The sequence below is a fragment of the Melanerpes formicivorus genome, unplaced genomic scaffold, assembly GCF_026170545.1.
Source record: "Melanerpes formicivorus ecotype bairdi unplaced genomic scaffold, bMelFor1.0.p_v2 SCAF_13, whole genome shotgun sequence".
Classification (NCBI taxonomy): Eukaryota; Metazoa; Chordata; class Aves; order Piciformes; family Picidae; genus Melanerpes; species Melanerpes formicivorus.
The window spans coordinates 12,745,986-13,033,328 of record NW_027142365.1 but is presented as its reverse complement, the minus strand read 5'-3'; the positions used below and the strand labels follow the sequence as shown (position 1 = coordinate 13,033,328).

The following is a 287,343-nucleotide window of genomic DNA, read 5'->3' as shown; positions in this document are numbered from 1 at the left end:
CACATTTTTGCTATTTATTTGCTTTTTAAGGTGAATGTAAAAATAAACTAAGTTAAAGGGCTACAACACTCCACAAGATTATAGTAAGAGAAAATCCAGGATTATTTCCACAGAAACTGTAATTCAGGCAGACTACTGCTGAACCACAAATGTGAAACTGTACATATTACAGAGTGCCTATTTCTGTACCAGAGGCCTCAATTCCAGTTCCTGCTGAGAATCCTCATTCCAGTGTCCTCTCTGCGCCTACGTGCTGACTTGTGAGCCTGGAATATGTAGGGGAGGGGTGGGGGTGGGGGTGTAGGGGTGAATTTTATCTTGCACCGAGCCCTGAAAGCGTTCGAACGTGCTCGTCTTTTCCCAGCACGGCTCCAGCAGCGACTACCTGACTCAGCTCCCAAACTAGAGCCACAGCATCGAATTTCCCAACCCACTTCATTTGAAAGCCTGCCAAGATAGGTGAAAGACCTTATAAATATGTAAAGCAGGAAGTTCAAATTACACAGTGATGTAAATTCCCAGTGATTGATGCCCTTTAAAAAAAAAAAAAAAGAAAAAAAAAAAAAGAAAGAACCAACACACCACACGCACAAATAACAATCATAATCATAAATCCTGGCGATAGCCCCAACGCTGGCAAATCTGCGCTGCTCCCCGCGGTGCCTGGCGGGGCCGGCCGGAGTTTAGGCGATGCCTGCTACTTTTCGTGGGGATTTTATTTTGGATTTCTACCACTTCCTGGAGGCCAGGGGGAGGCACAGTGGGAGGAACCAAAAAACTCGGTGCCACAGCCATTTTGTTTGTGGGCAGCATGGTAGAATTCTGTCAGTCAGTATAAGGAGGGGTTTTTAAAACAGTATTTATGGAAAAACTATTCCTGCCGTAACGGATGTATCTGTTGAATTTAGTGTTCATTTAGTTCTTTCATAAAGGTAGGTGTTTATATTTGCAAGTAAATCGAGGATTTGTTGGGATTCAAGCCTCCCCACTTTCCAGGAATGATGGATTTTGTTTCAGGCATGACTGGCTTTTTCAGATTCTGCCAGGCTGCTGAACTCCGTCAGGGTTGGGGTGCAGGGGGGGCCGGGAGACGGCCTGGGGGAGCGGCCGAGGGATGCGCTCATCGGCAGAAACTTGCTTCGGGGTGAGGAGTGGGGGCTGGGCGGGGACAGTGGAACGGCAAAGTCTCGGAATTATTTTCTCCAGCTGTTTTTCTTTATTAATTCTCAGGAGGCGGCTGCTCTCATTGAAGGGGGGGGAGGAGGGGGAAATGAGGCGGGGGGCTGCGCGGAGCGAGCCGTAGTTTTGCAGTGTCACCGAAAACCAGCGCTAGACTTTGGTCCTGTGTGTTTCAAAGGCTGGTGTAAAATGGCACACTGCATTTTTCCAGGCGGCGATGGCGGGGGCAGCGGGGGGGGAGGGGGGGGGCGCTGCCCGCCGAGTCTATCGAGCCGCCGGCGGCCCTGGCAAAGTTGTGACCCCGGCGGCACCGGGTCCTTCCCCCCCGCCCCGGCTCCCGGCCGCCCGCCGGCATCGCCCGCAGACCCTCGGGGAAGCCGCCCCCTTCCTTCGCCCCGCGATCCTGGCGGGGTGACGGGGAGGAGCGGAGGAAAAGGGAAGGAAAAAAAAAAAAAAAAGAAAGAAAGAAAAGAGGAGAAAAAAAAAAAAAAAAGAAGAAGAAGAAAGAAAAGTCTCACTTTTTGCATTTGCGAAATATTTCAAGGATGTTCGGGGAGCCCTTTGCAGCATGGAGGTGGCTGGTTGTGGCAGAGCGAGCATGCAGTCCATATTGTTACAGCCCTTCTGCAAGGACTGCCTTCTCCGAAGGTAAGTTTGTGGTTTTACCCAAAAATATTCGTTGCTGCTGTTTTTTGGCGTGTACTAGTGCTGTGGAGGGCTTTCGTTGTGCTGATGAACAAAACGTAGCCTTGTATTTTTCTTGGCTTTGATCTCATGTGTATCCCACCCAACGATGTCTCCTTTAATACCGACAATTACTGAAGTCAGTTTTGTTTCCTCTTTAAAATTTTATGCACGTGAAGCTTAACAGCCATTTAAGTTCAGCTTAAGACTATAAGAACTCAGATATTTTCCAGATGGACTTGGGTTTTTTTGGGTTTGTGTTTTGTTGTGGTGTTTTGTTGGGTGTTTTTTCGGGGGTGGGGGGGGGAATGTTCTTTTTCTCTCTTTTTTTTTTTTTTTTTCCTTTCCTTCTCCTCGTCTTGGTTCTGCCTTTTTGTTTGGTCTTGGTTTCTTTACCGAGTAATAACCGGATCCAGGACCAAATATGTGACCGTCTATAGACATATAACGCAGCTCTAATATAAAAAGAAGCAGATTATGTTGCTGCTGTATGGTCTGGTGGTGGCTAAAAGAGTTTACAATGCCATTTGTGATGGCTCTTGATGGATTACTTTGGTCTAAAGTACGAAGGAAAACTGCCCTTGGTATGGTGAAGGTGGGGATTGACATAATAGGGTTGATATTAAGTTATGCCTCTTACTAAACAGTGACCTTTTTATTTGCAAATTAGCCCTCTTCTGGCAATTAGCTTAAAGCATTAGTTATATAAAGGTTCTTATTTCACCACACTTCGCTTGGATGTCTTGGGTTGTTGGGTTTGGTGTTGTTGTTTAGGGTGGGTTTTTTGAGGGGGGGGGAAGGGGTGGTTGGTTGGTTTGTGATTTTTTTCCTCTGAGAAGGTACATTTGGGAGACATTTTGTAATTTTAGGCATTTTTCTAGAGGCTTTTTCTTTTTTTCCTCTCTTTTTTTTTTTTTCCTCCTCTCCCCCCCCCCCCCCTTTCACACGGTGGGAGATCCTTTTTGTTTTGCATTGATGGGTGTTGGTGGCGCTGTGGTGCTCCGAAACAATTTGTGTCCCTGGCTCTAACGGGGGAGGGGGCCGCGGGAGGGATGGGGGAAGAGAAAGGTGGGGCACGGCTTGAGCTATTGTAGCTTTTCCTTTTCTCTCGATCAAAAGTAACCCTAGATTAGTTAGAAAAATGATCAAACTGTATCCCTGGAAAATTGTAGTGGTGCGTGAACTGTGGCCCGGAGCAGGCATGACCTCACCCTGTCGCCGGTTCCTGTAATGAGGCAGATTTTAATTTCTTCGTTTTCAGCCCTGTACCTAAAGACCAATTCTCGTCGCTAATACCAGTTTCGGCCCTAGTCCTAAAATGATTTCACAGGGGTTGCAGATGAAAGGTTTTCAAGTGATTTTTGCATACAATATGGAAGGCTTTGGTACACACTTACTGTGCAACTAGTCCATTGTTTGCTTGTTGCGAACTTAAAGGTTCAGTTCCCTGCTGGTTATGAAGCCCTGAGGTCCTTCTTGCTCCTGTGCTTGCATATGCAGATTTATCGTTGAGGTCTGTCAGAGTTTGGATTGTGTGTGAAGGTGGGATTGTAAAGAAGGGAAAGCTGAATAATCCTTCAGATTGTAACAGGATTCACCTGAAGTGGGTGGGTTTTTCCCTTTCCTGTTGCTAAGTGGAGCATGCGTTTTACATGTACTTATAAACAGGTATCTCTATTCGTGTGTGCTCTTTTCTCTTCTTACAACCTACAGATCGCCTCGGTTCTAAGTGCAAGTGTTTTAGAAGGCTTGCTGCAAACATCCATATTAGGTGTTTAAGAAAACAGAAGTGATTAATGTTGTAAGAAGATAGGTGGGAAGACATAGTCAAGCCTGATCAGAGAATATGTTAGAAAACTCAACAGGTTCAGGAATAAATTTAACACTAAATTTAACACGTTTTGAAGGAATCTGTGTTCCTATTATTTTGGAGTGATGTGAAGCTGTGAGTTTTGGAGATTTTTTTGGCATGTATTTTACATTTCAGTGTCCTCATTACTTTCTAAGAAAACACTTGGACTCGATGATCCTCGAGGTCCTTTCCAACCTAAGCGATACTGTGACAAATACTAGGCGTTCTAAAACAGTGTCTAAACTTCTCATGGACGTTCTAGTCTTCAAAGATGCATTTGATTTTGTTTTCCTAAGGAAAGTTTGGTCATTATTTAGTTTTATGGGAACTGATACAACTTCAGGTAGAGCTCTGCAGTGGTCTTTTGGTTTGCTTTTTTTATTCGGGGCTTTGTTTTGTTTTGTCTTTAAGGAAGGTAAAATTTATTTCTGTTGAAGATAAGTAGATCTTGTAACCTTCTTCTAGTAAGAGACACCTACACCTAAGAGAGCAGACAGCTTTTAGCATCTCTGCTCTGAATCTTGGCTGGAACACAGAATTCTGTTGGCCTATGGCAATGCAATACAACCATTACACCTCAAGTGTCCTGGTACAAATCTTAGGTGTTGAGGGCAAGTATGGGCCCTCTTAGAAAGTTGGATTTTTCACATCTTCCATCTCTGATCACTAGGTGATCCATCTCTAAGTCACAAGGTTGGCACCTTGGGTTATGCCAGTGAAAGTAGAATCAATTGTTGTTGGATCTATTACAATAATTACAAATCTTAGAGAATCAGAATCTCTGGGTCATTTACATCTGCTTAATTCTGGTACCACCAGAATTCTCATCTTTCCATTGTGTAGATCAGTGTTGAGTTTATATATCCATGGACAGTGGTACTGAGCAAATGATAAACTGAGGGTAATTTTGTGTCTTTTCTCCTCTTGTCATCCTGGACTATGACAGTGGTGATTTCTTGTGACTGCAGCTGTGCACACAGGCCCTGAGTGAACTGATGGCTAGTGATCTAGAAATGGGTAGGTTCAGACTGGATGACAAGTAGTAGACAAGGAAGTAGTTCTTCACCATGGAGGTGGTGAGGCACTACAACAGGTTGCCCAGGGAGGTGGTAGAAGCCCCATCCTTGGATGTTTTAGAAACATGCAGGCTGGATGTGTCTCTGAGCAACCTGATCTAGTGTGGGGTGTCCCTGTCCATGGCAGGGGGGTTGGAACTGGATTATCCTTGAGGTCCCTCCCAGCCCTGACAATTCTGTGGTTCTATGATCTTGCTGCTCAGAGGCAGCTTCTAGCTCAGTGAAGTCAACAAAAACATGAATGCAAAAATCCAAATTTGCTTCACACTTGCCTTTCTTTCTCCCATTCAGCTGGGGCTACTCTTGAACGCTGGTTAGGGTTTTGCAACTTTGAAGCTGCATCTGATGAAAGTATCTGTTATCTGCAACCAAGAAGTCGTGAGGTGAGAGGAGTGAAGAGCTGCTGTTTTGCAGTTCAGTGGCTTCATTGCTTCTCTCCTGCTTCCTTTTTGAGCCATTGTGGAAGAACAAATAGTTCCTAGAAGATCAGTACCAATAAGGAATATTAATCAATTAAAATTTAGCATTCTCTCAAAGCTAAATAGCAAGATATTTCCTTCCTGCATCTGCTGCAGAAATGCTTTGAAGAGTTACTACTGAGGGGTAGCTTTGTCTTGATTATCTGTTTTACCTACTTGGTTCCTTCTGAAATGTCTGTGGAGTGCTAGGACCTAAAACATAAGCTTCTTTTTCTTTTCTTTTTTTCTCTTGGTAGGTTTCTTAGTTTTGTCCTTTATCTCTCTCTCCCTTCCTAAGATGGCAAAACAAGTCCACTTTCTTCTTAATACTGTTTCCCTTTTACTTAGACACTTTATCCAGACCCCACCTACCTTTCAAAGATGCTTGGCTCTCCTGGCTTAAAACCATTTGAAGTATAGCATCCTACTGTAAACCAAAGAATCTTTTCCAAAATCTTAACTCACCTTTACTAATAAAATATTCTCTGTCCCTTCATGATGCTTCTCCTACCAATATCACTGCTGTGACATACTCAAGTGAGGCATAGGGTAAAGATGGCTGGCTGTCTAAAATTGCCATTGAAGTGCAGATATGTCGACCCCAGGCAGATTTAACCAGCTTCTGAAGTTAGCCAATAATCATGTGAAGACAGTCCCCCAGATGTGTGCTAGTGGCATAAAAGAACATCATCTGGGACTCAGTTCAAATAAAAGCTAGGATTCCTGTTTCATCCACTCATAAATCACTGTTCATCTAATGGTTGATAACACATTTTGGTGGCTGGGTCCCCTGAGGATTCCCTTTTGAGGGTTCTAAACTATTCATTGTTCCTTTGACTCACTCAACAGGGTTTCAGAAGTGGGGAGATAGGTCTCTATATTCTAAACCTCATGATATAGTCTTGTTTCTCACCTTTCTTACTCCATGATTTTGTTCTTTGTAGTGATCCACATCATACATGTCACGTTATAGCAGTGAATAAAAAAGCTTGCTTCAAGGGTCATGTGTTTCCCAGGTGTGAGCAAAGGATAGTGTATTTCTTGCTTGCTTCAGGCTCCCATCTTCCAGAAAGTTAGGTCCCTCCACATTTCTCCCAGACTGGTGTTTGCCTGGCTTTTCAGTGTTGGGAAATAATGTGCTGTACCTCCTACGTGCCAGAGGAAACTCCTATGGGTAGCTCATCCTTCCACCTTTTAGCATTCTTCACATTTTATTTCTTTTGCCAAATAGCTCAATAGCAGTGAGGGTGTCTAACCCCCTAAGTCAATCCTAGATTTTAAATACTTTATTAAATAGATGATGTGGGGATATCAGTGCTCTGAAATAGAATTTCTCTGGGTAGTTGTGAGCAACAGAGTATGACTTGGACATATATCATAGAATAGAATCATAGAATCAATGAGGTTGGGAAAGACCTGAAAGATCATCCAGTCCAACCTGTCATCAAGACCTCATGACTACTAAGCCATGGCACCAAGTGCCATGCCCAATCCCCTCTTGAACACCTTCCCTGGGCAGCACATTCCAATGGTGAACAACTCTCTCTGTGAAGAACTTTCTCCTCACCTCAAGCCTAAACTTCCCCTGGTGTAGTTTGAGACTGTGTCCTCTTGTTCTAGTGCTAGTTGCCTGGGAGAAGAGACCAACCTCCTTCTGGCTACAACCTCCCTGACCATAAAACAGTGGCTTGAGCCTTGGGCTTCTTTAGATCCTTAGCCAAGTCATGTTTCTATTACATTGTGTTGCCACTGGACTGCCCTTTGGCTGCAAGAGCAAGATAATAGCAATATTATGAATTTCCTCAGTGTTAAGGTTTTGTTCATAAATTTGCTACTGATAATAGCTAGATCCTTCAACTGGTGGTCAGAATGTGGCCCTCAGAGTAGATGTTGCAGTGCTTGAAAACAGAGGTACATTTGCTAAAAAGTCATCTTTTTGTTTATTTTCCTGTATTAAAAAACAACCAACCAACCAAAAAACCCCAGACATGGGATCTGCCAAATAACTTGTGAGTACTAGGCTTCACTTGACATGCAGGGAGCTGAAATGCTGTTATGGAGGTCCCAGATGGTAAATGGAAAGCTTCTTAAAGACACACAATGCTGTGCAACAGTTGTTAGCTATGACCACATCTGTTAGTTGCCACCAGTGAGCACCAGTGAAAATGGCAAAAACTCCAAATGCTTTCTGCACTCTGTGGGAGTTCAAACCTATGGCAAACAGTTTCAAATGGTGGCACACTGACTCTCCTCCATCTTCTGTTGTTGAAGACAAACTGGATCACTTATGCTAGGGAAAGGAGGGGTTAGATTTTACAAGGTGTTGAGCACTAGGATTCCCCAAGGCAAAGAGGTGAGGTGAATCTCATCCCTGCTCCCAGGGCTGTTTTCTGGATTTTATTCAAGCCTGTTTCCATATAAATGTAGGAAGCCCTGGCAACAGTGAGCAGAACCAAGGAACTGTTTCACTCACAGCAGTCCTCATTTTGTCAGTTTCCATGTTGGTTGGTTGGTTTGTTTTTCTCTGGCACCTGTGGTTACAAGTGTGTGGTTAGATACCTAGCTAACAAGCCTCTAAAGTAGTGTTTACTCATGCTTCTGAGTAAACTGGAATCACTATATCATAAACACTGACTGTAGAATTTGTTTCACCATCTCTTTAGATGGGTGTTGTTAAATCTAGCATCCTGGTCATTGAAAAGAGACAGGGGAAGTATATCACGTCTTTAAAAAACGAACAACAAACCCTCAAAACCAAACTAACCAAAACCAACCACACCAAATCAAAATCCCAAATGTTGGATGTCTGTTGCAGTATTAAACTTCACTGAGTATCCTGACCAGGTCTTCATTTGCCTGGTAGGGTTAGCTCAGATGTGAATGTCCTCCGTCACATATATCCTACCCCCCAGTATTTGCTTACCTGAATAGCACAAGTCAGCAAAATCCTTTCTTCCCTTCAGAGCTTTAAGAAACTTGCTACTGGAAGCAAGACCTCCCTGGCCTCACAGGTGTGTGCATCCTGAATATTCATTAACACAAATATGAGGGAGTTTTCCAGGTTTGTTCAAGCAGGTGGGATTGCTTAGCCTGGAGAAGAGGAGGCTCAGGGGAGACCTTATTGCTCTCTACAACTACCTGAAGGGTGGTTGTAGCCAGGAGGGGGTTGGTCTCTTCTCCCAGGTAACCAGCACCATAACAAGAGGACACAGTCTCAAGCTGCACCAGGGGAAGTTCAGGCTCGAGGTGAGGAGAAAGTTCTTCACTGAGAGAGTTGTTAGCCATTGGAATGTGCTGCCCAGGGAGGTGGTGGAGTCACTGTCCCTGGAGGTGTTCAAGAGGGGATTGGATGTGGCCCTTGGTGCCATGGACTAGTCGTGAGGTCTGTGGTGAAAGGTTGGACTTGATGATCTTTGAGGTCCAACCTGATGATTCTGTGTGACTTTCAGCATTGTAGGCATCCCGTAGGTCCTGTATCTTTTTTCCTAGGAATCTCGGTGCCACATAACCTGGTGGCTAAAAGGACAATTTCTTCAAGAGGCTTTTTTGACCTTGCAGGGTTTTCATCTGTTATGCCAAGTGTATGTAGGTTTGGGTTTGCTTTCTCTTCTTTTTTTTCCCTTTTGCAAATCCAGACCTTTGCATTTCCAGATAGAAGAGGATAAGACTTTTGCCCTTCTGCTTGCTCTTCTACTGGAAATAAATCATAAGATTAACTTCACTTGACTCAGAAATTATTCCTGTGTTTTATATAAACCAATGTTTTCAGAAGTCCATGCCTAAGTAGAAGTGGCTGGAGAAGTAGAAGTGGCTGGACTGTCTGCCTGGTTCAGATTTAAATGTTTTCTTTTTACCATAATGTTTTGAAGCAATTATCATGAAAGAAAATCAAGTAGTGGTTTTAATATTACTATTATAGGTTTGTATTTCAGAATACAGTTTGGAGAAAGGGTTTTAAAAACACAGAGAATAAATTCAGAGAGTGTACAATTTTTGGTTCTCTTTTTTTTTCCTCCTTCTGCTTTGTTTTTGTTGTTGTTTGTGTTTTGTTTGGGGTTTTTTTCCCAGACTGTTTTGTTGTTGGCTGGTTTTGTAGGTTTGCAGGTGTTTGGGTTTGTTTTCTTTTGGTTTTGTTTAGTGGTTTTGGTGGTGGTGGTGGTGGTTGGGGTGTTGTGTGTGTCTGTGGTTTTATTTTGTTTTGGCTTGAACTTTGCAAAGGGATTACATTTCAAAACTTTATCTGGTTTGCTACTTAATCCTGAAAGATTGTTTTCTGAAATGAGTTGCTGGAGAAGATGACTGAGGGAAGAATTCAAAGTGTGTTTAGTATAATATATTTTTTTTGAGGGAATGCATGTTATGGAAGGAAAGAGTAAAGGAAAAACTCATGAGTCACTTGTCTTTTAACCCTTACAATCCTTAGGATAATTATTCTGAGTCTGGTAAAATTTAAACAGGAAAAGATATCTTCCAGTATAGAAGAGTATTTTTGTCTTTTTACCACTGCTGTATCTTATAGAAGAACTTCTTCCACTACCATGTGTTTTCCCCACACACATAAAAGCTTAAATCTGAACAAGTCATATAAAGGAAGCTACTTTCTTTCTAATAGTACTAGAAAACTCACACAAAATCTTTGAGCTTTCAAATACATTTTAGGTAAGAGAATGGCAAAATGAGCTCTATCTCTGCAAGTGATATTAAGACAAATAGGGAGTCTGTAAAACAATAATCCTTACACACTAAGTACTCTTGCAGTCTTTCTCCTCTGATGGAGGCCACTGTCTCCACCATCCTTAATAGTTTAGCTACAGTTACAGAAGTAGAAATGCGGCAGTAACTGTTGCTGCTCCTCTCACAGCTTTATGTCACCTCAGTAAGAGAACTGCTAGCTAGTGGATTTTCCTCCTCCTTTGGATATAGCTCTGTGGCATAAACACATTCAGGTTCAGCTCAGTTTCCCTGAGGATGCTGGGCTCTACTTTTGAATATGCGTGGCTGACAACACATTCCTCAAGTCAGATGACACCATTCAGTTGGTATCTAACTCCTGTCACACATGTGGATATATGTTGCCTGTTAGCTATGTACTCCAAACTGTAAAATCCCACCCATACATGGGGGTATGTAATCAGTATGAAAGAAAATAAGAAATCCTTCATTTGCAGGCTAGTTCAGGCACTAATCTTGCCAGCTAAGGGTTTTTTTCCAATATGGGATGTGACAGTGCATTGCTGGTTTGTGTGTGTATTTAATTGCAGGTTACACAAAGATAGGGGTTTAGTTTTCAAATACTTTTTGCACAGGCTGTATCCTTTCAGAGCACTCTATTCTTGTAGTCTTCACAAAGTGGATCATGTGAAGGAAGAGGGCAGTGGCACTAAACTGTAGCTAGCAGGGGAGTAGAATTTCTAATATGAATCTCTTCAAGGGCCCGGTGCCCAAGTCCAGTGCACAAGCCCTATGAGGAGAGGCTGAGGCAGCTGGGATTGTTTACCCTGGAGAAGAGGAGGCTCAGGGCAGACCTTATTGCTGTCTAAAACTACCTGAAGGGAGGCTGTAGCCAGGTGGGGGCTGGTCTCTTCTCCCACACAACCAGCACCAGAACAAGAGGACACAGTTTCAAACTGTGCCCGGGGAGGTTTAGGCTGAATGTTAGGACGAATTTCTTCATAGAAAGAGTGATTGGCCACTGGAATGGGCTGCTCAGGGAGGTGGTGGAGTCACCGTCACTGGAGGTGTTTAGGAAGAAACTGGATGGGGTGCTTGGTGTCGTGGTTTAGTTGATTAGATAGTGTTGGATGATAGGTTGGGCTCGATGATCTCAAAGGTCTCTTCCAACCTGGTTAATTCTATTCTGTTCTGTTCTATTCTAAGTGACTTTTCTGATTTATGTACTTGGGTGGTTGTTTTCTTTTCTTGCTAAGTATCTGACCAGATTCCCACTTGGTACTCAGTGCAGCTTCATGAGCAACGAGGTTGATCTCCTGCATGTGAAACCCATTGATCCTGTGAGAATTCCTTATCCAGTTTTATGTATGGCCACATGTAACATAGTGTTAAAACTTCAGATTTTATGGTAAGAAAGCAAACTTCTGTGTGTCTGGTCTGAATGGTAAGGACACAACTAGTTTTGTAATCAACATCTATGAATATCTGAGGGGTGGGTGTCGAGATGTAGGTGCCAGGCTCTTTTTGGGTGGTGCTCAGTGACACAACAAGGAACAGTGGGCACATGCTGGAACACTTCTTTATGGTAAGGGTGACAGAGCACTGAAACAGGCTGCTGAGAGGTTGTGGAGTCTACTTCTCTGGAGACTTTCAAAACCTGCCTGGATCTGTTCCTGTGTGACCTAACCTAGGTGATCCTGCTTTGGGAGGGGGTTTGACTGGATGATCTCTGGAGGTCCCTTCCAACCCCTCGAATTCTGTGATTCTGTGACTTGTGCTGTTGGTTCATGAATAATTTCTAGGAAGACACTGCCCATGAGAATAGCAGTCATTTGGTTTATAGTGGAAAAATGGCATGGTCATGTTTAACACTTCCAAACTTCTTGTTTCACCAGGGTGTTATAGTTTTCAAATGTAAACATCTTTAGGCAGCTCTGGAAACATAAAGGATTATGTTAACTTACATTCTATTGAATGGTAAACACAAATGGGAGATTGAATGCAGTTATTATCCCTTCTCATCTCTGGTATTCTGCAGTGTAAATTGGAAGTGTGCTTACAAAATATCAAAGGCAACTAAAGGATTTGGCCCTGCAGTGCATGTTCTTACCTGTTCATTACAGGAACAAAATATATATATACACACACACACAGATATGTGTGTATGTATGTCTATATGTGTGTGTGTGTATATATATGTAATGTGACAAATTACTTTCCCGTCACTGAGACAGGCATTTTGGTCACTACTTCAAATTACCATTCAGAAGGCTTCAAGGTAAGCCCCAGAGAAAGGCAACAAAATTGGTGAGGGGCTTGGAACACAAGCCCTATGAGGAGAGGCTGAGGGAGCTGGGGCTGCTTAGCCTGGAGAAGAGGAGACTCAGGGGTGACCTTATTGCTCTCTACAACTACCTTAAGGGGGGTTGTAAACACGCAGAGGTTGGTCTCTTCTCCCAGGCAACCAGCACCAGAACAAGAGGACACAGTCTCAGGCTGCGATAGGGGAGGTTTAGGCTGGAGGTTAGGAGGAAGTTGTACACAGAGAGAGTGATTGCCCATTGAATGGGCTGCCTGAGGAGGTGGTGGAGTCACCACCACTGGAGGTGTTCAGGAGGAGACTTGACAGGGTGCTTGGTTGCACGGTTTAGTTGATCAGGTGGTGTTGGATGATAGGTTGGACACGATGATCTTGAAGGTCTCTTCCAACCTGGTTTATTCTATTCTAAACAAGATTGGTACCTATTGCATCTCAGCCATGAACACCTACTATAACTCACTGAATATACCATACCATTCTTTGAGATGCCAAAGCTATGAAACACTAAATTGTTTTAAAAAAAATAAAAAAGACAGAAAAAAGGAAACAAAAAAAGGCAGAATTTATCACAAAGATATTCTACACCAGTTTTGTAGTGTGTCTGAAGCCTTTAAATATGTTTGACAGTTCCATTATCTCTTTTAAAGCAGACAGTTGACACCAGCAAATAAGGTGAAATTCACTACAAATTATAGCAGTTCATTTATGGTTGAAATCTTCATGTTATTAAGATAATTTCTCTGTGCATCTACTTATTACCCTAATGTGACATCTCATAAAATAATGGAGAACCTTTAGTGTCACATTTCCCTACATTTATCTCACTTTAATCCAAACTCCAGGTAGCTCACTGAAATGATTTAAAAGCATATAGCTCTCTGCAGTGTGTTTTAAAAATAAACAAACCCAAATGATAGCTGAGAAGCAAATTTGAGCAGAAGTGTCCCTAGCAAATGTAAATCAGTAATATACCTACAGAATCCATACTAGCTTACTACAGAACAAAATCTGTCCAAATACCCTCAAGAGTAAATCGTTCTGGAAACAAAGCCAAATAGGGTATCTTCATAATGTGTCACTACTTAATATTTGATTATTTAAGGGGGGGGGGAGAGGGAGGAAAAAGAAAGGCCAGTGATAGTTTTATCAGAGTAGTCAGCATTTATGGAGATAAAAGCGAAAAAATAGGTCAAGAAAATTGCTGTATAAATGAGCTAAGTGAGTTCTACAATAGCAGAAGCAGGATGTAAAGTAGTTCCAAAGTCAGAGAAATGAAAAGCAGCAAATACTCATGGATATGCAACTCAGTGTAGAGCAGTGTACTCAGCATATTCCTCAGTCTGTGAAAATACTGTGTTACCTTCTGCCTGTAAGAACTATGCTTAAGTGGCTGCCAAATGAGAAATGTATTTTACCTTTAACACATTCTTTGAATTATTTTCTGCTACAGTTTTAAGTAGGTTCAAGAACAGTATGGCTAGAGGAAATGGATGAATGTAAGGTGTCAAATGCACTGGTTTTCTAATACCAGTCTGGTTTGGGGGCAGAGGGAAAGGAAAGAAAAAAGGGCTGCAACACCTCTGCTGTGAGTATAGGCTGAGGGAGCTGGAGCTGTTCAGCCTATAGAAGACTCAACTCTGGGGGAACCTTAGAACTGCCTTCCAGTACCTGAAGGGATCCTACAGCAAGGCTGTAGAGAAACTTTTCATAAGGGTGTCTAGCAATAGGAAAATGGGGAATGGTTTGAAGCAGAGGGAGAATAGGTTTAGACTGGACCTTAGGAAGAAGTTCTTCAGTATGAGGGTGGTGAGACTCTTGAAGAGGTTGCCCAGGGAGGTTGTGGATGTCTCCTCCTTGGGGTGTTCATGGCCAAGCTGGATGAGGCTTTGAGCAGCTGAGTCTAGTTAAGAGGCATCCCTGCCCATGGCAGGGAGGTTGGAGCAGATGATCTCTAAGGTCTTTTTCAACCTAAGCCATGCTATGATTAAAAAAAAAGCCAAAACCAACAAACTAACAAAACCAGATAAAACTCCCTTTTTTTTCAATGTAGAATAACATAAAATGTTCACTGTTAATACTGTATATTTCTATGAATATTTATTTTCTCAAGTAAACAGGCTTCCTTTAAAAGTAGAACAATAGAAACCCCATATCTGCAGTATTAGCCTTCATGTTGTGCTTTATTTTAACCTCTACCTCCTTTATTTTATACTTGCCTATATATAATTTAATGTGAGATAAACTCCTGAGAATATTAAAAAAGGGGGTTGGGCTTTTCTTTAGAAGTTGAAGCCTGTTGAAATTTTATATCCCTTTCTGCATATTTTCTTGATCCTGCAAAGCACCAAAAATGACAGTTTAAGATCTATGCCCTTCATGCATTTTGTGATTATGGTTGCTTCTAGGATGGGGCAACAGTATTAAACCAGTGCTAACAAAAGCACAACACAATGCTTAAAGGAACTACTGAAGATCTTTCTTTAACTCAAGAGTTTTTGAGCTGCAAAATAAATAGTAACATTAACAAACCTTGTCAAACAGTATATAGAACTTGCAAACCAAAATAGCAAGGTATTTTGGGGGTTTCACAAAGCAGAGTTAGATTATGTCAGAAGAGGCCCCTTTCTGTACAGATCAAGTGGTTGGATCTTGTACTGAGTTTAGTACATTTGAAATTGTTTATATTCACTACCCACATAGCTGATGTATAAAGGGCTTTCATTTTAGAAAGTGTGTCCTTTCAATTATTGTGAGATCATAAAAAGATGGAGCCTTAACGAAATGCCTCCAGTGTTAAAGATCTCATTTCAGTGGCTTGTGTAGAAAAAGAACACTTCAAAATGCCATACTCATTATATTTCCATTACCTTTCAGTTCATTAAGTTTCAGTTTTTAAGATGGATGCATAGTACTTTGGTGCAAAATAATAATCATTTACATTTACTGATCTTTTACTGAGACCTAGCAAGGAGTGTTTTGGACACTATGCAAGACATAGCAATTTTACATTAGATACTGTGCAGGGCAGCACTGATGTCTGCAAGTGTAAGGTGAGCATTTAGGTAAATGCTACAAAATCACACAAGATCAAACATATCTATATCCTAACTGAAAGGAAGGTAGACCAGAAATACTTCTCTCTTTACATTCTATACTTTTTCCTGATACAGAAATGAGGGCTGATGTGACATTGTTTTCAAACATCCCACATTTCATCTTACCAGCAATTTAACTCGGGTAATCTCGAGGACTAATCAACTTCTGTCCTAAAATAGTTAAGCACAGTCTATTTCATTGGCAAAACATTAAAAGCTGATGAGTCCAAGAGTTGCAGGCCAAAACTCTTTCTTAATGCATACTGTCCTGTTTGTAGCCAAATGTTACTGTCTGTTCTGCTTGTTCTGCACTTTTCCCAAGCCTGTGGTGGGGTTAGAAATGCAAAGGTCAGCTAAGGATAAACTTGAATATTCTTTCTGTGTAGTGTAGTTCGGGATACTTTCCTTTTCATTATGCATTGTTTTGCTTTCATCAGTGGAAGTGGAGAGTTATATTTAATGGCCTTATTTCTTGCTTAGCTGCCAGGTATTTCATTTTCACTTAGTGTCTTAGGTCAAACACAATCTATGATAGCATATTGATTTTTTTATTATCATCCCCTTACCTATCTGCTGGTTGGATGAACTAAATTATTCAGCATTTGTAGAAAACTCTGTAGATGTTTTATGTGCAACTTATTTTAGCATTACTATTTGCAGCTAGTGTTTGCTTTAAGCTTTATAATTAATGTAAAAAGCCATAAGCACTTGTGGTTCAGATGTAACCACTGAAATACAAGTGAATACAACGATATGCTGTAGTTCTCCTAAGTACTCTCCTTTAAAAACAAAACCAAACCAACAAACAGAAACAAGCTTAAAAAAAAACCCCAAAACACAAACAAAAAGCACTACCAAACCCCAACAACCTTCCCTTAAACAAAATAAGCAAAGCCTTGCTCTCCCTAGCAGCTGTCTTCCACTGTATTACCCATTTGCTGTAAACAATTTCCTGTCCCAAAGAGGCTGTGTAGGGAAATGACTTGCAGGTGAAAAGAGTTTGGTAGAGCTAAGAGGAAGTCAGACATGCAAATTGTTGGCTTGAAACTGCTGTTAACAACTGCATCTAGCAGTATTTCATCCAGTGGTTAAGAGTTGTTTCAGGTTGAAGACAGAGGTGTTACTATTAATATTTTTTGCCTCTTTTGCAGAATTTGCAGATTTTAGAAATTACTAAGCAAACCAGGGCTTCTCTAATGTTTTTGTGATATTTATGCCATGTTTCTGAAAGTTCTGTTTCCCAGGAGTAATATATGATAAAGTACTGTCTACTAATTCCCATATGACACCATGGAACAACAGTATTTTGCTTTTAAGAAAGGAGCGTTACTTAGAGTAAGAAATTCGTGGTTTGTTTCATTTTAATGAAAATAAACGTAACTTGGAGAAGGTAGACTTATTTCATTAGAGTCACATTATGAGCTAATACAAGAACATGTCCTTAGCTAGACAGCTTTAGCGATGGCTTTGACGTTTTTATGGCTGTGCTGCGATGACCCGGGCCGACACGTGGGGACATAACGGAGAAAAGCGAGCCTCCAAATTTCCAACCTCTTGCTAACAGCAGAACGGTGCATTACTTTAATCAAATCATTGAGATGTAAAAAAGCTTACTTAGTGAGACATACTCAAATTAGTTCTAACTTCTGCCTGTCGTGAGCCCGCTTTAACGGGTAACTGATAACGGGAATCTAAGCAAGGGTTAAACTAGTTCACGTGTCTGCACTTCGCTACTGGACCAAGTTTGTGAAAGCCTGGCAGAAAGGGGCTGGCAATGCTGCTGTGGCGGTGACCGGCTCTCGCAGCTCTGCATGTCTTCAGGGAGGTGCCCGTGTTTCTCCTTCGTTTACCACGAATGCGAACTTGGTTCCGCGATGCAGGGAGGGACGGAGCCCGACAGGCAGGTGCTGCTGAGGGGCCCGGAGGTGCCGCTTCGCTGCTGAAGGCGCCCCGTGACAGGGGCCGCTGCCGCCCGCCGCAGGGCTTGGGTCGGGCCCGGGGTCTCGGAGCGCTGCCCCATCCCGGGCTGCTCCGCAGCCAGAGCCCCGCGCCGGGTGCCGCTCCGGCAGTTGCTCGGGGGGAGCTGCGCTCGAAGGGAACCGGGCGGCCGTGTCGCCGCCTACCCGGGTCGGGGTAAGTTCAGCATTTAGGGCAGGCTGTCCTTCGGTCTGGCGCCCAGCCGGCCCCCGAGCCACCGGAAAGGTTGGGGCCGGCATTTTTACGTTCTCCCGCTTCTCTTCCCATTTTTCCCGTACCTAGGAAGCTGTCAGGGAAAGGCGCTGCTCCATTTACGTCGGGGACGCGTTGCTGCCCGAGAGTGGGGGGATTTGGGGCTAGCTGAACCTCCATAGCGCTCCAGGAGTGGAGCGCGCCTTCCCCGGCTCGGCTCGGCTCAGCTCAGCAGCAGGCGAGCGGCACAGTCCTGGACGGAGGCTGAGGCCCGGGTCCCAGCCTCTTCCTGCCCCACGCGAGACGGGGTCCTGCAGGGTGCAGCTGCGCCCCCCCCACCTCTCCTCCTCCCGCCCGGCAGCAGTGCCCTGTACCCGCTGCCCGGCCGCTCCGGGCTCTCCCGCGTTCCCGAGCCCGCGCTCCCGTGCCCGCGCTGCGCGCGCTCTCCCCCGGGCGGCGCTGTGCCCGCGCCCCTGCGCGATGCAGTGTGGGAATGGCTGTGGCGCTGGGGTTGGCTGAAAGAGGCGGCCAGTCGAGGTTTAATGTCCGCCATGTTGGCCGTGGCGTATTGAGCGGAGCCGGAGCGGCGGAGGAGAGAAGCCAGCGCCCAGCCCAGCCGCGCCAGCCGGCGCCGCCGGGCCCCGTGTCGGAGTGCGCCCCGCCCTGCCGGGGGAGCCCCGGTCCCTCCATGAGATCGCTCGGCGGGGTCCGGCTCTCAGCTCGGAGCGCTTTTGCTGTCGCCCCCCCCTCCCCAGCCGGAGCCGCCATCGCCGCCTAACATGAGCAAACTGTCGTTCCGGGCCCGGGCGCTGGACGCGTCCAAGCCGCTGCCCGTCTTCCGCTGCGAGGACCTGCCCGACTTGGCTGAATATGCTTCCATTAACCGGGCCGTGCCGCAGATGCCCACGGGCATGGAGAAGGAAGAGGAGTCGGTACGTGAGACCCCCCCCCCCCCTCGGCCGGGTCCCTCCATCCCCCCCGCACCCAGGGCCCCCACCTTCGCCTCTGCGCAAGCACAAAATGGCCGCCATCTTCTCCCCGCTCTCCCCGCCCGCCGAGGGGGGGTGGACCTGAGGAGGGAAGGTGCCGAGCCCGGTGGCCGTTTACCGCTCCTTCCCCCAGTGCTTCTCTACGGCCACCTCTCCCGCCAGCCTGCGCCCCACGGTAGCTGCGGGCCCTTGCGGGAGGCCCCGAAAGGCACAAAGAGAGTCACGTGATACTGCGAGCGGCCGCCATTTTGTCTCTTAGTTCTTGGGCCGGGCCTTGTGCGGCAGCGGTGGGAAGACGGGCCTCGGCGGCGCCGTGCCCGTTCTGCCCCACCGGGTGGCGCTGCCGAGCCGGCCGCCGCAGGGGGCGCTCGGAAGTTGTGGCTGTTGCTGCGGGAGCGCGCTCCGGCCCGGGCCGGCCTCGTGGGGGAAACAGGGAGGCAGCAGCGGCCGGGCGGGGAGCGGGGCTCGTCACCGGGCAGTTCAAGCGTTGTTGTCTTTGCCGGCATCGCCACGCACGTGCTGTGGTGGCGTGCCGCCGCCTGACTCGCGGTAACGTTCGGGCTGCCGCCGACCCGCGCGGACATAGGCAGCTGCCGCTGAGCTCCTTGTGCGTGGGCTTAGCTCTCTGTTGCTAGTATAGATAGCTTGCTGCCAGAGTTAAGAAAGGGAAGGATTTCTGTTGAGGTTTATTTGGAAAACCTAGAAGTGCCTTGAGAGACAGGCGCTAGGTAGGAATAATAATAAAAAAAAAGCGCTACTGAAATACTACTGAAAGGAAGAAAATCCGAGTTCGGAGACCTAAAGCATATCACTTTCTGCTCGGTTTTGCTGTCTCAGTGGAGAAGGCAACTTAAACCTGTCCGAACTTCAGGTTCACTCAGGCGTTCACTTGAGATGCTCTAAGACAGGTGTAAACACTCACTCAGGAGCTGCTACTGCAGAAGCCACTTGCTGAAGTGGGTTATTTGTTTTCAGTGTTTGCAGATCTTCAGTATAGTCAGTTGCCCTCCACTTGTGCGTTGAGCACAACAAATAGGAGAGAATTGTAGAAATGCAGTTATGTAGAGGGGTTTTGAATTTTAATGACAAGCACAAATGTGGCAGTTGCCTGGTCTTCAGCTTTGCTAGCTGTCAAACTTCTATTGTCCTTCAGAGGTGACAGGCTGTGCAGCTCCTGTTTGTATTTCTAGACGTAGCAAACTTTGAGGTTCTTCTAAAATTTAAGATACATGTATCATCTCTAAATGTAGTTTTCTTTTTGTGGCACTGCTGCTTTAAGTTAAGTTTCTTGAATTTTCATGGGTAGCCTTCAGGGTGACTAATTTCTAAGGAGTAGTACTCTTTGCATATTGTCTCTATTAAGTGACTACTCTCTGAGGCTTTTCTGGTGTAGCTGCCTGCACATTCTTTCCAAGCCATAAGTTGCTTTACACATCCACTACAATGTATATTGTGAAGTATGATTATTTTACTTTTTTATTGGTTGGAGGCTTGGGGGGGTTTGTGTTGGGTTTTTTTCTGGTGGACCTTAATTTTTGTGAAATAAAGGTCTTTGGAACTCCAGCATGGTGGTAGGATTTAAGTGGTAGGTAGCAGTGCTTAGGTGCTTGTGTTTCTTTTAACGCAGCAGACAGCTGTAGATTTTTGAGTGTGAGAGAACACCTTGAATTTCCACTTGTGCTAGAGTGTTTAATTTGTTACGTATGCTGTGATGCTTGCCAAGTTTCTCAGTTAAAGTGAGTGACTCTTCATGCATGCCTTTGTTTCTGTAGAAATGTCATGTTGCTCTCTAGCTTTTTGACTCTTTACCTGGCAGTTACAAGCTTTCAGGCTAGAAAATTACACAGAGTGGCTGTATAAAGCCTGAATAAACCCAGGGATACATGTCCTGGCTAAGGAAAAGTAGTCGTGCACAAGGGAAAACATTAATTAGAAGATTTATGTGGTTAATATGATGCTTTGAGGGTTGAACTTCAGAGCTTTAGGTGTAAGTAGACACTTTTCACAGCTGAAGTTTGCTCCTGTCTTTGTGTGTATACACATTTAAAACAAACACATGCTCTCCAGAGATTTGTTTGCCATCAGTAAACACAAATATCTTCCTGAATCGAATTCAAGTCTTAGCATCAACTATTTTATGTAAATTCTTCTCTCTTCCTGTTTCTTCAAGCTTGCTAAATTTCCTTCCTTTCCCCCTGTTGCCCCAAAAGGCTTTCTCTTCGCTTTTAGATTGGCATTGATGACAGACAGGGTACTTCACAACAGCTAAACCTCACAGGTTTCATACCCTACTATATTGTTTCCCAAACTTCATGCAATGCAAGATTTAGGAAGGTTGGAAGTCGCTTGTGTTACATAGTCATTGGAGACTTGTTAGAGGATTTTTTTTTTTCTAATACTTATGAAAATAATAGATAATATTTAGCTGTTTCTTTTTAAATGATGGCAAAGTGTCCATAAGGAGCTGGGGGAAGGGGACACTTCAGCTGGTGTGAACAGCCATTTATAGCTACATTATAAATAGAATTCCAACATTGCCTTGAGTTTTGCATAAATGCAATTTTAAGTGAACACATACTTGGAGTTAAGAGCTTTCCTCTTGACTAAACAACTTTCCCTAGGGAAAAAGGCAATCAAAGAAATTTAATATTCAAGGTATTTAAATAACTAAACAGTGGTTTGGTGCACAAAAATGAATCTATTTTACCTCCCTTTCATCTTCTCTTTTCTTCCATCCCATTCCTACAAAAAATGAATATAGAAAATAGTTCTAATGTATTGATAAGAGGCATGTGATAACTCTTAAGAGTGGTAGCTAAGGGCCTTAGAATTATAGAAATTCTGTTAATGAGCTTACTTTTCTGCTTAGTAAGTCCTAACTTCAGTTGGTGGGTATGTTTGGAGGTAGAAAACTACAGTAAATAAAGTTCATCAGCACACAGATAGAGGTACTTGAAGTTACCAACCCGTGCTGTGTTCTGCTACTTGGTTTAGCTCCCAAGGTAAACACATTGTTTCTAGGGTAAACACATTGTGAGACTGTTGCCAAGTCTGTTGCTAAATCTAAGAAATGAAAACCTATGGGGAGTCACACGCATCTCCAAGAAAGAAAAAGCATTCAAAATCTAAGGATGCTTCGTAGGCAACATTAAACATCACTTGTCTAAAAATCCTGGGTTTGAGCAAAATGCATCCTTAGAGCTGTGATTTTGACAGCCAGGTGAGTTTTTCAAAATCCTGGTGTCTCCATCCTTGGTGTTGAGGCCAGGGAGAGTATCAAGTGATGAGAAGTCCTGTTGCTTTATTGTATTGCTTCCTCTCTTGACTAAGGACATGGTCTGGTGGTTTACAGTTAACAGCTTCCTTGACCTACTAGGTTTCTGTTAGACTGGTTTATTATATGAAATTCTGTTTGTGAGGATTCATAATTTAAACTTTAAGCTTACTTTCTGATTTTAGTGTTGCTAGAAGCAGAGAGAAGAATGAAGTGCCCAGAGTTTGAAGTTCCAAGCACTACAGCTATCTAGTTCTTACTGTGTGCCTTTGCATGTGTTGTGATGTAACTGACAGGTTGCCCAGAAGGTGGAATTAAGTTTGTGTGCAGTTGTCACCTGTAAATTCTGCCATAGTCTGTTGCCTGATGTTCAAGCAAACTGCTGAAATAGTTTAAAACATGATTTTAATCTCTTTGAATCCAGAGTTGTAGTTATCTTCCTTGCCCTGGCTTTGGGAATGTTTAAGAAAAGCTTATTTAGTCAAATTTCATTATTAAGGGAAAAAGAGTCTAATATCACCATGACCTGTCAGTATTTGCTACACGTTTATAAGACCTGATGAAGATGATATAATATTCATTTAGATGCTTTGGAACACTTTAAACACATTCTCTAGTATGATATGTCTTAATTTAGCAAAGCACTATAGGTTAATTTCCCATCTACACCCTGTTTGGGTTAATGTCAAGTATCACATCCTCTCCATGAAACTGCCTTGAGCACAGCTAATACAGATCGCTTCCAAGCAGTACCTGCACAGAAAATATGTCTTTCTCTTCCCAAATACATGCTGGAGATATTGGCAAGATGCCATATGCATATTCTCTTGCTGCTCAGAAGGCTATTTTTACCTTACTAAGGGTAGGTTCTTTACTGGCTTTTTTTACAAGAAGGTATCCATATGTCACCATCTAAGCTGTGATGAGTTTGAACGTGTGAAGTAAGTGTATAGCTGAGGTGTAGTGACTCAGTACACGAATGAGCTTGAGTTACAGATAAAAATTTCACTAAAGGTCCTTTAGTTGTCTTTGTTCATTATGTTCTTACCAGCTTAAACTGCATTCCATGTGTTCTTCCATTAAAAAGTGTTCATATGTTCTTGGCAGAACCACTGCCTTGCTGATGCACAATTTATTGTTTTGTAGGGTGAATCACAACTATATGAATGTGAAACTATAACAGATCCTGTAACTGAATTGTTAGTTTCAAGTCTGGATTTTTGTTGTTGTTGTTTAATGTAAACTCATAAAAGTGCATATAAAGTTTTTAGCTTGCAGAAGAGAACCTGTGATAATTTGATAGGAGGGGAACAGGAGCAATGATTTATTGCCACTGTGTCTAAACCAGCAGTCTTATGTAAACACCTTCTTCAGAAATGGAAGAGATTTACTTCCAATACACCTGTGTGAAAAAGATACAAAATTCTTAATGAGAGAACTTTGGGAGAAATAAATGGCAGCTTACCACAGATGGCCAAATTTCAAGTGTCAAACTGTCATACTATGTCAGAATATTCAGGTCATGAAAAGTTTCTTTCCCCTCTTTCTCTGTGCCCAATTCTCAGCTATTTAGTGGCAGCTTACTGGATATTTCCCTTTGGTTACACCAAAGCTTGCTGTTCCATTCTGTTCAGTATTGGAAGGTTTTCTGTGTACCTGAACATTCATGCAAGTTAGGAAATCGGACTGATGGTGAGAACTAGCTTCTGTAGTGAGCAATTTGTGCCTTGTCTCTAACTACCTAAAGAAGCTAGTTAATTCTGTTTTATGAAACCCACCTGAACCAACAGTGTTTTCCTTTTATAGTCAGTGGCAGAGTGGTAGCAGACTTCTGTTACATATTGGCAGTATTTGTTTGAGGCTGGAATGGGATTGCCCATCTCAATTTGAAATTGGAATAAAAAAGACTTACCACTTCAAACTAAGAACAAGAAGTGTGGACTCCAGCAATGGGATATGACAACTTCTTGGGAACTGAAAGTTTGGTGTAAAAAGTCAGGTAGGCCTGGACAGGCCAGCTATCATGAAATATGACCTGGTGTGCCCTAGAGAAAGTGGATACTAACTACAGGTTGTGAGCAGAAAGCAACCATGAAAGTGGTTTGATAATGTAATGTTAGTTCTGTATATGGGATCAGTTAAATGTGTAGTAATGATGAAGGCACGCATGCCATGCTCTAATACTGAAAACACTCCAGGTCTCAGAAAACAGAAGAGTTGTTGATCATCAGGCTTCTCCAGGAACTCTAAATACTGTTTTGAAATCATGCAGGATATGATTTAGCAAACTCACTTTGGAAGAACTTCAAATCGGGACATTTGTTTTCTAGATGGAGGATGATCCTCTAAAATTTTGATTATAGACATCCATAATCAATATAAATGATAAATAAGGCAATTTAACGTGTCCTAAGAAGCTGTTCCAGAAAAGCTAAATGTAAACCGGTCTTATGGAATGCATTTGAGAGATGCATACTGAAATTCTTTTTAACCTTTTCTTGATTTCCCAGTTACTGCACAAAGAGAAGGCATGCAGACAGCAGTGGCTCTAGGTATAGCAGGCTTAACTACAGTGAGACCAGTTTTTTAATCTTCAGACTAGGCAAAAAAGATTAGTGTTGGTATTCTTTTGTTTACAACAAGGATGGTTAACTATTGGAAGAGATTTTAAATCTCCTATTATTTACCTTAGGACTTGATGGGGAAAACCACAAAGAAACTTTGTTAGCAGTATTGTTAATATCACAAGGAGGAGACCAGCTGGCAGTGTTTTGGAGTGAGAGGAGCTGATGTCAAGGTAAACTGGCTGGTATGAAACGACTTTATCTCCTGGGAATGTTTTACAGCCAGTCCTAAGGAGGAGCCCCATAAGGTTATCTTCCTGACTGTTCAGATTTGATCTGTTGTGTAATGGAGCTCAGCAGAGGATTTGGTATTAATTGTGTACAATAAAAAATGATTAACATTAGTAATGGGAAGGGGCAGTAATTCAGTAACTTTGTTTGATGTTCAGGCTGATGTGACACATTTTTTGTCTCTTTTATTTTAATAGCTAACACCCCGGATTTTATTCCAGTAAAATTTAAGTTGTTCATGGGAACCTGTCTAATATTAGTTTCAGGTAGGAAAAAGTGCAATGTGGCAAGCTGATAAATCTGCTAATGTTTTGAGTAGGCCACTTTGCTTCTCACTGTCTCAATAGTTGTGTTGTATTCCTCAGAAATGTACAGGGTATTCAGTGTGAGTTTTTGAACACTTACAAGTTAATGTGTTACTTTTTCAAGTATTTTATTCTTAAAGAATTTTTGTCTTTGTGTGGGAATCTGCTCTGCTAGGACAGAATTAATTTCTTAGATATATGTAATAAGTTACTTGTTATTTTTTCACTTCATTTGCAGTTTCTCTGTGTCAGGGGTAAAACTAGCTTTAATATCAAGGCAGGCATCAAATGAGCAATGTATCAGAATAAAATGTTGGCTGCTGCTTTTCTGTTCACATCCTCTTCCTGTTTAATGAGCCTTTATACTCTGCCCTCCCTTCTACCAGCATATGTGGTGTTCTGTGTGTTCAGGTGCATGCATGTTCACCACTGTTTTGGGAGAATCTTTCTGGTTAAACAAATGGGTGAAGGTGAATTGCATGAATTCAGGATGGAATAAAAGTTTGAAAACTTCCTGGTCTGTCAGTCTCTTCAAGCACAGGTAGTTTGAGTAAGGAAGGAAACTATGCTCTTAAGGTTTAAGTACCACTCTTTGAGATTTGTTTCCTTTATGTTTAATTCAGGAGTTAAGAAATTCATGCTTTTTGAGTTGGAAGGTTTTGAGAGAGTGTTGTTGTGAAAGGACTGCTTTCCAACATCTGCTTATATGCATACCTTTATACCAACTTCATGACTTCAAGGTTACTTCTTAGCTGTAAATAGAAACCAGAGATGTAGCCTGCCTGGAAGGCTTAATATGCTTTTATTTGAAGAGAGAGTTTAGTAGCAAAGGCTGCCCTACATGTAGATTTCATGCTGCTGTCCCTGTTATAAATTGCAGGGCTAGAGCAGAACTGACAGAATAGACTATTCAAGTTGTAGGAGACCTACGGTGACCATGTAGTCCAGCTGTGTGACCCACTCAGGGCTGACAAAGCATGTTATTAAGGGCATTGTCAGGGTTAGGGCATTGACTACTTCTCTAAGAAGCCTGTTGTGGTGTTCAACAACTCAGAGAGATGTGAATCTGCATATTCTTCACTGATCAGATATCCAACTCAAAGAATAGCTGCTAGGAAGAAGTTAGCATGAAAAGTTGAATTCTGCTGCTAGATTTTCCTTTTCAAAACTCGAGGACTTTGTGTAAGGGGTTTGTGTTAGGGAAGTGTAGGACTTATTCTGGAAAGGGAAGAAGGCTGCAAGTTCTTTGCTAAACTTTGCTGATCTATAATGACTCACCAAAATGCCTTTCTCAGCAGAGGTATGGAAACACTGATATAACTTGATTTGTTTATTCCTGTCTGTCATTATCATTCCCTGTGTTAGTCTGTCCACATAGTATGTGACATGTTTTCTTCCAGGTGTTTTCCTGAGATATAGTTGTTTGAAGTGTCCCATTCTCTCCTGTATTTAAATTATCTAGTTTTGTTCTTCTGAGTTTTGTTAGAAGTAGAGTCACTCTTTTCAGAGCAGTTGAGGCAACATCTCAGAAGCAGCATTGCTAAGGGTAGCCTGCTAGATCAAAGCTAGACCGAGGTAGCCTTGAGAATGGAAGGCCCTGGGGAGACCTACTAGTGTCCTTGCAGTACCTGAAGAAGGCGTACAAGAAGGCAGTAGAGTGACTGTTTACAAAGGCCTAGATGGAATGATAGGATGAGGGGCAGTGGTTTGAAATGACAGAAGAGTAGACCTAGATGGGATGTTAGGAGCAAGTTCTTTACAGTGAGGGTGATGAAACACTGCAGCAGGTTGCCCAGGGAGGTAGTTGAGGCCTCATCCCTGAAGCTATTCAAGGTCAGGTTTGACAAAACACACTGATCTAGTGGAGTATTTGCCTGCTGAGGGCAGGGGATGTTGGTCTAATGAGTTTTGATTGCCCTTCCAACCCACAACATTCTATGATAACATTGTATTTCTGTTTTCCCCAGTGCTTTTGTTTTTTGCTTAATAAATGCAGCTTTTAACTATGGGAAATCTACACTCCCCACCTCCATTCCTGTGTTATTATTTCAGCAGGCTGTGTCCTGTGTGCCTTTTTGATACTTACTATTTCCCACTACCTCAAGTGCAAGACAAATAATTGTGAATCTAGTGACAGAAAATACCAACTAACTTCAGGAAGATTTTATAGTATTGTAATCTGATTTACAGTATTCAGAATTCATTGACCTAGATACAGCTCAGAAAAGAGCTGAATTTAAAATAGATTGGGGGTTTGTTGGAAAGTTCAGGAGTGAGGCTGCAGGTAAAATCCAGCCCTGCAGAAGTTTTGTATTTCATGTAGTTACTGGAATCCTTTAAGTGGGTTAGGTTGGTTCTACAAAACTGTTGAATCCGTCTCATGCTTATGGATGAGGTTATGCACTCTTCTATTTAACAGTTCTCTTCTGTGTTCTTTGCCAAACGTGATGAACTTGTTTGCTTTTCTCTAGCTGTTTATGTTGTTAGAAGAAAGTTATGACTAATACTAGTGCACTGGCTTTGCTTTGAGGAAGATGCTGTGCCCCTGAAGTAGGCCAAGTACTGTATGAGACTACTCAAATGTTAAAAATAAAGGTAGCTTAATATTCACAGTCCAGCTTGGGCAACAAATGTATCATTGAGTTAGAACTTCAACACACTTCATCTTCAAGGCAGTAGTCAAGACTCTGTTTTCTTTATGTTTATATGAGTGGAAAGAATTTACGCTATCAAAACTCAAGTCAACGGAAAGTTTGTTCAGTGTGGAAAACGTTGTGTGAGGACTTAGTGAAACGTGCATGTTTACAAAGTAGCTCTGCCTAAAATCGTCTCTCCCAGAGCTGCAGAGTGAGAGTGATTTACAGAATGTTGCATGTTTGTTCTCTCAGAATTCCTTTGGAGGAGAGGTGTTTTCTTTGAGGTTTCTTGAAGTTGTTTAGAAACGTGTTCAATAGTAGGCAAGTACTGGAATTGAAGTTGATGTATCTTGTTCTGGAAGAGAAAGTGGTGAGTTTTGATGATTGTCAGGGGTTTATGGGAGGAAAATGTTGCAGTTAATGTGTTAATTCTTCTGGCTGGCCTAGTACCTTGAGGTGGTGATAGATATTAAATGTTGTCTCCAGAAGCTTTAGCTTGCTTTCAAATAGTTGGGAGTGTGGACTACAGAATGTCACAGAAATAAAGACAGAACCTTAGCATTAATACAATTTGGAGAAGCTGGTGAGGGAAGAGAAGCTCTGAACTGCCACTGCTAAGTTTGTTACTGAGAAAAGTATAGGGCAAACTATCTTCTAGCTGCTATTTTGTGAATGTTAAGGTTGTGGGTGTGTTGCATGACTAGTCCAGGCAGAAGATAGTTAGTTCCATTGTCATGTGGCAGGATAGTAAGAAGGCCCGAAGCCATCTAGAAGTGATAGCAGAAACATTAAACAGTGTAATTGAAAATGAAAGAAGCAATATATCTGACATCTTATATTGGCGTCTATAAAATTGTGATTTCCAGTGTTAGTCTTCTCATGAATATCATTGTGCTGTCTTTCAGCATTGCAAGTTTGAACCACTTACTTGATCTGTACTCAAGAGAACTCTGCATAAGAAGCACTTTTTTAGTTACTAGAGCAAAGGGAAATGTGGTAAAAAATTAGCTGGAGAGATTCAGTTGTTGGAGAGTTTTATACTGTGGTCAGGAGTATATGTACAACTTCTAATTCTGTGTTTATACTGGATATTTGTCTTGGTTTTGTGGTTCATTCCCACTGTTAACAGGGAGAGTGAGTGTGGATGTGTACATTAGACTGCACTGTCATTTCTTTGGATTGTCTGAGAGGTAAATGTTAGCTGAGAGGTGTACTCTGGGCTGTTTCAGTACTTTGCTGTTTTGCACTTGTGAAGTATGAATTCACATTACCTGAGAATGTTAGACAGTATTTGTTGCTGAAGATTTTAAGGAACTCAGGCTACCACTTTGGCAGATGGCACTGTCTGCAGAGGTGTAATTGAAAACTGAGGTCATAAACCATCTTTTGGCACCAGTGTCATTTCCAGGAATGGAGAGAACATCTTTTTATTTTGGCTTACATTTAATGAACTGACTCTGCTTGGTCAAACCTTTGCCAAAATACTGAAATATGTGGAGGAAGTAGGAATGCACTGTCTTCTGGATAGCTAATGGTGTTTTATAGAGTAGTTCTGTTCCTTTCTAACAGTGATTGGGAAAGGAATAAAAGCTCCTTCAGGAAAAAATCCATACAATGCCATGTATTTGAGAACCTCAGGTAGTCACAGAACAAGGGTGCTGTCAGAAATGCCCAAAGATGCAAAATAAAAACATTTGGGTGTCTTCTAATTCTTGAGACCTTGTATAAAAGTTTGTCTTGAGGACTTTCCATATTTTGGTGACACTATTTGGTGTTAAGCGCAGCAGCCTTCCCCCACAACACGGGCTTAAACAGCGACGGGTCCTAAGTACCAGAGAGCCGCCTTTGAGATAGCAGACTGTGGCAAGTACTTGAATGTCATCTCTATTAAAATTTCTTGTAACAACACAAGTTTTTACTGAATGTGCATTATAATGTTGGCTTTTTTAATTTCTTTTTTGTTTGCAGCACATGGAAAAAGATGGAGGAGTGTGTAGAGTGTAGTGTGAAGCTGAGACCGTAATTAATGATAGAAAAGCATAACATTAGGCAGCTCTACGTTTTATTCTTCTAAGAATGCGTTGTCATTGATGTTTTTCAAGAAATGGTGTGCTGATCTTTCACAAATACAGTTGTTAATGGCAATACAGCTCAAGTACTCCTTGCGTGGAAGGGACATGATGAATTTTTCATGCAAAGTACAAAATCTCGCTTGCAGCCTTTGGTTGGTTACAGGGCTGTAGGTGGTGAGAGGGAGAGGCAGGATGTCTGGAATAATAGGATATTTTCAGAAGTCCTATAAACGAGTTTCTCTGCAGATAGGTAGGCAGTATTCTTGGACTCTGTGTTAGGGGAGGGCACAGAGCAGTCTCTGAAATGTCAATTACACTTCAATATATTAATATGCCTGTTATACAGTCCCATAAAGTCATGGATATTCATACCACTCTAATCTTATTCCTGAGTAGCCAGGAATTGCTCCTTTGAAGTCGTTAACGCTCTGCAGCTGTGCATGTAGAGAAGCAAGCAGCTCTGTATTGTGACCATCATGACAGGGTTAAACCTTTCTGCCTATGAGAAGTCGGGGAAATAAACATGTATCTGTTCCTTCAGGGATCAGGTGCATTTAAGTTACGTTGTGGGTAGAGAGGTTTTTAGGAATGCAGTAGGCACAGAGTGGAGGCTGAAGGAATGATAGAAATTGAAGGTGTTTTGTAGTGTTGTGAGTTCAGTGTTTTGTTTGTTGTTGTTGTTTTAATAAATAAACTGATTTGAATGCTGGGTAAGTGAACTAATTGATGCTGTCTCCATGTAAATGACATTCGGTAGTCATGGTTTGTCCCAGTCAGACACTTAACTCTCACTGTGTGCAGAGAGAATAACAATGGCAGTTACTCACAGAGCCTACAAGCATTATGGAAATGCTTGTCCTTGTAGTAAACTTTTCCAGTTCACCTCTGTTCTTAATCCTTTTCTTCCCCTCTCCATATGGCTTTGTTGTCTTTCACCTATCTTAGTTCAGTGTTTATACCAGCCTTAAAAAGAAGTTTGATCATAATTGCACCTAAAAGGTCATGGATTTGAAATGCTAGTCTGTTTTTAAAGACACTTGAAATAAATGTGGGAATTACAAGACACCAAGAATAGCTGACCTATAAAGAATAATGATTTGGTGCCTGACTCGTGTTATAGTGTATGTAGCACTTTGTCATTCGGAACATTTCTACTGAGCAGGAAACTAAAGTTGATAGTTTGAGACTTTCGGCCTCATATAGGTCATTCTAGTTAGCATCTTTGTGTGTTCAAATGTAGCAGTGTTAGTTTTAAGCCAAGAACAGTGTCTAAATATCTGGGCTTGCCAACTGAAGACTGGTGTTTGTAGCAGGAACTACAAAGATAAGCTGATCACAGTAGTGTAATAGTTGGAAATTCTATTTTAAGTTATTCACTATTGCACCTGTCACTGTCACTGCTGACGAAGCACGTTTCTGCATTTGCAGCATCAGACCTGGAATTCTGATCTGTGGTGTGAATACAGGAGCTAAGACAGTTCAGTTGAAAAGCTTTGATAGGCTTTACTTGTATTTTCATGAACATATTTTGCTAAACTCATTGCTGTAGTTATTGCTAAGTAGATTATTATTACTGTGATGATGTTTTTTTTATTTCCTAGGGGCTTTAAGAAGTATAACTCCTGAGTATGTCTCTTCTAAATTTCATACTTTAGAGGGGTTACTTTCAGTTTTCTTAGGGTGCTTGAGCTTGCTTGGGAACATTGCTGTCTTGGTACATGAAAAAAAGACACTTAGTAAAGAGTTACAAACTGCAGTGATTTTGTTTGGGGTGTGTATGTTTTTGTTGTTGGTTTGGGGGGTTGGTTTGTTTTTCATTCTTATAACAAAAGTTGCAATTTGGAGAAACATGAGCTGGGAAGTTTGATACCATTGACGATATGATAGCTATTTAAGTGCAAAGTTAGGCACGCTCCTTGCAAGGCTGTGCATTATTTGTGCAGCTCACATTTCTGGTCATCCCTATATGGTGGTTTATTTCCATAGTGTATTATAAAATACTTAATGCAGATGTTGTGAAATCTACAAAAATATACTAGTTTAACAGATGGGCTTTTAATCCTTAATAAGATTTATCATCTGCTTTTTTTACAGTCCTTTGTAAAAGTGTTTTTGTTAACTTGCTTATTTTTGATGTCAGAAATAAGCTTGGTAGTTTCAGGTGATACTGATTTGTTGTGTATGAGCTTTTTATATGAAATGTGTTTTTTTTTAAAGGTGTTTAGATTGTTACAGCAAACTTAGACATGAGCTGCTCAGCCTTAGTTTGTGAATGAGCAGACATACAGGTGTTGATGTTTGGTTTTCATGGAAATGGTTTTGATGTTTTGCTGCCTCCACATAACTTGAATACTGACTAATAATATCCATCAAGTTCTATTGCTATTTAAATGAGAATTAATGCTTGAAATAATGAAACTATACTATACCAAAGACATAGTTACACCTGACAGGAATGGTGTACATGAAACAATCTCATGGGAAGGTACAGTTGTAGTCTTGTGTGTTACAGATCCTGTGTAAACCATATGGTTCATTCACTAGTCTGCCATTTTTTACACTTTTTTTGGTTCATTTACCTTTGTGTGTGTGTTGCATATCTCTCAACCTCTTTATTAACATTAGAATTGCATAGCTTATGCAGGACTAAAAAGGTTCACAGAAGAAAAAGTACGTAACTCAAATGTAGCTTGCATTCCCAGGTTCTGATATCCTGTGGCTCAGGGAGAGAGCAGTTGTGGCAAGGTGGCTGTGTTTTTTAGGCCGTTGTTACTGTCCTTTGTAGGGATGTCCATGGGCTCCTTTTTCAGATGGTCTTAGGAAAAGTGGCACTCTAATAAAATCCATGCTTGTCTTACAGTTAGTTTCCAAAAATGCTTCTCTTGTGTTTTGAAGAGCTTGGTTACTGGTAAAGCCTAGCATCTAGGTTAGCCCAGGCAACCAGTTTGGATGTTTATGTAAATCCCTGGCTAGCTGCACAATTTGGTGTTTAGAGAGCTGACTTTTGAGTTCCAGGTAATATTCAGTCTTGTAGTCTCACTGCAGGTTCTGGGAGGGAAAAACAGTAGCTCTAGATACTGTTTTTGAGATGGTTTTAATGTTTTGTAACAAAAGAAAACAAATCCTGTTCTTGATCAGGGTTGTTTTTTCTTCAAAATCTTTGAGCATTTGTAGATCTGGGAAGCTGTGAACTCTGCAGCTTGTGCAGTCTGACCCGTGGAAAGGAATGTTTTTGTCTTCAGCAGCCAGATAAAGAGGAGACGGATACAGTCCTCAGACTGTACATTATGGCTTTGTTCCTTTGCCTTGTGTTTTTCTCTTCCACGCTTGTCTTGATCCTGTATGGCTGCTGAGTTGATTAATAGATCCAGACTGAGATAAACCTTAAAGGCAAAGGGGTTGGTTTAATGACGATCGCTTGAAAATCTGGTCTGAGGAGCAACTGCTATGGAAGGAGTGGTAGGTTTGGAATTTTTCCATAGTTGAAGTTTAGTATAAAATGTTACCCAGTTGACTTTTTAGAAGTTTTATCTATCCACGTGTAGATTTAGAACTTCAGCTCTAACTTTACCCTGTGCTGTGTAAGGTATTTTGCTATGACACATAAGGAGTAACCGAAGCACCCTGTCTGTGTTGGCACACACAGCCCTGAGTGCATCTGCATACTAGTATTGTCCTGAAGAACAGTGAAACAGAGGAGAAACTTGTTTGCCATGAAGTTGGGCTATCCTGTTACTTATTTCTCAAAACTGGGCTTGGTTTTTTTTATTTGTACTCAGTACTGTTCACACTAGTATCAAGTTTCTGTAGCTAACAAAACTGCTGGAATCCGAATGCCAAGCTTATGCCAACCAAAATGGTTTGTGTTGTTTTTTTTTTCCCCAGTAGTGCTGATGTACTGTAATCTTTAAGCAAGCAGCAAGACATTGCCACATCTGTCTTAACTTGGAAGCTTGATGCTATTTTTACTATGAGTCGATTAAGTTCCACTTTCATTTTCCCCATACAAGGGGAACACAATGTTGCTATAAAGATTTATTCAGGCTCTCCTATATAGCTGAAGCCTCTGATAAGGAAAGGCTAAATTCTGAGGGCTGTTCTCATTCTGTTCTAGACTGTATCCTGATGTAGACTGTATCCTGAAATCTGTGTTGTTATGATCTGAATCAAATCTTCATTTTGTGTTGCAGTCTGGTTTCTTTGTTTAAGTCATGCCCTGGACTAAAGTAATATGTTAAAAACATACTGAAGTGTTTGTCAAATCCCCTAGCTAAAGGATTTTAGTTATTAAACTACATTCTGTTTAATGTAGATTGAGTCCATGAATACAGAAACAAGATTTTTCCAAGAAGAGGGCAGACTTCTTGGACACTCACAGAAGTATCCAGTTTGAACATGGGGAGAGCAGATGCTCATGGTGGTGTGGGTGACCTCATTCCTGACTAGTGTTCTGCTAAAAGGAGTAATAATTAGCAGGGTTTCTTGATAGTATGTTAATTACAAAACCACATATCTTTAAAAGTAAATTAGATCACATTTTCTGTGAGCAATTGCTGTTGAATCCTATGCTGCTATTTTAAGTTGGCATTTGTAGCAGAGATCTAATTATTATAGTAATTACAGTGGAATCCTTCTTAATTGACTACTCATGAGATTGACATCAATTGATTAACTGAAGTGATCTCCATAGCTTTCTCTCCATAATTGGAATATGAATGGACAGTTTTAGCCTCTGCCATAATAACAAAAACAACCAGTTTGCTGCATAGAAGTGATTGAGTGATACTGAGTGATATTGGTAGTCTCAGAAAGGAAGATCCATAGCCATATGGTTTGGGTGAATACTCAGTCAACTTCAACTGATGTGAGAATGTGTTTACCTTGTGTCCATATATACCCGTAGTTATGAGAGAACGATGTCTTACAATTGCTTGGGGGCCAGACTGAGAGGAGGAAGTGATCTACTATCCTCCTCAGGACCTATCAGAGGGAGAGCAAGGAAAGATACAATGATGCCTTGCTGACCTGTCACTTCTGTCATGTTTTGGTTGGGTGTGCTTGTTGTGACCAAATGGAAACTGTTGCTAACACATAGGATATACTTGAAGTCAAGAGACTAGAACAGTCATGTATGCTTACCAACATAATTGTTGTCTTACCATTATCAAAGGCCAGATCTACTGGTATTAAGGAGCTGGGCTTTGTGGTCTAAGAGTGAAGGATCAGTGTCTGTGAAGGACTGGTCCTGTGCCAATATAACTGTTGAAGATTTGCAAGACAGGATCCCATTGCCCTCTTCAGTATGACTTCAGTCAGATTTGGAGCTCTGTGAATCAGAGAATCACTTAGGTTAGAAAAGACCTTTAAGGTAGAGTCCAACCATTAACCTAGGACTGCTAATTCACCACTAAACCCTGTCCCTAAGTGCCACATTTACATGTCTTGAAAGTACCTCCAGAGAAGATGACTCAACCACTTCTCTGGACAGCCTGTTCTAGTGCTTAACAACTATTTCAGTGAAGAAGGTTTTCCTGATACCCAGCCTAAACCTTCCCTGCCTTGTGTGAGGCCATTCTTGTCCTGTTGCTCATCACTTGGCAGAAGAGTCCAACCAACATCCCACAATAACTTTCCTCCAGATAGTTAGAGTGAGTCACAGGGTCTTCCCTGAGCCTTCTTTTTTCACAGACTAAACTACTCCATTTCCTTCAGCTGCTCCTCATGAGGCTTGTGCTCTAGACCTCTCACCAGCTTCAATGTTCTTTTCTGGACACACTCCAGCACTTCAAGTGACCTTCTTGTGGTGAGGGGCCCAAAAATGAAGATGGTGTTCAAGGTGCAGCCTTGCTACTGCTGAATATAGGGGGACCATCACTTCCCTAGTCCTGCTGGTCACATTGTGGATACAAGTCAGGATGCTGTTGACTGCCTTGGCCACCTGGGCACACTGCTGTCTTATGTTCTGCTAGCTGTCAACCCACACCCCCAGGTTCTTTCCTGCTAGGCAGCTTTCCAGACACTCTTCTCCAAGTTTGTAATGTTGCTTAAGGTTGTTTTCACCCAACTGCAAGTCTTGTGACCTTGGCACTTAGCCTTGTTGAACCTTATATTATTCACCTTGGCACATCAATCCAGCCTTTCCAGGTCCCTTTGTAGGACCTTCCTGCCTTCAAGTAGATCAACACTCCCTCCCAACTTAGTGTTGTCTGCAGACTTTACTGAGGGTGCACTTGATTCCTTTATCCGGATCATTGGTAAAGATACTAAAGAGAACTGGCCCAAATACAGAGCCCTGGGGAAGGCAGCTTGTCACTGGCCACAAACTGCATTTCAGTGCATTCACCACAGCTCTCTGAGCCTGACCATCCAGCCAATTTTTTTTTACCCAGCAAAGAGTACTAAGCCATGAGCTCCAGGAGAATGTTGAGAACGGTCAGAGACTGAATGAATTTCAGGTAGACAACATCCACAGCCTTTGGTGACAAACTTGTCAGAACGTCTTTGCTGTTTTGCATGTTTTAGCATCTGACCACAGATGAGATCCCTGTGTATGGTCTTGGTGTGCAGCTGGATCTCCTAGCAGCATTGCTGTGTTGTCCTTTGGTATCTTTCCACCAGTAAGCATTGCTGATGTGAGATAACCTGGATGTAGGAGCCACATTATCCCTGACGATTTAGCAGTCAAAAATCCTTACTGTATAGCCTGGTATCAAGTTGCTTTTGTGTCAGTTCATCACCTCTAGATGACATAATTTACATCTGAAAGTCCCCTTTCTCCCCTCCCAGTTCCTAATGGTTTCTGATTTTAAAGTAATTAGTTTAAGATGAGGGCAGTTTTGTTGGATTCTTCTTGTGTTTAGGCTTTTTTTCTAAGACTTTTGTATCACAAGTTGCTAGAAGGTAAATGTGTGTAAACAAGTCAGATCTGTGACTCGGTTGACTTTATATGTCCTCAAGTCTGTCTTCACTGTGATCTTCTAGGCTAGCTGTGGTTAGCCTAATGCTTCTTTACAACTGCCTTTTGAAACTGATATCCTTTTTAGTTATACTTTAAATGTTGGTGTGAGCTGGTAACTTTGGAAACCATTTTTATCAGGCAAGGGGTGGGTATGAGAGGATGCTTCCTAGTCATAGTGATGTAAATCAGCAGGTCCATGAAGATGAGTAGGTGAGCAGTGGTTTGATGTGATTCCTGGTAATGACGGAAGCAACTGTAGTGTGGTTGTGTATTTCAGAGGTAAAGATGCGATTGTGACGTGCACAGCCTTGCACTCATTCCCAGGTCCTTTTAGAAGTACCAATATTTAAAAAACCCTCTTGTATGGCTTTCTTCACCGCCCCATCTTTTGTTTCCCTCAATTAAGAGAGCACTCACTGGGTTAGGGTAGACCTTCAGAAATTGGAGGCTTTCTGCTCTACACGCTGGCCTTGAGAGTTGGCTGTTTCGGTCATTTTCCATAGCAAACATGCCTTAAGTGGTTATTTCTTTTAAGAGCTCCGAAGTAATTTGGAGAAACATACAGTCAAATTATGGAACAGAAGATGGCTTCTTTCATTCTTAAGCAGATGCACTCATTGCTACTGCAGAGACATTTTTGCAAATTGACTTTGTAAAATCATAACAGGCATTCTGTCCCTCTTGGCTTGTTCAGCTGTTAATGACAGGTTTATGTCACTTAGTCTTTTAATGCCTTGTGTTGTGGCTATTTTACTTTGAATATAATCTCCAAGGTGTACTGCAGAGTATTTTGTCAGACATCTTTGTTCTCTCAGTGCCAGGGGTTTTTTTGAGGAACTGTAAATAACTTGAAATCCGGCAGTCATGTTGCCAAAAATTTATACCAAGTATTAGCAACATGAGAGCAAGCAGTATTTACCTTCCTTCACAGCTGCTGTGCTTCTGCTTGCAAGCAAGACTGCCTACTTGTGTAGTCAAGTTGAACCACAATTACTGTATCCTTTCTTTTGTGTTCTCATTAGTGTAATTCAGCTTTTTCTAATGTAATACACACCAAGTATCCAAGTACTAAACTTCTTTTCATGTCCTTGCATGATGATTTGACAGGTCTTGTTGCTTCCCCCAAAAGAGAACTGAGCCAGAGTTCCAGTTCTTCTAGCTGCCATGAAAGCTGCTCTGTTGCTCTTCTTCCTAGTGCCTTTGCTAGTGCCTTTGTTGCTGCCTTGCTTTAGATTTATCCTTTCACTCTTGAATGTTTTGGGTCATACATGGCAATATTGATACAATAAGAGTGGATACAAGGGGCCAGCTTGGTACCTTTATAATATAAAGGAACGCTACAGGATAAAGAATCGTGTTGAATTGGGTACATCATGCCTTGCTACATTCTGGGTGGTTAGGAGGGTTGATATTTAGGTTGGCTTTTCCTGCAGTGTCTAATTAGAGGAAAACTTCCAAAGGAGGGAAGTGGTCTTTGAGCTTTTGTTTGTTTAAACAACTACATTGGAATTTCAACTGTCCAAATAGTTTTCTGGACAGGAATAAAGTGGGAGGAATAAGGTGTGTTTTCATGTTACTGGCTGTGCTTTGCAAATAGTAATGAGGCTGTTTTTCTGAGACACCTTCTGTCTCTGAGCTGAGTGCTCCTGCTGTGTCCCTTTGACTCAGGGATTGTCCGACCATGTGATGAGCCAGTGTAGGCTGCTAACCTGATGGAAAATTAACTGAGGAGGGAGAAGAGCAAGCAGATTTTTAGATTTTTAATGATCTCTGAATATATTTTAAGCACAAATTTGGATGGTTATTAGTCCAAGGTAGAAAGACATGTGAAGAGCAGCACCATTGTTTTGAAAGTACTGAGTCAAATTAGCCTCACAGCACAGCAAAGTTTTTCTGTATATAAGCCTAACGAATAGGTTGAAAATAGCATAACGTGGAAAGCAGTTTCAGTGAGATTAAACTACCTTCAGTAAGTACATGTTGTGAAACAGTGTGTATGAAAGATCTGGGAGAAGCAACTTGAGAGAGGGAAGAAGTTGCAAAGACTCCTATGTTTTTTAGGTAGTTGGGGTTGAAGTTTTGTAAGACAACTGCAGCTATTCTAATGTGGCTTTGGGTGGAAATCGATAATCAGGAACAAATAATAAGTATTAATCATTCACATAAGTGAGAGATTTACCTGAAAAGAGGAAGAAGGTGTGTGCAGAGGAGAATATGCATTAAATACTTGAAGTAAGAGGAAAGCTTCTTAATTGTATTTGATACTGAGATGTTTATCTGCTATAGACTTTCATGATTTCCCCCCCTTACCCTCCCCCTCTTGCTGTTCATTATGAAAATATGTTTTTTTTTAATTTAGTGGTGCAGCTAAACCAGTTTAATGGCTAGCTGCTCCCAAAGGGAATCATCTTTCCCTCTGTCTCTCCTTCCCCAGTGTCTCTCCTCTCACCTGCCCCAGCAGTTCAGGGAGCTAATTTGTCAGCAGACTAATTGTTTCTAATTGTTTTCAGGAAGAATATCAGGAGAGAGATGGCTTGCTGTGGATTTGGTTCCCCAAGCTGTCATCATTGGTTCAGTCTGGCATAAGGCAGTGGTAATAAGGAGAATGACAGCAAGGGACACAAGACTGCACCTTGTAGTGATAGTTAACTGTTAGGTGAGTTCCCTTCTAATATGACAAATGACAGCCTTTGAGCATGACTAATCCATCTAAAATTCATGCTAGGAAGTTAAAGAAACAGTCTTAAATATAATTTCCTATCTGTTTTGAGATCATCTGAGGGGCAAATGCTGTTCCAGAGGAGACAGGTAAAAGACGCAGGAATCATGGTTCTTAAAACACAACATTAAACCCACAAAAAAATCCCAAGCCAAACACCCCATAACAGTGTTTTGTAAAGGTGGGAGCAAGAGGGTTACAAACAACCTATGTTAACAACAATTCCTGGAGGAATATGGATAATATAAATTGTCTCCAGTAATGACCTGGAAGATACTGATCTCTTTGTGAACTGCTTACAGGAGATTTAAGAAAGGTTAATGCAGTCTTTTTTCTGTGGCAGTTGTATCTTGACTTTTAGAAAAGTCTTTTAATACTGCTCCAGAAACTATTGTATAGTTGAAATCTGATTGGGAAAATACCTGGAAATGAATGAACAAAGTGAAAGAGTTTGTTGGATTTCTGAAGAGGTATCTTTAAATGCCTCTTGGTGTTTGCAGGAGTGACTTGGGACTACAGCCTCTGCACATTAAATCACAATAATATGCAGGCAGCCAGCCTATTTCATTAGGATTAGGAATTCAAAATCATTCTGACAGGCTGAGGAAACTGCTGTATTTTTATCTGGAAAGCCATTAATTCAGATGAATGAGGTGTTGCATTTGGGTGGGAATAATCAGCTGTGCAGTGCCAGTGGAGAATGAAGGATAGAAACTGTAAGGTGTAGTAGATTAGTGCAGCTATTAGTTCAGATATTGAATGTGCTCTAATGTTCAGAATGAGTGCTTCCAGAATTACCAATCACACCTGCTTATATCTATTACTAGGGGAGAGAGGTGTGCTGAGCCACCCGCTGAGATTTTGGAGTGGAGGGCAAAGTCACTGTTGCTGATTCTTGTTCAGATAAAGTGAGAACTTGGTGCAGGGGTGTGGAAAGCGTAGATGGCATTGTCTGAGCATTTTGTTTTATCTATTGGAGTATCGTGTGATGAATTCAAAGAGCTATAAACAGCAGAGTAATTTACCTTTTTCAGTGGAGGAACTCCAGATGCTTTCATAATCTTGGGTCTACCAACATGCTTTGCTCAGGCAAAACTGTGATTTGTGCCATCTCTTTCAAGAACGTTGTTAAGATGTCTTTAAATTCTGAAATGTTAGTACCAATAGCCTACACTAATGCTAATTTGCAGTGCCCATTTCTGTATTCTATATGAGTGTCTAACCCCCTTGTCGCTGAAACAAAGCTTTTTTTGCTGTGCATTAAAGCCACATCTTGGGGTAAATGCACCAGGAATCCTTAATATGCTTATAAAAACAGCAAGCATTTACTTTTGTTCAGAATCCGTTGACTGTTACTGTGTATTTGACACAGAATCCTCCTCTGGTGTGTGGAAATAAAGCTTAATTCCTGTGTTCCGTAACAGCTGTAGCTGTTGGGACAGAGTTTTGAGAACTGTTTCTGTTTACACATGTTTGTCTGGCAGTGGTGTATCAGTAAAAGCTACTGAAGAAATTTGTTTTGTACTATACAAGAAAGAAATTCCCTGCCACACCTTCTAGATGACACGTGTGTCTGCGCTTAACTGCTAGACAATCAGAATCAGTCCAGCAAGTTTTTACTTGGGGCTGTACTAAGCCTTGTTCTCAATATTAATTATTTCTCGTGAAGAAACCTTTTAACCGAGGAGATGTGAAACAAATTTCTGCACCTTGTTTGAAGGTAAAGATAGGGTAAAATCCTGTGAGTCTTTGCAACAGTTATCCTTTCGAACAAGTTTTATGTTTCTAAAGTTCAGACAGATGATGGTAATTACCTTTGTTGTACTGAAGGAGTAAACTTAAGTCATGCAGGCAAAGATGTGGTATGAACACTGGTACAGTTTTACTTCACATTAAAGCCAGTTATCATCCCTGCTACCCTTTCACTCCAATTCCTGTTCCAAGTGTTTCAGTGATCTCATTTGTAGTGTCTCACCAATCGCTTCACTGCCACAACTGATGCACCATTGGTTTACTGAGCATCTAGGAAGGAACAGTGTAGAGACTTCAGAAATCGGCTTCGGTGTTAAGGAAGACACTGCACCGTATTGTCAGTAACCCATTTAATATAGGCACTCTCCCTGTGTGGATTTTTGTTGGTAGCTATATGAACTCTGCTGATACTGCTTGACAGCACCATGGGAAGAACAGCATGCATTTGAATAGTAGCATTCAGTAGAGAAAATTACTAGAATTCATAATGTTAGAAACCTGCTAGTTGGATTGTAGTAACGGATACAAATGTAATTTAAGTTTGAAGAACAGTTGCAGATTCTCACCCTTATGGTTTATAATTTAATAATAAATTTAATTGACAGATTAGGAGGGGGGGAAATGAGGATTGCAGAAAACATTGCAATAAGCAAGAATATCTTTAGGAATCATTCTGTCTGGGTAAAAAATAGTTGCTTCTCTTTTCAGCAGGAGATGATGGCAAGCTTCCTTTCTGGTCTTCTGGCATCACTGGCAATAAATGGCTGTAGCAAATACAGAATAATACCCGAATGAATATCTGTATGCAGCCATTTGCTATAATTTTTCTGTTTAATCCATTTTAAGTGTCTCTCCAGAAACGTGTGAAGATGGATTTATCTGGCTTGGTGTGCCAAGAACACGCAACTTAACTTGCTAAGTTTAGTAACCAGTGTTTTGTGCTCTTGTGTGAGAGGGAGAGCTCCACCTACTGGAACAACCTTATGGTTCATGGAGTGCATTTTGAGGGGGTGATACTGGTTTCATGAGTCTGGTCTCAGGGATTTGGAATGAGAACATTTGCAGAGAAATAGACTTCTTCACCTTTAAAGTCAGAGCTCTGAAAGTATTTTCTCTGATTTTTCCTCTTGACATTTTGTGTTTGTAGGAACATCATCTCCAGCGAGCTATCTCAGCACAACAAGTATATGGAGAGAAGAGGGATAACATGGTTATACCGGTCCCAGAAGCAGAAAGTAATATTGCATACTATGAATCTATATATCCTGGAGAATTTAAAATGCCAAAGCAGCTGATTCACATACAGCGTAAGTAAAGCAGCTCATTCATTGCAGTCTACATTGAGAGCTTCATTTTGCTGATAATCTAAGACAGTAATGTCTATTGAGTACTCATCAAGACTGACTCCTGAGAATTGGTTTTTTCCCATGTGTAAAGGAATGCATTCTTCTTGATCAAATCCTAATTATATCTCTTCAGTAAGAAGTAGATAGATGCCCTTCTTGAATCTCAGTCTGTATGTTCATACTTTACTCTTAGCAATCTCAGGGGCCTGTGGCTGCCCTCTGTTAAGCAGTTGCTGCAGCTTGCAGGGAAACATAGGTTCATTAGCAAAGACGGGCACAAATCTACTTGAAGTTAAGAAACGGAATGCCTGTCCCCTGAAGCTTAACCAAGGTAAAATGACAGAATGGATTTGGAAGCCAATAAGAAATGACAGTAGAAGGAGCATTTGAGTGTGCCTGGATGAAAGTATTCCACATCCAAAAGATGCAGAATACTGTGTTTTGAGGTGATGGATGGCTTGAGATTGCGTTGGGGTTTTGGTTGTGTTAGAAGATAGCAGCAATTTTGTATGGGTATGACCCTTGATGTGAGCACCACATCATTTCAGATATTTTTATGATGTTTTCAAAGGTTATAATCTGTTGCAGATTTCTGTTGGATGGCGTAGTTAGAATTAAAAAAAGTAGCATCTGTGCTATGTAAATGGATGATCTCTTGCCTAATTAATTTCAGTTAAATGTTAAACTTCTATATCAGTTTGAGCTTCAGTAATGGTTTAAAGTATTAGTCATAGAATAGTTGGGGTTGGAAGGGACTTCTAAAGGTCATCTAGTTCAGCCCCTTTACGATGAGCAGGCACAGGATCAGGTAGATTAGAGCAAGTTGCTCTGCTTCTAAGCAAATGAAGAGATAAATAGTAAAAGTCTTCCATGCTGATATTGAGGTTACACTTCCTCAGTATTTTTCTCCTTTTCTAGTGGTCCAGCAGCTGAAATGGTGATTTTTCAGCTGGGCTGTGTTCTATATGTTAAAAGCAAGTGACGCTTTTTACATGTGCTCTCAGAAGTGCATTGTGTCTCTAACAACTTGAAGCATGAGGACTAGAGAGATTTTGTTTTGAAGGCAGAATGCTGCATTTTCACAGGATATTGTGAAATATAGAACAGTTGTTGGTGTTCTGCAAAATGTGGCTTGTTGAAGATGCCTTGCTACACGAGTAGACAATGTTGGTCCAGTTTAGTCTGATTCATCTACCCTATAGAAATCATTGAGAATGTGTGTAAGGTCATTGGAATACGGTCTGCATACACTTGTAAAAGTACTTTTAAAGTGCGTTTGGGATAAAGTCTGTAACTATCGCTAATAAAATAATAAACTGCAGAATAGTAGACAATGTTGAAAATTTTGACCAGTCTAAAAATTTCCAGCTGAAAACAGGGTTAAATCCACTAGCTTGACCAGTGATAAGCTTCTGTTGTTTAACAAAAGCATAGTCAAGTAGATAGCAACATTGACTCCTGACTTTTAATGGTGTAATTTAATTTTTTTTCCCCAAGGTAAAACTGGGTATCACTTTGAATGTTGAAGTAATATTATTTCAAACAAACCAGTTTTAGCTTTGTCTGCAAAAGAATGCAGTGTCCCCTCCAGGCACTGCTATTAGAACAAAGCATTTCTGTGGTGAAACTAACTTTACCTTTCCGTATTGTTTAGCTTTTAGTTTGGATGCTGAGCAGCCGGATTATGACTTGGATTCGGAAGATGAGATCTTTGTGAATAAGTTGAAGAAAAGAATGGACATCTCTCCTTTGCAATTTGAGGAGATGATAGACAGACTAGAAAAGGGCAGCGGGCAGCAGGTACAACGGTGCTTTGAATAAAGAATTTGAAATAAGCACTCTATATATTGCTGTGTGAAAGTGACATGCTGGGTTTTACATTTAGCCAGTCAGCCTGCAAGAGGCCAAGCTGTTGCTGAAAGAAGATGATGAATTGATCAGAGAAGTGTATGAGTACTGGATTAAAAAGAGGAAAAACTGTCGAGGTCCCTCTCTTATCCCAGCAGTGAAACAGGAGAAGCGAGATGGTTCCAGCACAAATGACCCTTATGTTGCTTTTAGAAGACGAACAGAAAAGATGCAGACACGAAAAGTAAGTATATCAATGCCTCCCTCTGCTTTATTTCTGTCCTTTCTACCCCTCTTCAAAAAGCAGTTTATATAAAGAAACAGTTCTTCTAAGTAGTATGAACGTGTCTCTGTCTACAGAACAGGAAAAATGATGAAGCATCTTATGAGAAGATGCTTAAGCTGCGTCGCGATCTGAGTCGTGCAGTAACCATCCTGGAGATGATAAAGAGGAGGGAAAAAAGCAAGAGAGAGTTGCTGCATTTAACACTGGAAATCATGGAAAAGAGGTAATGTTTGCTGATAACGTGCTGCAGAGTGCTTTGTAAACTACTTTGTATTCAGGTTCCCACAAATACATTAAATGGTGAGGGCTTTTTAAAATAAGCTTTAGACCCTTTCCAATTTGCAGGTTAGCATGTATTTATATATGGCTATGGAGAGCACATTAAATGTTAGGGAGTTGCTTATTATGGGAAAGTGACCCATCACACTAATCTACATTGTTTTGTTGCATGTGTACCTGTGTTCAGAGGTATGCATACATCGTCAGTCTTGTACAGGCAGAGAAATCATAGTTTCAGATAAATCAATTTGGAGATTTGTGTTAAATGTGTAGATTAACGAAATCCTAGCTAATTTTATGGCCATTACCATTCTTAGGTTTTCTCATTATCCTTGTTCCTGTTTTACAAAGCTTCATCTAATACCCTCTTGAGGAATACAGATAAGCATTTCATGTAGTATAAAATGTTGTTCTGTGAGTCATCTCCAGCTAGTGCTGCTTCTGACATCCTGTTTGTCAGCTGTGCTGAAAACCAAATGCTCTGCTCTTGTCAAGTGTCAGTTTACCAATCAACTGAGAAACACATTTCCAGTGTGGAGTTGTTCTTCAGGTTAATGACCTAGAACCTGAATAGATTTCTCTAGCTTAAACACCTGTGTTAGAAAACAAATGTCAGTATTTTAAAGCTTTATGATTTTTTTTCTTTTTTCGTCTGACTTCTTAGGGAAGACAAATTGAGTATCTCTATCACAGGCTCTTACTTAAAACACTGGCTGTTTTCAATAGAAATAGAAGGGAGAAATGTGTTCTAGTAGCCTTCTCAAGAAAACAGGGTATTGAGTAGAGGAAAGACTAGTGGTCCCTCCAACAGAAAGCTACACTTAGCACATTCCACAGGATGTGAAGTGTAATGTTTTGTGGAACTGCTTGTTAAATGACTTCATAACACAAGAAAGAGAATTGCTGCATAAAGCACTCTGCCTCACTGTTTAAAATCTTTGGGGGGATAAATACGTTTTTTTTAAATGGTACCTGTCTCCAAGTGAGGGGGAAGGGAAACCCTCTCCTGTCCTTTCCTAATAGTTTTTGCTGCTTTTATTACCTTCTGGAGATGTCTTATAGGCTTTATCAGGTTAGCTATCCTTTTATTTATTTGTTGGCATTAGTCATCACAATGAAGATCCCCAGTAAATAAAAGTTCCTTCCCTGGAACAATACTTTCTGTACTTATTGCTGTCATCTTGGACATCCCTTTACCCTAAGTTGCAAGTATTAGAAGTATTAGTCTGTGTTTCTCTGTCGCGCAGTTTTTTACCAGGTGTACATTGTAAATGTTCAAACAAATAGGAAAATAATAAATATTCTGATTTCAGGTATAATTTGGGTGACTACAGTGGAGAGATTGTGTCTGAGGTCATGGCACAGCGGCAGCCGATGAAACCTACCTATGCTATTCCCATCATTCCTGTGACTAACAGCAGTCCTTTTAAACACCAAGATGCTATGGAACTTAAGGAATTTAAAGTTAAAGTGAGTAATGACTGTAACAGAATTACTAGTTCCATGCTGCCGCACATGCAAGGTGCGGCATTTTAAGGTGGGAGGAGGGGAGAAGCTTTTTGAAGCTGAAAATAGGCTGGTAAAGCTGCAGGTGGAATCAAATGCTTTATTCTGTTGGAGCCAGATTGCTAGCTGTCCTCAGGGCAGGAGTGAAGTACGTACAGAGGAACTACAGACAAAAGGACACATGCAAAGAAATTATTCTGGGGAATACAAACATTTTTTTCTAATACTGTCCATGAAGTTAGGATATCCTGAACAAAACTGTATTTATTACCTAGGTGATGGACAAAGGTAGTACTAATGAGGTAGAACCTGTATCTTGTTTTAAATTCAGGTAGTTGTTTTCATCCAAAGGGCTGTTCTTTGTGGGCTTTAAGTGTGATTCTCTGATATTAAGCATGTTTTAAAGGGTAAAATAAGAGTTAGGTTTCTCAGATACTTAGAATTTCAGAAAATCCTTTTAAAATTAAACACACTTCCCCAAACCACGTGAAGTCAAGTATGTCCCAAGTATCTGAGAAGCCTAACTTCTATTTTCTCTTTACAGCATTGGTATTTAATTCCCTAACGTTAATTTGAAGTGTTAGAAACTAAAAATGATTCCTCTTGGAGATCATTGTATATAATTTTAGTCCACTTCTCTGAAGTAGTGCTGCTTTCTTAACCACAGTGTTCTGTCCATCACAGATGGAGAAAACAGTCCTTGATTCCATCTTGTCTGGCAAATGTTTCAGTTACTGGAAAAGAAATAGAGATATTAATTAACTGACTGCCTGATACTGCTGTCAAGATGGTGGAGAGATTTAGTTCACTTTTTAGCTTGCTTAACACTCCTGGTTTAATTTAATTTGCTTGTGTGTAATTTTATACTGCTTTTTTTTCTTACAGCAGGATAAACCTGATGTTATTAGACCCAAAAGAAAGTATGAGAAGAAGCCAAAAGTCTTACCTTCGTCTGCTGCTGCTACTCCTCAACAGACAGGTCCTGCTGCACTGCCGGTCTTTAATGCTAAAGATTTGAATCAGTATGATTTTCCTAGCTCAGATGATGAACCTTTCTCCCAGGTAGGACCTCTAGGGTTCTGTGCTGCTCTTGGGGAAAGAGTTAGAAGTACAACTCACAAGTTTACTGATCTGTTCTCCTGCACCCTGACTCCTCTTTAAAAGGTTTTGTCTGGTTCTTCGGAGGCTGAGGAAGAAAATGATCCTGATGGTCCCTTTGCCTTCCGTAGGAAAGCAGGCTGTCAGTACTATGCTGTAAGTAGAATTTCCTTATCTATCCTAAACTAGAATGTTGCTGTGGGGAAAAAATCTTGTGTTTAATTGTTTAAAATTATTTTAAGCCTCATTTAGACCAACCTGGCAACTGGCCATGGAGTAGCCCTAAGGAGGGAAGAGTAGGAGATGTGCGTTACAGATACTGCTTAACCACCCTCACTGTACCCCAGCGGTGTATTGGGTTTGCACGAAGACGGGTCGGCCGTGGTGGAAGGTAAGTGCTGTGTACTTGTCACTGATTTCAAACACTTAGTAAAATACTCGTAAAGAAAGGAGACAGACAAACAACCCCAAACAAAAAATAGACCCATCAAACCAAACTAAATCCCCACCTCCCCCCAAAATCTAGGAAAACAATTGCTAAGACATCTTTTAAAAACCTCAACACCTAGACAAAACCCAAACTCAAGAAAAGTCAAAACTGGAGACATCAGAGGAGTTGACTTTTTAAATACCTGTATTCAATACAAGTTTTCCTAGCTGATGAATATCCCCACTTTTACATTGCAGTAGGGGAAGGCACTTTCATACTGTTTTCTCAAGTGTTTCTAGACGTTTTTATTGCTGGTACTCTCAAGTTCTGAGGTGAAAATACATGTATGGTTTCAGTTGTGATTGATTGGCTTGTAGGCTTGTATTTAAATGGTTTCTGTAGCTGTGAATTTTGCTGGGTTTGAATACTCCTTGAAGACATTTTACAGAAAATGTTTTCCTGACTTTGGACTATATTTGGTGGCTTACAGTTGTACAGGAGAACTTTAGTAGGAATATTTTAAAGTGACAATAACTGTTAAATCTTAAAATGTCATCAAAATACCAAGGAACTGGTCTAGAAGCAAATGTCCAAAGTATATAAAAAATAAATGATAATTTTTCCTTGTTTAAGTAGTATTTAATTGTTGTATGATGCCTTTAAGGAAATGATGCATTGGTATTAAGTAAAAAATATGGGAGAGTTTGATTTTGCTTTCAGATTAATGATTAGTACCAAGTCAGACTGGCTTATCAGCAAAATCAGAATGGGAGCTGAAGACTCCAGCTTCCAAATGCCCTGGCAAAATCCCAGTAAATGTGTGGCATCCCTGCTGCATTGGGATATTTGCAGGTACATTCAGTGTATACGAAGGAGTAAGGGTTTTGCATGGGAGTTACTTTAGAAGGGCATTTGAATTACTTTTTAGGTATTTAAGCAATTTTATTCTCTTGGTTTGTTTGTTTCTTTTTTTTTCCTGGTGGAACTGTTATCTTCTTGCCTGTTTGGTTGGGGTTTTTTCATTAAAAAGAATAAACCAACCAAGTTACACGTGTTGGTGCAGTGTCTTAATATAGACATGATTATGTTCATCAGGCATTCAAACAGTAAAAGCTAGAATATACATGTGAAGAGAAACTGAAACGTGCCACTTACTATAAAACACAGTCCTTGCATTCTGTATGTTTAGGGAGGAGAGGTTGCTTGTTCCAGAACAGCTTTGTGTAGTTTTTCCTCTCCTTTTGTCACCCCCACATACATGGCAAACAGGTGAATTCTTTGGTGTTTTCTTGCCACTGTGTAACTCTGCCTTGTTTTCTCTTTTCCAGGGTGCTACTAGACAGAGCGCATACGGACTATGATAACACATTTCATCAGCTGGATTTGGAAATGTTTTCCTCATCACAACACTCTTCAATCAGTCAATTTGCCAATACCTCAGAAACAAATACCTCGGACAAATCTTTCTCGAAAGACCTCAGTCAGATACTAGTCAATATCAAATCATGTCGGTGGCGGCACTTTAGGCCTCGGACACCATCGCTGCATGACAGTGACAATGACGAACTCTCCTGTAGGAAATTATACAGGGGTATAAATCGAACAGGCACAGCACAACCCGGGACCCAGACATGCAGTACCTCTATACAAAGTAAAAGTAGCAGTGGTTCAGCACATTTTGGTATGTTTATTTTGACAAACTTCCTTCTAGAAGTTTTAAACTTGGCTCAGATACTCCACAATATGGTTAGGTCGCCTGTGGTCTGCTTTGCTGGTAACAGCCCATGTTCACTCTTACCTCTTCATTTGCTGCAGAGAATGTTTGCTTGTATTTTTTGCCAGCAGCTATTAGGGTTTACACATTTATATAAATCCTGCCTTGGTATGTAATTGTAATTCTAGAAATATGAAGGTTTAAAACCCAATTTTGTAGGGTTTAAGCTGACACTGAAGACTTGTTTTTTTTTTAAATTAAAAATGTGTTGATAGGTTAATAGAAACCATGTATTCTAATTTAATTTTTTTTTCTAGGGCAAGGTGGGGTGATGGGAAATTTTTAGTTAAAATGTTTGCATTTCAGGTCCCAGCATGATAAGAATTCTTACTTGAACTTACATGAAATTAAACGCCATTTCCCATCCCAAAATTACCCAGCTCACCCCTACTGATGCATCTGCTCGTGGCTGGCAAAACTCTTGCTCTAATCACCTCCACATCTTGTCAGCAAGTGGCAGATTGCATCTCATAGAACCTGAATTGCAGAAGTGAGGACCTGACTCTACGGAAATCTCACACGGTGTTAATTGTTCTGATTGGAATATTACTGGATAGCATCTCCCTTTATATTGGGTTCCTCACATTGTAAGATTGGTCTTTATGTAGTTAGAATCTAACTTAAATAACTCTTGAATTCTGATCAGTTGGTACATATAATGTCATCTTTTTATAGAAAGTGAGGCAATGTAGACTCTTTTTTTTACAAAGAAGTAACTTAAAAGTTCACCATTTTGTAAGGAGTCTCCAGAATCATGTGTTCCATGCCATTTTGAATTAATGACTTCAGAAATTAATTAGGAAACCTGGATATGAAGTAGGAGTGGGGTAGGGAGAGATACATCTGCATATCTTATCAACTCCCTGAACTGTGGGATGTTTTGGAGATTTGCTGAAACTAAGAATTTTACCTTGGTATCAGATTACTTTAACCTTCCTCTTTTCCAATATATTTTGTTCCTCCTGCACCAGCTGTTGGGTTTTTCTCTGAAAATTCTTCCTCCTTGCATTTTTTAATCATAGCGACCAGTTTTTGTTCTCCTCACCCCGTCTTCCTGTCTTTCTCTTTTATGACTCTCCTTGCTGAAAATGTGTTAGGGCTAAAATTGATGGTGGTTCTTATTTGTGATCCAAGTGGGGCTTTTGGTGTTTAAATTCTGCTCCTGCAACATAAACCTGTCAGTAAACCAATCTGCTCTTTCAATCAGTACACCAAGTTTAGAGGAGAGCATCTTCTGTCTAGTGCCCAGAGTATAAACTGTGATAAAATGACAGTCAGGTTATTAGTGTGAAAACAAAACTAATGTGTGATGAACAGGTTATATAAATGCACTGTAAAGCAGCAGTGGACGAAAACATTACCTCTGAAATCCACAATTACTTGAAAAATTGCCTGTTTACATTGAGGTTTAAAGCATATGTATAGAAATATGCACACTCCTATAGAACCTTTCCTCCTTAAAAAGATGATTAAAATACTTATCTACTTCCATTCAAGAATTAAACTTAAAATTTCAATTATTAAGATGATGAGTCCTGTACAAGGTTTTCATTGTGTGGTTGTAGTTTGAAACCATTGGGAAAATAATACACAAGTATCTTGTATATTGTGTTAATTTGTGCCTGTAAAGAATTCTATGCAGGTGGTTTATCATCTGTGTAACTATGCTAGTTAGCCTTCCTGGCTTAAAAGTTGAGGAGTTCAGATCATTTTAATTAGGGTTTGATCTAGCAGTGAAATAACCCAAAAATTACAACTATGTCTAAATTCATAAATATGCTTTAAATTAGTTAGCAAGGTCTTTGGGTAGTCACTTGTGATTAATATAACCAGGTAGATTATACTCATATAATTGTCTTTTAATCTTTATTGGGATTCTTGTAGCATTGGAGTTCTATCAGTTTGTGTGTGTGATGTAATGATGGTCTGCTGAGGTGTTTGTAAGGACCATGGGGTCTAGTTCACCTTGGTGCTGTTCTGTTTTCTACTGCTTTGGTTTATCCAGTATCTTAAAGGATGTTTCACAGATCACAGGTTTTTGTATGTCTTCTCTATGAGGTGCGTGTCACTTGGGGCTGAAGATGCTGAGTTGTCTTAGTTTACTACTGTAAAGAACATCAGGTATCCAACATCTGTACTAAATCTTTTCTACTAGTCACTAGTGCAGACTTAGAAGCCTGTAGAGAGTTCCTGTTTCTCTTTCTTGGCTGTCTTTAAGGCTATAGGTGTGTGTTGTATGTTTTTTCAGTTTGTTTCTCATAGCCTTCTATTTATTTTGAAGTGGCAGTAGGGCTTTTTACCAGGGAACTATTATTAATGCATCTCTGTTTACAAAAATTCTTTTGTCCTTTCACTTCTGCCATGAGTTGTAGTCAAACCAGATGGCTTGCCTTTTGGATGAAGCTTATTCAGATTCAGTAGTGGCCCCACAGAGGTGGTTATATTACTGTTTATTGTACACCACTGCATGATAAGTTTTGTCTCTTTCTATATTAAAGAACTTTAGGGAAGTCTTGAGCTTTTTCCACCTTGTTTGAATGATCCAGACAATGTACTGCTGACATGGAAATACTGTTGTGGAAACCTTGCTTTTCAAGTCTGGTCTGTGTGTGTCCTGGCTTAACCCCAGCTGGCAGTTCAGCCCTCACAACCGCTCACTTGCTCCCCCCAGTGGGATATGAGAGAGAATTGAAAGAGGAAAGGGGAGAAAACTCTGAGTTGAGGTAAAGACCATTCAGTAAGTAAAGTAAAACAAGGAATTCATTCATTACTTTCACTGGCAGACAGGTGTTCAGCCATCTCTAGGAAAGCAAGGCACACACAACTCTTACTTGAGGAGAGAAATGCCACCACTCTGAATGTCACCAGCTTTTCCTCCTCCTTCCCCAGCCTTCTATGCTGAGCATGACATCATACAGTATGGAATATCGCAGAATCACCAAGGTTGGAAGAGACCTCAAAGATCATCAAGTCCAATCTGTCACCACAGACCTCATGACTAAACCATGGCACCAAGTGCCACGTCCAATCCCCTCTTGATCACACATCCTTTCAGCCAGTTAGGGTCAGCTGTCCCCCCTCTGTGTCCCTTTCCAGCTTCTTGTGCACATCCAGCCTGCTTGCTGGCAGGGTGGTGTGAGAAGCAGAAAAGCTCTTGAGGCTTTGGAGTAAGTACTGTTCAGCAATAACAAACATCCTGGTGTTACCAAATGCTTTTCAGCCCAAATCTGTAGCACTGCCCCGTACAAGCTACTGGCAATAAAATTATCTCAGCCAAAACACAGCTGGCACAGGCATAAAGTTAAAGTGGCATCTCAAGTCTTCTGTTAATCAACCAAAAATAAGCACAAACAAAAATGTTAAAGAATCCCTTACAATTTACTTATAGCGAGGCTCGCACTGGATTTGTCATATGCCAAAGGATAGGCTTTGGCAGGATCAAGAGGCCAAGAAAACTAGCATCACTTTTGAAGAGGGTGGTTCCTAAGTAGCTTTTGTCTTCTTGCAAAAAGACCCAATCTGGTGATCTTCAGGCATATGTTTTGCAGAACACCACTACAAAGCAGATGAGGGTGAAAGGATGGTTCTCGTGGAGGTGTAAGTTGTTCAGGGGGGAAGCTATTCACTGTCAGCATGCTGCAAGATTACTTCAGCAAAGGATCCTGTATTGTGACAATCTCGTCAGGTTTCTGTATCATGATCTTCAGAGGTAGAGCTTAAGTCTGGAATGTACAGTAGGAATGAGTATTTAGCTGAAGTATTTGTGTCCCAGGAATTCAGTCTTCCTTGTTAGAGTCATCAGGTTCTGCCTGGTAGTCTTTGAACTGCATCATTCCGCAGAGGGACTCTGCTTTCTTGATGTTACATTATTATTTTTGGAAGCTTGTATCTAGCAACCAAAAGATTGGGGCTTTAAAACTGTGCAACATGTGTAACTCTGTTGCAGCCTGATGTTCAGGAGGCAGACCAGGGATACCAGTCACTAGTGAAACATTTGAGCACTGGTTCCCAGGTTCTGCAGTAAGATCAGGCAACCTTCTGACTTCTTCATCCGGAAGATGGGCCACTTCAAAAAGAAAGTCTACAAGCTGTCAAGACTAAAGAAGCTAGCAATTAACTAGAGTTCACTCATGAAATGTATAATCCTTCCTTTGGGAAGAAGCATTAAGTATTCTGGAAGAAGCATTAAGTATTCTGGCAGAAGCCCTACTGAAAATTTGTAAGAGTTGTGATGCTTGATATTGTAGATCTTACTGCATGGGAAAAACTGCAGGCATCTGGAACAGAGCAGTTTAGCTTGTGTTTTGTTGTGAACTAGAGGTTGAGATGATATGCTGCAAGTTGTGCTTTGCTATTCTGTACTACTTCTGCACAAATTGCTTAGAAATAAGTTTTTCCCAGTAAACTTGGATTCTTTTTGGGTTTTGTATCTCTTAATCTGCTTTTTAAAAGCAAGTTTGCACACTTGGCTATCTATCAAGATTGTGAGCTAGGCTTCTACTTCCCACATGTGTGTTAAGCATTTCCATTTCCAAATTTGTCGTGTTCCTTGAGAGATCTGAACTGGTTTTTTTGGTGTTCTCATTAAGAATACCTAACACGCATCTTCAGGCAGTTTTCTTCCTGAGAAGAAGCAGGAAGAAGGTTCTCAATCCTTGTGACAGTTCCTTGCACCAGATTAAGAGGACTTGTCCTACCTTTTCATTGCTTTTATGCCATCAGTGGGTTTTGTTTAAATCTCTTTATTTATCTGTGTCTGTCATAGTGTCAACACTGCTATGTATTTTAGTGGTTTCCCTTTCCCAAATGCTTATTTTCACATTGTCGGATAAACCTCATCATGAGAAGTGCTGATATTTGTCAGGGCCATTACCAGTGGTCATTGGCTCACCTGTGGCTGAGATGTTGAGATCCTAGTTGAAGCAGCATTGGCCTTGAGAGTAACGTGTCTATAGCCTGCTCTAGGCTTAGTTGAAGGAGACAATCTTAAAAGACCCTTTTAGTTAGGGAAATGCGACTGGAAATGAAGAAAGAGTGAATACTAAAACATCTGAACACCTCTGGAGGCTTTGTAGTTACACTGGATTTTCTCATTCAGCTTCAGTTCAGTTGGAGTTCTACCTTGCTCCCAAGTGCTGGATCTTTGGGCTAGTGTGAACTGTTATGCTTTGCATCCCATACAAATATGGCCATAATCGTAACGGTGGAGTAAACTGTCTGCACCCCAAAGGGCCTCTGACATTTTGGTGGAAATTGATATTAAGAATGGTGGGCAAACAAGTATAAATGCATAGCAAGCATTTCTAGCCACCATTCAGTGGCTAGTAAAAGTCTTCATTAGTTTATTTCCTGCCTATTTTTCTTCCCCTACCAAGTAGGGTGTACATACATAGATCTTTTATCTAGTTCATGACTTCTAAGTCCAGAGTTCTGCTGTTAGGAATTTTGCACTTAAGTTCTGTTGGGCTGAAGTATAAGGCTGTTGTAGTAATAATAAGGGTGTCATGATTTATGTTCTCATAGTCTCTAATAATGGTATATTTAAGTAAACTCAATCTTGAACTTCTTTTCAGAAAGTGAAACATCTTTGGGCCTGGTGCATCAAATGCTAAATCACACTGATGGCTCTAAGTCTCTCCAATCTTCTGAACTCACTGGTGAGAACTTGCTGTACAGTAGAAAATCTTTAACCAGGCAATGTAAACCAGATAACATCTCTCATGAGACAGAGATTTAAAAAATGTGGTGTTCTGGATTACTTAGTGCTGTGACTGTTTGCTTTGCATGCACTTTGGCATTAGTAACCACTGACTGTTGTGGTATACGGCAGGGAGGTGATGCTCTTATTTCCTTTAAGAAAACATTGTAAGCTGATCTGTCATGTCACCCTTTCACATGCTTCAGCAGTTCTGTACTTGATGGGGTTTCTCAATTGGAAGCTTTAGTTGTGTGATCTTTCTTGTTACCTTATCAAAACTGCCTTTTTACTGGCCATCACCTTGGCTGGAAGGATCAGGGAATCCAGTACTCTGAATGAATTTTTAGAGATTGGTTGAACCCAATATAATCTTGATGCTTCAGTTTTCCTACTGAAATAACATTTCTCCTTGTGAGAACGGGTACATAACTTGGTGTTAGGAAGCAACTGCTTTTTGAAGTTACTCTAATTAATACTCCTCTCTTCAGATGTTTTGACAGGACTGAAGCACTTGCTGAAAGATTTCATTAAGCTGTTTAAGTCTCTCAGTATTAAAATTTAAACTTTATTAAAACAGACAAAAAACAGCAAAACCAACTTAACTTGAATAGCTCACTGTATTTACACAAAGCTTGCTCAGTTTCCCTGGCAAATCCAGTGAACATCTTCCAGTCAAGAAATCGGAAGGAATGCCAGTAGAGGGACCAGGAGTTGACATGTGCACTTCCTGCTTTCCAGGATGAGGTTCCTGGTTTCTAGGGAAATGTGGAGAGTAGTAACTACTAAGTCACCTTGCAGCAAAACTTGGAGCAGTAGTCAGGAGGGAGGCTCTGACTGTTCACCATTCAAAAACTTAACCTGTTTGTACAAGTGCTGCAGCTAGCTCTTCAGCTCACTGCTCTCAGCCACTTCTGGGAAGGACTTGTGTTTTCAGAAAAGCTAAGCATTGTAAGGCCAGTACACATTAAATGCTGTGCTAAAACTAGTTAGCACTGTAAAAATAGCTTTATATTGCAGTATAAAACCACTGAGAAATGTTGAGATGTCTATTGACAGTGTAACTGTGTGCTTCAGAAAATGCCTGTGGAGTATCAGCATCCTACACAATTTGGTAGATAGGTAAACAGAATCATCTAATAGCGAGATTTCATTCAGTGAGCAAAAGATTGATATGTGATTATCCCAGAGATTACAAACATCTTGCTTATAGCTATGTAAATGATTATAGGAAAGCATTCTTAGTGTAGTGTTGTGTTAAAAAGCAGATACTAAGCAGTCATTTATCCTGTCACTCAGTCTCAGTAACATACAGTGTTTCTTTCTTTGTATTCATAGGTGCAAATTTGTGAAGCTGCTTCTCCTAACTTCCAATCACTTTGCAGTACGTGAGCCAGAAAACATTGCTCTTACTTGCTGCCCAAGTGTAGCTTTAATACAGCTGCAGAATAGCTGTGTGTGCAGTGCTGAGCTCTTAAATGCTGGGGCTAAGAGTATGACATAAAGGACTAAATTAAAATCCTGGAGGTTGTCTCCACTGAAATGTTACAGCTTTAGTGAGCATTCTACCAGAACCAATCCAAAAGCATACTGAGTTCTAATTGTTCTGGTTCAAACCAGTATGCTGCAAACATGCAAGCAAGAAGCATTCATGTAGCCTAGTCTGAGTAAAACCTGAGCTACTCATCTTCTGCAACCATCTTGATGTGGATAATTCCAGGTAGGGATGTGCCTTGAAGGTTCCTAGTGTTTAAGGTTAGGAAAGGGGTTGGGTTAGGTTAACTTAGGGAGTTAGGAGCCTTGCACAAATTACTGAAAGTTTCTTGAAAAGTGTGTAGAAGTTCTGAGGGAAAGTACGGTTGGTAGCTGTGAAAGACAGCTGAGACCTTCTGAAATGACAGTGTTCTTATCTGTAGCCTAGCAGCAGTGTGGTTGAGATATTCCCATCTCCATCCCCTGTTGGATTCTGTGTAGTGAACAAAGCTGGCTGCTCTGCCACTGTCCAATTCAGTAAATTCTGGAGTACTAAATAGTGGCCCCAGCGTGCTGGTCGACAGGAGTCTATAAGCACTGCAGTCCTGTCTAGGGTTGATGAAGCAAGAATCTGTTCTGAAATGTCCTGTGTTGTCTTCAGTCACTGAATGTTACACTTTGTCCACTAGATGCTGTTGTTCACTTGTCTGTTGCTTTACTAATTCTCTTTAAAGCCTTGAAGGTCTCCAGAAATAGCAGGAATGTGGAACTTTGTGTAGCAATACTCTTCTGAGTTGCCAGAAACATGGTGCAGAAGAGGTCTAGGCTTGCTTCTTGCATGCAGCTTTTTTTCAGGCAGGTGAAGGCCAATGCATGACACACAAATACAATTATTCAATTTTGGTACTTCTTTATTTACCTTCTTTCTCTGATACAGATGAAAGATTTTTGGCTGTGTCCTATGTCTTCTTTAGAATAAAACCAAGTAGTAGTAATAAAAATTCTGGAAGAAGATTCTTGGGCACACTGTCACTGTGTTTTTAGACAACATGATGGTAGCAAGTTATTAAGCTTCACATCTGTGTAGTTGCATCTGGCTTTGCAAGCCACATAATTAATTAACAGGTACCTTCTTACAGTCTAGAATGCATTCTACTTCTGAATTGCTTTTTTAAAAAGGACAATGAACTTAGAATAGCTCTTAGAAGTTTAGGACTGTGCCTGTAGGTGTAAAGGGACAGCACTCTGCTGAGCCATACCTCTTGATTTCCTCAGAAGGCCTTCTTCAACTCCTGTCGCAATAGAGCATGTAAAGTTAAATAGGATGGATTATTTTGTGGAGTATGTACAGCATTTTTTTTTTGTGGGGTAGTGCTCATTTCAGGAGCAATGTGTCTCAGTCTTATATTCTCAGTTGAAGTGTAGTATAGACTGTATAGAGCAGGAGGGGAGGAAGCCCACTGACAGTGTTGGTGAGCAGAACATTGAGTTAGAAGCGGAGTAAAATATGCTCTCCTCATTTGCATGGTGCCTTTTGGTTTGCATAGTTCTCAGTAGCGGTGATGTTCTCAATAAAACCTTCACTGTAGTACTTCTTTAGCATGGAGAGGGAAGAGCTAGTTTTATGAGCTATGGTCTGTAACCTCTTTGGGTACAGGAGCACATCTGGATGTGCAGTGGAATGGGACATGAGTATAAATCATATTTGTCACAGGACTGTTTGTCACAGTCCTTTATGCGCAGGATTGTGTTTCTAAACTGGGTATGACTCATTAATTCAGAATCTCACAATGAATCTTTGCTAGTGTTGTAAATGGTGTTTTGAAATGTTTAGTGGACTTCTAACTTTAATAAAGGAAGCAGCAGAAATGTCCTGAATGTTTTAAGATAAGCTGAAAACCATGAAAGAAGTTGAGTGCCTTTTTCAGACAGGACAGGTAATCAACCATTTCTATTGCATTTCCAAGGTGATACATGTAACTCTTTAGATATTTGAGCAGAAGTAAGAGCAGCAGTGTGAATGTAGATGAGGGTGATGGTCATAGTGGGGCTCTGCTGTGATTTGCTTGCTTTGACAGCTTTATAACTTTTCTTGTGGTGGGAAACTTTTAGCTGTAAGGGTTGCAGGCTACTTAAAGCAAAACATCCTGAAACGCAATTGAAAAATGCAGTTGTTCTCAAGGTCGCTTACAGAAAGAATGGTGAGCACCTAAACTGTGCTAAACATAAACTACTGATTTGCCAAAAGAAAACAGTTCTTGGGAACTGGTCAAAGCAACATAGGTTGATTGTACTTAATAAACTCATGGTTAAAATAAAAAATTGTGCTAAAGACTTGAAAACTGAAGGGGACAAAAGTGAGACAGTTACCACACTGGACATCTTAGTCTTAATTCAGTCAGAGGTGGTGGTTTAACATAGCCTTTTTTGCCCATTTTCCTCTTGGCCAACCTGTGAGTTGTCCTTATTTGCATCCCATATACAACCTATTCCTAAGCAGTTTATTTACAGGAACCATCAGCATTGTTGGCACTGTGCTGGATAAACCATACCACATCTATGTTTTAGGGGGGTTGAAAAAAACTAAAACCATTTAATGAAGTCACTACTAACTGGTGTACATAAATTAAATATCTATCAGTACCAGAACAGTGAATCCATTTTTTTTCTCCTTTGCTGCTTCCTTCTGAGCTTCCTACAAGCTAATCTGTGTGCTACAGCTTTCTTGCTCTAACTTCTGTGTTTGGTGACAACAACAACAAAAGACCTAATATCATGGGCTTTTAATTTATATAAAATAGGACTAAAATTAAACCAGCTAGCTCCTGAATAGTAGCTTTTGTCTTTCTTTTTAGTAAGGGCATTTATGAATGGTGTTACTACTAAGCTATTTCCCTAGGAATAACTTCAAAAGACTGAAGAAATGAAGCAAGTTCAAGTAAAATTTAAGTGTAAGAGTATTGGGAAGTAATTTGTCACTTAGAGCAACACAAAATAAGTGTCACATCCCTACTTGCTGAAGAATGTTACTTAAAAAGAAATAAAGCTTAATTGCTGGAAAAAAAAACACTCTAATTTCAAGTTCAGAGATAACAAAGTGCTGGCAATAATTGAGTACTATTTCCACTTCATCAGAAAGATTTGGAACAATATTTTAGCCCCCCCCAAAATGAAATGGTCGTAAGTGGACTGGAGAAATGCATGCTCAGCAGCTTACTCTTGAGCTTTCCAAATAGTAATTCTTACTTTGGTTAGCCACTTGTACAGCTTTGTACAGACTTGCAAGGTAAGGTACACTTACTCTGCAGAATTTTGTTTTCTCCAGAAGCAGGAGGTGATTCTAGTTGGCATAGAAACAGATTGATTTTTATTTCTTCAGGCAATCGTTCTAGAAGTTCAGATATTGTTTACAGCACTTATTTGGGAGCATCTGAAGATAAAACTGAAGGGAAAATCTGAAAGGTGCATCCTTGGCCAAACTTGCAAGGGGGGAATCGCATTCCAGCCTTGATTCAGTTTGAAATTGAAAACTGAGGCTGCTTTCATGGAATGCTATGAATCATAGAATGTTAGGTGTTGGAAGGGACTTACAGAGATCACAGAGTTCAACCCCCCTGCGAAGCATTTTGGGAATGTAATACTTGGACTCAATGATCTTTGAGGTCTCTTCCAACCTTAGGAATACTGAATTACTTCTTTCTTTGTGGGTATGATTATTAGAAAAATCCATCCAAAAAAGCCAAAACCCCACAACACACACAAAAAGGTTTACAAAGTTAATGAATGATGTTGCTTCAACAAGGCTTCCCATTGTGAATCTGTGGGAAGAGCACTGGGTTGTATCAGTTGTCTGCTGGTGGGGTATCTGGGTGAGACTCCAATTGAGGTGGTGTGCACTGTGGTCACCTTGCAGAGATTTGAGAGAGAAGGATGTGGTTCTATCCAGTTCCATAGTGATGGGGTTCTTTGTGCATGTGTGAGTAAAACCAACTTAAATACTGTACTGGATAGCTTGCACAGTTCTAAACATACCCCATTTAAAATTTTAAACCAAATTCTAGCTGTAGGTGCTCACTGCCTTTGAAACACTTGCTGTATAGAGAGGGCTGGGAGCATGCAGCTCCCAAGCTTTGCATATAAACCAATAGTGCAGATACTGGAGTTTCACAAAGTGACAACAGTGATGCCACTTCTACCTGCTATTACTTTTTACTCAGAGGATTTTTGGTGGGTTTGACTGTGTTCTGATTCCCTCCTCCCTCTCTCCTTGGTATCTTGAACAATTAAAGCCTGTATGCTAAAAAGAGCTTAGAAAAGGGAGGGCTTAATGTGAGCAAAAGTTTCTAGGAGGATGATGGCCTTAAGGCCATAAAGGTGCTTTGAAGCTCTTAAGAACTTGCTGTGGTGTATGATTACTCCTATTTATTTATTTATTCTTAGGATTATGAAATAGATGTTTCTATACACAAGAGCTACGTGTTTTGATGTAGTATTTTCTCGTTTTATATCTTGTTCAGCATTTACAGCCGAACAATACCAGCAGCATCAACAGCAACTGGCACTAATGCAGAAACAGCAGCTTGCACAAATTCATCAACAGCAAGCAAATAATAATTCCTCTGCCAACACATCACAGGTGAGGGATTTGTCTGTGCTATGATTTATCCCTCATTGTTTCCCACCAGGGTTCATCTCTAATTGTCAACTGTTGCCATAGAACCTTGAAACTAACCAACAGGAAAGTGGCTTTCGCCTGAATCTACATCATAGCCATTCTGTAAAGTGTTTAGAAGGGACACTGCAGGTGAGTGTGGCAGGCATTGCCTCTGCTCCCTCTTAACAAAACAAAAACAAAACAAACAAAAAAGATTTGTCAGTCAAATAATGAACATTTCAAAGCCTTTAAAATATGAATTGCAGAGCTCTCCAGCCATGTCATTATCCTCTTGGTAGTGGGGGATTTTTAGAGCAGGATTTTTAGTTAATAGCTAAAGCTAACTCCTAAATGTATCCTCCATGCAGCTGTGGAAGTGTCTGCTGCTAATAAAACATGTGGTGATGGCGGTGCTGATGGACACACAAAGGTTCAGAAGTTGTTAGCAATCTGAACCTCTGAGTCTGTGAACTGGGTTTGGAGTTTCATGCAAACAAGTTGGCCCGTGAAACAAATGTTGTTCTGTATAACTATATAAATTAGGGAAGAAGTTTCTCTTGCACTTTAAATAGCAATGGGGATTTTCTTCTCTGTTGTTACAATGGAGCTAGAAGTGCATGGAAAAAATAAATCACAGTTTGGATTTGAACTGGTTGTACCAAATGCTGGCAGTTTGGTCTGAGAGAATGTCTGGGCCACAGTTGTGATTTACATGTATGATCTTTTGCTTTACTAGTTTGTGTAACTTTAAAATGGGAAGAGTACTGACCTTTGGAAACCTCAATTACATACATTTGCCACCATTGTTCTTTTAGGGTTTTGTTTCCAAGACACTGGATTCTGTTAGTGCTCAGTTTGCTGCTTCAGCTTTGGTTACATCAGAACAACTGATGGGATTCAAAATGAAGGATGATGTGGTGCTTGGAATTGGGGTGAATGGCATTCTTCAAGCCTCAGGTATGCAGCCATTTGTCAGAATTTATTGTCTCTTGATTTTTTACAATGGAGATAGAGCTGTCTGTAGTTGAGTGTTCTGAAAAATGAGTTTATTGTTTTGTTTCTCTTTTGCAGGAGTGTACAAGGGCTTACACCTCAGTAGTACTACACCTACAGCACTTGTCCATACAAGTTCATCACCAACAGCAGGTTCAGCCTTGTTACAGCCTTCAAATATAACGCAGACTTCAAGTTCCCACAGTGCACTGAGTCACCAAGTAACTGCTGCCAATTCTGCAACAACTCAGGTCCTGATTGGGAACAACATTCGATTAACTGTACCCTCATCAGTTGCCACTGTAAACTCTATAACCACACTCAATGCACGACATATACCTAGGACTTTAAGTGCTGTTCCATCGTCTGCCTTAAAGCTGGCTGCAGCAACAAATTGTCAGGTGCCCAAGGTCCCAGCTTCATCCTCGGTGGATGCCGTACCAAGGTAGGTTTTGTGTCTGCTCGTGTTTTCCAGTCTGTCTTTGGCTTGGTAAATATCTTCAGGGCAAATAAGAAAAGTTGTATGAGAACAGGCTGGCTTCAGTTACAGTTGCTTACAGTGGTGGTCAGAAGGGGCTGTTTGGGAAGGGATGCAAGAACAGGCAGACTTTGAGGGCTTTGCAGTGTGTTCTGCTGGCCACCAGATCAGAAACAAGCATTACCTGAAAAGTGAAGTTTATGATCCGTTAGCACGATACAGCATGCCAATGTGCTCCACTGTTGAGCATGGCTTTGGGCTCTTAGGTTCTGTGTGAAGGTTGAACTGTTCCAGAATTCAATGTGTATGTCCTCACAAGGCAGTCTGCCAGCAGCAGCTGTAGGGTAATGTTGGTCTCAGCTGTGTTTGAAAGTGTTGCCTTACTAATTTGAACACCACAGAAGACTTCAGTAGATGTACTGCACTTCGTGTATCTCAAAATTGGAGAGAAGTATTTGTCCTGTTCTTTAGTAGCCACATTCATTGCCAAATCACTGTTCTTCTGTCATCTTAATCAGTTTAAGATAGATAGGTAGAAGATGAATAAAAAATAGGTTAAACAGGATGTCAGTTCAGCATTTCCTCAGTCCCAGATTCTGTAACTAGTGACTTCAGCAGCTTACTGCACGTTTTCTGCTCCTCCAGCACAAATGTTGGTGCTTAGAATACTCTTTGTTTCCTGTATGGCACGTTGACTTATGGGGAGTTTTTACAGCTGGCACTAGAGTGTGAACACTTCACAAGCAGTCGCTGCTGGGAGTGAAGCACACAGTAAACGTGGAAGTGCAGGTCGAGTGCGTTTCAAGCCTAGGCCCTTTTTGCCTTAGCTGCATTTTAGCAGCTGTCTGGTGCTGGCAAGCAGTTGTCTGTGGAACAGCTTTTGCTCCGTGTCCAGCCTTGTGAACCCTCTGCCGTTCTGTCAACAGGGAGAACCACGAAGCGGAGAAGCCAGCACTGAACAATATAGCGGACAACACAGTAGCAATGGAGGTGACGTAGTTTCCACGGGAGGGGACTGCAGCCTTGGGGACTCGTTTAGGTGCTATGCATCAGTAGCATTTTGAATGCAAGGGATGATGGAATGCCGCACATTGCGTTTCCATGGCAGCTGTGGGGGACTTGACAGCAATGCACATCTCTCATGCTTTGGTTTTTCTTTTCTTACTGTTAATAGGAAAGAATCAACATCTGTAAATGAACAATACAGCAATTATCTGTACAGTACTGCATATTTGTAATACCCTTGTATATATGTTACTTGAATACAAAACTGTTCATTTGTGATGCTTTGCACTTGGGGCGGGGCGGGGAGGGAGGGAAACAAACTGCAACAAAGTAAGAGTGTGAGATGTGAGATTGTATAGAGATGAAAAAGTGTCATCACATCCTGTGCATGGTGCGGAACCTGCTGTTTTATCTATTTATTGTGCCGTGTTTACAGTTTTTTGTACACTGTACCTTCATTGGTTCCTGTGCTGTAGTAAATGTGTTAGGTAGCCGTGGACTCCTTGGTATTTTGTAAATGGTATAACATAACTTGGTTCCCCTCTGGGTCCCTGAGTTTTCTGTGTAACATGTGAAAAATGGTGACATACATACAGAATCTTTTGAAAAGGCATCAGTTTCAAATCGGGGAATGTACTGTTAATGGGGATCTTCCTGTCTGAGCATCTAAGGCAAGTAACAAGCTAATAATGAAGTCTGAGTTCTCCCATCCTAGCTTGTCCACAGGCATGTGGGCGGTTTCTGGTACTTAAAGCACTAAGATTATGTTGCTGCTCCCCTCGTTAGTCCCATTTCCTTGCACACCAAAAAGTGTTAGTATGCAAACGGAGTCCTTACAACTGGAGTTTTTATGTTGTCTTGCCCTTTTTTGAAGACATTGTATTTTTTTATTGTATAACTGTTTTTAAGACTTCATTCTTTACTTGTTCTTAAGAAAAAAAAGGATATAAGGGAGAAGAATGCAGTAATTGCTGTACGTGTATCATCATTCCAGTTTCTAAAACAGCCAGCTTTTTTCCTTTTAAGATTCTCCAGAAGGCTGCAAGGCCAGAACCACAACTATCGGGTGCCTTCCTTTGGAAATATTTGACCTCTCTTCTGTGAAGAGAATGGTACTTAACAGACTACTATTAGTGCTTTGTCAGTACCGAAGTCTGAATGCCCACTCCAATGGCATACATTATCCTTAAGGTTTTTAATCCCACCTGGAAAAATTGTGACAGAACTCTCACAAAATAAACCCAGGGCATTACATGTTGACAAAAAAAACAAGTGTGGTTGTGTTTTTTAATGGAAAGTTCTGTAATTGTTCCTGCTTTTACCCAGAGGATTTGATCTGCTGGGGTAGCCGTTCTGGAATAAGGGTTATAGGGTGGCAGCTGTCAAGGCTTTTACCTATGATAACACTGGAGGCAGTGGTGGGGGGAAAGGTGGTTTTATTGATACTGTTGTGGAAACTCAGTGTTGCTAGAAGGGTCTTACACTAGTGGGAAGTGTCCTAATCTTGAGGGTTTTATAAAGACAACCTGTGAGGTACTGCCAGATACAGGTAAACAAATGTCAGAATGAACAGCTGGAGAAATGGCTTCTAGAAGCAGAGGCTGTCGACAGGGTATGGCTTAAAACAGCTGGGTTAGTCCATACAAAAAAAACCCTCCCATAATATTCTGAACAAGTGATGGAATACTGCTGCTTCAGGAGGAGTTGTGATGAGAGAAGGTAAGTGCTCAGGTAGCTAAAGCTCAAATACTCATGTCCTCTTCTTGAGTGAAGTGAATCCAATGGTGCCGATTCAAACTGTGTACATTGTGGTGCTGCTTGGTTGCATTTTCAGTGGGTATTGTATAGTAATATTTGCTGCCTCTTTGTATGTGATGGCTGACAGTGGGGTTGGTCAGAAGTTTGCCTTTGTTTTCCAGGAGTGTCTTGGAGAGGAGTGAGTGTGCTGGGCTTGTTGGTGTCTGAGCAGAATTAACAAATCTATCGCTTTCCAAGAAGTAGATTTATAAAATGAATCCTCAGGGGTGAGAGAGAATTAGGATCTACCTGAGAGGTACTCATTTACAGGAAGAAATTTCACCAGTCATTGGAGAAAGCTAGGACTGAGTGAAGAAGCCCTGGCTGCATTGATGGGGAAGAGGGAAGGAACAGAAACAAACTGTCTGGTGGTTCTGTTCAGATTGCTCTGGGAAGTGTGGTAGGTAAACTGAGTAGTTTAAGTAGTAAGCTTCAGAGGCTCTAGGATAAAAACATCCTAAACAATTAGTGAGCAGGTCCTGTTAGTGCTCATCCAGGTTCAAATCTCAAAAATAAAACCAAACCCACAACACAAAACAAAATTTACATGAAATTAGTCCCAGTGCTGGAAGTACACCAGAGATGGAAAAGCACAGCAGCTCAGCACCTTAGGCTGTTAGTGGTAGAACTGGAGCATGAGCTGTGCAGAAGCATTACCAGGAATAGGGAGGAAAGGTTTGTTTCTTGCAGAAACCTGCATGTTTGATGCTAATCTGAGGTAACTCTGCTGAGCTCTAAAGCAAGGTGGCAATCAGGCTAATTTGAGTAGCAAGCTTGCTCCTCACCATTAGGTGGCTGCCTAAACCAGCACAAGGGAATTTCCAGCTCCCAGCTAAGACCTTTTGGAGCAGTGCTAGAAACTTTGCTGCAACTCTTCAGTGTAACTGAGGCTGCTTCATCAGCACGAATCTGTGTTGGCATTAACTGTTCTGCTTTCCTCATCCTCATGCACATCATCTGCTTGCACATGCTACAGTGAAATTACCCCCATCCAAAAGTCTGTGAAAGCTGTTGCAGTGACTGTTTCTTACCCTGTTATAACCCATCTGCTGAAGGATTCACACCGTGAAGACATGGAAAGAAAAAGGTATGTGCTGGAATCATGGCTGTGGTCAGGATAGGGAGCAGTTTCCATTCCAGTTCATAAACTTTATGAAGCATTTTCAGATGTTTGCATAGAGAAGTCATCCATCCTGGTGATGTACTGCTGCTGATGTGACTGTGCTGGTGCTCAACAAGCAGTCTCCAGTCTTGGGAGACAGGGGTGTCCCTGTAAGGTTTTTATTCTTGAGATACTTGGTTTTCAGTCAGCTTTAATTTCCTGTGCAGTGTGTGTGTTGTAAAGATGCTTGCAAAACAAGCAAACCCCTATTAATGCAAGATTGTATTGAAGTATCAAAACCCAGAAATCCTTTTGGAAGTGCAGGACCCCAAACTAAAAAAGCAGACTTTTTCACTGTGAGGGTGACAGAGCACTGGAAGAGGCTGCACAGAGAAGTTGTGGGGTGTCCTTCACTGGAGACATTCCACACCCACCTGGATGCATTCCTGCATGACCTGGTCTAGGTGGTCCTGCTGTGGCAGGGGGGGTTGGACTCAATCTTTCAGGGTCTCTTCCATCTCCTAACATTCTGTGATTTTTGCCTACAGTGGGTCACAGGAAGGAAAGTAGTACATTAAAAGCCCTTAGCTAACACAGAACAAGCAGAGTTTACAGGTTCTTCACAGGTCAGCTATCATTGTTCACAAAATACTTGTACTGAGAATTGGTGTCCCTTTCAGCACTAACCTGTCCCTAGCTTGATGCTCAACCACTGTACCCCTCAGTACATCCTGTTCGTGGGTACCTGCTCAGCAAACCTTCACTGTTTGAGATGCTTCCTTGAGCCAACAGTCACCTTCAGCATCAGAGACAGGGTGAAGGGGCAGCAGATGGCAATAGGTACGAACAGTACAAAAACTTGTGGTGACTCAAGTCCTGGATAATGTTCCCATTGTCTTCCTGCTTCCCAGAGACACCCAGCCTAGCCCTGCTTCAGTGAGCAGTTCCTTAGGCCAGGCCAGCAGGCAGCCTGCCTCAAGTTCCTGAAAAGCCCCCAGCACATTCAGTACTGAGACTCCTAAAGTTTCTCAGTCTGCCCTTGACTAATCCATTTGTTCCCCTCAGGAACAAGGGGCATAGCATGTGTTGGATTACGCAGGGTCAGCTTTAATGAAGCTTCAAGATAAAGCCATGATTGCTTAGAATTGTAGGCTGGAAATCAGAACAAATTTACAACAAACAGCACTGTGTACCATTAGAAGTCTGTTCACAGCTTCTCAGGGGCTGCTTGTAGCATGGTGAGCCAGCTCCACAGGAAATCTTCCTGAGCTATTGCATCTCTCCTGGCTCTACTTCTAAGCCTGACTGCTGGTGTCCCTCAGAGGAACCTGGGCTGGCCAGGCCTTCTCCCTTATTTACCTGGCCTTGTGTTGAGACATCACCAAGTGAAATGGGGGCATTGTGTCTTCTTCCCTTCTGCTTACTGCTTTTCTGATCAGGTCATCTCTTAATTAAAAGATCATGCTCTTGGCTTCAGTGCAGGGTGTAATTGGGAGCAGCTGTGTGCAGCTCTCTAGCTTTGGCTAGCTGAAATACACTAGACAAGAAGTGTCAGATCTCACAGGAAAGCTGAAATCATTCCTCCACATGGGTGTCAGGGCAGAGAGTTGTGAGCTTACAGGTTACAACAAATCAATCTGCAGAAAGATTTCACTGCCCACAGCCTAAGCACACCACCAAGGGTTCCTGCCAAACCATGGCAGCAGATACGTGTCAGGAGCAGCAGCAATGTGCCCAGCAGTGCAGAAGGGCCAGGCTGGCCTGGGTTGGCAGGAGTGAGGCACAGGCTGTAATGGAGATCTGCTGTCACCTGTGGATTTATTCATGTGAGTAAAAGCTTTCAGGAGCTTCTTTCACAGGTAGCCTCAAGGGCTCTGCCTCAACACCTGGCCTAGTTCAGGTGCTTTGAGAGCCCTGCAGCCACCATTGACAGGAGCACTCTGAAGGATTCAGAGAAGAGCTGTGAGAGTATCCAAAAGGCTGAAACACACCCAATGGTGAGAGTCACACAGCTCAGCCTGCTTCATTCAACATGCTACAGATGCCTGAGATCTCCCAATTGCCTGTGAGGAATGCAGCAGCAGGACAACAGAAAAGCCTTCAAGCTACTAGAAGAAAAAGATCTACTTGACCAGATCATTTGGTCTCTTGCAGCATATGTCCTTCCCTTTGAGCCACAGAGGTTGCTACATCCAATTGTGCTGTTTATAAACAAACAGGCAACTGTGACCTTGTCTCCACTTTCTAATATTGTGACTGATCTATGCAGAACATTCAGCTTGTATGAAAGAAACCACTGGAGTGAAGCAAATGAGAGCTATCAGCAGGAGCCAGGATCTTCTGAGCTTCAGTTGAAGGCATCACAGGATTTCTCTTTACAGTGCTGGACCAGTTCCTCACCTCTGCCGTTTCCTCTTTCAGTGAGTTGAATGCAGTAGTGTCACTCACATGAGGAAAATAATTGGTGTTGAAACCTGGAAGCTGGTGTTGAAACTTAGTGCTCCAGGTTTCAAGCACTGAAGATCTTGCTGTTTGCACTGTGTGCTTACACTGCAGTGAACTCAGTTTTGATTTGCACGGGTGAGTTATGCCATAAAAGAAGTGCAGCAATGAGATAGAAAATACTGCAGCTGGCCACCCTCCCCCAGGAACTTGTCTGGCCTTGGCAGCTGTCATCCCTCTGTGTCTCAGTGCATAAGCAATGGAGAAACCTTGTCATTTTGAACTTCAGGATGAAATCAATCTTTATTTACAGTTACACCCAGTGACCATTGTGTACAGGAAGAGTGTGGTTTTGAAAATGCAGTCAGGACAAGTCTTGACAAGTCTTCCCTCCCTACCTGACTGGGGCAGGATACGGTGGATTAGATCAACTGCCTTGATGGCCCTGCAGCCACGTGGAGCAGACCAAAGCTGTCACTGCTGGGAGCACTTCTGGGTCTTGGAAGCTCTGATGAACCTCTCCAAATTCTTGTAGGACCTGGTGTCTCAGAGGAGAATTCCCCTGTCAGGGCACTTAGTGCTGGAACACAAGTCTGGTTTTAGTGCAGGTATTGTTGACAGAAAATACCTTTGAGGAAGACAAAACAAAGGTTAGTGGGTGGTAATGACCATTCTTTTTCGAGCCACAGGGCTTGGTTGTGCTGGCTTGATGGAGCCAGCACATCTTCTCCCATGTGACACTCTTGGGTATTGCCAAAATAATCCACAGCAGACTGACAGATTTGACACATACAGGAGATCTGTGCTGTTCTGGAGTGGCAGCTTGAGGCCAGGCAGGCTACCCTAAGACATTTCTCCTGGCACTATACTTAGACATTAAAATCTCTTCTGCAGTGCCTGTCTGAGCACCCACTAACAATCTTCCTCCCCAAACTGAGTGTCCTGCAGGTGCTGGCTGAGGCAATGGGTGGCTCAGGCATCACTTCACCCTGTTTGGCCATGAAGAGGAGAAGGTGTGAGTGTGCCTGCCAAGTGGAAGGTAAGGTAGAAACAAAATGGTAAGTAATGTTTCTTTGCTCCACTGATGAGAGGAGTCTGTCTCTGCACTAACAAGCTCTTGAGCCAACTTCAAACCCCTGCACTTTGAAGCCTTAGGGCTACATTGCAGCAGACAGCTGTAAAGTCAGAGTAAACCCCACTTCCTTTGTGAAAAAACAGAGTTAGCAAAAGGACAGTTCTGGATAAGGTGAAAGTAGATCCAACTTGGGAAGCAGGACAGTCCCTCCTCCAATAGGCAACATGGAGTTTGCAGTATTTTAAAGCAGAACCGAGGACGTAGTGTTCCTGTTCCACATCCCTGATGTATCAATTAACTTGAGTGACTTGGAAAGCTCACCTTGAAGCTGTGCACATAATATTGGCATTAAAAGAGGAAGCGCTGCCAGCACTTGTTGAAGTGCCAAAATGAAAGTGCTGTGTTTGGGCTCACCCCAAGCACCTCATTGTTTCCATCCTATCTCACAGGATAATCAGAAAGTGTCTGGGCGATTCTCCACCCTTTCCTTATTTTCTCTGCAGGGAAGCATGAGATCAGCAGCTTTCTCCTTTTGTTCATTTTTGTCCTTTGCTATTTGCTTTGATTAAAGAGAATTTAGTCTTTAATAATAAAAAGAGAATAATGCAGGGATGCATGCAGACCAGGGAAGCTGTCTCTTAAGACCCCATATAGTCAGGTCCACCCTACAGAATCCTTTAGTGCACTTCAATGTTAGGTTTCTGCTTGGAATTGCACAACAGAAATTTCTTCCTGACTGTAGAGGCAGCACAGGGAGATGAACCTGGCTGGGCTGAAGAAAGCCTGTGTCACTAGCAGCCTTATAATTGCTAGTTTGGTGCCCCAGTATTTAGTGATGTCTCTGGAAGCAGGAGGTGTTAGTAGTATAGAAATGTTTACATGCAGCTCCCAGCTAGCTAATAAACATTCAAAGACCCAAGTTTGTTAGTGGCAGGAAATAAACACCCCCTGCTGATAACATAGAAATAAGAAACACAAAGAGCAACTAAAAGCAAGAATTCTCTGGTCTGCAAATTTCAAGAGCTATTTTAACAGAAAAGGAAACACAGTCAAGATAACTACATCATTAATTACCCAGTGTGACTCATGGGACTGTTACCTGCTTTAGAGACCATGGTCACCATTCCAAGTCAGCTTCTTTCAGCCTGTGAAGATTTTGGCAATGTAAGATGACAAATCCTGCCTGATGAATCTGGTGGCCTGGGACAGAGTCACAGCTCTGGTAGATGTGGGAAGAGCAACTCAGTACCTGAAGGGATCCTACAGGAAGGCTGCAGAGGGACTTCTCAGAAAGGTCTCTAGAGATATAACAAGAGGGAATGGTTTTAAGCTGAGGGACAGTAGGTTTAGACTGGATCTTAGGAAGATGTTCTTCAGTATGAGAGTGGTGAGATGCTGGAATAGGCTGCCCAGGGAGGTTGTGGATGCCTCCTGCCTGGAGGTGTTCAAGGCCAGGTTGGATGGGGCCTTGAGCAGTTGAATTGAGTTGAGAGGTGTCCCTGCCCATGGTGGGGAGGTTGGAGTAGATGATCTCTGAGGTCCCTTCCAACCTGGACCATTCTATATGTTCATTTCCTCATGTAAAACCAGCTTTTCTATACCTATCAACCCCCAAATTACCTAGCCATAAAAACAAACCCTTGTTGGTGCAGAATTCCTTTTGGTAAAACATCCTGTGCTTTAATTCTGCTGTCTCAGTTATCAATCTCTTGCTTTCTCAGCTTCATAGCAGAGAGGCTAATGATGTAAACTAAGCAGGATAACAGCTTCTGGCCACAGGCTAATTCACACTGTCCAAAGCAAGACAGGCCAGCTTTTCTTGTTGCCTACAGTGAGGCATGAGTAGCCACTGCTCTGGTAAAAGTGCAAAATGTACTTTTAACTACTGGCAGAATAACAAAATGTAATAACTTGGGGTCAGATCAATCCCCAGCCATAAATACCAGGCATTGACATTAAGAACGCTTCTTTGGCACATCAAAAGGCAGAATGACACAGAGGGTAATAGTTCCATTAGGATTCATTGCCTCAGCCTCAGAGGTCCTTGTCATTGCTCCTCTGCATTGTCTCATTTCATTGATTCTCTTTATTCCCCCATCTTATTCCCAGCTATTTTATGGGAAGTATTCTTTTCTTCTCTCAAAACTGGTAAGGCATACAGCCCACATTTGCTAGCCTCTTCAGATTGCTGGCATAAATGGCAAAACTGAACTTTTCTCTGTTCATCTTTTCAGCTGTACTTGGTTCTGCTGTAACAGCTGGCTTCCATTCTCCACATTTTATACTCCTTCCTTTGCTCCCTGGCAGGCAGCTACTTTCCATATGAGTATTTAAGCAGGATGGGAAGCAATGCAAACTTTCCACCCTCTGGTACCCCAAGGTTGTCTGTGATGAGCAGGGAGGTTGTGCTCTCCACAGCAGTGCCTAGTGTTCTGTCTATGGCTTTAAAGGATTTTGGGTGCATGCTGTGAGGGATTACCCTAATCTTCACATACATGTAGCAGAGGTAATTCACCTTTTGGTCTATATTTAGCAAAAGCCTTTCAGCACCCCTGTGCAGTGCAGCTGGGATGCCTTTAGCATTTTAGTGCCAAACACTATAGTGGGTGAAGAGCAGAAGTACACTGGGGTTTAGATCCCCAGGCATTAGGTGTGGTTGGACTCAAAATTCTCAAAGGTCTTCTCCAACCTGGTTTATTCTGTAATTCTGTACTGATTTCTGTCTGTGAGTTACTGCCCTGAAGTGTAAATGGGTTACAGAGAGGAACTGTAAGCAAAATATTCAAGCAATAAGGAATAAAATAGTACCCTCTAGAGTAAAGCTGATTTAGCCTACTGTCTTGCTGGAGAAAACAAGAGACATGTTCTGTCTCTGTGAAAATCTTCCCCATCCCAAGGAGGCAAGGTAACATGATTCAGAGCAAGAACAGCTGGTAAGCAATGTCATAAATCAGAGCATCAGCATTGCTGTGTGACTTCTGCTGAACTTGCAATATGCTCTGCAGCAGTTTCTGATGCATCTTCAAGTTCCTTTAGACAATTTACACTACCTGCTCTGAAACTAGTGGATTAGAGGTCCTTCTGGTCAATAGGTCTTCCTGTGATTGTTTTCTCACATCAGTGTTTATTGAATATAATGTGGCTGTAAGATGTAGGGAACATCACTCAGATGCAGAGTAGCTGGTCGATTTGATATGCACTAATCAGTAATGTCAGATTAGGGGCAGGTTTTCAAATGTGTATGTGGTTTATGTGTAATTATCTATCAAAGCAAATTAGGCTTTTATATGTCTAAGCATCTATCTGCATGTGTAATCAAATATGTAAATATTCATGGCCTCCAATGCGTTTCTTTTCTCATTCTGATAATCTATGGGAGCCTGAATTGGTTCCTCATTTTAAACCTCACCCTTCAGCTGGGTCATTCATAGACATCTAGTGCAGTTGTAGCAGATGTGACACTGCAGCTTGATATTAATGTGTTGTATTTTAACTGTACCCAGCACTTCCCAATACATGAGTCCTGTTCAGTTCCCTGCACCTCCAGCCACTGGCAGTGATGTGTCTCATGATAACTCTCCACCATGGAGCACAGTCTCTCAACATGTTAGTCCAGCTCAGAGTGTTAACCTTAGCCAGGGCCCAAAGAGCAGCTCCTGTGGTCCTCACCCCAGACTGGAAAGCAAAGGAGACTGTTGGAGTTGTCAATGGCCAACATCAGGAAAGGATTATGCTCCACCAACAGCTTCTGCATGTTTGTGTAGGTGAGCACTAGCACAGCCTCAATGGCCACGATAACCACTGCTCCTCAGGGTCATGGCTGGCAAAGGAGCCTGCACCGCCCTTTCTGCAGAAGGCTTGTGTCACTCTCTGCAGTTTGAGGGAAGAGAGGGTAGGAAGAGAAGATTGCCCAGGATGAGGAGAGGGATGTAGGCAAAAACTGAACAAACCTCAAGGATGGAATTTAACAACCTCTGCTGCAGTTTCCTTGGCGCCAATGGTCTTCCTGCTGGAGCACAGCCTTTGGCAAGCCACTGGGCTAAGCACTTTGTCAGACAGCTTGTCTGGGTGCTCTGGAGCAGTGCCTGACTGGCTGCTGATGGCAGTCAGAAGCCATCAGCCAAACCCACTTCCAGGCATTTTCATGTAGCAGATCAAACTCTTTGTTCCCCTCCACCTGTCCTCCCAGTGCCCGCTTAGCACTGACTCTTTCACCTGCCGCTCCTTCAGATTTGTCCTTTGGTCCAGGCTGCCTGTGGTCCTACTGCTTTACCTTGTTTCTCTTGATGCAGGCAAAATTGGTATAGTTAGTGTGTCTGGTTTAAAGGCTTCTGAAGGCTGAAAAGCATTGCAGTAGGGTGCAGAGGCTTGTCTTGAGGACATTTGTCTGCTTGCAGCGCAGCCCAGAACTTAACAAAGGACATCTTTTAGCTGTGTGGTAGCATAGATGTGCACAGTTGGTCTCAGGCCAGGTCCTGGCAAACATGAATCATGATTATCATTAAACCAATCACCACAACTGCAATTAATTTGGACCTCTGTAGGCAGACACATGAGGTTTCATCAGTGATACCATCTGAGTCCTGAAAAAATAATAAAAATATGCTTATATGCTCTACACTGAAGATGAGATTTTCAACAGAGCAAAGACAGGATGCAGCAGCTCCTTTTCAATGGCAAATCTGCATTTTCATTTCTCACCTAGGGAAGGACAGAGTAAGTCAAATGATGGCAAAGATGATTTATCAGAGATAGAATAGAATAAAGCAGGTTGGAAGAGAGCTTTGAGATCATAGAGTCCAACCTATCATCCAACACCATCTAATCAACTAAACCATGGCACCAAGCACCCCATCAAGTCTCCTCCTAAACACCTCCAGTGATGGTGACTCCACCACCTCCCCAGGCAGCCTATTCCAATGGGCAATCACTCTATGAAGAATTTCTTCCTAACAGCCAGTCTAAACCTCCCCTGGTGCAGCTTGAGACTCTGTCCTCTTGTTCTGGTGCTGGTTGCCTGGGAGAAGAGACCAGCCCCTGCCTGTCTATAACCTCACTTCAGGTAGTTGTAGAGAGCAATAAGGTCTCCCCTGAGCCTCCTCTTTTCCAGGCTAAGCAACCCCAGCTCCCTCAGCCTCTCCTCACAGGGCTGTGCTCCAAACCCCTCACCAACTTTGTTGCCCTTCTCTGGACATGTTCCAGCAAGTCAACCTCTTTCCTAAACTGAGGGGGCCAGAACTGGACACAGGACTCAAGGTGTGGCCTAACCAGTGTGGTGCGCAGGGGGAGAATGACCTCCCTGCTCCTGATGGCCACACTGTTCCTGATACAAGACAGGATGCCTGCTTTCCTTCCTTGCAAATCAGAGTGGTAAGAGAAGTCTGTGGAATTCTGCATGGGGAAGTTGTGGTCTCAGCAGCAATCCCCAGAAGAGGTAAGCAACACAAGGCTAGCAGAAAGGAAAATCACATGCACAGAAACTCCAGCTAATATTGAAGTAGTCAAAACCAAAATAATCTGAGTGGGATTGGGGCTCACTTTGCCTGTGACAGTCCATGCTGAATTTGTAATGAAAGCAGGAGAAATTTTGCTGATGCCTGGGCACCTTTACACTTCTACTGATGATGATCCCAGTGTAGACCATTCTGAAACAACCTGTGTCAAATGTAGCACGCAGTCGTGTCTCAGCAGCAAGAACAGTTTGGCTGGAGGTGCTGGAATGTCTTCAGGCTCTGCCTTTTCTGACCAGACTTCTACATTTAACTGCAAGTTTCAAGGGAGACATCTCAGAATCTATCTTCCTAGAGTCTATCCCTCTCTGCCAGATCAGCTGAACAGCCAAACTTCAAGGATGAGATGATTGCTATAAAAACACCATTGTACCCACCAGTGTATGGAAACCTCTCAAGGCTTTGTGCCTGATGAGATGCAGCCTGTTTCAGTATAAAAGATGGCAAGCTACAGGGCCTCTTTCTCCATTGCCACAGAGTTTTGTGGATACTGGAAAGATTTCTCTTTCAGTTATGCTTTGTCTAATGAACATCATGAGGAAAACATTTGCCTTGGATTAGATGCAGAAGATAACCCAGCTGGTTCCTTTCCATCTTGTCAGGGACATGAAGCCCATTCCCTGAAATAAATGGCTTGTTCAGTTTCATATATCTGCTGAAGCTAAACACTCTGCTACAGTAAGATGGAAAAAGACAGACCCATCAGCAACTACAGATACCAGGCCCTAAATAATTCAGTCATTAGGCCCTGAGTTGGCACAGTGCCTGGGAGTGAATCACAGCCATGCCACTGGACTCTTGGTGGCCTTTCTCAGATGGCCCTTGCTATATATTCCTACAGATGCTATCTACCTCCACTTATTTTCTTCAAAATGCTAATGCCATAACTATCAGAGGACTTCTGATTACATATTTGGCACCCAGAAGCCTCATGTCTCTAACTTAGTTTGGCTTTTATGCCTCTCTTTGCTATTCATTTTGGATTCATCTTCCTGTTGTTTCTCCTTCCCCCTCCATCTCCTGGTACAGATGTCTCTCTGTTTGCTGTGACTGTAGCTGCCTGGCCAGCTCTCAGGCTTAAGAAGACTAGTGAAAGTGCAGGAAAGGGAATTCTACTCAAAAGCAAGAAGGTTATGAGAAAAAAATTATTCAGAATGGAATTTTGACTTTTTGCCAGAAGACTGATGTTACACTGCTTGGCAGTGGAGCTCCACTGTTTGATAGCAGCTATCACTCCACAGACACAAATCATAGAATGAACAAGGTTGGAAAAGACCTCAAAGATCATCAAGTCCAACCTGTCACCCAAGACCTCATGACTCCGAGACCATGGCACCAAGTGCCACGTCCAGTCCCCTCTGGAACACCTCCAGGGACAGTGACTCCACCACCTCCCTGGGCAGCACATTCCAAATGGATTGTTCATCATCAGGGATGTGTAGCAGACCTTCATGGGTTGCCATTCTCTGGACAAAATGGGTATCAGGACATTGCAATGGAGGAGCTCTGAGGGTAGCAGCATTATCTCTGTATTTGGAGAGCACAGCTTAGTGCTAGCTGACTGGTGCTAGCCAGCACTACCCTAAGCTGGTTTCAGCACTGGTGAAGTAGCCTGTGTACCTTTTCTTTAAATTTATTTTCAGCTTAAAGGCTTTTGTGCAGAATATGGCAAATGGGATCACTGTGCCCTCAGCTCCATCTGCTGATAGAGACATTATTTCTGGCCACAATGTCATTATTGTTTTAAACAATTTAGATTGAAAACCTTCAGGGTGAATTTCACAAAGAGATGCCTGCAATGGAAACTGCAGCATTTCCTGAAGCACCCTGATCTGGGATGATGTCTAGAAAGGAAGATGAAAACCTGAGCTCAGCTCTCCCAGCATGCAAGGAAAGGTTGTGCATGGCTTCCTGAGGAACTCAGCTACAGCCTGGCAATGTCATTCAGGTTCCTGAGCTAACTCCAAATTAGCTGGCTAGGACACTGCTAGCAATCAAGCTTTGGTGTGTGAGTCCCACCAGCCACTCTGCTGCTGTGATGTGAGACACAAGCTACTGAGGGCATGTGTTCAGGGTTAAAAAATGCAGAGAAAGGAGGCAGGGCAGCACAGAGATGCAAAGCTTACAGGAACCAGACCAGGGACCTCTAAACTGGCTTTCTGCTTTAGTTAATTTGTAATTGACACCTTGCATTTAACAACAGATCTTACCAGGTACTTCTCTTGGGTCAGTCCTTCGGCTGAACTCAAGCAACCCCAAAACCAGTAACAGGCTGAAAACAACTAAAAACCCCCCAGATTGTGCCCTTGGGCTCTGAGCCAGTGAAGTGTCCACTCAGCAGTTTTTCAAAGACCTTGAGGCATGCTTCTTGGTGAGAAAATCCCTGAAAGTGAAAATTCCCACAGAGCTGTCAGACTCCAAGAATCATTGGTTGGAGAAAAAAAACAAACCCTGGTGTTGCAAACCTTGCTGTAAATTGGAGGTAGCTGCTACCATTCAGAGGGCAGGAACCCAGGACTCTCTTGAGCTTGGACTGTTTTATTTATTCACACTATGGACAAAGACCACTGTGGTCAATGTCTACCCCATCTTCATCCATTCAAAACATAACATGGCTGCTGTTCTAAGTTAGTAATGGTGAGTTTCTATGCCACTTTATAGAGAGATCTTTTGAAAGACAGCTGGTTTTGGCTTTTGGACAAACACCAGCACTCACTGAATGCACTGCTCAGTCTCTTAATGCAATCCCTTGGGAGGTTGTCCATCCTGTTCTCAGTGCACATTGTCCTTAACCCTAAATGCACAACCACGCTGGCAGCATAACTAAGTTTCAACAGAAAGAGACTGAAGGGCTGTGGACACAGCCCGCCCTTGGAAATTATTTCTGTCTAGCAGAGCTGGAAATAGAGTTGTGAAGTGCACTGATGAAAGAAGCTGCACAGCTGCTACCAGTATTAAACACTGAAGTGGAGGAAACTTCACTCTGTAAAAGTCACTGATGCCCTAAGCAGCTTTTTTCAATGAGGAACTCACTGAGAGGTGGGCACAAGCCAACCTCATGAAGTTCAGTAAGAGCAAGTGCAGGGTCCTGCATCTGGGTCGAGGCAATCCCAGGCACAAATACAGGCTGGGCAGTGACTGGCTGGAAAGTAGCCCTGAGGAGAGAGACTTGGGGGTGCTGGTGGACAAAAAGCTCAACATGAGCTCTCAGTGTGCACTTGCAGCCCGCAAAGCCAATCAGCTCCCGGGCTGCATCAGGAGAAGTGTGGCTAGCAGGTCGAGGGAGGTGATCCTCCCCCTCTACTCAGCCCTGGTGAGACCCCACCTGGAGTACTGTGTCCAGTTCTGGAGCCCCTATTACAAGAGGGATGTGGAGGTGCTGGAACGTGTCCAGAGAAGGGCCACAAGGATGATCAGAGGGCTGGAGCACCTCTCCTATGAGGACAGACTGAAGGAGTTGGGGCTGTTCAGTCTGGAGAAGAGAAGTCTCTGAGGTGACCTCATTGTGGCCTTCCAGTATCTGAAGGGGGCCTACAGGAAGGCTGGGGAGGGACTGCTCAGGATCTCAGGTAGTGACAGGACTAGGGGGAATGGAATGAAGCTGGAGGTGGGGAGATACAGGCTAGATGTGAGGAGGAAGTTCTTCCCCATGAGAGTGGTGAAACCCTGGAATGTGTTGTCCAGGGAGGTGGTTGAGGCCCTGTCCCTGGGGGTGTTTAAGCCCAGGCTGGATGAGGCTCTGGGCAGCCTCATCTAGTGTGGGGTGTCCCTGCCCACGGCAGGGGGGTTGGAACTAGATGATCCTTGTGGTCCCTTCCAACCCTGAATGAAACTATGAAACTATGAAATAGCTGGAGAAGAAACAGCCTTGGTTAAGTCAAGGAGTTTGTGTCTATTGGAGTAACCCTGGATCCACTGAAATTACTTGCAAATGTTCATTGATTTCAGTAGGATGAGATCTTGACCACTTTTGATGGAGAAAAGACAAACTCCAGGGGAAGACAAGTCATTTAAATTTTCAGAGGGTTTACTGCAGGGACTTGAAGAAAAGCATTCTTCCTGGCATGCACATAGTGACATGCAGACACTGCCCAACTGTTCCCAGCCTCTTTATAGCCTAAATTGTAGAGCAGAAGTCTCAGCTCCCATCTGATCTCACATGTTGTCTTTGATGCCCAAGTTGGATTACACTGATGAAGAATTCAAACTCCTTAAGAATTACAAATGAGTTACCACAGACACAATTCCGCATAAAACAATTAGGGTATACGTCAGTCTACAGACTTAATGCTGAGTTTCAAGAATCCAAACCGACTGCCCACAGTAACATGTTTGGAAAGCTCAGTTTGTGCTCTCACCAGTGACATCTAACAGAGCTGGATCTTGATTCTGGGCCTGGTGACTCTTACCAAGCAGATTTCCTCATCCACCCCACGCTTTCTGAAGTGAGCAGGTCGTCTTGTGTTTATCAGCAACTGTCTTCTTAGCCTCAGCTGCCAAACTGAGCCAAGTGAAGAGAAAAGGAAAGCAAGCACTTAATTTCTAATAAATCAAAGTCTAATGGGCTACAGTGAGGAAAGGTCCTGCAGAAATGTATTTATAACACACAGGATGTTAAAACAAACAAGACAGTGATGGAAGGAGAATGACTTGAGCAAGTCAAGTGTCCAAATAATGCATCAGGCTTCAAGTTGGCAAGAGGGTTTCTGAGCCAGATGAAGGCTGTGAATCAGCAGCTCTGGAATGCCAGCACAGAAAGAATGGTAGTAATGATCCAAGGGGACACAGAGGCATGCAGAAACTGTTCCAAGACTATTTTAGCAAAGCACATGTTTCTAATATGTATATATATGTGTGTGTGTGTATATATATATACACACATATATACTCTTGTGATGGTAATGTCTCAAGCACTTATTAGCTTGGTTCCTCAAAGCATTAATTGAGGTCAGAAAGAGTTCCTGAGATTCTGAACAGATTAAACCTTCTGCCACCAAGCCACTAAGGCAAAATGTAAAATTAACCCACCCACTCCCATGCTTTTTGTTTGCTGGAGGGTGGAGGCAAAATGCTGAATTACTGCTGCTTAGTTCCCAAAATCTCAATTCCATAGGCTGAGTCCTGCTCTGGCTCACACTACAATGGGCTGAGGAACAAGCTGAGGGGAGAGATGCCACGCTCCTGGCCATCTGACACCAAGCACAGCATTCCTTTCAGTGGGTGGGGAGAAGAGACAGGCTGTGGGTGAGAGCAGCATTTGTCCCCAGCTAACTTTGGCTGCTTGCTAATTAGTCTCAGCATAGATGCAGGTCCTGCGGCAGAGCTTGGCATGTGGCCCTGCCCTCATCCTGCTGACTGCACTCTCTCCTCGGCGATGGGGGATGCTGGGTGATTGCAGAACTCAGGCTTCATTACTAAAGCTTTGGACTCTGTGAAAAGACACTTGTACAGGTCAGTGAGAGCCCCTGTACCCTTTCCTTTTGGCAGTATCACTGATTTCTTCACACCTATGAGGGGTGAGGGATACCAAAACACTGTTTGACTTGCTTGGTCTGTGTGAATTCATAGCCCTTGTGCATCCCTAGTGCAGAATTAGATTGGGTTCCCCAGAGAAAGCAAATTAAGTTTCTGTTTCTTGAAAGAGGAAGAGCACGTGATACTGCTGGAAGAATTTTCTTTCTGACATGATACTGCTGGAAGAAGAATTATCTTTAAGAAAGATATTCTTCCAGCAGTATCAGGTCTGATCATGAATTAAGCCATACTTGGGGGCTGGAATATATCTACTTCAAATGTCACTTAATGACTTTATGATTGAGTTTCTTTTTCTTTCCTTTTTTTACAGTGAACAGAAAAAAGAAAGAAAGAAGAAAAAAGTTCTATAATTCTTACAATAATCTTTCCTCAAACTTTCAGTGCAGAAGAAAACTTCAGAAGAATTTCTCTTGGTTGTTCCTCTCAGCTGACTGACTGAGTATACCCTGCTCTGCTCAGCATACAAAGAGACCATTGTCAACCCTCAGGAAACACCTCAACACTTCATACAGAAATCACATGAGAGGGCCTTCACGGTGACTAGATGTATCAGTTGGCAAGAGGAGGACTGGGAGCAAAGAGGAGCCTGCTCTGTGTGTTTATAATTACCACACAAACTGCTTAGGATAGTTTTATTTCTCTTTTATTTTTTTCCTTGTGGCCCTGCTGTCAGCAAAGTCAAACATCTCCATCACTGGAGGTGTTTGGGAGGAGACTTGACAGGGTGCTTGGTTGCGTGGGTTAGTTGGTTAGGTGGTGTTGGATGATAGGTTGGACGCGATGATCTTGAAGGTCTCTTCCAACCTGGTCTGGTCTATTCTATTCTATTCTGTTCTGTTCTGTTCTATTCTATTCTATCTTTATGGCTTCCATAATCTACCTGAAAATGCATTCTCCTTCAAATCCATTTCAGCATTGTGAGGGAGGAACAGCCCTATTGCCAATGTAGGAATAATTGTTTTCTTTTTTCAATCAAAATTTACTTGTAGTTAGTTCCCCCAAAATATTTTGTCTAGTTGAGTTCTTTTCAGAGAGAAACATAGTAACTTTTGTGTCTGTGCTAGTGACTTCTCTGGATGTAATTTGGATGAAGACAGGACAGGAAAAAAACCCAACAACAAACAAAATCTGATGAGAATTTCTAGTGTTCCCTTCTCCTTCTCAGCTGGAAAATCCCATCCAAGATGGTAATGCACTTTGCTATGGGTTGAGGTCAGGAGGAGAGCCTTATTTTCAGAGGAAAATTTGGAAGCACTAGTGCTGGACTGTGCTCTGAGGCATGCAGTGAGATTCCATTCCTTTCAGTCCCACTATGCCCAAAGTAAGACTTAAGAGAAATGTAATACTACTTTGGGTGGGCCTTTTGCACTCCAATAGCTGCAGCTGTGTGACTGAAGGGAGCAGCAGCAGCAGTTTTCTCCCACTACTAAAGCATCCCAGTCCTCACTTGGAAAGGCCACTGAGAGGATGAGAAAATTATGTCACTCTTCTGTCTATTCACCACTAACTGCTGCCTGGATTGCTCAAACATGTGACAAAAATGGCATTTTGGACACTGAGGACACCGTGCTGGGGACCAGCCTGTTGCTCCTTGCGGGACACCAAGCAGATACCTGGCACTGATGATGATGAGGGAGTTGACCTGAACTGTTTATGCCTTCCCTTGCAAAGCACCTGGGCTTTTTAGAACTTTGGAAGGGCTCCATAAACAATTTTCAGAGCATACACTGTTCCTGAGTGCCTGCAGACCAGAGACACAGAGTAAAAGGACACAAGTGCTACCTCTGGTATACCATGAAGAAAGCAGAAGCGATTTTCTATCACCCTTACAGTAGAACTGGAACTGAATTGACCAAAGTGTGTTCAAGAGGGGATTGGATGTGGCACTTAGTGCCATGGTTTAGTAGTCATGAGATCTTGGGTGACAGGTTGGACTTGATGATCTCTGAGGTCTTTTGCAACCTTATTGATTCTATGATTCTGTGATTCAAAAGATCCCAAGACGTTCCAAGAGCTTCTAACACTGGAAGCAACAGCAGTGCATCTCACCAAGCCCACTACCCCTTATTCCCCTCCAACAGAAGTCTTTGGACTTTGGGAGGCTAAAACTTTGCAGACACACAGAATCTCCTCTACAGCACGTTTGGGCTCAAAATTGGGTACAAAAGAACAGTTATTCAAGTGTTAATTCTAACTTCAGTCATTCTTATCTTGATTTGTGATCCCTATCCATAAACATATCACTCTCCATCTTAAAACACTTGGAGTTTCTTATAACAATGTACCATTGTTATCTATCTTTTCCCAGGGAAATCTAGCCATGGGGGATAGGACAGCAATCTAATGCTTGCTTTTTCTTCCCCCCCACCCTCCCCAGCCCCCCTTAAAATAACCTGAACTTTTGTGTTAACCCTTACATTATACTGCTAAGTATTTCATGTCTAAAATAATAGCAAGCAGCAGTGCTTCCTGTTGGTGAGGCTCTACCTTCCAGCAATAGAAGCAGGACTGATGTACTTGCAATCAGTGTAATCTGTAATCCTTACACGGAAAAGACAGCTGCTCCAGATAGTCAACTGATGCCTAAGAGAGGAAGGTGAAGCATGACTTTTAGCTTCCAATCCAATTCTTCTATCCCAACCCTGCCGTGCTCTTCATGGTAAACCTTAAGTCTCACATCACTCAACTATACTCAGAAGAATGGAGGGATCTGTCACCCGTGAGTGCTGCCTCTCAAATGTTTGGCTTGTGCAAGGGGCATGTAGAAAATCCTAATTTTACTCCTGGTTAAGTTCCAGCTGCTGCAAGGGGCACAGTTTCCCCTTTTAAAGGACACAAACCTTACTGAAAACTTCATTATGTTTCTTCCCTTTTAGCTGGTGACAAGTGGAATTGAAAAAATGGAGGCTATACCAAGGAATCAATTTCCTCATCTTTCCATCTTAGAACAAAATCTGTCTTCAGAGCCATAACCAAGGAAGGAAACATTCTTTTCCTGGAATGATGACACTATTTTTTTTTTGCAAGAGGTGCATCTGGACAAATCAGAATGCAATTACTTAAGAGGCACGGGAATCACAACAGCAACTTCAGTTCCACTCTTCAATTTTTTTCCCCTCCCTATTTCTGGCAATGCTTTATGATGCCTCCAAACAATCCAGAAAACAATAGGGTCATTGATGTCTAGTGAAGAAGAACTTAGAAGTCTCATGGTCAGGAAGGTGAATGGCTTTGAAGATTAATCCATGTTTTATTAATAGCAGAAATTAAAGGAACTTCAAAAATTGTTCTCACTGTTCTTCTGTCTTTGCTCACTTTATTCTCTGTTTTGGGACACATCACGATGGAAGTGATTCTCTCAGCCAATTTGATAGCTGGAGTGATGCAGCAGAAAACATTGTAGCAACTCTGGGAGGATGAAGAAGCTGCGCCCTGCCACTGCTACCAGAGAAAAGAGGAGAGGCTAGCCGTGAGCTGAGGCTAAAGGGCAGCAAAGTCAAACCATGAAATGCTTTGATCTTCAGTGTTGTGAATGTACTCACAAAAGAGAGAATTAAATATAATTAAAGCAAGGGGCAAGAAAGATGGTATTAGCAGCTATGCTTTAAAAGAAAGTGCTTGGGATGCCGGCTGGACATTGAGAAAACAAGAAATCCATCAAGGAAAACCATTACAGGGCTGGATAGTGTAGGGTAGGGCTATATAAAAGCCAAAACCTGACCACCTACATGAATGAAATCTGGATGTAGTGGAAGTTTACTCAGGATGACAAAATCTCTGTAGATGCTGCCAGAAAGGGATTAGTATTTGGCTTATCCTTCACCTGACTTTTTTTTTCCCCTTTACTCAGCCACTCCTTAGTGTGCTAAATCAGCATTTTAGCACTAAAGCTTCTGAATAATCACCACCAAGAACTGTTGCTTTCCCACATAGTAACTCCCTGTTGTAAGATCTGGCAAACATCTAGATTTAAGAAAAGGGGGAAAAAGGGGGGAAAAATATCTATTCAAACACAAGGAAATTTTTTTTCACTCTGAGAGTGATGGAACACTGGAACAGGCTGCTCAGGAGGTTTGTGGAGTCTCCCTCTCTGGAGTTGTTCAAGACCCGCCTGGATGCATTGCTGTGTGATCTGCCCTAGGTGATCCTGCTCTGGCAGGGGGGCTGGACTGTGTGATCTTTCGAGGTTCCTTCCAACCCCTAATGTTCTGTGATTCTGTGAAAAAAGCTTTTACTAACCATTCTGAAAAACTGATGAAACCTCTCTAGTGTATCCTGTGTCCAGCATGGGAAATGAGCTTGATGAAGATATGACTCTGAGGAGATGGAGGAAAAGGTATGAATTGCACCACAACCCATGCGTGTGCATACATGTGCACACACACTCCACTCCCTTCACTTAGGGCAGCTCTCCAGCTAATGAAGATTCCTTAACTTGACTGCATACAAGGCACACATCCATTTATGGGAAGATTTGAAGTCGGGATGGTGAGACTGTGTGAGGTCAGCAGAAACTTCATATAAAAAGGTTGGTTTTGAAGCACAGTTGTCCCACCCTCTCACTCCCTGTGAATGGTTTGTTTGTCATTGCCAGAGAAATCTCTTCAGCACATAACTTGAAAAAGTACTTTGAGCTGAGCAATTCCAAACTGGACTTCAAAAGTCAGCTCTGTTCTGCATATCTTGTGTGGTGTCACCAACACTCTATGTCAGAACTGAGATAATTCCGTGGACAGAAGGACTAGCAAAAGGTTTGGATTCCTCTCCCCTGGCATGATTTCTGTAGAGCTTACAAAATAGAGGTTCATAAAATCTATATTTGCCAATAGATTTCAGATATGATTTTGAGTAGAAACATGTTCCAGATTTGTTGAGTAAAGAGCTGAGTCTATCTATCTTTATAAACAGAATGACACAAAAAATACAGGCAGATTTTAACAGTCACTCTGTGTGTGTAGTGACTGAAAAACACCACTTCCTTCACCAGCCACAGACCCTGGCATTTTTTGATGCACAAACAGGTATAAATTTTGGAACAGCACCAGTGGGAGGCAAACCCCTCACATCTTAAACTGATTCTGTCTTTGATTTTCATTGGCTGATAGAAGCATGACAAGCTGGGCCAGTTAGCCACAGGAATTAATAAACAGGAAGGAAGGGAACACACTAACACTGCTCAAGCAAGCTTTTGAGGTCCTTCCCTAAGAAATCAAATAGCCCTTCCCAGACACCAATACCTTTTGTGCTTTAGGTTTTGAAGAACCATATGAAGAGATGAGATTGTAATTGCTACATTTAGGGGCTTTTTATTCCTGTGATAACTACAAATTCAGATTCAGAAAAATGCATTCATTTATACTTTTTCCCCAGGTTCCTGATGAACTACTCTTAATCACAGTGGAGGCAAGAGTACCACCCACAACTCCATAAGACCCATCAAAGGGTGTGTTTTTTAATCACTGAAAAATAAGATCTTGCTCAATCACCTGCACAATCTCAAGACAGAAGCCCTCAAAAACCTTTTGCTTTGAATAAGTCTAACACTATTAGAAATCATTAAATATGATCTTGGTGCCTGGGGACAAACTAGAGGCTTTTCAGGGTTTCATGCATTGCCAGTTAATATTAATCAGTTAATAAGTGAAAATAAGACTGTTTTTTTAGAATTATTCGTATTTTTTCTGTCCAGAAGAATTTAATGTGTATCTGCAGATGCATCCTCAAAGTATGTTTCATCCTTCTGGTTCACATCAAAGCCTAGACTTGACAGGGACAGGAGATGAAACCCACATCAGAATCTTTGCTGGAGTGAAAAGAAGCTTGAGAATTTGATAACTGAATGAGAGCTTCAGATAATCTAGTTGGACTCCAATTGTATCTTAGGCCACTACACTACACCTACCAAGTTGCTAATCTCAATATTTTACTTAGTTATTGAGCTCCTCGAGCTGATTTGAGCAGGCACAGTCTGTTGGTAAAAACTTTACAATGTATTTGAATAAGCTGTCTGGAGCATAAAATCTTGCTACTTTTAATTATGCTTTTTCCCCTGTCCTGCAACAATGCCAGACCTCATAAATCATCCTAATAGCCTTTATTTACAGAGTGTCTTACAAGCAACAAATAACTCTGTTTGAGGTACACTGTGTCTGGCAGATTAATCACTCTTTTGTCCTACAAATTGACTTACAAATTTGGAATGTATTTTACCTGGAAGGTACCTTAAACTCTCAGAAGCCATGGGCTGTATTTTGTCAGACTGCAAATTAAAATGAAAAGAGTGCTTGTGCTTGCATTAGGAACACTGAATGTCAGCAACTACTGTCAATGAATGAATCTCAGAATTCTTTATAGGGCAGAAGGAAGTGGCTTCAATTTGCTTTGCCACAAACACCTGGGTTACTGAGTTATTCAAATATGCCATATTCTTTTAAGACCAAATCAAGATCACTTTTAGTCTGCTGGAATAATTTTGATGGTTAATGACATTGTTATCCAGGTACAGCTTCACTGAGAGGCCCAGGTTTGCCAATTCCCTTTGCTTAGCATGGTTTTATTGCTGGTGATCTTAAAGAGCTGGAAATCATTTACAGAGGTTTATTGCACAGATCATAAATGAGAAGAAACATGGTTAGTAAATCACCAAACACAAACTCCTGAGATAAATTCCTTCTAAATAAAACACATTGATCCTTGCTGAGAAACTTCACCAAACTTTTTATGACAACTGATATATATTTTGTTTTCTTATTATGGTACTTTAAAAGTTTTTTATCCTAAAGGATAAATAAAACAAAACAAACCAAGCTGCAGACATTTCAAAACAACTTAGAAGACAGTAAATATACTTCCAGTTGGCAAAGAAGGAGTGTTCTGTAATTGCAACAAAATGGGAAATCTACCAGGAATGTTTGGTCTCTGCTCTGCTTTCAAGAAAGTGACACCACATCTTTAAACACAAGTCCTCAAGGCTGCTGGTTTGAGTGGCTATGGCCAGCAGAGATAACATACTGCCCTCTGAACACACTGCATCCTTGTGTCAGACTCCAGGTAGGTCAGCTGAAAGAATGGGTGCTGAGTATTTTGGACAGCAGATCAGAGAAGAGAAACTTCATGACGAGAATTGCTGAAATGGATCTGAGAGCAAACTCAATCAGTTCAGCAGAGCTCATTTGGTAAGGGATCCCACAGCCAGCAGGAGAGACCCCATCAGCCAGTTCTTCTGTGAGCTTGCACAGAACCAACAACTTCCAGCCGGAAGTTCATGCATGTTTACATTTGTCTGTTTCAACATGGTTAAGATGAGTCATTAGCTATGCATGTGTCTGGTGCCTTTGAGGAGTGTTTGCTGTTTGAAACACTGAAAAGGTAAGCAAGCCCAAGCACCTAATTTCTTGAGAACTGCCTCATTGTGAGGTTTCTTCCTTTCTGGAGATGTTCTTATACTGGGTGCCTAAAAAAAGAGGACCCTGGAAACTACTGACCTGCGAGCCTCACCAGTGTGCCTGGGAAGATCATGGGACAGATCCTCCTGGAAGGTGTGCTTGAACACATGGAGGACAGACAGGTGATTCAAGACAGCCAGCATGGCTTCACCAAGGGCAGGTCCTGCCTGACCAACCTAGTGGCTTCCTATGGTGGTCTAACTATATCACTGGACAAGGGAAGACCAGCAGATGTCATCTATCAGGACTTTTGTAAAGCCTTTGACATAGTCTCCCACAACATCCTTCTCTCTAAGATGGAGAGATATGGATTTGATGGGTAGACTCTCCAGTGCATAAGGAATTAGTTGGAAGATCACATCCAAAGGGTAGTGGTCAACAGCTTGAAATCCAGATGGAGAGGGGTGACAAGTGGTGTCCCTCAGGGGTCTGTACTGGTACTGCTGTTGTTCAATATCTTTGCCAATGATATTGACAGCAAGATTGACAGGACCCTCAGCAAATCCACAGATGAGTGGTGTGGTTGATAAGTCTGAAGGATGGGATGGGTGGCATCCAGGCTGACCTGGACAGGCTGGAGAGGTGGGCTGAGGAGAATTTAATGAAGTTCAATAAGGCAAAGTGCAAGGTCCTGCACCTAGGTCGGGGCAATCTTAGATATCAATACAGGCTGAGAGACGATGAAATTGAGAGCAGCCCTGCAGTAAGGGACTCGGGGGTGCTTGGTGGATGAGAAGGCGGACACAAGCCAGCATATGTGTACTTGCAGCCCAGGCCAATGGCACCCTGGGTTGCATCAAAAGTAGCCTAGTAATATTTATTAAGAATAAAGTACCTTCTCATTAACTTCAAGGCTATTTGAAGAATTTCCAGTACAAATCATGACTGTCAGAAAGCTGACTTAACTTAGGCAAGCTGTGTTTGTACTTTGGCCCAGTTAGGAAGGTCATTTCTGGATGCAAGAGGTACAGCTGGCAAACTCATGAGACTCTTGAGATCACATCTCTGATCAGCATGGTTTACTTGATATTTTTAGTCTAGATGTAGTCCCTTCTATTTTGATTGTCTAGAATTAGAGCTCCCTGTAATAAATAAATAAAACTTGCAACAAGCCAAGCTTAAAAGAAAAATACTGTGCAAACTCTTTTAAATTGGGATGAAAGAGTGGGGAGAACCTCCCATCACCGGAGGTGACACCAGAATCACAGAGCATCAGGGGCTGGAAGGAACCTCGAGAGATCATCTAGTCCAACCCTCCTGTCACAGCAGGATCACCGATACCAGAAGTTGTTCCCTGATCCCACTCGCCCAAGCTCTCCGCTCCCCAGTTCTGGAAGCAACAAAGCTCATGGGCACTTCGTAAAATACTGAGTTCTCCGACGCCTGCAAACGCCTCCCGGCACTGCCCATCAGCGCAGCCCGGGACCGCTGCTGCCAGCCCGAGGGTGCTCGGCGGCTCCCTGCCAAGGCGGCTGGCCGAGGTGTCGTCTCCCCTTGCTGCACGGCAGCCGAGGTTAACCACAGCTGGGTGCCCTCACACCTGCTCCGGACAGAAGGGGAGCGGGGGACTGTGCCAGGTAAGGCGAGGAGAAGACAGGCGGCAAACCCCCGGAGGCGACCCGGCCACACCTACAGCCCCTCCCCGAAGCCACCTGGCGCCTGCGCCCTGCGCTGCTCACGGGGCCGAGCCTGAGCAGAGCTACGCCTGCGCAGCAGCTCCCAGCTGAGGGGAGGAGAGCGGCGCTGCGGAGGGTGACGTCACCCCCCTGCCCCGCCGGCAGCGCCGCCTCTGCCCGGCGCGAGAGGGCCGGGAGTTGCCGGCTGCAGGCGCCACCATGGCTGCCATATTGGGGAGGAAGTGAGAACGGGAGGCGGCGGCGGCGGCCAGGAAGGAGCCCTTCCCTTTTCCCTTCTGCTTGAGCGGACGCAGGGCTTCCCGGTCAGCGGCGGCAACGGCGGCTTGCGAGACCCCCGAAGCGGGCGGTGTAGAGGCAGCGGCAGGTGGCGGCGGAGCTGAGCGCCCCGGAGGCGGCTTTGGCCTAAGATGGCGGACCCGGCGGAGTGTAACATCAAAGTGATGTGTCGCTTCAGGCCCCTCAACGAGTCCGAAGTGACCCGCGGCGACAAGTACATCGCTAAGTTTCAGGGCGACGACACCGTCGTCATCGCGGTAAGGGGCCGCCCCGGACGGGAAAGGCGGGGGAAGCGCTTCGGGGGGAAGAGGGGTGTCAGGGGTCGGCGGGGTCAAATACCGTGGGGATGGGCGCGGTGTGAGGCGAGAGGGCAGGGCTGAGGCGCTCAGGAGCGCCCGCGGGCGGGGACGCCTCGGGAAGGGGGGGGGTGGCCTTTTTGGGGTGGTGGGGGGAAGGGGAGGAGGGCAGGCAGAGCTGTGGACGACGTCGGCTAGTCTGTATGTGGCCGGGCAATGAACAAGGAGCTGGCGGGGGCAGAGGTCCCCGAGCAGTGGGCATTGGGCTGCAGGGACACGTCGGCGGCGGCAGGTCCCGAAAGCTTTGACAAAGGCTCTGTCTAGCGAAAGGCTTGCGACTTGGGGCGTAGCATGAGCTTTCATTGCCGAGCCCGAGCCACAGGGCACGCTTCAGTGTGTCCACGGAAAACGCGTGAATTATGAGGCGGAAAGCAACAAACGAGTCCTGCAGTGTGTCCCCCGGCCAGGATGTCTCTGAGTGATGAGTTTGATCACTAAACACACACTTGAAATGCATTCCATGGGAGCTACCATCGAAGTAATTGTCCGTAAAGAAGTTTTTTGGGGGAAGAAAAGGCCGAACAACAGTGCAGGCTCTGGTTCGTTGCTGCTGGTGATCTATAAACCAGTCTCTTCTAACAACTTTTTAAAGAAATATGAATGAAACCCAGCACCAACAAACAGCATAAACAGTCCATTTGGCCTTTGGCACGCTTGTAAATGTGTTTTAACTGAAGTCACCTTGCAAAGTCTGAGGCCTGTTACAAAACAATCTGGATGTGACGGGGAAAGATAATCCTTTTTGTTCAGTGTGTAATTTAGCTACAATGTGGAGCTGGAGTATAAAATGAAAACACGGTGGTTTATTGCCTGGTTTCGTTGGTGTTGTACAGACACACTTTGTGCCTAACGTTTGTTTTGGTTTTACTAACTGGTAATTTGTGTTTTCATATAAATACTCTGTAGAGGCAGTTCTGGTTCTGCATTGCTGAAAGTAACTTAGGTGTCAGTTACTGTCTGTCTTTGGGTTTGGTTTTTTATATTCTGTCTCTTGAGGCTACCAAGAAAGTGTTTTGCATTCTTTTTCTTGAGGGTTCTTTGTATGGTATCTGAAACTGAAGGAGGTGATTTAATAAAATCCTTCTTTTAGGATGACTTCCTAAATGCTCTGGTCTGTTAATATTTGTCAATACAACATGACGTTTCATGGGTCTGGAGCTACAAGAATGAAAGCATGCTTGTGAAATGAAGTAATTTGGGTTTATTTCAGTTGGCAAGTTAGCATCTTGGACTACATCTCTTCTTGCTAAGGTTGTATAGGTAAACTCTGAGTAAGGAACCAAACCTGGAAAACAGAAAATCTTAACTAGAGCAAATGGTCTCTCTTAATTGGTCAATACCCATTCATTGTGGCACTACATATTCTGTTTAAAATCAGTGGTTAAATTTAGAAACCTTGGTGGGTTTTGACTTTTTGAAAAATAAAATCTCCACATCTTTCAGCAGTTCTACTGTAGAGGAAAACTTACAGTGTTTAAATACTTTTAAAGTATGCTAACTGCTATATTGGAGTAAAACATTGGTGGCATTGAGTGATTATGTGGGGCTTTCTGGTCAGGGTTAATATTTAGTCTTGCAACTGTACTTGGTTGCTTTCTGCATTGGTAAAACTGACCAAAACAAACCACAAAAATAAATTAATCCTTCAATGATCCTAAGTTCAGGACTTGCTGTATCTGGGACAAATGCCTCCCAAATTACTAGATAGGGTAGCAGCGACTGTATTTGTGTTCTGTTACACAAAATCCTAATAACGGATTGATGCACTGTTGGTTTTTTTGTAATGGCAAGTATATGACATGATAGATGTTCTGAAAGTTATGACTTGATCCTTTAAACTCTTCAGTTACTTGAACTTGGTTTGGGTGTTGGGTTTTTGTTTTTTTTTTTTTTTTTTATTTTTATTTTTTTAATAAGCTGACTTGAGGTTTTCACTAAGTTCTCAACCTTCCATCTGGAGGCAGGAGCCAGCCACCTCTTCTGTGGGAGGATAGTAGCAGGAACACTCCATCTTTTGAAACAATTTCTAGAAACCTTCCTCATTATGCCTTATGTTTGGTTCCTTTTAGCTCTTTGGTTTCTGTCTTTATTGCTACATGTCACATTGACTACCTGTGGAGAGGTAGTCATTGAGCCACTTTTTTGTTTCGTTTTGTTCATAGCTGCTTTCCTCAGCTGGTTGAAGGACTTACACCTTCTGTGTGTGCTCGGGTCTGTGCTGAAATAGTAAAGGGTTCTTTAATAGTTGGGAGTTGCCTGTAATGATAGATGGGAGGTGAAAACCAGAAGGCGGTGGAAGTAGAGCTTGTACTAGACTGCAGATTTGACTTCTCTGTGGAAGAGCGGAGGGAGGGAAATCAGTGATTGCAACCAAACCCTCTTTCCTTGACTCCTCTGTCATTCTGAGCTATCTGTCCTCCCTTCTCTTCCTGGCTCCCATGTAATTGCTGGCATGATTGGCTTTCTGGACAAGTGAGTTGTTTTCATTTGTATTAGATAAAATACTTGTTTCATTTGTATCCAGTGTGTGACTGCTATTTGAGGGGACATAGGGTGTTGGTCTGTTTTAAAGAGCAGACTTTGAAGAAGTGTTGTCTTTCCACAGGACAAAACATTTTAACTAGTAAAGAGCTTTTAAATTATTAAAGATTGCTTGTTTTGATTTTATTTTCTAATGGCTCTTCCTGTTAATTAAATATAATGGTTCTGTTAAAACAGATAATAGGGTAACTTGTTATGAGTATATGACTTTTATGTTAAACATCACAAATGTACCTGTATACAAAAATTGAAAACTATTTGCTCATGAATTTCAGGCTTTTGAATAAGATGAGGAGTAGCAAGCTTATAATACAGTTGTTCATCCCTTAGTTTTTAAATGTAGAACTGTTTGCAACTGAGTAACTTTGTAGTTCTGCATAACACACTATACTGTTTAAAAAAAACCCCAACAACTATTTCTCTACCTAGCCCTAACAGAAAAGTAAATTGCTGAATGTAGTGACACTGGAGGATTTCAAACTGAAGCCTAAGCTGAAAACAGTGCTGTCAGATGACTGGAGTGATGAGGTGTTTTGGGCATTCATGCAAATGAATGCTAACCTTCAATTGTCCAGATGTTTCTAGTAATGATTGCAATATATTCCTTATTTCTGTGGCCTTTAAGAAAGTATTGTGGCTACTTGCTTGTATCTTCATATTTGGTTGGAGTGCTATTTTTTTGTGAGTGTGTAAATGTAACCTCTGTGATCCTGGAAAGATCTTGAGACATTTATTTTTCATTACCTTTTAAACTACTATTTGGTAGTAAATGAGAGCAAGGCTAGGTTTAAGGTTAGAATCGGGGTAATGAAGATCACTTGCTATTACTGCAGGTTTTGTCTGCAGAGTGTTCAAAAGGAAAAGGTAATTCATGTGTGTTGCTGAAAGCAAAGTCAGTACTTTTCTGTATAAATGCAAAAAGCAAGGTGCATTCTTTACTTTTGTCTTGGCTAGCGTGAAGGAAAACACTGTTTAGTTAGAAACACACAAATAAAAATGCTTATGTCTACAATGCAACTTTAAACCTGAATCAAAAATAGCAATCTCTAACTGAAACAGTAGTATTGTTTAATGTTGCTGTCTAATTTTATTTTTTTTTTACTTCATCCATGAAATGGATAATAAAGACATTTTTCAGATGATACTGGTTTAACAGTAAGCAAATATTCTAGCTTATAGTGATGTGAAAAGGGAGAGCTGTGTTCCCTGGCTGCTGTACTACTTGCTTAGAAACACCTCAATCATCTCATGTTTGTTCTGAAATTCAATGGCCATTTTTATGCCAGCAGTGTTTGCTTTTCTCCTTAGAAGAAACTTCTTGCTAAAACAAAGCTTGGCTGGAACTCTTGTTCCAAAATTCCTCTCTGTTTTGATGCTTGTTTCTAGTCACAGTTTTTAAAAATAAAATTACCTGTTACAGTCCTACTGTATCAATAAATAATTACTGTATAACTTGGCATTTGAGTTGCAGTATTTGCACAGAAATAAGAAAAATAGAGCTGAGATCCACTAACTGTCCTGCATCAGCTGTACTATTGTATGCATAGAGCTAGGATGAAAAGAAAATATTTTCCTAAAAATAAAATCCTAGTTTGCAGCACCAGCTTTTCACTCCTTAGCAATGATGGACTCTTAGGTGTGTCCAAGCAGCAACTCCTTAGCTTAGTAACAGGAAGATCTGAGTCAGGTGTTTGACATCATACTTTCCAGAAATTAATTGGTGTGGGATTTTTCATTTGAAGTATTTTGTGTTGGGAAGAACGTTTTTTAATTAAAGATGCAGAACTTAAGAGAAGCTCAAGGCTCTTACTTTAACCTCTCAGCAAAAATAAACTGAGCTAGCCATGGGAGTGTGTAACACTGTTTTAAGTGTCCATTCTCGCACAACCAGTAAAGAGCATCTGAGTTCGTTGTGGTAGAAAAATACACTACTGATTCGTCAAGTACATTTTCACTTCTGACTTTGCTTCTGGTATTGATGAATAAAAAATAAAGTGAACTCAGGCAACCTTAAAAGTACCCAGTCTTGTAGTTTATGGAAAGTTACAACAGTAAAAAGAAGATTAAAGATTATATATTTTTTTTAAGATAACCATAAGTATTTCTCAGACATTTGAGGTAAGATCACAGAATCACAAAATGGTAGGGGTTGGAAGGGATCTTTGGAGACAGAGTCCATCCCCCTGCCAGAGCAGGATCGCCTACAACAGGCCGCACAGGAACATGTCCAGGCAGGCTTTGAAAGTCTCCAAAGAAGGAGACCTCTTTGGAGTGCCTCTCTGGGCAGCCTGTTCTAGAACTGCCACCTTTACAGTAAAGAAGTTTCTCCTTCTGCTGAGGTGGAACTTCCTGTGTTACAGTTTGCATCCATTGTCCCTTGTCCTGTTACAGGGTACCAGTGAAAATAGACTGGCCCCTGCTTCTTGACACCCACTCTTAATGTGTTTATAAACATTGTTTGAACATTTCAGTCTAGTTCTGATTGCAGGAAAAACAACTCATGCATGCTCCAGATCTTCTATCATTCAGACAGGTTGAGCATCCGTTTGTAGAAGGATTGTGGGTAGCTACTCTAAAGGTTAACTGCTGAACTGTGTACTTAACATAAACCCTTTATTGAGATCCAGTTTAACTGCTACTAAATCATGTTGGCAGATACACTTTTTTGAGGGCTATGAGAGCACTTGCAAGATTTTTACTGTGGGACCACATCCTTTCAGTACAAGCAACTATGTGAGCTGAAGTTGTATTGTAGTTAATTACTGACAAAACAAATGCTAGGTGAGGAGTGAATGGAGTTGAATTCTCTCTTTGGAGAGAAGAGGTCAGAAGCTCAGTTTGCTTGGTATTTTGTGTGTTGCTTATAGGTTGTAGGCATTACATTTCCTTAGGATTTGAGCAACGCTCACTGTAAAATTCTGGAGCATGTCAAAACAGCATCATATTGCAATAGTGACACTGCTACTACCACTGTCATGGACACCATGTGGTAATGTTACTTGGACCTTTTGTGTTTTCAGTTCATCATAATATCTGATTGTTTATCACTTAGGGAAGAAAAGGCATCTGGTATAGGAAAAAAAATCTGACACTTTAATCTTTCTTGATTAATCTCTTAAAGGTAATGAGGAGGCTTTCTAGGGCAGGGTAATCTGTGTAATGCTGTTTTAGCTTTGTTTACAGCAGAAAGTAGACTGTAAAGAGAAGTGATAAGACATAGCATCACAGATGCCAAAGATGTGAAGCTATACTGAGTGGGAGGAATTTGTATTCTTAAAACATAATTATTGTGGAACCTGCTTGGCTAAACCAACTTGGTTAGGTGCTGATTTGACAGTGATGGAGTCAGGACACACCTCTATTGTGGGTTTTCAGGGGTGTGATAAATGTATCATGGTCGCTGAGGGGAGGGATTTTTGCACGTTTTGAGATTGTATTGTGGCTTCATCCAGGAACCTATAATACTGAGGACACGTAAACAAATATTCCACTTTCCAGCTGCAAGGGTAGGGGAAATGACAAGTGGTATAAATAGGACCTTTCAGGAGGATTCATCTGGCTGGAATTGTTTTGTGTATACATAGGTAGCTGTTAACCTGAAGGAAATTGGAATTTGTCACGTGTCTAGCAGCTTTCAGTCTATAAATAAGATACATTAAGGGGTTTATTACCCGAGTAAAATCATTGCATCTTGGTTTTTTATTCTTACTGAAGACATTTATCATGCTGCTATTCTTCATGTTAATGTTTTGCAAAACAAGAGGCTAAGTATGTGAGATACTGTAATTTGTCTCTTCTCTTACCAAGGCACTTGAGTGGCAGTTGGAGGGTAGATTGTCTAAAAGTGTTCTGAGTATGTAGATTAATCAAATTAGTAAACATAATTTTCCTTCAATTTACTAGTTCAGTTTGGTAAACCTTTGCATGCAGAATAATAAAAACAAAATGAAAACCAAACAAAACCCTCCAAAACAAACCCCAAATCCCTATAACTGTTGTTTAAAATTTAGAAGAGAGCTTTTTCAGAGCCTGCTGCAAATACCTGTAGCTTGCAGAGTGGTTGTGGACTAGTGCAAGTTGTGCCAACAGTTATTCTTAAACAAGGTATCTTCCTTCACTGGAAACTAGGCCTGAGACTGTGTGTGTGTGGGGGTGTTGTGTTTTTTAAACTTGGATTTCTTTGACATCAGAAATATTCTGTAGTAATATACAAATACACGATAATGCATATGTACAAATACGCAGATTGCTAATGCTGTACAGACTTTGTGGTGACCTTGGACACTATCACTTTTCTCACTATATTTTTCCAATATGCAATATTAAATATGATCCTCCAAAATTGTATATTTCAGTGCATAAAACATGCACTTGAGCACAGAAGGTGACTTGCAATGTGTAGAGTAGCTGACTGATGTTTGTCAAGTTGGAGGCTTTTTGACTTAATGTGTACTCAGTCTTCCTTTTCTTAGCTCAGGGTTACTTGAAACTTGTTAGTTGTTTGTCTTCTGATGTATGTAATAGCTTCAATTCTACTTCTGGAACATAGGAATTTGAGGTGTTTTTGAAGCTAAAATGAGTAATGGAAGCTTGTGATTTCCCTGCTGTGAAAGAAGCACTCTGACAATCTTCAGCACCTTAGGGATAGTTTCTGCCTACTGAGTCTTGTGGTTTCTTGAGCATGTTTACACAGTGAGGGCTGTAATTATTTTTTCCAAGAGGGAGCTCCTCTGTCTGAATTCAAGGCCTCTCAGCAGACAGATCTGTGTTGACTCTCAAAAGCTTTGTTTGGTTTTATACTAGGCATTAGTGAAAGATAAATGGAAGGTCGGCCTGAGGAAGGGAATGTGGTGGGTGGGTGAAAGATCGAAGCTATACTTGTCTCTGCCAGGGAGGTGGTTCCAGAGTATGCTTGAGGGAAGATGATAATGAATTAAATATAGGCTAAATGGAGCACTTAACAGTTGCAGTGAGTTAGCAATGATAACTGACCTAGGACCCTTGTATACCTTGCCTGTCTACTTGGCTGCCTACTAAGTCAAGCTCTGAAAATGCTATAAAAATTTGAACTTAAGATGGGAATAATAGTTCATATCCTAATGGTTTGCTAGCTGCTTAGAACCATATTTTGAATGTCTCAAAACCCAACATTTCTTACAGGAAGCTATGTCAGACCTTCCTCTTACAGTGCCTTCCAAAATGACTCTTCTGTGAGAGGTTCTCTTCCTCCAAAGTGCACTTTTGCTTATGGAGCTTTCTTTTAAGGATATCATGGGTGGGGAAATAGTTTCTGTGCTGATTATAGGTGATCTAAATATTTCTTTTTGGTTTGCAGTTTTTACAGTGTTAGCAAGGCAGCTACTCTGTGTGATGTGGTGCAGACTGTTTAATAATTTGCATTTAGCAGGAGTAAACCTGGTACCAGAGCAGGGGAGGATAAGGGGTTCTCAGATGTATGAGCTAGGCATTGGCTTACCTTGTAAATCAAGTACAATGAGATCATGTGGCAGAGTAGTTCTGGAGAACTATTTAGATTGCACTCTGAACCCAAATATATTTAATTCAAGGCCTTACTTGTAGGCAAGCATGTGAAGATTTAGGCAACACTATATAAGCTGATTTCCTCTCTACAGTCTTCAAGTGCTTAAAATAAAAGGTTGCCCAGAGACAATACAGTTTACTTCTAAACTAAAGGAGCAAACACCTTCCAATTCTGCTTCCAGCACCTGTTTGTTTTAATGGCTTTTCTGTCTTGTTTTTTTTTGTTTTCCAGTCCAAGCCATATATATTTGACCGTGTATTCCAGTCAAACACATCACAGGAACAAGTATACAATGACTGTGCTAAAAAGATTGTCAAAGGTAAGCTGGAATAGCAACTTTAACCATAAGGAAATCTGTATAGATTCTGGTGTTGAAAATGGATACTTTTATGTTCCCTTCCACCCTCTGAACGTTTCTTAAGAGCCAACATGGATCATAGCAGTACAAAATCACCCTGTAGTTGAGCTGATAAATTGTCAATGCTTAACCTGCACTTTCAGCTGGTTGTAACATTTGATAACATTTACCTGTCATGTTTCATGGGGTTTTTCTTTGAATTGGTTGGGGTGGGTTGTTTTTCTTTTTATGTTCTCTGCCAGAGACTGTTTGAAACAGTCAGAAATGAATCGAAATAACTCCGATGAATAGGCTTGATTGTTTTTTACCCCCTCCAACTTACTGGTGAAGACATCTTAAATTGCTTTGGAGGAATTGGCCCCACCACTGATCTCTGGGAAACACTTGTGAGTCGCCACCAGCTGGATTTAACTCCATTCACCACACCTCTTTGGGTCCAGGGTGTGCATTTGCTTCAAACTTGAATTGTCAGAACTGGCCTAGTGACTTCAGAAAATCAATTCTTCTCACAAAGAAGGTTGTACCAGCCTGAGTTGTTGTAGAATAGAATAGAATAAACCAGGTTGGAAGAGACCTTCATTTAGCTCGTTTCCTGAAAATAAAATTGATTAGTGTCTTGAGAAGATCAGTACTAAGTTGTAAGTGATATAACTTTTAAAACAAGTTTAACAAAGCACTGTCAGAAACCCCTGAAATACTAACTGTTAGTGACAAGACGGGTGAATGTAGGGGTTCTCTGGTCATTAGAGAAGTCTCTACAGCCAGGCTCTTGTATCAATTTCCATTTTGTTCCTGACCTTGAAGTCCTCATTTTTCTGTTTTCAGAAACAGATGCTTCTAATACTGTAAATGTCTAAAACACAGTCAATAATGGCTTAATGCATTAAAAGGGCTAGGGAGGAGCACTCTCGCTCCCCACCAGCTCTAGCACAGAGATTCCTCTGAATGACTTAGCTTGCTGAACATTTTAGGAACTGCCAGCTTGCATTCCATTTACTTTGACTTTCCTTTAGGAGAAGGAAATGAACCCTAATGAAAATACTCTTTCCCTTTAGATGTACTCGAGGGATACAACGGTACAATATTTGCTTATGGGCAAACATCGTCTGGGAAGACACACACTATGGAAGTAAGAAACCTTTTTTCTTCTTAATGTCATTGTCATCTCTCTTCATCACAAGAGTCCTATCTGTCTAGAAAGAAGATGTCTACTTGTATTAATTTTGTAATTTTAGTTTTCTTTCCCTTTCCATTGTGACATTTTGATATCAAGGATGCGTTTTTTAGGACTGAGAAAGGCAATTACTAGATTTTTTTTTTTTTTTCAGTCCTCAGTAGCAGGATGAGAAAGACAAGAATAATGTTTAATAGTGCATTTTCACTTCTAGTAGTTTGGGAGATTTCTGAGCCTGCTCTTTTCATTCTTGGCAAATAATTTAGCTAAATCCTTTGTCAGATTTTTAAAACTAATTTATCTTTTAACTATTTGTTTTACCTTTCCATACTGTTTGTGAAGTTGAACTCAGCAGGAACATTTCATTTGATTGTTTCTTTTCTAATAGGGGAAGCTTCATGACCCAGATGGAATGGGCATTATTCCAAGAATAGTGCAAGATATTTTTAATTATATTTACTCTATGGATGAGAACCTTGAGTTTCATATTAAGGTAAACTTTTCTTTATTGTTACTTATTTAATCTATATTAAAACTGGAAGTAGTCTGTGGTGAAATGGATGTTTACCTGGTTCTAATGTTAATAACTTGGAAAATTTAAATGTGAGTTATTTCTGAAATAACTGACTCTTTATAAAGAAGAATTAGTTAACACTTTAATGTTTAATAGAAACAAAATTAATGGTAGCTAGTCTGAAACCTATGGCAGTGCTGATAGTGTTTGAAGCTTTTGATTAAAATAGTTTCTTCTTAAAGGTATATTTTTGTTCATCCTTAATTACTTAAGCTAGATGAGGTATTATGTGGGTGATCATAATAATCATGCTGGATCCTTCTGATCAAAATGCAAAGCGTTTTTTGCTTTCTCATGCTGTATCTTCATTGCCCTTTTCACTTTTAGGTGTCATATTTTGAAATATACTTGGATAAAATAAGGGACCTTTTGGATGGTAAGCCTTTTTATTTGTATTGAACATAAAAAATAAGTTGTTCTGGAGAGAATAAAAGAACAAGCCAACCAAACAAACCCTAACAAAAACCCAAACAAACATCAAAATCGACCAATATACAAGCCCAACCAACAATCCCAAGAACAACAAAAACTTATCATGGTACCAAGATAGGTGTGCAATGCGCTAATAACCTATGCTTGATAAGGACACATCAAACTGGGAAAGCATGGGGTTATTCCATATAATGTTACCCAAGCTACAGTAGGGGTTGTTTCCTTTATATGAAGTTTTTATGAAGTCTTGCTGAGAAATAACATCTGAATGAGACATACATTGTACGGAGCTCTTTCATTTTCAAAGAAATTGTGTGGACCTTAGCTTTGGAACTTTTTCTCTTCCAGTTTCAAAGACCAATCTTTCTGTTCATGAGGACAAAAATAGAGTTCCCTATGTAAAGGTGAGCATTGATCTGATGTGATTTAATCTTGCACTCCTTTAGTGTATGCCACTTCTATTTGGCTTCTTGGTGTGATACTTTATTTTGCTTTTCAAAAGGGTTGCACAGAGCGTTTTGTATGTAGTCCAGAAGAGGTTATGGATACTATAGATGAAGGAAAATCAAACCGACATGTAGCAGTTACAAGTAAGTGGTATCTTTTGTCTCCTTTCAGTGCTCTGATGATTTGCTTTGATTTGCCTTAAAAAGTGGCAAAAGCAAAAATAGCAAGGTAAATAATTCAGCTTTTTGAAAGGGTCTAGCATAAGCAGCTTCAGCATGTCTTTCAGAAACAAGTATTTCAATTCATTATTTGTTAGGTGTTGCTTGGGTTGAAAGAGGAAAGTGATCAATTAAGAGCTCTGAATCACTGAAGAAAAAGGTGTAGTTCTACAGCAGGAATAGTCCAAAATCCCAGTCTAAGGAATTCATTTTGGTTAACCTATGGATCTATAAGTAAGGCACTGTGGCTTGTCTGCAGTTGGCCATTCCATTGCATTTCCTGAGAAAGGTTAATCAGAATATATTTTCAGACATGCTGCAGTAAATCTGCAGCATCCTAGTGCCACAGGTTTTTTGGCCTGTGGCATGCCATATGGCATGGAGCCATGTCAAAAGTCTCTGAATTGCCATGAGAAGCAGGGTTAGGAAGTGAAGGTGAATAGGGGGGAAAAAAAGGATAAGGAAAGATGAGGTGCATGTAGAAAAATGCTTCAGTTCTTGGCAACTGAAGTGACTGTCAGAAATCTCTGAGAGCAGGTTTGAGGGGGAGTTTCACAATCTACGTGTGTTTAGTTCTTTTTTCAGGAAAAGAAAGAATATAGTCATTAAGTAATTTTGTTATTATTACTGAGAATCAAAAATAAAAATATGATGTTACTTTTAAGGAACAACTCACTCTTGCATTTCCGCTTCATTGCTCCTAGGTAGTAAGTGGGGACCAGACTAAGGAACAGAGATACAGCAGAAATTTGGACAGGCTGTTACTCTAAGTTGAGCTGCCTCTGTGGCATCAATAAACCAGTCCTTTTAGACATGTGATGGATTTATGGTTAAAAAGGAGAGGGGGACAGCTGTTCTCATTCAGGTTGATGTCAACTCAAATTTTATTAGTGAATTAAAATACTTGCTTAAATTCAGTAAGTCTTGCTTAGTCCACATGCTTCACAGTAGAGGAGGCAATAAGTATTCAAAGGAGAAGGGACTGAAAGGTTTTGTCAATCTAATTCAAATTTTCATAAAAGGATGAAATGTGATACCTTCTAAATGTACAAAAATTAAATCAAAAAAGAGAGTATATTCTGGTATCAGAAATGTAAGTGTGCTTTGTATTTTAGTACAGTAAATTAAATGTGTGAAGTCCATAGCTGACAGGCTAAATCTTATCAGTGAGCTTATGTGGTATTAATAGAAGCCCAAGGGAAAATGGATCTTCATTAATTAGACAGCACTTGGTCTTGCTGCCTCAAGTTTTACTGTCCTTGAGATGCTGCTTTATACAGTGTTATTAGCTTTAGGTCTGTCACTTCCCTGTGAGAAGATCCTATTCTGTTAAATGAGTTTGCTTGTACACTAATGTTTTACAATGTGTATATTTTGGATTATAGATATGAATGAACACAGCTCCCGAAGCCATAGTATTTTTCTTATTAATGTAAAACAAGAGAATACTCAAACAGAACAGAAACTAAGTGGAAAACTTTACCTTGTGGACTTGGCAGGTAGTGAAAAGGTAATTCTGATTTTTTTTTTTGTTTTCCCCCTGCTCTGACAGACTGGTGGTTCTTTGCAGCTAAATAGTTTACATTAATGTGAGAGTGATTGTTCAGTTGTCATCTCTGAAGTGTTTGTTTTATTTTTGACTTTGAAATGTGGTTTCTGAATCCTAGGTTGACTATTAGATCATTAGCTGATCTGCATTTCTGCAGTGAGGGTCTGTAAATATGGCAAGGGGTAGGGAAGTAGCCTAGAGTTCAGTCTTGTTATCTGAGAGCAAAAAGGTGCACAGGTTGGGGGATGAGGTGCTGTAGCAGTGCCAAGTTTCTTCATTTGAAATTCTGATTAACACTGCCCAAAATGACAGCGTGCTTTCTTGTGTCTGTGGCTTAAAGCAGAGTAGGAAATGTGTATCATTTTGCTGATGCTGCATCACTCCTTAAAGACTGTAATTAGCCTTTTAAGGGCTGGATTTTTAACATTCTTTTCTTCCTTGCTTCTGGGTTTATCCTCCTCTTTGTCTCCACGTTTTTTGAGTCCTTTCTGCTTGCTGTTGTCTTTCCTCGAGTAATGGTTCTGTGGTCTCCTTGTTGTCTGAATCCTGTGTTTGTTCTGAAATGCATTTCTTAGTAGTGGTCTTTCTCCTTGAAACTGGAAGCATTAATGTGCGAGTTAAGTTAAAAGGCTGGAATGCAGGTTTTTGTTACTTTCACTCTTTAGTTCAAAATTTTCTTTTTATGCTTTTCCCAGTTTGTCTTCCATGAAAAGGTGTAGTTTGCAGGGGGAACAGTCAGTGTAAAAACACTAGAAAGGTCTTCAAACTGAGATGTGAAGGAAAAATTGCTAGCAAAGCAGGAAAAGAGTGAGGAGTGGGTTGCTTATTTTAATCCAGCTTGCTTGTGAGTACCTCCAAATCAGGGAAATTAATTTAAAAGTGGAAAAGTTACTCAAGGCTTATATTAAGGGTGGAAGGTAGGTTTTTGAAAATGCACTTAATAATTGACTGAAATATTGTATAGGTTAGTAAAACTGGAGCAGAAGGTGCTGTGCTGGATGAGGCCAAGAACATCAACAAATCTTTGTCTGCTCTTGGAAATGTCATCTCAGCATTGGCTGAAAGCAGTGTAAGTGTTCTCTTTCATATTTCTGTACTTCAAGGTTAAAGGCTGGTGAGCATGATGTTATGCAGAAATTCTTTATTGATCTCAGTGATATGCTTGGAGTCTTTTAAACTAGTCCAGTTGTATCAATGCATTGCAAATGTGCTGTATTAAAATATAAAGTTACAGTTCACATTGAGGGACATAAGCATCATACTGAAAGTTTTCTTGTGCTCTAAACAGTACTGAACATAGACTTATGATTTTATGTTATTCCATGCATGTCCATGTTTAGGATTTATGAATTAAAGTGGAATTTAATGTCTTTGTAATGAAGTTATACCTAGCCAAAAATGTAGCTCTTACTTCAGCAAATTAAACAATGTGGCTGAAACCCTGTGGCTGATTCTTGTAACCATTCTCTTGGTAGACTTACGTTCCATATCGTGATAGCAAAATGACCAGAATCCTTCAAGATTCACTAGGGGGTAATTGCAGAACTACCATTGTTATTTGCTGTTCTCCATCTTCATACAATGAATCTGAAACTAAATCTACTCTTCTCTTTGGCCAAAGGTGAGTAAATGATTTGATGTTTTGCTCTTAAACATTCAAATTAATTGGATAAGTCTTCACAATTATTCAGTGCACATGTGGTTTAGTGTTGGTGTTATACTGAGCCCCTCAGCTGTGGTAACTGGAGCAGGAATAAATACCATGTAACTTGGTAGGAAATCATGGGATTGATTGCTTCCAAAAGACACAATAAGACCTCGCAGACAAATTCTTATTGGAGTCATAATATGGAGAGGAAAACTTCTACCTACTGCTGAGCATTATTCCTATTTTGATATTTGAGGAGGGAGTAGGAGAATATACAGAAGAATTACTGAGGTAAGAGAGGTATGGTGCTAAAGGAAAAACTCAACATTAATTTCATGAAGGTAGGTTATTAGTGTCTGCAGTTTTATCACCAAAGCTAGTGTCTTTGGATGAGATTTGCCAGACTGAATGTAGCCAGTCACATCTGAACTTCATAGCTTGTGCACTTTTTTTGGCTAAGGGAGATGTAGTAACTGGATTTTTAAGTTGAAATGCAGTGTTTCTTAAATAAGCTTGATGGCTTAAACTTCATAAGTGTAAGCCTCCTACTGGAGAAATGTTTGCTAGGTGTGGTGAATGTTACCTTTTGTTCAGTTATTCACTGATGTCGTAACTTGAATTATTCCAGGTGAAAGTATGCAGCTGAATCTTTCCACTTCAACCAGCTTGAGATTTCTCAGCCTTCCCAAAGTTCATTAATAGTTGTGTCAATCCAAGTGAAGGAATAGCAAATTGGCAGGGACTACACAAAGCTTTTGGGAAAAGCAAGAATGCTTATACTTTCACCAGACATCTGGCAATTTTATTTAATACCCTTTAATTCCTTTCTTTAAAAATTAAGTTTCAGAGCTTTTTGCTCTTTCTATGTAGAGCAAAGACCATTAAGAACACAGTCTGTGTCAACGTGGAGCTCACTGCAGAGCAGTGGAAGAAAAAGTATGAGAAGGAAAAGGAGAAAAACAAGACTCTGCGTAACACCATTCAGTGGCTAGAAAATGAACTCAACCGGTGGCGGAACGGTGAGAAGCTATTCCATTTTTTGTTCTGCAAACTTTAGGCAAGACAACAGACACTGAACTGGTTTTCAAGATACCAAAAGTAATTAAGCACTATGCAGGACAGGAATAAGAATATTTAAGCTAGGATATCAAGCTGGCATTGGAACTGGGTATTTTTCACTCTGTTGCAGCTCAACAACTTCTGATAATGATATAATGGCAAAGATGTTTGAAAGTATATTGGTGTCAGGTTATTCAACACCTGCTTTGCTAGCAGATTAGTTACATGCATTCTAAACATTTTGTTTGGGGGGAGAAAAACATGTTATTAATTGTGATTGCAGAAACCAAATAAAATACTTCCTCTGGTTTGCTTCTCTAATTCAAATCGTTATCACAAGGTCTTGTGTTCATTTAAAACTCAGACTTGTTAATAGGTAAAAACCCTACCTAAACCCCAAAGCTGCTGACAGTAGGGAGTGTGTGCCTGTTCTTTCTTCCTGAGTAATTGACACTGAAGTGTCTGACAGAATGCAGGTTGTATGTGAAGCCTTAAATTCAGGAAAGTAGGAATGTAGGTAGTTCTTAGAGATGTGTTCTGGAGTTTGGCTGCTACAGAAGATGATTTTGCAATCTTGTAGACAACTGCACACATTCTCACTTAAATAACTGTAGTGATTATTTAAAAATTATTTTATTAAAAAAGAAAAAAACAATCTTTCATGGAGATGGTATGAGGCCACACCTGAAATGTGAAGTGTAATTCTTTCACAACATTGATACAAGATCCTGGAGTGCTGGAAAGAGCCCATACCTTTCAAGGACTGCATAAAATGTTTCATAATAGGATGTTAAAGAATTTAGCTTAGCTCACCAGAGAAGTTGTTTGTGTTTGTTGTTTGGGTTTTATTTTTTCCTATGTAAAGACAGTAAAGTGTTCTCATGAGAAGAAGCTTAATGAGCATAAAAGGATAAATGTGTAACTGAGAAGATAACTCTAAATTAGAAGCAAAGCTATTTAAAAGTAAATATGGCTACCCAGCAAAACAGCTGCCAAGGGAAAAGAAGGGATTTTTCTGTCTTCAGGGCAAGTTAGGTACCTTTCTAAAAAATAGGGCTTGATGTGAGATTTGGAAGTCAGAGCACAGGATCTGGGTGAAATGAAATGTTCTGTGGTCAGCAGGAGATAGTTTGGGTGATCTAGCTGGTCATATTTTAACCATGTATTCATGAACTCAATTACTGCTTAACCATGAGCAGTACTGTTAGTAGGGAGTATGTAATACTTCTCAGGGTTAATTTTGTGGAGGATACTTCATGGCTGGCTGTGCTAAAACTAAGTATATTCTGCTCTTTAAGGGGAGACTGTACCAGTTGATGAACAGTTTGACAAGGAGAAGGCCAACTTAGAAGCTTTTGCAGTGGACAAGGATATTACTGTTATTAATGATAAACCAGCTACCACAATTGGAGTAACTGGTAATTTCACTGATGCTGAGAGAAGAAAATGTGAGGAAGAAATTGCCAAACTATACAAACAACTGGATGACAAGGTATGCTGCTGTTCTGTAGTGTAGGGCCTCTTGGAAACATATCTTGAGCTATGTTATGTAATATTTAATTTGCAGTCTTCGTTTGTTAGTACAACTTGCTAAAGTATTTACTGGGAGTGCCTGCTCTAATTCTGAAGCTCTAAGAGAAACCAGAAGTTGTTTTATCTGGTGCTGAGTATCCTTTCTTATTTGCTTTCCATCTTTTGCTGAGAATGGTCCTGAAAACTGAATAATCAGTACATATTAAAAAAAAAAAAAGACAAAAAATGAAAGTTAGGAAGGAAAAGTCAATGCAACTCTTGAACGGTATTTCTGCTGTCTTACATCCTAGTTGATTGTTTGGAAGAACACTGTATCAGAAAAAGGAAAATAATGAGAAAGCAGGAAAATGAGGAATTGGAATACAGCAGGCTTTTGGTGGTTCTTCTTCCACATTCTGTGTATTTTATTTGAATGTAATTCTAAATTTTGGCAGTAGTAATAGAGCTGGACAGGGGGAAAAATTAAGTTCTTGCTTGCTTCTTGAAAGTTAGACAACTTGGAAGAGCACAGGTAAAACAGTTTTGGGTTTGTGGCACATATGTGTCAAGTTGAGAGCCTAATGGATCAGCCAGTGCAATCAGAAGGATGATTATTGTTATTTTCCTTCTATTGTTTTAAGTTGTGTAATTGTCTCAGAATAAGGAGAAGTTAGATGCCAAACATCTACTGTCTCAGGTTATTTTTCCTGAGTGGTATTTATTAATGTAGTCTGCCTTCAATTGCAGGATGAAGAAATTAATCAACAGAGCCAGCTAGTAGAAAAACTGAAAACACAAATGCTGGATCAGGAAGAGGTGAGTTTTGCTCTTGTATCTCTCTTCTGTTTTTGTATTTCCTTTAAACAATTGAAGATGTTCTGAATAGGTAACAGTTTATGACCAAGGAGTAGAACAAAGGCTTACCACTGTACAGTGATTCTCTTTTATTTCTTATCTAAATGCCTATTTATTCCCTCCACTTACACTGTCCTGATGGCTAAATGTAAGCCAGTGTATCTGAACCTCAAGTCTCTCCATGAAGACTGTAGGAACTGAAAGATTTTATGCAAAAACATCAGCAGCTGTTTTCTATGTGCAAAGTGGGCACTTTGTCAAAACTGAAGATACCTTGATTTCCTGTAAGAAATCTGTTTTTAAGGTTTACTTTTGATCAGATGCTGCACAGGAGGAGGAGAGAAATGGAATGGCCTGTAATGCAAAAGGAAGTATCTACGTGTTGCTTCAGACCATACTTGTTAGAATATTCAATTTGTATGCACGTTTTTGTCAGTGGTGTAACTGAATGAAACAGGGAAGAGACCAATTAATAATAAAATCCTTAATTCCGTTTAGCCAATGTACTAGGAAAAAATAATTCTATGTAGCACAAAGGTGGGAAAAAAACCCCAACCAACCAACTGTCTTTGCATGGCAAGAAAGAAATGGATCAAGCGCTCAGGAATTTGGAGCTGCTATTTCATGTTAGTTAAATAAATCTGTCTCCTTAGCAGCTGTTCACTTTGTCTAATTAATCTTCAGCAGCTAACCAGGTTAGAATCCTGGAAGTTTAGTCCCTGGCCTGTTGTCAGTTTCAGGCTCCTGAGTAGTGTTCTCTGGCTTTTCTGAGAATTTGCAGTATTCCATGTGCATTTCAGATTATCGTGCTTATGTCTTTTGACTTCTAATCGCTTCCATTTTGAAAATACTTTAAAAACTGAAGAACTACCTGTGCTTGGCATCCTTGTTGTGTGATACTAGATGCCAAAAATGTGCCCGCAGTAGCTAATAACAGCAATAAAATTCAATTTATACGTGGAATTTTTGTGATGATCGGTGGTGGTTGTAATTTTAAATAAATCTCTATCAATGTTGCAGCTTCTAGCATCGACCAGACGGGACCAAGACAACCTGCAAGCAGAGCTGAATCGCCTTCAGGCTGAAAACGATGCCTCTAAAGAGGAAGTGAAAGAGGTGCTACAGGCCCTTGAAGAATTAGCTGTCAATTATGATCAGAAGTCTCAGGAAGTAGAAGATAAGGCCAAGGAGTATGAGCTGCTTAGTGATGAACTCAATCAAAAATCGGTACGAAACTGGGATGAGAAATTACCAACAGCCTTCACTGTAACTTCTCTTGCCTTACCTGTGTGTCTTGCCTGAAGTCATTTAAAGGTTTTTCACAAGGGGAAATGGTAGTCTAAGTGTAAAAAGAAAAGCTATTAAAATAGTTCTTAAGAGTGTTCTTAAGTGTTTTTTGTTCATTGAAGTGTAACTTCTTTTACTGTAGGTCACTCTGGCCAGTATAGATGCAGAGCTTCAGAAACTTAAAGAAATGACAAACCATCAGAAGAAGCGAGCAACAGAGATGATGGCTTCCTTACTTAAAGATCTTGCAGAGATTGGAATTGCAGTGGGAAATAATGATGTCAAGGTAAGGATTAGTTGGTGCCATTTTTAATGCCATGTATTACACGCATTGTGGATAGATTTGGTCAGTTTTCTTAGTATGGTAAAGATCACAGTATCACAGTATAACTTAGGTTGGAAAGGACCTCGAGGATCATCGAGTCCAACCTATCAACACAGACCCCATGACTACACCATGGCACCAAGTGCCACGTCCAGTCCCCTCTTGAACGCCTCCAGGGACGATGACTCAACCACCTCCCTGGGCAACCTGTTCCAATGAAGAATGACTCGCTCGGTGAAGAATTTCCTCCTCACCTCGAGTCTAAACCTCCCCTGGCGCAGCTTGAGACTGTGTCCCCTTGTTCTGGTGCTGGTTGCCTGGGAGAAGAGGCCAACCCCTTCCTGGCTACAACCACCTTTCAGGTAGTTGTAGAGGGCAATGAGGTCACCCCTGAGCCTCCTCTTCTCCAGGCTAAACAATCCCAGCTCCCTCAGCCTCTCCTCATAGGGCTTGTGTTCCAGGCCTCTCACCAGCCTTGTTGCCCTTCTCTGGGCACATTCAAGTGTTTCTATGTCCTTCTTAAACTGAGGGGCCCAGAACTGGACACAGTACTCAAGGTGCGGCCTAACCAAAGCAGAGTACAGGGGCACAATGACCTCCCTGCTCCTGCTGGCCACACTATTCCTAATGCAGGCCAGGATGCCAGTGGCCCACCTGGGCACACTGCTGGCTCATATTCAGGTGGCTGTCGATCAGCACCCCCAGGTCCCTCTCTGTTTGGGAGCTCTCCAGCCACTCCGACCCCAGCCTGTAGCTCTGCATGGGATTGCCGTAGCCAAAGTGCAGCACTCGGCACTTGGACTTGTTGAATGCCATCCCATTGGACTCTGCCCATCTGTCCAGTCGGTCGAGGTCCCTCTGCAGAGCCTTTCTACCCTCTAACTGACAACCACAGGATAACAACCACAGGAAGCCTCCTGTGTATTAATAATTGGGACTTAGTTCCTAAACAGAATTTGATCATGCAAGGACAAGGAAGTGCAGGAATGATTTTATTGGTTGTTTTTTTTATCTGAAGTAGTGTTTTCATTTGTCCTGTTAAACTGCTACATGTAATGGTCATAAGCAGCAGTATCATCTAGGAAATCTAATGCTGATTTACAGTGGCAATCAGTCTAATACTTAGATTAAAAATGGAATAAGGAACTGAAATAAAATATCTTACAATGACCTTATAGATTTATAAGAGTGTAAGCCGTGCTAGAAATCTGTAGTGAACTGTATTTTCCCTCTTTATTCGTTCATTTTTACCTTTTTTTAACCTCTTCTACCAGTTTACCTTTGTGCAAAGTTCTAAAAAAGCAATCAGAAAACTTTAAAAGGAAAATAAGGAGGTTACATTTTGATGTTTAAATGCTTTGATTATCAACTCAGACAGCAGATGTGTGCTGGGTACTAAATTGCTCCAGCTCATCTTTAATTCTGTTTTGTTTTCTGTGCTTTCTAAATGTGTCATTCCACGCTTTTTTCAGCAGCCTGAGGGAACTGGCATGATAGATGAAGAATTCACAGTTGCAAGACTGTACATTAGTAAGATGAAATCAGAAGTAAAGACAATGGTGAAGCGTTGCAAACAGTTAGAAGGCACACAAGCTGAGAGCAATAAGAAGATGGAAGAAAATGAAAAGGAGTTGGCTGCCTGCCAGCTCCGTATCTCACAGGTAAATGTTTCTTTACAGTGTACATTGTAAATGTTCTTTGGATTTAGTTAACCTGTTGGGAAAAGAAAGTTGCAATTTCTTTGTGATGCCTAACGAAGTGTGTTGTGATTGAGCAGCCACCAGGCTCAGCTGTATCTGCAATACTCTCGTTTGGATGCTTCTGCCTAATTATGTGACAGGATGTTGGGATTTCTGCAATATGTCTGTAGCCTGGTATTGCTTTTGTTGTACTTGTATTTGTAAAGACTCCTATGATGGAGAACAAATGGGTTCTAGTATTTAATACAAGTCTTACAGAAGCAGTGACTACTAGGTACTCTGCTCACTAATGCAGCAAGTTGAGAGTGGGAGAGGTAGCAATAGCACAGTAAAATTATGGTAAACTTGTGTAGCAAATTAAGTTTACTTCTAATGAGAGAGACTATTTTCATGTGACTGTTGGAAAAGATCACTGATGTTATTTCTAACACAAACATTTTGATCTGCACATGCAATTTACTTTTCTGTTTTGTTCTACTGATAGCATTTAACATTCAAAACACCTCTATTCCCAGCCAAAAAATCTATTTAATTCCAATCAAAACTAGTAGATTGAAGTCTTGTAGACTGTGTTACAGATCTACTTCAATAGCTGAATTAGCATCATTTTTGTTTTTGACATCAGGTTGCTTGTTTAAAACTAAGTATAACCTATTTATGCAGATGTAATTCTGTGATACCTAGTTCCAAAGTAAATGAATCTTTCCATTCTCCAAGCATGAAGCCAAGATTAAGTCATTGACTGAGTATCTTCAGAATGTGGAACAGAAAAAGAGACAACTGGAGGAGTCTGTGGATTCCCTTAATGAAGAATTAGTTCAGCTACGAGCACAGGGTAGGAACTGCTTCCCTACACCCCACCAGCATGTTAAGTATACAATGAGAAATAAGGAATTGTTCTGTTTAGATTGAAAAGCAGAGTTGTAGAGTGGCTTTTTGCTACTCAACATGTAGCAAAAAGCACTATAGGTAGTGATAGGACTAGGGGGAATGGAATGAAGCTGGAGGTGGGGAGATTCAGGCTGGATGTGAGGAGGAGGTTCTTCACCATGAGAGTGGTGAGACCCTGGAATGCGTTGTCCAGGGAGGTGGTCGAGGCCCCGTCCCTGGGGGTGTTTAAGAGCAGGCTGGATGAGGCTCTGTCCAGCCTGATCTAGTGTGGGGTGTCCCTGCCCATGGCAGGGGGGTTGGAACTAGATGATCCTTGTGGTCCCTTCCAACCCTGAATGAAACTATGAAACTATGATTGATTGAGAATGCACATCTGCTGTTTGAAAGAACTGCTATGGCTAGGATTAAAGATGTTACTGATTTAATTACTCTTTGTGGTGGGAGGGGACTTCTTCCAAACTTTACAGTGTTGGGAAGGGAATGGGGAACTGACTTCCCTGTGATCAACTAGTTACCTGGCTGAGATGTGTTTTATCTCCTCTATCCCTACTAGAAAAAGTCCATGAGATGGAAAAAGAGCACTTGAACAAGGTTCAAACTGCAAATGAAGTCAAGGTAAGTTAATTTCTTTATTTGTTTAAAACCAAAGTCAAGTATGGCAACTTGTTAAAGCATGTAATGTGTACTGCTTTTTCCTAATAGCAAGCTGTGGAACAGCAGATTCAGAGCCATCGTGAGACGCATCAGAAACAAATCAGTAGCCTAAGAGACGAAGTCGATGCGAAGGAGAAGCTTATCACTGAACTTCAAGAGTAAGTCGCTGTCATTTTAGCAGCACCAAGTGTCACTGGGCTCTATTGAGTACAGAGTATGGCAGGAAGGAAGTGGTGAGGGTTTCCTCCTGCAGTCTTTCTCATTTGTATTGCTTTACTGAATGTCCTGCCTGACAGATTCAACTGACACAGTGTTTCCTTTCTGTGTGCAGCCAAAACCAGAAGATGATGCTTGAACAGGAACGTCTTAGAGTTGAGCATGAGAAGTTGAAAGCAACTGATCAGGAGAAAAGTAGAAAACTGCATGAGCTGACGTAAGTGATAATGGTGCATAAAGCAAAAACTAGTGACCTAACACGGTGATGTGGCTCTCACTGTATGATGTGCCAGTTAAAGAGAAGCTTCAGAGTCTTCTTGAACTTAACTGTTCAAAACCTTTGCACTGCTTTAATAATGAAAGTAAAATGATGAAAGATATGAAGGCCACTACTCTTTTCTGTGTTACTATGCTACGGGTTGGAGTAATCAGCTTCTCGGTTTGCAGTGAAGTATTGTGTGCCCTAAGACAAAGAGGATTGCAACAGTTCTCTTTGTGGTTCTTAGGTTCCCTTACTGGTTTTTAGGTCCTTGTGTGAACTAGTTAGGTGGCTTCAAGTGGCTTATTCTTGAGATTAAACAGCTGCATTCTTCCTTAAGCAAGTACAGTCTGCAGCTCAAGCTGAAAAGCAGTTCTTAGCTTTCAGAAATCTAACCGTAATCTGGAAGTGTTTCTAGATGTCAGTAGTCTTTTTCTGGTGTAAGTTAACTGATATTTAAAGAAGTTAAAAATTCATTGTATTTGAACTTCTTTTGGCCATGTTTCTTGTCTTGTAAGATTTGATATGCACAGCAAAGTATTGCTGCTTGTTTCAGTTTGCAGGCTAACCTATATATATCATTGATCCCTTAAAAGCACTTGCTATAGTAGAAATTTTCCTCTTCAAAAGACCTTCAAAGCAGCATTAAATTTTTTTTCATATTCTGTGTCCTGCCTCAGCCTTTCTAAATCAAATTATTTTCTATTTTATGTCATAAATGTGCATGGCAACAAAGAATGCAGACTGTATTCCTGTAAAGTGTGATTGTTGTTGAATGATGCCAGCTTTGGCAAGTGTGTGGGGGCTGAGATGGTAAAACAAAACACGCTTACCTCAGTCAGCCAGAGTTAAGAACATTTGTTGGATAAGATCTCCCCAAGTATTCATCCTGAGCCTGAGTGACAGCATTTCTTTACCTATTCTAAAGATCTAGACTTCAGGCACCTGAAAGTGTGTGTGTGTAGTCCTTCAATACTAAAAGTACTTCCCTCTTTTCCTTCCACAACTCCACCCCACATAGATTTCTGAGGACGGTCTTATCTGTTGGTTACATCTTGAACTGAGGACTTCAGCTGAAAGACTATTTTCATTTGTACCATGTAGTGTTCATGGCTCTAATCTCCTAAAACATTGAAATTTCCAGTTTTGCTTAGATGTTTCAGGATGAATTTGTTCTCTTTCAGGGTTATGCAGGACAGACGGGAACAAGCAAGACAAGACTTAAAGGGTTTGGAAGAGACTGTGGTAAGATAATCAGAATATATTCCAAAGCAAATGTCAATACTTGCCTGTTTACCCTTTGTAAAAGGTATTTTTGGGGGGTCTTCTGGTTTGTGTGTGGTGGGTTGGTTTGTTTGCTTTAATTTCTTGTACTTACCTGTAGGCAAAAGAGCTTCAGACTCTTCACAACCTTCGCAAGCTGTTCGTTCAAGATCTGGCTACTAGAGTGAAAAAGGTAATGAAGTGCTGTAGTGCAAGTGGATGTTTCTGAGAATGCTTCATGAATGTCAGTTTTTACTAAATTGGGAATTGATCTTTATGCAGGGTATTTTGTCTGGATTGATCTTAGTATGCATGTTTGCATTTGTACTCAGCCTCCTCTCTCTCCCCACACCTTTGTTTTACAGAGTGCCGAGATTGACTCGGATGACACAGGAGGCAGTGCTGCACAAAAACAAAAGATTTCCTTCCTTGAGAATAATCTTGAACAACTTACAAAGGTTCACAAGCAGGTACAGTGTGGCTTAATTTCAAGTTTTAATCAAAACCAAAATATGGTGTCTTTTTATAGAAGTGACTGAATGCATATTGGTACATCTTAAATACCTTTCTATAAACCAATATAGTAAAGTTTTCCTGTGAAGTAAATTTAATAGTTATTGCAGGTACGTGTAAGTGTGTAACAGTCTAGGGGGTACATGCCTCTCTCTGAAGAATGTAGATTTTTCACAGAATCATAGAATGGTTTGGGTTGGAAGGGACCTCCAAAGGTCATGTAGTCCAACCTCTCCTGCAGTCAGCAGGGACATCCTCCACTATATCAGGTTCCTCAGAGCCTTGTCAACCCTGACGTTGAATATCTCCAAGGATGGGGCCTCAACTGCCTCCCTGGGCAACCTCTTCCAGTGTTCTACCACCCTCATGGTGCAGAACTTGTTCCTAGCCTCCAGTCTAAATCTTCTCTAATTTCAAACCATTGCTCCTTGTCCAATCACTACAGACCTTTGTAAACATTCACTCTGCAGCCTTCTTGTAGCCTGCTTGTGGTACTGGAAGGCCACTATTAGGTCTGCTCAGAGCCTCCTTTTCTTCAGGCTGATCAACCCCAGCTCCCTCAGCCTGTCCTTGTAGCAGATGTGCTCCAGCCCCTGGTCACATTTGTGGCACTTTAATTGCCTGTGTTTGGCAACATATTCTTCCACGGTAACTGCTTTTCAACTGACAGTCTTACCAACGAACTGTTAGATCTCGTAAAAGCTTAAGCAAAGATAATACAGTAGCCCTGCCACTCTGCTTCTGCAGAGGCTTGAGGGTGTTTGAGTGCCTTTCCCCATGAGGAAAGATACAGAGAAAACGTTCACTTCTGGTTTTGCAGCTGGTACGGGATAATGCCGATCTTCGCTGTGAACTTCCTAAACTAGAGAAGCGACTCAGAGCTACAGCTGAGAGAGTTAAAGCTTTGGAGTCTGCTCTGAAGGAAGCTAAAGAGAATGCTTCTCGTGATCGCAAGCGCTATCAGCAAGAAGTAGATCGCATAAAGGAAGCTGTAAGATCTAAGAACATGGCCAGAAGAGGACATTCTGCACAAATTGGTTAGTCAAGAATCCCTTGCCCTTCAAAGCTTCATCTGCCTTCTTCTCTGTACGTGTGTGCAGCTTCCAGCCCTGCATGAACATGATGCATTTCCTCCCATGAGCTGTTTTGGTTATTAGACTGTAAGTGTGTGGGTGGTGGTTTTGCTTTGTTACCTATTTTAAATGTGTCTCTTCTTGGCAGATGGGGTTTCGTACATGCTGGGTAAGGCTTACTACCCTAAAATTCTAGCCAGAATCTGTATTCTGTTTCCTAGAACAAAACAATATGCTGAAAGTGAGTCTTAAGTCTGTAAAATCCTCCCATTCTACTCCAATTTCTAAGCCTAAGTGGGTATGCCAAAGCAAGGAGAGAGATTAAGCTGTCACCTGAAGCAACAATGAAATTGTCTTGCTGTCTCTTGATTTTTGTGGGGAGTTGGTAGACTGAAACTCTCAATTAACATTCTAAGATCCCTTAATTACCTTCTTTGTTCAGAACATACAGTACTCCACAGCCTTACTGAGGGGAAAAGAATGGAAAAACCAGCAATCTATAGTAGCTAGTACTGTTTCGTATTGTGTGGTGAGAAGACAGTTGAGTTCTTTACATCCTCCACACAGCATCGTGCTGTCAGGTGCTGAGGGCCAAGAAGGTGTGTCGCCTGTGGAGGACTTAACTGTTGCCTGTTCCATTATTGCAGGAGTAACTATGTGTTCCAGTCCTTCAGCAAGCAGTACACTTCAATGAAATACTCATGCAGCTGAAATGAGCATTGCAGTTCATCTTTGCTCTTATTCTATTGGTGTGCAACTTACAGAGTAGAATAAAGTTGCCCCTTTTTTCTGGGAGGGAGGAGGGTTGCTTCAAGTGTCACCTTGAGGACAGATGCTTTCAGTCATCTCTGTCAAGTGATCTCCCAGAAGACAAGCAGAATTCTCTAGTGAGTTTCTCCCATGTATAAAGCCTCTTCTATGTAAATGTCTAGATGAACTAGTCATGTCCTACTGGAGATCAGCTTCCTAGAAGGCAGAAATTGAAGTGTCCTTCTGATGCACCTGGTACCTATAGGTGCCTTATTTCTACTCTTACCTGCTGTAACTTTAAATGCTTCTGTTAATATTACAGAACTGTGTAAATTCATACCATTGTGCATGGCCTGTTAAGAGCCACTGCAAAACTTGTTGAAATTAGTGTACTTAGCAAAGTGCATGCAGCTAGAGAGCTGGTTTTAATTCCAAGCAAGTTTTGTCTTATGTTGTTAAGAGGCTGATGAAACAGTGTTACCTGTGGGGTAATTGGCACACAGAACCTCTTGCAGAGCAGAGTAACTAGTGGCTTAGATGTGTGAAATACGGCAGGGTGTAATGATTCCTTACAGGAACATAACCCCTGTGAAACTTTGTCTAGTGATGTGTCTTATTAGAGTTCTTACTGCCAAGAAATAGGACTCTGGCAGGGAATTGCATTAGGTGGGGCAGATAACACATGTGCAGATAATCACTACCAAAAGCTTTGCTAGCCTCAATTCTAACAGGAGCAATAAAAGCAAAACCCTGTCTATTTTTCAGGGCTGGATATAGTTGACACTAATCTGTTAGGTTCTCAGAACACCATCTCTTAAACTCTTTTTCTTATTCAGAGTGCATTCAGTTTTGATGATTGCCTTTGGGACACTGTGAAAACAAAGCATTAGTCAGTTTGAATAATCAAAGGTAAAGCTGTGATGTATGTATTAGTAAGTCCTGGTTTCTTCCGTGCAGCTAAGCCTATCCGTCCTGGCCAGCATCCAGCAGCTTCTCCAACTCATCCAAGTGCAATTCGCGGCGGAGGCGCGTTCACTCAAAACAGCCAGCCAGTTGCTGTGCGCGGAGGTGGAGGACGGCAAGACAAAGTGTAAGCTTCTCTTGGACACTTGTGTAAAGGTCGTTTAGACCGCTTTGTGTGTTAGCTTGATTACGGTTCATGCTGTGGCATAAAACCACTCCTAATGCGATTGACTTCTCTTTTGACAGAGTTTCATAACTAAAGGAACAGCATGCATGTCCATCTGGCGGCAGCTGCTGCTGCCGTTTGCTGAACTTGTTTGGTGGGAAATGGTAGTTCTGGAGGTGTTCTGCTGGAGTAGAAAAATGCAAGCCCAGTCAGTTGGAGACAGTTACCAGTCACAGTCAGGAGCTACTCTTTGGGGAAGGAGTGAACAGTTTAAACTCTTTTGGCTTGCTGGTATCTTTTAAACTATGGTTTTTTTTCAGAAAGCATTCAGTGATGAAATAAAATATGACACTGTTCTTATATGTTGTTGTTGGCTGTTTTTACTGTGTTTGCATACTGCTTCATGGGTCAGTTTTAACTGAAACACTCGTGTCTTTATCTGGTAAATGCAAAAGCATAGCTTAGCAAAAGTACAGTTACTGTAATTGAAATTAGCATGTGCACTTAGTTGGAAATGTCTAATCTTCTAAGTAATTAGGAGATGTAGCCTGGTGCTTAATATGTTTGAGTTGCTCACAGAATCACATCTCTTTAATTAACATATGCATTAGAGTTGGTCTGTTGGTCACCTAACACTGAGGCTTTGCTGCATGCTGTTGTCATCTTCAGAGTGTTTCTATAAATGTTCTCCAGACGTTCTTAAGAGAAGTTAATCTTAAGTCAAGGTTCTCTGCACCTTCAGTCTGAAAATATTCCTACAGTGACTTCATGGTACTTGAATCCTGCACACTTCTCTTCTAAAGGGCTCCAGAATATCTTAAGTTAATCTTGTTTCTATTTGGTGGTTCTTACTAGCTGACTTTCGAAAGCTTCCTCTCTATTTTAGAGACAATTAGGCTGTGGTACTGACCACTTATGTGAGTGGTGGAAGAATTGGGCACTTAAAGGCTATGTAAATAGTGAATACAGTCTGCTGTAACCATAAGTAACTTGGCTTTTTGGCTTACAGAGGTACAAGCTTTAACTTTCATTTTTCTCATTTACAGTTGCTGAAAAGTAAACGCAGCGTGAAGAGGATTGGATATCATGTAGAGAGAGTCATTCCATGACAATAATCTCTCCCTTTGGGGAACTGTAGGATTATTTTTTTGAAAATGTATAAATTATACCTGGCCTGTACAGCTCTTTCCCCTTCCACAAATTCTGCTAACTGATTCCCCTGAAAAACCCCACAAACCACCACCAAAACTAGAGTGCAATTTTGGCGTCTCAAAAAATGACACTTCCTTAAAGTGTAGCTCTGCTCATTACACAGTTTGTCTTTCATGTCTTAAATTTAGTCTGCACTGTGCCAAGCTGAATGTACCTTGAGAAAAATCTTAGTTCCAACTTTCTAGCTTAATTTGTGTACATCTTACTGTCTTAGGGAATGTGCAACGGTGTTTTAAGTACACTTTCATTTTGATCACTTCACCTAACACTACATGTCCCACGGAATTAGAACGGCACTCTACGTTACAGTTTCCTTTGGAATGCTGCATAGAGCACTGAAACTAAATTTCTTTGTACAGTGTAAGATTACTGAAGTGTGCTTATGGCAGCTGCCGTGAGGCGCTGCGACAGCTACACCACAGAGCTGAAGCGTTCGATCTGAACAAGGCTGTGTAACTGTTATCTGATTAAATGCCCCTTTATCGGGCAGGGTAGAATTAAATATTGTACAGTAATAAGAGTAAACCTAAGTTTACAAAAAAAAAAAAGAAGAAAAAAGACAAAAAAAAAAAAAAATAGACTTTGGCAGTGGATGATCCCATCTGTCCTGTTCCTGATTTTTACACACAGTACAGTCTGGTGGAGTGAAAACATTCTGCTTCATTCTGATGAGCCTGTCTATCCATTTGTCTGTAGCTGTGACGGTTCACTTTTGCTGTTTTAGAATAGTGAAACGAGGGCAACCTCAAATTTAACTTGATATTCCACAACATCTACAGAACTGGAATTGTTGGCTAAAATTGTAATTTTTCAATTAAGAGGAAAAGAAAAAAAATCAGCAACTGGCCAATGAATTCAGATACACTAATAGAGGACACAGCTTTTAAAACCTGATGTATCTTGAGGTCCCAGAGGCAGGTGTTTAAAGAAGTAAAGTGCTCCGCTGAACTGTATTGGTCATCTGTTTGTAAGTAGGTATATGAAATGTCCAAGGTAGTAGTTGTTGAATTATTTTTCTTCTCTTTGCAATAAAGTCCTGTAAAGTGGCTAACAAAATGAAACCTGGGTTTTTTTGGGTTTGGCTTTGAGCTCCGATATTCCCACTGAGCTGAATCTGGGGTTTAAGATTTCGTAGTATAATTTGCCTAACTTATTCATAGGGTTTAGCCACTATCATTTTTAGAACAGCCTTCTTCTGGATAGAAATTAGTTACCAGGTCTTTGAGGAGCTAAGAAGGAACTAAGGTTCTAAGTGAGGAACTTAGAGGTTCTAAGAAGGAGCTTAGTGTTACTGAAAGAATTCAGTGAGCTTTCCAGACTTGGTTGGTACCACTTTGTGTGCTGGTTTGGAATTTTTTTTGCTGGGTGTTCATCAGTTATTGTGGAAGCAGGAGAGACTCTGTTCAGACAGCAAATCACTTTTTCTATTATAAATAGACAAAATATTTATATTATGATGGAGTGTAGTCAGATTTTAGACCTTGAACCACTTTTTTTCTATATCTACAGTAGTCTGAATTTTTAATAGTTTGATTTTTAAAGGCTGAGTGTATCAGTTCAGGAATCTCACTGGTTTGGAGTTTTCAGACTTTTTAAGACGCTTTTGTTCATGAAGGCTGCCAAACACTCTGGACTTGCAGTTGTTTTAGAGCATGATTAACAGGCAGCATACCAAGGAGAGGGGGAAATGAAGGAAGAGCAGACTGTTGGGATGGAAATTTCTCGTAACGGAAACAGCACTGTCCGTTAGCTTTGTCAATATTAACTGCAGGTTATCAGACCTTCATTTGTTCAAATGCAATCATAAAAAAGTCCCTCTCTTTAAAATACACTCAAATGAAGCAGGATTTTTTTTCTCAAGCCTGTGAATTGAGGGCTTTGTTCCTGTAGGCAATTATCATGGATTTTGGTGCTGAAAATTGCTGTGTTTAAAGGAAAAAAAATAAAGGTAACTAGCCTGTAGCTCAGTGTACATCACCTTTTTTGTATTTAAACTTTTATTTTAAACCTTTTATGAAGTTTACCAAGAACTGCCTCTTAAACTGTAAAAAAAAAACAACAAAAACAAAACAGAGAGAGAGAAACAAAGAACTTTTTTGTTTTGCTTTTGTTTTCTGGTTTGGCTGTCCATAGGTCAGCCAGACAGGACAATTACTGGGTTTTGTACATTAAAATACTCAGTCTGTGTGGGCAACTTTCAGCACTGCTGTTTCAACTTGCAGTCTTTGAATGGTTCTTATTTTTATGTTCCTCTAGATCATATTTTTTAAAAGATGGTTTAGGGTAGGAACTTGGTGAAATAATATTTATTTCTGGTGAACAACTAAATTATTTACATAACTTAAATGCTGACTCACTACTGTGTGTAACTCTAAATTTGACATGAGGACAAGTCTACCTGTGGAACGTTGATTTAACTTCAGTACACTTAAGATGCATTAAAACCATTGGTTTGGGGAAGACGCCATATAGTTTTAACTTACCTGCATGCTGTAAATGTATTTGTGTTTAAATAAAGAGAAGAAAAATCTTTGAACTTTGTGCTTTTATTCAGTCTCTATGCAAAAGAAACTTCAGCAGTTAATGCCTGTGGAAATGTTCATGAATTGATTATACCTACAGTAATACCAGAATTTGAACCCTTTCAGTCTGGGAGTACTTTGACTTTCTCTTCTCCAGGCTCAACAGACCCAATTCTTTCAGCCTGGCTTCATAGGAGAGGTGCTTCAGCCTTCTGCTCATCTTTGTGACCTCTGGACCCATTCCAGCAGGTCCCTGACTGTGTTAGGGGTGCCAGAGCTGGACACAATCTTTCAGGTGAGGTCTCACTAGAACAGAGCAGAGATTAGGAGGGCCCTGCTCCCTCCCCAGCCTTGGGCTTCTCTTCTGCCTTTAATCCGAAACACTAGTTCGGCAGCCAGGCCTAAACTCTGGAAGGCTGAGCTGGGGCAGAAGCCCCAGTGCCAGGCTCTGCCTAGCGCCCCTGGACCAGCGGCACAGCCAGAAGGTACCACTGGGGGGTGCCAGAGGTCCTGCAGCCGGCGCGGGCTGGGGAGCGGCTGCCGCACCCGGGCGCTTCGAGCGCGCTGCGAGTCCCAGCCGCCCCTAGCGGCTGCTCGGGTGCTTGGCGTTTGACAGCCGCGGCTTCTCTGCGCTGCTGCTTCCCGCCTCCATTGCAGTGTCCCTCCGCCCCATAAAGAGCTGAGTTTACTCGCATTCACCGGCAGCAGTCGGGCCACAGCACGGCTTTCTTTTCTTACTTCGCAAGGTCCCTGATGCATTCCCCCTATCTGTGGGGAGGAATCCCGTGGAGTTTCTTCAGGTGCTGTACCACTGTGGACTCCCCTGATATGTAATCTCCTAGATAAAGTCACTTAATTAAACCCTGTAGCATTCACGCTCATACTAACTATTCAACTAGCCCTACAGCCCCCGTGCAGCACAAGTGCTGTTGGTCACAAAGCGCAGGCAGCAGATCCTGCCTGTGTCTTTCAATGTGATGTGTCAAGTGGTGACTGTCAACCTCTGCTGTCCCATAGAGCTGCATGGAATTGAATCTTGCCATTAAAATGTTACTGAGTAAGTACCAGAATATTCTCCTAGGCATTTTGCACTATATATATTTAAACCACTTTCCCCACTCCCCCTTCTTCCAGAAAATACTTGAAGATGTCACCAAAATTTGGTATCTTTCTCTGTACTGCAAAATAACAATTTAAGATGCAGCAAGTCAGACCTGTGCAGTGGATGAATCATTATCAAACCCACTCATAGGTGAAGCTTTGAGACATTTTTGTGTTTTTCTCTCACTTCCAGCAGACTTAGCTCCATTGATCCACAGACACATGAGCAGCATGAGAGAGGCGGAAAGAGTCATTCCTGATGAGAAATGGATTTTCCCCCTCGCCTCCCCATGCTCATTATTGTAGAGAACTGTCAGTTTCCCTTGGCAGCCTGTACAATGGACTTGCTCTCTAACAAATGCAGATAGCATTAAATTAATGTTTCATTCCCATGGTGACTGACAGTGGCATCCAGCTCCAGCACAGGATAATTCAATGACAATATGGCAGCAGACAAGCACTTTGCCTGTTGTGGACTAATCAGGGATGCAGAATGTCTGAACTGATCTCAAAGCATCCGTGTAGCTTGGAGTGAGTTTTTTAACACTGCTGAAAATGAGTTGGGAAACAGAAAAGGAGAGAATGGGGTGGGGGGCGAAGCGCCAATGTGCATAAAAAGCAGCATAAAGGCACAGGTCCATTTTAATCAAATTTTTCCTTCTGCTCTTCATCCAGCTCTAACTGTGGGAGCTGTCAGGAGAGAACTGCATCCACACTAAAGTGCAGGAGCATAGCTGTGCATGGAGATGAAGAAGAGGATCTCTGCTTCTTATGCTTGGTCGATGAAGCCAATAGATATCTGGCTGCCAGACTGTTGAATGGTGGAATTTGAGTTTGTTGTGTTCTTTGGTCAGAGTTTGGAAACTTAGGATAAGGCAAGGCTGCAGACAACCAGATCCAGAGGTGTTTGAGAAGTGTTGCATGAAAGAGCTCCAAAAGACAAGAGAAGAGAAACTCCTAGGGCTGTGAAAGCCTGAAGGGTGACCAGAACCCTTCAGCCCCTTCCCATGCTGCTGGGAAGGGAGCGGAGCTGCTGGCCTTCAGGCAAGACCTGTCTCTGAGGCTCTCCTCTCTGCCTCTCTTCTGTTGCTTTTCTCCCTTCCCACTGGATGCATAGCTGTGAGCCTTCATTAGGCCTAGCAGTGAATGCATCTTTCTTTTGAATTCATCTTACATATGGTATGGTAGATACTCTAGAGGGAAGAAGATGCTGAGCTCTTGAGACAACTTGCAAAGAAGGAGAGATGTTGCAAGGACAGGGAATTCAACCTTCATTATTGTGATTTGCTCCAGGGATTTGTTCTGCACCTCAGCAGTTCTGCAGGAGGGGAAGGACCTGCGGCAGCCTCTCAGAACAGAAGGTTTCTCTTTCCCTCGTGCCTAGCTGTATGTGCTGCACATCTCTGAAAGGCTCTTTTGCTGCCTGTGTTCTCAGGGAGAGCACTGCTTCAGTTAGTGCTCGGGGGAAAGTCTTACAGGTGCCAGTTGTGGGGTGTTTTTTTTCCTTTCACCAGATCAGTTATTTAAAAGCATCACATTTGGGTCCCCTAGAATTATTCTAATGATTCTCATTGCACTTGTTTTTCTTTTATTAATGAAAGCTCTTGAAGCCACATCTGGCATGTTTTATTGATCATAGTCTCATGGCTGGAAGCTCATCTTGGTAGCTATAGCAACAGAACTTTTTTGTTGTTGTTTTTTCAAATGCCAACATAACTCCACAAAAAGTGGAGTATGGGAGAGCAGATCATTTAAATTACTGAGCAGGTAATAATTCTTTGTTCTGTAGCTAATTCTGAGTTTTCTAATTTGATACAGTCACTAGTGGATAGGAACAAAAGCTTTTGACAGCTCTATCTGCTGTGGAAGCTCATGGAAGAGAAGAACATGGATGCACATTGTGTCTCAGGAGTCCTTTCTGCTGTCATGCATTGCTCCCATTCTCCACTGGGTTTCAGGCATCCCAGGCAGGCTGAGGGCACGATCCCCAGAGGAGCACCATCATGGAGCAAGTATTCACAGCCCTCCCTCTGCTACCCTGCCAGGCAGGGGTCTCAAACACTGCCCATGCCAGCATGGCTTCCTCTATCTCTAGGGGGCAAAAACCACTCCCCAAATGTGCCTAATGATTAAAGTGAAATGATATAGACTGAAACTATAACTTTCTGTAAGTGCACTCTGATGCCTGAAGACCCCTATGAATCTAGCCCCACCAAGTTGATCTTGTCAGAGATTTTCTCAGATATGTCTACTCAGGCATCCCCCTCTGAAGCAGGGGACATACTGTTAACCTATCTTGCCTTGTGGTGTGGCTCTTTCCTCTGCATCCAGTTCCAGTGTCTGGCACTGAGAGCACTGGGAGCAGTGTTTCTTCACCCTGCCTAATCGTGGAATCCTGCTAGCACTTGAAAATGGTGATGCTGGGACAGCCAAATGAAGCAGTGGGTGGATGCTGTTGCCTCCTTTGCTTTCCCTTAGGGCTTTCCAGCAAGGCAAGTGGAGAACCGCCCTCAGCCTCTCTCCAGAGCAGAGAGTCAGATCCAGCTGCAGCTGCCTGCCTTTTGTGGTCTGCAAGAAACTGTACATGGGTATAAACACTCTTGCTACAACACTTCTGGAGATTCAGCCCTTGATATCATCTTTTCAGCAGCTGAAAGGAACAGCCCTTTGGAAGTGCTGGAGAACAGAGCCATGAGAATATTGCAGAGGGAGAAGTGCAGGCTCCTTCCCTGGGACCCCCCACCACTCCCCAGGCAGGGACTGGAAACCATTCCCATAAGCTCCCTGGTCGGTGATCAGTGAAAACATCTTGATGTGTGATCTTGATGTGTTCTCCCAACAGGGGCTTGTGTTCCTCAAGTCCCACTTCTGGTGAGGGAGGTCTCCCTAGGGTGTGCAGACTCACTCAGGGCTCAGTTCTTGGCAGCACTCCACAAAGGGCCTATGTTATTGCTGCTCTTGTTGCTATTATTATTATTACTACTACTCCTACTACCAAGCTCATATCTGGAGGGCATGTCACCTGGAGGCTCTGCTACTCTAAATACCATTTCTGTGACCCCCAGTCCCCCTCTCTGCAGCCCCACCAGCAATACAGCACAAAACTTTCCCTGTAGATGACCTTTTGCCCACGAAAACCCCCGGACCAACCTCTTCATCCTGTTTAAAAACCGAAGTGGGTTGGGGCTTTTTTTGTGTGCAACGCCTCTCCTGGGTCATGTTAAATCTCCGCCCACCCCAGTGGCTGGCTGTGGTCGGGTGTGAGTGGCTGGGGCAAAGGCAGATGCCACTTATGCTCAGCTACAGTGCTGGCATTTTTCCTCTGTGCAGATGATGCAGCTGCTCATGCGTGTTAATCCCAGCACCAGGTCACTGAGCGGGAACAAGGCAAGGATTGTTCCTCCAGAGCCTGGGTGAAAGTGGGAACACAAGGCGTGGGGAGGGGAGAGGAAAGCCACACTGCCCCAGCACAGACAGCAGCAGAGCTGAGCTGCGTCTCCGTTTCACTCCGTGTAATACCAAGGGCTGGCTGCTGGAAGAGATGCTAAGACCTTGCTGCTGCTGAGTGAAAGGGTGAGTTGGTGTGGGTTGGCACTGACTTGGTGAAACACGTTTGCCCTGTGCTGCACCCAGAGAGCAGCCCGGGAAAGGAGATAACCATCGGGAAAATCTGTAGCTGTGGTGCTGCTGGGGATCTGACACAGCAGGATGCTGCTGCTGCCGCTATCGGTTTCTGCTGGTTGCAGCACACCTTCCTGCCGGGGCAGGTCCCTCACTGCCTTGATGCTTAGAAATCTGGGCAGGCGAGGTGGTAGGTCCAGCCTCGGGGGGAAGGACCAGTCAGCCACGTGGGTAAGGATGGGCTCCATGAGGCTTTGCTTCGACTTCAGCTGATCAACTGCATTGCTGTGGAAAGTTTGCAGTTTTGTGTGGTAAGAGCAATATTGGAAGTAGGTCTGTAAGAGGAGACAGAGATGGTGTGTCTGGAGACTGTGTCAAAGACAAAATGGCTCATGTGGTTGGGGGAAAGTCAAGCAGACTTCTTCAGAGAAGTGGGCATTGTGTTGGGCTGGAAAGGTGTAGAGCTTTTCTTTTCTCACTTCAATTTCTTCCTCTGTCCCTACAATTCTTGAATGCTATCCCAGGCAAAACCTTTGACTTTAAGCAGGTTTGGGCCTCTAACAGGGCAGAGCAGTGTCATTGGCAGGATTGGTGACAGAAAATTCAGCATCCACTGGGAAGTTTTGGACTAATAGGGAATTCAGAGGTTTTAGAAAACATTAGGGAGACCACCTTTTGTTTTATTTCCTGTCGTGTCTTCACAGCAGGGCAGATTGCTCGCCACTGCACACATCTAAAAGGAGCCCCAGGCAACTTCATACCCCAATACTTAGCTGTACTCACAGCAGCCCACCCTGACCCTCTTATCTTCTGCTTTTCCACACCCACAGACATCAAAGTCCCTTATGTGTCTGCCACCTCCCAGGCCACCAGGGAGGTGCTGACCCCTCTTACACCCAGCTTAGGAAGTCTGGGTGGTAGGGAACATTCCAGTATTTGTTATTTAATAATTATGAGTGAGGACAGGAAAGAGCTTTTGTACCTCCACACATGAGCGGTGATCTCAAGGCCAGAGATTCATGCTGACTTGACTCAATGATATTTGTGGATTCTATACAGAAAAGGAAGAGCTTCCACAGGTGGAACTGAGAGGGCAGCAAGAGCCTGCACCTGCTTTTGAGCAGAGGAAGGGGCTGGGCCAGAGTTTCCCACATCTTGGCTGACTATTTTAACCACTAAACCAGTAGGTGAAAGCAGCAACCAAAACCAAACCTAAATGAACCAAAACAGAAAGTCATGATTCATGTATGGGTCTGCAGGGAGGATTCCCTACTCCCACTTCCTGTGCACTTTCAAAGAGCTGAACAACCTCCCCTTTCTTTTTGTTTAAAGAAGAGGTTAGAAAGAACATTTCTAGAAAAGAGTTTAAGCCCTTGTGGGGAGCAGGACTGGGCTCTACCCTCTCTAGCAGCCATTCCAGCAGCTGCCTGGGGCACGCTGCACTCCTTGCACTGGCTTTTTGTTTTCTGCCTCTTCAGTGTCCCCTGTGTCACTGGGAGGTTGAGTGCTAGCCAAAAAGTTTCACATCTCAGGGTGCTGTTGCAGCCCAAATCATCCCTGTGACTGTGGTCCGTGTCTGGTAGCTAGTTGTGTATGGTGATTGTAGCAGGAGTGTCCTCTAGGCTTGGAGCCTGAAAATGCGTTTAGCTGAGGAGTTAGGCTGATCTTCTGTAAGTACCACTGATGGGATCGTTTGTTTTTGACTCAGTGAGCACTCATTTAAGACACACACGTTGAGAAATGCTCCTTAAAGTCAGAGAGAAGCTGAGTGCTGTCTACTGCCCCAGAGGCCTCAGGCTACTCACAACACTGCACGCTGTGCCCAGTATTTACTCAGGTACGTATACAACAAATACCTGTGTGTACACATACCTGTGTGGGGATGGATGCATGTATATGTATACTTGCATTCCTGATTGCTCAAGACAGTTATGTTCTACTGATGGTTTGATATAGAGAGAGCCTTGTGGATGCTCTCCAGCTGAAATGACCTAATTCAGGTTACGCCTTGAGTGTGGTCTTGGGCAGGGCCCTTCTTTGCTGCCCACGCAGCCTGAACTGCTTGGGGAGGCTGCAGCTGGAGATCCTCCTGCTCCAGGGAGCAGAGCAGCCATGGGTGAGCATCCCTGCAGCTGGCAGGAAGGGAGCAGCCACCCTGCCCCAGCAGGGCATTAGCTGCTGAAACCAGCTTGGTGCAGGCTGGGCCTGGTGCCAAGTGCCAGCAAAGCTCATAGTTTGTTTAATACAGCCACTTCCACAGCAGAGCCTAGCCTGGCAACAGGCCTGTGCTGCAGGCTCCCTGCTGTGAACTTGTTTCCCACTCCAGGGGTGCAGTGAGTGTTCACCAAGGAGCACACAGCACTCTGGAAGTGCAGTGTGCCATCCCAATGCTGTCCTGCTCCTACCATCAGTGCTGACAGCAGCAAGGCACAGGCTGCTTGTGCCAGGGCAGCTGGCAGTTCAGGCACCTCGCTATCTGGCAGCACTGGTGGCTGCCGCCACTTCTGCACTGGAGTGGATTGCGGTAGGAAGCTTCTCACTGCCACCTCTCTCTGCACCAGCATCCCCAGAGCATCAGTAAAGTGGAAGATCTTGTCCTGTAGTCAGATTTACTTGGAAAAAGATAGGTCACTAAATATTGACTCACTGTGCAATGAGACTAATATGCTCCAAACAGCTGCAGGTCTCTCCTACCCTCTGAAATATTCCTGTGGGGGAGCAATGTGGAATATGTTCCCCTCTGAAATGTGATTTTCATTTGATGTGTAATTGTGTGTAATACTGTCACTGAGACTACCCCGGACTGTCACATGCTGGAGACTCTGTGCAGTTTGTTTCTACAATGGCACTTCTGACTGCTACATATCTTCAAAAATTAAGGAGGGGAAAAAAAAAAAGGGGAGGAAAAAAAAAAAGCAGACAAAGAAATATTGGGAAAGCCTTGCTTGAGACAGGGAAAACAGCTCCCAGAGGAAAACTTTGTTTATTGCTCTGAGTTTATGAAATGCTTGACAGAGGTCAGACTTCTTTTCTGTGCAAAGATCACACATGGGGTGCAGGATGATTTACTAAAAGTCTCTCATAGGATGTTAGTAGCAGGATATCTGTTGCTAATTAGGCCTTGGATAATTACTGTTAATAACAGAGATGTGTTTGGAGGGGATAAGGTGTTAGGGCTGTGCTCAGACTAAAGCACGTTGCTCTCAGTCTGAAACAGACTGAGCCAGCGTCTTGCCTCTTGTGCAGTTTGGCTGTGCTGGCTGAGCTGTGTCCAGACCCTCCCTATCTCCCCTAGCAAAGGAGGGCAAGGCTTTGCCCACAGGAAAGGGAAAATTAAAAGTAAAAACCGGCTGCCAACCCTCAGGAAAGGGCATTGTGCTTTGAAGGGAGCCAGCCTGCTCACTCGTTGCCCGGTGACTCACATCCTTGGTGTCTTGTGCGCAGAGCCTCGGCATGAACCTGAGTCAGGATGTTGATGGATGCCATGGGCGTGTTCAGGCGAGTCAGGCAGGAGGCTCTGTTCTCAGGAGCAAGGTTGGCACACATCACCCTTCCTGCCACAAAACAGGCGCCTACCAGACTTGACAAGGGTGCTTAGGGGCACTGCCTTTGCTTTGTGGGTGCTTTCTGGGAGCTCCTGGCTGTGGGCATCAGTGCCCAGTGTGTCTCCTGTGGGAGAGCCATAACCTGAATTGCCCAACGGTTTGGTAACTCCAGAGGTTGTGCAGGAGGAGATGTTCAGAGGGAGGAGCTGGTGGCACCAGGGTGCCGTGAGGTGTGGTGACTCAGCGGAGCGTGCTGCCGGCCCTGTGGCAGGCGTGGGCACACAGCGGCCGCCACGCTCCTTCCTGGAAGGAGCTTCTGCCGCCCTTCCTCTCTAAAATTATGAAACTAGCTTGTTTGGAGGAGTATTATTCATAGTCATACTTCACTAGATAAACTTCCAAGTTGGGTTGATGCCAGGAAAGGTGCGAGCTGCTAACAAGTCAGGGAATCCAAATCCACTTGGCGCAAGCAGGTATGAGTTTCGCTCTCACGCCGTGGCATGGGGATGTACCTCCAGCTGGCCCTCAGCTTTTTGTTGGCACCACTTGCTTAGGTTTCATTGCAGTTTTACACTTCTTGAGTCACGGGCTTGGAGCGATAAAATCTTTGATGTATTGCTATCAGCCCTATGTGTGCAAACAGGAGGCAGAGTAGAAGCACTCGTCAGGACAACAGTAATTAGTTGCAACTTCGGAAGCGTAGTGTACAATTACTGCTGTGTCACATACCAAACACCAGTTGTGCAATGAGAGGGGTGTGATGGCAATTAGGAATTCCAGAGTTTTAGGGCAATTGCTGTGCCCAATCCCCTTCAGCTTCTACAAGCAGCATCAGGCAAAGGGACTGTTTGCATCACACAGGAACTCTCTTGCAACCTGATCTCCAAAGAGATGGCAGCTCCTCTGTCGTGGAGCACTTCTCTGGCTGATAAAGTAACCCTGAGCCCAGCTCTCTTCCCTGCGAAAAACAGCCAATGAATATTGGAAAACCTCCTGCTCATCTTTCTTTTCTTGAAGTCTCCTTCTACACAGACTCTGAGAGCCACTTCCCTCCCCTCATGAGCAGCTTCTCCCTTCCACGGAGAGTAGATGTGCAACAGAGGGCCCAGGGCTCCAACCCACCAACCCATTGAGGAGCAGGGACACAGTGACAGCAGCACCTGAGCAGCACTTCCCTCCACCACAGTCACCCCCACCAGGTGACATGAACATTTCACACGTAACACTGACGGTGAGTGTCTCTTCCTTACGGCACCTAGAAAAAGACCTCTTTATCTGCCCTACAAATACGAAGCATGGACAGTCACACAGGCCCTATGCTCTGTCATGCTGGTGCTTGAAGCCTAAGAGCTTCACAAAATCGTGAGGTTTCAGGCACTGGAATGCTGCTGTAAGGTCTCCCTAAAGTCTTCTTGACAGACAGTTGTTTCTGCAGCTCTTTTCCTACCCCTCCCCCCCCTCCAACAGGTTTCCAGAATATCATGCAGATAAAAGGTAAAGGAGGGAGAGTCATGGAGACAAGCTGGAAAGGATGGTCAGTCCACCCTCAGAAAGCAGCTGTGCCCCCATTGTGCTGGGTGAATGACAAAGCTCTGCCAGGATGTCAGGCTGACCCAAAGCATTGCAGCTGTGTCCAACTGACCAATAAATCATGTCCTGTTTGGGGATGGTCTTCTGAATAGCTGGGCAATCACTGCTTGTTGGCTAAAGGCTCCCTGATGCATGAGGTACCATTTGGATTAGATGTGAGCTTCCATGACTAGGGCTGAGAGGTTTTCGGTGGTGCAAATGGGAGGAGCACCCAAGCAAGCATAAGCAGGGGTCAAGAGCATCCAGCAGCATTCTCCCTCCGCAGTGGAAAGCATTGTCACCACCAATTAATGAAGTCTTTGCTTGGTTTGTTTTCTTCCCTAGAAATATCTGTCTGGGTCAAATTTATGAAGCATTTCAGGGAGGCTGGATTGCTTCTGAGGGAGAATTTGTGATTTCCATCTAAGAACCTGCTGAGATCCACCTGTAAATTACTATGAGCAGCTCTGAGGATCCTATGGGCAGGTAGAGATTATGCAGAAGAGACAGAAGTGAGACAAACCATTTCCCAAGCAAAGGCATAATTAGGGATTAGAGGCTGATCCTAGTGCATAGTATAATTAGGAGATTATAGCATGGCATTGCCCTGGATTACACTTGACAGAAAAAAAAATCTTTGCCTTGCTATACAAAAGCTTCCTTCTGAAATGGAAACCTGTAAACAAAAGGTCTTCACTGTCTTAAAACCATGTCCTGTGGCAGCCTCCTGTGTGCTAAGGCTTGCATGTTGAGGAGTGAATGGAAACTTGTGTGGTTTCCTGGGTTCGAGGTAGAGAAACCACTGGTGGGAGGTGGCCACCAGTTCCACCTGCTGCTTCCCCTTCCCTGCAGGGAAACAGGTCAGCCCAGATAAACCTTTCTCTAAGTCATCAGCAACACAGGGCAGTAGGTTTGAGGACCCCCTGCTCTGGCTTCTGGGCAGGTTCCTGTTGGGATCTTCCCTAGGCTTTGGGAAGAGGCTTGAAGGGCACCTGGCACTCCCCTCAGCCTTGGCATTGCACAGGAGGACAGAACCACTGCCTTGTAATTTGGGCCAAGGAAGGCACCCTGTGGGCAAGAGTGGGAGAAAACCACTCAGTAGCACTGACTTCTGTATCAGCTAAGCCAGCCCCTTAATCAGATGAACACAAAGTTGTGAGAATCTGCTGCACAGCATATGTTCCCTTACCTCCTACCCTATAGAATTGCTAAATTAATAATTCTCCCCCCGCCCCCAAATATTAATTCATGCTTCTAAATGAACCACCAGCAGGCAAGGAGGCTGGGGAGAGGCCTCGAGCACAAGCCCTACGAGGAGAGGCTGAGGGAGCTGGGATTGTTTAGCCTGGAGAAGGGGAGGCTTCGGGGAGACCTTATTGCTGTCTACAACTGCCTGAAGGGTGGTTGTAGCCAGGAGGGGGTTGGTCTCTTCTCCCAGGCAACCAGCACCAGAACAAGAGGACACAGTCTCAAGCTGTGCCAGGGTAAGTTTAGGCTGGAGGTGAGGAGAAAGTTCTTCACTGAGAGAGTTGTTAGCCATTGGAATGGGCTGCCCAGGGAGGTGGTGGAGTCACCATCCCTGGAGGTGTTCAAGAGGGGATTGGACATGGCACTTGGTGCCATAGTTTAGTCATGAGGTCTGTGGTGATGGGTTGGATTTGATGATCTTTGAGGTCTCTTCCAACCTTGGTGATTCTGTGATAGGCTTGGTGTGCTTTTGGCGCCATGAGTTGACTCATTCTTGATAGAAGTCCAGTGAAAAGAGTCCATCCCTCAAATTAAGCAGCAGTGGTGCCCTGAGCAGACTCATTCTTGATAGAAGTCCAGTGAAAAGAGTCCATCCCTCAAATTAAGCAGCAGTGGTGCCCTGAGCTGTAGATTCCTGAGGAGAAGAGGGTAGTAGGGATGTGTAATGCCCACCCACAGCTCCCACTGCTTTGCCATGGGTTTCTTTGTCATACTCTATGGTTGCAGCAGCAAGGTTGCCCAGTTCCCATGGCATCTCCTTTTCTCCTCATGCCTCTTTTATCTAGTATTAATTCTTCAGCACAGGAGCCACCTTTTTACTGTCTTACACCTATTACTTGTTCACAGCACTATGGATGGTAAATACAAACAACTCTGAGTACTTCTCTCATTATATACTCTGGAGCACAGAGGTGAATAATAATCATCTGCATCTTATGGTCAATTAACAAGAATAAAGCCATGGATGAATCACAAGTGACACAAGCTCTGTGGCCTCTGCAGATCCATTTCCTGGTTTTCTTTTTGATGCTCCAAAGTCAATGTGTAATAAATTTTCAGCAGCCTTCACATGTAAGTGCCAGATAATAAGAGAATATATTGACCGAAACAAAGGCTTCTTTTACTTTGGGGAGCATTGATTTTAATAAGGTCGTTTGTCTTTCTCTTGCTGTGCAGTCACAGAATGAAAAATTGCAGAATTTACAGAAAATAGAGAGCACATCATCTTGTCAGGCTATGATTTATCTGGAGAGGAATGACTGTCAGATTTCCTCAGCCTAGGAAGCTAATTTGAACACTGTGGTCTAGTAATTTTGCTAAACCTCCCGACATTCACGCCAAGCCAAATATTCCAGATACTAAAATGCTTAAATATGTGAATTCAACCAAAAATTATGCCAGAGCAAGTGCCTGGATTCTCAGAGCATCTTCTTTTAAGGTATTGTTTGGAATTGTTTTGCAACTTTATCTATAATGTGAACTATTTCTGCTACACCCTAAGTTTGTGTAGCAAATGTGATTGTCTTCTCTCTACACTGTGTTTTCTCTGGCCTCCCCTTGAGTACCTCCCCAGACAGCAAAAGGTACTTTGCCTTTTGCTATCTGACTAGCCAGTTGAAAAGTTATTTGAAGTTGTAAGTAGAGAAGTAAGAGAAGATTTAGAACTATAAAAAGTAACCTGTATACTTCTATAAAAGTACCTCTCTGGGGGATATTAAATGACTGCAATGTACAGTCAGGAATAAAAGGTAACAATGCAAATTGGAGCTGTCATCTCAGCTGCCATTAAGAGATTAATTAATTTTCTTTTGACAGGGAGCTTCAATATAGGAACACAAGGTTTCTTTTCAGAATGTATATTGATAGTCATCTGCCTGGGATCCTACCAAATACAGGAGGTTATTTTTTTCCCCCCACAAACATTTGGCCCAGCAGGACCATTGTGTGGTGGGTGCATCAGAGGCCACAGGAAGGCTCAGGAGCTCCTGAAATCAGAGTGCATCCCTCTTTCCAGAGGAGTTTTTTAGGTTTTATAGGGTGTTGAAGATCCTACTGTTCCAAAAATACCTGCTTGCTTAGGAGGATTTAAAATGTGAGCCTTCTCTCTTGTGTTTAGGATTAATTAACCCTTGGGAGAAAAAGTCATCTTGTGCAACTCCTTCTATATCACAAGGAAATGACCTGAGAATATCTGTATGTAAAAGGAACCCTACCCAACGGTGGGACAGCCTAGTCTGGTGTAATAATCCTGTCACTACGGCGCAGGGGTCGCTTTGGGCTTCACCCAGAGCCCCTGGGGCAACTCATTCCCGCGACAGCTCCAAAGATTCCATTTGCACTGCACTGAGTCCCAGCTCACAGCTCAGCCACCCAGTTTAAGGGGCATGACTTGACTCCCAGGAGCTCGGATGAGTTACTCTGGATGTCCACTCCGGTTTTCCAGCAGATGGCAACAACCCATAATGGGTAAGCAGGAGAAGAGGTCTGCCTGCTGGTGGGGCAGGAGCCTCCCCAGCAGCCCTGTCAAACCCCGGCGGTGGGGTTAGAGGGGGAAAAGCCGGGAAGAGAGAGCAAGGCAATGAATAATAGATTACTGAAATCTGGCCAGCCAGAAAGCGCACACACGGGAGAGGGGAAGAGTGCATAATTCAGCTGTAATTGCTTGGAGGGGAGTTTTAAGTAGAGAAGAGAGGCAGGTTGCACATTCCCTTTGTTTCTCTTTCCAGTTGTGGAAATGTGGATCTGTTCATCCATCTGGGCCTTAGGGCTCAAAGGTGACCCAGCTACCATCCTGCCATCTGTCAGGTGATGGGGCTGATCACACAAGGGATGCCAAGGCATGGCTGAAGCATGACCTGAAAATGAGTGTTACCTGTAATACTGCAGGCAAGAAGTGGTGAGTATAGAGGATGCACCTTTAAAAAGACAGGGACAAAGTCATGGTACTACCTTGTTGATGGCTATTTGACAGCTCCTGAGGGCTTTTCTGTCTTGTGATTCACCACTAATCACCCTGCTCACTTTGAAAACCATCACATTTATATGGGATTGGCTTTTGTCACAGCAAACAGAAACCTGTTTACCTTTCTCATGTTTCTCCAGAATAAAAAAAGGGAACAGAAGAGAAGGCAGGTTGGCTAAGCCAGAGTGTGTAAAGGATGTTACCTTAGGAACTGAAGATGTTTGTATCTAGGAACTGAGCATGTTTGCATCTATAAGTGGTAATTTTACCTGACAAACTTATACCCTGCATTTGTCAGGATTAAACGTCTCAGAATTCTTACTGGTGTTACAGCAAGCCACATAAATATAGACACACGCTGTCAGCTCAGAGATCTGCCTGTGCCAACATCCCATTGAGGAAAGTCATGAAAATCAAGCTCTACTGGAGGAATAGCAAATGAGACAACATGCCCTGGTTTCCTGCTCTCCGAGGGGAGGTACAAAGGGCTGGTCTATGCTATAAAACCTGAGCGTTTGTAACCACCACTGTTTCACGGCCACCTGCGTAAAGCTCCTTTTGTTGTCTCTTCTCGCTATCCTCTTGGCTTCAGTGAAAGGCTTTGGCAACAAGTTCCCTGTTCTAGTTTGTGTGAAAACCTCTCTCAGTTTCTACATTGTAACATTTCAGTATCACTGAATGTTCCCTTCTTTATTCTTTCCCCCTTTTTTTTTTTTATGAAAGGGAACACGTGGGAACTTTTGATCTGCTTTCTCCTTCCTACGATGTTATACTTTTTTTCTTATAGTGTTTCTTTGTACTGGTCTCTCCCAAAGATATATTTTTTTCCCCCCAATTTCTTAAAAAAAAATTAAAAAGAAAAGAAGAAGAAAAGAAAAATGTCATAAATAAAAAAGACATAGTGAAGGGGGAAGAATGGGTGATGCCCACTCGTAAAAGAGTCACAAAAGTACTGAGCTACTCTTATAAGAAATGGCAATTCTTCCATTTTCTATGACTCCCTTGCCTTCTTCCAAGAAGCAAATTAAAAGGGGAGAGAAAGATAATTGTCTGGAGTGGGTAATGTAATTGAGATCTAAATAATAATAACAACATCATTGGAAGAGCAATAGCTGAAGACCTGTATCTTAAAAATGAATGTTTGTTATTTGCCCACCACTGCATCAGGGGACCTGTGTTAACTTCTGCTGGCACAACAGCTTCTCACTCTCCACAGCAACAACCTGTTTGATGCTTATTTTTGAACCGTTGTGCGTTCACTCAGTTTGTGGCATGGGTGGAGTACGTGGTCCAGATCATCAGCTCTCTGTCTATTCTACTGTCCTCTTGTGACAAAGTTGATGCAGGGAAGTGAGCACTGGCATATCATTCAGTGCCAGATGACCTGGCACAGAAAGCTGCAGTCTGAGACCTGCTCAGAAGTAGCTGGCTGGTGCTTTATTTTCTGACCAAGAGATAAGATGCCTATAAATACCGTGTTTGTTTTAATGATGATTTCTGGTTATCAATGCACTAAGCAATGTGCCTTACATTAGAAGAGCAGGGATGGATGATGCATTTCCAGTGAACAATAAAATCCCTACAAATGCAGTCTTATTCGTTCAAAAACTTACTAGGTTGGCTCTGAATTCATTTGAACGATGCTGCCTGGGGAGAGCAAAGCAACAGCAATGTCACCGTATTCCCATCACGGAGCTGGGGGAGGGGGCTGCCTCTCTTTAAACATTCATTGTCGGTGTGAAAGACGCAGGTTCAGTGTCTGCTTGAGGGTATTTCAGCCCCCTCCACCACCTCTTTCTTAGTCCTTCATCGCTGACTGCCACACCATTAAATATTCTGGGGTGCTCGCAATCCTGTTGCTGCTGTTCCACTTAGCATTAATAATTAAACCTTCACTGGCAGGGGGACTGAGCTTCACATATCTTCCATTCTCGAGGAGAGCTCCAGGCTGAGAAGCATTCACGTCCTTTGTTGAAATGACTGCTCATATATTTTCCACCCACCAAAACTGTGCCAGCCAGAGGGACCGAAGGTAGCCCACTTTAGTCTGACTGTCTCATGGTGAGGATGCTAATCTGGAAAAGATGGTAAACATTATTTTAAACCCAGTTTCTGCTTTGTCTGAACTAAACTACAAGGTCTCCATTTTGCTATAAACCTCTCACATTTAAATTTGTTTTGACCCAAGTCGGGGCATGTTTTTAATTTTGTTCCTCCCTAGTTTTTTTTCTGTCTCGGCAGGATGCCTGGGAACTCTCTCTCCCCTTTCATTAATTGCAAACATAATGATAACAAAACTCTGAGGCAGTAAACACCTCTCACTTGGCTTTGGACTTTATTCATCCCTAAGGTATGGCTATTATTTCATAATTTGGAGCACCTTCTAGGTATTCTTTTATCAGTAGTATAATAGATACTTAGAGCTCTGTGATTACTTCCTTGTGAACTTGCCTTGGTGTTAACAGCTTTTATCCTGGCTCAGCTGTTTGCAGCAGCTCTGGGGCTCCTCCCTTCCAGGACATAGTTTCATCCTGACCGAAACCAGCATCCTACACAGCATCACCCTGTTGTTAGGGCAGACAGGTGCTGCACCATATTTATTCCCACTCTGCAGGAAGAGATCATGGCCTCAGTTACATAAAACAGTGGATGGAGCATGCCCATTATGTACTGCTGAAGTCATGACCTAGCATGCACAATGCTTCTAGACTTCCTAATTAGGGACAGAGCTAATTAGAACTGGCTAAAATGTGTGTGTATTGGACATGTTTTTATTTCACAGCCTTCAAAAGAGAAATAAGCCTCTTCTCCTCCCAAAAATATTTATGTTTGCCACCAACATTTTCACCAAAAGGTTTAGCATTTATTAAGTTGGAACTGGATTTTCAAATGAAGCCTGTATTGAATCAGTGGTTTTGATGAAAATAAGAGAGTTTGGGGATTGGCTTAAAGAGAGGCAAGAAGTTTTCATGAATGCTTTAGGGGGAGACAACACAGAAAGGACCTGAGCTGGGGGAAAAAGGCATTGGGTAACAGGTAGGGTGAAGAGGTGCAACACAGTGTCACAGCTAACAGTCTTTATTTCCTCCCTTTTTTCATCGTGGAGCAATTGTAAAGTCGAGCTATGGTCTTTCACATCACCTTGGGCTGTAAACCAGTGCTGCTCCAGCCAAAGTACTGCAAGTTTCCATTCTTTCTAATGACAATCAATTGTACTGTTTTTAGCCCCTCCACATGCCATGTAAACATGAGGAAAAAAATTTTCATTGTGAGGGTGACAGAACACTGGAACAGGCTGGCCAGGGGGGTTGTAGAGTCTCCTTCTCTGGAGATATTAAAAACCTGCCTGGATGTGTTCCTGTGTGTTCTATTCTAGGTGATCCTGCTCTGGCAGGGTGGTTGGACTGGATGATTTTTTGAGGTCACTTCCAACCTGTGATTCTGTGATACAAATAAAGAAGAGTGAGTGGATCCCTTTTCATGGTTTTCTCCCATAGTTTACTCTCTAGTGAAAACCTTGAATGACTCATTTCTGGCTGGAAGCAGCTGAGACAACAGAACCAGTGGCAGCATTGACTCTGCCACCTACAACGTTGCAGCTACACCAGTCTTAGAGCAATGAAATACTACGTAAGGGTTTCTTTTCCTTCTTCCATGGAAAACAATTGGGCAAACAGAAAAAGCAAGGAAAATCAGCAGAGGAAGCGGGAGGAAAGCAAATATAAGACAAAATGTGGATTTGGATTCCTGAAGATAGCTCTGCTTGAAGAAGAAACAGGACTGGAAAGGGTTTGGTTCCTGAACTGCAGTGACTCCTTGGGAATGGCTGTGATATTCTGAAATGACTAAGGACTCTAAGCCAGCACATAGTTTCCTTCATACCAGCCCACTCAGGGATTTGAAATAACTTTTTTGTCAGAAGCAAAACACAGAACTGAAGGAATGAAATGCAGCATGTCATGGAAATGTCATAACCTTCTACCTGACTCCTTCTGCAGCAGCTGTTGGCACAGAAGTTTTGTTTTCTCTTCTATGAAGCAGAATTAAATAGAGAAGAGTTGGTGCAGGGGCTACAGTGGAACAGAGGAACTAGAGAAGTAGTAATAAAAGGTGGCATCTCTACTAGTAAATTAATAATGGTCACAGACACTGGAACTTGATCATCTGTGCTGTGAAATTGTTAGAACAGTCCTTCCCATTGTTTTGGTCAGGGGCTAGCTTGCTGTCTCCCACACATGTCCTGTGATGAGACATTTAGATGTGAACAATGGGTTCTGAAGAGTAAGAGCTCTATGGCTGTGGGCCCTGTTGGTTTCACTGTCTGAGAGGTGCCTGCATACACGCATGTCTGTTTTTCCCAGGATAGGTAGAATTAGATTAGATTCATTCCAGGCTGATGAAAATTAAAATTCTAAGTCATTCTTTTTATTTTTTTCTTTTTCTTTTTGTTTTCATCATGAATTTGTCTCATTCCTTTTGTGTACAAAAGCTTCTGGCATCCAGCAGTTCCAGTAGTGATGAGTGCCAGAGTTTAACTACATCAAGAGACTCCAGAGGGCAATTGTCCTGATCGCATAGGGATGCCTGCTTTAAGAGGAAATGAATTGTTCTCCAGACAACTGTAACAAATACAACTCTATGGATTGTCTAGGGAGCTTAGACATCGACTTTTGATGTAGATACATACTAACAGATACTCAAAACACTTGGGCAGGATGAACCTTTCCCTTGACTTTTAGCTATGCCTGTTAAGCTGAGATGAATCCCATCCAGTCTATCAGTTCCTACAGTTCCTTAGAAAGAGCATTCAGTACAAACTGGGCAACTTCAGGTAACTTCAGTTTAACTCTCCACTGTGAATTTTGCTGGACGTGGTTGCATGGGATTAGCAACACTTAGCATGAGTTTGAACTTCCAGTTTCAGAGCGCCCGGAAGCCAGCGCCTTGCTCGCTTGAGCTGCTGCTCGCTGAGCCATGCAGCTGGAGCAATTCTAAACATGTGTGATTTGGAGAACCAGAAACTCCTTCGTGAATCTACCCTAAGCCTGAATTTTGTGCAGCATAATAAAATGAACTTCAATATGAATAAAACATTCAACACATTTTTTTTTTTGGCAGCTAAGTAATATGCTTATATTTATTTAGTTCTTATTAGTAGTTAATGAATGTAATGATTTCCATATTAGACACAAAATAAGCTACTTATTAAAGACACTGGTGCAGGACTCCCCTCATCTGCAAGGTATAAATGGACATTTACTTTGTGCTTTTTGAATATTAATACCTTTCACTATGAGATTATCCTAAGAAAAAGATATTATTATTGAAAAGATTAATTGTGCCTTTTGTGTGGTTTGTCTGTTAGCTCCAACCATAGCTAGACACATCTAGCTGGGCACAGCTGACTAATATTTAGCTTAGGCAAAGGTCTTCAGTCAAGGTAGCACAAAGAAACATCCTTCCCCAATTGTCTGCTTTAGCAGTTCTGTCAGAAAACTATTCCATACCTTTCTCCACTTCTAATTCTGTGCTGTGACTCAGAAGTATATTACTATGCCTAACATAGAAGTGATACAGTTTGGAATACTATGATTAAGAAGAGAAAAGCAATAAACAGTTTAATTCACAGCTAAGCAATGAGCCTGGTCTTGGCAAGAGCAGAATTAAAGGATCAGTTTGAACAAAACAGATCTCACTTTGTTCTTTGGCAATGCTGACAATCAGATAGCTGTAAGAAAATGTTCTCTACTTGCAAACTGAGACTGCTGCAAACAATAGGCACATTTGAATTTTTGTCACAGCTTCCTTCCATGGGATGATTTCCGAGAGAGATTCAAATACTGAACACCACAATGTAGCAAATGAGCAGAGCAAAGCAAAAAAAAAGCATGTGTTGACCACAGCCTGTTCTGGCTAATAGGGTTTGCAAAAATAATCTGCTGGTAGGGTGGAAAAAATGTTACAAATTCCTCCTGGATTTTTCACAGTAAAGCGAATTACCTTCTCTGAGCTGCGGATAAAAGGTCTTCCTTAAGGCAGAGAACATTCCCTTGTAGAGTCATGGTGAAAGAAGTTCTTCACTGAACTTCTGAGAAATCTGGCTTCCTTATTCTCTATTCTTTACTTTCTTTGTTCCCTTTTCAGCTGTTTTTCCATACAATGCGCAGTTACATAAATAAAAATAGCTCATCTGTTAGGATGAGTCAGGAGATGGGGAGTAAATTGACAAGTTCATGCAAAAAGCCCACAGTATCTGCACTTGGTTAAGGGGAGTGCTTTTGTAGTAGTCAGGAAGAATAGAAAGGAGAAATTGATTGTATGTGTATGTGTAGGTGGTAGAGGTATTTTTAGATAGAGGTGAGAGGCTAGAAGCTGTCAAAAAACCTGCAAGTAGGAGCAGAGTAGACAGGAGCTGCCCCAGGTAATATGCTTTACATCAGGCAAGATGAACCACTTTTAAAATACACTTCTAAGTAGTCATTGAAGTAGAAGAAAAATATTTTCTATTTCTATCAGAACTGTTTGCTCACTTACATGCATTTCTTTGTCCAATTTCAGAATGGTTTCTTTTGGGTGTATCACTGTTGAGGTTGTAAGACCAAACACAGGGGGAAGGTCTCTGAAAAAGAGGAGTAAAAACCCAGGGAAACAGCAAAATGTGCAAGGTGGATATTTGCACTCTCTGCGTGTTAGATGTGAGAGAGCTTTTTGTATTTGCCTTCTTAGTCACTTCCAAATGAAAGAATCAACAGAGTTCATAATCAGATTAGTCTGTTTGGCAAGGGGGGGATGGCAAACAATGAATAAACAACCCGGATTTAATAGCAATCGTCTTTTAAGCAGCACATTTTTCTGTTGGTTACCTAACGTCAGTCCTGGCCTGATGAGTAATAGGATGGCAAGTTCCAAGCTCAGATATGCATCTCAAATGAATTAAAACATGACATGAATGTAGAATAACTGCGACTGAGGCGTAAAATAATGGACAGCTGAACTGGTAGAGATTTGAAATAGAGGACTCGGGGCGGGGGGGGGGGGGGAAGGCAAAAATATGAAATGGGAATTTGCTCTTCAAATATGACAGGCTGAGAGTTTTAAACACATGAGCCTGGTCTTTCAGAACTTGGATGCTAAGGATAGAAGGCTGTGTCCACTATAAAACAGCAAAATGCATTTTTCCAAGACTGGGTTTTCAGAACTAGGAATCTTGTTTCCTATGGCTTTGTGTTTCATGATAGATTGCAAGTCTTAGGTCAACGTTTTCTCCACAGTTGCAGCATTTACAATGTCACTTCCTTATGTGGCTCGTTCTGCATCTCTCTACAGCTGCCTGCTTCCACAAAACTTGTGGGAGCTTAGTTACCTTGAGACAACTCCCTTTTGGCAAACAGAGTGAAATTTGGACAAAGGTTTTGAAAATTTGGTTTAACAGGACAGACAAACACAGTTCAAATACCGACTTTTCCTAAGGAATCAGTTTCCAAAGGCAGAGATTGATGCCTTTGTGGGTGAGTTACAATGTAGAGCACTCAGAATGTGATAGGTGATTTAAGAGTCCTGTGGTTTCTACCACAGCTCCTATTATACTAAATGAAGCAATTGTAGTCGGCAATTCTGTCAGACTCATGAGGTCACTAAGTGTATTGGATCTTTCCACATAAGATACACACAGAGTCCCATCTGAGGTGTCAGTGTGACAGCCATCCTACATTTCCAGGAAAAACAAGGCATGGTGAGTAAAGGCTGTGAACTCCAGCTCACTCTGCTTCAGTGCAGAGACAGTGAAATCCCCACAGGCAGAATATGCAACAGACGCTAAAATTGGAACTTGGGCTGGACACTTTATTTGTAATGTGGAATCTTTCATGACTGCAGTTGGGCAGGGACTCAAAATTACATATCTTCTGGCACCTTTGGTTCTATTATGCACGCTGATATTGTGTTGGACCATTGGTTCAGCACTGACTCAGAGGGAAGAGTGCCTCAGACTGAATCACTAATGCCATATCCTGCAGCACTCTAGTGAAGCCTTGGCAGTAAGGAAGGATAATTACAGTGTGGTTACTATGACTGACTTTTGAGATGCTTTTATGTATACCTCAGGCATGTTAGGAGGTAAAATGCAGTCAATTTGCTCTGAAATACCCAAGTGTTCTAAGTATGTTATTTTCTACCACAAAACTGGCCATACAGATAGAATCCTGTTAGACAAAAACATCCAGCTGAACATTATACTTCGGCTTACTCTGTATCTTTTTCACACACATATAATTTCCAAAGGAATAAGTATGAATACAAAGCTACTGTCCTTTAAGTTTGTTCTGCCTTTTAATAACAAATAATGGACAGCTATATGCAGGATGTTGTTTCCCCTGCAACAAATACACTCGTCTGTTTTTCCAGACTCTGAATAACTGCTGAATGGGTAGGTGTGACAGTGGTGTCAGCCTTACAACATCAACAGAATTTCAGTAATGATGGGCTTAAGTTGTGCCAGGGGAGGTTCAGATTAGATATTAGGAAAAAAAATCTTTAGAGTGGAGAGGTGTTGGAACAGGCTACCCAGGAAGGTGGTGAGTCGCCATCCCTAGAGGTCTTTAAGAAGTGTGCAGATGTGGCGCTTCAGGATAAAGTTTAGTAGTTGTGGTAGTTAGGTTATGGTTGGATTCAATGATTTTAAAGGTCTTTTCCATCTTCAGTGATTCTAAGATTCTATGTTTTGTGGACAGGCAGCCCAAAGTCACATGATCCTTGGTGTGAAGGAGACATTTTCACAAGTATTCACGCTAAGATACGCAGAAGCAAAGCTTTAAGATATTTGTGGTGTTGAGTTCTTGTCTTGCATGTTGTCAGATACCACCTGTCAGGAGGCTGCAGGGAAATAGTGATACTGGAGATACTATTCAACAGGAAAATGCGTCCACATGTTCAGTTCTACCTATTGATGCTATTTTTATCTTTTCCTCAACCACAATTTCTGTTTCCCTTTTTCACCTCCTTGCACTCCTCAGGTCTCTTGCTTTAAGCAAACCTGTTCTTCCCACCTTCTGAGGATTTTACTGTCTCCTTCCTTCCTCCCTGTGTTAAAATAATCAAAGAAAAAGCCAGGGCCAGCATCAGTCTTGATTAGATTAATAGAGGCCAGACAATTTACACATCTCAGTGCCATTGTTTCAAGCTGGTTGCAGATTCATTCAGATATCACTGTATCAGCTACAGTCAGTTCAAGCTTTCAAGGTTATCTTTGCAACCATGAGGACTAGATACCATTTTAAAAAAGATAAGATTACTTACAATCTGAAAATGCTGTGAAGGCCGTGCAAATGTTCCTAAACTGGATGTTTGACAACTTTTACTAACAGAATAAGATTACTAAGCAAGTTTACCCCAAATAACCGAATAGGCTATTTGTTTTCTTTTCTTTTTGTTTCTGTTGTTTCTTCAGTTATCAACTAGAAACACTCGGAGGGACTGCAGGGGTGCAGCCAGGGAGGGGTGCAGGTTTTGTTTTCCATCTGTTCTTTTTATTAAGGACAGAAAGGCCTAGATATTTCACATTACCATGTGAATTAGAAAATGATCTTATCGCTCTGGCAGTCGCGCTGGATTACTTTAGCAGACTGTAATAAAGGCGGACGGCACAGCGGATGGACTAATGCCGATTTCACATTATGAGGGGCATCCCCTGCGGGGCAGGACCCGCACCAGCCACCAGGCTGCAGCCCCTCCGCTTTGCTTTTGGAGGGGGTGCTGCTGAGCCAGCCGTTGGTGCCGGGCAGGCCTTGCCCGCTCCGGCCCGGCACCGGAGCTCCTCAGCGTGCAGCATCCGAGGTGCGGGACTCGGCCGCTCGCCCCCGGGCTCGCTGTTGTACGTGGCTCTACCGGACCCCATAACAAATCCGCAAGCCGGGACGCGGCGTGCCCGAGCCCGAGCCCCACTCCGCTGCCATCTCAAAGCGCGATGTCCCCGGGCAGCCAGGCTCAGGCCAAGGGTCAAGCCCGGGTGTATCGCCCAGTAAGCCCCCAGCCCGGGCCACAGCGCTGCTCCGGGCAGCACCCGAGCACGGCCGGGCCGGAGCGCAGCTGAGCCAAGCGGGGCACGCTGCACCCGCCCCGCCGCCACACCCCCCCACCTCCGCCTGGCGCCGCCCCTGGCACGTGACGGGGGAGCGGTGACGCCGCCGTGCCCCGGAGCTGACACTCAGCGCTGGGGCCGCGGCGGGCGGGGAGGGGGACCGGGGAGAAAGAGCTAAGCGACTGCCGCGGCCACCAGAGCGGGGCCCGGGACCGGCCGCGCCCCCGTGGCAGGTGAGGGGCCGCGCCTCTTGGTCTGGTTGTGGGGGGAAGGAGGAGGAGGGCGGGGAGGAGCGCGGCGCCGCCGGGACAATCGGGCAGGGCAGGGTGGCCCTGCGGCGGGCAGAGGGCACGTCCGCGCCCGACACCGGGGCCGGCTCACGGTGGTGGCGGCCCCAGGTTCCCCGACGCCACCCCGACTCTCCCATCCCGGGGCGCCGGCGGGACGCGCCTCCCGTGCTAGGCGGCCGGCGGGGGGTCGGGGCGGCGCCGCCCCTCCGTGCTCCCCGGTGGCGGCGGCTCCGTTCCGCAGGCGCCGCCGGGAGTGCCCGACTGGAGGTGGTGCCGAGAGGCAGCTCCGCACCTGAGCGCTGCCGGTGGGCCCGCGGTGCGGGGGCGGTGCGGAGGCCGGGCAGGGCCGCCCGACCTGCCTTGTGCAGCTGCCTCTCACCTGCTGGGGCTGCGGCCGGCGGGAAACAAAGAGAAGCGGCGGGCAGCGGCGCCGGGGCGGCCGTTCCCGCTTTCCCCTGCTGTGCCCAAGGCGGTTGGACGCCCCTGCGCTAACTTGAGCGCGGCAACTTGGGTGGGTTGGCCGGGGCGAGTCGGTGCGGGTTTGCCGCGCTGTTCATGGCTGGTCGGTGGAGTCAACAACTTAACAAAAGCCCGCGATGAGGAGCGAGTGGGCTGGGGATGTGCTGGGAGCGCGGCAAGGTGTGGGGTGCTGCCGTGTGGCTCGAAAAGTTGTCCTGACAGCTGCTTAGAATGCATCGCTTATTCAGAGCTCTGAGTCACAGGCAGCTATTAAGTGGTTACTTATTATGCCTTTAATTCTTAAGGATGTGTGAGCTCTGGGAATCTAGTTGACTTGGAAGTAGTGCTCGATTTCTAAGCGGTGTTAGTGATCTCTGTGGAAACCTTCAAGGAGCGTTTTCATAAAGCTTGTAAATTGTGTTTTGCCTCTATCTTTTGCTTGCTTTTGCATATTTGCATCTATTTTTGTACAACTTTTGCATGCACAAGATGCACACTCTGCAGATGGTTTTTACAGGCACCACTGAGGACTGGCTGCCTGCATGACAGTACTAACTGAGGAGCTGGTTGTGCTGGAGAAAGAGTGGTGCCCCTTCGAAGAGGTGTGAATTGGGTTAAATTCCAACGAAGTTGCTGTGGGACCAAGTCTCCCAAGCACTGGTTATACAGTATAGATTGGACCCCTGAGAAAACTGCCTGGGTAGAAGCAGAGTCACAGAACCTAGTGGGCTGTAGCCAAGGTATCTCATCTGTCCTGAACCGGTAAGAATTTATCCTAATTTAGCATCAGTAATTGAGTTTATTTCTGTATCAGCGCTGTGGAAGGGTTCATTTTGGCAGTGCGTGAAGTTTGATGCTGAAAATGGAAAAAGATTACACAAGGCAACGGCTGCTGCTTTGTAGGACACTGTGAACAAGGTCACACAAGGAATTTTAAGGCGATCAGTTAATATCCTCAGTGGCATTTTTAATAACTTATCATTTGTTTCTGTTGTAAAGTAAATAACAGTTCCTTAGCCATGGTGAGTAAGGGATATTTTTTTGCCACCCAAGAGGAAAAGAAATAGCAAAGAGTCTTTTTAGTGCATCTCAAATGTCAGTTACCTGGTTCTAGAAGATCAGAAGAAAATGCTCTAGGAGAGATATGAAGCACCTATTGTGCACCTCCTGGTTTTTATGTATTTGCTTTTTGGTCTTGAGTTCTGGGATAATGCTGAAATTGAAGTGATCTTCATATCTGATCATATCATATCTGATATGATCATGCTGTATACATATTTTATATGGTTGTACTTAACATTCAGTGTCTGTGTTAGGACCATGCTCCTTTCAAGACCATGCACATGCAATGTAATGGGCATTGTTCTGTGGTTGAGATGGAGTGCCATAAGGAGGGAAATGTGTTGCTGTAGGGTTGAAGTTGTCCCAGGAACTTGAGACACTTTTGAGAGAGACTAAAGGCCTCCAAACTCTTCTTAGGGGGCTGAAGCTGTCGTGTCAGGGTCTGATTAGAAAAGGCTTCCTTTTGTGTCAATGCACATAAAGCCTGGCTAGCGGGAAGCGTTCACATGGAACGCCCTGATGTTAGGTTTGCACACATGTGGTGTGGGCCTGGCCCTGGGGAGGAGCAGAGGGAGGAGCTGACCTCTGCAAACACTCCAGTTTGCCACCCTTGCTCAGGCTTCTTGGATGAGTAAGAGATGGGAACGGTTCCCATCGGAAATTGGAGCACTAGTGGAGCCATGGGTGGATACTGGGTGAAAGAGCTGAGCATGACAGGATGCTGGGCTTATGTACCCACAGGTGTCCTGTCTCCTAGGACCACATGAACAATCTGCAAAATGGTGGAGTTCTTTTGTTTCTGCTGGGGGATGTGGCCTAACTTAGTAGCAGTCAGGATTTTCTTCACCAGCAGAAAAGTATGGCCTGAGTCTCTTTTGTGAATAACTTTTCTTAGGTATTTGTTATCAACGGGGCCATCAGGTATTGAGACTTTAAGTGTTAAAGCTTACTAGTGTTCTCTGTGGAACTAAATAAATCTTCATCCTCTAATTAGGGTTCTTCATCCTTCTTTCCCAAAGCAGGTGCCATCCAGAAAAAACACCACCACCACAGTGAGTTTACAGTGTCAGAGCTGCCATATTGCTTCAGTTGTTGACTCCTAGCAAAAGGAAGTCAATACTCCAAATGTCAATACTGTGCATTCACATCTGAATTCTAAGCCCCTTACAGTAGAGTTTTGGTCAAGGCTTCCATGGCTCTTTAACCTGAGTTCCATGAGACATACACCAGGACCCTTCAAAGGACATTACAGTTGTCTCTCTCCCAGGCTGTGTATAGGGTCCAGGCAGTCTGCCTTCTGTGGCACAGCAGCTGCATTAAAAATACTCAAACAAAATGAAACTTAATGCACCTGGATCTGTGAAATGAAGGCCATGGTAGATGTTTGTAGGCCTGCAGGGTTAATGCTTGTATTTGTTACATTTACTGAGAGATTTCCCATCTATACTGTAGGTGTCTCTTCCCTGTTGAGGCAGAGAATTAGAGCCTTGCTTGATCCTGCTGATGTGATCTGTTTATAAAACTGTTTTAGTGTCCTGGCCAAAAGCAGAACACAGCCTGTCTCTTTTTGATCCTACGTTCAACATCACCAAATATTTGCTATTGACTTGATAATTTCGCAGCTTGGACGGAAGAACAAAAATTGTGCTGCTTATTTTTGGTGTTTCTTTTCTTTGCTTGGAAAGAGATGGGGCTGCAGAGCTGACTTCAAAAGTGGATGGAGCTATTTTTGTATCTTACTGTATTTTATTTAACTTCTGTTTCTCAAAATTCTGGGTTTAAAACAAACACCCCAGCAACTTGATGAACCTGCCTGTCTTGGAAAAAAAAAAAGAAAGGACAAGCATACATTCTGAATGAATTGGCAAAAGAGAAATGAAAAATCCATGCTTTTAAACACTTGGGAGCTCTGTGGGAAACCGTAGGCTTGTGTTAATCTTTCTGGTTTCTGTGTTGGAGAAGGAAAAACAGAATGAGGACTCATTCAACACTGTTTCAACTTCCAAGGCAGCAGACCTTACAGGTAGACTGTAGCTCAGAAGCACTTGCATGGTTCTGGTATGTGACCTTGAAGCCCTGAAAGGGGTTGGTAGGAGCTTTGAGAAGCATTGGGAGGAGTCAGGTTTAGCCACAAGGAGAAAAAAAAGCCATTTGTATGGCAGAGCTGCTGAATCCAGGAAGAGCGTGGGAATGGCTGCAATTTGTTCATTTTAACCTTCTGCTACAGTTGCTAAACAACTGCAGAGCTCCACTTAAAAACACCCATTTATGTAGAACAGCAGGTAAGCAAGTTGTTTTGTGCTGAGACTGTAAATAGACTAGAATGCTGTGAATGTCAGTGTACCATTTTATGGTACAGAAAGTAAACACCAGAACCCTGATGTTCTTTTCCTACTGCTTTGTGCTCCTGCTGTCAGTTCTGTTGTATGTGTTGCCATCATTCCTTCTGCCAAGTCCTGCATAAAATTGTAACTCTGACCTTTGGAGTCATGTAAAAATGATAGTTCCATTTGGAGTCGTGTAAAAATGATAGTGGCTTTCAAGTTGGCTGTAGGAAGTGCTTCCTGGAAGTAAAAAGAGGATGGACTGTGGGAGAAGGATACAGTTTAAAGATAGGCACTTCTCTCATGGTGTCATACTTGAGCTTGTGAGCTTCTTTTTCTTCTGAGTTGTGTGGCAGATATGGTGTGGGGCTTGTGGTGGTGTATTTTATTTATTTACTTTTTTAAGGCTCAGACCAAATAGCAGAACTAGAGAAAGAAAAATTGAAGAACTGTTAGAGGTTGCTGCTTCAGCTCTCCCAGAAGTCCTTTTTACATTGTTGTTTCTCTCCTCAGTCCCGTTTGGGGCAGCTGAGTTCACTCTGCTTGTGTGTGCCGTGTGGAATTGCATTAGTTCCACTCTGTGGCAGGGTGAGCCCTGCAGATCTCATCACAAAGTCTTAACTTGCCGAGTTGCAAGTTTCTACATAATTTCTCTCATTCATGAAACATGCCCCTTTAAAAAAGATCAGTTTGTTAACCCTTACAAGATTAAATGTGGCAGCATTTTATCTGAATTCTCCTATGTTCTGTTTGAATGCTAGAGATCTTCCCCTTTACTTTACACACTTTGACTTTCAAGGTGAAGAAATCTTACCTTTCCTGTTAATTTACTATGTTGTGTTCAGTGTTAAGTTGGTGAGACCAATGCTTATCCACTCATTGTGACATTGATGCTTCATTATTAAATAGAGACATGGGTGCTCATGGGTGAGGATACAGTGGCTGGATTATAGGATCCTGAAAGAGCATTTTAGATTTTGGTTTCATCATTGTTGGGTTTTTTAGACCTTAACCTTTCGGTTAGGTTGGGTTTTCTAGAAGCTAAATGCCACAAAAAGCAAAGTAAATGTGCAGAATGCAAACCACTGAAACCAAACTGTCTTGGAAATTTGAACACTTTTGTTTGATACTGCCACAGCTATTTCTTTAAATCATAGAATTTAATCTGTGGCAATTTATAAAAGAAATAAATGTATGGTACTGCCTGTTTTATAGACATGCTGGATGAGGAATTGTCTGGATGGCCATGCTCAGAGAACTGTGGTCAGTGGCTCAAATGGAGACCAGGGACAAGTGGCGTCCCTCAGGGATTGATAGTGGGACCAGTGCTGTTTAACACCTTTGTCAGTGACATGGACAGAGGCATTGAGGCACCCTCAGCAAGTCTGTGGATGACACCAAGCTGTGTGGTCCAGTTGACACACTGGCGGGAAGGGATGCCATCCAGAGGGACTTTGACAGGCTTCAGAGGTGGGCCCAAGCCAACATCAAGAAGGGCAACAAGACCAAATGCAAGGCCCTACACCTGGGTTGGGGCAATCCCAAGCACAAATACAGGCTGGTCAAGAAGTGGCTTAAGAGCTGTCTCAAAGAAAAGGACTTGGAGGTGCCAGTTGGAAAAACTCATCATGAGCTGGCGATGGTCACTGGCAGCCCAGAAGGCAGCGGTAAGCTGGGCTGCATCAAAAGCAGTGAGAGCAGCAGGACAGAGAGGGGATTCTGCCCCTCTGCTCTTGCTTGAGACCCCACCTGCAGCACTAGTCCGGTTTGGTGGCCCTGGTGTAAGGGGGACACTGTACTGCTGGAGCAGGTCCAGAGGAGTGCCACAAAGAGTTAGGCCTGTTCAGCCTGGAGAAAAGGCTCCTTTAGAGCAGCCTTCCAGTACATGAAGGGGGCTACAAGAAATCTGGAGAAGGACTTTATACAAGGGCTTGTAGTGATAGGATGAGAACGAACAGCATTAAGATTGTGGAGGGTAGATTTAGACTGGAGATTAGAAAGAAATTCTTTACAGTGGGGGTGGTGAGACACTGGAACAGGTTGCCCAGGGAGGTTGTGGATGTTCCCTCCCTGAAGGTGTTGGCCAGGTTGGATGAAGCCTTAAGCAAGCTGGGCTAGTGGTAGGAGGTAGAAGTTGGAACTAGATGATCTTTAAGGTCCCTTCCAACCTAAACCATTCTATGAATCTATGAACTAGACAGAGGTAACATGAGCTGCAGCCTCAGATAGCCTGGGTCACGTAGCTTGCTGGTCATTTCCTTCTCCAGTTAGGTGGAGATTAAGAGGCTCTGTAGGACATAGAGCATGAACAGACCACAGATTGCCAGCCCATGCTGAACTTGATGGCAGGGGTATAGCAGTGTAAGAATGCTTAAGGGATCTTGTAAGGAATTGTGAACATGCTGAAGAGACTTTTGAAATGAAAGAGGAATGAAAATAAGCAAATGACAACCTTTTGAATATTTTGATTAAAATCAGTGTAGTAACACAGTTCCAAGAGATTGACTCAAACTAGCTCGACCCCCCTCCCCCCCCGATGATCAATCAACATTGTTTAGTAATGGAAACAGCAGGCTTAATGAGTCACTTGATAGCAGGAGGCATGTGTGAATAGGAGAGTTAAATTGGTGACTAAGTTGTTCTTTCTGTTGTATTACTGAGAATGGTATTTGAAAATCTTAAATTCTTCGGATACCTAGATGCTAGGATTCTGGTGTTTGCTCTCTCCACACAAAACAACTTGCTTACCTGCTGTTCTATGCAAATAGATGTTTTCAAGTGGAGCTCTGCAGTTGCTAGTAACAATTAATTAGATTGAGTTTGACATGAATTGAACAGGCAGCTCTTTTTGAAGTTATTTGCCTCTGAAGCAATTACTTTATTATTACATTTTTTTTTCCCCCTTACAGTGCTGATTATTAACAGGAAAATAACACTTCAGAAACAGAATGTGGCTTACCTTTTGCCTGAACAGGTGAAGTCTTTTCAAACAGAAATGGCTGATAAAGGCGGGAAGATCCTTCCGGGACAGTTGTACATCGAAGTGGAGTACGACTACGAGTACGAGGCCAAGGACAAGAAAATTGTGATTAAACAAGGGGAAAAATATATCTTAGTGAAAAAGACTAATGATGATTGGTGGCAAGTCAAAAGAGATGAGAATTCCAAACCCTTCTACGTGCCAGCACAGTATGTGAAGGAAATACCGCGCAAAGCGCTGATGCCACCTGTTAAGCAGGCGAGCGTGCTGCCAAATAACCCTTTGAAGCTGACACACGGATTACAGAGATCAACAGAAAATGTGAATAAGTCACCAGAACTTTCTAGTTTTGGAAAATCTTCTCCAGTTCAAGTGTCTTGCTTAGTTCGAGATGCCAATCAAAATCTGGGACCGAGCAGTAGCCCTGGTCAAACTCTTGGTTTGGGTCTGGACCTTACCCAAAACAATGGAAAACTTAACAGTGAGTTGCAATCTCCCAAGGTTTCTAATCAGTATAGAACCATCTCCATGGGCCATTTCCCATGCCCAGAATTCTTGGAAATAGAGAAGACCAGTTTTTTGCATGAACAATCATGTGATTCAGCAGGAGAAGGCTCAGAAAAAATTCACCAAGATTCAGAGTCTGGAGATGAACTGAGTAGTAGCTCCACAGAACAAGTGCAGGTAAGCTAAAAAATGGTCCCTGGAGATTTGTGTGGTTTTCCTTTCATTTCCTTATTGCCACAATTGCTTGCTGCTGTTTTGAGATTTATTCCTAATAAATTCAGATTGTTTGAGTAAAAATGCCTTATCTCAGCATGAACTGGTTATTGAAGTCTCAACAATTGATGTGTATAGCTCCACTCCTTGCAAAAGCAGCTTGCTTTGGGGATTAATTCCATTTGTGTTATCCTGTGATTGAATGTTGCAGAAGTGCTTTTGTTCTATATGAAGGTTTTGTGTTGACACTGCATTTGGGTTGCATTTTCTTCCACAGGAAGGGAGCCTACCACAGTAACTCCTCACTTCTTGGCTTGTGGAAATAATGGTGCTAGTTACTGTCAGCTTTCCCAAAGTATGTGCATAGATAGTGTAAGAGCTGTAAATTGATGTATCAGTGGGCTCAATAGTTTAAAAGCAGCACACTTAAGATATATATGGAGTTTAATTTCTGGCCTGATTACTTTATTTGTAGACTCTTGTTGTAATGAGGCAGCCTTGCCAATTCTGCTTCTCATAACTTTCCTCTGCGTTAAAAACTCAAAACATGTGAGTTTAATTAGTATGGAAGAATCTCAGGAATGATGTACTCCCACTTCAGGCTAAAACTGGTCATTGATGGCCTTTTTACTTAGTAAAGTGGTTTCTCTCACTCAATTTCTTGTTATTTATTTATTTTCCCAACAGGCCTCCCCCACCCCCACCCAAAGATTAGCACTGACTTAGATAATCAGGTCACTTCTGGTACAGAGTAACCATGTTAATTAGTCTATTTTAATCCAGGTTTTTCTTGAACCATGTGTGTGTGTGCACAGACATAATTATGTATGTGTGTATATAGAGATGATACTCCCTGCCTTTACCTTTTTGTAGGGAGATGTTAAATTATTGCACAATTCTAAGGTCAAAAGCTCCTTTGTCTTGAACTGTCTGACTCTGTAATGTGAATATATCATTGCTTGGGTACAAAGTGATCATTACAGTAAATCCCACTTGCTGCCATGTATTCAGAGTACCAAAGGAACTCACTTGAGGGTGGTATTCAAATAAGAGTTTAGAAATAAGAGGTAAAACTTTTTCAGAGAGCTGTGAATCAGGACTTTGCTAATAAGACACAATTAAGGCCAAGCTGCTTGGTTAACGAGTGAGTGTGAGTCTGGAACTGTAGAACTTGTGTGTATATCTATTTATTGAAATACTCAGATTTGGTAGGTGTTCAATATCCTCCTCTACTCTTGGACTCTTGAACTTCAGAGTTTCTCTAGTTATGGGACTTCATGTCTCTAATACTGAATAAGTAGGATTAGTGAATGGAATTTATTTTTCAGTAGTTTCTCACTCAGGCAGTGTGAAGGTCGATCAATTTTCTTGCACTTCCTTTACAGCAGTGTCCTTGTGCACTGTAGTTGAGATGAGCCACTGAGAAGATGGAAGGGTGAAATAATGATTAGGTGCTTATTTTAGAAGCCTGTGTAGTGGCTAGTCTACTGCCATGGTAATCAATTGCCACACAAATTATGCAAATGGTAGGAAATGCTTAGAAAGTATATCCTGCTTTAGATAGTTCACTATGCTAAGGTTATATCCTATGTGAAGACAGTTCCTCCTACTGTGAGCTAGGAGGCTTTCCTCCCCCTCTACTCTGCCTGGGTGAGACCACATCTGGGATACTGTGTCCAGTTTTGGGCTCCTCAATTTAGGAGGGACAGGGATCTGCTGGAAAGAGTCCAGTGGAGAGCTGCGAGGGTGATTGTGGAACTTAAACATCTCTCCTGTGAAGAAAGACTGAGAGACCTGGGGATGTTTAGTCTGGAGAAGAGAAGGCTGAGAGAGGATCTTATCAATGTCTATAAATATGAGGGGTGAGTGTCAAGAGGAAGGTGCCAGGCTCTTTTTGATGATGCCTAGTGATATTTCAAGGGACAACAGGTACAAGCTAGAACACAGGAGGTTCTGCCTCAGCATGGGGAGATACTTCTTTGCAGTGAGGATGGCAGAGCCTTGGAGCAAGCTGCCCAGAGAGGTTGTGGAGTCTCCTCCTCTGGAGACTTACCAGAACCTGCATGGATGAGTTCCTGTGTGACCTGCCTTAGGTGATCTTGCTCTGGCAAGGGGCTTGGACTCGATCTCTAGAGGTCCTTTCCAACCCCTAACATTTTGGGATGACTATAGCTAGATGTGTTTTCTTCTCTGAAGTAGATGAAATTAAGGTTATGTGGGTTCCTTTTGTCAGACAACAAGAAATACACAGCCCACTGCTCAGTTCCCACTGGGCTTTGTGACTGTTTGTGCTGTAGCACTCAGTATTTTCACCTTACCCCCCAAATAGGTTGTAGTGTTGAGTCAAGTTTAAGTTTGGATCTGAGCAGGTCAGCTGTGTGCATATTGGTAGTCTATACTGGGCTGGGGAAGATCTGAGGATGGGAATTTTCACAGTGCTTAAGAAATGACAAACCCTAGAAATGCCACACTTGGGCTGTGGAAAAAGGAGGGCAGTGTCTGAGTGGTGTTGCTGAAGAGCCTGCTGTTGTCAGGGTCCTGGGTGACAGGAAGGCAAATGCTCACCGTGCCTTGAAGTTGTCTTATTTTAAAACTGTGAAGTAACCTAATCTGGTTGTGCACAGTCACAAGCTCTTTAAGCACAATGAAAATGTTTGACATTTAGTAGCCATGGGGATTAAAGCCGCAGCAGCGGCAGCAGCAGCAGCACTGCTGTCAGTGTTAGCTCGGGCTGGGTGCTCAGGGTGCCAGCCTTCTCGCTGGAACAGCCTCCCGGGTTTTTGTGGAATGCTTTCAATAATGAGCGTTGTTTAGTAGAAATCAGCTGTGCAGAAATTAATGGCTCAGAAAGCTGTTTTTATTGCTCTTTAGTCTGTAGTGAGAACAGCAAGTTCCCAGCTTTTACGCACAAACAGGATTTTGCTTCACGAGGCCGACTGTGGTTCTCCCTCCCCTGCCTGCTGTGGAGTCCAGTTTTATGCAGTCTGCATTATAATAAACTCTAAGCTACAGGTGTTTTCTCTTGAGCCTGGAAGATTAGAAGCTAGACTGACCTTAATAATACCTTTGTGCAGGTGCTTTTTCTGGGGGAGGGTTGGGGTGATTGCCCACCTTTCACTGTTATTTCAGTATCCCGAGTACAAATGTATGGGATGCAGAGGAAAGCTTCTGTTATGAGATTCTTGAAAGAGATGGTTGCCTTATTCTCTGTAGGTTATTCTCCTCTTTCCCAGTAATGAAGTGCAGGTTCTGCAGCTGTACAGTGTCAGGCTCGCTGCTGTGGAAAAACTGGAAGAGCTAGAGTCTTCAAAGTGCTTCACAAAGGAAGGATTTCTTTAGTATTATATGAAATGAAGGGGATAGAGAGGTGACAGTGTGAGCAGGAGAATTTGCTAATGAAGATGTAAGCAAATGAGTGGTCGAGAGAAAAGATTATAATTGGGTAATGAATATTCTAGACCTGCTACACAAAGAAATTCCAACTATTGAGTGCAGCTCTGGTGCATAAGGCATTGTAAGAATTAGATGTTAGTTCATGGATTTGAACTGTAGGAAGGCTGCAGCTAATTAGAGGAAGTAGGGCTTGAATGGAAACAAGCTTCAATTTAATCAGATTTAAATCTCGTGTGGAGACTATAACTGCAGGCAGAATTGGAATTGAAAGAAATGGTTCAGGACTGCACAGCTGGGCATAAGAGTCTCTGACAGGGTGGTGGTGCTTAAAACTGGGAGAATCAATGAAATTCAATAACAGTTTAGGAAAATGGTGTCTGTGTCCTCATCCCACAGGAAGGGCAGAAAATAATACTCAGAAAGACCAGGGAAAAGTTGAACAGGAAAATTCTGTAGCAGAAATATACTTGAAAGGAGGAGATGGGAGGTCCCAGCAGTATGCAGGACAGCCCTGAGTAAAAAAAAAAGTGATGTGTTCAGACCTGTCTAAAGAGGAAAGAAAAGCTGATGCAAAAAAGGAAGACATTTAGCAGCGGAGCTCTGGGCAGTGTTTGCAGGTGAAAGCTACTAACAAGTTTTGAGAGAGAAGGCGTGCAGACAGGCTAAGAGTTGGGTAGGTTCAGAGATCATTGTCAAGAGTGGTTAGATGTTATCTTTGAGGGTGATACTTTGCAATAGAATCATGGCAGACAGAAATGAAAAGCTTACTTTTAGCAATGCTAATGCATAACCTACGTGAAAGAATGTTTCTGATCAGCATTGCCTCCTCTTCTGTCATAGGAGACATAGAATGTATGTAGGAGTAAAACACATGCACTGCCTTAATGCTGCTTTTCATGCTTATTAAAAGTTACTTTTAGTAGCAGGTTGGTTTTAATCATTATAAATATAGGCAGTGACCTATTTGCAAAGATTGTTCTGTCTTTCATCCTCTTTTACTAATTGACTATTGCATAAACTGAAGCACTAAAGGGGATTATCACCAGGATGACTCTTTTACTTTAATTCTGTGGAGTCAAGATCTAGCAAAGAGATCTTCCTGTCTTACCTTTGCAGTTTCTGTGGGGTTGCTGTAAATTTTGTAATTGAGAAAACTTCCCCCCCCCACCCGGTGTTTTCTGTAGAAGATGTGAGAGTATGTCTTAGCATTCTTGGTTTTGTCACTTAGTTGAAAGACTGGTGGCAGTTCATCAGTGTTGGGCTGCCTTATTGGTCTAGCATTAAATCTTCAACTCTGGTCTAGCATGTGTTCCAACATGAAATCTTTGATTCTGGGGCCCAGAACTTATTCTCTTCTATTATAAGAAACTTTGTGTTACTTTTTGGTTTCATTCATTTGCCCAGGGAATTAATAACTTGATGGTACGAAGGAAGCACACAGTATGTAACCAAACTCTAACCAAACTGAGCATGTTTACACATTCAGGGCATGTATAATCTAATATTTCAACTTACATTTCTGAGCACCATCCATTTAATGCCTCAACCCCTTAAAACCATCATTTGGAATGATGCTAAATGTTGAAATATGCCCATTATGAATGAGGTGATGAATAACTTTCAATAAGGAACCCAAAGCTTTATGATGTAAGGAATTTTATACATTTAAAAAAAAAATTGCATAATTCCAGTAATTGCTGCTAGAACTTTGTAAACAGCTTGAATTTTTTCCTAGCTTATGTCAGTAACTGAATGTTTTCTGTGCAGGACCTTTAAGGAATAGCTTTCCAGGCTTCTTTTTTTCCTACTCAGTGACAAAAGGCCAGTATCTGTCTATCTGGAACAGGTTGTCCAGGGAGTTGATAGAAGCCCCATCCCTGAAGCTTTTTAAGGCCAAGCTGGATGTGTCTCTGAGCAACCTGATCTAGTGTGAGGTGTCTCTGCCCATGGCAGAAGGGTTGGAACTGGAACAAGAGGACACAGTCTCAAGCTACACCAGGGGATGTTTAGACTGGATGTTAGGAAGAAATTCTTCATAGAGTGATTGTCCATTAGAATGGGCTGCCTGGGGAGGTGATGGAGTCACTGTCATTGGAGGTGTTTAGGAGGACACTTGATAGGGTGCTTGGTGCCATGGTTTAGTTGATTAGATGGTGTTAGATGATAGGCTGGATGTGATGATCTTGAAGTTCTCTTCCAACCTATCCTATCCTATCCTATCCTATCCTATCCTATCCTATCCTATCCTATCCTATCCTATCCTATCCTATCCTATCCTATCCTATCCTATCCTATCCTATCCTATCCTATCCTATCCTATCCTATCCTATCCTAATCTCATCTTTGAGGTTCCTTCCAACCAATTCTATGATTCTATCAAGTTTTCCTTTACAGTGTTGCTGTTTGTGATCAGCTTTAAGTGTTGCTAATATGTCAGTCAGCAGATAGCTGTCCCGCTCTGTCTCACTGAGTATTACTGCATTTAGGTGCCCCAGAATAAGGATGCACTATGTCCCACTAACACTGCCTACAGCCTGTATGCTCCTCTCAACTTCCCTGCTGCAAATCAAACTGACCTTAAAAAATCTCACAAAACAAACACAAGTTATCTGTGTGAGGCAACTGTTGGAAAATCATAACCTGGGAGATGAGTTGGTTGTAGCTGACTGGCTTGTACTAATAGCAGTGTCTGAATGCTCAGCTGGCTGAACAGCAGACCCACCTGGTACGTGCAGTTTGGTGGTGTGCTTTCAGAGTTGAAAAAAGGAACATCTAGAGCACTGTTAAAATTCTTCCAGTGCCAACAGTCTTCTGATTATTTTTTTTAACCCCTGTTTGTCCTAATTTCATGCATGAAGTGATAAAGTGGAACTTCCAAGACATCAACTTACATTAGCAAACCTCTGCCTTTCATCCCGGTAGAACGACTAACTGGCTCAAAAGATGCTGAAGCTGCAGTGCTTAAGGAATAATAGTCATAGTCTAGGATTAATTTATTTTTTTCCTTTTATTATTATTTTTTTTGTATTTTACCATCTAGAAAAATGTGATTCCTAATGTATAGTGTGAGGCTTGGTGCCTGTTGTCCAACCTGCCTTTCCTTTTGAGGTAGTCCAACATACCACCCTCAGCAGGGGTGATGGATGGCAGGACCTTTGGGGATGGTGGAACAAATGCTGAAAGAGAAAAGCTAGGAGAAGGACCGGGTGTTTTGTCTGACTGCTGGTTAAACTGAAAGCAGCTGGAGATACTGGGCACTTCCTTGTTCTCCACTGGCACTGCTTCTGTCGCTTTTATGTCCGGGAACCTCCAGACACAGAACAAACTTAAATTGCTTTGTCCTAAACAAAACCCCGTTCGAGAATATTAGATCCTATCTTGTTCTTGCACATAACTGAATAGAAACAACTGCATTTGATGTGTCTTTACCTAGTTACTGTCTAGGCAGTTGTTTAATGTTGCAGTGCCTGCCTGTGGAGTAAATGTGTTGTTGTTTTGTACAATTCTAAAGAAAGTATCATTTGTTTCACAGCACTGTGACAAAAGGATGGGGAACATATGACTGGGTAGAATAAAATGCAGAACTCTTCTTTTGCTTTTTCCTTTTTTTTCCCCCCCCTTTTTTTTAGGCAGCTCTCTCTAGAATGGTAGACATTTGTGCTTTAAAAAAAGGAAAGTCAAATCTATGCATATCGAGTCCCCAGACAGCTGATACTTCTCTGACGTGCCTTACCAGATAGGTTTGGTTTAAATAGGATGGAGAGAAACGGGTTTTGCTCTTATGTGGAGTCTGAACCCATGCTAAAGAACAGTGCTTTTGGGTAAAGCAGGCTTTCAGGATAGGACTATTTGAAGAGTTTTCAAAACACTTTTGTGATGGTGAGTAATTGGGCAATGTAGTTAGGGCTAATTTTAGGCAATTTTTAATTTAGACTATAGAATTCTATGATTCTATTTTAACGTGGTGTCTGAGCTAGTTCTTGGGAAAGGCAGTAACTTTTTAGTAGAATGTTTTATGGAAGTGCTAGGTTAAGGCAGAGGAGCCATTAAACAAGAAAAAGAGAATGTCAGGAGTAGGAAACAGAGCAAAACAAAAATGTAGAACTTAATTCCGTGGTATTTCTGTATTTTTAAATAGCATGCAGTTGCAGGTCTGCCTCTTCTTGATAAGAAGCCAATAGTGCTGAAAATAGCATAGAAGAGGTGAAAAGTGTGAGCAGAGATGTGGAACAGCTCCTGTGTGGAGGCTTTCCATAAACCTTACATGGTACTCGGTGTACATTTAGTGCTCCATATGGATGAGTCCTGAGTTTTAAGTTGGTATTGTAATTATTGATCCTGAAATAGCTGAGAGATTGTTGAGAAGTAAAGGACTTACATTTTGGGGGGGAGGGTTATTTTACTTCTCTTTCAACAGTTTTTATCTGCTTGCCCTCTCTTTTCTTTGAGGTCTCTTCCAGCCTTGGTGGTTCTGTGATTCTTTTCTTTTGTAAACTCCTGACAGAGATTTAGAGCTTGTGCACAATGATGCTCTGAGAACTGGCATAGATAGTTGGAGTCTGTGTTTTAATTAATTCTAATTCTCTGTCTGATAAAACATTTCATTCTAATTCTCTGTCTGATAAAACATTTAATTCTAATTCTCTGTCTGATAAAACATTTAAAACATCTTTGTAAATGAAAGCCAGAAGTCGAGGAACTGTCTGAATGAACCAAGCATATTGTTTATGTTGGGTTTTGATGCTACATTATCTAACTTAAACTCTGTTTGTAGTAAAATTCATGATTAGAACTTCTGGCTTAATCTGAAATTGCATATTGTCTTTTGAATTTAATTTCCCTGGTTTGAAGTGCTCCCTGTTTTTAACAGTTTGCCTGGGGCTTCCAGGCGATCTTTGGGTTATCTGGTTACATCAAGGAGCTTCCTTGTGCTCTCTTTAAGTGTAGTGCTGAAGCACAGAGTTTGATGTATGTTTTCTAGTGGTTGTTGCTGTCTTTCTCTTGCTTTCGTAGATTATCACCCAACTGAGTCATTTGCTGCTCTAGTCACCACCTAGTTCTACAAATATTTGTTGCCGGTACAGCTCTGCACCAGAGTGGTGTTGGCTTAGGCTGTATTGTAGTATTGTAAATGTATCAGTAGCCCATGCTTAGTCCTTATTTGTGATCAAGTGTACCAATAGTAGCCCATACTTAGTCCTTTATTGCAACTCAACAAGTCATAAATAGTTCAGTGTGAAATCTGGACTTGGAGGACACACTTGCCTTTTTCTTCCATGTCATCGATGTGAAGGGACTTCTACTACTATTGTGCTATGCCAGCAGGAGCAGGGAAGTCATTGTGCCCCTGTACTCTGCTTTAGTTAGGCCGCACCTTGAGTCCTGTGTCCAGTTCTGGGCCCCTCAGTTTAAGAAGGACATGGAAACACTTGAACGTGCCCAGAGAAGGGCAACAAGGCTGGGGAGAGGCCTTGAACACAAGCCCTATGAGGAGAGGCTGAGGGAGCTGGGATTGTTTAGCCTGGAGAAGAGGAGGCTCAGGGGTGACCTCATTGCCCTCTACAACTACCTGAAGGGTGGTTGCAGCCGGGAAGGGGTTGGTCTCTTCTCCCAGGCAACCAGCACCTGAACAAGGGGACACAGTCTCAAGCTGCGCCAGGGGAGGTTTAGACTCGAGGTGAGGAGAAAGTTCTTCACCGAGCGAGTCGTCATTGGAATGTGCTGCCCAGGGAGGTGGTTGAGTCGCCATCCCTGGAGGTGTTCAAGAGAGGATTGGACGTGGTGCTTGGTGCCATGGTCTGGTCATGGGGTCTGTGTTGATAGGTTAGACTTGATGATCCTCGAGGTCTCTTCCAACCTTAGTTATACTGTGATACTGTGAAATACAACATACTATGTGTGATAAAACTCCAAAATACTCAAACTTTCTGGATCTCAACTAATTGTTCAGCCTGCCTCATCATGTTGGATAGACATTTCTTTACTAGACAGCTTGATGGATTGCTAGGATTTTGTTGAGGAGTGCTTCATGCTACAACAGGTACCTTATACCACGTTGCACATAGCCACTGTTTGTTATTTAAGTCTTTTAGAAGAAGGTTTATCCTGTGGTAAAGTGTTGAAACACTAAATACGAGGTCCTTGAGTGGCTTTGATTTGACTGCTTTTCCTGTTGAAGTTGAATAAAGTTGCTTTCTCCCCTGTTGCTGCCAATGATCTGTCAACATGTCAATTCCTGGTTATCTGCAGCCATCTCTGAGAGCTAATAGATGGCTGTCATGCATAACTGCATTGTGCTTTAGAGCTATTTATGGGTGTAGGTATATACATCTATATAATTATACAAATCAAATATATAAAGATATAAACATTTCAGGGGCTGCTGTTCTGTTTCTTGGTAACACTTGGATTTGCATCTCATATCATGCAACTACCAGCCTTAAACTCCTTCACAAAATTTTGGAGATGTACTCATCAATATTGCCTTTTAAAATCTTTCAAGTAAGTCTGTGTCCTGTCTGTGTCTCTGCCCTCTCTACCAGGTGCTGCACTCTAAATTCTAATGGGCACCTTTGTGCTGCTGTAAGGCCTTGTCCTTCTCATACCATAATGTGTGTTGCTCCCTAATGCTCACAACCTCAGGCTATGCTAGAGGATTTCCTTGCTTCCTCCCAGGCGTGCAATTCATAGCTGGGCCCTGTGGCTGCCCTGCTTTAAGCAGGGAGCTGGGGATGAGCTCTTGGAGAAGAGGCAGTGGCCAACTGTCATCCAGCATTGTCTTTCCCACCCTTTGCTCATCGCTCATTCACTTGCTGAGCTCAGCCACTCGTGCCTGTGCCCATGGCAGATCCTAATCGATTGTGTTCATGTGACTGCCTGAGGAAAGAGGATGTTTAGGGTGAGGGAAGTAAAACTGCAGAAATAGATTTTGTTGTTGTTCCATGATCTTCTAACTAAGAGAGACCTCTCTCAGTTTCTTCTCTTCCCAAGTTTGAGAGCATTTGTTCCTATAAGCTGTGATGCAGCAAGGTGTAAATTTTCCTTTGAGTTGTGCTTTCCAGGTAGCTGTGCATGTCAAAGTGGTATTACATCCTTCTGTGCTGTTTCTGAGGTCATAAGTTGCTATTGCGACCCTCTGCAGAGCTTGTGCTCAAAATATTATACATGTATACTTTTTTTTTTGGGTAGAAACTCAGGAAAACCTAAATCCCAAGTTTTTCACTAAAATCTGTCTCTGGCCTCTTTTATTTACTTGCTTTATAAAGCTCTAAAGCCTCAGCAGATTTTGTCCAAACTCACTGTGTGATGATGCCCCATGCAGCCTTTGTGAGGGCTGTGATGGTCATGACTGCTTTCTAGCTGCTGTGTGGCTTTGACACACTGCTTATTGAATAAAGCATGGACCTTGGTGGGTAAGAAGACATTAGACTGATAGTTTCTTTCTTTGCAGTTGATTTTTTGGGGCAAGTTTTTCACTCCAGTTTGAAGGGCTGTATTTAAATGCTGTTTCCATAGGCAGTCTTTGAAATTTCCTATGTTTATCTTGCTCTCACTTCATCCTCTCCCAGTGGCTCCTGACTGCCTGTCCAGAAACTGCTGCTTTGCTTCGCTGTGTGTGATGTTAAACTGTGATTTGAGCACTGAGGACGAGGCTTTGTTGCTGTCTTTGGTATGTCTGGATCTGGGCTTGAGTGCAGCCTCAGAATTGTGGTAAAGTAAGAAAGATTCCACAGATACTAAATCTGTTTATATCTTCTTAACTATCATCTTAAACCCCAACTTTGTTAATATCTAATTTTTTTGATGAGATGGTAGTGGCAGACAGATTTTAACATCTGTTTTAATGTTGAATCACAAAACTCAGTGCCCGAAGTACACTTATTTACTCCGGATGCTGAATTGCAGCAATAGCTGTTCTTAAAAGTGAAAAAAAAAAATCTTGCTAGTGTAAGGAAAATAAAGGAGAAGAAAGAGTGCAGAAATGCATGCCTGGGTGTTTCGTGCTTTCTGCCCTGAAACTGGGTGCCAGTGAACTGTCTGCAAGGAGAGAGAAACAAGCTAAGAAACACAGTCACAGAACAAATCTGTCTATTTTTAGTTGCTCTAGGGGGGGAAGATGCAACCTGGTTGAGATTCCCATGAGAATTTTATGGCTTTGCTTAGTTCTGCTGTGCACAGTATGTGTAGCCTATTGCTGAGCAGTTCTGAGATTGAGATGGTCTTTGAGAGTACAGTTGTGTGCTTGCCTTAAACGTTTTAAAACACCTTCAGAAGTCACATTAAAAAGATTCTCAGTTCTTTGAAGTGAGGCACAGTGGGTTAGAGGTATTTCTAAAAGTATTCCTCCTACCATTCAGGACATTTTGGCAAAAAAGGAATCATGAAGTTAAAATGGGAGTGGCTGCAGCCTATTCTAGCTCAGTTAAAAGTTGAGAATTAAACAATATCTTAGAAGCATCATGGCATAATTACTTACAGGTTTGGGATTTTTGTGTGTGGTCTTAAACAGCTACTAAAGGAAATATTCCTACTCTGCTCAAATTCTGAAATAGCTCTGACATGGATGTGCCAGCTACTAACACTTTGTTCAGCCTGGTGTGTCCTTTAAGGCAGGATTTTAAACTGCAGCCTTGAATTAAAACTGTTGTGCATGTGTCTTGTCTGACATGAGACTTCACTTTCTAATTTATCCTTCATCGCCAGAAAAAGAAGTTATGCATAATGTAGATGTTCTTTGCCTTAAGTCATTAAAATAGGAGCTTGAGGGGCTTCAAACAGCCCTACACAACTGCCAAGTTTTGGCTGTGCTGAAGCATGTGTTACGAAATTGGAAGGACTTCTGTCTTGTTCCTATCTCAATCCCCTCTCATATGAATGATGGATTCGAATATATGTGAGATTCTTATGGTTTATTGTCCTGGGCTAACACAGCCCACTCTCACAAGCCCAAAAATCTTCCCATGCAGATAGGAGGGAAAGTAACACAAAAGAACCCACCTCTGGGTTTTACTGGAAATGATCCAATGCACAATTACCTCAGCCTGTTTGCAGAAAAGTGCAGCAAAATGCAGAAGCAGCAGCAGAAGCTAGTGCTAAAAATGGTCTGTCACCCTGTAAAGCATGCAGAAGCCCACCCAGTGGAAAAGCCCAACAGCCCCCAAACTGGAAGCAGCAACTGGCTCAGGAAGCCTCTGAACTACGAGCCCCATGATACTTGTCTCTAGCCAGCACTTTTGTTTTGAAGCTGGCATGACTGCAGCACTGGTGCTGAATATCAGCAGCAGATGTGACTCAACCCATGACATTTGTTCAGAAACCTTAACATGCAAACTGAGCAGCCAAGTAGGTACAGTGGAGATGACAATACGTAAACAGACAGTTTCTGGTCCTCTTGAGCCCAACTTATAATGGGAATTTAGTTTTAAAATGCTTTTCCAGTGGATCATCTGTGAACTTCATTTCTGTAAGTGCCAAAATCAGAGAGCTTTTAAGCACAAAGCTCATCTAAAGTATTGGAAACGTGAGAAATGTATTTATTTTAATGCCAAATGTGTTTGTTTTTTCCCTCTTCTACTTTTGCCTTTAAGATTTCTTTGCTTTAAGCAGGTTGGTGAAATCTCCCATCCTAAGGTATTGGGAGACAGTAAGGATGCTGAAGAAATCCAGTATCCTAAACTATCAAAGACTCCTTTGAGAATTAAATTGCAATCTGTACTCCGAGTTGTTGTACAGTGACTATGTCTTGCACCTTGTGCAAAATTTTGCTGTCTGTCATTGCACCCACTAATTATATTCAGTGTTAGACAATAAACATGTGAGAGAATAATGGATGTGAATGCAGATTGAGGAAAGGACCATCCAGTACTGAGAGTGATGGTTTTAAAAGGCAAGAAAGTCTGATCTGTGCACTGTTGGTTGAAACCTGCCAGGTGAAAATGAATTTTGATGTTAAAATAATTAAATTTTAGCTAATCTATTTTAATCATGAGCTAAATGCATGAGTGGGAGCTTAGCATCTTATTTTAATGCAACCATTTAGAAGTTGAAATTATGTTTACATATGTGAAGAAGTTCTATTAATAATGTGTGAAATTTGCTTTTGTATCATCTGTAAACTTGTGATGCTTGAGGGAAGGTTTATGTTGAGACAGCTTGTTTCCACAGGCTTCTATCAAAAACATCAAATAGCTTCTTGTTCCTAATCCTTTTCAAGTTCAAGCTTAGCATCCCAATAAAGGCATGCTTTATGGCAAGAGTGCCTGGCTTTTAAATGGACGTTTGGAACTTCTTGCTGCCGATAGATCCATTTCGCTATGGTTTGCCAGTGTGCCAAAAACCTCTCTACAGCCATGGTGACAGGTGGCATAAACCTTCGGTTCCTGCTCAATACAGATATTCTGTGTGCTACAATGTAAAGTATGCAGATGTGCTCTTAGCAGAGGTTAGCATTTTACCATCTTCCTGTAACTCATCCTGCCTTTCTCCGGGAGGAATGATGGCTGCAAGGCTTGTCCTACCTTGAGGCTTTGTTGCAGGTTTTGTTAAGGTTGCCGTACTGTCACCATGCAGATTGCTTGCGCATCCTCTAATCCCCCATTTCAATGGCAATCTAAAAAGCACAGCTATCAATAGTTCCAGTAGGTGTAATTTAGAAGATGCAGCTAATCACCCTCTATGCTCAAGATTGCTCTTGTGAAAATAAAAGCATTTGGAGTGATGTTAGCCTGAAGCCTATGCAGGTATTCAAAGTTTCTCCATAAGCTTTGTATTTTTAATGCAATCGTTGTACTAGATGTGACTGAACAGCAAGGTCTCAACAGTCAACAAGCAGAATAATCTCTGTTTATTGACAGCAATGCTACAGAAAGCTGTCTGGGCAGCTGGCTGATCAGCTTGCAGCACTGCTGCTTTACAGAGCGTTGCGGGTCCTGCAACCTGCAGTTGTGCATAATTCACCTTTCTAGAGAAGCTTGGTGGGAGTGTCTCTGGCAAATGGCATAGGGATGAATGGCAAAGTATTCTTGTGAAAGCTTGCATGCAGTAATTCTAAATACCTTGAAACCCTTGCTTTTCTCTCTGCTTTGTTCATGGGAAATTGCTGTTCTTCCAGAAACTGTAATACCTTAAATTATTGCTTGCTTTGTGATGCTCTGCTTTAGCTACACCATCAAACAGCAGCCACCTAAAGGTGCATCATGTGCTGATACCCATGGCAGAAAAATAACATGCCCTTTACCCTACTATATATTTATCTTGCAGACTCCCAGAAACTTCAGCTTCTGTTCAACCTGTGCTCTCTGCAGCTGAACAGCTGCTTTCTGTCAGCTTTGAAGAACAACTTTGTGCTGAGCTTTCCTACATGTGCTTTAGCATAGAGATTTTTTAATACATATATGTCCTTAAGAGTTTCTGGGGTTTGGATTGTGTGTGTGTGTGGTGGTGGGTTTTTTCCTTACTTTTAAATAGCTTGGCAGATAGTGCTGCAATACTTTATTATACTTGTAGTCTGAATGAGAATGTTCTGTAAAGGCTGGTGGCTCCAGCTGATCAGCTGAATGCTGAGCACAGAATGACAATTCAGCAGGACCTGGGCGGGGGGAGGGCTGTGCGCGGTAGCGAGCGGCAGGGCACCGCTTGCTGCGTCTTGCTTAATCAGCATGAAACTATTAGCAAATTCTTGCCATCTCAGCTATAATGTACTGCTAATAGGTTTGCTTTATTGCACAGGGTAGTCAAAAAAGCCTGGAATCTTTTAGTAATTTTAAGTAGCATAACATTCCTCTTAATGAAGTTTGACAGCATTTTCTGAACTCCCTCATGCTGTATGACAAGAGTGCCATAAATGCATTCCTGTCTGCTAAGTGCTGGTAATTTACTTGTGTCTTTTCCTAGAGGTGGCTTTCTTACAGGAGAGCTTTTGACATGTTTTTAAGTTCTAATGTATTTACAGCAAATGTATTACTGGCAACAAAAGCATCTGTGTAATTTGCCCATTTTAATGTGTTCTTTTGTTTGTCAAAGTTTTGTATTTGTCAGAAGGCTTTCTAAATACTCAGTAAAGAAACCCCAACCAACCAACTTTGTGAGGTGTGATGTAGCATACAACCCACGCTATTATTATTGTCGTAATAACCACATGGAAATTGAATTTGAACTGGAAAAAATGGCTTCTGAACAGATAAATATTGAAGATTAAATTGCACTGCAGTTTCTCAGCAGGGAAGCAAATAGCCAGAGCCCAGTTCACTTGGTTTGCAAGACCTCTACTGTGTATTACAAAATGCAACTTGTTTCATCATCTGATCAGTTGCAACCTCTCGGGGAAGACCAGTGGCTTGAAGTTTCCTGTCAGGGCTGCAGCTGTGGAAGTGAGCCAGGTGGAAATGGCCGCAGGTCGCAGTAAAACTGCTCCTCACTGAACGTGGGATTTGCCAGCTAACTCCGAATACTTTGGGTTTGGGTTTTGTCTTTCTTTCTTTTTAAAATTTGTTCTTTTCCTTATTTCTTTTTTAACATTTTTTTTCTTTTCCTTTTTTCTTCCTTTTAAATTTTTTTCCTTTTCCTTTTTTCTTTCTCTTTTATTTGATTTTCTTTCTCTTTTTTTTTATCCTTTTCTTTTTTTTAACCTTTTCCTCTCCTTTCTCTTTTTTAACCCTTTTCTCCTCTTTCTCCTTTTTTTTAACCTTTTTCTCCTCTTTCTCCTTTTTTTTAACCTTTTTCTTTCTCCTTTTTTAAACCTTTTTCTTTCTCCTTTTTTAAACCTTTTTCTTTCTCCTTTTTTTAACCTTTTTCTTTCTCCTTTTTTTAACCTTTTTCTTTCTCCTTTTTTTAACCTTTTTCTTTCTCCTTTTTTTAACCTTTTTCTTTCTCCTTTTTTTAACCTTTTTCTTTCTCCTTTTTTTAACCTTTTTCTTTCTCCTTTTTTTAACCTTTTTCTTTCTCCTTTTTTTAACCTTTTTCTTTCTCCTTTTTTTAACCTTTTTCTTTCTCCTTTTTTTAACCTTTTTCTTTCTCCTTTTTTTAACCTTTTTCTCTTTCTCCTTTTTTTAAACCTTTCTTTCTCCTTTTTTTAACCTTTTTCTCTTCTTTCTCTTTTTTTTTTTTTTAACCTTTTTCTCTTTTTTTTTCCTTTGCACCTGTAAACTGCCTTACCAGCTTTGTTTCTGAGGGCTGTGAAGTGATAATTCATATTCAAGGAATAGTGATGGAAGCACAAGGGTTTCCAGTTGACTGGGACATTTCAGTTATTGCTTTAGGTAGTTAAATTCTGTGCTGGAAAGCTTGTTAGGATGGAGCTGGCTTCACTGCCTTTGTGGTTGTCACCCAGCACAGAAGTGGGTTTGTCCATCGTTGAACTTGCATTCATTTTTCAGAGTAGGTATTAATCTCACCAAGTACAGCATTGTGTGTACTTTCCTATCTGGTTTGGTTTGCTTCTTATTCATTGTTTTGGGTTGACCACCTGAGTGAACAGGATGGGAGCCACTACAGGGTTGACATAAATGAGTGAATGGGGGCATGTCCTTGTTTTCCTGAAACCTGAGAAGCTTGATTGTTTCCAACACTCATCGCTCAGATCTGTGGGAATGTCTGAAATCAGAAGCATAACTAGATCCAGTGGAAGCTTCTTGTTTTATCCATATCAGTTTTGCTACAGGTTGAAGAACATTGCCCTCAGCCTTTTTTGGTAGTGGGGAAAAAAAAACCCAACCTTGCCTTTCTTTACTGCAGTGTTTCTGAATGTTTTATAACTCTTTCTGGGTTGTAATTTATTTTAAGTATTGATATACCCTGGAGGTTTGCAGATGAGAGGAAAATATAGCATCTTTTCTTGCTTAATTGATTAAAATATTCCCACCATACCTGACCCAGGCTTTTCTATTAAAAAATAATATTAATAATACTTCTTTTTTTTTAAACTTTGCCAGGAGTGGCTATAAGCACTTTGAACAATGTACATATCTTTCTTAAAGGAAAAATAAAAATGGACAGACACAGCAGCCCAGCACAGCTAAGAATGTAGTTAGTCCTTTGCCTCACCACACTTTTCCTTTGCATCTCATTTGATGACAGCTGGGGCAAAAGTAGGTGCTGGTCTCTTCTCACAGGTATTTAGTGACACAACAAGAGAGAACAGCCTCAAGCTGCACCAGGGGAGTTTTAGGCTAGACATTAGGAAAACAATTTCACTGAAAGAGTGGTTTTTGCAGCAGAACAGGCTGCTCAGGGAGGTGGTTGAGTTGCCATCCCTGGATGTCTTTAAAGGTTGTTTAGATGTGGCACTTAGCGATATGTTAGTGTTGAACTTGGTAATGAGTCTCTTCCAACCTGAATTATTCTGTGCTCAGGAAGAAAAGTGATAGTCTATCAGATGGAGAGTGATTAGCATTTTTTAATGCTTATTAACACAGACTAGTGAAAGACCTTCAGCACTGTCTAGCTGGTAAGCGGGCAACTCACCCTAGTCAGTGCAGCAGCCAGCTCCCTAGATGTGTTTATTTTGCAGTTACTTTGGTTTACCTGTTGCATGAGGTAACAGGTCTATAATGATAGGACAAGGGGCAGTGGTTTGAAATTAGAGAAGAGGAAATTTAGATTGGGTGTTAGCAACAAGTTATTTAGCATGAGGATGGTGGAATACTGGAACAGATTGCCCAGGGAAGCAGTTGATGCCCCATCCCTAGAGATATTCAAGGTGATGCTTGACAAGGCTCTGAGGATGTCCCTGCTGACTGCAGGGGGGTTGGACTAGGTGACCTTTGGGGATCTCTTCCAACCCAAACCATTCTATGATCTCACTGTTAGGCAGCATCTCTCTTGTAGGCGTGTCAGCCATTGGTATGACAATCTTCCCTGTGCTTGGAAGGGCTTGGGTGGCAGTGAGGAAAATGTTATTTCATATTGTTTATACAAAAGTATTGCTTGTGTTACATTGTATGGTAAAACAGTTTACTTCAAAATGCTAACAAAACCATTATCTTCAAAGATCCTTTTTGTTTTTTAACTCCAAGGGTAGGACATAGCTGGTAAGCAAAACTCTATTTCTCTCTCTTAACTCTTATTAGATGCAGCTAAGCCTCTTAAGAGAGAGTTGTCTCCTAAGTCAACCAGGCACTTCAGAGGCATCTCTGACCTTGCAGTGACCTGCAAACACCTATTGGGTCTGAATTTGGGGGGCGTTCTTTGGGTTTTGTGTTTTTTTCTTTGTTTGGTGGGTAGGTTTTTTTGTTGTTGTTGTTTTGTTTACTTGGCTTTAAAGTCTTAATGAGGTTAATGTCATTCTGGTTTCTTCCATCATCTTCAGGGTCACATCAACATCATTGGAAAAGAGAGAGGAAGGCAAGATGGGGTGGCTCCTCATGGTAGTGGGTGGCCAGTAGAGCAGCTCAGCTATATCTTATTTCTGTATCAGTAGTGTTTGATTTTTCTGAAATAAATAAACTGTGATTTTTCTGATTTTCTAAACATTGATTTGTTGGCTGAGTCCTTTGAACTGTGTGCTTTAATTTGGTGACATGAACTGAATTGGCTAAAACATTTACTGACTTCTGGGTATAAGCGGAAGTGTCCGTGTGGATTCTGCCTTTCTGCACAAAGGAAACTCTTTGCTTCTGTGCATGGGGAGTTGGGGTAACTAACTCATTTAAAAGGGCAAATTATTTTTCTCATGGCCTCCCCTTCTGCTAAGATGAGCAAACCAGTTTTTTTCAAAATGAAAAAGAGCAAAAAACAGGTGCAGTGGTTTGTTTTGTTTGTTTAGTTGTTGTTGTTTTATTAATAGTAGCTATTTTGATGTCAGACATATCACAGTATCACCAAGGTTGGGAGAGACCTCAAAGATCATCGAGTCCAACCTGTCACCACAGACCTCATGACTAGACCATGGCACCAAGTGCCACATCCAGTCCCCTCTTGAACACCTCCAGGGATGGTGACTCCACCACCTCCCTGGGCAGCACATTCCAATGATGAATGACTCTCTCCATGAAGAACTTTCTCCTCACCTCGAGCCTAAACTTCCCCTGGTGCAGCTTGAGACTGTGTCCTCTTGTTCTGGTGCTGGTTGCTGTATGGTAACAGTCAGGACTTTGCATGTACAGGCTTAAGAACAATTACATTCCCTTGCCTGGGTCTGTCTTATGTTAAAATATGAATAAATTACTTGATGAACAGATTTTATCATCATTTTTCTTGACTTTGGGTGTATAACATGATTTGGGTGGTTGTAGAGGTATAGGGCTAGCGGGGACGGTATGTGAAATGTGGTTCTTCAAATCCTCTGGTTTAGAATTGTAGAGCCAGGCAGGATCCCTAGAACATAGTTTTTGTATATTGCTCTCAGTTTATAAATTGGGCAGTATTGAAAGTTGGGTTTGATGCAATATTTATGGAAGTTAATGTAAACAGCTACACCATCTGTTTTCTGAAGGGGCTGGACTGCCTTCAGAAATGGGACATCCTAATCAAGGAAACTGCCCACTGGAGATTTGGGGTACATGGCAGTGTCTTGGGAGTAGGAGTTGCAAGTAGTAAAGTGGAGGAAAGCTCTGAGAAGCAGATGTGGAGGGTAGCAGCTGCCTGTTAAACTGTGATGTACAGCTGCCTGGGTGTTGAGGAAAGAACAGAACCTACCGGTTGCATGACAATATAGTCCTGCTAATATATCAGCGAGGGAAGCCAACAGAAGGGATTCCTGTATCTGGTCCCACGCTATACATGACGGTTGCTCCCTGGGCCAGTTAGCTGTGTTATTCACTGGAGTTTGCTGCCTTCATTTAATCCCATAACACATTTCCAGTGAGCATGCTGATACATTAACATTGCTTATAGAACACTGCTGCATATTGTTACAAAAAACCCTCTAAGCACTGCAGTTCATAAGCTGAAGCGGAGACTGAAATCATTCTAACACCTAAGAAAGAAGTACTAGCATAACAAACGCTTGCTGAGTTTGCTGCCACAAGCAAAGTTTGGTGAAGCAAAGTTTTCACACAAGTGAAATTTGCTTTTACAGCAAGGGGCAACAGCTGTAAATTGTGTGGGAGTTTGGCATTTTCTTGTCAAGGGTTTGGAATGAAATGCCCTTTCTGATGGGACACAGATTTGATGACTGCTGTGTTTTAGAATTCTGCTGTAAATTGTGCTTTTATCTTCTTTATTTAATAAAAAAACTTAGTATTTGGAAAGCAAGCATTAATACACACATAGAGTATTTAAAATTCTCAGTGCCTCTGGCATTTTCCTTCTCTTTCAAATAGTAGGATATTACACTTTTTGCTCAAATGAGTCATGGGGTTTTGGTGACTTGCACGGTGATTTTGTTTGATCAAGTTGTGCTCCAGCTCTTTCAGGCTTGCTGAGCAACACGACTCCAGTAACTTTTGAGTAACTTGGGAATTTTATCAGAGATGTTGTTTACTTTCCTGTCTGCACTTTCCATGGATGCTTGGCTTAGGCTGCTTTGTGTAAGCACTGGACCCTCAAAAGTACACTTAAATGCTATGGGGTCTGTACTTTTCAAAATGGAAAGTGTAGGGGAAAAAAAATGGTTATTCAGTTTGAAGTGACTTAAACTAATGGAAACTTTTTTTCCTTGACCCTTAAGCTATTGTGAGTTCAACACCATTCTACCCCCAATTATATTTCCTAGTGGCCATCTTTTGAGATGTGCTACGGCACTGTAATTGTGGCCTCACCAAAGTTTTTCATGAAGGCCTTAATGATCTGTCTGCAAAAATACTTTGGCCTATGTGAGGCAAATGAAACGTGTGGCTATACATTAAATCAGGTAAAGCAGTAAATGGTTTAAGCGAGGGCTCTCCAGTACTCCAGAAACATTGAGATTGTTCTGCTGAAATGCTTATAAAACAACCAAAGAACTTGTTGTGCTCTTGTGATTCTTGCCCTTCTAAAAAGCAGTTTCTCTTGGCATGTTACAGGACAGTTTTCCACTGGACAAAGCATATGGTAATTTCTTAGTGTATCATCTTAGTTTTTATAGACAGTAATCATCAAGACACATCACAAATGATTCCCAATTACTTTATTCTTCACAGATCTGCATCCCAGTGTGTACTGTGGGTTCCCCACAGGTCAAAAATTGACAGAAGTTAAATTAAAATGCAGAATAAACTTGGTGTTTCTACTAGTATTGTTGAAAGCATCTTCATTACAGAATCAACTTGACACCACTTCCATGAAGGTGACAATGTGACCTACAGGAAGGCTGGGACTCTTTAGAAGGGTTTGTAGTGATAGGATGAGGGGCAATGGTTTGAAACTGGAGCTGGATAGGTTTAGGTTGGACATAAGGAAGAAGTTCTTTACATTGAGAATGGTGCAACACTGGAACAGGCTGCCCAAGGATTTGGTTGAGGCCCCATTCCTGGCAACATACAAGATTAGACTCCATGTGGCACTGGGCAGCCTGATCTAGTTGGAGGTGTCCCTGCTGTCTGCAGGGGGGTTGAACAAGATGGCCTTTGAGGATCCAGGATCCCTTGCAGTCTGTGAATCTGAATTTCTGAAATGAGCTACAGCTACAGCATTAAGTCAGTGGAAAGTTCCCAGTGTGTTACATGGTAAAGTGGACAGGGTGAAAGAGCAGTGAAGGTAATTCATTGGGTGTCTTTTGACCGTTGAGCAGTGTAGTCACTTTTTCCCAGTTGGGGTAAGCTTGCTGTGTAAGCATGCATGAAGTGAAGTGTTCCATGTGGTGTTTAAATTTCCTACTATAGGAAAAGCAGCTTTGTCTACATCCTTGGACAAAAGCTTTTTTATGGAAGGGAGAAGCTAGATTGTGCAAGCGGCGATGTGCAAGCACGGTAAACACTGTCATCTTTGTGCATGTTTGACAAAGGATCCCATTGTAAGATCTGATTTCCCTTTTTTAAAATACTTGACATCACTGTTGCAATCCTTCGATCAATTTTGTGCTTTCTTTTGTTGCTGGAAGCTTCCTAAGCTCACATGTAACCCTTTTGCTTGCTGACACGTTCACGAGCGCTGCGGAAATGCGAACGGGGAATCTGTAGAATATACAGGGGAGAGGTTCTTCCATCAGTTTTATTTGAATGGGGACTTAGGATGGATGATCTGGGAGTGGTATCTTTGGTACTCAAGAAACACAGCCAGCTGTTCCCTTCTGTAGCAGGCCTCATGTTCCAGAGGCCTCCTGCAGCCGCTTGCCACTGCTGTTCCTAAGCCGTTCCCTTGTGAACGTGATAGCAGCCACCTCTTGGCTTTGTGCTGTGGGGTTTTTGCAGTGAGATTTAGAGAGTCATTGTTTTGTTGAGTATGAAAATAATTTCAGTCACATAAATCACTGTTGGTTGATGAGAAGCTCATTGTGAGCAGGCAGTGTGCTTATGCAGCCCAGAAGACAACTGTGTCTTGGGCTGCATCAAGAGGAGTGTGGCAAGCAGGTCAAGGGAGGGAATTCTGCCCTTTTATTCTGCTCTGGTGAGACCCCACCTTGAATACTGTGTCCAGTTCTGGTGTCCCCAGCATAAGAAGGACACAGAGCTGTTGGAGAGAGTCCAGAGGAGAGCCACAAAGATGATCCAAGGGCTGGAGCACCTCTGCTGTGAGGATAGGCTGAGGGAGCTGGGGTTGATCAGCCTGTGGAAAACTCTGGGGGTGATGTAATCAGCTGCTTTCCAGTACCTTAAGGGAGCTTACAGGAAAGCTGGAGAGGGACTTTTCACAAAGGTGTCTAGTGACAGGACAAGGGGGAATGGTTGAATGGTTTGAGGCTGAGGGAGAGTAGGTTTGGATCTTGAAGTTCTCTAGTATGAGGACGGTGAGTCTCTGGAATAGGTTGCCCAGAGTGGTTGTGGATGCATCCTCCCTGGAGGTGTTCAAAGCCAGGTTGGATGAGGCCTTGGGCAACCAAATTTAATTAGGCATCCCTGCCCATGGGCAGGGAGGTTGGAGTGGATGATCTTTAAGGTCCCTTCCAAGGTAAGCTATTTTATGATTCTTTTGTGCTACCAATAAAGGGGAATGTATTTGGTTTTAGAGGCTTTTTTTCTACCCATATATATATGTATGTATGTGTGCATATATATGTGTGTGTGTGTGTGTGTATATATATATAAAAGGCATTACAGTATCACCAGACAGACATCTATATTTTCAGCAAATTTGGGAATGATTTTCTTTCTAGTGGGCATTATAGGACAGCTAAAGCAGAAGGGGACTTAAATGGCTGAAATAGCACAAGTACCTTCTGGCAGGACACAGTGTCCTTCTATGTACTAAGACTCTTTGTTTCATAATCTAGTTTCATAAACCAAAATATTAATAGATGTATTTACATTAAAGGGAATTGTATGTAAATATATCCAGAAATAGAAGAAAGTAATAGCTCAGCCTGTGATTCAGTGCAAGTACAATGCAAAACTGACCAAAACACAGCATTAGTGAAAGTAAATCAGATGCTTAATTATACTGTTCTCAGTCTGATAGAAAGTTATTGACTAACCATAAAAAACAAATATTATTTTGAGTGTACCTGCTTAGTAACTAAACATTTTAAAGATGTAGCTGTTGAATGGCCTTTACTAGTCAGGAGTAGTTGAATCATTTCAATTATGCATTGCTTTGCAGTGTCATTTTTCTCTTATCACTTCATAATGACAAATTGCTTGAACATGAGAACCTGAAAGCAGTTAAATAATACTTGCAGCACTACAGCTTGTCTGAAATTTATAGTCTACTCTTAACAGGCTTCTAGTATTCACTATCATCTTTTTATGTATTCCCTGCACTTACAGAGGGAATTATCCTGTTGAAAAGGTTGGTGCATTAATGATTGTTGGGCTTCCTGTTTCGATTTGACTAGTTAAAATAGTTAGCTATCTTATCTTATAAATTAGTAAAGGAATTGCTGAACAATTTCCCTTCTGGGTTCTTGTGTATTACAGTAAACTTACAATCTGCCTGAATATGATAGAAAGTAGGATCCACAATATGTTTGTGAAAACACAGGCCAAGAGCAGAAAGAGGAAGGAGGAGATGAGCTAATTATTCCAGCTGAAGCTGTCCCTTCATGAAAATGAAACTGTAGAGTTTTTGAGATTTCTTTTATATAATTCCTGTTGGCTAAGTCTGGTGTTGAAGTCAGGCCTTCCTAAAAGGACAGTGGCAATTCCTTGGCAAGAAGCTTGGTTGTTGAGGGAGCTGGGATGCTTTGTTCCCTGTCTCAGAATGCTGTGGAATGTGCCTGTTCTACTTCCCTCCTTCTTCCAGCTTGCTGCTGCAAGGAGCCAATCTTCCCTTGTTTTCCTTCGGTGTGATTCTTTTGCATGAGTGTGAATAATCTGTTGCTTGTCACTTCATAAAGAAGATTAAGATGAGGATTTTTTTTCCCCCCATGTTCTTCATTTTTAGCTGCTAGTTCCAGCAGTCTGAATGCTGCTGCTGAAATGGAAGTTTTCAAGTTGCTAACACTAAGAAAAGCTTCAAACAGGCACAACTACTAAAGCAATTTGTTTGTAAAGGAGGGAAAATCACTTGTGGCAGGTCATGTTTTTCGTAGGCTAGCATTGCAGTTGTTCTTTAAGCAGTTACACTCTAGAATTTGCTGTCTTGGATTTGAGGCCTGTGAAAGGAAAGAGGTAATTGCCACTTTCAAGGAAACTTTGTTTTCTGTCTTTTAATTGCTGTAATATGTTCTCAGTGCAAGAAAGTAAATGAAACCCATTTTTAAGTGGTGGATAGGGAAGAGATCTGCAGTTCTTACTCCCAGAACTGCAGTTTTGCCCTGTTGGAGTGCACTGAACCTCTTTTGTAAGTTTGCTTTAATTCTGAATGCCTAAACAAATAGGGCAATTTGCAAAAATAAACCCATTTCTATAAGGCAGCATTAAAATGTAAAGTATCCTGTGAGAAGCTGATACACACTTTGGTAGTGAGAAGTACCTGGTGAAGTATAGTAAGTTTGCTTTTCGTTGCAGGGAGTTCAAGTGCTCAGAGGCCTGATAGCGGATCTGCAGCCTCTGTTGAAAATGTTGACTGTTCATTCATGAATGATTAACACGTTGTTTTATTTGAAAGCACGTCTCTGCTTCCTGCTGTGTTAGTATAAAAACTTCTGCTCTGCAAAAGCTGTGAGTGCCGGCCCTGTTTGAGGAAGGCTGCTTGCTGAACCTGGAAACGAAACCACCTGCACGAAACTCTTTGTTGTCTGTTTGCAGGGATTTAGTGCAGGCAAACTTTTCTGTGAGACAGGGGCTAAAACGTGGCAGATTTCTAAAGTATTACAATGCAGAACATTACTGAGCTCAGGGGGAGCTCCTTATGTTCATAAAGTTATCATAGTGCTTCCTTGGCTGTACCATTTTTGTTCAAGTTCTCAGCATCATGGAAGCATTTCTGTTCCTCGTTCCTTTCCTCCCCCTCCTCCTCCCCGCCTTTTCTAGCAAGAGTTCTTCATTGTTCTCAGCAGGAGAAGGCAACATGAAAAGTCTGAAATCCTTTTCAAATAGCAACTTAATGTTGAAATGTTTTGAGTATAAGGAACATTGAAAAGGACGTGTTCTTGTGATTCTGATAGCAAGAAGACACAGAGTCTCAGTTGATATAATTTTATGGTTATGAGCATTCAGAGCTTGTTTGTGCAAACATGAAGCTCAGGAGTGAAGTTCTAGCTGGGAATCCTCATGTACATACAGAACTGTTCAGTGTACATTTAAGTTTCCCTTAATCATATACATTTGATTTGGGGAAAGCAGCTGTGGAAGTGATCAGACCCTACTTTGATCTAGATCTGTTTGCCTTGATACATTGGTAATGAGTAATGGGTTTGGTAAATGAAAGGAAAGCAAATTAATGTGCTTGGGGTTTTGAAGCTATTAAATGGTGTGCTGTAAAACCCTCTAACTTAAACGCTCATCTGAAGTGAAAGGGCTGGTGGTGCAGGACCCAGGAGTTCTGTAGGGACATCTAGTGGGACCTGCCTCTCTGCAGCACTGGGGAGGAGGGAAAGGATTGACCTTCCTGCCAACACCCATGGAGAAAGTACACTGAAGTTAATTTCCACAAAAGCTGAGCTTTCTGAAAGCTGGGTTGTGTTGTTTTGTTTTCCTTCTCATTGATAAATGAGAAATTCTTCATAAAATTAGCCTTGATAAGGCTGAGTGCTGTGGTACTGAGCATTATTGCAGGCACACCAATATGCCTCATGGCGTGGCTCGAGGTATGAGGAAGTATTACTGTGCGCTACGTGGTTATTTAAAATAGCTTCTGATAAGAAAATTGTATCCCTCAGACGTGATTATCAGCTGAGCTGTGTGCTGTAATTAGGCTGATGACTTTGCATTTTATTTATGCTTTGTTGAAAGCAGCAACTTTACAGGTGCCTTGCAAACATCTTGCAGTTTACTCCCCCCCAAAAAAAAAACTGTCGGAAGAGAGAGAAACAGAGACTGAAAGCAGCTGAAGGCTTAGCTGGCAGGAGAGCTGGCTATGTTGTTTGTTGCTCAGGACCAAAAGTTCTGGCTTTCTCTTGAAAACCAGAAATTGGTATATTGAGTTTGGCAGTACTGAGCATTCAGAAGAAAACCCCTCATTATGCTTTCTTAATATGTTACTCTTTTAAACTTAACTAGTGTGCTGCCTGAGTTATGTGGCAGTATGTTGGCTGTGAGCTTCCAGTACTGCCTTAGCACATGCACATCCTGCAGCTTCATCTGGAGTTGTTAGAACTGTGGAATACTTCAGTATGAAACTTCTGAGCCATTTTCACAGACTCACAGATTGGGTTGGGTTGGAAGGGACCCTCAAAGATCATCTTGTCCAACCTCCCTGCTGGGACATCTCCAACTAGATCAGCCTGCCCAGAGCCACATCAGTGATCTTTAATGTCTCCAATGACCCCAAAGACATCTCTGGGCATCCTGTTCTAGTATTTTGCCACTGTCATTGTAAAGAACTTCTTCCTTATGTCAAGCATTCTGTGTCACAAGTTTTCTGTTTGGAAAACACATTTGTTGATACACAAAGCTGCTCTTCTAATAATGGCACTTTGTTATCTTAATGAAAACAAAAAAGCAACTGGTGAAATGCAGGCCAGACAGCTGAGCCTTCGTGTTGCCTGGAGTGGAGCAGCAATTTTAGGAGGATGAGAGTGTTGTGTAAGCTACTGGCCTCCTGCCACCACAGCCAGGATGCTTGATAGTGCTTTGGCCACTTCCTTGAAATAGAGGAAGAACTTGGAGGTTTGTGCCTTCCCCCTATGCAGGTGAATGCTCTTGATTCAAATGCCAAGCCCGGTGGTTTAGTGGCAGGACATTTACATGAGAAATGAAGCTCTGCGGGCCCACTGGGAAATGAATCCAGACACTCTTAAATTGAGCAGACCTCAAGGTTATTCTCTCACCATCCCTGGGAATTGAGGTTCATCCCTGAAGACCATGGGGTGATGCTTCATTCATAGTAGCGTTTGTTATGCTGTTAGTGCTCTCAAGAGCAGCTGTTCTGCCCTCATCAGAAATGAAAGTGAGAGTACAGATGGGGGGGACAGGGTGGGACTTGGACACCAGAAAAATAGTGTTATACTGTTCATCAAATTTTGTACCAGGTTGCTGTTGGGTTTTGTCAGGTTTTTTTTGTTTGGTTGGTTGTGGGTGTTTTGTTTTCATTTTTTCCTTTGAATTGGAGGAGGATACTAATTGGTTTAGGCAGTCCGATTTTTGTCAGTGCTGGAATTTCTCCCTCCCCCTCTTGTGGTTTGTCTTAAACATGCTGTACTTGCTCTATCTAGTAAGCTCTGTTTTCTCTTTTAAAGGCACACAAAACAGGTCTGTGCCTGTTTTAATCTCATTAAGTTCCTCTCTGGCTGTTTCCCCTTTTGGTTGTGGATATTGCCATATTTGGCTCTAGCTGTGGTGCAGTCGGTTTATATCAGATTGTGTGGCATGATACGCTGTCGTGCTTGAGCAAACCCTGATAATTTATGATTAGACATGGCCTAGATTAGCATCTTATGATTTTAGTGTTTGAACGTACATTATAAAAGGTCTTTTATGTAATGCAATATGTTGTGTTGTGGATTTTTTCTTTCTTTCTGTGAAAGATGCAAGAAAAGGCACAAGGACTTGCCTTCAGCAAAGCTTCTGAATAAAATCAAGCAGGGGGAGGGGACAGCATGAATAATACAGGTCCTTCCTTTAGAGTGCCTAAATGTGCTCTAAAAATACAAAGATGGTAGTGCATTACCAGGAAACAAACTGCTGTCACAATCTCATCATCACAGCTCTTGTGAAAACAGATGCTCTTACATTCTGCATGGTATCTTTTGTTTGTGTTACACTTCAGGAGCTGAACATTTGAAAGTGTGTTTTTCTCCCTGACTCTTTAATGGCTTCTTTGAAAGTGTTCCATGGTTTCAGAAAGTACTGTGGACTTGTATCCATGCTTTCTGCTGGGCTTTCATGTTAGCAAACTCTTTGCTAATGAGAAATCATCATTAGTGGTTTGTTTTCCTGTGGATATTTGTTGTGCTACTCGTATACATGCATACAAATAAAATTGGGTGGATAAGAATATCCTCTGATTTCTGCAAGAAGGGAGTGGTAATCAGAACACTTGGTGGTAATCAGAACACTTGGTGATGTGGCCTGAAATATTTTTAACTAAGCATCTGTTTGGAAGGGCATACCAGGTGAACCATCCAGGTGTATCCCAGAGTTTCTTAGTCACAACATCCAGCTGAGGTGTTTGTTTAGATCTTGCTGAGAAGATCCTGCTTTACATTCACCACCATCATGGGTGATGGTTGAACTCAGTGATTTTAGAGGTCTCTTCCAACTGAAATAATCTTTTGATTCTATCTGTCAGGAGTGAGGGAGAGAGATTAGGGAACTATCTTGGCCTGTCAAGTGGCATCTCAGAAGTTCTACATTTTACCTTGAACAAGATCACATTACTTACAGTTCCTGAGCAATACTTGAACTGTAAAGCTGAAGTTTTTCAACAAGGCAAGCATATAATTATTCTGATGATGATTCCACTGTATTTCAAAGCCACTGTATGACATAATTATCAGCTGTCATCTGGGGAAATGCAGAAAAAAATCTGTTTTACTATTGAATAAATACAGCTTGTGACATCTACCTTATAGTTAACAATTTAAGGTTTTCATGCCCCAGCATCTTGTGGCTATCCTTTGTGCTTTTGTAACTTAACAACAACAAAGGGAGTTTGTTGGTTTGTTTTACTTCTGTGCTATATTCTGAATTGCAAGGGAGCATTCTAACATTCATCTGCTCTTTAACAATACATTTCTTCTCTCAATAGCCAACTACTCCACCAAGCCAAGGGAGGCCTGATTCACCAGTTTATGCTAATTTACAAGAACTGAAAATATCTCAGTCTGCACTTCCACCAGTACCTACAAGTGCTCCGGTCCAAATAAATGGGGAATGGGAAACCCATAAAGATACTACAGGACGCTGTTATTACTACAACAGAGGATCACAGGAGCGAACCTGGAAGCCTCCACGGTGGGCCCGAGATGCAAGCATTAATAAAGGGGATTCCCAGAGCCATGCAGATCATGAGGTAGTTCCTTCTGAGATCACCAGCAATGAGATTGTAATGCACATGAATGCTGTTTTACTGTGGAATTTGGTATTGCTGAGTTTCCAGGTGTCAAGGGATGTCTTCATTTGTCTTTTTGGTTGTGTGTCCTGGTATGAAGCGGTGAGCAATTTAACTCTTCAATCACTTTTGTGTGTAGGAGTGGTATTTGAGCTGTGTCTGGGTAGATTGGGTATTAGGAAAAACTCCTTCGCTGAAAGTGTTGTCAGGCATTGGAACAGGCTGCCCAGGGTGCTGGTTGAGTTTCCATTGCTGGAGGTATTTAAAAGGCATGTAGATGTGGTGGACTTGGCAGTGTTTGTTTAGTGGTTGGAGCTGATGATCTTAAAGATCTTTTCCAACCTAGACGGTTTTATGATTCTATGAAACTTTCTTGCCATGGGCTAGTGGCTGCAACAGGTAGACTACCAAAATGTTCATGGCTGTCACTTTGGTATCTCAGAGGCTGGTCTGTTGATTTCTTGTTGGCTAGAGAGACTCTTTCTCATCTGTATCAAGTGATTGCTTTTTTTGAGTAGTAACTCTCCTTGTAGTAACTGTAACTGGTTTTCTGTTTTCATAATTCTTCCTTCTTTTCCTGGAAGTGCTTCCAATAATTCTTCCTCACTCCCCATTTGTGAATGACCTCTCTGGCTCTTACTCATACCTCTGTACCACAACTTCACTGCATGGTTGCATGTTCAGAATGCTTGACTTTATTTATTTTATTGCTCATAATTCACCCCAGTTCTTCTGTTTGTGATGCTTGAGGTATTACAGGTTTGCCTTCTGGTAGTTATCTCTATCAAGTTTTCAGTCTTTGTAAGACCAATGCATGTTTTGATTAATTTTCAACTAGATCCAAGTTTATACTTCCAGTAGCATGAGTTCCTTAAGTAATTTGTGTCCTTCCTGACTAGGTTATCAAAGTTTGTGTCTAGGGAGATATAATTTTCCAGCTCATATTGGTTCACTTTCCAGCAGTTACATGCTAATTTTGAGGCTGATTTTTGCTTTTAATTCTTTTCACCTCCTTTCCCTTCCCCTTTCTTTTCTATTCTGTGTTTGCACGTGTATTTCATGCTCAGCTCTTTGTGTTCACCTTTTTGTTTATGACCTCTGAGTACTTAAACCAAAATACTTAGTCTAAAGCTTGAGATCTGAGCCTGAGCTATACTAAAACATAGGGCACCCCAAATTTTGTCCAATTATGAAGATTTAGAGCAAATAGGTCTCAATAATTAGTAAAACCAGATTTAATACATTATAATGAATTAAGTTGGCTTTTACACAGTAGTTTGAATTGTCCACATTCCCTTCAGTTTCAGTAATGAAAGAGCATATGCAGGAAATGAAATGCTAGTTGTGTATCTACTGAAAAGGAACTTGTATCATAGTAGGTAGCCAGATGGCAAGGTGATGTGACAATAAGAACTGTGGGTAATTATTAGAGCACAAAATAGCTTATAATTGCTCTTAAAACTTTATGGTTAGGAAGTTGAATTTTAATGGATTATTAAGAAGGGGCAAAATTGTACTTAATTGGCCAGAGAAGTTGGTAACAGATAACAGCACCAAAGAAAACAGTTGCAGGTTATGGTAATTATTTGGCTGGGGTGGGGGGAAGCAGTGAAGTCCTATCAATGAAGCCTTTAGGAAAGTGGGTAAGGTTTTGGAATGACACATAACATTTATCAGAGGTAGTGACTTGTTAATGTATTTGAGGAAGGAGTGCTGAACAGTATGAGAAATTTTGTCAGGGAGTGGTTTAATTAAGGTGGCCTGTAAGAGGAACGAGATGTCACCATGTCAGAAAAAGGGGACAAGCAATGGCATGGCTTGGTAAAACTCTGTAACAGCTCAGGCATTTTGTTTAGGTCTGCAAATGTTGGTTGAGATGAGTGTTATTACATGGACACCTTACAGATTAACAGTCAATTTGCAGAACAGCAGTGGTTTTCCTAGGAGAATTCTCGCTTTTAAGTCTCCTGTTTATTTTAGGTGTGTTCAGTGTTTCCCCTGTATCAAGAGTTGCTTGAAAAGAGGCAAATACAAGTGCATTATGTTATTGGGTCATAATTCCCGTTAATCATAATAATAATGGTAATAAAACTGTGCAAAGTCTACTACTTTGAGCATTAAGTGATAATGCACTTAATATTTAACCATTAAAACATAATGCAAACTTACATTATGTTTATATATAGTATTAAAGCAGCATAATGTAAACTTAGATGAATACAAAAAGCAGTGGCTCAGAAGGGGCCAATAGCACTCATGTCACTCCTCAGTCTTAATTCTTCAAGTGAAAATGAGACTGAAGACTTTGTTTTAATTTTTTTCCTTTCACCCCCCCCCAGTGGTTAGAAAGTGGCCCTTCAGAATTTCATGTTACCTGAGGGCAAGAGAGGCAGCTTTGTTTACATGCTCACATTCTGGAGGCTCCAGAGGACCAGTACATAATTTTAATGTTACTTTATTGGTCACTTGGAAATTTCCTATGGATTTTGCTGTTCTTGGTAAACTGGCCCAGGTCAGTGCAGTGTCACATAAGTGGGCAGGTACTTGGAAAAGTAACACCAAAACCCTGTCCAATAACCGTTTGGAAATGTCACTAAACATGGGGAAAAACCTTTGGCTTTTAAAACTGGTGAGTTTCTGACGCATGGATATTTTTGGGTAACACTTAAGGGTTTTAGGAGAAATACTTTTCTAGTTAAAAAGGGAAAGTCTGCCTGTGTCCTGCTTTATAATTTTCCTCAAAGCCCTTATATTTGTTACTGATCCTTCATCAATATGTAACTGCTGTAATTTCTGACTAGTAGGATGTGTTCCCTCTAAAGTGTTATGCCTTCTGGTAGCCAAGCATCCAAGGTAGTGTGAAAAGGAATCTGGACTGAATTCCTCAGTAAACTGTGGCATTGTTGCATGTAATGGATGCTTTGAGTAATACTAGAGTGCATTAGCAAGGGGATGAACAAGGTGCATGAGGGAACAGAAATTGTTTGGTGTGTATGGCAAAATACTTCTTTTACTTACCACATCAAACTTACTCCTTACATAGTAATTTACTTCTGCCTTGAGAAAATAGCTGTGCCTCTGCTTATTGTCACATGCAGCAGTGTTGGAAGGAGAAGACTGGAGATTCATAATATTTCAGGATGTATTGCATGAGTCCTGTGCAGTGCTGGGACCTGCAAAGGTGCAGCTGGAGTTTCAAGTTGTCCTTAAGGATTATTGTGTGTTCAGATACTATTTGGGAAGGGAAGAAAAGGATTTAGGTATGAAAGTTGGGATGTTGCCAGAAAACGTAGGTAGCAAGTCTTCCAAGTTTTTTTTTGAGGCAATGCAGATGGCTAAAGCTAACTTTTCTTCATCATTCAGTAAGGTGAATTACTGGGAGTAAAATATAGATCAGCCAAAAAAACCAAACAAACAAAAAAAGGAGTTTAAAATTTGACTATGTGAAATCTGGTGTAGTAGAACTTGAAGAAATTGCGTTGGTATAAACCAGTTGTTCTGAAAATATTTGGAATTGCCTAGAAATTATCAAACACTTCTAAACTGTAAAAATGCCTCTCTTATTCGCTGATGTAAAATACAAAAATGTCGACACCCTGCCTTTATTGCTATTTTCTTTCTAGTCAAATGATCTTTGCTCTTTCAGATTTTAAAGCTCCTTTCATTCTCAAAACTGCCTTGTATGTTTCTGACTACTTATAGCATCTTTCATCAGAAGAAAACGACCACAGTTCTTGTTACAGCCAGTCAGATAGTCAGTATGGTTCTCCTCCAAAGGGTTGGTCAGAAGAGTTGGATGAACATGGTCAGACCTTATATACCAATGACTATACTAATGAAAAGGTACTTTTTCCTTCTTCTCGTCCTGTGTTCCAAATCTTCTCTGCTGATTTCACTGCTAGAAATGCAGATTTCATTTCTAGAAGTGAAGAACATACCTCAGCAGTATCTCCTTTTGGCTTTTAAATATGCATGAAACTGTGGTAACCGAAGTGGTGGGGGCTTTGGTTTTGTTCTTATTCTTGGTTTGATTTGTTTGTTTCTTTGTTTTGTTTTTGTTTGTCTGATTGCCTCCTCCTTAAGTATATTCTTCAATATCTAGAAAAAGGCTTTGTGTTTCCAGTTTGGTATCAGATTATATTAAATGAACATATGCCCCTGCCCATGGCAGGGGGGTTGGAACTAGATGACCCTTGTGGTCCCTTCCAACCCTGACTGATTCTGTGATTTTCTTAATTACAGCTCTCCCCCATCCTCTTAGTTACACTTCAGCAATGAACTTTCATACCAATATGATGGTTTTCTAACTGTCTTAAAAGCTGTTTTAATCTACACAGCCCTTCCAGTGAGGATGGTTTCAAACTGAAAATGCTTCTATATCAGTTTTGTCCTTTTACTAGAGATTTTCAGTACTGCTTTCAGAGGGAGACAAACCTCTTAATTAAACCACAGCTGTATTGGCAGGTCGATGCTCTGTTCTAATTGTCGAATTGCTGCTGACAACTTCCTGTGATTCTGGGTATTGCACAAAAATTTCTCCCACGCAAAGTAAAGGACAACATTCTGTTCTATTTGTGAAGCAGTCCCATTTTTCTAGTTGGCCACTAAATGTGAACCTTTTTTTTTTTCTCCTAACTTCAAAAAGTGTTCATTGAAACAGTAGCTTGTTTATAATATCACCACTGTTCTCCACTTGATGTATGCAAGGCTTCTTTTTTTTCTTTGGAAGAATTTAGGGGAAAAAAAAAATCAGTTTTCTGTCAATTTTGCTGTATTGTAATTCAGTTTTATGTCAATTTTGCAGTTTTATAATTCAGTTTTATGTCAATTTTGCAATTTTATGCTGCTTATTCTTGATAAAGCTCTATTAGACTACTTTATGTTCAACAAATAGCAACTCTTTTGTTGTTGTTGTTTGAATTGCACTAGTACTGATAGAAAACAGTATTTCCCATCACAGTTTGTTGGAAGGCAGTCTTCTGAAACCTGCTTGATCCAAGAGGCTTGCTGTGCATATTTTGGTGCAATCTTCCTGTAGACTTCTGCTCATGATAATTCTTTCTTTGCTGGATAACTAGTCACAGTTGTCATAGTTGTACCTGCTTGGTTTGTGGGAGTTGCTTCCAGAGGTTACAGAAATCATATTCTTAATGATTTATTATTATTATTATTTAGGAACTGCATCTCACATTCCTGTTGATGTTTTCTAAGCAGAGTTGTTCAGCAAGTACAATTAGCTCTTACACTTACCAGCAGTTGCTTGTTGAGCTTCTTGTAACTCTGTAATTTTATGTATAAAAGCTTCATGCAGACCTGATGCAAAGATTGTTCCTTCTTAAACTGACACCATAATGCTGATGACTGAGTTACAGCATCTTCAAAAATATCTATTTATCACAATCTCTTGTGTGGTATTGCAGGACTATGTTCTGAAGAGTCACAGAAGGAAAAAATGTTAATGAGCCTAAGATGAAAATGGCGTTGCTGTCACTGCTAAGTAGCCTTGGTTGGAGGTTGTGTGCTAGACACTTCCAAAGGGGATGGCACTTTATTAAAAATTGACTTTAAATCCCAAGTATCAGAGATTACTCTGTTATGACTGTCACTCTGATTTTGTTTCCTGTCGTCACATTTCTTTCTGCAGTGGCTAAAACACGCAGATGAACAAGGCAGACCATACTACTACAGCGCTGACGGTTCCCGGTCAGAATGGGAGCTACCCAAGGTGGGTGACCCAAAACCAGAAACTTTGAACATCTTTTATAAAGGAGTAGAAAGCCTCAAGCTGTCAATGGCATTTATTCACAGCAATAAGGCTTGGTTGCTTTTTGCATTTTTGTGGAGTTTCTGCTTGTGAAGAGAAAAAAAGAAATGTACTCAAGGACATGAAAAATGGATGTTTGTGACTCTTCCGGTGTCAGAGAAGATCTCGTATCTTTGCTGAGCTGAGCAAGTCTGCAGAATAATATCTGTGATTTTGCTATGGTAAAGAAAAGCTGTATAGGAAAAAAAAATGATGATGATGATTTATTTTTTTTTTTTCACTTACAAACTGGCTCTGAAAAATTGTTAGTCTATTTTTAGTACCCTCCAAAATGCTTATACAGGCAGGTGTTGAAACCCCAGAAAACTCGGCTGAAGCTTTTGGATCTTTGAGGATGACACAGTTTCACCAGCAGTGTATTCTGGTATTTATTAACTTAGTAATTAAAATAGGATTTTGTAAGGAAGTGGCAGAGCTCTAGAGACATTTGGTATTCTGAGGATGCACCTAATAATAGTATTTAATTCTTGTTTTCACATTGAAAAACTGCAGGACTGTTACATTGAAACCGCTTGTGAGTGGTGAGAGAAAACCACAGACTTCAGCATTGTAACTCTTGCTTGGATGATAATGGAGTTACTGGGACAAAAAATTCTCTTGGTCAGTTTTTTCACAGAATGTTAAGAGTTGGAAGGGACCTGCAGAGAGCAAGTCCAACTCCCCTGCAAAGCAGGACCACTTAGGAATGTGTCCAGGAGGGTTTTGAGGATCTCCAGAGGAGGAGTCTCCACACCCTCTCTGGGCAGCCTGCTCCAGTGCTCCATCACCCTCACACCAAAGAATTTTTTTATCATGTTGGGATGGAATTTTTTGTGGTTGAGTTTGTCCATTGCCCCTTGTCCTGTCACTGGGTATTATGGAAAAGAGACTGGCTTCATCTTCCTGACAGCCACCCTTCAGATACTTGTAGACAGTGATAAGGTTCCCTCTCAGCCTTCCCTCCTCCAGAGTAAACAGCCCCAGGTCTCTCAGTCTTTCCTTGTAAGAGAGATGCTCCAGTCCATTAAGCATCCTTGTAGATCTCCATTGAACTCTCTTCAGTAATTCCCTGTCCCACTTGAACTGGGCAGCCGAGAACTGTACACAGTATTCCAGATGTGGTCTGACTAGAGCTGAGCAGTGTGTATTTACTTCAAATACTGCTTTCCCACATCTGTTGTGAAATGAAGTGATGGAATACTGTGGTCATGTAGTGCTCTTAAAGCAGACAAAAAGAAAAGAATCCTTTTTGTTAGATAGTTTGTAATCATCTGGAGTTCTTTAGAACTAAAAATCATCTGGAGTTTCTGGGAATAGCACAGCAGCTGAGCTAGTACTGCAACACTGACGATCTTCACAGTTATAGCATGACCTGCAAATGTGAACATGCTCAGGAATAACACTTCCAGTATTTTTGTACATGTGTGAAAAATTGTAAGGTTATCTGATGTGGAGGGAGGACAGTTAGAAAACAAATTACTTTAGACAGTCTTACAGAAAGCCCTCCAGTCATGTATATTTAAATAACATCTAGGAATAGCTGAATGCCTCTGGCTAAAAGTGAGGTCTCAGATGGAGTAGCTTTGACAACTGTTGAAAAGTCTATTAAGGCTCTTGATGAGTGTGACCCAGCTTTTTGCAGTGGAATAAGAGAACATAGTGAATTATTCTTTAGAATGGGTAGCAATCTTTAAGCCTCATTTGTGCTACATCTTGCAAAAGGCCTGCAGTTTGCTCCTATGCCTGTGTGTTCTGCTGCAGTCTAATAAGAATTAGAATTTAATGGTCTCTTAGATTTTCAGAATGCATTCCTAGGCTGGTATCAGGCATAACAGTATGATACTTGGCCAGTGTCTGACTGAGAGAGCCAGTAAGTGAACCAGACCTGAAACTGTTCTGCAGGGCTCTTTAAAATGAGAAGATTGAGTGGTGGCAAACCAGAGAGTAGCAGAGGTGGTGTCATCTGAGCTGGTTAGGCTGCTAGCTCTGTCTGCTTCTCTGAGGTAGAGCCAGGATGGAGGATGGCTGGTTCAGTTGGAAAATGCAGTCTGAAACAATATCTGTGTTCTCCCTGTGGTTTTCTTTGGACATCACAGATCAATCCATTTATTTTAAAAGTGGAGGCTTGTCTTGAGCCCAGAAGTGCTTCCCCCTCACCCCCTCCTAGTGTGTTACACTACTTGTAATGAATCAAACAAAACCTATGTAAACACCTGAGTGAAAAGTGTTTACTTGATGAGGCAAAAAATGGCAAATGTTCTCTTTAAAGGCTTGTCAGTTTATTAACACTGTTTGTAACACCAGTGCAAGTTATTTAAACTGCTAAGATGCATGCAGCTTTATGTTCCTGAGGTGTTAGCAGGGCTTTGTTAATGAGCTCAGTATACTGTTGCTTTAACTGTTGTTTGTGCTGTTAAGATAGGAATGGTTTGTCCAAGTCTTCTTTACTTGTATCAGATTCTGCTTACAGTCTGAATTTTCTCTTCTCTAGTATAATGCTTCACCACAGCAGCAGAGAGATATAATAAAGAGTAGAAGTCTGGACAGGAGGCTACAAGAACCAATAATTTTAACAAAATGGAGGCACAGCACAATTGTGTTGGACACCAATGATAAGGTAGGAGCAAATTAAACAGCATGCTGGAGTGCCAGCTGTTTGTGCTGTGTGCAGTGTTTAGTCTAACAGAAGTGAGTGTGCTGGAATTTCTGAACTCTCACTTTCCTCATACTCTGTTTTATCACTGTGTAACACCCAGTGAAACCAAGGGCTGTTTGATGACTTCACTGATGCTACTTTGTGTGTAGCAGCTCTTTTCTTACAATCCTTGAAGTATTGTAACTAGCATTAGCTCAGAGTTTGGTGTGTACAGCCTTTTTAATTATAGTTGGGGATCTCCCAATTCAGCTTAGCTTATGGAGTGTAATTAGGGTTTGAATTCAAGACTTGTGGATGTGGGTGAGGTTCTTAGGTAAGGTATAGTGAGATTTCATGCCTGTAGGAAACACCAAGTAAGAATACACTGCAGAAGTGAAGTAAAAGTTGCACTTGCTAAAGCAGAAAATATGCCTCGAAGATGTAAATAATAGTGGACTTACCCATTTAATGTCTGTTCCCTTCATCTCCACTGTAATATCTTGAAGAAAGAGCAGAAGCTGTGTGTGGTTCCAGCAGGATTGTAACACTGTGACTGAAGGTCAGAGGACAGTGGTGAAAGTGCTGAAATGCTTGGCTTCCATCCTGTGCAGAGCTTCTGGGTGTTTAGTCTGTGGGTGAGAAATGATAAAAGCTGTTTAATGCCTCTTCCAGGGCATGTTCTTGCTAGTCTGGTTTGGGCTGGGCAGTAATGGTCACTGTTTAGGCCACCAAGGGGACAGAGCCTCTCCCTTGCTTCCCCCCCTCCCCCCCGCCTGTCTCCCTCCAGTTTTGTCTCGGCCGTTTCTGCTTGTGCTGGGATGTTCTGCCCATGGAGAACGTTCTGCCATGTGGTGAACTGATAGGAGGTGGTCAGGCCAGAGCTGGAATGTGTCTTGTAGGATGGTGGCTTGCTGGTTTCTGTGCCTTCATAGCAGTCTGTCCCAAGATTTGTAACACTGAAATCCCAGCACAGACCTCTCAGGATGAGATATCAGGAAAAAGAACACTGTAAGCTCTCTGTTTTTCTAAAGCTAAAGGGAAAGATGGAATGAATGTAGACTTGGGAGTATGGAGAAAAGCCTCTTAAGGGGGCAAAACACAGTAGTTAAATGAAAATGGATCTGCTGCCCAGAATGTTATTTGCTTGACCTGTTGTTTCTGAGACATTTTAATGGCTTTCCTTGTTGAAGTATAGGAGAGTGGGTTTGTCATGAGTTGACTTAGTTCCTCAGGATAGGATTTATTTGATTTGATCTTAAGCTTTTGAGCTGTCAGTTTAGAATATATCATACATGGTGCTGAGGAGGCAGCAGGCTGTACTTGGCTGGAGACTTTGCACCTCCACACATTAGTTTAGCTCCAGTGATTCTGAGGTTCTTCTATTGCTCCTTTCTGCTCCTTGCTCTCCTTACCCATTCTTCTGTACTGAGTGTGTTGTGGCACTGCATGAGAGGCAGCCTAGATGGATTCCTGATAAATTAAAGCTGAGTGGACGCTTCAAGCCTCATGTGCAGTCTATTCCTCACGAGTATGAACAGTTCTGTTGGAGACAGCTTAAAATTTTGGCCTCATTTTTAAAGGGAAACCTTTTTTTGGCATAATATTTAGTTCTGTGTTAGAAGGACCCTTATGTAGTGCTGCACTGAATGAAGAAGCTCTTGTAAAACACTGAGCAAGTGGAGCTGTTTACTTTTCTTTGAGACCCAGTGTTCAAATACCAAGACCTTAAACATGAAAGTGTACAAATGCCTTGTGTAATAACCCCGAGGAATTGTGTATCTGAGTCACCTTTGTGAAGTCTAAGTCAGTAGCTTAATGTTCCTTCAGCAGCTTCAAAATATGTAGGCAGCATGCAGTTTTTGGTGGTAAAAAGACTGTGTAGTTCATGTAAAGAGCAATGCTAATGTTTTGAGAGAATTAAAAATGTGTAGTGGAGCAATAAATTGGTGTTTTGTGGAAAGGCAACATTTGTTTGATGCACTAATGCACTCATTTTCTTCCAACTGGCAGGCACACTTAGATATTTTGCTTTCAATTAGTATATGGAAGGGAAATAGTTCATAGCCACAGATACTGGATTTCTGGTTCCAGAGTTGCTTAGTGTGTGAAAGGTATCTCAGTTCAGAAGGAAATAGAATGATAGACACATCAACCCCTGGGTAGTCTATTAGCTGACTCCTAGGGAAGATAGTTTACTGTTTCCCCGCCCTGGACAAACAACACAACTCAATTACATGAAAGCAGGCCAGTCAAAAGAGTGCTTGAAATATGGCTAAGTGAAAGTATGGATTGCCATGGCTCATGAGAAGTTGAGGATATCATATTTGAATTATATTCTTACCCTGAAAGGTTGGACTAGATGATCCTTGAAGTCCCTTCCAACCTGGTATTCTACATGTACTTGTTAACTCTTGATTGGCTGTGGCACATATCTGTATGTAGCCATCAGCTGAAAAATTTGGGAAGGAGGGAAAAACACTGAGATGGACAGTGTTGATTTTCTTCATTTAAACTTTGCTCCCCCCCACCCAGACATCTGAAATTATGGAACCCTGTTGTTGGGACTGTTAGTGTTCCCTGTCTGAAATCAGGGCAGAGAACAAAGCAATCGTTAGTTCAGAGGAAACACACATGCCTTGTTTGGTTCCAGATGGGGCAATTTTTCTGGGTTGCAGGGGTTTAGTACTGTCTTTTGGCCTGTAGTTAACATCTAGTTTAAAACAACCTGACTCTCCAAAAATTTTTGAGCTTTTGAGCATAAGGCAATTAGTAGAGTAGAATAGAGTAGAGTAGAATAGAGTAGAATAGAATAGAATAGAGTAGAATAGAATAGGTTGGAAGAGACCTTCAAGATCATGACTCATAAAAATTAGTAGAGCTGGTGTATGCTCTTCTACACCCATAACTATTGTACTAATTCTGCATTTACCACCAACACAGAGACTTAATCTGGTCTTCAAAATCTTGGTAATTTTATGTGGTGCACTCCAAGTGTAATAACTTGTGCTTCATAATGTAACAGCAAGTCATACAAAAATGTCAGCCCCTTAATAAGGATGAAAGCTTTGCTTTAAGCTGATACAGCGTGTATTAACATTTTTTTCTAAGTGGATATGTGCTAATTAACCCAGTTTGAGTTTAGTAAGCAGGTTTATTTATAACTGAGTGCTTAAAAAAAATACTATTCCCCTTTTTTGTATTGTATGAGTGTGTGTATATGTAGAGAGAGTATCTTTAGGGTTAAAAAAAACACCCCAATAATTGTAAAAAAGACAATAACGTACATTATCTATTTGAATTTTCCAGGAATCATCAACTGCTTCCAAGGCTGGTTTTCCTGAAAATGAGTCTTCTCCTTCTTCACCAAAGCATCAAGCCACAGTTAGTATGCAAAGCATTTGAATAGATAAGTAAATGTTGTAGAAACCAGGCTATTCATGATTAGAGAATTGAGGGTAAGCCTGCTTATTGCTGAAAGAGAATAATGGGATAAAACTGTTTGAAGGCTTTACATGTTAAAAGGAATGCATTGCATCCAGCTGTGCATTCAGAAAAAAAATGTAAATGCATTTGGATTCAGTACAGCTTGGTGATTAGGTTAAAAATTCCCTCTGGAATAAAATCATAAATCATAGAATGGTTTGGCTTGGAAGAGAACTCCAAAGGTCATCTAGATCCAACACCCTGCTGCAGTGAGCAGGGACATCCTCCACTAGATCAGGTTGCCCAGAGCCTTGTTGAGCCTGGGTCCCACAGTTTTCTATATGTTAAGGTTCCTCAAGTGGTCCTGAGCTTGATCTTCCCTTATGGTGGGAGGCACTTTACCCCACTGGTCCATACCTAGTGGTCTGTTGACTGCAAAACAGACTGAGCAACGTGTCCCTGCTCACTGCAGCAGGAGTTTACAGGTTGGACTCGATGGTCCTCAAGGTCTCTTCCAACCTTAGTGATACTGTGATACTGAGTTGGACTCGATGACCTTTGGAGGTCTCTTCCAACCCAAACCATTCCATGATTCTAATTTCCACAATAAATCAGACCTTGTTTATTAAGCAAGCATAGTTGATAGCCATATACACTAGCAATTATTGCTGCATGTATTTGAATGTCTTTAAATATGGCTCAGACCTTGAATAATTAAAACTGTATTTTTGTAGCAGAGCTGACTGCTGCTTGAGATGGTAGAAAACAGTCTGTATTTTCTTCAGCTGTCCTCTGGGATTTAAGTATTACAAAGAAACCTGGTCATTTTTTGGGTATTTTGATCCTTGTTTTCCAATTCCTTTTCCTGGATTACATAAATTTTCTCTTTAGTACCCCCTAGTGTTGCTGATAAGTAGGGCTTATTTTTCTAGCAGAATTCTTCTTTAGAGCCTACAGGAAGGCTGCAGAGGGAATTTTCACAGGGTGTCTAGCAATAGGACAAGGGGGGATGGTTTGAAGCTGATCAAGAGTAGGTTTAGACCGGATCTTATGAATAAGTTCTTCAATATGAGGGTGGTAAAACTCTGGAATAGGTTGTCCAGGGAGGTTGTGGATGCTTCCTCCCTGGGGGTGTTCAAGGCCAAATTGGATGAGGCTTTGAGCAACTGAGTCTAATTGACAGGTGTCCCTGCCCATGGCAGGAGGGTTGGGGTAGACGGTCTCTGAGGTCTCTTCCAACCTAAGCCATTCTGTGATTCCCACTGATGTTCCACTGTGGGTAATTTATTAAAACCCAAATGTGTTTGAGAATGGGTTGCTTACTCAGCTGTGAAAGATGCTGCCAGACCAAGAGAGCTGTCAGAATCGTACAGTGCATAGGATTGTTAGTGGTGGCCTGCATGGATCCCAAACAAGTTATCTAAAGAATGAGGTTTGGTTTTTGGAAGGAAGTGATCTGACTCAGTTCTTCTATCAAATTCCCAGTTTTAGAATATAGTGTGTCTGTCATTGGCTTGGGAAAGCATTCCAGCCAGTGGGGATACTAAAGTGAGTGAAGTGGGCAGTTACCACTGGACTGAGAGAACATCTTCACCACCAGCTAAACACTATTTACCTTGGAAATATGTCTTTTTCTATTTTACATGCTGTGCTTGAGATACATAGGTAAAATGGTTAAGGTTCATGAAAAAATATAGGTCTGTGTCTTTGGTGAGAGGATTGTCACAGTTCCCCAGCACAAACTTTCTCTGTGATACTGAATCATGCAGTTATGAACCATTAACATTTGAGATTGAGGGAAATGCTGAAGAGAACATATCATCTGCTTTCATTTGGTCTAGAATTGAGGGCACTTTTGTGATGATAGAACTAATTTGGATCCTTTCCCTTGTTGATTGTTTCAACTAATAGCTCAGTTCTTAAATTAGGAGCTCTGAAAAGCTGCTACTGAAGAGGAAATGGGTTTAAAACCCCCACAAAACACTTTCACATTCCTTTAGCGCCATTCACTGGTAGGACACAGCTGGAGTGACAGGAGAAAATGAAAGAACTGCACCTTCTCTTGAGGGTCACATGGTGTAAATCAATGATTTGCCTTTTTATCCTAGAATAGTTTTCCAGGCACTCCTTTTGGATTTTATTAGTTTTGCATAGAAACTATAAATCCTCCTTCAAAATAGTTGAAACTGGCCAATACCCTTCTTGATCAGCAGTGTTCTTTTCCCACCATTCACTGATCTCCATTTTTTTTCCAGAGGCATAGCAATATAAATGATTTTGATCAACATGACACAACTACATAGTTTAATATTCTAATATTTTGCTTGGAGGAAGGAGAGAGGAGGAGAAAAAGAAGGACATCAAAGAAATGTTTCCCTCATCAGCTTTTGAAATGAATATGTTAATAATTTTATGCATTTCTACCATGTTTTATTTAAAGCATGCAGCTCTGTTAAAATAACCTGGAAGTATTTTGTCAGAGGGTTTAGGCTGTTTGTCAGCCAACTCCTTTTTTTGTTGTTTGTTCTTTGGGGTTTTTTTGAGTAAAGGACAAAGGAAAATGTGCTGTGGAACAACACATCCTAAATTTACAGTTAAAATTGCCACTGTCTTAATGCCACAAATGATTTAGTTGCTTCTTCAAAGAACCTAGGCCTGGAAGAAGGGAAGCTTTTTACCCTCTGAATGGTAAATGCGTGGGTTCCCAGAGGAATTTTTGCTTTTGCTGATCTCTCCATATTTAAATATGCTTAAGACAGTTTCTTGTAGTTGTAACACGGGCAAAGATGGCTCCCTGCCAGGCATTGGTCATTTGGGGGATTGAATTCAGTGCTGTGATGGCTATGGGGGCAGGTTTTCTTTTCAGTTTGTCATGTCTCACTCTATCTTGCAGGGTCAAGAGAAGTATGGGTTACTGAATGTGACAAAAATCACAGAAAATGGGAAGAAAGTTCGGTAAGTCTTGGCTTTCTGGAATGGCATGGGCTTAAGGGTTTGTGTGAGGGATCTGACTTCTGTGTTAGGGCAGCACGTTGGAGTTTGCAGTTTCTTATTTTTCATCTAAATTTGCCATAGAGGCTTTCCTGTAGGGCATAGCATTTCCTTATCCTAAAGTACATGTTCCTCCCAGTGAGCTAAAGATGGTGGATTTTTAGAGTCAGAGGCTCGTGCAAGCCAGGGCTCAGTGAAATGTGCTGCCCAGGGAGGTGGTAGAGTCGCCATCACTGGAGGTGTTTAGGAAGAGTCTTGATGGGGTGCTTGGTGCCATGGTTTAGTTGATTAGATGGTGTTGGATGATGGGTTGGACACAGTGATCTCGAAGGTCTCTTACAACCTGGTTTATTCCATCCCATCCCATAGAAGGCAGTGATTTCATGAAGGTGCACTGATGAGAAACACCTTTTTAACATTGGATGAAACTATTTATTTAAGAGAAGATCCATGTAGGTTTTGGCCTGCCTTGCTCCTTGGCTAGAGTTGGTGTGAGAAGGGCTTTCAGACTTCATCTCCCTCAATTTCCAAGCAGTGCACATGTCACATGCTCCCTAATTCTTCTTTCATTCTGCTTGTGAAGGGCTTGAAGCAGAATGTATCACCCAAGGTTGCTCTCCCTGTAGGTGATGAATGACCTAATTTCTAGCTTGCTTTCTGTGCCTCACAGGCAGGCATTTACATTATAAATCATAATATATCATCAAGTAATGCTCTCTAACTTACATTTTTGGTGTTTTGCAAAGAGTTAGTGTTAAATACTGCATAAGTGTGGCACATCCTCAGATGTCATTTAGGTTTACTTTTAGAAAGGTAAAAGTGGAAAAAAAAAGGTTAATTTTGATCATTTAATCTTTCAGTGGTATTTAGTTCAGTGTTTCCCAGACTTTTGATACATGAAGAATGCTTTTCCTGAGGATTAAATAGTCAGCACCCAGTTGATGCTACAGAGCCACTCTGACCTAGATGGGTGGCACATCTGTCCAGCTGTGGAACCCAGTTTGGTTCCACAGAGCTGCTCCTAAGAGCTTTGTAGGAAAGGGTGGCCAGTGGCTCAGGTAAACTGCTACTGATGTGGGATGTCACATAAATGGTGACATTTATGTTGCATTTTTTGGGAGCATTGATCTGGATTACTGCACTGCTGTAAAGAGAGATGCAACATGGCCATCTTGTCACTTTGAGAGCTGTTGGATAATCACTCCTGTTTGGGCAATAGGAATAGCTTATCAGGGCTTGCCAAGGCTTCTTTCTTTAACCTCAGGAGGACAGGTACTCAGGCATAAAAGCAAATACTCAGACAGCTGGAACAACTCATTTATTCTTTCCCTGCACTTTTTTTTAATGTGTAGTGAATATTTCATTGCCAGTGTAAATGAGCTTGTTAAATAAATGAGGGACACTTGCATCCCAGTTAGAAGTGATCAATCAGTTTCCAAATTATGCAGTGCTTTGGCATAATCTACTAAGAACACAGCAGGCTGAGCATTCCAGATTAGCCCCTTTGAAATTATAATTGTATGGTGGCTCTTCTGGTGAACTGCTTCCACTACTAATTAGCTTTTGTTTGATTTAGACTTTGATGGTCAGGCTTGGGACTGTTAACATATGTTCTCTTCTACAAATATGATGGCAATTAAGACTGAACTGATGGCACTAATGAGTGTATATGTGGTTAAATATATTAACATCTAGGTCAGCTGGGCAACAGCTTAAATATCCTCCTTCAAAATCAATTTATCTTATGTTTGTTTACAAATATTTACAGGAAGAATTGGATGTCATCATGGGCAGTGTTACAAGGTTCATCACTGCTGTTCACTAAAACCCAAGGAAGTGGAACTGGCTGGGTAAGCTCGGGAACAACCCCCACCCTCATTTCAGTGCTAATCACATAAAGCACAATAAATGAAAGACCTCTTATTTTTAGGGCTTAAATACCAATATGTATTTATAATTTAGAAAAAAAATAAATGCCAGTGAGCAGGAAAAGAGTTTAATAGGACAATTACAGTGTAGAATGAGAAGAAAGCCAGTTGTACCTTCTTACATTTCAGGTTGTTGTGCCAGGCCAAATATTTCTGTGTTCCTCACTAACGTGTTTGTCTAAACAGTTTGCTTTACCATTCTTGGATAAACTGTCATTCATAAACTTCAGGTGATTTTGAATGTGACATGTCATAAAACAGTCTGTTGTTTGCTTGTTGAATTGGACTCTGTGAATAATGTAGCATTGTTTGTCTTATCATTTAGTCTTTGCCTTGTTGGTTTCCGTACTTTGTTTTATGTCTGCATAGTGCATGACAAATATTTGTGTTTTGGTGTCTGGTGAAGATCTAGAGAGAAACATGACAGTAAAGATGATGATTACTCCTTTTTTTTTTGGTATCACTCCTCCTAGTTCAATATCTTTATAATTAAACTGGCTATATTTATCCAGCTATGTTCCTATATTAATAGGTACAGAAAGGATTCTTTATCTTGGTTTGCTTACCTATTTATGGAGGTCTGGCACTAAATTGTGTCCATCTCCTGTAATAACTGAAGAGAGGTCAGATTCAGTATTTGTTATTCCAGTGTGTTATGTGAATTCCACCCAAACTGCATCTTAGAGATACATGCTGTCTTGCTGTGCTTTGCTCATCTGCTGCTGCACTTCTTTTTTGAGTAGTGAATTGTATGGACAATTCTCTTCTATAGCATGAAGTTCATTGCAGAGCTGTAAACATATTCCTCACCTCTCCATTTCTGTTGCTGTAGAGGGGATGGTTTGGGGAAAAAAAAGAAAGAGGATGGATAAATAACATTTGGAGGAGTAGAGAGTGGAAAAAGATAGTCAAGCAGAAGGAAAAGAGAAGGAAAGGAAAAAGAGTAAAAGCATGGGCTAAGGTAAATAACAGTGTCTAGTAGGAAGTGGACTTGGTGAATTCTTCAGTCTGCTTTTATGGCAGAGGATCCAAAAAGTGCTTTAGTTTTATAGCTATAAATATCCACATTTGGAAAGTAAAACTTGACTTTAGCTACTAAAACTTTCAATCCAAATGCAGGTCAACCCCCCATTATTTTAACTGTGTGCTGACATCATTAAAGCACAGAGTGTTAAATTAAGATCCTGTTTATGAATGTAGGGCACTGTTATGAGTGTATGTGTGCCCAAGTGAATACCCATGCAAGATAATCATGCAATTTTCTTTACTGATCTCTTATGATCTCTAAGGTCCCTTCCAACCTAAGCCATTCTATGAGTCTGTTGCTTAAGGATGCAGGAGTAAGTTGTGCTACACCTTCCAAACAGTCATTGGGTGGGATGTAAATTCTTCTCGTAATTTAAGTGGAGCAAAAGTGTCACAGTTACAATATTTCTGTGCAGTGTAGTGTATGGACTGTCAAGTATTGGAGCAGGGTCAGCAAAATAAATATCAACAGTATGACAGAATAAAGTGAAGCTGGAAATATGAAGTGAGACTTTATCTAAGGACTCTGTGGTGGATGACTGCATACTCAGAGTTCGCTTTGTAAATATGTAATTAAATATTCAGCACACACTCTCTTTACTCTCTGTAGGAGATTTTTTTGGGGATGTTAAAAATCTTACCTCACCTCTCAAACTTTGATCCATCTCAGTGTTTAAAAAGGTGTGAAGTCAAGTCTAGCAGTTTGACATAAGAATTTCTTCTTTATCATAGAAAATATTCGGTTCAGCATTCGTCTAGTGATTGATATATCCATATTTATGTTTTTGTTGTGCATTGTTTTGTGACTTCATCACTTCTCTTCCTTTTTCTCATCAAGTCATTTTGCCAAGGGAGCTCAATTCCTGAGCTCTTGCTCTCGCTGCTTTCTTCTTGGAAAAATGCTCTCAGCCGTCGACCTGCTGTCACCTATGTAAACTCTGCCCAAGTTTCAGCTGTCACTGTATGTGTTCTTGTTGCATGCCTCTTGTCGCTCTCAGGCTATTTGCCACTAACCTTGAAAGTAAATTTGAATTTCTCCAAGGTTTAAGTTTTGTCACTTGGTGTTTGCTGTTTTCTGAGAGTCACCCAGGGTGCAAATTAACACAAGTGCATTGCAGTGATCCTGTAAGTGTTCTAATGGAACAAAGTAGAAAGCTTACCTGGTTTTCTCAGTGCCAGAACTACACTTGCCAGTTTGCCTATTTGAACTTCTAGTGTCTTGACTAATAAACAGCATGATTCTCTCAGTTTCTTAACAGATACTTATATCTAATTCTTTCTAACCCAGCTAATTCAGGATGTTTGTAAAGTGCCTGTGATGCCTTTTAAATGCAATGATGTATATGTTGTTGGTTAAGTCTAACTATATTTGGAATACCCAAAAAGGTAAATGTTATGTAGAAAGAGCTGAAAGGGAAAGAGCTCAAGGATGTTCTGGCTATGTGCCACCTACAGAAGGCTGCTGTAAATTTGTAGGGCTTTTTAGATAAAATGAATGTAAGCATTTGTAGTTAGTCATGTTTTGAAGTGTAGCTGCCAAGCGTAGCACTGTTGCCTATCAGAAACTTGTATGTTAGTAGCTAATGTGGTAGCTTGTGGCTCAAGGTGGGTGAGGAGGAATATAGATAATGATTACTAGTGGTAGAAGAAACAAACAGGCTTGCCTGGTTGTATCATTTAGCTTTAATTTTGCTTTCTCAGCACTTATCAAATGAAAGCTTTCATGGAAAAAATCATGTGCTGAAGATGTTAAAAGGAATGTTTTGATAATCTGAGTTCTTCAGGATTTTAAAATACGGGTGATAAGATGTTGATGTCTTGGGTTGTATTTGCTGGAGTGGAGAGAGCAGTGTGGTTTGAGTTTAGCTAGGATTCCTGAGACTTCTAGAATGACCATTTTGACAGTACCTTTATGTTTTTCATAGAAGGGTGAGAAACTGCAGGCTTATTCAATTAACCTCATGCTAAGAATGATACAACTGCCTTTTCTTTGTCTGTCAAATTCATTGCTGTGTATATGGAAGCCTGCAACAGATAACCTGTACATTTTTGTATCCTTTAAAGTGCTACTTCCCTTAAGGAAGTCTGGATTTTTCACCAATACAAGTTTTCACAGCAATTTGTATTTTCAGCTATTAAAAGGAGGTGTCTCTCCTGGTGTGAGGGATTTGTAATGGCTACTGCCAAGTTTTATCAATGGGGCTTCTTAAAACACAGCAAAAGTTAACTGGTTAGGATTCACCTGTCAGCCTTCTGCAAGAGGCACGTGTCCTCAGTGGCAGTAAACCAGAAATGGCTAAACTTCTCAAACATCCAGGAAATAAATGCTCTTCAAGATTCATCTGGAAATACTTTAGTTTGCTGTGCTGTACCACTGTGATTATAACCAAGGATGCTCTATGTACCTTAATACAGTTTAATCAGTGTTGCACAGCTGATTATGTAGGAGCTCAGATGAGTATCATGAAGAGCCTTTGGAATGCAAATACTCCTATCATAGCCTGGTTTCAAAACACTTGTATCATTTTTCTATGACAATAAGGATATATTTTACTATTTATTAAAGCTGTAAGTTCTGAAGCTTCACTACCAGCCACATTAGCTTTGTTGCTGCAGCCCACTCATGGGTGAAGAAGAGCTGGAGTTAGTGTTCTACCCAACTCTAAGCAGAAAAAGAATCATGAGAATGGCAGGTGTCATTTGTGCATCCAGAGTCTTGCAGTTCTGTTTCCAAAGGATGCTGGAATGTATCACAATACAGACTGCATGACTTGGCCTGTGGAGGCTTCCAGGACTTGGAGAAAACTCCTGAAAAGGCCTTCTATTACTTATGTCAGCACATTACTTGTCAGCACACGTCTCAAGGCAGTCCTTAAGCTACACAGCACCTACTCTGTCTAAAGCAAAACCATCTTTATCTTTCAAAAAGCAGAAGTTCTCTGCCATCTAACTAGCATGAGCACATCCTAAAACTAGCTGTTAGAAGTGACTCTTCATGTTTAGGACAGCTGGCAGCACCATGTATAAACCTCTCCCTCCTTCTGTCTCTCACTGCTGCCCTTTCCAAACTTCCCTAGCAGCTCAAAAGCGAAATCCAATAGCAATAAGGTGCCTGCTTGGTAAGAGCCCAACTTACCTGACCAGGGCTGGGTTGGTAGCACAATCTGTTTTGAGAAAGCAGACTTTATGTCTAGGTGGCAGCAGATACTAAAAGAAAAGGTTTTCTTTTTACTGCTTTCAACAGAACCTGCTTGCTTCAGGAGGGTTTGGTTGCTCTTAGCTAAGATTTGTATGCAGAGCATCTGAGCTGCCTGGTACAGGACTTGCTCCTGGAAGCTTTCAAGGAGGGAAGTGGCTGCTGGCATCTTGTTTTCATGCAGCCAGCAGCAGAAAAGAATCTTGACAGGAAAGCTCACAAGAGAGCCTGCATGCTAAAATTCAAAATTTCCTGGAATAAAGAAATTAAGTTTGTGATATTGGTATCTCAGAGGAGCTTTGAGGAGAAGGCTGGATTATTTGCATAGGTTTCCCCATCCTTGGATCCCAAAGAGCAGCTTGGGCACTGCTTGTGTGAAGGAATGGAAGACTTCTTGCTTTTCCTCTGAGAAATTTATCTTCTGGGTTTTGGCTTGTTTTGTGCTATGCTGAATTAAATCAGGCTAAAAAAGATAGGTAGGGTGCAAAGATGTTTGAGGTAGCACTGCAGTCTGTTAGGTGGGGAGTTCATCAAGCTAATACTGTATTGGAGGGGTTTCCTTTTGGTCATAACAGCAGTGACTGTTCTGTAGTTGTTTGATGACTTGTAGCACGGCCCTGTGCTTTGCAAGAGCCATAATGGCCCCAAGGTTGTTCCTGTGGAGTCCACTGCAGAGCTAGGCCTCTCTCTAAAGCTCTGCTATAATTAACAAGAGATGTTCTTGGATGAGGTATCTGAGAATTAAGTTAGGAAGTGGAAGGGTTTTTTCCCCTTTTTTTTTTCAAGTACTCATTGGCATTGGATAAATTAGAACTGTTCCCTTCTTCTGATATTTCACAAGTAAAATGAAGATGCTACTTTCCATTCAACACTTAATTGCCCTTAGGACTCAGGGCAAAGCAGATTTTCCAGTAGTAAACAGCCTTTCTGAAACACAATTAGCATTAATTAACATCCATGCTGGGGATTTAATCAAAAGCAGTGGATTAGTTCTGTTTTCTGCACCGTTTTTTCTCCCCTTGGATATGGCTGTTCTTGCACAGGATGGAAACTTATGTTTGCAGCATAGAGCTTGTCCTGGGGCTTCTGCACCCCAGAGCTGTCACACAAGCAGCCTTCACACATCAAAGGCTTTTAGGAGAAATGAAAAAGAACCTCACTGCTGGAGCAGATGCCAGAAGCTTCCCATAGTACTACAGCACTGAATTTCTGTGCTACAACCAAGTGTCTTCCACTGTTCTGTGTTTTTACCTCACAATTACAGCTTTCTGTCTCTGTGGGTCACTGAATTGGTTTCCTTGAGGAATGATATTTCAAAGCTGTATCATGTAGGTTTAAACCCTAGCAAAACCACTTCATTAAAAAAAAAAAGGTAGTACCTAATATAAATGTAAAAGTAGTAGGTAAAAATAGCTCCCTGATGTTTTCCTCCAAACTCTTTGAAGGGTTACTTGGGGGTTAAATACTACTTCCACAAATACTGTGAACACACCCCCAATTACTTCAGTTATTTGCAGTTTGTATATTAGCTAGACAGTGAAATTCAGTTCTGTTTGCTTGCTTAGGATGTCCTCCAGTATTGGAATAGAAGCACTATGGAAAAAACCACCATAAAACAATGTATACAAAATGTGTCTGTTACAGAAGTCCTCTTTGAGTGCAGGAGGGATATGATTCTTACCTAGCAAAGCTCTTTCTGGTTTGATTTTGGTTTTATTACAACCATTGATTACCTGACAGAATGGGTTTTTTTTTTGTTTGTTTGTTGCTTGGGGGTTTGTTTTGTTTTCCTCAGTTGCTTATTAGCAACTTCTGATTAAAACTTTGAGCCAGCTTGACTAAATCAAGCTCCAATCAAATGCTCTGTGGACTTGTACCATTTGTGATAGGAAAAAGCTCTGCTGGAATCTGGTTGACATGTAAAAGTATGGAGTTGTAAGGGATTTAAGCTGAGCAGCTTTTAATAAGCGTGACTACAGGGTGGGTTTTGTTCAGGTTTTGTTTTCCTGCTGTCATGCCTGTTGATTTGTGGCAAAGTACTTTCTCTGGGTTAGGTTTCATAGACTCTAAATGATGTATGTTACAGTTAGAGGCTTGCAAAACTTTTAGGAGTTTCTTTGGTCTTAAGCTTGTCATAATTGTTCCTATTTTTTCCTTTTTTTTCCAGAAGTTTGGTGTCAATCAGTCTAAGCCAGAATTCACAGTGGATCTCAAAGGGGCATTGATTGACTGGGCCTCAAAGGACAAATCCAGCAAAAAGAATGTCATTGAGGTGAATTACTTTTATTTCAACGTGGAATTGTGTGTAATTTAATGACTTAAGAATTTTTCTCTAAACTTAAACAACCATTGTTTTCTTCCTGCTTACAAATAGATATAGCTTAGTGCCTCTGGGGAAAACTAATAGCATCTTCCCTGTGCGTGAAGGGGGCCTGCAAGGAGGCTGCAGAGGGACTGCGGCCTGTGGGGATAGGATGAGGGGCAAGGGTTGGAAATTAGAGAAGAGCAGATTTAGACTAGAGGTTAGAAACAAGTTCTGCACCATGATGGTGGTGGAATTCTGCAACAGGTTACCCAGGGAGGCCCCATCCCTGGAGTTATTCAAGGCTCTGAGCAGTCTGAATTAGTGGAGGACATCCCTGCTGTGACTGCAGGGGGATTGGAACTAGATGACCTTTGGAAGTCCCTTCCAACCCAAACCATTCTATGATTTTCCATGCAAGAAATGTCCCTTTTTAACATCTGTATGGGATATGCATTTAAATGTTAAGCAGATTTGTCATAGTATCGTATTATCAGTCAGGGTTGGAAGGGACCACAACGATCATCTAGTTCCAACCCCCCTGCCATGGGCAGGGACACCCCACACTAGATCAGGCTGGCCAGAGCCTCATCCAGCCTGCTCTTAAACGCCTCCAGGGACAGGGCCTCAACCACCTCCCTGGACAACCCATTCCATTATTTACTGTTTTCACTGCTAAATGTTCCTGAGTGGCTATATATTATCTAAAAGTTATGCCAGGGAGATGTTTGCTTTCACGTAGGTGATTTCATTTTTGAATTCGTGTGTGTGTGTGTGTGTCCATTCTGATGCTATCTGGTTGTATTTCTTTACAGCTAAAAACCCGCCAAGGGATTGAGCTCTTAATTCAATCTGATAACGATGGCTTTATTAATGAATGGTACAAAGTTCTTAATTACACCATCAACAATCAGGTATGTATTTGAATGGTGAAGGCTCTTTTCTCCGGGCAGTGCTAGTTAGCAAAATAAACTGCTGCAAGGACTGCCACTGTTTCACATGCATCTTCATTTGTTGATTTTTCTGGCACATGGGCAGGAGGTTGAGGATATGGCAGCTCCTGGTGGTGAGAAGTGAAATAAAATTAATAGTGGCAAAGGAAGAAGGATGCTCCACTGGATTAAGGACCAGGAGATATGGGCTGACTTCCAGCTCAGAAATGAGCTTCCTTCTCTGACCAAATACTTGTTTTGTCTCAGTGACCTGAGAGGCTGTGGCAGAGTGGGAGTAAAGGAAGGACAGCCAAGGGAGTGCTTCATAACATACATTAATCAGCATTTGATACTGCCAGTCACTTAAGTTTGCACTAAAGTGCAAATTAAAAGGCCTGGCAAAATACTGTATTATCTCTTCTTATCAGACAGTATAATGCCAACTATGTAATCAGCAGAAAAATGATTAAGCTCTCGATATTGTCAAACAAGATTTACTGGTTTTGAGCTCAGAAGAAGCTGGAGGTCATCTTGGAGAAAATATTCCTCTCATATCAAGTTGACTTTGTGTGTATTCTTAATTTTCAAAGGTATGGGCCTGGCTGCTACCCAAAAGCTGCATTTATGTTGCTTTCAATTTATGTTGCCTTCATTTCTTTTAGCTGATAGCATTTCCCTCCCATACCTGTTTTCCACCCAAACACAAGAGGCTAAGATGAATAGTTTAGTTAATTTCTGAGTGCTTCTGCTTTGCACTCTGTATCTTCTGCTCTCTCCTGCCATGAAAATGTCATGAGCCTTACTAACCAAGCTCAGTGATGCCCTTCTCCCATCTGCCTCATGCAACATAGTTGTGGCCACTTCTTCCTTGGTTAAATAAAAATGAAGATGGAAAGGCTGAGATATGCTGGGATGTCAGAGAGATGTTACATGTTAGGTTGAGGAAGTGAGTGGTGGAATAGGGTCACACATGTAGCTTAGGCATGAGGCTGCAGGTTGGCAGTTTACTAGGTGCTGGTATCTGCCTCCACACCACAATGTGTTCTGTCTTTAATAAGGGTGTGCCAAGAATGTAGTAACACAGAACAAGAATTCTAGGTGCTGGTGTGTGTATTTTTTCAGAGTGAATTCAGTGCACATTTCGAGAGTGGGGGAATTTTTGCAACTGGCAGTTCAGTTTTGTCTTAAGAAAATGTTAATCACAGAGATCAGAAATAGGGCAAACGCTTTAGAGATGCTTTATTAGACTATCAAGCAGATGTTTCTGTAGCAGACCATGAAATAACTGATGCTTGTTTACTGGGTTTTAAAATTACCTGACACATGTCTGTTGATTGGCAGTGGATGTAATTTAAGTGTTATCAAAGGCTGGTTGTGCTTTCTTCAGTGTCTAGCAAAACTGGCTTTATTGGGTCTTATGATCAAATAGTGTTCTCTAAGTTACTCACTCTGCCAGTGAGAATGGTATCATCCCTGAAGATATTTGTAGCATCTAGAGTTCAGGAAAGAACCAACTGAATATCATTGCAGGGAGAAAATGTGTCTTGTAGAACTCTCTGTAGGAAATGTATTTGTTAATGCCCTGTTCTATGACTTGGCAAACTGACCACTGTGTATCTTCTTCAATCCAACAGGTAGTAGAGCCCGATGAAGTGTTAGAAGATGAAATACCAGATTCCCCTGGGGTGGAAAAGCAAGACAAAGAAAAAGAGAAAGAGAATAAAGACTCTAAGAAACTTCGTTGTGAGTTGAAAATTTCCCATTAATTGCTTTTTTGCAATGCCAATTTTTTGTTCTTTCATCTTTTGTCTTATGTATAAACAAAGAAATCAAAATGAAAGCTAGAAATTAAACTATTCAGGTCTCAAAACAGGGTTTTGTGTAGTTCATTCTGCACCTTGGAGGCAGTTAGTAGATTTTCTTCCATGTATTATTAATCATAAAACAAAGGGGGGGGGGGGGGGAAAGTACCAAATGTCTTCAGCTCCTGCTGTATGACACATGGAGAAAACAGGCAGTGGTGAAATGGTTGTCAACGGCACAGAAGTAATTAGCTGTTGTGGGTTTTTTCCTGACTTCATAATTGGTTTGGAATAAGAATTCTGTTGTCCTTTTGCATGTTCAAAAGTGATTTGGTTTACTTGGGTTTTGCCTGTGGTTCAGTGCCTGTGAACATTTGCACTATTAAGCTGTGATTTGAGTAGGTTGCCAATGATGTTGTATTGGCTTGTTGTGGAGAAACTAAACATTTTTAATTGCACTTGCAGAATTTTAGAGCTAAATTTCTTTTAGCCATAGAAATGCAGAGAAATATATTAATTAGGCAGACAGGTTTTTTTGGTGTGTTGTTCTGGGTTGTTTTCCCCCTTCCTGTCTTTTACTTTTGGACTTGTATCACAGTATTGCCAAGGTTGGAAGAGACCTCGAGGATCATCGAGTCCAACCTGTCACCACAGACCAATGACTAGACCATGGCACCAAGTGCTACGTCCAATCTCCTCTTGAATACCTCTAGGGATGGTGACTCCACCACCTCCCCAGGCAGCCCATTCCAATGACTAATGACTCTCTCATTGAAGAACTTTCTCCTCATCTCAAGCCTAAACTTCCCCTGGCGCAGCTTGAGACTGTGTATATGTAATATCCAAGAAAGCATTTAATCCTTTCAAAATGTTTAACTTAATGAAAGGCAGGGCTGGTTTTGAAACATGCATTTATGTTTTAAATTCCACATTAGTTCCATAGGGAAGCTACCAGTTAGTTAGAGTAGAGTAGAATGGAATTAACCAGGTTGGAAGAGATCTTAGAGATCGAGTCCAACCTATCATCCAACACTATCTAATCAACTAAACCATGGCACCAAGCACCCCATCCAGTGTCTTCCTAAACACCTCCAGTGATGGTGACTCCACCACCTCCCTGGGCAGCACATTCCAATGGCTTTCTATGAAGAACTTCTTCCTAACATCCATCCTAAGCCTCCCCTGGCGCCGCTTGAGACTGTGTCCTCTTGTTCTGGTGCCAGTTGCCTGGCAACAAGCACTTGCTTTCACAAGAACAAGAGGACACAGTCTCAGGCTGTGCCAGGGGAGGTTCAGGTTGGATATTAGGAAGAAGTTCTATACAGAGAGAGTGATTGCCCATTGGAATGGGCTGCCCAGGGAGGTGGTGGAGTCGCTGTCATTGGAGGTGTTCCAGAGGAGACTTGATGGGGTACTTGGTGCCATGGGTTAGCTGTTTGGGTGGGTTGGATTGGTTGATGGGTTGGACACTATGATCTTGAAGGTCTCTTCCAACCTGGTTTGGTTTATTCTAAATAAAGGTTTATTCTAAATAAAGATTTCTTGTGACAAATAGGGGGTTGAAAAAATGGATGCTATTTGCATGGGTTTCTGAAAAGTTAAAGGGGAAAAAACAAAGTGTGGATGCATTGCAAATTTGAATTTTTGGATTCTTTTTTTTTAATGTGATTTTTAAGCTCAATTATTTTTCTTTTGGTGTTGGTTCTGTGGCAGATAAATGCAGTGCTGATTCTGTGCTGGGTATTCAGACTAAATCATGTGTGTTCCTCTTTCCAGCAGTGAAAGCACCTAGCAATATAGATTCCACGGACCAGAAGAAGACCAAAACAAAGCTCAAGAAGTTCCTTACCCGGCGTCCTACGTTGCAAGCTGTCCGTGAAAAAGGCTACATCAAGGGTAAATGAACCTTTTTAAAAGGGCTGAATCTAGTAGTTTGATGTGTAAAATGGGATTAAACTGGTCTAGTTTTAGAGACAAGCACATGTATATAGCTGGTTTAACAGGAGTGTTGGATGTATAGTGGAACTGGTGATGGATTTGTTTTTCTCCCTTCTTCTGAGTGCTGCTACTAGCCACTAAACTTCCTGGAGGATGTCCTCTCCTTGCAATATTGCAGTGAAAATTGAGGGCCCAGGAGCCTGTTTGGAGTGTTTCTTAGCTGGAGAGCCCATTTAGTCTACTCTGCTGAGCTGGAAGCTTGATAGCTGATGAAAATGTATGCATACAAGGGAAAGAAAAGCCCTTCGGGTACAAAGCTTAGTGTATGTGCTCATCTGTTTTACAAAGGTGTTTTAGTCTGAGTGGAACCAGACAATCATGTGCAATCTCCTAAGAAATTTAATGTTTAGGGAAAACAGGAAGAGGCTAAAGGAATCTTAGTTTAAATATATATTTTTTTTTCCCCTAATCTTTTTTGAATGTATTTTTTGTTTGTTTTACAAACAGTGCTTGAACTTATGAAAGAACTGGTTTGCATTTGTCAACACTTGTAGCAACTTCGAGTGAACAGTATTTGCACTGGATTAAGTTAATGTGTTTGTGTAAATTACTGACTTGGTGCTCACTGTAAAACTTCATTTATTTATTTGTGTGCTTTAGCAGGACTTGTAGGTGGTGCTCTACTAGGGTCAAAATAGCATATGGATAGGCAAATACCAGAACAAATCCTACTGTGATTTGCCTAGCTGCATACTTGAACAGGTGTGCTTCTGTTGCATGTGGCTCTTGATATATTTGTGTATCTACAAATATAATTTAACTGTGAATGATGGAGATTCTGTCTGGGAGAAGGAGGCATTCTTCCCAGACTTTGACTTTCTGCAGCTTAGTATTCACCCCATGGCTCAGTGACCTAACTTCTGACGCTAGCAACAGCGAATGCTAAGCCAAGTTTCATTTGTACACCTGCATTGCTGATGATGGGATGATTTTTAATAAAGACCTTAAGGAATGAAGAGTTTGTTTTTATTTAAAAGCATGGTGGAAATTGCAAAAAGTTGGATCTGTGCTGGGCAGTTTTACATTCACTGTATGAATGGCAAATACAGAAGTCTTTATTTTTAAAGACAGAGTACTTTCTGTGGCTGCTACAGACCGAGCCTGAGTTAAATGATGAACTTGGCAAACTCAGTGTGAGCAGGAACAAAAAAAAGAATAAGGATAAGTTCTAGCAAAAACTTGCACTTGAACCAGCATGCACGAAGCAGAGAAGTGACTGTGATGTTTTGTTACATGGTAAAATGAAATGACAAGAGTTACTTTAAGATGAACAGAAAAAAAAAAGTAATTCCTGTACCTGTGGATATTGTTGAAGTTGGAGGCAATTGTAGCAAATCATTCTGTTACATGGTAGTGTTTTCTTCTGCTACCTAATCTGCATCACTTGACCTGCTACAGCTGCTTGCTTAGCCTGGCTTCCTACTGTGTGGGCTTTTTCAATCCCTTGCTACTGCTTCTGCTTCTCTAGCTGGCTGTGTGTATATAGCAGCAGCAGGACCGAGCTCTTCTGGGTCCCCAGCCTTGCACACACACATGTGATGATGCCATTCTATGCCAGGTTCATACTGTGTAATGGGTTTGGTGTGCTGTTTGGATTTCTCAAAGCAGCAGTCAGCACAAGTGTTGTTAATGAATCTACCTGAAAAATGGGCCAGATGCTATGCATGGTACAAATGCAGGAGCAGCTTCTCTCTTGCATAAGCTCTGAAGTAAGATCCACTAGAGACTGCAAAGGTGGTCACTTGCACACCTTAGGTAACAGATTCAAATGAAACCCCTAAACTTGCTTGCCTTTTAACAGTATGAGCTTTGCTTCTCTACCTTGAAACCCTGTTTCAGTCTTGGGCACCTGCAGAGAAGATGCTGTTTATTACTTGACACCTTTGTTGAAAACCCTAGAAATGGGTCTGAGAGAGACTTTGGTGATAACATCATCTGAACCAGAGGAGTTAACATGGTGCTGAAATAAATATGCTGAGGCATGGCAACAACCTGTTCTCTGCCAGGCTGATTTTCATTTTTCACTCCAGTTTGTGATAGAAAACACTCCCCCTGGATTGTGTAACTTTGAAAACAAGACTCATCATTATCTCTGTCTATAAATACCTGTGTTTAAATTCCAGCATTGCAGCCAGGTTGCCTATGCATAGCCATACTTGCATCCATCCAGAGCTCTGGGATGTAAAGGTGTGTCATTTACAAATCTGTGTCAGAACTTAAAAATGTTACAAGTTAAAGACCCTGCATTAAAGCAGATGAATATATAATGCTAGGTTAAACAGTAGGTGCAATGAGAGATGACATTTTACAGCTTTCCTGAAGCAATGCCAAAAGCTTTCCCTTTGGTTGAAGTTTATTATCTCGGTCCAGATTTTAAACGACGATTACAGGAAATGTATTTTGGTCTCAGAACAGGACATTTGAATCCATTCAGTTTCTCATTACAGTAATGACTATATGACTTGCACAAGTATCTCCTGATGGATTAAAATTGTTTCAGTAGCAGAAGTTCCTTGCTCAGAGACTCACATTTATGTAACTGCTGACACTTTTCCTTTCTGCGAGCTTTTTCTTGCTGGGAGCTGCTGGGTGCTCTTCTCAAAACTCTCCTGCTTTCACTCTTAACACTGCAGCAGTTGTGTCCAGTGATCTTTGCCCTTTGTAGAGGTTTGTTTTAACCTGAACTAGTTCTGTCACTTGAGTCCTGTTCCGCTGTAAATCAGTCTCTTTACTTGGTTCCAGATCAAGTGTTTGGTTCCAATCTCACCAGCTTGTGTCAAAGAGAAAACAGCACGGTGCCAAAGTTCGTGAAGCTGTGCATTGAGCATGTTGAGGAACATGGTATGGTTGAAGTTTTTTGTTTCCTGAATCTCTCTTGCTCACCACACTATCTAATTTTGATCTCTTTAATCCTTACAATGCTGTAGATGTCTTTGGGGAAAATAATCTGCAACTTTTATCTGTACTTAGCAGTGAGGGGAGGAGGAGGAGGTGGTGGGATCCAAAATGGGAGAGAAGGAAATTTCATATCTGATCTGCTTCAGCATATTCAATGCTGAGGGAGAAAGCAAGACAGCCTCCTGTCAGCAAGGATCTAAGGAAGAAGGGAATACAAGGAGTAATAGAAGAGCTCAGCCCATCAAAGTTGTTTTCAGGTGAAAGGAGAGAGAGACACTCAAAACACCACCATTCGTTTTTGGAGGGCTTAAGCATGTTAACAATCAATTATATTCAAACTTCCTTATAACAAACTTCTAGGAGAAAGTTATGTTCCTGCTCTGTATGTGTTTACTGCCAGAGGACAAGTCTCTTGGTTTAACTTCCTCCAGCCAGTTACACCAACTGTTATGTGAAATTGTATGCAGGTTTGGAGATTACCAGTGTTCACCTATTGACTCAATTTCTGTTTGATTTAATTGCTAAAATACCTCTAACCTACCTAAATACTGAGAAAATGACATCTTTGAAAGCTGTGTTTGACACTCTGGGTTGTCTGATGTAAAGGATATCTTCACATTTTTATTGCAAACACTTTGGTTGTGCCTCCTGACTTGGCTGTAGTCTGTGCTGCTTTTCTTGCTTGTCTCTTGCTGTTGTCGTTGCCCTGTCTCTTGGAAAAGGTGACTGAGAGGGGATTATGGAATCTCCATAATCGTCATTCAGGTCTATGCCACTCTGTTAATCTGAGAACATTCTCTTGAAAATCAGGGTAAGTCTTCCAGGAGAGCACTACATGTCAGTTTTGAGTCATCTTCCATGGGAACTTAATTTAGGATTTTGTTGCAGCCTGCAGTCCTCTTTCTGAATGCTGCAATCTTATGGCCTGGGTGGGGAAAAAGAACTGCTTCCATTGCCTTACTCCAGTTCAACAGACTGCTACAGTGTTTGTGTCAGCAGGCTTTGTTCCATTTGTGATCTGCAGTTTGTGAGAAAGGGATTATTTTGCTTTGTTCTTTTTTTTTTTTCCCTTCTTTCTTTTCCCCCCTTTTTCTTTCTTTCTTTCTTTTTTATTTTAAAGACAGGACTGCAGTGAAGATAGTGGTGAAGTTTTCCTTTTTTAAATACCTGAGGGGAAGCTGACAGAAATGAACAGCTTCTTTCCCCCACTTCTCCAACTCTTCTTCCTGCTGCCAATACACTTCAGATCAGTTCTTTCTGTAAAGGAATGACTAGTGGATTATGGGGAGAAGGGATATGTCAGATGATGCTGGTAACTGTGCTGTGTTGCATCAGACAACTCCTTGAGGAGCTACAGGGACTTGCAGGTATTCTGGCACACTCACCCTCTCAGTGGCACTGACTCACATGCTGCATTCAAATGGCCTTTCAATTAAATTCTTCTAATCACTTCTGAGTAACTGCAGTAGCAACCACAGAGACACAGTTTCCTTCTTTTGTGGTTGAGTGTGCAACACTGTGAAGGCAAGGGCTACCTCTTTTAGTTTTGTAGGCAGTTGGGTAGTGATGAGAATGCATGCACATCATTCTTGGTCACTTGTCAACTTTGAGCTGCTCTCTCTGCATGACTTGATTGAATTTTTTCTTAACCCTACATGAAAAACAAATAGAAGATGCACAAAATAGTTGGTCCTTGCATGTTGGGCTCCCATGTACACCCACAAAGAGCATCTTAAATGAGACACCTGGTCTCACTGGGGACACTTGGAACTATTGCTTCATTATTACTGGTCTGCTGTGTAGGAAGTTCTAGAGATTGTTATGAGCTTGATGCTGCCAAACCTGTGTCAGCAAACTAAACCTCCTCTGGTGTGCCCTGGCCATCCAAAAAACCCCCAAGTTTAACTTATTTTGTTGTTGAACTGAGTGTTCTTTGTTACAAGGTGGGTTTCATTTAATTTTGCTGAGTAGACCTATAAAGCAGCAGCCCAATGATGGCAGAATTCAGACATGTGTAAGGTATTAACATGGATTTATCCCTTTGTTTCAGGATTAGATGTTGATGGCTTATACCGAGTTAGTGGCAATCTTGCAGTGATTCAGAAGCTAAGATTTGCAGTCAATCATGGTAAGCTTCCTTCAACTATATTACAATTGCATATACTTTTCAGGCTGAAAGAAACCCAAACAAAGCAACAACTCAATGTGCAAGTGCAGAAGTGACTGTTGGTTTTGAAGTAAAAGAACTTCTGAATTGCAGAATGTTGTGTAATAAATCTCATTTGGGAAAAACCTCCCATCCTGGAGGTTTGGGCTTGTGTGGAGCATAGAGACATTGCTCTGAAGAAAGGTGTAGGGTTCTGTAGAAAGGTAAAAGAATGTGTGTGTCAGCATATTGAGCTTCCACTCCTATTGAAACTGAGTTAATGCTTTAGAGGGAGACTCATAGATTCATAGAATGGTTTAGGTTGGAAGGGACCTTAAAGACCATCTTGTTCCAACCCCTCCTGCCATAGGCAGGGACACCTTCCACTAGACCAGGTTGCTCAAGGCCTCAGATTTGCTACTGATGTTTAGTACGGGGGTGCTTAGCTCTTCTTCACCATACTCCATCTATAAAACCCTTTCATGTGGCTGTACCTTAAGTGTTTTGTTCAGTGGGAATCAGTGGGGACTGTGGCCCAACTACAGTCTGAACTCTCATTTCCTGATTGAAAAGTCTTAACAATAAATTTTGTTTTATATCAGCAGCTGCTATTCCCCTCTGGAAAATGCCCTGGGTGGAGGGGAGCTGCATTAGTGCAGCAGGCAGAGTTTGGTCATAGCTGAAGGGTGGGAGTCAAGACAGAGAAGCCAGTCTCTTTTAGTGGTGTTCTATGTTAGGATGAGGGGCAACAGATACAAGCTGGAACACAGAAACATGAGGAAAAGCTTTTTTTCCTGTGAAGGTGCTGGAGCCCTGGAACAGGCTGCCCAGAGAGGTTATGGAGTCTCCTTCTGTGGAGACTTTTGAAATCCACCAGGATGTGTTCCTGTGCAGCCTGCCCTAGCTGCTCCTGCTTTGCAGGGCTGTTGGACTGCCAGAGGTCCCTTCCAACTGTTTACATTCCATGGTTCTATGATCTCTAGCTGTAGTGGTTGAGTTTTTGTGTCCTTTTTTGCCTTCTATGCTGCTGTGTCTGGATCCAGCAGGGCTGAGCTGGAGTAAGTGTCTGCACTGCTTTAGAAAGCAATGAGTACAGAGAAGCAGTTAACTTTATTTTAAAAAAGAATCATTATTAACATGAATTATTCATTTTTCTCTCTCAGATGAGAAACTAGACTTGAATGACAGCAAATGGGAAGACATACATGTCATCACGGGAGCCCTAAAGATGTTTTTCAGAGAGTTGCCAGAGCCACTCTTCACTTACAATCACTTCAATGACTTTGTCAATGCAATTAGTAAGTCTGCTTCTCGTCTAAGTTTTGCTCAGGATGTACAACTCAATTATTTTGGACGGCAGAAAGAAAGGTTTGGTTGTGGCAGCCTGCGAGGCTTACCTAAAGCAGGCTGCTAGTAAGGCACAGCCCAGGAGGTGGCAGTACATTACCTCCTATCAGCACTGCAAAGCTTTCACTTTAGCCCAGCTGTTAAGTTTGACACCGATGTTTTAAACAAAACCACTGACTTGTTGTTCCTACCCCTCATCCTTTTTGTTTTTGCAGAACAAGAACCAAGGCAGCGTGTCCATGCTGTTAAAGATTTAATCAAACAGTTGCCAAAACCAAATCAGGACACCATGCAGATACTCTTCAGACACCTCAAGAGGTAAGGAGGTAGAAGGAATGGCTTTGTATGCTGATCCTCCCTCAGTGCTAAATAATCCAGCTAAAAGTACTAAGTGACTGTTCCCACTGCATTTTTCTTGTCAGTATTGGACTGGCTGGAAATAATCTATCAGTCTGTATTTATACAAGCTTGCAGAGCACCAAACAGACTTGAGACAGGATGTGTCAGAGTTGTGTTGTTTAGTGCCAAGTCCTTGTGTTCAAGGGATTGTGAGAGGATCAGGAATAGCATTTCAAAACAAAACTTTTCCATAGAGAGCATCACAGCAGCTGCATGTCCTAACAACAGGGCTACTTGTTGAGTAAATACTGTGAATCACAGAATGTTAGGGGATGGGAAGGGACCTTGAAAGATCACCCAGTCCAACCCCCCCCGTCAGAGGAGGATCACACAGAACAGATCCAGGTGGCTTTTTAATATCTCCAGAGAAGGAGACTCCACAACCCCTCTGAGTAGCCTGTTGCAGTGTTCCATCACCCTCACAGGGAAAAACTTTTTCCTCATGTTTCCATGAAACTTCCTGTGCCTCAGCTTCCACCCCTTGCCCCTTGTCCTGTCATTGGGCATCACCCATCAGAACCTGACTCCATCCTCTTGGCACTCACCCTTTACATTTTTATCAACATGAGTGAGGTCACCCCTCAGGCTCCTCTTCTCTTCTCCAAGCTAAAGAGCCCCAGCTCCCCTCCCTCTCCTCTTTTGCTTTGGGACTGTGCTTTTTTTCCCTGTCATCCTTTTTAGTCTCACACTGCTCAGCCTCCTCTTGTGTGCGTTTGTTTTGCAGAGTTGTAGAAAACGGCGAGAAGAACCGCATGACCTATCAGAGCGTAGCAATAGTTTTTGGTCCAACTCTCTTAAAGCCAGAGAAAGAGACTGGTAACATAGCAGTCCACACTGTATACCAGAATCAGATTGTAGAGTTGATCCTACTGGAATTGAATTCCATCTTTGGACGCTGACATTCGTCTCGGAGTGGAAACTGGAAGCGCGGGGTTGGCAGCAGTACGCTCTCAGAAGGAAACTCTCTCCCTGTACAAGGATGTGTTATGTTTGTGGACCAAGCAGCAACTTGTGTTTTTTGCACTTTTTTTGGGGGAGGGGAGAAACAGGAGAAAATGTTTGACCACTATAATGAAAATGAAAGGCAGTACTTGGGGTTTCTTTGGAAAGTTCAATGTAAAAAACCAACTAATTCAAAAGTTTAGAGCTTGCCTCTTTTTTTGTTGTTTGTTTTTTGGGGCTTTTTTTTTTAAGTAGCAGTGGAAAAATGTAACATAGGTTCATACACTGGATTTGTCTGAGAGTAAAGCTAGTCATTTCAAACTGGAGAATCTGGAATTTCAGCTTAAAAGTTCTTCCACTTGATAGGGGAAAAGTCCTACCAACTGGTATGGAAAAATTCAGTGGAGTTACATCTTATGCTTGTGTCTTTACCACCTACTGGCATCTGTATGACACTTTTCCAAGGGGTTTCTGCATGCAGTGACTGTCTTAAACTTGTGCTAACAGTTTGGTTTAGTTATTCAAATCTCTCATGGTATCTGCTGTCTGTTTTCCTTCCTACCCTGCTTTCCTTTTTTTCTTTTCTTCCCCCTCTCCATTTTTGTTTCCCCCCAGCAAGCTTTCTGGAACTTGTTCTGCTCTTTACAGAACAGCACACTATTTCAGACACTGAACTTGTAAAGATTATCCAGCAACAGCTACTTGTCTTGTTCCATAACAGAAGTCCTATTTAATAAACACCTTCATTATTTTGTTTTCCCTCCAGGATGTTTCCTGACCTAAGTTTTGTGTTACACTGATTTAAAGCTGCAATCCTAAGTAAATACCAACTGTAACACTGTGTTGAGTTCTTGGTATAATGCTGTGGTAGTTTCTTGCTGTAAATACCAACTGTCCTTTTTGATTCTTGTACAGAATTCAGTTCCTGTATAGTTTTAAGAAACACTTCTAGTCACACATTTCTAATCATGGGTAGTGTAGCTCCAGTAGCATAATGTTTCCAGTGGATGTCTGGGGGCGGGGGGGGTCAGCAGGGAAACAGGTTTAGGGGAGGGAGGGGAAACCTAACTGTGTGCACTTTTAGATGTTAATTACATTTGCAGGCAAATAACTGTAATGCAAATGGTACTGGAGAAATCCTGAGTGTGCTTGCTAAGATGTTAATGCACTACAAGAGGAGCCTTCTAGGGTATTTAATGTGTACAGGATACATTAGGACAAGGAAAAAAATAATGTATAATGAATTCTAACATCTACTACCAGTGAAACTCATGGGGTTGGGTTTGTTTTTTTTCCCATAGCTAGATGTTTGATGGAATCCATGTGGCTCAATTTTAAAGTTTTCTTTTTACATTAAGGTAGAATAATTTGTACAATGGGTTCTGGCAGTTTTTGTTACAGGGCTCATGGTCTGCTGAAGACATGTTTTTTTTCCTTTATTTTTTTTTTTCCCTCCTTTTTTAAATGTATTTTTCTAGACTAACTGCTGTACCTGACATATTTGTTATGTCTAACCTGAATAAAGGAAACTGTTGGTTCTTTTAGAGTTTGCCATTCCCACTTCAGACACCGCCTCCCTTTCAGATATGACTGAAGCATCTTACTGCACAGTGTGGATACGCTGTGGGGCAAAGAGTTGTCACACTGGATTAAAGGATAAATGCTTACTTTATAACCTGACAGGGACTACTGTGTCCAGTTCTGGGACCCTCAGATTAAGAAGGACGTGGAAACACTTGAACGTGCCCAGAGAAGGGCAACAAGGCTGGGGAGAGGCCTTGAACACAAGCCCTATGAGGAGAGGCTGAGGGAGCTGGGGTTGTTTAGCCTGGAGAAGAGGAGGCTCAGGGGTGACCTCATTGCCCTCTACAACTACCTGAAGGGTGGTTGAAGCCGGGAAGGGGTTGGTCTCTTCTCCCAGGCAACTAGCACCAGAACAAGGGGACACAGTCTCAGGCTGCACCAGGGGAGGTTTAGACTCGAGGTGAGGAGAAAGTTCTTCACCGAGCGAGTAATTTGTCATTGGAACAGGCTGCCCAGGGAGGTGGTGGAGTCATCGACCCTGGAGGCATTCAAGAGGGGATTGGACATGGCACTTGGTGCCATGGTCTAGTCATGGGGTCTGTGTTGATAGGTTGGACTCGATGATCCTCGAGGTCCCTTCCAACCTAAGTTATACTGTGATGCTGTGACAGTTTCAGGAGCTTCCCAGTCCTTTCTTTAACAACTTACTTCTGCCCTCTCTGAACCTTATGTTAGACTATAACTAACTTATGGATAGAAATTTGCAGTCTTTAAAACATATCCCAACTTCCTTGGCACCTGCTGTGCAGAAAGCAGCTACACTAGGGACATAACTGTCTCTCACCTTTGATCTGTTGTACACCTTTCACAGCACAAGCTCTGGCTTACAGCAGAGGGGCTGTGTGGTGAAGTGTCAGCAGCTGAATGGTACGAGAATTTCAGGAGCATGGGGCTTGCATGAAAAGTCTTTGGAGATAAAAGAGAAGATGAGTTACCTTGTGGCTTTCTTAGTGTCTTCTTGTGGTGATGGTGAAATCTTGTGGTTTGTTGCAAGGAGACCTGGGTGAGGGTTGCGCAATCTCCGTCTCCGCCTTGTGCTGTCAGCCTCCTGCTGGGGCTGTTGAAGCTGGGGGGTGTCCCATGCTACTAGGGAAGATAACATTCAGGATAACATTCAAACCTGTTGCTGTGGATTATTCAAATCCCTACTTCAGCTGTAAAATAAAACAGAATGCTCACAGCTAAATGAGAAGGCTTATCCACAGGTCACCTTTTCTGTTTGAGTGTTGTGGGTTTTTTTTCCCCTCAAAGCAAGAAAGCCTTTTAAAAACAACTTGATAATGAGGATGTCACACTTTTCCTTGTATCCCCCCTCCAAATTAAAGCATTTTGTTATTACAGTAAAGAGTATGGCTTGCTTTGTGCACTGTATTTGTGACAGTTTAGCATTCTCACTTTCAGTTTGAGGAGGGGAAAAAGCATTATGTCAAATTGAAATTTGATTTCCTCAGGAAGAGGAAACTCTGCAAGCTTGTGTCAGGACCACAGTGAAAGGATGTCAGCACCTTGGGTTTCTTCGCTACATGAACCACCTTGCCTCATTGCTTGCCTTTTAAAACTCCAAAACCAACCCCAATTTTCCCACAGACATAATAGGGGAAAGTGATTTGTGTTAGATCAAACAAGTAATTGATATATTCCTCAGTTTGGCCTTTAAATCAGAGTCACAGAAAATCACAGAATCATTCAGGCTGGAAAAGACCCTCAGGATCACCAAGTCCAACTGAGAACCCTACTCTACGAGGTTCACCCCTAACCCATATCCCCAAGCACCACATCCAAATGACCTTTAAACACACCTAGGGGTGGTGACTCAACCACCTCCCTGGGCAGCACATTACAATGCCTGACCACTCTTGCTGTGAGAAAGGTTTTCCTGATGTCCAGTCTAAACCTGCCCAGTCATAGCTTGAGGCTGTTCCCTCTTGTTCTGTCACTAATTACCTGTGAGAAGAGATCAGCACCGGCCTCTCTCCAGCATCCTGTCAGTTGTAGAGAGCGATGAGGTCTCCTCTCAGCCTCTTCTTTTTCAGGTTGGTTTCCTGTTTAAAACTGATTTAAAGACTGAATATCAACTTTTGCAGCCATAACCAGGCAGAGATATGGGAGATCTGATATCAGCATCAGTTGAAATTGTTCCAGCACCTGAGCTGCACTCAGCTCCACAGCACCAAGCAGCTCTCAGCTGTGCTTGGTCTGTAACAGTTACAAATGTCTTCACTTTAAAGCTGGAGAGAGAGATGGGCATAAGAAGTCAGATGTGTGTAGGCATTTCATGTAAAGTATTTTTTGTTTTTAGTCAGGAATGCATGTGAATATATTCTCCTGCATGGGAGTGGATGGGTCACACTTGCTGCCCAGGCACAACCTCTCCTCCCCATCTTCACAGCAGGCCCTGATAAATTCCCTTTGTATGGAATCCATTGTGTCCTGGCAAGCGAAGTCCTCGAGTCTGCACGAGAGAAGGGCGTTTGTTAGGTAGTACAGCATCAGTTTATTCTTACGTGGAGCCCTGACATTTTCCCCTTAAAGGCAACAGCTTCATTTAACCCCGAAGTAATGCTGGTTTCAGAACCAATTCATAAGCCATAACATAAACCAAACACAGCAGGGCGTTCTGCCGGGCAGAGGGGGGAGGTACAGCATGGCTAATGAGACCTTCTGCAACTGCCGGGGAGAGGAGAGCACCTCTGAAGAATCTTAATTAGCCTCCACAATTGCAAAGTTTTGTGGGCAAGCAGCTGGTAGGACTGGATCAGACCTTTACAAAAGTAGCCCTATGTGATTGTGGGACTTAAATGAACATTCCCCGCACCCCCCCCAGCATTCTTGTAAACAGAGCACTTGTAAAACAAGATCACACTGTGTAACAAACCAACATGAAAGACATTCACAGGCTACTTGGCCTCTTGATCCTTTTTATTGCCCTGAGAATTAAGTGGCAGCTCTGATATTAGAGTTTCCTACCACTTCCCCAAATGCATGCAAGTTTGGGAAGGTACTTGGCTACTACTTTCTTTCCAAAAGGAGAAAAATCTCTGTTGCATTCAGCAAACTCAGAAGTGCAGAATGGAACAAGCAGGGAGAGTATCAGATTTGTTTCTCAGAACCTCATCTTGCAGTTTACTGCACTAAAACGTAGTCGGCTATGGAAGGAGAGTGCAAATCCTTGGTGAGGGAATAAGAACATGTGAGACACTGAAAGCAAGCAGACAAAGCGGGTGTGATGGACAAGCCAGAGAGCAAAGAAACAGTCCCATAGAAAACCTGCAGTAATCCAGGCCAGAGACTTGGGAGAAAGCCAGGCTGCCAGGAGTGCCCTGTCCAATATCCAGATCCTGTGGCTCCTGATTCTGAAGAGCACAGGCAGCCCTGTCTGTTACAATGACATTATACCTGAAGAAAGAAATGTATGAAGCTGAAAAGGGGGAAACATGCAGGGGGAAAGCCAACGACAAACTCCAAGCCTCAAGCCAAACTATCTTCACAACCAGTTGAGATTTGTATGTGTGGTACAAATCTACTGAGAGCAGTTTGTGTGAAAGAAAGAGCTATCCTCTAAAAGATTAAATGCCATCATTAAAACCTGTCAGTTTTTACATCAGGCATTGGAAGATAGAAGCTTAACGCTGCTCAGTTTGTCTAGATCATCATGAGCTGCTACCAAGCTTACCTGCCTGCTGCAGGGATCTTCTCTGGGTGATGGACTTGGCAAGGTGTCTACAAGCACACAAGTGACCTGCTCAGCTTCACAGCTCCTGTGAAGAAAAATGGAGACAGGGCTGTGCAAGGGCCTCTCCTCTGGCACTCCCTTGAAGCATTGTGTGTACCAAAGGATACCAATACATTTGGTGTTATGAAATAGCTGTTTCATACCTGAAGTGCTGTTCTCACCAATATACCAGTACTGCTCCAAGTTTTCTCTCTGGAGTTTTAAGGATAAGACTTACTCTCCTGTTAATCTGTCCTTTTCCTGCATCCAGCCACCTGCTCTTCCTGCTGCACTGAAAGTCAACCTGACTTGAACCATTTGCTTCCTTATTTGTACAAGAGCCTGGAATGCTAGAATAGAATAGACCGGGTTGGAAGAGACCTTTGAGGTCATTGAGTCCAACCTGTCATCCAACACCATCTAATCAACTAAACCATGGCACCAAGCACCCCATCCAGTCTCTTCCTAAACACCTCCAATGATGGTGACTCCATCACCTCCCTGGGCAGCCCATTCCAACGGCAAATCACTCTTTCTATGAAGAACTTCTTCCTAACATCCAGCCTAAACCTCCTCTGGTGCAGCTTGAGATTGTGTCCTCTTGTTCTGGTGCTGGTTGCCTGGGAGAAGAGACCAACCCCTGCCTGGCTACAACCTCCCTTCAGGTAGCTGTAGACAGTAATAAGGTCTCCTCTGAGCCTCCTCTTCTCCTGGCTAAGCAACCCCAGCTCCCTCAGCCTCTCCTCATAGGGCTTGTGCTCCAAACCCCTCACCAACTTTGTTGCCCTTCTCTGGACACTTCTGTTTGTGTTCTGCCCAGAGCTCTACTTAGTCTGAGCAGGCTGAGGCTTAGGTTACTCAGCCATAGACACTTCATTAAAAGGGAGGCATCAGTGCTAATGCTAAATAGTAACAAAGTGTGCATGAGGGAAGGCAGAAAAAGATCACAGACTAGAAGAACAAAAAATTATCTGTTCCAGGTAATAGAGCAGGCTGAGCACTGCTCCCCTTTCCCAGGGTGCCTGCATCACAGAAGTGTACATAAGCTAATCAAATAAGTATATATTTGGCAAGAGAATAAGGGGAAACAATGTAATTCCATACAACCATTGAATCACCATTCCTGTCACCTGTGTAGGCTGAGCTGTGAGCCAGCTGTCAAGAGGACTGCACAATCTTCTGATCTGCATTAAACCATTGTGGCTATAAGCCAGGATCATATCTGTCCCCTTCTTTTGCCTGAGCTTCCTAGCTTGCCCCATTCAAAGGACACCTATTTACTTATAACTTTCTCTTCACCTCTCCCACAGAGCCCAGCAGCTCTATGCAGCAAGCCAAGTGCTGGGGGTGTCCATGGGTACAGCTCCTTGCCCTATATATACACAATTCAGTGAAGAGGGGAAGAAGACAGTTTAATAAACATTGAACAGTGGGTGACATTATTAGCTCTTAAAAATCATAACTAACTTCCCAGGAGGCTGTCCTAATGTGTTCTGCAGCTTTCTTTTTATCCCTGAGATAAAAAGGAACGTGAGGGCAGGATGTAGCATTGAGTGCTGCTGCTGCAAAGCAAACTCCATCTTGCCAACATCAGTCTGATGGCAGGGGCAATGCCCCCTTGCTGTGCAAGGTGGAGCCCAGTGCCTTGCCTTCCCTTCCTGATGCCTTACTAATGTGTTAGGTCATGAGGTAAAGCTTGTGGCATGTTGCAGGCCAGACAGCACCCACTGTAAGGACCCTTACAATGGTCCTTTCTGGTTTAAAAGGATCTGAGTGCAGCTGACATGAAGTCTTCCATGTAGCCACTGGCTTCCTTGTTCCTACTTGGCCATTCATGCCCCTTGTCAAGCCAACATGCTGCTTCTGGCCAAAGTTTCATGCCCATTTCTCTCCTAAAGTATTGCTGCTCAGCTGAGCAAACCTGTCCCATCACCCACAGCAGCACTTGCCAGAGTGTTCCTGGGGACTGGGATGGCTGTTGTGACAGTGCCACTGCCCCCACCAGTGACCACAAGCTCAAAATCCTGTTAAAATTGTTCCCTCTGTACTGCAGCCTGCAATAGAAGAGTTGGGTGCTTGCAGCCTCTTTTAAATGCTTTGCACCAGATAGATTGAAAGAAATCCTCAGAGGCCTGAGCTGCTGCCCGGTGGTGAAGCACTGGGTTACTGCCACCCTGCAGCCATGCAGCAGAGCCAGCCACAAATCACAAACAGGCCCCACCAGCACAGTCCTGTCATGGGACATGGCACCCAGCACCACAGCCTTTTCTCCAGCCCAAAGGGAGCCTCTCCAGGAAAAATCAGGCAAAAGGAGGTGGTGGGCAGCCTGCCAGAGTGCCCACTGATGAAGAGAGTAGAGTCTCCCAGACCCTCTTATCTAGCACATCACTCTCAGAGATGTGTCCTGTAAAATTCCCAGTTTTGCCTGACACAAAAGCTCTGGTGGATCTCCCTGAATCTATCCTGTATCCTTCATTTCCAGCCACTTCTGAGACTAGAGTCCTTACAGTCCCTGGAGCTATGCAGCAGCTAAAGCACATTTTGCTTCCTGAAGCAATTAGCCAGCACTTTGGCACCTATGTCCTGTTTTGGATACAGCACGGAGTGGCTGCTGGGAAGTGCTGTACAGCTACTGTGCTGGAGCACTTGCTGCAGGTCTGTGCCTGCCCTGGTAAGGCTTTGAGGGAGAACTGTGTGCAAATCAGTCTGCTTGACATCTGCAGGGACATGTCCTTGGAAGGAGCAAAACTCAGATTGAGAGCTGATATATCAAATGACTCCAACATTTACACAGCTACTCAGAAGTGCTGGCAAGGAACTGTGGCATTAATTAAGGATCCAGAGAGAAAAGTGAAAACCCATCATGGGCAGCTGCAGTGGGACTGCACAGCTGAGGTGTTTAAACTTCCAGAATGGGTGATATCAACACCTAGGTAACTGCAGCTCTTGCTGTCTGCTTGAGCTGACACTGCTGAAGCACCAGGGACCAGAGCAAAGGTCTCCAGCAGCAAGGTCCTGGCTGTGGACGAGGGCAGTGTAACCTGAAGGAGCACTAGGAAGCTTCCTCCCCAGCTCTCACCAGGGCACTGCAAAGGAACTGTGCTGACTCCCAAAATGCAGGCTTTGGAGAGGGAGGAGGAAGAATCGTTTTCAGCAGGTGTGGAAAGCAGCAGCCCCAGCATGACCTGCTGCTATCTCCCTAGAGCACACTGCAAAGCAAACAGTAGGATCAGTGGCAGAAACTGGGGCAGAGCCTGGGCTTCCCCTCCCCTGTTTGCCACCAGTACTGCATCCCTCTGTGCCTCTATGCCACCTTGTCCTGCCCTAACCTGCTTGTGAGTCAGGTCGTCTGGGCAAGAGCTGCCCCACCAGCTGTGCATGAGGGAGACAAGGAAAAGCTGGAACCACATTTCTACTCACAGCATGAAAGCCAACACTTGAAGACAGTGCTGTTAGCTACGTTGTGGCAGCTGGAAGATGCCTTTTGAGACAGAAACACCAAATGCCTTTAGCTAGATTCTAATTTTCAAGACAAATCTTGTTGTGACAATGAATTATTTAACTTGGGGAGATTCTCAGCATCTTACAATTATGTGCCAAAAACCCCACACCCACAAACAAATCAAGACCCTGAACATTAAGAACCAAGATTAAAAAAAAGGTAAGAAAAAAAGTGTACTAGGAGATCTGGCCTGGCCTAGCAGATTTGCTGACAAATTAAGGTACAGATAGAATAAACCAGGCTGGAAGAGACCTTCACACAGCAGCTATCCTCCATACACTTTAAGAACCTCCTAGACTGCCTCCTCTCTGCTCTGTTGAGTTCCCAGCAGATATCAGGCAGGTTGAAATTGCCCATGAGAACAAGGTCTGGCGATCTTGAGACAGCCTCTAGCTGCCTATGGAATGATTAATCAACTGCTTCATCCTGGTTGGGTGGTCTATAACAGACTCCAACCAGGATGTCTGCCCTGTTGGTCTTCCCTCTAATTTTCACCCACAAGCACTCAACCCCATCATCCCTGATCTCTAGTTCTATGGCATCTAGATGTCTGTATTACACCTGAGCTGATGATCAGCACTCTAACTGCATCACTGGGGAGATTGTGGCAAAGGCTGAATTTCATCTCTCATTTCCAGACACCTGTGAACCCTACTGAAAAGCTGAGATTTAAGTCCTGGAAATTAAATACTCTAAAGCCATGCACTGGTAGTTTGGGGACTAGCAATGCTTCCCCCCCACAGTGCATTGCTGTATGGAAGATGTGCTTGAATTCTCTTCCTGACAGATAGCTCCAGGTCTGCAAAGCAGAGCCTCCCATTCCCTTTTTATTCACATGAAGCAATCTGCAATCAAGACACAAAGCTCTGGTTGAAGTTAGAAGAGTTGGAAACTATAACCCAGGGCAGAGCAGATGGCAGAGTCACAGCAACAGAGTTTCTGCTTCTGGACCTCCTTCAACCTGCCCTGCCCTTTTCCAAGGCCTTGTCCCTACCAAGCTGGCCAAAAGCACCTTGCACTATAACAGAGTCACTTTTAAGAGTTCAAGCTCGGGAAAGCAAGAGAAGACACAATTAGGAAGACCCTAGTCCTTGTTTCATAACCCTAACCCTGCTCCTGTTCAATCCAGCAGAAACAGCACTGTCACCTTCCCCCAGGATAATGAACTCGGGTCTGTCAGGCTCTTTCCTAAGGAGGTGAAATATCTAACAAATTCTGGCCCCTGTTACCCACTAAGAAGAAATCACTTCAGAATTGCCTTGACCTGATTGCATCAGCCGTCCTTGGTCCTGGCCATTGTCCTCATTACTTTTCCTCTTCAGAGCATAAGGAAAGCATGAATACTGTCAGGCTGCAAAAATCCCCTTCTTATCCCTCTCCTTGAGCTACAAAATGGACACAGCTCTGCATTGCCAGCCTTCCATGACAGCATGCTTGGGGTAAGCAACAGCTCAGCCCACTGTGGCCCCCACCACTCTGGGCACAAGCAGGAGGCAAGGGTGCCACCAAGGGTGGGCTGGATTCTCTGGTTGAAGAGTGTCTTGAAGACATATGAAGCTCACCAGCTCAGGGACAGGCTAGTTTTGTAGAGATGTTTTGTGACCCATGCCAATCCTTGTCTGAGACTCAACACTCCTTTTTTGTTTGACTGTCTTGCCAGGCTTGGCTACCAGCAGAATTAAGGTCATAGCTCGATCTGTTAGAAATACCCATCCAATTATCTGCTGGGCCATGCTCATCCTTTATTTTCCTGGCTGCAAGCAGTCCTGGAAGGCACAGGCACACTCATCTCAGTGAAGCCAGCCAGCCTGGGCATATGGTCTTTATATTGTCACCTGCTTCCTCCCAGAAAGTGCCATGGGAGAACTCTGCTCTCCCTTTTAAAGGGGTCTTGCAGTCTTCTCTTTGGGAGTGCAGCAAGGTCTCCCTACACAGCAATCTGTTCACAGCAGAATTATTCTCCACTAAGGTCTCAGAGACTGTGAGGCTCCTGACATTTCTCATTGCCTGGAGAGGGACAATTTTTCATTGCTTTCCTGAGGACTCTTGCAACTCTAGCATCCAGCTACACCCAGCTGCAGCTGACAGTTTATTTTTATCTCTTGATGGACACAAGATGAAAGATTTACAGCTGAGATTGGGAAATGGGGGAGCTGTAAGCAAGGCTATTGCAGAAAATTATTGCAGAAGCTAATGTAGCAAACTGCAGAAGTCTTCCATGGTGGATGTCCCACCACTTTGAAACTGCACAATAACAAGACAGGCTATACCAAACCCTGTAAAGTATAGTGAAAGTAGAGTAAAGTATTCTCACTGCAAGTGAAAAGCACCAGGAAAGAAGGGATCTCAAGATAGCAGATCCCTGCTGCAGCTGGTACATGATTGTGTCAGCTGGGCTGCTGGTGGAGGAAACACATCACCTCCTCCCTGGGATACACATGAAGGAAAACAGAGCTGAGAAGCCATGCTTTGGCAGGAGCTGCACATCCCCAGATAGTTACTGCATTCCCCCCCCACCTCCTCCCCCCCAGCCTGTTTAAAAGCAGGTATTTGTGATAGAAACTGCTCTCATAAGCAGCTGGTGAACAAACAGCAGGAAAAGGTTGAAATTTTCGTTTGAATTTGAAATGCTGTGGCGTGCAAGAAGTGCTTTCAAATACTTCTGAAACCTAATGTCTAATTTAACTTATCAAAACAGATGAGTACCAACCTACATGACTGAAAAATAAAAGCACCTGAGTCTTCCCAAACCTTCCCAGTGATTTGCCAAAGAGTAAGTATTTTAGTTTCAAGCTCTTAGAGGGAATTAGCTCTGAGGATGAAACTGCAAGGCAAAGATAAATTCTCTCTTTATTTATTTTTCTGGTAGCTTTCCCAGTGGTGCTGAAGAAAGACAAGCAGGCCAGGCTGAAATCCACACCCCCCACCCCTCCTCCTGCTAAAGAATGCGGGGGGGGCGGGGCTGGGTAGTCCAAGGAGGGCTAGGGGACATTGCCCTGGGCAGGGCAAATCCCTGCTCCCCAGTCACCCAAACACCTTCCTGTCCAGCAATTGCTTCTCCCTTTAATATTAAACAATCAGCACTTGGGCCACAGAGCAAAAGTCAGATGATTTCTTTGGCACAGTTTAGGGCAAAAATGAGTATGATGCTGCTTGGTTCCAGGCGGGGCCTTTCCCCGCCCCCCTTTCCTTTCCTCTTTTAAACCCAATCCTAAAATTCAAATTAGCCTCCAGCTCAAAGCCTCTACCACCAGGGCATGAATGCTAAATAGCCTGCTCCCAGTCCAATCTGTTCACTGCCTGGCTAATGATTATTCTCCATAGAAACACAACCAGAGTCAGTTATTATTCTCTCCTCATGCACTTGTATCTCTCTTGTATTTATATAAGATTAAGTAGCCCTGTTAGGTTTTTACCTCTCTGATTGGAGCTTATTTTAACCTCAATTAAGCCATCAGCCCAGCTTTCTGAAGGCAGAGCAATAGCATAGCCATTATCATTCTCTCCACCTTTTGTATGAAAATGATGCTGAGGATTGGTGGCTTTGGGGATTGCTCTGTGGCAGGTAACCAACGCCGAGAGTCGGGGAGGATAAATGGTGCCAGACTCCCAGAGGTGCTGTGGCACTGTGTAATTATTGTTCCAGACAGCTGAAAGCAGCAGGGTTTCTGGTTCCCCTGCTTAGTTTCAGTCTGCCATGATTGCTGGCACAGAGAGATGCTGATTATAAGTAAACATTAATTATGCCCTGCTACCCCACTGCTAGCATCGCTGGGCTCGCAAACAGCAGCAGCCCAGCGCTGCGCTTGGCTCCCACTGCTGAAAAATCATCCACAGGGATCTCAGTGTCCGGATTTCCAGCTCTCTTGACCAGGGCACACCGCTCCTAAACACCATCCTCACGCCTAACTGGAGTTATGGTGCTTTTTGTAGCACGCCTTACACGCTGTGCTTCAGTGCTGTTGCTGAAATACTGACTCAAGCACATCATCTTTGAAGAAGGTGAGCTCAGGTGACACAGCAAGCAATTCTATTATCTGCTCTGGAGCAGAGCAATCCTTCTAGTGTCTTTAAAGGGGAAGAAAAAAAAAACAATCAAACCACCCTCCCAAGGCAAATAAAACCTATCAATCATCTTGTATGTCACAGTCATACTTTTCAGATGATGTGCCTGGTTTTGTTTGTTTTGAACGGCAGCCTGTTCCTTCCTCTCTTTTATATTTTGACTTGGCTTTGGGATTTTCTGTTTTTCTTTGCTAGAGGGGAGGCTTAAAAACGCAGAGCCCAGAGCGTGGCAGACGGTAAACACCGCTCCTCAAGTCGCACGGACAGTTACAAAGTGATTTGGGTGGCACTCGAGATGCAGCCTCCGACGCTGATGGAATTTCACTGCGCCGTGATTGCACCGCACTGCAGTGAAATAGGTTCAATTTGATTATCCTGGCTATTCCATTTCGCCTGTATTTACAACCTGCCTGACCTCTGGGTGGGGGGAGGGGAGGACAAGGCAGCCAATCACGCCAGAGACATTTCCAAAGGTCAAAGCAATACAGCGTTTTACCACTATAATTCACAGGCTCTACAATCCGGAGACCATGCTCCCATGACAAAAATTGGCAGAGGAACATAGTTAATGTGAAGTATTTGTCCATCCCCAGAGCAAACATGGAAAATAAAGAATGCTTTAAAAATTATTTCCCTCCCCCCCTCCCCCTTTTTGGCACACGACGATGTGCAGGTGCATAAAAGCAGCACAGGGACAGCACCACGGGCTTTAAAGTTGCCCTTGGCTGGTGCCAGAAGGTTTGTGTTGGACCGGCTACCTGGGAGCTGCCCCTCCTTGCACACAGCCACTGCTCTGCTGTTAATGCGTTTACAGCCCCGCAGGGATGCTTTTGAGCAAGCAACTGCTGCCACTGATGCTCCCAGCTGGGTGTTACCCTCTGCACCTCGTCTCCACCATCCCCAGTCAGCAGTGAGGCCACCACGTCCTCCTCCATTGCACCAGCAGGAGCAGAAAGCACTTTGCAAACTGAAGTTCAGCTTCAGATGCAGCCCCCCCACCCTGAAGTACGGGCTCGTTGTTACAAACAACCACCAGCCCTTCCAACTGGTTAGCTCATATAATAGTGTGATGAGCATTAGTTAAAACATCTTCTGTACTTATGAGGCCCCAAAAGGCAGGGAGCCAGAAAAGCAGCTTCAGGCTCACGCAAGTCAATGCAACAACTTTCCCCCTCAAGACTGGGTCCTGGCAGTCTGGATCCACATTGTGCACCTCTTATCTGCTTGTGTTTAAATGTTGTTTAGTCTTAAATCTCCACTGAAGTTTGGCTTGCCAGAGATGCTGGGGCCAGAGGCAGGGTGAGTTATAACAGTGCCATTTTGAGAACTGGACTGGTTTGTGTTACTGCGAACCCTTTGTATGACATCTCCTGAGAACTCCCGTCTATCATCTTACACATTATTGGATTAACACAAGAGGCAGTGGAGTCTGAAAGGCAGCCATGAGACCTACTTCTCAGGTGCTGCAAGACCTACTTAGCATCTTTTATCTTTACAGGGAAAAATCTATTTGAAAGGCAGCCCAACAGAGCAGACCTGCTTGAAATAAGGTACTGCATCAGCTCCACGAGTCAGCAGAGATGGGAAACACCGAGTGGTTCTTACAGAGACATGTCTCCTTTAGGCGTGGCATCAAGTTTGAAAAGGATCAAGGATCATTTCAGGCTCGTCCTGCCTCTCCTTGCAGCTGCCACAAACTCCTTTGTCCCTAACAGAAATCTCTGGTGACGCCCTGCCACTGAGCATTGCTGAGGTATCTGTCTGGGACAGAGGTGAACACTGTCTTGATTAGTGCTGCTTGGAGTATTTCAGACAGAAAATACTTTGCTCAAGTAGCTCCTTCCTCTCCAGTCAGCAACACACTGCACCACTACCTTCTGCCCAGTCTTAACAGAGGTATTTTTTGAGACATCAAAACAGCAGCAGCTTGCAGGGAGGGGAAGAAGAAGAAACATGACCTATTTGCTCTTGAATACGGGCTTTCCACACCTCTCCTTGTAGGGCACAAGACCTAGGGACAAAGCACCAAATTAAAGTTGTTTTAGCAACCTTAATTTTAGAGATCCCTTTATTTCAGTGCTTGGCTTGACAGCCATACTTGAAGCTGTGCAGATAGGGTAAAGATTCCTGCTGCAACTGAGCTGTTGGAGAGTTCATATTAGAATAGAACAAACCAGGTTGGAAGAGACATTCAAGATCATCATGTCCAACTCACCATCCAACACCATCTAATCAACTAAACCATGGCGCCAAGCACCCCATCAAGTCTCTTCCTAAACATCTCCTATGATAGCGAGTCCACCACATCCCCGGGCAGCCCATTCCAATGGCCCATCTCTCTCTCTCTGAAGAATTTCCTCCTAACATCTAGCCTAAACCTCCCCTGGAGCAGCTTGAGACTGTGTCCTCTTGTTCTGGTGCTGGTTGCCTGGGAGAAGAGACCAACCTCTGCCTGTCTACAATCTCCCTCCAGGTAGTTGTAGACAGTAATAAGGTCTCCCCTGAGCCTTCTCTTCTCCAGGCTAAGCAACCCCAGCTCCCTCAGCCTCTCCTTTTTGGGCTGTGCTCCAGACCCCTCACCAACTTTACTGCCCTTCTCTGGACATGTTCCAGCAAGTCAACATCCTTCCTAAACTGAGGGGCCCAGAACTGGACACAGTACTCGAGGTGTGGCCTAACCAGTGCAGTGTACTGGGGCAGAATGATCTCCCTGCTCCTGCTGGCCACACTGTTCATTCAGCTTAGAGTTAAAATATGCAAAAACTACAGCTTCTGTCAGGAACCTGCTCATGTCACCAAAAATATCAGAGGTGTGCTCGTTATTCATCAAAATAATCAATTAGTGGTTTATAACAGCAGTGCATTGCTGAGATTTCCACCCTTGCTCAAGTAACAGACCCATTTCAAAAGAGCAAGATGATGTCTTCACAGAAAAATCTCCTGTAATTGGCATAACCTCATCTTGGCTGGGCTCTAGCATAGATTGCCTATAATATTAAATTACTGGGACAGGGAGAGAAACTCAGCAGGCCAAAGCTAGGGATGGGAGATGCTGAGAAGGGTGAGAGACAGCCCCTGCAGGAGTGAGTCTGGAAACCAGGCTCAGCGAAAACCTTTGTAAAACAGAAACAAGGGATAAATATTACAAGGAAAAATAAAAAGGAAACAAAAATACCCACACCAGGAAACAAATGTAACTCCAAGGCAGGATGAGAGAGCTACTCAGGAAGTGATTCTGCAGATGAGACAGCTCAGGAAAAACACCCCAGCCTCTCCACCCCACCACTCCCACACTGCTCATGGAGGACTGTGTTTGGAGTGCCATCAGCTGCAGCTAACCACTGTGAAGGAAGGATGCTAAGTGGCATCTGCAGCTGACAGAAGCCATGCCTGATGCAGAAACTGGCCTGCAACAAAGGGTCAAAACACACAAAGCCTTGCCAGAGCTGTCACCTGAAACATCAGACGTGTGCTTGTTGAGTGGAGCAGCTGGCTGGGGTGGAACTGCAGCCTGCTGGTGCAGGAGCTGGCTGGGCCAGGGGAAGAAATGCCCACCAGCAGCACCACGAAACCTCACACAATTAACACAAGGTTACTTACAGCATACCTACAACCAAAAACAACATTCTCTTCTGCATCTTGCTCACAAGTCCCCTTTCCTAAACTGCTTCTATTCATTCCAACAGTGAGCAGAGGGAAAAGCATGAAGAAGAAAGAGGACAAACCTCTAACCCAGCAGATTCCTCTAGGATGCTCACAACCCTCCAAACAACTACAGCTACACAGCTCAGACATTCCTGATCTTTTACAACAAACTGGGCATTGAAACAAGATTTTCCATGTTTGCTTTCTTCATGATACAAAAATTGGAAGGGAACAAAAAATTACAGGCTGCACCAAAACACACAGACCCAGAGGGACATTCCTGAGTGTCTGCCCTGTGTCTAACCCCAGGCTGGCACATTTAACTCGAGCTGCTCTGGAAAAGCTAGCACACCAATGGCCTTCACAGAGCTTCCCTGCATGGCTGTATCTCCAGCAGCAGGCCACTGAAGAGCCATGGAGGAGTTAAAGGAGACTTGTGGTCCAAAGAGGCAGTCAGTGCCACCACCCCAGAGGCAATAGCATTCTTGGCTTTAGGGTCTCTGGAGCTTTGCCCTACTGAAAACAAGAGTCACAACCACAAAGGGCTGAGGTTAGAAGGGACCTCTGGTGGCCATCCGATCCAACCCGTTGCTCAAGCAGGGTCACCTAGAGGAGGCTGTCCAGGGCTATGGGCAATCAATCCCTCAAATGGGAGGGCCTATGACCCTAAGCAATACACCTCCTGGGAGCCAGGTCATGCAAACCACCTTGGCTTATCCTTTCCTATGGGGACCACACACCCATCACAGGGAAAACAGAAGGCTTTATGTTACAGATAGATGAAGACCAGATGCTGCAAGGAAAGGCACTGCAGCACCCAAAACATTCCAAACACTCAGGCTTTAGGTTCTTGCAAAGCAGCAGCAGCAGAGTGGAATAAACCCCAACTTGCCAGGACTTTCTCAGTGGCTGGCAGCCAGTGAGTCTCCAGCCTCCTCCCTTCCCATCACAACTTTATTGACTACTGGAATCATGGTTGTACCCACTGCCAAAACAAAATGAACATTCGTGCCCAAATTGCTAACAGATGTTGGAACACCTCAGACAACACATGAAGCCCTAACTTGGTCTTTGACTGAGAGACTAGTAGTATAAAGTCACCCCAGCACTGTGCTGCTCATAGTAATCTACCCAGCCAAAGCAAGTCATTAACAAAGTTAAGACTGCTTGAAATCCAAATAAGGGAAGAGGAAAATGGAAGTTTATCTTCAGCTATCCTTAGCTCACCTTACTGTGTCTAGACATGGCAGGTCGTCAGAGAAGTGTCTAAGCGCTTTGGGAGTGCACACACAACAGATCAAGTCCTTCAGATCCCAGCAAAGCACCGCTGATGTTTGCAGACTGGAGGTCACTGGGAGCCTTGGCAAAGCACAGCTGGATTCCAAACCTGTGCTTTTCAGTCTCCTGATATATCAAGGTACATGAATTTGAAAACAAATTCAATGTAACAAGTCTTAAGAAGCAAGGTATGGTATGTGAGATGCCCTCACTGCCTCTTAGAGGTGTTATGGAAGGGTCTAAAGAACAGCTTGAGAGACTTCCCCAGAGCATCCTGCCATCTCTCAGCTGATTCACGGAAGGAAGACAGTTAAGTGTCAGCATAAGGGCAACATGAACCCTGTGAAACTTTGCACTGTTATGATCTAACACTGAAACCCCCCCAACACATACTCCAAAGCATTCTCCAGGAAGGAGATGAGAGGGGAAAGATGAGTTGTGGATTCAACAACTCTGATAGGAAGCAAAAACATCCAAAGAACAGTGCTACTAACTCTAAACTCTTCACCCTGTTGCTTAGCCAAGGGCAGTTCCATCATCTTCCATGTGCTGGCGCTCCTTGAAACCATGGTGGTACAACAGAATTTCCTTGAGACATGGGGGTTTTGAGAGAGGCTTTGATGCATTTCTTTAGAAATTAGTACCCAAGATCAAGGTCAGGCTGAGCGAGAGTCGGTTACAGAGAGGGGAAAAAGGCAAAAGCCAAAGGGGCCTGGAAAGGGTCAATAAGCATGAGTGGAGCAGGAAGCAGACCAGAACAGTTCCACCATCATCTTGCTCTTTTGCCAGTGGTGTATTTTGAAAACACAGTGTTTGTCTGTTCCCTGTGGCATAACCCACAAGCAGTCGCAGGCTTGCTGTGCCAAAAGCCTTCAACTTAACATACTGTATATTTATATCATTAAAGAAATAAGAGACCACTTCATTCATGGCATTAAAGCCTATGTATTTCAAGATCTAAATAGGCTTTGAGTGACAAGGCTTAGTAAGGTTATTCCATAATTACCTACTATGAAATTCCTCTAAAGCTTCTGACTGACTGCTGCTACAAACACACACTGGCACAGCCAAACCACTCAGCACAGCAAATTCACCCTCCTGCAAGTCTCCATATTTGCACACATCCTGCACTCTGAGATCAGAGACACTGCTGTGTCCTGCTTCACAGCAGAGCAGGTGCTGGAGCTGGAAGTGACATGTTTACAGCGGTCATTTAGCACTAGCACAGGCTCCGTGACTTTCCACTCGCCTTGATATTAACCAGGTGTTAAACAGTAGGCAATTTGGTAAGTTTCTTTTAACTGGAGACTGTCTTGAAAGGAACAAAAACCTCACAGAAGAGGTTTTGTGAAATGTCAGAAGGAAACATCTGTTATTCGAAAACCTAATCTGAGGAAAGAACTCTAGTTAGAAATTTCTCTTTTGCACATTTTTCCTGTGCTGGGAAGTGCTCCTCTGGGACTCTCACTCTCTCCTGCCTGCAGCTCTCTTGGTTGAAGGCTTGCTTGCAAGAGTGGTAGAATCCAGAGCTGCTGGAGGTTCAGGCAGGACCTGAGCCAGCAGAGAGCAGCTGGGGTGAGGCAGCTCAGCATCACACACTTTCCAGGCACATGAGGCCACACAACACCTTAGCACCCTTTTGCCTCCTTAATTTGCTGCACTTAATTTTGAGCACTGCCAATATTCATGAAATTGTGTTGCTTAGTACAAACAAAAAGATGATTTCAGGGCCTGTCTGAAATTTGCTGAGGGCATCAAGGAGAATTCCAAAAAGAGGGAATTGGAATGGGCTGCCCAGGGAGGTGGTGGAGTCACCATCCCTGGAGGTGTTCAAGAGGGGATTGGACGTGGCACTTGGTGCCATGGTCTAGTCATGAGGTCTGTGGTGACAGGTTGGACTTGATGATCTTTGAGGTCTCTTCCAACCTTGGTGATTCTGTGAATGAATGATGAGTGTTTATAATATGGATATATTAACCATGTTCCTCCCTCTCAGCATCTACTATTGGGCACCAGCCACAGGCAACTGGGAAACTCAGAAAGGGATCATCCTAAGGATAAATTTGAGATGGCTCCTGAAAAGTCAGCATTGTAGGTGCAGTCCTGCCTGCTCTGCTGGGGCTCAGCAAAGGAAAATTGTACTTTTCACAGCACTGTGCAACTGCTGTTTCAGCCTCTCCTGACACCTTCTCCTTTGCTGCCCCAGCCTCCCTGAAACTCTTGATCAGAAGAGTTCAAGTAGTGTTGTAGCCATTCCTAGGAGAGAGCAGAGTGCTTGGTGCCATGGTTGAGTTGTTTAGGTGGGTTGGATGCGATGATCTTGAAGGTCTCTTCCAACCTGGTCTATTCTATTCTTTTTGTCTACACCAGGGGCTGGGGGTACAACCTAAGTCTGATATATACCTTGATATTATTCATATGCAAACTCAGGAGATGTGAAGTAGATCAGCCAGCCCAGACACACCCAGACTCTAGTTTCTGCAGTAATTTCTTTACTTTTCAACTTAGCCCAAGAGCATCAGGGACTGGTAGCCTCCTAGGTAAGGGGAGAGAGGTTAGCAAGTGGAACCATAGAATGTTTCCTCTCTGTCCCATGAACAGGTGATGGCCTAAGCAGAAAACTAACTCAGCCCTGGGGGTGGGACTTCTGTTAGCTTTGTTTGGAATAGGACAGTCTCAGAGAGTCAAAGACACTGTCAGCTTTGAACAGCTCAGTGTGGCTGTTTTGGGTAGAATAAATAGCTTTTGTTTCACTCCTCTGCTGGTTTTGGCTCCTGCATGTACTGATTTATTGGATTAAAACCAGACAGATTAAGGAGATAAGCTAATCAACAAACAGGCACCAAACTCTGCAAGGCTGGAGCAGATGGCAGTGCAGTGCATGCTGCCAGCTCAGCTGCCACACCTGGGAGCACTGGTCCTCTCTGTGCACACCACTCTGGTTGTAGAGATGGGTTTGCCTTAGTCATCCCTAGGGCACCAACACTTATGGGCAAGCACCACTGCACAAGAAGACACATCCACGTCCCATTGGCCTGGACTCACCTTCTAGGTTTGTGTGGTCCCATTTAATCTGTGCCTGCACCCGGACTGAGATCTCCTGGTATAAGTTTAGACCTCGACCAAACGCTTGCAATGCTGCCCTGGCAAAAGCCTCAGGCAAACCCAGCCCAGGGCTGATGACACAAGAAGCTATAAATAGGATGTGCAGGCATTTATTAGTCACATGTTTTCTTGGGGCTGTATTTAGCCAACAACAGATGATCGGCGCAGAGCAGAGCTTACGCACGAGGCAAACCCTTACCAGGCATCCCTGCACTGATTCATGTGCATGGGCACAAAGGCCATGAGCAAGCCTGGGGGCTGCTGCCAGGATCAGAGGTGCTGGCTGACACTCATTTTTACAACCCCCAACCTTTAAACAAAAGGTTAATCTTTAAATAAAAGAGACAAACCTTTCTCTTTGAGGGAAGGGGAAGACTGACACACCTACACACAGGCGCTTTCTTCTCCAGGCACAGGCTCAGCCAGCTATGGTCTCCTCCCTCTGAGTAATCCCCAGAGACACCATGCTTGAATTGCCCTGGCTTCTTTGCATGAGCTGTTTGTTGCTGTGTTGCATCCCCATGGTATTTGATATAAACCAGGCTCCTAAAAGGCTTAACCTGAAGTCTCTTATAAGAAAGTTACTTGACATGCACCTGCTGCTCAGCTGCAGGGAAGCTTACCTTGGCTAGGCTGCAAGTTGGGCTGTAAATACCTGCAGCTTTTCATTGCAGAGCCAACACTACTGAGCCTGCAGGGACAAGCCAGCAAATGCCTCTGCCCCTCTCCTGCAAAGCACTCTGCCCTCCCCAGCAGAAGGTTGCTGTTTTGGCAGACCATGGACCACCTTGCCTTATTCTTCACAGCTGAAGCAGCACCACAGCCATCTCCTTTTTGCAAAATACATGATCACAGCCATCCTGACTACCTTTTCATGTGGCCATCACACCACTCTCCCTTCCACCTGCTCCCTCACAGTCCTGTTTCCCGTGTCCTCCCCTGAAGCACTGTGGCTAGTGAGGCTGCTGCATGTCCACCCATAACCTGGTCACAAAAGAGCTGCTGCAGCATAGCCATTGGCTCAGAAGGCAAACAGTGGCCTCAAGCACAGCACATTAACTTCCTGAGTTACAGAATAAGTATAACCATCCCATCTTCATCATTCTTAAAATTCAGAGTGGAGCAGGAAACCTGACCTCTGCCTCCTCCTCCAAGGCAGAACTCATATGAAATAAAAAGGAGCCAGCTTCTCACCCAAAGGTGCAGTTTTCACCTCCTATACAAAGGTGATGCAAAATGCTCATGTTTTATCTGCAAATGTACTGAGCTGGACAGCACAGGTGACCCAGCTGAGCATGGGTTCTAACAGCAAAAAACCTGGTCTGAAAGACTGTTTCAGCATGTGTTTCTGCCAGAAACATGGTCAAAAGAGAAGTCTCAGGTGCAATGATGGAAAACTCCTTTACCTTCAAGAGAAGTCAAACCTCCACTTTCCAGAGGCACAGCCACTGCTGCACAAACTTTAAAGCCCCAACCCATCTCTACCTGTGCAGTGCAAGTCACTTCCCCCTGCCTCTGCCCCATTCATCTGCTTTCAGTTCACAGAATCACAGAAGGTTAGGGGCTGGAAGGGACCTGGAGAGACCATCTAGTCCAACCCCCCTGCCAAAGCAGGATCACCTACACCAGGTCACACAGGAACTCATCCAGGCAGGTCTTGAATATCTCCAGAGGGGGAGACTCCACAACCAAGGGTACCTTGAGCTTGTGAGCTGAAACATTTGGACACTTACTGCATGAGCCTTTTACCTTACAAAAAGTGTCCAGTGGAGTCACCAGCTCTGTGTGAGTGCTTTAACCTTCATTAATTAAAAGCCCTCTTTTTAAGGGTATATTTTTTAGGCTATACTGACATCTGCAGGTGCACCATAATGGATTTTGGGAAACAGACATATTGTGGTTGAAAAATAAATAAGTCAGTCTCCAGGTTTGCAAAGAAAAGGATGCTTGCACTGTGTCTGAAGGGAGCAGAGGAGCAGTGCCAGGCCCCACGAGAGGGTGCTGTGCATGTTAAATGGCTATGCTCTGCTATCAAACCCACGGCTGTAAGAAGAGACTTAATTACTCCTCACTCATGAAATTGCTCTCAGGCCAGTAAATCATACCAGGCCGACAGAGTAAAGCAACTGCAAGCTGCAGCTCCTCAGGATTAGCAGAGAGTTGCACAGAGGTATATTTCTGTTGGTATTCAAACCTGTGTAGATCAATATTGGCATTCATTTATTGTTAAACTAGAGCCACAGAAACTGACATTTGGGGAAATGCAGGAGACTGTAGGTGAGAATGAAGGTCAAAGTAACCTGGATCACCATCACTTGAATTTAGAAACACCCATTCAAGTGGTATTCAGCCAGATCATAACATGCTTTACAAATGTTCCCAGTTCTCCACAGCTCTGCTCTTACACTGAAGAGGTGTTACACTTCTGGTTGCTTGCAAGACTGCAGCAAGATGGCACATGTTCTTAAAAATCAAAATCCATACAGGGTGTCCTGCCTTTAATGAAGCTACACACACAAAACCCAACCAAACCAACCCCCAAACCCACACAAACAAACATACACGAGAGATGCAAGTGGAAGCAGATAAAAGGCAGGGTGAAGCCCAGATGCCAAGGCAGGCAGGCATTTCTGCAGCCTAGTGCACACCTGGAAGTTACAGAACTGAAAGAAATTGTCTGAAGCTTAACATCACAAGCCCTGCAGATAAGGAGTTTGCAGAGGTGAGCTGATCTTCCTTAATTCCTTCATAAAGTAAACACACAAAGTTCTCTTCTCTTTCCTCTCAAAGGTTCTCCTGGCTTCTATAAATGTTCTATCACAAATACAAGACTTTCTGGTTTATCTCACCCTCAAAGCATCTCAAGGTACTGGGACTTGAACAGCCACTGTGTTACTTCAGGATACTCTTGAAGTATTAAAAAGGAACAAATGCATGAAAACAACACACAGTCCTTTCAAAGAGAGAAGCTTCCAGCATCCTAGCTGTGATTTGTTTGTCTCCCACCAGGTTAAAACTCAGGCTCTTTGCCCACTGTCTAATGCATCTCAAGAGACACCCAGACCCACCTGAGTACAGGGAGGCCCAAAGCAGGGGGCTGCAGGGCAACGATCTGCACCTTCACCCCTGCAAGCCGCTCTCATGCAGTCCTTGCTCAGGACCTGTGCCTCTGAGCACACAAAACACCTTGTAATTCATGCCAGAGGTGGCAAACAATGGCCCTGGAAAGTGCTGTTCCTTTCTAAAATGAGATTGGCGTTGTTTAGCAGGCAGTTATCAAAGGGATCGTGTCATGCAAATGAACCCCATCAACTGGCACAAAATCCCAGCAGAGAGCCTGGGATTAAAACATCTTTCTCTCTTCAGACTCTCTTCACTTTGTCTTTCCAGATAGGCCCCCTGAAGTAAAAGCAGCTACTGGAGAAGCAAAAGAAGGTAATTGGACCATGTATGTGCTGACATTAGATCTTCCCCCTTACCGAGGAAGATACTAGTTCTGAGTGTTGTCTCAGTCACCATGTGGGTGCAGAGCTGCCTTTGACTGTGTTTATGAGACCTGATTGATCTGGTGGGTGCATGGAGAAGGAGGTGAATTGCCATCCCTGCTGTGAGCAGAGTGGGGAAGAGACTCCGGCATCTTCCTCTTGTGCTGAGGACTAAAGTGCCCCAGCCAAAGTGTACGAGAGGAGGCAAGCCAGCTCCTACAGTAGTCCTCTGCACAGAGCCTGGGAGGAGTGCTCCAGTGTTGCACTGATGCCTTGGAACAGCCCTGCAAAAATTGCAGCAGAGCTTGAATAAAGCCCCCAGGGTGCATTAGTGCAGAGTGCTAACCACCTGTGGATCAGGAGAGTGTGTGAGGAGCGAGCTCCTACCAACACTGTGCATTCTGTACACATCTCTTGGGGCTAGATTCACAAAAAGGGGTTTTAAGACCTTATCTGTCAGCTAGAAGCCATTGCCCTGAGTTAGGTCCTTTAGGTCTCTACACACTGACTGCAGGGAGTCAAGCACCTAAGAACAAGGAACGATGAAAAAGCAGTGTGAGAAATAACCTGCATGGCCATTAGGAAACTCTCAGCATGGATCTGTCTTGTGTGCTTCCCTGTGTACCCAGAAAACACAGAGAAGTCTTGCAGGGAGAGCAGTGGTTTACATCCATCTGAGCTTCACACTCTTGGAGCTACAGAACCTATATCCCTCCCAGCACAGATGTCTGCACACTGTAAGGGCACCTTGTCTGATGAGGCATAGGTACAGCTCTCACTGGCCCTGATGGCTCCAAGGACATCCTTCCCAGCCCCAGGTGCTCTCACAGTGAAGATATGAGGTGAGGGCAATGTGGCTCGTCTATTCTCTGCAACTGCAGTTACTACTTTCACAGCAGAAGAGAGGACAAGGCTTGAGAGCTGGAGGCAAAGTGAATCAAAGAGAAAACTCACTCTAGTGTCAAGTGCAACAGCTCTGCAGCAAATTGCACTGATGTGAACTGAGCTGCTCTTCTCCCTCACAACAAACTGCCCCACCAGGGCAAAGGTGGTTCTTCTGACTGGCTGCACTGAGGAGAAAGGCTTTCCTGTAGAGAGGATGAAGGCTAAAACCCCCTTGAATATTGACAGATCTTCATTGCCTCCCTTGATTTATATCTGGACAGGCAGATCTTGCCCTACCTGTGAGCTGTGGAGTGGCTCAGCAGCCCACAAGACATATTCCAGAAGCCCTTGGCAGCATAGTACCTCCCAGGAGTTCATCACTTGGCCACAGCTTTGCCATGTGGATGTTCACATCCTTACACTCAAATTCAACAATGCAAGAAGCATGTTCTCAAAATGAGCAAAGTTTGGCCATGAACCCATAAGTTCCATCATAGCTTTATACATCTAGAGAGAAAACAAATCTCCTTCTTTCTTCATCTCCACAAGAGAAGCCCCAGAACCTGCCATAAATTGTGTGCACCACAGCCAACAACCATGAACAAGAGGCAGCAACAAAGCAGATGAAGAGGGTGGACCCAGTTCTTCTACTGCCATCCCAGCAATGGTATAGACATCAGAAAGTGGTCCATGGGAGAAGGACAGAAGGGCCAACTTCTCTGTGTTGAGAGAGTTGTAGTACAAATCACTTAACAGACAGAGGTAGAGTCATAAAAGCCATGGTGAGTCTTCCTCTTCTTCTGTTATAAAGACTGAACATTTGGTCAAACAGGGAAAACTGAATGCATGCAAGACTTGCTGAAGCTCCTGTGCTGAGGACTTGGCTCACTTGCTGACATGATGCAGCTTTAGTTCAGCAAGGAGGAACATGAGAGCAGGTTAGATCCTCATCCATACCCTACTTGCTGAAAGTGATGGGGAGAGGAGAAAGGAAAACCTGAGCCAAGTGCCAGAATGTTTTGGGGTTTCTTTTATGATGCTCTATACCTGAAGTTTGATGTGAAAGCTTTTGAAGTGCAAGGAATTAAAATTCAGGTCCAGACTTCCCATGTGGATCCAGTCCAAGTAAACCAAAAAGGCTAAGTCTTCTGCTGTCTGAAGGTTAGACACCTTCATCTGCTGAACTGCCTGTTATCAAGCATGAGTTCAGCACAATGATAATACATTAAAAAAAAGATGTCAGGAGTGCATTTATCTGATCTTTATTTTTTTAAAACCAGTGATTAAATAATCTAGATCTGTAAATGCTACCTCTGAGGAAGTAAGACATGAGCCCAGCTCTGATGCTGGGGATTTTCCAAAGTATCAAAAAAGAAAAAGAAGTAACACATTTCCAAAACAAGCTGCAGATAAACAAGCACACAAGGGGTGAAAAATGGGATTGCAAGGGCTGTGATGACAGTTCTGTTTGCACAACACATTAATTTCAAGGTACTTGAGCATCTGTTGTATATTTAGTTCCTTTCTGCTAAAGACAATAAAGCAGGTGAGCATCACTTACATCTAGGAGACCATATGTTTATGAGATGTCAGGAGGTGCACTCAGCAGAGAGAGAGAGATGCACTCCCTTCAGGGGAGAGCAAAGCATGCTGAATTTCTTTGCACTAACTGCATTGATATATTGAATTATGTGGTGGTTGGAGTCTGGTGCACATGATGCACTGGGAGAGGCTGAGAGGGCTGGGCTTGTTCAGCCTGACAAGGGACAGCTGTCAGGTCTCCTGCTGCTGTCTACGACTGTCTAGTGGGAAGTAATAAACAAAAGAGAGGCAGACTCTTCTTGCTGGTGCGCAGCAAGAGGCAATGGGCACAAGCTGGAACATGGGAAATTCCAGCTGGCTAGCAAGTAAGTAGGGTTTGAGTGAGATCTCCTCCTGAGGACCCTTCCAATTACAGAATTCTGTGATTCTAAAATTGGGTCCTCCCCCATGGAGGAACAACCAAGCTTCCTCATGCTTCAGGTTTGGATGGGAAATGCAAAGAAAGGAAAAAGAAAGCACATGAAAGCAAAGATGCATTTTTGTTTGCCTACATGGCTCCCAGGACAATTCAGCTAGAAATGCCCAAGGAAAGGAGCTCCCCGATTCCTAACTTCTGGCAACGTTCACTCAGCTCAAAAATTACTAACCAGGTAATGGTGTCTATTCTTCATTCACCACTGCGCTCCTGAAACAGCCTGGAAAGAGGTTACACATTTAGGAATGAAATTTAGCTGTGTGCACAAATTGGCCAAATTATGTGGTATTAGTGCAGGTGCAAAAGCAGAGCTTCAGAGGAGTTTGACCGCAGCTGAAGTCACAAGAGCAAAATACTGCAAGCTGTGAAAGTCCCCAGACCACTTGCTGAAAGGGTTTCTGAAGTGTTTAGAACACAAATAGGGTGATGCTTTTCTTTCCCAAGCCTGGGATTCAGGTGCTATGTCACAAATCGTAGTTGTGCTACAAAGCCAGAAAGATTGTCTCTGGAAGACATTCTAGAGTGGTCTGTGCTTCCATGTGTATCCTGAGACATGGAAGCACAAGTGTTATGGTGTAACCTTGCATAACAAGTGTCTGTACATAGAATTAATAAGGTTGGAAAAGACCTCAGAGATCATCAAGTCCAACCTGTCACCCAACACCTCATGACTAAGCCAGGGTACCAAGTGTCACATTCAATCCCCTCTTGAACACCCCCAGTGACAGTGACTCCTCCACTTCCCTGGGCAGCACATTCCAACAGACAACTCTTTCTGTGAAGAACCTCCTCCTCATCTCAAGCCTAAACCTCCTCTGGTGCAGCTGGAGACTGTGTCCTCTTGTTCTGATGCTGGTTGCCTGGGAGAAGAGACCAACATCCTCCTGGCTACAACCTCCCTTCAGGTAGTTGTAGAGAGCAATAAGGTCTCCCCTGAGCCTCCTCTTCTCCAGGCTAAACAACCCCAGTTCCCTCAGCCTCTCCTTGTAGGGCTTGTGCTTGAGATCTCTCCCCAGCCTTATTGCCCTTCTCCAGACACATTCAAGTGTCTTAATATCCTTCTTAACACACAACAGAAGGGAAATGCTGCAGAAAAAGAAAAGGCAAGGGATTTACTGTTTGGATGAGTTTTGTTTAAAAGTAAACCACTGGTATTCCAAATAGTATTTCATATGGGGTTTTAGAATGTATTGATTGTTTGCTCGTCAAGGAACTGCACAGCATTCCCTCCTGATGTTAATGGAGGCATCTGACACTTGTGGTCAATAACTAAGACCTGTGTCACATTTGCTGAAAGGGCAGAACTGAAGCCTGTGTTTTAGGAAAGGGTTAAACAGAGATTCCCAGCAAAGGAGAGATGGATGGTTACAGTAGGGCTGGCACTGAAATGGGATTACATGGGAATGCAAATGGGGAAGACAATCAATGTATCTAAGCACTGCATCTGTTTCCCTGCTATCAAATCAGGGCAATGTTACCCGAACTATGAAAGCCTCTAGCTGGGCAGGAGATCTCCAGCCCACCAGATAAAGACCCATGCTGAGCTGCAGCAGCTAGGCAGGACAGAAATGCATCCTTGTGTATCCAGATGGCACTGCAGAGATGGGAACCACCACCTCATCCCATCCAGGAGAGGCATTAGTGCAAACAGATTTGCCCCACAAGCCGCTCTGTTTCTCCACAAGAATAGCAAGGGGAGAACCCATCTGAGTCTCTCCTGACCATTAATGGTCAAAACTTCCACTGACAGGAAGGGCAGAGGAGCAATCTCTGGGAGCTAAGCAAACCTGGCAGCATTTTGGAGTTGGCAATTTAGGGATGCGTTTTTAGCATCCCTGAGCCCTTGAGGGCAAGGGGTGGACAGGCCTAGGAGCCATTTATGCTGGGCCAAGGAGCTGACCCCCGCCTGGAGCTCCTTGCTTTTACCCATACTAGTGCTCCCAGCAAGAAGGGTGGGGAGCAGCCCCGGGGGGATGCATGGTTGCTGGGCTCCTCTCCTCAGGCAAGCCTTGGGGACTAACACATTTCATCATCCTGGGACATTTGATGGGGAGCAGCTGAGCTGTCCAAAGTCCCCAGCAAAAAGCTCACACCATCCTCTGCTGTGCTCTTGCTCGCCTGCCACCTCCTCCACCAGGGCCTCCAGCAGCCCTGAGCTCCCTGCTCACTGCTTATTTATTTATCTTGTAAAGATGAACCAGGAGCATTTCATCTTTCAGCCTTTCCCGTGCCCACAAGGCAGGACATAACAGAAGACCTGGCAGGAGATGCAGATGCTCATCAGCCTGGGGGTCCCTGCACTGCTTTTGGAAAGATCCCCCAGCAGGAGGGTTTGGCCCCCAGGATGGGACCACACTGGTGTTGGTAAACATTTATCAGCACTGCCATCATTAACCCATGTGCTTCTTGAAGTAAAAACCATGAGCCTAAATAAAGCCAAGAAAGATGTATATATACAACCAGCAGGAAACACTGGAGACTTGGAGTAGCATCTTTCCTATGCTGGGGGGTTTCCTTCTACATAAACACAACAACAACTAGCAAATGTTTCAGCTGTCAGTTATAAATAGCATCTTGTGTGCACACTCAGATGATTTACATGCTTGCCCTGGAGTGATTGGACTGGAATGACTTGCAGCTTGTTCCTCTTCCTCCATGGCCTGAGTTCTCCCATTACCTAAGCTTCATTGTTTTACACTTTATTGCAGGGCTTCATGCATGGCTCATTTGCTGGTCAGTTCCTTCCCGTGCCCAGCTTCCCTCCTTGCCAGCATTTCCAGCAACTGAGATGACACCTGATGGTGATCTGATCAATGGCTGGTTTCCTTCCTCTGAACTCACCCCATCCCACACAGCCCATCAGCTTCCCAGATGTTCCCAACTTGGTTTGTTTTCATAGACTACTTGAAAACATTTCAAATCCACCAGCAACTGGACAAAAATAACTCAGGCCTCAAGCAACTGTGCTAATTTTAATCACGTGTCCTGCAGAAGAGGGGATGGACACACACATGTACTGAACACACTTTCACACCCATGCATAGTTTCATAGTTTCATTCAGGGTTGGAAGGGACCACAAGGATCATCTAGCTCCAACCCCCCTGCCATGGGCAGGGACACCCCACACTAGACCAGGCTGGACAGAGCCTCATCCAGCCTGCTCTTAAACACCTCCAGGGACGGGGCCTCGACCACCTCCCTGGACAACCCATTCCAGTGCTTCACCATTCTCATGGTGAAGAACCTCCTCCTCACATCTAGCCTGAATCTCCCCACCTCCAGCTTCATTCCATTCGCCCTAGTCCTGTCACTGCATCATATGTGTTTTCCCATGCAAAGAACATCTTTCCTCTCTCCCTGTTACTCCTGGTATGCAACAGTACCTTTTGAGACCGAAAATATCACATAGCACTGCTTAAAGGTTTGTATTATTTGGATTGTCATAGCAAAGGGACTACTGGATATTCCCCTTGGGAAAATAATATGCACCTGAGAATTCTCCTTACATCCATGAGCATATATAAATAAGCCTCAGCAGTAAGGTTTGATAATTGAGAAGAAAAAGCAGAACTCTCCTTGCTATCACCAGCTCATAGCTATAGAATCACTTTGCCTTCTTCAAATCCTTCCCACCACCTCAGCTAAACAGAGGCCAGAGAAAGTAAATACACCATTGTCCCAGAAGAGGGGTTCATAGACTTTAATCTCATGTGCCAACTCTCAGCCTTTTGAACTACAGTTCCACAGATGAATGTCATCTCCTCTACAACCCACATGTTGCTGGAGGTGGTTCAAAGACATATGGGGGGTGAGAACCTGTTGCAAGGGAAAGACAGCACTGTTTCTGCTGGATGCAGGAAACAAGCCAAGTGAGAGCTTGTGATGTACAGATGAAGTCAAGACCGTGTTTGCTTAGCCAACTGCTCTGACAGCCTTGGCAACTCCCACAGGCAACTGCAGAGTCAAAACCACTGACCAAGAGCTGTTGGCCTAGGAGAAGTCATCTGCTTCTTTGATATAAGGAGTCACAGAGGCAGACCTCCTGATTTATCCTAGCCCTATGAAGATTCACATTGCTCAAGCAGCAGTGACAATTGCAAAGAGGATGCGCCTGTGCTGAGGCTCCACACAGCTGTGTGGTGCTGCAGAAGGGCTGGAGGCACTCCTACGCATGACAACTGTTTGCCTGCAGCTGGATTATGCACATGATTGCTTCCAATGTCCACAAAAGGCTGAAGAACGCAGAGAAAACAGCTCAGCCAGTTGTTTATTTGTGTTTAAAAAAATGAAGAGACAAGAGTCTCCCAGCTGAGAGCACCAACGCACGGCCAAGCATGTGTCTTTGGTGCTGCACTAAGCGAACCTTCCACTAAAGGAGATGAAAGCTGGTGCCTCCTGCCAGGCCGGGCCATGACACCACCTTGTGCTTCTACCCCACCACGAGCAGCATGACAGCCTCTCCCTGGGTAGACTTCAGGAGAATCAGGGTCTCCATCTCTTTGTGCATCTGTCAGTAGAGGGCAATGTAGCTACAAATAACTGACCTGCTCCAGGTCCCCACCCAGCAGAAGGCAGGGCCCTTACCTAGTATTTTATACTGCCATGTGTGACCTAACAGGGTGTCCTGCTGTTCTGTGCCGTGTCTAACATACCAGTAACTCTATGTCATTCAGCTGATAGGAGAATTAAAACCTAGGGTATTTGTTTATGAAGGCAGGTTCCCTTGTGATCACTGCTATTTGTGGCAGGGTAAAAGGAGGGGACACAGCAGTGGAATGGGTTCCCAGTGGGCGTTTGTTTACTGTACTTTCGATGCTCTGGTTTATCAGCCCAGGGAATAAGTTATAGCTTCCCAGACTGCCTGTCTGGTTGCAGATTCCAGTCTGTTCCTCCAAGCTGGATATAGAGAGCAGCTGGCTGAAGCTAAATGAATAAAACTGCCTCACAAAACAATAGTGCTGGGCTCAACATGTTGCACAGACATCTATTTTGAGTTTGGATATTTAAAGACTAAGGAGGCATGACAGGCACATTTTAGGGGCAGCAATTACCAGCGGCCTGCAGGCTCTGCCTTGGATGTGAACAGATTAACACCTTGCTCTCTGCGTGTGTCAAATGCTCTAGTAAGGAGTTCACTTCTACAATGAAAGCATCTCTGAAGAGCTGACAAGTCCTTCCAGTTGTATTTTCAACATTTGCAAGCTGGATAATGTAGAGGAGAAAACCTCTGTACCACCATCAATCCTGTCCAGAACAAAGAGATTAAATTTGGTGCTGCTATTTCACTCCATCCTGCAACATTTATCAGTGGGAAAAGGCAGAACAGACCTTCATGAATAGAATAGAATTAACCAGGATGGAAAAGATCTTTGAGATCTTGAGTCCAACCTATCATCCAACACTACCTAATCAACTAAACCATGGCACCAAGCGCCCCATCCAGTCTCTTCCTAAACACCTCCAGGGATGGTGACTCCACCACCTCCCCAGGCAGCCCATTCCAATGGCAAATCACTCATCCTGTAAAGAACTACTTCCTAACATCCAGCCTAAACCTCCCCTGGAGCAGCTTGAGACTGTGTCCTCTTGTTCTGGTGCTGGTTGCCTGGGAGAAGAGACCAAACCCCACCTGACTACAACCTCCCTTCGGGTAGCTGTACACACCAACAAGATCTCCTCTGAGCCTCCTCTTCTCCAGGCTAAGCAACCCCAGTTCTCCCAGCCTTTCCTCACAGGGCTTGTGCTCCAAACCCTAATTTCAGGGCAAATTCTTTCCTCTGGAAGAATGCAAGCACAGTTAAGGACATCTTTCATGCAGAAAGTGCCTCAATACTTAATAGCAGTTACAACTTTTCAAAAGTTAATGAACAAGGGAGGTTATTCTGCTTTTCAAGACATTCAGAGCGAGGGTATAAACAGATAAACAGGCTGCTTCTGGAGATACTTCACTTCTGTTTCATCCTCTGACTACAGCTACACATACAGCCTGCATATATTTGTATTCCAGGAGACTGGATTCTTATTTCAGGCAGAACCTGCTAGCCTCTGTCTAGTTCAGATGAAGCTGAACACGTGCAGAAGAGTGATTTGTAGAACTTTGTGGCCTGAGCCAAGCCTGCAGATATGTGCTGAAAATCATGACTCCCAAGAACATCACCACAGGCTGAACGACTCTCATGCAGGGTGGTGCTAAGATGAGGCCACAACATGTAGGTTTCTTTTTACAACTCAGTGCCATAAAACCGGATACAAGCAGCCATAGGAACTTGCCAAAGAATTTATAAACTCATGGTAGCTTCAGGTACTTGTAAGCTCCAAGCTTTCATTATTCTCTTCAGCAGGAAGGAAAAAGACTCATTTAAATGGTGCTTAAGGGAAAAAGTCAATCTTTCTTAACAAGCTCACTGGCCAGTGACCCTGGGGTCAGAGAAAGCTCCTGATTGTAGTACAAAGTGACACTCTAACCCAGTTTTAGGGGCTGAGATAAAAAATGAACACAGAATGAGAAAGCTCTTGGTCTAGCCTTCAGCTAATTGGCAACACAAATTGGCCCACTGATAGCTTGTGCACTGATGCATTAGTAGTTTCAGGACAAGTAATTCAAACTGTCTAGTAAAAGATATTGAGATAAAAAAGAAAGCTAGGAAATCCAAAACAACTATTCTCTCACGTGTTTGCAGTCATCTTCTGCAGTTTTGAAACCAGCACAATTCTCACATCTGATCATGTATTTCTACATGAAGCAAACAACTAGAACAGCAAAACCAAACAATGGACAGAAAATCCCATGGTAAAATATATAGTATGCCACACTTCTGAATTTTGTCTGAAGATGGGACATGATACAAATGCTTTGGTCTTACTGGCCACATTAATTAAGCTGAACATGTGATTAACTACTTTGTAATACAGTATTTGGCTGAAGCTTGTCAAACTACCCCTAAAAAGTGGCAGCTCTGCCCTCCAGCATATCAATAATTCCTCCCATTTCATTATTATGCAGCCTATAGATGTAGGAAGTATTTAGTGGGCCAGTGTGGGCCCATGTGCATTCAAAGCCCCTGCACAAATCAAACCTGAGGTCTTATCTCAGTACTCTGTGGCAGGAGCTGCGTTGCAGCCCTCCCGGAAGCGAGCTCTGGGGACAGACGCTCAGCATCTGGCAGTGCAGCGTCTCCCAGTGCAAACTCTCTTGCAGCTTGCAGGCAGATTTTCTAGGTGCCTGTCGTGTTTCAGATAGTCACAAGTGCAGGACCACAGTGACTGAATGTCTAGGCCATGCATCCTGCTCCAGCTGGGGGATTTATTGTTGCAATAATTTGATATTAGGATAGTGAGCAGGAGGAAAAACGTCATCATGCTTGTTACCAGTCCTTTTGCCATCAGCCTGCACTGCTAAGTTTTTAACAACCGAGGGCATAGGAAGCAACTGAGAACCTCTAACTGAGCTGATGGTTTCCCATGATTTCAACAATTCCCTATCCCACTTTTCATCCTCATTTTGAAGTGCTTTTGCTGGGACCAGCTCTATCCTCCACTGACACAGTTACAGCTGGTCCAAATCCCATGGGCTGAATGCTCCGTTCATATCTCTGGCAACGTTTTGCTGCTCTGGAGACTTCGTCTGGCCCATGTCTCCGATTTGAATCTGATCTAATAAAAGTCACAGCGTCTAGACGGCGAAACAAACTGCGCGGGGAGCACACGGAGCCTTCCCTCTGCTCCCCGCCGCCGCGACGCGGCGTGGTGCCACCCGACTCCGCACCGCGGTCTCCGGCCCGGCTGTCTCTTTGTGTCCGATGGAAGATACCAAACCCTCCTCCGTACCAGGGAGGGCCCTCCAGCGAGAGCAAACCACTTCTCCTTACCTCATGCAAATGTTATTCAGCACAAAAGGTTACTCCGTTTCCCAGGGACGCGGTTACAAAGCCAAGGAGATACACTCACGCTGCCTACTAATAAACGCTCGCTTAGTTAAACAACTTAAAGCTCCGCTCTGGATGCTGAGTTTAGGCACCGCCGGCCGCACAGAACTCCCAGCTTCACCCTGCAGCCCGCACAGCGCTCCCTGATTCCACGCTAAATAGGCTCCCACCTGCTGCAAGACCCGAGGAATCATTCGGCGTTGCTTACTTATAAATAGCACACACCTAATCCAAATGCTAAATTAAATTAGACTTAAAATATTCACACAATCTACACCTGGTTCCCTGCTAACGGCAGCTAACAGTTGGACTAGGAAACGCCTTTCCCTCTCCCCCGCCTCCCCTCTGGCAAAGCTCTCCCCCGGGGCAGCTCTGGTGGAGAGAGCAAGGCTGGGCTGAGGGATGCACTGTGCCTCTCGATGCTGCCAAGTCTGCCATCCAACGAAGCCACCCTTGAGGGCTGCTGCCACTTTTTTTCCCCCCTTCAGAGAGTTCTGAAGATTGGGGGGAGGTTTGGTTTGCTTGGTTGGTTTTTTGTTTGAGTTTGTTAGCTTTTTGGGCTTGGGTGTTTTGTTTGTTTTCATAATGCACAAAGTACTATCTCCTTTTAATTTAAACTAGTAAAAACAAACAAAGCAAAAGAAAAAGAGAAAAAACCTCACCACATCTTGCATTTTCAGAGGTGTTGAGAGTGGCTACTGGGCACCTCTGAAAACAATCCAATATTTATTCAAGCTATCTAAAAAGTCTTTACTTAAACCCTTCCATTTTCACAGCAGCACACTGCATACAGTGATTGATAACCACAGCCTTATGGTTCAAGCATTGCTGCATAATTGTTTCTGTACAATAATATGGTGACAGGTGCTGTATTTTTAGCACCTATCCTTGGCCTAAAAGGCAGCTTGCCCTGCTAGGCTTCCAAGGAACTACTGCAGGAGAAAACAGCTACTGCCTTAGAAGTGCTTCCATAAGCAGAGCCTGCATCTGAGCAAGTTATGCCCAGCCCACTCGGCCTGTATTTACAGACATCTGCAGGGCAATCAAAGCTGTTGGCAGATGTGAAGAATGAACAGCCTGGGCCAAAGCTCAACTAACCTTATCTCCCCTAAGTAGGAAGAAAACTTTGAAAGTTCTGGATAATTCATTTATATATATATATCTCAATAAATCAAAATGCTTTTCATTTCTGCTTTAACGTTGACTTATGCATAACAGAATGTGAAGAAAGGTAATTCAGGAAAATAAAAACCCCACACCTTTATTTCTGGCCTGAGAAAACTATTTGGGGGCTTACCCTTTTGTAGCAGTTTTGGCTGCCAAAAAAAAATCCAACACCGCTCCTCCCCCCTCCCCCCAACCAAACTAAACCCCAACAAAACTGCCCACCATTATTCATACAGCTCTGTTCAGGATCTGCATGTCCCATATGGCAGGTTTAGGCTTTGAGAAGCAGCAAATATCTGAAACAATTTTGGGGTGGAAGGAGGAGAGAAAGACTAAGTGAGTGTTTATAATTCAGGTTCTATTTAACCCACGTCACAAAATCTTCGAAAGCCACCGTGGTGGCAGCGTTTAATGTGTTTAATTCAACTCTACCTCCTGGCACGCTGGAACGGAGTGAGAGGCACTAAAACCAGCCATCACAAGTTCCATAAAGTCCTTTCTTCTGGTAGTTATGAGCCTTGTTCTTAATGTTGCGGAAGCTGTGCCAAAAACTGTATCCCTGTAAACAGGACTTCTGACTTGATCCCTTTGGAGATGATAAAATAGCAGTAACACTCAGGGCTCCCAGGTAAATGACAGGCAGAGTGATGAATAACAGGTATAAAACAGTAATAATTTGCAGATTGCCTCGGGTTGGCTGAGTGTTGTGTAAAAATGGAGCCACTGCCTGTTCTGACAGAATATGGAGCTTGGGCTTTAACCAGTAACACACAGCCAGACTGCTGTGGCTGAAGGGTGAACCAGTGCTCTCATGTACATTTTTCACCAGCAGACCTAAGCGTGACAAACTGCTGGCTGAACAGCAGAGCCACCCAGGAGGAAGGATGAAAGGGAAACCAGGATTTTGAAAAAGGTCTTTCTGTTCCTTGCATTACCTCACAGACAGTGGGCAAGCCAAGGGCTCATGTTCCCCATCTTTAAAAGACTGGTGACAGCACAGTGCTGCCCTGCAAGGGTGGTGAGAACATGGCCATGGGACTCTGAGACACTGAAAAAAGAGAAGCGTTCTAGGCAGATACAGAGTAGACAGGCTGCCCTGGGAAGCCCTGAGTGAGCAGTGTGGCTCAGTACTTGCAAATTACAGCTGATACTTTTTTTAGGAGTCGGTGTTTTCTGGCAGTGATAACACTCTCAAAGGAACAGATCCACGGTTTCTTGCAAGCCGTGCACTAGAGCAGATGTCATGTTTCTGATGCTCTGGTCCATTACATGTATTTTTGGAACTCTAAAAACTCCTAAATCCTTTAAATCTAGATTGAACACCCTATCTGTGTTATAACATAAATATGCATAGCTGAAGCCCTGGTTATGACTGTCAATACTAACCAGAGAACACTAATGTGCTTAAATTTAAGACCACTTAATTTGCAGAAAGCTATTCAGGTGCTGTCAGTCAAGCTGGGAAATTGAAGAATATTTAAGCTGTTGATTAAGTACTTAACATTGCAGGTTAATGCAAAATTGTCTGTCCTACTTTTCTTCTGGTTATATGATGACCTGTATAAATACTGGAGTTCTGTCTCATTCCTTCTGCTGCAATCAGACCCATACCACCCCAAATAAGCCAGAACTAGAGAAGGTGCAAATGAGAATTGCCTTGTGAGGCTACCCACTAGCAGCTCCCTTGTGCTGCTCATTTGCTCTCACCAATGAGATGCATGTGAGACCCAAGTAAGATAGGAAGAAGTAGAAAGCCCATGGAGCTATTCCTCTTTCCAGATCTATAGTGAGACCTCCTTGAGAAGGGAGGGCAATGCCTGGGAAAGCATGGATGGAAACAGGCACGTTTTTCCAGGAGCCTGAGTTTGATTAGAGCTTCCAGAGTGCTAGGAGTCAAGGTGAAAGTGGCAACACTAGATCCCTCTCTGCCTAAATCAGCTTCTGTCTGAGAAAATCCTGACCCTGTCATCATTTTGCACTTGAAAGCAGGAAGGTGAAATTCTCCCCCCTCTAGTGGCTGGGGATTTGTGTGCAGGACAGCAGGTCAACATCACAGAACTGAACAGAGCATTTACACTGCCAGTGCCAGAGCTTTCATGGTGAGGCTTTGATTTCTTTCTTTTTTTTCCCCCTTGAAATCATAGTCTCTGCAAGAAGGGTTTACAGGATGTTTTCAGCATAAACCAACAAACCAAACCAAAACACCAAAAACAACCCAAAACAACACACACACAACCTCCTCACCAACTTTCTAACCCTTCTTAAAGAGAGAGTCCAGAAAAGATGACCAAAAGCAATGTAAAAGATTTAAAACTCACCGAGTCTCCCATCCTTGTTGTGAGCTATTGCCAATTCTTGTGATTTTAGGCAGATGGACATGCTGCATGTTAAGGCTGCCAGCATTGCTTTGTTGAGCACATAGGCCAGAGTGATTTCTGTTGCTCTGGCCATAGAGGTGGTACTGGCCCAAACAACAAAGCAGATCTAAAGCAACCTCCTTGTTATGAATAATTCATGACCCTGCTACTCCAGGAGACCAAATCTCTCTTACTAGCAGTGCTGTGCTACAAAGCTCCTATGCAGGTGTTTCTTGTGAACCTCATTTAGGGAAGATGAAGTTGACGACCTAAGGTGTCCTCTGTCCTCACAGGTCTCCCTTGATGTATTTGAGATGAGGAACAGTTCACTTTTATCTCCCTTTGATGTTGCTTCAAGAGTTGAAAAAATCCAGTGCAGAGATTGAAACTCTTTGATTGAAGCAGAGATTGCCCAATGGCAATCTCCTCCACATACACTTGCAGAACCCACCTCATCTCCTTCAAGCGCCTGACATGACATCCCCATAGCTGCTGGAATGGCTTCCTCTTCTACATGACACCAGGGAAGAGTACCATTAATTTCTTCCTTATTTTAATGAGGTTTAGCAGCTAGGAGGGAGGCACAACAAATGCTGCGTCATCATTCAGTTCCCACAGATAAGCAGACCTCAAACCATATCTGGGACAGCAGCTGATGAAGGCAACATGCACTGACATATTACATAGACTCAATGTGATGGAGGCATCCCTGCTACTGCTCAAGGGTTAGAATTTTTGGGGTTAGCTACACAAACCCAAATATTTACTGAGTCAGCTTCTGTGCAGTTAAGGAAATTGTATTACCACCTGCCTATGTGACTAGTGGACTGTAAGGATTCAGTGTTCCACTAAAGTAATACATCCTTACAACAGGATACACACTTGTAAATGGCATAAAAATCTAAGTCTGGTAACAATGACACGTGAAGCATGTGCCTTTTGGGTTGATTTAGTCCTAAAAGTACATGTGAACTGAACCACTGAAGAAGAACACTCATGACTTATTTCTAAGTGTTTATTCCAGTATGTGTTTACTTCCCTTGTAGTTGGCTTTTTTTAACTGTATTCCCAGAGTAGTCAGGATGTTGGTAAATATTCATTGGCAAAAACATCCCCACATGACTGGAATTCACTCCCAGCAGGCATTAAATTGGAACAGAGGAACAAAGGATATGCCAGACTTGATCAGACCACTGGTCTGTCAAGCCTGGTACCCTGCCTCTGGCAGTGGCCTGTTCTTTATGCTTCAGACAAAAGCAAAAGGGAAAAAGAAGGGAACAATAATAACACACCTATCTGGAAATGAGTCCCAGAGACTTCACTCAGACTTACTACATCATCTTAAGTAGCTGGGACTGGAGTTCCAGCGAGTCAAATAGCTTTATACAGTACTACAGGGAATGATCGCATTCACTTATTTTTTTGCTGCACTTTATCGATCATCTAATTAGGAGAGACCTTACTTTAATGATTTGCAGCTTCTGAGTTTCCCTGACACTGCTTAAAATGATCTGTGGCTTCTCAGGCATCATTTTGGTGGGTGGGTGTCTCAGAAATCAATCAGAATTGACTCTGGCAGTTTGACACACAAAAGCTGCCCTGTTGTGCTCAGCAGCACAAGTCCAGGAGAGCTGGGCAGTGTCCTGAAGTCAGCATCTCAGGTAGCCTTTGCAGAAATTTGATTCCAGGTTATGCTTTTATTATTGTAGTTTATCCTGTGTTAAGGCTTCTCTATGCCATCCTCCTCAGGACCCACCGTGACTGTCTCAAATCTGACACTCCCTACCCTCAAAGGTTTTTGGTCCAGAAGAGAAATTGTGACAAGTGAATGAAATTGGTAAACTAGTAGAGAAGGTGGAAGGTAGGCTGGAATATTCACCAGGAGAAAATTAAGAGACTTCTCAGATGCTGCTATGATGACAGATCTGCTCTGCTCATGGAGTATGTGGTTTTATTGGCAGTATCAGCAGAAAAGCTGAGGTTTCAGTGACATGGAAACTGAGTGATGCTCTCAGCCCAGATATATTGCCCTCTGGAGCAGATCTGGGGCATGCTGATGGCAAATAAAGGCTCTTAAAGAACCTTAGAGGCGTTCAGTACTGTATTCTTTGCAGGCAGCACACAAACAAGTATGCCATATCTTTGCATGCACATGTGCAGGTTGAGTCTCTTCAGCTCTGTGACCAAGCAGAGCACCTCTGGTTCCAGGTGAAGAAAAAGGGTCTTTAGACTTATTTTCTGTTAGATTTTGGATACCCCTGCCTCAGGCCACTTTCAAGCACTTCAGCTGAGAAATCTTTGACCCCACTGCACTACATTACACAAGGGATTTGTGTCATTAAGTGCTTGCTTTTGACCCTAATAAATTGTAACCACATACGTTGTGTGCCAGTGCTGTGTGAAACTAGTGTGTGTGAGAACTGATGCTCCCAGAAGAGTGGTACAGTGAATGCCACTGGCAATAAATGCCTGGCTGCTGAGGAGGGCTGGTTATAGTAAGAGAAACCAGCGCTTTGACCTTAAAAGCTGTTCTGAGCACATCCAGTCAGTATGGAAAACTCAGTCAAGAATGGGCATCTGTGGTTTTGGTCTGTTAACTCGTATTTGACAGCCTGAGTTTTGGCAGCCTGAAGAGATTAAGAAAGAAAAAGGAAAGAAAAAAACTGCAGCCCAGACAGGGCTACCCCTGCACTGACACAGATAGCTGCAGGGGGATTAGAGCTGGGAGGGAGGCTGAGACGCCAGGCACAGCGGTACTGGTGGACCCAAAGACCCTGGTGCTCACTTCTCCCTCAGCTGGTTGCCATTTCTTTGAGGATTTGAGCTGCCTGGCTGCTGGGTGAGGGTTTGCAAAGTGCCTGCGTAGAAAACTTTTCCATTTGTGCTTCTGCATCCAGCTGCCAGAGGAGAGGAGCATGGCCTGGGAGTCCAGCAACGCTCTGCACACTCCAACTCCCTGGGGCATGCTCTGGGCTGAGCAGCTTGGCTGCCAGTTTCAAGCTCTTCCTAGTGCTTTTAGAACTGGTATTGCTCTTCCCCTGCCTCCAGGGAGCATTCTCCTGCAGAAGGTAATTAAAAAGAGGAGCTCAACTCTGACCACCATGAGGTATAAAACTGGATGAGAAGAGAAAACATTGAGCCTCCAGTGAGTAACATGATTGTCTGAGTGTGTACCTGTGGGCTTATTTCCTGATAGAGCTTTTTCTTCTTCATTGCTTGAAGAAAGCTATGAAGATTTTTGCCTGATTGAAGCCGTAACAGGACAGCAGATTTAAAGAAAGGCACTTGTCATCTTTTTGCTGCCAGGAGGCTAAATGCCAGGAGAGATAGATGCATGCAATACTTCTGCCAAGACTTTTATTAACCCTTGCCACTGTTAGGCCTGTGTCAGACAAAAATGCCCTTCATCACACTGAAACATCTAATGGTGATATGCTGATGATAATGTTATGCTAATGACAAAGGATTTTGCAGGCATTCTCCTTCCTCCAGTAGCCAGAACCAAGAAGCTGAGACTGCTGTGTTGATTGTGGAAATCCTGGTAAAGAGGTACTTCTGTGCTCTGAGACAGGAGCTTAGAGTACTGCTGAATGTCATTCTGAAATATGCTGATTTGATGAGGGGTGTGACTGTTGTAACACCCAGCAGTGTTGTCTTCTGCCAGTGTGATGAAGGCGGGAGCCAGCTGGAAGGCAGAGACCTGCAAACTACACTGCTCCAGAAACTCATGCTGTAGCTTCATGGCAGCAGTAGCTGAGCCTTCCAGACCTCTGAGAGTTTGTGACCATTCCAGCTCAGGGTCATTTAGCAATAATGCCTCACAGAGAGGTCATTTCTCACAAGCTAACTTGTGACTGCTGATGTTTTGAGGCTGAAAAAATAATCCCCTCAGTAAAGAGCAATAGGAAATGCCAGCCTGGTTGGTCATTGCAAGTCAACCAGTCGCTTAAAGTTATGTCTGGTAAGAGAGCAGGATTACCTTGCCAACATCTGTAATGCTTATAATGGAGTAAGGAGTAGGAAAGCAACGGAAAAGCCCAGTTCTAGTCTGTAGCAAGGACAGAAACAGTGAACATTTGGAATTAGGTTTTGCTTACTCCTCTAGAACAGCGTGCACAGCCCTTATGGAGCGTCCAAGCTGCCATGTGGCTTGTTTGGGGGAGTTGTGAGTGTCTGAGCAGACATATGGTGAGGTGAAGAACCAGCCGGTGCAGGCTGACACAGACCCTGCCAGCTCACTTGCTGCTGCTGCTGCTGGGCAATTAGGCACATCAGGAACTCAGGGACTGTTTTTTTCTTCTTCCCCCTCTCTCCATGTTTCTAAGTGGAAAAGACATAAAATACGGGCAGGTCTCACGCACGCTTTCCCTGCCATTGTCTGTGTCCCTTCTCAACAGTCACCAAATAAAATAAGACAAAAATAACACTGTTTGAACTGAATGTATCTCTGTGCAGAGGGCTCATGCAATGCCCTCAGCAGTATTCAAGTCTTGCCTTGGGACTGCATATGGCTCATGGGTGAAACAGGCGCACAAAGAGGGCTGTTGTATCCAACAAGTTCCTTCTGCACAATAAAAGTCTCTGCCATAGGAATAAAGCCCCTTTGTGCAAGGAGTGGAGCATTTCCAGTCTATGGCAGTGGAAGGAACACCCCTAGAGACTGGGCAGCATCAGGCATTCACAGGAACTCATCACAGGACATTCGCCATCGTCCTTTCCCAGCACGAGGAGTCTTTTCTGCCTCTGCCTTTTCACAGTGGAACACACAGCAGCATTGATCCCCAAATGATGAGGCCTTCTGCTGCACCCAGCTCTCCCTGCATCAACAGAGTGAGCCAAGCCAGGCCTGTGGTGGCCATGCTGCTGTGGGAGCAAGCTGGGATCATGCAGAGCTGAGCCCTTGCTGCTGCACAGTTGTCTGTGGAAGAGAAAGGGTGAGGGGGCTGGAAACTGCTGCTGTAGTGTAGCCAGGCCATGCTGGATCCAGGAATGGCTGGGACACCAGGAGCTTGTAACCCTTTCTCCAGAGGCTGGGCTGCAGTTCTTGTGCTGGCTGGGGAGCCAGAGAGCCCCAGACAAATGCCTACAGCCTATGCAGAGACGCCGGTGCTTAAATGCTCTGACACTGGTCCAGCCCCAGCTCGTGATCTGAGGGAGCTCCTGCTGCTGCCCTGCCCAGATGAAAAGCACTCTGTAAAGGCAGGGGCATTTGTGAGGCTGCTGCTTGAAACCACATCTGAAAACAGACCCTGTCAACAGAACATCAAACCAGACAGCGGCTACCTCTGAAACCACATGCAAGACCTGACTTAAGCTGGATGTGCCAAATGTGCATGGCAAAATGGCTGCTGTGACCACATTTCCTGTCATCCCCAGGGCGCCATGATGCCGTGAAGCAGAGCATTCATCCCTGGCAGCGCTGGCCAGGAGATGGAGTGGCCTCGGGTGCCTCAGTACAAATGTTCCCATTGCTGCCAGCGCTCCGCAGCCCCTCTGCTGCTCCCTGGCAGGAGAGCAGGCGCAGCACAGATTGCTCAAACACTCAAGTGGTCTGCTGGGAAGTGCAGCAAGACCTGGCTCCATCTGCTGCTGCCAGTGCAGGGCACTTTACTGGCTTGGAGGGTGGGAGGTAGACATGAATGGTCCCAAATGTGTGCAGTCTGCAGAGAAGCAGGAGCTGTTGGCTGGCTAATGGCAGCAGGCTCTGTGGGCACCTTGGCATCCCGTTGAGCAGCACAGAAAATGTTTTGCTCTGGGCCTCGTTACAGCAGGACCTGTGGTAGGTAGGACAACCCTTCACAAGGGCTCAGGCAGAGGCTGGAGGCAGAAAAAAAAATCTGTATTTTAGGTGTCTTGGTTCGGGGAAGGGATGCTCATGATGGGGAGCTGTTGACCTGCTGCACTCACTCCTGTAGTGCACGAGACACAGCCCAGACTCATCTCCTGGGCTGAGGAAAAGGCTGCTGGCTCCCTTGTTACCTCTGATGGCGACTGGCAGCGCTTTGTCTGTGAGTGGTGGCTGCTCTGCACCGCTGGAATGCCTGGGGAATTTCTGCCTTAAAACCCACCCTGGCTCCAGGGCAATCAAGTGCCAGGACGAGAGGGACCAATTAGAGGGACCCATGGAGAGCAGGAGAGGCTGCAACGCTATTCACTCGGTGTCACTTCAAAAAGGTTTTCTTTTCTGTATGCTTAATATGCAAATACTTAATGGGGTGTATTAGAGCATAAGAGCCATAACTTGAGACCTTTCAGTCAAGATTAAACAGGTGCTGAGGCTTTCTTTTGAAGGCCCAGCACAGCTGTGAGCTTGCCCTCCCCCGGTAAGTGATTATGGGATGCTGCTGGAGCATTTTCCACATCCCTCCCCCACGATGCCTTGTCGGCTCCTGCAAAGACCCTGTTGGGGTTTTCTTTTTGTCTTTCTGCAAGAGACTGTCCTTGCTGTTCTAAAGGAGCAGGAGAAAAGAATTGTGATTTATTAGCTCTGGCGTGGAGGGCAAGGTTTTGACCTCAGGTGTGAATCTGAGAAAAATACTATTTTCCTGACAGCCAGCCCTCTCAGAGTGAATTAAACCTGCTATTGTGAGGAAATGGATTAAAGCCATTTGGGCTTTTATGACAATATCAAGGTGGTTACTTTATAGAGCATCTAGGATGCAGACTTGCTCCAAGGTGCTTTATAATTATCAGTTTAAAGAGAGAGAGTTTGCCTGCAGAGATGAATCAATGGGTGTATTCTATGAAACATTAATGACTGCTTGTGTGGATGTAAATTTGGGGGTATAAGCCTGAATCTCTCTGTGCTGTCCTGCAGCTGCAACTTAAGCGCTTTCGCTGTTAGCGAGGACCATAATCCAGCAGCACAGTTTTGCTGGAGGAGCTTTACATCATCTGCTAATGTAAACAATATTGTAAGAGAGCCCGACAGCCCCACAGGATTTTCATTGAGCCATGATTGATGTGGAAAGGGATGGAACTGCAGTGATTCTGCATCAGTCACAGCTCTCGCTTGGCTCTAAAACTGACCCTGTTAGCACAGTCTGACTTGGATCATTTGTCTCAGAAGTACCAAGGGATTTTAAAACAGCTGTGGATTCAACCATTTCAAATGGGAACATATTTTTGGTTTGTGGTAAGAACAACATAAACCGTATGTGTTTCAGGACTCGGCCCTCAGCATTCCTGGCTTGTTTTGTCAGCGCAGCTCTGCTCTCCTCGGCAGCATTGCCACATGCAGCTCCACTGTGGCTTTTTCCCCCCCCCCCCCCCCCCCCCCTCTTGATTTTGTTCTTTCCACTTCAGATCTTCCTCCTTTCTTTTTTCCCCTCCCATCCCCAAAGAAAGATGGAAAGAAAGAAAGAAAATGCATCGCTTTTGCTTTTTACAGCTAGGCAAGGTTTTGAGCTATGAGAACGCTTAAGCAAAAGGAGCATTTGTGTGTCAGCCTGTGATGTATTCCCCCATCTGATGTGTTTTCTCCTAAATGCTGTTGATCATACAAGTGCCCACTGGTAAAAACAAGTATCAGACAGCACGGCAGAGCCCTGTAACTGCACAGAGTAACTGCTGCCAGCCCTATCTCTCTGTGTCCAGATGGGTATTCTATTTCACTAATGCAGAATTACTCTGATTTTCTGCTCCTCTCTCCAGCCCCTTCTGTCGCTCCTCCCCTTCTCCTTCAGCAGGTTCTGTCCCCACTGACATCTGTTCCAAGGAATGATGAACTGAGCTTTGGAGCAATTACCACAGTTTGCATTTCCCGAAGCAGCTGCAGCCTGTGTATCAAAAACACCAGCACTAAAAGTCAACAGGGTGTAAAAGGTAACAGTCTCCCACCTCAAAGCTAATGATGTTTTGCCCTGTGAACAAGAGCTGTGGATCTTAATTTGCTGGCTCCTTTCTCATCTGTACAATTTTCAGCCCTTGTTTAATGAAGCCTGCCTGGTTCCCATGATGTGATGTTATATTATCACAATGCCCATGTTAAAGGCCTTAAATTTCACCCCCCCTCCCCTCAAGCACCTGTGGCTCTTCAGCAAGGAGGAAAGCTTCAATGTGCCAACTTAGATTCAGCTTTTGCAGCAGTAAAAGCCTGATTCTGGGAATGCTCCTCTGCCTTCCTTTTGGCTGAAGGCAGCAAGGGCTGGGGAGTGTTTGGGGTGCTGGGGGTGACTGCTGTCTGAGGGGTTGTGTGCTCCAGACTGTGCCTGGGGATTGATGTCACAGAGAGCAGGAGCCCAGCCATGTCCACAAGCTGCTCACACAATGGATGTGAATGTCAAGGTGCTGCCGCCTGAAGTATGAGCACCTCAGAACAAAACAGAAAATTGCTGGCACTGCCAGCTTTCAGGAAGGCTTTCCAGGGGTGGTGGAAAGCTACACACCCAGCACCAACTTTCTTCAGCATCCTCCTCTCTGAATAAAGTGTGACCTCATGCCCTCTCCTCTTCCTCCACAGGCAGTCACACACAGATCTCTTGTAAACTCAACCCTGTGCACGTTTACTACAATGTGAGCAGCTTTTCAGCAGGCAGTTCCTTGGAATTACTCAGAGTAGATTTGTGGCTCCAGCGAGTGCAGACTCTGCCAAAGGGCTGCAAACAGACCAGAGCACCTAAAAACCCTATCTGAGGTTTTATTCCCCTCTTCACTTTCCAGAGCTCATGTCAAACATGAGATATGGGCTGAGCTGGCAGTGTCCTGCGTACAAACATCACCTCTGGATCTGGATCTCCAGGACCAAATGAAAGCTGGAGCAGGGTGCCAACCAGAAGAAAGCTGTAATCATCCTAGTACTGAACTGAACCTCTCTCTGCTTTCTGTTTGGAGGTTTAAATACTGTCCACATCATCACTGTCACTGCAGTTGGTCAGAATAACTGGCTCTGAATGTGAGCTCTGGTTACACAGGAGAGCCATACACTCTCCAGCTGTTAAAATACTTCTCTCTTGGTCTGGGGACACAGGTAGATTAATCTGCATTGCTCACATCTTGGCCTTGGATGCCTGGCAAGCCTCATCCCCCAGGGCTGTAGCACTGCTATATGGCATTAGTAGGAAATCTTGAGTTGTATTTTCCCTAGAAAAATGGTATGGACTTTGCAGTGTGTGGGAGGGCACTGCTCACCATTTGGAAGGATGCTGGCCCAAACCCTGTGAGAACATTGGAATAGGCCCATGGAGGACAGAAATGGAGTTTTCCCAGGAGTTTCTATATTTGGTGCCTAAACTTCACAGTGCCTGATGTCTTGGAAATGAAATAGCCTTGGCTGTTATATCAAAAGAGCTGTGAAAATTTTCTCCCAAATAGGCACTCATGCTCAAAAGTGCTGCCTAAGAGTTTTGTTCATAAAGAGCTCTTAGGGATCAGATATCGATCATTTCCTGCCCCGAGTCATCTGCAAGGACATCACCAATACCAAAAGTATTGCAAGCAAAAGAAGTATTAGATCCTTGGATCAGAACCTGCCCATGGTCTGTCAGGATACTTCAAGGCCTGAACAGTATTTCCAGTCTCCACCCCAGGTCACTAACTCTCCCATCACACAATGAAGTTTCATTTCTAGGAGAACAAGAGTCTCCTGGCATTCAGATCTGATTGCCTGATTTGAATTTAGATGATTCCATCAAGGCACTAACAAGATCTGGGATCCCAATCTGCTGGAATAATTTAGTAAGCCATACGAGGTCACTATTGCTTCTTACAACTATGGCTTAGACATAATTTACCTGGCAGTAACTTGACCTGGAAGAGAGAGGTTTATCTTCTTGGCATGCTGTGCCTGGGTAGCTCGACAGTCTCTACATAAATTTGAGATCTTTCATTCTCCAGCTGGTTGTTATTACTTATAATCTCTTAATGCAAAAAGTATTCCTTCCAGAGGCCCCTTTCCTTGCCTTCCTTACCTTCATTTGTTTTGTTTTTTAAAGAGAATTTATTGCATGTTGTTTTGTCTTAGGGTCCCAGGCCCTCCCCCTTGCAGCCATCATCATTTCATCATTTGTTGTGTTTTAGGTGCCTCTTCACTTTTAAAGGTTGCACTTTATTAATTCATACACTTTTCAGAAACCACTGATTGAAAGAGCTCTGTTCAAAACCTTTCCTTGTGGATGTGTCCTGCAGCACTGCTAAGCATTCCTTTTGTGGAGAGATTAGAAGCAGAATGGGGGAATTGCAGGATTACAGCAGAAACAGGGGAAATTGCTGCAGGGATTCCTGAGGGAGGCTTGATCCTAGCCAGTCTTGAGGTAGTTCTTGTGCAGCTTTCACACACCCCTCTCCATCCTTCTCTGGCTGTTTGAGACCTCCAGAGGGCTGGTGTCTGCTCACACTGTGCAACCGCCCTGCCATTCTCCACGTCTTGGGGCACCTTCCCTATCCCTTTTCCCCTTCCTTGGTGCCAGCAGGGACTAAGTGGTTTCTCATCACTGCCTCAGCCGCCTGCCAGCTGCTCCCTTCTGACGTCTGCAGTGCTGCCCCTTCTCCCACACCTCCTGCTGCTGTTAGCTGAAGCACTGGGGGATTTCTGCTGCCCTTTGAACCTCTCTGACTGCCAGAGCATGAAATGCCCCTCAGCATTTCCATGTTCTAGAAAGGGTGGTTTCACTTCCCTTTGGGGTTTTGGGGGTTTTCAACCCCAGGATGAGTGGCCCACTGCAGATTCCACTTCCTGCTCCTTTGCCAGAAAGAGCCAGCACCAAAGATCTGCCCTGTCCTTGTAACCAAGCGCTGTGGGAAGCCCTGAACCACCTTCACCGTTGCGGGGGGAATGAGAGACAAAGCCCAGCTCGAAGCTGATGTCTGCCCATTGCTGGCAAGACCCGGTGTGAACTGACTGATGCCTCACTGTCTTGGTCACCAGTGCTCCCATGAGAACTTGGTGGCTGCTCCTGTGCACACTGGGGCTTCCCTGGGGAAATCCTGCAGGCATGGCCCATGCCCAGGGTGTTGCAGGCTGAGTCCTGAGGGACTGGAATGCTAGAGAGCACTGGAGGGTCAGCCTGCTCTGCTGCACAGATGCAGCCCCTGAGAGCTGGAAGGTGGCAGACTCTTGGTGTCCAGCCTCAGTCAATGCCTTGACATGTGCAGCATCATCACTGGGATTAGAGAATGGACACCAAAACAGTCACCCTCGAAGGCAAGGAGGAGCTGTGTGGCAGCGCCACTTTTCATTTGGCAGGACGTAGTGGCCTTCAACAAACGATTTTGCAATGCAAACCTCCTTTACAGTTTGATAGAGCCATCAGAGTTGCTACTGGGTGTCTAAGAAGTTTTCTTCAACCATCTTTTATGTTTAGTTTTATGGTTATCTGGACCCCAATCAGCACCAGTATCTCCTTCCCATTGTTGTTGTACCTCATTTTAGCAACATGACAAACAGCAGCAGCCTCAGAAACACCGGCTTTAAAGAGTGACTAAACCCTCACCCACACTTTTAAATTGGGGCAGCTGAGAAAGAGCTTTTATGTAAGATGATGCAGAGCATTATGGCCAGCCTCATCAGGTTAGTATTTTTTTCCCCCCCTCCTCCCTCCTCTTAAGATATTGCAATTTTAGCTTGTATTTGCTTTTCTTCCAGCTCATGGCTCCACTTCTGACTGGAAGGCAAAGCCTCCAAGCAGAGCTCTGCTGATGTCTGTAACATTAGCACAGGGCTGTCAGGGAGCAGACGGCATGTGATCAGAGAGGCTAAACCGGGACGCTGTGATTCAGATAACTGCCTTCCCTATTTCTGGCTCTGCTTCCAGGTCCAGGTTCTGCTGCTTCTCGTCTCAGAGGTGGGGGTGCAGGGCCACAGCATCCTGCCCTGGCCAGCAGCCAGTGCTCAGGCCTGAGTAGGAGCAGCATGTGCTTGAAGCAGTGCTTTGACCATGGAAGAAGAACTAGCAACAGGACTGGGCTGGAAATACCCCAAGGAGCAAACACTTTTTACTAGCCCTGTCACAGAATTTCCTGCTTCTCCAGCAGTGAGGAGCACTTGGCCACACATGAGGGAGCTGCTCTATCTCCTGTGGCTCCCCTTCCACTACTTTTGCTTTTGAAACTGCATTTCTCAGCAACTGTCCCAACACACTGTCATCTCTAGCTCTTCCTCCTGACCCTTAGTCGAGTACTTGTGGTGGAGGGAGATGCCCCTGTGGAATTTATCCAGCAGCCTTTGAACTATTCAGAACTGTACAACTTCAGCAAAATTTTAAGCTGCCCCTGGAAACTGCAGGTTCTTTTTTATTGAAAGAGCCATTTAATTGAAAACTCAGGGGTTTAGCCTCTTTTGGGCTATTTTTTTATGATGAGAGTAATCACTTAGAGTGAATTTTAAATTACAGGGCAGTGTCATAGGAAAGAAGCATAATTTCATTCCTATAAGAGAGTTGCCCACACACATCTGAGAGTGATCTTCTTCTTGCTCAGCCTGCCAAAGGGCACATAAACCTACAAGAGGCAGAAAGCAGAAACGAAACTCACCGGTCTGCACTGCACACAGTGCTAAGAGAAAAGGGTTGCTCTACCCAAACCACCTATTTAATTCTCATCTTCCATGGCAAACATTACCCAAACTCCTATTTAAGGTTATTCTGCCATTGCAGGTATTATGGCTGGTGACTAAAAGGAGTGGGATTAATGCTGCTCTTGTTTGATGTTCGGTAGGTGGGCTCTGGAGGAAGCAGCAGCTGCTCCGTTTGTACAGGTCAACTGTAAAAGCTTTAACGAGGCAACAACCAGTGACAGCCCTGTGCCACAATGCTGGCTGCAGGTGGCCTCTCCCTGCCCTGGCCAGCAAGCCCACTCCACTAAGCAGACCATTGCGGGGCACAACATCTACCTGAACTTCACAGATTCTTCTACCCAAGCCTTTAGGCTAAAGCCTTTGTTCAAAGGTCTCCCCAGACCTGTCTCCCTTCACAGTTCCCCCTCCCTGCTGGCTTCAGCCTGCTTCTGGCACAGGTCTAGTTCCATTTTGTTTTTCCTTCACTATTTCTGTATTTTCCTTTCTGCCTCCTGTGTGTCTCCCTTGTTGCCTCTGCCCTGCCAGAAGTTCCTCTCCACAGCATCTCTCCCCTCTTTCTCAAATTTCTCTGCCCCAGGGATATTGTGGGTGGGCTGCTTCATGCCCTCCCCATCAGCTCTGCCTAACTTCTGCTGGGTCTTCCCTTTCACATCTCCCTGTGATCTCCCACATCAAAGTCCGGACACACTACTGCCTTTCTATATCTGGATTTCCTTCAGGGTATCACCCTTCTTCCTGGAGGCAATGTTAGACACCAGGACCCAAAATAAAGTGGAGTATTGGGCATCTCTCCTCTATCAGCAGATGGGGAGAAGCTTCTTAGCTTGACCTGGAAGCACCCCCCAGCTCCTCACCTAGCAGAAATGGCTTTCTCCCCTGACTGCTTCTTCCTCCCACTCTCTTCAGCTGTGCCCTTTGCCTGTAGTCTCTCTTATTCTTTTCCAGCATCCCCCCGCCCACCAGCTGTTTCACCACTGACAGCCTCCGTGGGCCACCATATGGTTTGATGGTAACAGCATCAGTTGCATCTCTGCCTCTCAGTCACAGTCATGCTGTGCCCTGACTGTCCTCTGCACCTGCCCAGTGTCACCTCATACTCAACAGGGCTCTGCCTGTCACTCTTTGACTCTACCCAGCCACCCACCAGGGTAGCAGGATGCTGCCAGGGAAACAGGGGGAAGGAGTTTACCCTCAGTCCCCACCTGGCCTTCTCTTTGCCAGGCTTTCTTTTCCTTTTTGCCCACCTTCCCTCACTCCATCACAGACTGTGTGTTGTTGTGTCCCATTCTGGTTTTTTTCAGTCCACTCTGAGAGGCGGCAGTTCAGCCCTCTTCTTGATCTGGACAGGCTTTATTTTCTGAGAAGTTTTTGTTACCTTTTCAGAAACCTTTTCAGCTCTCTTCATCTCACACTTTTCTGTCTGCCTTGCCCCTACCTCACAAAGGACGCCTCCCATATATATGCATCTTGTGCTCAAAGGCAAGAATAGAATAGAATAGAATAGAATAGAATAGAATAGAATAGAATAGAATAGAATAGAATAGAATAGAATAGAATAGAATAGAATAGAATAGAATAGAATAGAATAGAACAGAACCGAACCGAACCGAACCGGACCAGGCCAGGCTGGAAAAGACCTTTGAGATCATCCAGTCCAACCTATCACCCAACACCATCTAATCAACTAAACCATGGCACCAAGCGCCCCGTCCAGTCTCTTCCTAAACACCTCCAGTGTTTAGAGTGAGGGCAGTCAGTGCTTTTCAAGTTCCAGCAATGCTCTGGCCTAGGCAGATTTCAGTGATGTTGTAACAGATTAATCTATCACCCAGGAAACCAAAGCACCCCACCTGCCCGGCCCTCGCTGGTGACACAGACTTGGACTCAGCTGGGTTTGATGTAATTATCCCTTCAATGTGTGTCTCTGGGCTAATTATTTATCCCATGTAAGACCTACTCTTACCTTTTTATTTCTGACATCTCTGCTGGCATGCCCTGTCCCTACCCCTGCACCAGCAGGTAATTCCAATTAATTTCTTAGCAAAACCCATGGCCTTCACAATTCTCTACCATTGTGCTCCTCTTTCCAGTCAAAACAAAGCGGAGGCAAAAGGAAACTGAATTTACTCTGGGTGTTTTCCTCTGCACATTTGTAATTCTCATCCTGAAGAGTACTTCAGGAAAGTTACAGAAAAGCCTGTGATGGGTAACACAGTGCAGTCATGCAATCAGCATCATGCTTCTTTAACTATCTAGTCTTAGGAAAGAAAATTTATCCAGCCCCCCAAACACATTTAACCAACCATCTTGACACCAAGATACCAGTTCATCATTTCAGTCGCTTGCTGCTATAAACCCTGGGTTATACACAGCAAATCTGCATGTGTGAGCCCTTTCTCCTTCAGAAATACTGGTTTGCCACACCATTCATGAAGGACACCAGTTTAGGAGCTTTTCTCCAGCGATGGAAGTTTCAGAAGGACATCTAAGCATCACTTGTGTGAAACAAAGTGATTTTTCCCTGCCCCTACCTGTCAGTGAAGCAATGTGCTAAAGGAGAAAGATTGCTTCTTGCATTTTCACAGTCCCTAGGGTAACTACACACACAACTCTTGTTATTATCAGTACACGGACTCTGTGACTTCGGTTTGAGCATTGACAAAAACCACTAAAGCCACACTGAAGTGGAAAGCTTTCCTTTGTCCCTGTGGCTTCAGGTGCTGTCTGCCTTTCATCTCACTCCATTTACCTGCCTGGCATGAGCCAGAGGTGAGCCAGGCACGCTCCACCATGCCTGCAGCATGGAAAAAAAAGCATTTTTAATTCATCTTTCCCCAGTGCAGTGGTGAGGAGTCAGCTGAAGCTGTATCAGGAGTTACAGTGGTTTTATATGCCACAACTCTGGATGAGAAACACATGCTGCAGCAAGTAAAGGGTCTAAAATAATAGACACTAGGGGGAAATAAAAGCATGTCAGTGGGTGGACTGTTAAGCTCACACAGCCAAATCTTTAGTGGTCCTAAGCTCTTGCAAGCAACTTGCCTTCAAGAGGACTTCAGAGGCTCCCCTCCCCTCAGGATCTGGCCACAGGGCTTTTATTTAATGGAAAGGTCTCCACTGACTCGGTGGAGTATGAAAGGTTTTTTGAGCACAACAAAATTATTTTCTCTGGGTTTGTGGAGGAGACAGCATGGATCCAGGACTGTAAGAACAGCACTTGCTCCCCTGGAAATGGCAGTCATGACTCCTGGTGTTGGAAATCCCTTGCTGCTGCTGGAGTCGCTACAGATAAGTGCTGTGTGAAAGAGGGAACAAAAAGGAGCTGCCGTTGGGAAGGCTCACAGGTAGCAGATGCTTGCTTGGCTCTCTGCAGGGAGATAAATCTCTTAATTCTGATGGCTTTGGACTCCTGACTCTTCAACAAACTGCACTTTGTGCAAAACAAAACTTATGTTTAAACCAAAGAGACACCTTTGTTTCTACATGGAGTGAAGGGGTCCCAGAGATGCAAAGTGATTGCTTTATAAAACAGCATTTCAGTGCTTTTGAATCCCACAACAGGCAAATCTTTACCATGAGACCATCTTAATGTTATTATTATTGTAATGTAAAGACACTGAACAGAAGTGCATTAACTCAGAGTATTATTTTCAGTAGTCCCTACAATGTCTGCAGCACACCTGTTCTTCATGGTCATTTCAAGCCAGCTCCTGCTCTGTTGTTATTGGCTCCCCACCAAGAGCCAGCAAAGCACAAAATTTTTCACTTAAGCCCAAACTTACTGTTCTCCTGTCAGCTTCCCTGTAATGCATTACTTCACCATGTCCTTTGACCTCTTGCATTTCTTTGTAGAGAAATACAATTAATTGTGAGCCATAGCTTAGCTCTGGGGGTTCAAAACAGTTTCATGTGTTTACTCAAAACATTAACTTTTTTTCCTTCTCTTTTTAAATTTCCAGGCAGAAAAGGTGATGAGGGTTAAGCAAAGCACCGCTCCTTACTAGAGCTCCAAAACCCAGTGGGGCTGGAAGGAGCTGAGGGGAGGCAGAAGGGTGGGAGGGATGGACGAGGGGCATTTTCAGCCAGACCCCAGGAGCCAAAGCTCAGGTCTGTGTGTCTGGGAGCTCAGCTGCAGGAAGGAAAGAGGGACAGCTCTACTGCACAGTTAGTCTCAGAGGAATGAAAAGAAGATGACATTCTAGTAGAAACACAAACCAAACTATGGTCCTCTAGTACACAACCACCTAGGCTCTTAAAGGAGTATGGGTACAATGCTGTAGCCCTGCAAGAAGCCCTCACCATGCAGGACAGCATGGTTTAAGCTCCCACTGAGAGGCCCATGGGGACCAGCCATGGTGTGCAGCATCAGGTAGCCCTGGCAGCTTGCAAACAGGTGTACAGCTGCAGCAAACCTGATGCCCAGGGTTCAGAACACAGCCTTTGCCTTCTGGTGCCAGAGGGCTGCGAGCAGGAGACTGAAGACCAAAGTCTGCAATACAATAACCTTAAGTGTGCACCATGCAGTCAGGCTGCAAACACCATCACATCAGTTTCTGTGCTGGCCTGGAGAGCTGGGGGCTGAGGGATGGGGCAGCTGAGGAAAACCTGCCAATTTTCCTTCTCTTTCCTTCTTTTAGCACCACAGCTGTGCAGGGAATGGTGGAGACCACTGGAGGTTGAGGGAATATTTGTTTACATGTTAACTGCACTAAAAGCTCCCACTGCCAATGGCAGTGTCATCACTTACCCCTCCCTTGTGGGCTCCCTTGTGGGGAGATCTCAGCTAACAGTGACATGTCCCAGGGATCCAGGCAAACTGCAGTACCTTTATTTCTCACTGAGAAATCAGGACATAAAGGAGGTATTAAAGTGACCTTCCTCCTTCCTTATTCACAGGTAAATTCACAAGGATTTGTCACACAAATGATGACAAATCTTATCACTGGAGAAAGGTCTTATTTACTCATCACACCTATGAGTACCTCTGTAGCAGCCCTGCTGACACTGTGGAAATCCTGCTTCCTTTGTGGATTATTGCTAGAAGACCCAAGGTGTGCCTAGAAACCCTGAAGGACCCACTTAAGCCTCCTTTCCCATCCTTCTGCTGCTGCAGAATCGTTTCTTGTGTTGCAGAGCATGCTCACAGCTCATCTGAGAGCAGCTGCTGCAGCTCCAGCATGTGGGTGCTGTTAATCCCACAGGAATTTTCTTAGGAAGTGGAAGGAGAAGGGAAATTGCATATAGATACAGGAATAAACAAAAAGCCTTCATAAAACTTCAGCACATTTCTGTTTCTCAGGCATTCAGAGTCATCCAGCACCATAAAGCAACCAGTAACTGGAAAGAGATCTCATGAGAGGTGCACTCAGGGTTGTACTTCCCATGGGATGTGAGGTTTCCAGTCATTACAAACTGAACAGTAGTCCCATAGCTGAACAGTAGTCCCCAGAAAGCCCTGATAACCCTTTGCAAGTCCAGTCAGCTTTGAACTCAATGACAGCACTGCCACAGTAATGGCTCTAAAGGCTGTGCTGCTGGCTCTTAGGCTGCTCAAAGACCATCTATTTTGTACCACTCAGGCTCTTTGAACTAACACCACTCCCCAGCCTTACAGCACCTGATGCACCTGCTGACAAACTTCTTTGCTTCTTTCTTGCTGAAAGAACTCCTATAACTTATTTATTTTTCCCCCCAAACACCCTGATTTTTAACAGAAAAAACCCTCCTTAGTTTCATAAGAAACTCAATGCCTGAGTTTGCAGGAATGTTACACAAACAGCCCTGCTGGGATTGGAGCAGCCACCACTCACTAGAGGTTTGTGTTTGCACATCCTCTTACTTTAAGTCTTTTGCCTCAATACAGCCCTGAAAAACACTCTTGCATGGAAACCATTGGGAAAAAGGACTAGATTTAATATCAAGAAAGGTGCACAGCTGCTTGGAAAACAGAATGTGGGCTGCTTATTTTAAAATGTCAACATTTCATTGTCATATTGGGAGGATTAAGTAATGTCCCAACAAGATTTGTCACAAATCTGGTTCAGACTAGGCAAAGGCAGCAGCCAAAAGCTATTCTAAAAGCCAAAGCTGGCATTTAACCTCAGGCATCAGCTAGAACATAGAACCTCACAGCACCACTCTGATCTAACCCTGATACATTGGACAGCTGGATGCCAGATGGCTCTTTGCAGTTAACTGGGGTTAACTGCAGAGCACTCTGGGGTTGGAGTTTGGATGGAGCGTCCAAAGGGCAGGGTGATGCCCTGCCCAAGCCTGGCATGGTGATCTCAACCTCAAGCCTGTGACATGAGCCAGTTGTTCAATGCTGCCACACACTGCTTCACAGGAGGAGGATACACCAACCCTATGAGATTGCATGGCCAAGGATGGCCTTACCCTTGACCATTTTCTGTGTGCATAAGAAGAAGCAGAGTGCCCAGCTCTGGGCACTACACCAGATCTCACTGTGCCCCAGAAGCTGCTCAGCACCTATCACACTGCCCCAGCAACCTGAATGGCACACCCAGCACCGAGCCAAGCTTCAAGGCCACATTGCATCTGGGCCTTAGGAATGGAATAAAACTCACTTCTGGAGCAACTGGTTGTAGCCAGGGACTCGGAGGAGTGCTCAGGAGGCAGCAAACAATGTGGACAGTATTTTAATCTGAGAACTGCCTGCTAAACACCCAAATAATTATGACATCTAATAAGGAAAGGGAAACCAACAGTAATTTAGCTGCTGTGTTATGGCCTTTTGGGTGAACTCATTCTCCCTGCCTCCTAAGCACAAGTCCATACAACCCATGCAAATTGACTACTCTGTTAGTAGCCAAACAAAGATAAATGATCATCCTGTCCACGAGCCATGTATACCATTTCCCATAGGAAAACAAAGTTTGAATTCAAATTGATCCTGAAAAGCCCAAAGGAATGAGCACAAAGCAAACAGATAACAGCAAAAAAAGGGGAAATGTCAAATCTAAAAGTTCCCAGCAAGCAAGCACAACCTGTGACCCTCATGAACAGTGAAACCTGCCAGGCAGCAGTGTGCAGAAAGGGACCTACGGCCTTTAGAGATCCAGAAACTGTGGAATCCTTTGGCACTGTCTGCTCACAACACAAGAAAAGGCAAATGTCATCCTGGGACACACCTGAAAGAGTGTTTTATGTAAGACATGGAAGGAATTATTGTGCTCTACTTGGCACCAGTGCAGTCTCAGCTGGAGGTTGGTGTCTGGTTCTTGGCACTATGCTTTAAGGAAAATGGAGGTTGGACAGGGTCCACAGAACCTCATAGGAAAGACAAAAGGTTTAGAAGTTGCAGTTGAAGACAAAAGACTGATGGTCTGGGTATCTTCTGTGTGAAAAAGGGAAGATGAGGGAAATTTATAAAGACTTAACTCTCAGTGCAAATTTAGACCACCCGCTAGAACATTTTCAGACCTTTAATATGTCCTTAGAGGAACAAGACCTTCCTCATACCAAAGTCCCTCAAGATTTCCCTGAGGATCTGGTTTTGTGGCTGGCATTCATCACAACCAGCTGCTTTTGAATATATCCATGTCTGGGAGATTGCACCACTTAGTCCTCAATGCTATGATTAAGCTGGGACAAGCTCTGGGATGTGATGATTCATACCACACAGCATCAGCCTGTCTAGTGACTTCTTGCTCCAGCACATACAGCCTTGACAAACAGGGCTTGAGTACTTTCCAACATGGACATCTCCAGTGGTGCACCTGCCAAGGCTGGCAGATGTTAAGATAGGACCTACAGAAGACCTGCATGTTCCTGGACCAGCAGCTGGGCTCAGGTGGCAGTTCTTAGGGAATCTGGCTAGCAGCCTGTGCTCAAGCAGCTGAATTATGCCCACTGCCCAAGCACAGGAAGAAGCAGGGCACTTATTAGATCACAAAGAACAAGGGCACCCAGTGCACAGATGAAGAGTTCCACCATGTTGCAGTGGCACTACTGGGCAGGAGATGGGATTTCTGTCTTTCCTACAACAAAGGCTCCCAAAGCGAAGCCTGGGGCATCCACGAGCAGAACTTGTGCAAAGACCAAGTGCAAGGCAGCGCCCAGCAGTGCTGGCAGCAGGGTGCACATCGGAAAGCCAAGGAAAGCAGCAGGATGAGGGCAAAGGCTACCACAGGGGCTATTTCCCCAGCACCTTACTGCAGCTGCACAGCCCTGCAGGCACTGATCCCCTTCCCTCACTTGAGCTGTTGCTCCCAAACCCTCTGCTTACCCAGGCTGTGGAGCTGGCACAGCCCTACATCAACCCCAGGCCCTGTTTCTGGGCCACACCAACTACGGGTGCAATCATGCACACTTCCTTCCACGTCCATGCAAAAAGCATCCACCCTGTGTGCATTTTCACAGTGTTTGAGGCCTTGTGTAGTCTTGGCAGAAGTGGGTGGATTTTGCCCAGAATACACAATTTAGTGCTAATTATCTCTTCCTGCTGGGCTTTAGAGCACAGAGCTTTCAGTTCAAGAACAACAGCTACAAGAGCTAATAGATTGCTCTGTTACCAGGAAGCTAACTCTGTGCAGAGAGAGGAGGATCTTACCCCACTGTAGGTCGGGGAAAAGCCCAGCTCCACAACAATAGGAGGATAGAATTCATTAACTCTTCAGGGAAGGAGAGAGCATCACCAGCATTGTAATTCACTTCTGCTGGTGCTGCTGTGGGAACATCCCAGCACAAAAGAGCATCTCACCCCTTCCAAGGCACAGGAAATTTTGAAGAAGAGAAGAAAACACCCCTTGCTGGGTCAGTGACAGGTTGTAGAGGAGAAAATAAGGAAAAGAATGTGTCTGAGATTCATTTCCTTCCATGTCACATACACTAAAGGTCCATATTTTCTGCACCCTCATTTAGGGTGAGTGCATGGACACGGCTGAAACTTGCTTTCCAAACTCCCCTTTCCATGTGCATTTAACTCACCTCCTGGATTACTTCTGCTGGGGCTCCACTGACAGACCACTTCTCCCTGCTGATACTCCCCGAGATGAGAAAGAGCTCTGTACCACTCAGCTGGCAACTCAGCTGCAGGTAATGAATGAACAGCATATGGGAGTGACACTTGGAGCCCAAAATAATTTAATTCACCTGCCCTGGCACTTCACCATTTGACAGTAACTGTTGCAGAGCTGCTCTCTGCACAGCTAATTTAGGAGCTTTATAGACCTACATGTGGTGATCATTTGAGTCTAATGCTGACATGTTACCTGAAGGAGAGTCCAAAGTATCTCTCAGCATAGTATTTTGGCTGGTGGTGACCACATTTTAGCTTCTCTTTCAAATGCAGTCTTTTAGGTATAGATGCTCACCTACTTGAATATCCTTGCAAGTGTAAGAAATGAAATACTGAAATACAGAGCAGATGCTTCAGTACCTTGGAGTAGATCCATTATTGACATGGGAACAACACTACACCCTTCTCAAAGACACTTTCTCACTTGCTCATATGGTGCACAGATGTAGGCTGCTGGCAGCAGTCATTGAGGCAATGTGGGCAGCTTCCAGATCTTCAGCTACATTGTGTCTTTATTTCTTGTGCAAAACTCAGGACGTTTTATTCTCATTCAGGCCTCTGTAGTTATCACACTGAAATATCCTCATTATTGCTGTAGTTTGGCTCCCTCTTGAAAACAGGGTAAGGGAAACACCACTGGATGAATGGAACAACACTCAGGAGTTTGAGGTGAGGGATGACGTCCATCTCTGGCAGCATTACTGCAAGCCACTGAGACAGATAATCCTGTGACCTGACTGCCAATGTCCCAGGACTTTATTCCACAGGGAGGCCCTCAAGTCCTCTCTTCTGCTTAGCCTATTGTCTCAGCATGATGCCATCCTGCTGCCAACAGCTCATTTGTAAGCAAGGGAAAAACTCACCCATTCTAGTTCTGAATATGCTAAATGACTAATAGAGCTAATTGTGGCCTCTGCTCTTGTATGAGCTTGAAAGTGAGAAAGAGATGTTGATGCAATAGGGCAAAGGACATTTTCTGTCTCTGACAATAGCTCAGCAGCCTGGACAAAAGCAGCCCTGAGCCTTTGCAAAGAAGGTGCTGCACTGCCCACAGCCCACTTGTGCTGGGTCTTGCTTGCCTTTGGAATTTACTTCAGGCTTTGGCCATCAGTACAGTACACTCTAGGCTTCATCCTGGTGTCTACCAGAACATTCCAAAACCCTGTGATGAGTAAAGCAAAGCCAGCAGAGTAGAATACCTGTAATCCAGCCCCTACGTGTTATTTTCACCCAAAGCAGCAGCACGGAGTGGGAGAGTAGGGAAGCACTATTTTAAGCCCACCAGCAGAGGAGGTGGTTCTTCACTCAAAATCAAAATAACCTGCCTGCATCAGAAAAGGTTTTACCAATAGCTGGAAGTCAAGGTGACCACATAGGCAGGGAACAAAGAAGTTTGTTCACTTGACACTGGTCACACTGCATTTCAGGGTAACAAACGTTGGTGCAGGAGCAAGAGCAGAGCAAATCCAAGTATGGCTGCTGGCTCCTGCCAGAGAAATTCTTTGGAGCTGTCTAAATGGGGATAAAAGCTGACTTGAGGTCAACTTAGTCAGCTTGTCTTGATTGAAGCCCCTGTTATCTCTGCAGCCACAGCTGAGATCATTTGACCTGGTCAGGCTGTAACCATGACCACTTCAAACACTCCCTGGCCAGCAGCAGCTTTCAGAAAGGTGCTGCTGAACCAGCTCCAACCATCAGAAAGGTTAAACCTTCCTCCTCCTCATTCCAACACTTACTCCTCACAAGGACTCAAAATGAAGCATCCACGAGGTGAGATGATTGTTAGCTCTTGGTCTGGAGGAGATCAGTGGCAGCACTACATTCAGCCTGAGCAAAAGAAATGGAGGAGTGCTGCCTAAGTGGGATTTTTTTGTGTAAAGCAGCGTGACCTGAGAAAGCTGCTGGAAGCCCTTGTTGTTTTCAGAATTTTGCATGATTTTTCCAGTGAACTCATTTTGTGAACAATTCAGCTCACCTTTGAAAATTTTGGTCCAACAGATTCTGTTCAGGCACACAGAAAAGAGCAAAATGCTTTTCCAGTACCTTTGCAACAGCTTACATGTCACTACAAACGTAGAAAGGTCACAGAATTCAAGGGTTCCAGGGACATTCATCAACAATCACACAGGACCTGGCCTAAAGAGAGAGCTCCTGAAGCGCAAAGGATGGCAACAGGGTGCAGTTGTACAAAGTGCTGTCAGACTTCTGGTCTGTCTTTGGGCCTAGGGTACAATACAAACAAGCAGACCTTCCAGATACTCATCAGGAATGACATGTTAGTGTGGCTGTAGTTCAGATTTTTTAGGGTTTAACTCGTTTAACCCCTTAATTCCAGAATTAACATGCAATGCAAATCTCATGATTACTACACAAACCCTCACCTACACAAAGATGAGCAAAGCCCAAGGACAGTCCCAGAGCAAGGTTGAAATCTAAAAGCAGAATCAGAGAACCACAGAATGCCAGGGGTTGGAAGTGACCTCCAGAGATCATTGAGTCCAACCCACCTGCAAAGTAGGACCACTTAGGGTAGGTCCCACAGGAGCACAGCCAGGCGAGTTTTGAAGAGAAATTGAGACTCATCAGAACACCAAAGGAAAGACCAAAATGGAACTCTCAATATATTTATTGTAAAGATTACTTCCCACTGTCCCCCAAAGTTTGAAAGATCTCTTGGGGAGGTCTTCTAGGGTAGAGGTATGGCCTTGGAGAAATTCACCTAGTTGTAGGTTAATAGTTCCTGACTTTCATTCTCGGCGTGTAACTAGGACAAACTTTGTCACAGAAGTGCTGCTGACATCACCACATTTCATGTCTAATCCCAACAACCAGTTCATTTTCTAATGACAGTTTAAAAGAAAAGCAAGTTTAGGTGTTGGGTATTTTTGTTTGGGTGAAACAATGAAACACATCATAATAATGTTGTTTCTCCCAGAGGCAACACACATGCAATGTGTATGAGAGGCGTAAGACACAATCAAGATGACCGTGGCAGATTAGCGACCAGAGATCATGAAAGAGCAGAGGGAGGAAACAAAAGTTATACATATTTGATCACTTTGGAAGTTAATTTGATAAGCATAACCTTTGTGTGTTCATTGGGTTGTGAAAATCAGACTGTGCAAAGAACATTGGAACAACTGCCCCCCAAACCCCCAAGAACAGTAAGTGATAAAATACACACTCAAAAGCCACTCTGAGTTTCCATTATGAAAGGTATTCCAGTGACAGTCACACAAGCTATTCTGCCAAGGAAAGAGAAAACTGTTTTGTTCAAATACCAGAATGTGAATTGCAAAACAAGGAAAACCAAGCCTCTATCCAAGTAGAGAACTGTGAGTAGACTCACACACTGGTAGTAACTAAATGAAAAAGAACAGCCTTTCAAGGGGTGCTCAGGACAGCACACAATAAGCTCTTTCCTCTCTCCTGCTTATAAACCATCCTCCACCTCCTTCACTGTAGTCACCATGAGCCAAACAAGACTTTTCTCATCCTGAAATCATTACCTTCACTTCTAATGGTCTTCTGTACACTAGAAAGCATTCTCATTTCTCCTGTAGAGACTTTTATACTGGTTTGGAGTGTGTACACCTAATCTTCTGTTGCTTTGATGATAAAAGCCCTAGTGCAGCATTTTGCTGTGGCCAAAACTGTGCTGTTAGCAGTGTCCAATTTTGTCTCTTGGAAATGGGTTTGCTTTCCAGTTGCTGCTCAGGCTTGGGGGCACCACCATCCCAGCCACACTCTGCCAGCACAAACATCAGTGAAGTGCTGCTTGTACAGTACTCATTGTGGGTTTACCAGCAATAATTGCATTGGGATAATTTTACTCAAGTGCAAACAGAACATTTGTTGGCCAGATTAAGCATTTTTTACTCAATCTGTCTGAAGATGAGTGCCTTTTAGGGTAAATACATTCTGCTCCAGGTCAATATGCCAAGGTCCATTCTTCCACTGAAATTTAAGGTACCTGTTGAAACACACTGGCACTCTGCAAACTAACAAAACTTCCTGATTTCTTCTTTCAGTACCCATTAATTTATCTGATTATTTGTAACTCCATACAAAACCATCCAAGCTTGTACATGCAGCATTGCTGAGCATTGCTATGTTACTAACCAGACACATGGAGAAACTGCTGCAGAAAACCAGCCAGTAGACAGCAGCCTGACTACGGAGAATTTGATGTCACCAGAATCAACACTGGGATGCCACACGAGTACTACTGAAAGAGGAGAAAGCAGTTACCTCTCTTCAATGTATCTTCAGGTTTCCCTGTAGCCCTGAGTCCCTGTTTCTGCTTGGTGCCATGGCTTAGCTGTTTGGGTGGGTTGGATTGGTTGATGGGTTGGACACGATGATCTTGAAGGTCTCTTCCAACCTGGTTTGGTTTATTCTAATAAAGGATCTCAGAAGGGCATTTCTTCATCCCATGGCATAGCACTCAATGTTTACTTCTTCTGTAACATTCTTCCTATAGTTGTTCTGTCATATTTTTCCTCCTCAAGTTACTTGATAAAAGAGGACATACCCCTGTCACAACTCTGCAGCTGGAACTGACTTTCAGACAGTTTTGAAACAACAACTAATTCTGTTCTGGAGTCACACAACGGGCCAGTGGCGGAACCAATTGCAGAACACCAGGCTCAGGTCAGTGCTCTGTCCCATGGTGCATCTAAAGAATACTTCTTTCTGTCAGTCTGGACTGCTGACTGTCCTCCAATTGCTTAGCTAAGATCAGCCACCCACAGTGAGCAGGAGGAAGAAGCAGGTACAGACAGCAGCATGGGCACACCGGATAACTGAATTACCTTTTCATCTTCTGACTAAAAGACAGGTCACAGGACAGTGAAGTTTTATCACAACTCTGTTCCATTTTTACTGCTCTTTCCCAACTTTTATCTTTAAAGGACAGAATGCAAAAGCTTTTACATTTCTGCTTTCACTTTCTGTTTTTTTTCACATGTGAAACTTCCCTTCAAACTTAGAGAGAAGGTCCACATGGCTGCAGCTGGACTACTTCTGGGAGCCTGGTGGATGGAATCCTTCCCAGCTGCCTGGGCTTATCCTATGCTTCCCAGATATCTGCACCACAGGCATCTCCCTGATGGGGCTGGGAATAAGGCTGGTGTCTCCTGTGCACCTCTCTGTTCCAGACGAGTTTACTCTGCTAAATTAAGATTCATCACAGTTCTTGTGCTTTTCAAATGGATAATAAATGATGTTATAAGGTCACAAGCATCAGAGCCATCTCTCAGCTTAACAGATGCAAAATTCGATACCCCAATCCATTTTGAAGATAAAAATGTTAATAATGGCTTCATAGTCTAAATAATGAATACAAATTTTCTCCCTAAAACCAATGACATTTCCTGAATCAAAACTGCTTGGAATTTTGTTTCTCTATCCAAGCATAGTTTTCTCTTGCTTCATTTAAGGTTCTGGAAGCTGAACTTACTGCCCTTTCACATGCAGCTGTCACTTATGTGAGTTAACTTTGGATTTATCCAAATGCTTTGTTCTATTACTAAAGAGAACAAAATTCTCCCATTTCAACAAACATCTCACTGAGTTTATTACTACAGACAAGTAAGATTACTACAGACAAGTGAGATGTTCCTGGAAGATGAAAAACATATATCAACAATCTTAAAACAGTTTCCAAAGGGTAAGTTTCATTACCTAGAAGAGAACAGAGCCAGTTTTACCTGTGAGAGATCCTGCCCTACCTGGTTGATTCTGTTATGGTCATAACAATGAGGCAACATTATTGATGGAATAGAAATGGTTATTATGTTCAAAACAGCTCTCTCATGTTTACCTTGATGACACTCCTGAGTTAGGAGCTTGCTCCACTTGGCTTACAGTACAGCAAAATACAAAGTAAAATAATTAATACATGGAATAAATGCTTTGTATTGATGTTGAGAAAATAAAATTGAGAATTACTCAAAGCTTAAGGTGTGTGAATCTTGAAATAAACCACAGAATCCTTGAACACAGGTTTGAAGGGACCTCAAGGATCCAAACGGGTCCAAGCCCTCTTGGGAAAAGCAAGGCCATCCCTTCTCCCCAAACCTCTCTGCTCTCACCTGCAGGAATGCTATTTCCTACTGAAAGGTTGGGAAAAGCTAATGGAAGCATGAAATAGTGGCTGTAAGTGGCTCAGTTGGTAGCACACAAGACCCTTAATGGGAAGGTTGTGAGTTCAAGGCTGCAGTGGGCAGTAGTGTCCTCCCTACTCTAGTCATGAGGTCTGTGGTGAAGGTTGGACTCGATGATCTTTGAGGTTTCTTCCAACCTTAGGAATACTGAATACTGAAAATCAAGGGGCTGCACACCTCCAGCTCCCCATCTCTGCAGGAAGGCATGGCTACCTTCACCTTCTGCCTCCTGCTCAGCCATACAGCCAAAAAAGTGTGAGATGGTGATAAAGAAGATGATGCACATGAGTGGGGAAAAGACCCACCACAACCCAAAACCCTGAAAGAAAATATTAAAGACAAATCCCAAATGCCCAGACCTTTACACAA

General features: G+C 43.0%; 3 protein-coding genes and 1 long non-coding RNA gene across 26 annotated transcripts; 3 read left to right on the top strand and 1 right to left on the bottom strand.

Moving 5' to 3' along the window:
- The first annotated feature begins 594 nt into the window (after window positions 1–594).
- On the top strand, window positions 595–65,201 carry EPC1 (enhancer of polycomb homolog 1). Of its 10 annotated transcripts, XM_068146234.1 has the most exons (17): window positions 595–932; window positions 1,724–1,827; window positions 42,212–42,371; window positions 44,065–44,210; window positions 44,296–44,502; window positions 44,619–44,767; window positions 46,137–46,293; window positions 47,215–47,391; window positions 47,494–47,583; window positions 47,670–47,818; window positions 49,186–49,538; window positions 55,205–55,288; window positions 61,317–61,435; window positions 61,517–61,603; window positions 62,269–62,410; window positions 62,525–62,891; window positions 63,851–65,201. In XM_068146234.1, exons 3-17 carry the CDS (start codon window positions 42,272–42,274, stop codon window positions 63,921–63,923), a joined length of 2,400 nt encoding a protein of 799 aa, XP_068002335.1. In that variant the 5' UTR covers window positions 595–932; window positions 1,724–1,827; window positions 42,212–42,271; the 3' UTR covers window positions 63,924–65,201. The 10 variants fall into 10 exon arrangements, with proteins under 10 accessions (XP_068002335.1, XP_068002327.1, XP_068002328.1 ...); XM_068146226.1 differs by lacking the exon at window positions 595–932 and having other exon boundaries at window positions 1,298–1,827; XM_068146230.1 differs by lacking the exons at window positions 595–932; window positions 1,724–1,827 and adding an exon at window positions 18,283–18,436.
- Window positions 65,202–90,624: 25,423 nt separating this feature from the next.
- On the top strand, window positions 90,625–122,821 carry KIF5B (kinesin family member 5B). 3 transcript variants are annotated; one of them, XM_068146225.1, is made up of 26 exons: window positions 90,625–91,005; window positions 99,419–99,506; window positions 100,601–100,674; window positions 101,108–101,212; window positions 101,621–101,669; window positions 102,074–102,129; window positions 102,228–102,315; window positions 103,776–103,900; window positions 104,904–105,008; window positions 105,415–105,560; window positions 106,458–106,606; window positions 107,945–108,138; window positions 108,906–108,974; window positions 110,034–110,240; window positions 110,443–110,586; window positions 112,101–112,286; window positions 113,043–113,160; window positions 113,770–113,831; window positions 113,919–114,028; window positions 114,202–114,303; window positions 115,530–115,590; window positions 115,730–115,801; window positions 115,974–116,078; window positions 116,942–117,158; window positions 118,902–119,034; window positions 119,154–120,113. In XM_068146225.1, exons 1-26 carry the CDS (start codon window positions 90,880–90,882, stop codon window positions 119,161–119,163), a joined length of 2,901 nt encoding a protein of 966 aa, XP_068002326.1. In that variant the 5' UTR covers window positions 90,625–90,879; the 3' UTR covers window positions 119,164–120,113. The 3 variants fall into 3 exon arrangements, with proteins under 3 accessions (XP_068002326.1, XP_068002325.1, XP_068002324.1); XM_068146224.1 differs by lacking the exon at window positions 119,154–120,113 and adding an exon at window positions 120,120–122,821 and having other exon boundaries at window positions 90,626–91,005; window positions 112,098–112,286; XM_068146223.1 differs by having other exon boundaries at window positions 90,626–91,005; window positions 112,098–112,286.
- Window positions 122,822–127,315: 4,494 nt separating this feature from the next.
- On the top strand, window positions 127,316–222,072 carry ARHGAP12 (Rho GTPase activating protein 12). 9 transcript variants are annotated; one of them, XM_068146214.1, is made up of 19 exons: window positions 147,034–147,161; window positions 148,195–148,439; window positions 153,973–154,727; window positions 184,458–184,721; window positions 188,463–188,603; window positions 190,405–190,485; window positions 193,055–193,180; window positions 196,505–196,579; window positions 199,515–199,576; window positions 201,381–201,462; window positions 207,930–208,034; window positions 208,880–208,978; window positions 210,631–210,739; window positions 212,575–212,694; window positions 215,539–215,637; window positions 217,745–217,822; window positions 219,004–219,138; window positions 219,403–219,505; window positions 220,311–222,072. In XM_068146214.1, exons 3-19 carry the CDS (start codon window positions 154,059–154,061, stop codon window positions 220,483–220,485), a joined length of 2,523 nt encoding a protein of 840 aa, XP_068002315.1. In that variant the 5' UTR covers window positions 147,034–147,161; window positions 148,195–148,439; window positions 153,973–154,058; the 3' UTR covers window positions 220,486–222,072. The 9 variants fall into 9 exon arrangements, with proteins under 9 accessions (XP_068002316.1, XP_068002315.1, XP_068002317.1 ...); XM_068146215.1 differs by lacking the exons at window positions 147,034–147,161; window positions 148,195–148,439 and adding an exon at window positions 127,316–127,481; XM_068146216.1 differs by lacking the exon at window positions 148,195–148,439 and having other exon boundaries at window positions 207,933–208,034.
- LOC137444954 (uncharacterized) lies at window positions 213,731–255,750 on the bottom strand. 4 transcript variants are annotated; one of them, XR_010988305.1, is made up of 5 exons: window positions 255,676–255,750; window positions 225,786–225,870; window positions 224,057–224,564; window positions 223,048–223,198; window positions 213,731–217,345 (listed from the first exon to the last, which is right to left on the bottom strand). It is a non-coding gene; the product is annotated as an uncharacterized lncRNA (long non-coding RNA). The 4 variants fall into 4 exon arrangements; XR_010988307.1 differs by having other exon boundaries at window positions 223,048–223,195; XR_010988308.1 differs by having other exon boundaries at window positions 224,057–224,164.
- Window positions 255,751–287,343: the final 31,593 nt, after the last annotated feature.

What these genes read in the sequence shown, in the direction of transcription:
- EPC1 (XM_068146226.1), top strand. Translation starts at nt 1,369, where the DNA reads ATGGCACACTGCATTTTTCCAGGCGGCGATGGCGGGGGCAGCGGGGGG. An exon ending in GCAGCTGATTCACATACAGC is followed by an intron (nt 42,372 to 44,064) that starts GTAAGTAAAGCA and finishes CGTATTGTTTAG; the next exon opens with CTTTTAGTTTGGATGCTGAG. An exon ending in CCTCTGCCAACACATCACAG is followed by an intron (nt 61,436 to 61,516) that starts GTGAGGGATTTG and finishes CTGTTGCCATAG; the next exon opens with AACCTTGAAACTAACCAACA.
- KIF5B (XM_068146223.1), top strand. Translation starts at nt 90,880, where the DNA reads ATGGCGGACCCGGCGGAGTGTAACATCAAAGTGATGTGTCGCTTCAGG. An exon ending in AAACTGCAAATGAAGTCAAG is followed by an intron (nt 113,832 to 113,918) that starts GTAAGTTAATTT and finishes TTTTCCTAATAG; the next exon opens with CAAGCTGTGGAACAGCAGAT. An exon ending in AGGACATTCTGCACAAATTG is followed by an intron (nt 117,159 to 118,901) that starts GTTAGTCAAGAA and finishes TCTTCCGTGCAG; the next exon opens with CTAAGCCTATCCGTCCTGGC.
- ARHGAP12 (XM_068146215.1), top strand. Translation starts at nt 154,059, where the DNA reads ATGGCTGATAAAGGCGGGAAGATCCTTCCGGGACAGTTGTACATCGAA. An exon ending in TGTTGGACACCAATGATAAG is followed by an intron (nt 193,181 to 196,504) that starts GTAGGAGCAAAT and finishes TGAATTTTCCAG; the next exon opens with GAATCATCAACTGCTTCCAA. An exon ending in GAAAATGGGAAGAAAGTTCG is followed by an intron (nt 199,577 to 201,380) that starts GTAAGTCTTGGC and finishes AAATATTTACAG; the next exon opens with GAAGAATTGGATGTCATCAT.